At 40.2% G+C, this 275,802-nt stretch overlaps 9 protein-coding genes across 20 annotated transcripts; 4 read left to right on the top strand and 5 right to left on the bottom strand.

Moving 5' to 3' along the window:
• The first annotated feature begins 1,742 nt into the window (after nucleotides 1-1,742).
• arhgef38 (Rho guanine nucleotide exchange factor (GEF) 38) lies at nucleotides 1,743-16,510 on the top strand. The gene is made up of 14 exons (XM_061058377.1): nucleotides 1,743-2,131; nucleotides 6,701-6,888; nucleotides 7,369-7,486; nucleotides 7,583-7,730; nucleotides 7,857-7,874; nucleotides 8,064-8,263; nucleotides 10,010-10,143; nucleotides 10,330-10,434; nucleotides 10,527-10,646; nucleotides 11,333-11,719; nucleotides 11,806-11,943; nucleotides 12,673-12,868; nucleotides 14,640-14,947; nucleotides 15,779-16,510. Exons 1-14 carry the CDS (start codon nucleotides 1,915-1,917, stop codon nucleotides 15,959-15,961), a joined length of 2,460 nt encoding a protein of 819 aa, XP_060914360.1. The 5' UTR covers nucleotides 1,743-1,914; the 3' UTR covers nucleotides 15,962-16,510.
• A 70-nt stretch (nucleotides 16,511-16,580) lies between these two features.
• ints12 (integrator complex subunit 12) lies at nucleotides 16,581-23,812 on the bottom strand. Its single transcript, XM_061058388.1, has 7 exons — nucleotides 23,675-23,812; nucleotides 22,720-22,883; nucleotides 22,429-22,587; nucleotides 21,726-21,904; nucleotides 21,381-21,540; nucleotides 21,111-21,254; nucleotides 16,581-17,402 (listed from the first exon to the last, which is right to left on the bottom strand). Exons 2-7 carry the CDS (start codon nucleotides 22,873-22,875, stop codon nucleotides 16,839-16,841), a joined length of 1,362 nt encoding a protein of 453 aa, XP_060914371.1. The 5' UTR covers nucleotides 22,876-22,883; nucleotides 23,675-23,812; the 3' UTR covers nucleotides 16,581-16,838.
• A 229-nt stretch (nucleotides 23,813-24,041) lies between these two features.
• gstcd (glutathione S-transferase, C-terminal domain containing) lies at nucleotides 24,042-76,045 on the top strand. Its single transcript, XM_061058504.1, has 11 exons — nucleotides 24,042-24,711; nucleotides 25,379-25,840; nucleotides 27,329-27,598; nucleotides 30,569-30,662; nucleotides 56,132-56,247; nucleotides 56,621-56,665; nucleotides 57,053-57,181; nucleotides 64,492-64,625; nucleotides 67,665-67,695; nucleotides 71,395-71,464; nucleotides 75,621-76,045. Exons 1-11 carry the CDS (start codon nucleotides 24,295-24,297, stop codon nucleotides 75,812-75,814), a joined length of 1,962 nt encoding a protein of 653 aa, XP_060914487.1. The 5' UTR covers nucleotides 24,042-24,294; the 3' UTR covers nucleotides 75,815-76,045.
• Nucleotides 76,046-81,758: 5,713 nt separating this feature from the next.
• Nucleotides 81,759-134,179, top strand: npnta (nephronectin a). 9 transcript variants are annotated; one of them, XM_061058522.1, is made up of 14 exons: nucleotides 81,759-82,295; nucleotides 91,390-91,490; nucleotides 97,770-97,862; nucleotides 101,876-101,968; nucleotides 107,113-107,208; nucleotides 111,606-111,725; nucleotides 113,042-113,161; nucleotides 115,731-115,865; nucleotides 117,736-117,858; nucleotides 119,134-119,556; nucleotides 127,691-127,780; nucleotides 128,892-128,990; nucleotides 131,383-131,642; nucleotides 132,137-134,179. In XM_061058522.1, the coding sequence occupies exons 1-14, from the start codon at nucleotides 82,225-82,227 to the stop codon at nucleotides 132,245-132,247; spliced, it is 1,935 nt and encodes a 644-aa protein (XP_060914505.1). In that variant the 5' UTR covers nucleotides 81,759-82,224; the 3' UTR covers nucleotides 132,248-134,179. The 9 variants fall into 9 exon arrangements, with proteins under 9 accessions (XP_060914505.1, XP_060914498.1, XP_060914522.1 ...); XM_061058515.1 differs by having other exon boundaries at nucleotides 107,110-107,208; XM_061058539.1 differs by having other exon boundaries at nucleotides 81,761-82,295; nucleotides 97,812-97,862.
• Nucleotides 134,180-137,908: 3,729 nt separating this feature from the next.
• Nucleotides 137,909-148,015, bottom strand: LOC132990208 (arachidonate 12-lipoxygenase, 12R-type-like). Its single transcript, XM_061058339.1, has 15 exons — nucleotides 147,863-148,015; nucleotides 146,545-146,722; nucleotides 144,104-144,308; nucleotides 143,839-143,920; nucleotides 143,547-143,669; nucleotides 143,286-143,389; nucleotides 142,981-143,147; nucleotides 142,190-142,333; nucleotides 141,755-141,958; nucleotides 141,417-141,503; nucleotides 140,217-140,386; nucleotides 139,346-139,467; nucleotides 139,108-139,208; nucleotides 138,861-139,031; nucleotides 137,909-138,679 (listed from the first exon to the last, which is right to left on the bottom strand). The coding sequence occupies exons 2-15, from the start codon at nucleotides 146,695-146,697 to the stop codon at nucleotides 138,500-138,502; spliced, it is 2,013 nt and encodes a 670-aa protein (XP_060914322.1). The 5' UTR covers nucleotides 146,698-146,722; nucleotides 147,863-148,015; the 3' UTR covers nucleotides 137,909-138,499.
• A 2,080-nt stretch (nucleotides 148,016-150,095) lies between these two features.
• Nucleotides 150,096-158,703, bottom strand: LOC132990211 (polyunsaturated fatty acid lipoxygenase ALOX15B-like). Its single transcript, XM_061058340.1, has 15 exons — nucleotides 158,551-158,703; nucleotides 158,208-158,367; nucleotides 157,840-158,044; nucleotides 157,591-157,672; nucleotides 156,249-156,371; nucleotides 156,024-156,127; nucleotides 155,343-155,509; nucleotides 155,057-155,200; nucleotides 154,061-154,264; nucleotides 153,796-153,882; nucleotides 153,537-153,706; nucleotides 151,640-151,761; nucleotides 151,397-151,497; nucleotides 150,740-150,910; nucleotides 150,096-150,519 (listed from the first exon to the last, which is right to left on the bottom strand). The coding sequence occupies exons 2-15, from the start codon at nucleotides 158,358-158,360 to the stop codon at nucleotides 150,340-150,342; spliced, it is 2,013 nt and encodes a 670-aa protein (XP_060914323.1). The 5' UTR covers nucleotides 158,361-158,367; nucleotides 158,551-158,703; the 3' UTR covers nucleotides 150,096-150,339.
• Nucleotides 158,704-159,456: 753 nt separating this feature from the next.
• tbck (TBC1 domain containing kinase) lies at nucleotides 159,457-207,090 on the bottom strand. Of its 2 annotated transcripts, none has more exons than XM_061058323.1 (26): nucleotides 206,913-207,090; nucleotides 205,940-206,143; nucleotides 205,151-205,223; nucleotides 204,878-204,992; nucleotides 204,694-204,767; nucleotides 203,836-203,977; nucleotides 203,697-203,757; nucleotides 203,543-203,604; nucleotides 202,765-202,826; nucleotides 202,326-202,474; nucleotides 200,974-201,112; nucleotides 200,763-200,862; nucleotides 200,369-200,418; nucleotides 200,119-200,248; nucleotides 199,838-199,936; nucleotides 199,309-199,371; nucleotides 199,072-199,198; nucleotides 198,807-198,857; nucleotides 198,626-198,709; nucleotides 197,133-197,218; nucleotides 195,169-195,205; nucleotides 190,959-191,120; nucleotides 183,178-183,350; nucleotides 172,518-172,681; nucleotides 169,075-169,234; nucleotides 159,457-160,263 (listed from the first exon to the last, which is right to left on the bottom strand). In XM_061058323.1, exons 1-26 carry the CDS (start codon nucleotides 207,073-207,075, stop codon nucleotides 160,153-160,155), a joined length of 2,841 nt encoding a protein of 946 aa, XP_060914306.1. In that variant the 5' UTR covers nucleotides 207,076-207,090; the 3' UTR covers nucleotides 159,457-160,152. The 2 variants fall into 2 exon arrangements, with proteins under 2 accessions (XP_060914306.1, XP_060914314.1); XM_061058331.1 differs by having other exon boundaries at nucleotides 206,809-207,010.
• Nucleotides 207,091-207,287: 197 nt separating this feature from the next.
• On the top strand, nucleotides 207,288-221,650 carry LOC132990214 (aminoacyl tRNA synthase complex-interacting multifunctional protein 1-like). Of its 3 annotated transcripts, none has more exons than XM_061058355.1 (7): nucleotides 207,288-207,448; nucleotides 210,801-210,931; nucleotides 212,087-212,200; nucleotides 214,906-215,064; nucleotides 216,862-217,070; nucleotides 219,324-219,492; nucleotides 221,347-221,650. In XM_061058355.1, coding segments are annotated over exons 1-7 (951 nt in total). In that variant the 5' UTR covers nucleotides 207,288-207,446; the 3' UTR covers nucleotides 221,514-221,650. The 3 variants fall into 3 exon arrangements, with proteins under 3 accessions (XP_060914338.1, XP_060914348.1, XP_060914330.1); XM_061058365.1 differs by having other exon boundaries at nucleotides 207,408-207,524; XM_061058347.1 differs by having other exon boundaries at nucleotides 207,433-207,564.
• Nucleotides 221,651-249,896: 28,246 nt separating this feature from the next.
• dkk2 (dickkopf WNT signaling pathway inhibitor 2) lies at nucleotides 249,897-262,810 on the bottom strand. Its single transcript, XM_061058311.1, has 4 exons — nucleotides 262,106-262,810; nucleotides 253,725-253,875; nucleotides 253,271-253,402; nucleotides 249,897-251,959 (listed from the first exon to the last, which is right to left on the bottom strand). Exons 1-4 carry the CDS (start codon nucleotides 262,307-262,309, stop codon nucleotides 251,709-251,711), a joined length of 738 nt encoding a protein of 245 aa, XP_060914294.1. The 5' UTR covers nucleotides 262,310-262,810; the 3' UTR covers nucleotides 249,897-251,708.
• Between the last annotated feature and the right edge of the window lie 12,992 nt (nucleotides 262,811-275,802).

Raw genomic sequence — 275,802 nt, 5'->3', positions numbered from 1 at the left:
TCGATCCCTAAATGTCTTGGTCTCGGAGCACTCCGGTCTCTGGTATGTCTTGGTCTCGGTTAGTGTGGTCTTGACTACATCACTAGCATGTAGTGTGGTACTAGTGAAGAACTGTTCCTGCCATTGAGCAGCCAATACATGTAACTCAATCATGCTGCACCACCTACAGGGTATTTTTTTTATGGCTTTCTCCTTTTTAATTTAGAGGCACACTGGGGAGTAGTAGATTATCATAAAATTAATTGGTAACTATTTTAATTCATTTATTCTGTAGTTAAAGCTTCTCCAGTGCAACAACTCGCCAGCCTTCCTAGGAAATGTGTTAAAGGATGTTTATGCTTTACATTCTGAATATCTGAATTCTAATTGAAAATAATTTCACGTGAATAGAAATAACTGGTTGATTGAAGATCATTTAGAAGAGAACACATTCCCCGTTAAGCAGGTCACAACGAGGCCCGCCCTGACTTAAATGATGTCACATGGGGCTCTTATAGGGCAAAACAATTATCGACCACAGGAGATAAGATTGTGTACCCACTTGCATGTTTGTATAGAGTATGAAATTAAGCACGGTTTACTTTTCCAAGTTCACTCGGTTACGCAATGCTGCTGTCAATGACGTCTGATATTTGAACACAATTTATCTGTGCTTGTTCAACGCACAGTTTTGTTCTTGTGTCTTTCTGAAAAACCCACATGGACGATGATGACGATGCTGAAGATGATAATAACAGTGACACTTTAAAGACTAATGACACAGAGCCTTGTGACCTGATGAAACTGAGTCACGAGCAATTCTCTGTTTGCCTCCAGTCTAATATAAGTTAAACAGGTGTGGTATGAGGACACAGCAGAGTGATCTAAAAAACACAATGGGAGCCATCATTACCTGCGCTTCAATGGGGAGGAAATGCATCCATTTATTGTTCTGACAAGCGACGCAGTATCTGGTTGCAATGACCAGAAAATCATTGTCGCGTGTTGATGAATTACCTGCCTGACCAGATTTCAGTGTCAAGTTGTGGGTTGAAAACATTTTTGTGTGGAGAGACAATACTCAGGAAATACTTTGAACAGAACAATAGAAAGAATTGGATGATTCTTCATGATTTAAAAAATACAACCTGTTGTTCCAGATCCACAATTCAACTAAGACCCTGACACAGCCACAGCCATAACACATACTTTAACATAGTAATGTAGTATAGAATGGAGCCCTGGCACAGTTAGTGATGTAGAATAGAAAACAAAGCTGCTGAGGTGAAAGGCCCACAGTGCATGTTGGTTTTCTTTCATTCGTTGTATTTACTTTTTAAGACTTGCTGAATGTGTATTGAACTTTGACTCAGCTGTTTACAACTTTGTCTTTTAAAGACAACATGACTCATATATTTAAATGTTTTTTTTTGTAAAGAACTTTTTCCTTATCTAAATAAATTTGCTGTATTGCTTTGTGTGATTTACTGCACCCAGACAATTTACATAAATACTTCCCTGTAAATTTATGCCACATCATTACAGTCTCTGTGAGGAGACTCTGAAGTGGATTTTATTTGAAGGATATTTAATTTTAGTATTCATTAGTATTAGTATTGTTCTACACTTAATCCAACGAAGGAGGGAAAGTCATCTCATCACTTTCTCTCCTTGGAGAAGTATAAAGGACAGCAGAACAGAAGAGAAGAGAGGTGTGTCCACACAGCTCTCATGACAGGTCGACAAGGGGAGGGGCTTGATTACCTGAGCTTGCAGTCAGTGCACAGTGGAAATTACACCTGTTGCACTTCCCAGGCTCTCTCTCTCTGCTTCTCCTCTCTCTCTCTCTCTCTCTCTCTCTCCCTGTCCCTCTCTCTTCCCCTTTTCTGTCCCCTTCATTTGGCCTGTAAGCACCTGAGAGCTGACGGCCTTGCCATGGATCCAAACGAGGCCTGCGGGAGTGAGAAGGAGAAGGAAAAAGAGAAGGACAAAACGATCAAGAGGAGGAACCGGCCAGTGTTCCTGCGATACCTGGAGAGGAGGAAGACGGACACTATTGTAGCCGATGACATCGCCAAAGGTGACATCAACCTGGGGACGCTGGTGAGGAGGAGTCAGTCTGACAAGACGGAGTACAGCGCTAAACTTAAAGGTACGCCTAAACAGATATGACCTCCCAAGGGGTCAAAACTATGGCAACAATGTATGCACACGTGAGCCAACACTCCGTCTGAAAGAACTCTCAAATATTTACAATGCAAACTTCCTGATAATACACTTTCTAGGAGAACTTCAAGTTAAATACATCTAGCAGAGATGGACTGTTAGAGCAGAATGTAAGGCTTGAGGGCAGAAATTCAACACACACATACCGAGAGTATGCACACCTCGATGGCTCTGGATACTGGGCACCTGTTGCGTTACTATGTGTTGAGCAGGAGATTCTCCCAAAGGGATGAAGCCACATATGCAAACTGTGCTCCAAACTCAGGCACAGAGGAGTGGCTTTGAAGTGTTCCAGACCAGCTGGTAAACAAGCACCCGAGCACCAGGAAAGAGTCCATAATAATTCAAAGATTCAAGTTCAGGGAATGTCAGTCACTTTTTGAGAAAGATTGTTTTATAATGACTCTTAATTAAGGTCATCTTAAGTGTTTGACCCAGAGAGAAAGAATTAGTCAGAAGGTGCGTCTTGTGTTTTAAAAAAAAAAGACACAACCTTAATCCAGCTTTATGTTGCCTCATCACTTCTGCAGAGCTCTTCTTTTCATACACACATGTCCAGGTTTAAAAAAAGAACTTGCCTCACCTGTCCTTAAAGTGCCGTCAGTGACTCGGAATGCTGCACTTCAGGCAAAATGGCTTACATCACCGTGTCAGCAGGGGGAATTATTAAAGACTAAAGTATGAAGGATTTCCTGTGCCACTTGTTTCCTTTACTGTGAACATGACGCATCGTCTGGACTAAATGATGAGTGGAGCCTCGGTTAAAACAGAAAATTAAAGCCTACTTATCAATTGGAGCCGTACTGATAAGAAAGCTTTCACTCACACAACAAACACACACACACACACACACACACACACACACACACACACACACACACACACACACACACACACACACACACACACACACACACACACACACACACACACACACACACACACACACACACACACACACACACGCCATATCAGCAGCCGCTTTGTTTACTTGCAATAGAGACACTCTCTACTCCTCTGTACTTTCTGTTTTCTTCAGCAGCCTGCATCATGACAGGCAGAGTTGTCAAAAAAAACACCAGTGTGTTTTCAGTAAACCAATCCCCCCCCCAACCCAACCCTGTTTGACTTCAGCCTCACAACACCTGACAAGCAGTATTACATATTTACTGTGGTATTACCATTGCAAATATTGACAGAAGCGATGACTTCACCGAAAGAGGAAACATGTGAGCCTCTGCTCGACCATCAGTTCTCATCTGCTTGTCAGACAGGTTGGTCGAGCCTCAGAACCTTGACAACCAGACATCAATATGTGTAATTATTTACAGTAGATATAGAAAATAGTCCTGGCAATCATTTACTAGAACAACACTCGCATACCAGGGCAAAGGGAAAGCAAACATTCATTGGACTTAGCTCTTTCAATACCATTTTTTGCAACTTTTGAGACAATTTGGCATATAAAAAAATGTAGTGTCAGTAGCCTTTTAAGAGGGGAAAATATTTGAGGAATATTTAAGACTTCTTCAACACACTATATCCACTAAACAATAGACAGCAGAGATGTACATTGTTAAGTTTTTTATACTTATTCATTTATTTTTAATCTATTGCTTCTAAAGCATCTAATGTGAGAGCAGCTTCTTCTAATTTCGTTGTACTTGTGCAAAGACAATAAAGACATTCCGCTTCTGATATATATTCTCAGTGATAAATTCCCCATTGTGCACTCTGCTGTGTGGCAAAGACAAGCGCATCATTTTTCTTCAATGCGACACATGATACGCCATGCCTTGTATTCGGTCGCAGGCTGTCTGTTGGGATCACTTTCAGTGAGCTGCACAGTGAAAAGCCCTGTATCCACTTTCATGGGAACTCCTGTGCCTTTAACCATAACTCGCCAAATGTAATGTTCACAAAAAGAATGAATGAGCACAGGTTCAAAATCTGCTGCTGATTCTCGCCAGGCTAGAAACATTTTAATTCCTGTAATCACTGAGAATATGCCAATAAGAAAGGAGATATAACGAGTCTTTAAATAACTTCTCTCATTGAGACTTCATCATGTTCTTCAGCTGTGTATATCCCCTCTTATCGTTGTGCTCTCTTATTTGTTTTTTATTATTATTTAATTATTTTGAACTTTTCCTGTCTTCTTTGATATTTCCCTTTTCTTGATTTTTAGCTTCTAGCCACTTTTTATTGTTTTGTATCTCTTGGTAATGCTCGTATTTCTTATTGTTACTAATTTATCTTCTTAGAGCCTCGGTCCTCTTGCTCACAACCTAAATTGCCGGTGTTACTTGAGTTATTATTATGAGTTATTATATTGCTTGAATTCTGATGTTGGTCGGGTTTCTGTTTGGGTTCTTTTACTGTTGGGGTTTTCTTGTCGTTTGTTGTTTTTTCCGTGGGTTGCGTTGTTGTCGTGAGTTTTTGTTGTTATGTTTGCTTCTGCACATTGAGGCACTAACCCTAACCCTTTATTTTTTAAAAGTGCTATACAAATAAAGTTATTATTACTATTATGTTTGAAAGAAAGGCAACTATTGTTGCCGGTGGGCTTAAATGGGTTTTTAAAAACAGAATATGCTTCTTCCCAACAAGCCTCCAAATATACCTCCCCTGATTTCTCATCAAGCTGACATTTCTCACGGGGGGGTTCACTCATTCTTGGGGCTTCTTCGCACACGCGTGACACTTAGTTATACTTTGAAATGTGACACTGACACTTCTTTAAAACACCATTACCACTAGTAAAAGAGTATCTCTTCATTCAGCCACAGTGTAAAATGTTCTGTTATGGGGACTGATTCCAAAGCTTCTTCAAACCTAGTAAACAGATTGTGTATGAGTATTATCAGGCATTGACAAGTTAATTAAAAACTGCTGAAGGAACAGACTCGTGACCACACAGTTCATGATCATGTCGTCCATACACTGAGATTAACAAGCTCTCTCCTACTTTGTTAAAGCCAGAAGAGACGATTCACCATTTGCAGGTGTTAATTCAAATCTTTGTGTTTTAGGATGGAAGACTCATCTACAGTGTAAATGAAAGCAGGGTTGCAAGCTGGAAAGGTCAGCCATGTGTGAACACAATCTGCACAATGTTCGCATTCATGAAAGGGTAATGAACACTGCTTTGAAACACATGAGCCAGTGTGCTCAGCTTCAGCGAAAGGCAGCTGACAGTTACTGTACCGCTGATACTGTACCGCTCGTAATGTTCCCTTTCTGTGCATTTAAAGCATCCGCAAACTGTCATCCTGTTTTCTCCAATACAAAAATCAAACAGTTTTCTTAATAAAACAATGAAAGGGGAAATGGTTACACTTGCCCTACTTGTTATGTGTGACAGGGAAACTTTCTCTTTTTTGTACCTGTTGTCTACTGAGTTCAATATTTAAGTAAAGACAGCCCAATCGTCTATTCTGTAACTACAAAGGATGTGACTGGACTCATCTTTAGCTGGATAGCAACTTAAAATGCTTTGGTAATATTTTTACACTTCGACTTTGCAGAACTTGATCTGGTTTACATGCTGTGTGTGTGTGTGTGTGTGTGTGTGTGTGTGTGTGTGTGTGTGTGTGTGTGTGTGTGTGTGTGTGTGTGTGTGTGTGTGTGTGTGTGTGTGTGTGTGTGTGTTCATCTGAGTGGCTGGTGAGATTACAAGCTGAGGTGGGTGTGGAAAAGTTGTTTGTATGTAATCTTGTGTGAATGTTTGTTTGTTTGTTTGTGTGTGTGTGTGTGTGTTTATCATTATGTTCCCTCACCACACACAGACACACTCACTAGTCTGAGCAGATGGAATGCCTGAGCACACTGAAGCATTACATCAGCAGCACGATTAGTTCCGTAACCTGACACGGGACTCGCAGCTCTCCGTCTCCCCCCCCGCCTGCCCCACCAGAGAAGGAAGTGGTGTGAAGCGTCGATTAGGCAGCAAGGAAGCATCCCTCTTCCCTGAACAGACACTCTTGCCTGCCATGCAAAGCACAGAGCAGCCAAAGAGTGATTAGGTAGCAGAGCAATAAAAAATAAATAAAAAAAAGAGAAGCAAGCCTGACTGGCATGTTAAGTGAGGCCTTTTGGCGCTTCTGTCAAAGTAATTAGATTACCATGAAATACGGTGATCTGAATGGCTGCTCGTGCGTCAAGTGAATATGTTAGGAGAGATGTAGATTTTTCCAAGCATGCAGAAACCCACAGGGCCTGGATGTTTACCAGCGTTTTAGAAAATGCATAACTGCCACCAATAGCTTAAAATGCTGGCAAAATAAGTTATTTTGAAATTAAAGATTTACAGCAAATGTAGTTGCTCTCAAATCATCATCGCTTTTCTCTGTACTTGTATGACCTTCAGGACTCATTAGACTTATCACTATCAGCTGTGATTTCCACAGACAACCAGAATGTGATTGGCCACCTAAAACCCACATCTGAGCCTGTGCTTATCTTATAATAATTTAATAATGTCATCTTTTCTCAGAGAAAATGACACCGCATGACCTGTCCACACCACCGCCCTCGCCAGCACTGGACCCAGAGGAGATGCGTTTGAGGAAGATGAGCCGCAGGGCAAAGGTGATTCAGGAGCTGGTGCAGACTGAAAAAGACTTCCTCCTAGGCCTGGAGCTGTGCATCAGGGAGGTGGTCCAGCCTCTGCGAAATGTGCAGGTACATACTTCTCAGGTTCAAGAAAGAAGCCTCTGTACAGGCTTAATATGGTACATGTCTAAAAACAGAGTTGTCTCAAAGTGCCACAACAACAAAAAGCAACAAGTTAACAGTTAATTAATAGAAGACTTAAGATGGAAAGTCAATTTCTCCTCAGTGCTTGGTGCTAAATCAATTTGGAGGGCAGCGCTCAACGCTCACTTACACACACACACACACACACACACACACACACACACACACACACACACACACACACACAGCAAGTAACAAGGCGCTCTGATTGGACGGCAGGGAGGCTCTTAATGAGAGCATTAATCAGCACAGACTAATCGTAGGGGCGGCAGTAGCTCAGTCTGTAGGGACCAAGTCCGGAAATTGGCCTGGTAGCTGGAGAGGTGCCAGTCCACTTCCTGAGCACTGCCGAGGTGCCCTTGAGCAAGGCACCTAACTAAGATATATCCTTGACTTTCGCCATAGGCAGTGGATGTGGACAGAATATTCACTAACATGGAGACGGTGTGTGAGGTATCTGCAGCACTCCTTCACAGACTTCATGAGGCCATGGCGGACCCTGATCCAGAAGCTGTCGTTATAGGTAATGCCAATTTTAACTCCAGTCTAGTTTTGTTATTTGTTGTCTTTCATGGTTTAATGTGTGATAAAATATGTTGTGTCCTATTTTCACTTGTAGGAGATGTATTCATCCAGGCCAAGGCAACTTTAGAAGATGTATATAAGATTTACTGTTACCATCATGATGACGCAAACACATCACTCAAATCCTACGAGAAAGAGGAAGAAATAAAGCAACATTTCACTACCTGTGTATTGGCTCTGAAGTAAGTCAAGTCACTTCCTCTAAATTCTACAGAAGTTATTTATAAAACGTGACTTCCCTCATGTTTTAAAGTAAATGCTTATCTGCGTACTAGATGGTGATTGTTTCTTTCTGTTTGTAATTGCAGGAAAATCTATGATCAAGAGTAAGTAGCTACCATTGATTAATAAATATATAATGTCAAATATGTTTATTAATTAAACCGTCACTTATTATTGTGTTGAATTCTAAGGTTGTTTTTGTTACCATGCCTTCTGTATATGATTTTACCTTCAGGCCATACTCACAGCTGTTAATGTTGACCATTGTCTGTCTAATATAATTATCTGAACAGAGGGAAACCAAACTTGCTGGACATGGGTTCCCTGATCATCAAACCGGTCCAGAGGATCATGAAGTACCCGCTCCTCCTCAGGGAGCTGTGGCAGGCTACACCTGAAAACCACCCTGACTATCAGCCCCTGCAGGAGGCATACACTGCTGCCAGGATCATCAACGTCAACATCAATGAGTTCAGGAGGCGCAAGGATATAGGTGAGACTTCATTTACACGAAAACATGAAAACAGTAGAAGGGTTATTTCGATAGAGGGAGATACAGAGAGACTGGATTGTTGGCCATTGATAATGACTTTGAGCAAAACAAACAAAAAACAAAGCAGATTCAGATACAACAATTTCACATCAAGTCAAAGTCGCCATAAAAATCCTCTGTGGATTTATAAACTACTTCAGCTGTTGACAAAAACGACTGTATCAATTCTTCAGTTAAATATTTTTTGATAAAAGAAAAAAAACACCTTAATTTTTGTTTTTTGTATGGGTGGGATATGTATGTATATATGTGTTGTGTTGTGTGTTTGTATGTATGCTGGCTGCTGGAACACCTGAATGTCCCTGCTGGGATGAATAAAGTATATCTTATCTTGTTACTATGGAAACAGCACTAAATAAGCTACTCCTGCTAGAAGCTCATTGCCCGCCTCAGCTGCTAAACTAGCACAAACAGCTAACTTAGCATACCTTCTGCTAACGAGTCCGACGTTTACTTACATTAATAAAGCCACTTTTTCAGATGGTCGTCGCCTCCATGTTCTCCACTTGTTGCACAAAAAAAAAAAAAAAAAGGTGTGAACTTGTTTGTGTTCTCATTGCTGGATGGGAGCTGTTCGTGATTTGTCTCATTTTCTATTGATAGCTTAACAAAAGTTACATGATACTTTGCCGATAAACACGAAGTGAATGTGTTTAACAGGCTCGATATGATACTTGTAACTCGTGAAAAGTGACGTGTTTTACTGTATGTTGTACAAACAAGTTAAAGGAGATCTCCAGCGCAAAAAGCAGGACAGGTAAACGGCCATGATAAGTCACGTCTCGGTGACGTCATTACGTGAATAAAAAAATGATTGAAGTTATTTGTATCATCATCATCAACTTTTATTATTAGACTCAAGGTCTATTTTAAAAGACATACAATACAAAAAATAGACAACACACATATACATTAGAATAAAAACATTCCCGCCTCTTATAAAAGGCACTTATACCAATGTCTCCAAAGGTATGACTGGTAGCGTACTGCACGATAACTTGGGTTCGACAGCAGCATTATAATTACATTCCTTGAGTAATTCAAGCGACCGATAAATCTGTACATAAGGTTCCTCAATAAAGCTTGTAAGGTGTTAACTCCTGCATTCACAAATAGCTCACTTGCACTACTCCACCTTGGCTTTTTAGGTAAGATCCTAAAACAATCATTGTAAGCAACCTGAAGTCTGTGCATACTTGATTTTTTTTAACTAACCCCATAAGGGGGCAGTATACAGGGGAGTGCAATATGCTCTAAAGAGACATATCTTTACATGATCAGAACACATATGAAATTTTCTTGCCAACATATTGGCTTGGGCATATAATGTAGGACACTGTCTAAAAATGTCGTCATCGTTATGTAAGAGCATAAGTCATATTGATGTTTCTATATGAATGCATCTATATAACAACGCAACGTCATCACGTTGGCCTAAATAATATATATTATTCTATATTTTTTATAAGCCATATTAGTTTTTTTTCCTCTTTACATATTTCTTTCCCCCCTGCCACCTTTGCCAACAGACAGGCTTTTTTTATTCTATCAATATTGTATATTAATCAAATTTGTAGTCTCCTTATAAGCACACTATTAACTCATCAATATATGCTGTCTATCTATGTTATAGCCTATCGATTCAAGAATATTTCTCCTTTTTTTCATATTCCTGTTCACTCCCAGTTATGAAGTATAAGCGAGTGGAGGATGAAGGCACTTTGAGGGGAAAACTTCACAAGTTCAATATCCACTCCATCCGGAAGAAAGGTGACAGATTCGCTGGCTATCTCAAGATACTCACTGGAGTTGAACCACAGGTAAATGAAAAAAAAAAATAATAATAAGTAGGCTATCAAACAAAAACGTGTTCAATCTGCTCTTATTGACACTCATTAATTGCTCCTTTTATTATTATTTTTTAATCATCTTTGTAATTCTATAAATTCATTTATGAAATTTTGCTACAATTTAGGCAACATGTCTTATCGTTTTTTTTTCTTTAGGTGAGAGATGAAGTATTTGATAGAGAAGAGAAGCTGTTTAGAAGTCTGGAGAAGGCGGTGAGGCAGCTGGTCAAGAACGTTCAATGTTACCTGCAGCATATTCAGGTAAGTGAATGCTACTGTTTCCTACTATTGTGAGTGTTGCTGTTTTCATTTTATTCACCTTTATGGGCCTTTTTTAATGTCTGAATTTGCAGGAGATGGTGTCTGTAGCTGTTCAGAATGTGGTGGACATGGAGAACATCATCAAGGATCCAAACAAAAACGGCTCAAATGACTCATCGCACAGTAATGGAAACGACCCCTATAAGCACTTTGTAAGTATGGCTGCTTTTGCACTAGTACGCTGTTTTAGCTTTGATGTCCAGCTTTTACCGCTTCTACTCTCCTCCATGAGTCTTTTATCTGTCCTGTTCCTACATGACCACATGTTTACCCTCCAGCCTTGAGTCATCCATTGCTTTGCCAGTAGCTTCCAGTCTTCTGTCCATTACATGAATCCTCTTCTTCTATGCCTCTAACTTTCCTAGTAGCTCCTTCAATAACTCTGCTCTTTCTTACCCTCCTCCCTCTGTCAATGCACTCTTGCCAACTCTGAAATAAGCACACCTTGAAAAATAAAAATCTCATATAGCAGCTCTTGATTCAAGTCTGCCTTGCAAAATAATTGTGGACACAAAGAAACATGAGCTCTAAGAAGAAAAGAAAATGTGATTTATTTGTATTAAAATGATTCAGTTTTGTCTTCTGTAATCAAAGCAACAGATGGAAGCTTGAAAAAATGTAATCAAAGTAAAAAAAAAGTTGACTGTATTTGAATAACCAATTAAATGCGTCACATTTTGATAGTAGATAATAGCAGAAATCTTTAATGTGTGCTTCGGAACAATATTATTCTGATTTGTTTGCATGCAAATTAAGCTGCAGCAGCTCTGTTGTTGATTTCATGCTTTTAAGGTTCATGTTAAGGCGTATGCTCTCTGTTTCTCCTGTCTTCTCTCAGAAAGTCAGCCTGGAGCGCCTGGTCCTCGCCCCCCTCCTCTCTCTTCAGGGGATGTTCACAGCCCCACAGAAGCTCATCCAGAAGCGTTACGACAAATTGCTAGATTACTGCAGTCGCCTGGAACGCTCTTCTTCTTTTTCATCCTCCTCCTCCTCCTCCTCCTCGCCATCCTCCTCTTCTTCCTCTCCTTCACTGGTGTCAGAAGACCCGCCCGGTCCCGCCAAGAGGGACTACGAAGCTCTTAATGCCCTCCTGTTGGAGGAGTTGCAGAGGTTCAACATGGCCGCCTATGCTATCCTCACCAACTGTGTGGTGTATTTAGTGGCCTTGCTCAGAGGGCTGATGGAAAAAATTCTACTGGGTGCCCCGTCTGTGCAGCAGTTACCAGTGAGACCCCCATCACATTATTAGACACGAGCTATTCTTAGCCTTTTTGATATCGAAACTACAAAGTTCTATTTTTATCTTTCCAGGCTCCTTTGTCTAACATTGCTGAAGTACAGAACAGCATCATGGAGGAGCTCAACAATCTTGCTTTTGTGAAGGATAACGCTCAGAAACTGATGGAGCGTAAAGTCAGCTTTGAGAGACAACGAGACAAGAAAACAACGGTAGGAATTTCAAAATAATCTAGAATATAGAGGACATGTCTATTAGAGTCAGTGTCACATTTTTGGCTGTAGAAGCAGCTTAGTGTGTGCAGTTCTGGAGTCCAAGACAAATTTCCCTAATGGGACAATAAAGTGTTTGGTAATGTATTGTATCATATCATATCTTATTGTAATGAGGTTTACATGTACAAAGATTTTATTTTGGTATAAAACATGAAAAAGAAATGGAGAGCAAGCTAACAGCTGCAAACAGCAGTATGCCTACTCTCTAGAAAACTAAATAAATTGACTAAAGTGAAAATTATACACTAAAATCTGTTCTATTCCAATCCCAGGTCGGTTGTGTAAACTGCGCTCTGACTCTAGGTCAAAACAGAAGTCTCATCTTTTCCTTATAGTATTTCAAAAACGTTTGAACTAATTCAAAGCCACCGAGCCATCAAAGGCAGACACAGAGGCAGACTCTGACACTGAGATTAACACTTGGCAAAGCTGCACCAGGTAACTGTCTTCTGAGAATGCTAACGTATATCTATGTGTTTGTAAGTGTACACTTATGCATGCATACATGCCGAAGAGTGTGCTTGCACTTGGACGATAAGTAGATCATCTTGATCTCACACACCCCTTGAAAATCCTTGTACAATGGCCGTCAAAATGTTCCCACACACCAGACCCACTTCACACACTTACACCAACGCTCTTTTTTTCCCCTTTGTCGTCCTCCAGATGCCAGAGGTACAACATCAAACCGAGGAGCAGCGCGCCCGGCTGCTGGCAGAACACCCACTTAGCCGTCTGTATCAGCTGAAGAGGAAGTGTAATGGCTGCCAGGAGCAGGACCTCAGTCTGCTGGAGGGGGAGCTGGTAGCCCTGCTGGAGGACACAGACCCACTGGGCAGCAGCAGCCGCTGGCTGGTTCACACTGGAGGCAAGTGTGTGTGTGTGTGTGTGTGTGTGTGTGTGTGTGTGTGTGTGTGTCAGAGTCCTTTCAGTTAAGACACATAAGCTGAATTAAGTTATCACATTAGATCATCTGCAGGTATAGCTCTCCTTTATTGCACATTCCTCAGAAATTACACCTGCATTTATTAGAAGACTGAGGCTGTATAGACGCACCAAACTTAACTTTCCTTCACCGTCAAGTCAACACGCAAGAATCAGTCCCAGGAGCTCCTGTGATGTCATGGTTGCTGGATTTTTTTCTGCCTGCCTCTGGAGATGGTTGCCTGACAACAGGGCCAACATAGCCTAGTCTCCATCTCCCCTCCACGTTTTGCAGAGGCACCGGAGATCCTGACGTCTTGTTTGGAACAAACCGCTGCACGCTGTAAGCAGTGTTACTTAGAGTACAAAGCTTCTCCCTATGGGTATTCGCCTCAGAAACAAGGACGTAGAGATGCTGCTTGCTTGCACGCCTCTCTGTACTCTGCAATAACAAGTTATTTTTCATGAGCTCTAGAAAGAAAAAAAAAGAAGGAAGTGTGTATGTTTTTTGGTGTGCGCAGTACAATCTTCACAGACTTGTCTTTTCCTCTGGGATTACATGCATTCCCAGGAAGCTGTTGTTCATTCTGCAGTTGATATCAACACTGGCTCATATTCACACATCTCTCAGTTACTTGTATGGCTTTAAGTTTGCTCTGACTCATGGTTCAAGTCATATAACACAAGACATGCAGTCCCTTTTAAAACACACATATACAGCATAGTCCAGAGATGATGACTATTTACCTTTATGAAGCTGCTTTTTGCGTGACTAATGAAAATGTTTTATCAAGGACACTTGTTCTGAAATGACCTCACTGCGAGACATTTAAAGGGCCAGCTCACTCAAAGGAAAAAAAAAAATCTCCAAATGTTTTGTTGTCTTCTACTGACGTGTGTCTCATCCAAAGATATATGAATGGAGTTTTGATTCAAGTCTTTAAATAACGGACATGTGCTTTTTTTCAATGATATATGTCCTGGAACTTCTTTATGAAAAATAGTTGATACATGTAAAGGTGGACACAAAGGTGCCGCTTGTCAACAGGCAAGACAGACAACCGTTTGGAGCCCACTAGGGGGCCCCGGAGGGCTGACGAACTTTACAAACTGCAGCAGTAGCTCAAAATGTGTAAATTATGCAATGACAGTAGAAAACCTCCCTGAAGGGGCCCCATCTGACAGCACTGACTCTCATGACCCTGCTTAGCATCTCATGTATTATTCCGGTGAAAACCAAAGTGCGTCAATGAAGATCACTGAAGGAAAATGAGGAGGAATGAAAAAAAGCAAGTGAAAAAAGAAAGAGGAAGAGCGTTGGGAAACTGGTAGATATAGTGGTGGTTGGAGGGTCCCCTGATTATTTTTTTCCTCGGGGCCCCAATAGAATCTAGAATCACCCCTGGGTGGACAATATGTTTTGTGGAGTATCAAGACATACTTGGACATTTTTACTGAGAAGAGTATCTGTGTTGATTTCTTACTATATTAAGTGTTTGGAGCATCACAAACCAGACTAAATGTACACCTTATGTATTGTGATAAAGACAGTAAAATAAGATGATCTGAAAGCATAATGGAACTATCTGCATCGCTTGATAACTACTAAAAATAAGTGGAATTAAAAAACAATTGAATTTGGCAGAACCCATCCTTTAAAAATGGACTCAGCTGTTCTGACATATTCACAAACTGTCCTCCTGTGTCACGTTTAGGTGCACAGGGCTACGTGTACTCCACATTCCTGAAGCAGTACAACCCTCTGAGGGACTCCATGCGGGCGGGCCAGATGGTCAGAGAGCAGCAGCCACAGCAGCCGCAGCAGCCGCAGCAGCAGCCTGTCATGGTGGACGAGGACTTTGACAATATCAGCCTGTTCGTGTCTGGCAGTGGCAGCAGCAGCCTGCGCAGCTTCAACCTCAACACCACTGACAGCAGCTCAACCCTCTCAGTGCTACAGGGGGAGCAAGAGAGTCCAGAAGAAGTGGAGGAATCAGTGGACGGTGACACTCAGCAGGTTTGTGTTTCTTACACCATTTTGAACATGTAAATATTCTGCAGGGTTAAGGACTGGGGGAGGTGGTAGAAAAACACACCAGTAAAGCCCACTTTGGATTAAGGCTTTAGAACTCCATGCCAAAATGTGCATGTGACCAAGTGCAGTGAACACGTTTGCAATGTAAACTTAACCGAGCATCATCGGAAATAATAAAGAGACACAACTAAAAAAACAACAAACTATACACCATTAAGTAAAAACATCAAATGCAGCTTTTACTGCTCTTCCAAAAGGCTTCAAGTGCCTCCTCACATGAAACCCCACCTGTAAATATCAGAGGTGTTTTCTTAAAACCGAGTTATGCAGTTACATACCACATTGATGGAGTAACGGTGGCTCTTTCTGGATTGTTTGAAAAATAAATAGGGTGAAAAACATGAGAAAACAATGCCTCAAAAAACAAACTCTTGGACATGTCATGTCTTCATCTGACTAACCAGTCTGCCTCTGATCTTCATTGCTACACGTCATCATAGGTCTCAAAACATGAAATACTGACAGGGTCGATAGATTCAACCTTTTAAAAACATGAGACTGGGCTGTGACGTTTTTGTCTCATCTGAAAGCTGATAAACAGTGCCACCTGCTGGATTTATCACATAGTACATGATGTGAATATATGCCCTCTAGATTTTAAAGGAAGGAAATTGTAAGATGCCAAAAAAAGAAGGGTTGTTTGCACCAAAACAAATAAATAAAAATCTCTCTTTACTATTGCTATTCAATATTTTAAGCGTTAGGATTATTTTTGCACCAGTTTACATCTGTGTAATTTGTCTCTTTCCCCAGTTTTATGCTGTTTACGCATTTCAAGCACGCTGTGACCAGGAGCTGACCTTGCAGGAGTACCAGCATGTTCGCATCCTCCAGTTCTCTGACCTGGGAGGCAACAAGGACTGGTGGTTAGCCGAGGCTAACGGACAGAAGGGATACGTCCCTGCCAACTACCTTGGCAGGATGTCCTATGCATAAATATTGAGTCATAGGATGTCCACAAAAGCAAACCAACCTGTGACATAACAAACAGACCTGACACATCGTAAGACTCATAATTGAAGTAATCCTGACTGCAACTCGTGACATTTCTGTTTGTTTGTTTTTTTGAAAGTCAAACTTGCACTAGGTATCTCTACATGTTTTAAAATCCCTTCATACCAAAAGTGTTAAATTCTGTTTAGCCTTCAGACAGAACCAGGACAGCTCACCACTGGCACTCAACCAATAATCTGTGAGGAATAGAAAATGATGTTTGTACAACACAGGGCACTGTGCTGAGCACTTTTTGTACTTCAGTGTTGTTTATATGGAATCATGAAGTGATGTCTAAATGAAGTTAATTTTATATGTGAAGTGATTTACAGATGAAGAAAATGTTATATGTGAAATCATTTACAGAAAATGTAAATGTTCTAAGTGAGATGATCAATACTTTAAGTATGTTTTTGTGAATGTGAAAAGAAGAAATCTATGTCATCGTTTATATTTTATCAATCATGTGGAGAATAAAGCGAATCAAGGATGTATTCTCAATGTGTCCCACAGGAAATAATGGTTTTTCATACAATAACACCACTCACTACTTAGTCAGTGCTACTGTCAGTTTGTAAGAAGAGGAGATTTAATTGTGTTTGCTTGAAAGGTGACAGTCATTGTTTCAATGGTTAGATCTGACAGAACGAGGCACAGAGTCCAGCAGCATTTACACAAAGAAAGATTCAAGTATTTGACTGAACGGTGTTACGACAGTTACAGGCGCTCTCCTGATACAAACAGAATTCACTGGCACTAATTCCATAAACGGTTTATTTTCAAATTCCTCACATCTTCTCTCGCTTTGTTCAACGTCTGCTCATTTCTTCAGTTTCTTCTGTGCTGCTTTCTTCTTCACCAGTTGTAACCGTTTCATGGCGTTAAGCTGGGACTCCTGGGATGTTGGTGCTTTGTCCCCCGGGGCAACCTTTGACCCGTTCCCATTGTTCCCGTTCCCTCCCCCGTTATTGCCTCCGTTCCCTCCTGTCCCTACCTGGGAGCCGCTAGGGGAGCCACCACCTGATGATGAAGAGCCTTTCCCTTGGTTTTCTCCACTTGTCGAACGGTTCAGCGGCTGCTTACCCAGAGTCAGGGGGGGTGGAGGTTTCAGAGGAACCTGGCCAGAGCCGTTTCCGTTGCCGCTCCCAGCTATCTTTGCACTTCCAAGTCCCGACTTGGCTCCTGTAAGCCCAGACAGACCACCAGGTTTCTGACCAGAGGGAGCTGTCAAGGTCTTGTGGCTCCCACTCGGGCCTGAGGAACCCAGTTTGGAGCTGGCAGGAAGAGATGGATTTGTTTTGGCACCAAATGCAGCCCAGCCAGTAAGAGCACTGCCTGAGGAGGAGGAGCTGCTGCTGGGGGGGTTGGCTGAGATTGTGGATGCCTGAAAAGATAAACAGTAAACACAAATTAAATAGTGCTGAACTACAATAAAAAATGGCTGAAATTAGTTTTGCCTTTCTGCTTTAAGTATTACCTAAAAACTTTGATTGACGTGTTTATGTGTAACACATTTGTGAGCTGTACTTTTAATTTGGTTGAGACAAGACAGAGAGTTCAGGAAGTATTGTGAAACTGACAAAAGCATTGTTGGTTTTGGTATTTCTGTCGGCTAGAAAACCCTCAACTTGCTAACCTTAACAAGACTTTAAATGAAAACGGAGAAAGCACACCCACTCTGAACAGAATTAACATAATCACACCACTGCTGTCTCCATCATTTCATGATGAACTCCAAAAAGTATGCGTATGAGTTTGAAATCCATCCCCCTGGAGAAATGTTACTGAACTGGACATTAGCCTACGCAGCTGTTGAGTGCATTGGCAGCTATTGCATGTCTCTCACTTGCTACAAGAAATATCTTTTAGATAGAGAAACATAGGCCCAACTCAGACCACAGGGTAATTAGGCTGATTTATCTACCAAGATCTACCAAGATTATTTTGTAGTGTGAGCGGTATAAAGATCCAATCTTAACCTCCCCAATCTGCTCAGAGAGCATAAAGGCCGCCCCGATTTATTTCAAACATGTTTAATATTTAGGATTTTAAATCTTGATGATCATTTTATAAAAGTGTCTGGCAGGAGTAGTGCGTGACCACAATAACCAGGAGAGACAAGGCCAGACAGTAGTTAGTGGACAGTAGTTAGTGGACAGTAGTCGGTGGACAGTAGTCGGTGGACAGTAGTCGGTGGACAGTAGTCGGTGGACAGTAGTCAGTGGACAGTAGATAGTGGACAGTAGTCGGTGGACAGTAGATAGTGGACAGTAGTCAGTGGACAGTAGATAGTGGACAGTAGTCGGTGGACAGTAGATAGTGGACAGTAGTCGGCGGACAGTAGTCGGTGGACAGTAGATAGTGGACAGTAGTCGGCGGACAGTAGTCGGCGGACAGTAGTCGGTGGACAGTAGATAGTGGACAGTAGTCGGCGGACAGTAGATAGCGGACAGTAGTCGGTGGACAGTAGATAGTGGACAGTAGTCAGCGGACAGTAGATAGCGGACAGTAGTCAGCGGACAGTAGTCAGCGGACAGTAGATAGTGGACAATAGTTAGTGGACAGTAGATAGCGGACAGTAGTCGGTGGACAGTAGATAGTGGACAGTAGTCGGTGGACAGTAGTCAGTGGACAGTAGTCAGTGGACAGTAGTCAGTGGACAGTAGTCAGTGGACAGTAGTTAGTGGACAGTAGATAGTGGACAATAGTTAGTGGACAGTAGATAGCGGACAGTAGTCGGTGGACAGTAGATAGTGGACAGTAGTCGGTGGACAGTAGTCAGTGGACAGTAGATAGTGGACAGTAGTCAGTGGACAGTAGTCAGTGGACAGTAGTCAGCGGACAGTAGTCAGTGGACAGTAGTCAGTGGACAGTAGTCAGTGGACAGTAGTTAGTGGACAGTAGTCAGTGGACAGTAGTTAGTGGACAGTAGTCGGTGGACAGTAGTCAGTGGACAGTAGATAGTGGACAGTAGTCGGTGGACAGTAGATAGTGGACAGTAGTCAGCGGACAGTAGTCGGTGGACAGTAGATAGTGGACAGTAGTCGGCGGACAATAGTCGGCGGACAGTAGTCGGTGGACAGTAGATAGTGGACAGTGGTCAGCGGACAGTAGATAGCGGACAGTAGTCGGTGGACAGTAGATAGTGGACAGTAGTCAGCGGACAGTAGTCGGTGGACAGTAGATAGTGGACAGTAGTCGGCGGACAATAGTCGGCGGACAGTAGTCGGTGGACAGTAGATAGTGGACAGTGGTCAGCGGACGGTAGATAGCGGACAGTAGTCGGTGGACAGTAGATAGTGGACAGTAGTCAGCGGACAATAGTTAGTGGACAGTAGATAGCGGACAGTAGTCAGCGGACAGTAGATAGTGGACAATAGTTAGTGGACAGTAGATAGCGGACAGTAGTCGGTGGACAGTAGATAGTGGACAGTAGTCGGCGGACAGTAGATAGCGGACAGTAGTCGGTGGACAGTAGTCAGTGGACAGTAGATAGTGGACAGTAGTCGGTGGACAGTAGTCAGTGGACAGTAGATAGCGGACAGTAGTCGGTGGACAGTAGATAGTGGACAGTAGTCAGCGGACAGTAGATAGCGGACAGTAGTCAGCGGACAGTAGATAGTGGACAATAGTTAGTGGACAGTAGATAGCGGACAATAGTTAGTGGACAGTAGATAGCGGACAGTAGTCGGTGGACAGTAGATAGTGGACAGTAGTCGGCGGACAGTAGATAGCGGACAGTAGTCGGTGGACAGTAGTCAGTGGACAGTAGTCAGTGGACAGTAGATAGTGGACAGTAGATGGTGGACAGTAGTCAGTGGACAGTAGTCAGTGGACAGTAGATAGTGGACAGTAGTCAGTGGACAGTAGTTAGTGGACAGTAGTTAGTGGACAGTAGTCAGCGGACAGTAGTCAGTGGACAGTAGTTAGTGGACAGTAGTTAGTGGACAATAGTTAGTGGACAGTAGATAGCAGACAGTAGTCGGTGGACAGTAGATAGTGGACAGTAGTTAGTGGACAATAGTTAGTGGACAATAGTTAGTGGACAGTAGATAGCGGACAGTAGTCGGTGGACAGTAGATAGTGGACAGTAGTCGGTGGACAGTAGATAGTGGACAGTAGTCGGCGGACAGTAGTCGGTGGACAGTAGATAGTGGACAGTAGTCGGCGGACAGTAGTCGGCGGACAGTAGTCGGTGGACAGTAGTCGGTGGACAGTAGTTAGTGGACAGTAGTTAGTGGACAATAGTTAGTGGACAATAGTTAGTGGACAGTAGATAGCGGACAGTAGTCGGTGGACAGTAGATAGTGGACAGTAGTCGGTGGACAGTAGATAGTGGACAGTAGTCGGCGGACAGTAGTCGGTGGACAGTAGATAGTGGACAGTAGTCGGCGGACAGTAGTCGGCGGACAGTAGATAGTGGACAGTAGTCGGCGGACAGTAGATAGTGGACAGTAGTCAGTGGACAGTAGATAGTGGACAGTAGATAGTGGACAGTAGTCGGCGGACAGTAGTCGGTGGACAGTAGATAGTGGACAGTAGTCGGCGGACAGTAGTCGGTGGACAGTAGATAGTGGACAGTAGTCGGCGGACAGTAGATAGTGGACAGTAGTCAGTGGACAGTAGATAGTGGACAGTAGATAGTGGACAGTAGTCGGCGGACAGTAGTCGGTGGACAGTAGATAGTGGACAGTAGTCGGCGGCCAGTAGATAGTGGACAGTAATCAGTGGACAGTAGTCAGCGGACAGTAGTCAACCCTCTCTGCTCACAGCATTAAAGTCGCACATTTAAACACCGGCTCCATTGTTTACACAAGGTGACATGAGGTGGTGCGTTCCTCTGCCAGGCATGATAATCTTAATAAAATCCTGTAGATTATTTTCATATCTTTTAGCGTGTGCATGCTTGAGAGCGAAGCATATCCGTTAAGTTTCTCCTTATGCACGTGATGCTACCCGATTTCAAAATGAGGTAGGATTTTAAAACTCCTGTAGTCTCCAACAGGCTTTAGACTTTTCTCAGCTACAGGATGAACCCTGAGCACATTTTTTTTGGTGCATCTACAACCTACAGTGTTTAGTGGACACATACCTTTACTTCAGCTCTTTTGAAGGCCTGGAAGGTGTTGGTTGTGTCAGGCTTGGTTTTAATCTCTGTCTTCTTAACCATGGTGTCTTTTACCACCGGTGCCGATGATGCAGAGGCAGGGGACGGCTTCTGTGGAGGTTTCTGGGCCTGGGGGGGGGACACAAAGATAACATATGTTTTAGGCTGAGAAAATACTTCTATAAAAACAATAACCATCAAATAGACTGATTAGTAATGTAAAAATGATGATTGGCTGAAAAACATTTCCCTCACCATGCGTTTCATTTGCCTGGTGCAGCGGGCACAATACCACACCAGCCGAGGATCGTTCACTTCTTTGTCTGTCACCTGGGGCTTGTGACAGTCCTGGTGATACAGATTATGGCACTCCTGGCACTCAACCAGTTGGTTCCCCATGGTCACTGTCATTTGCCTTACGATGTTAAGAAAAACCACAGCAAAGTGAAAATGTGAAAGGTAATGCAAGTTAGTTTAATATTCATGTTTATCTTTCTTTTCTCAAATATGAAGCAGAGTAAAAAATTGTGATAGTTAAACTTTAAAGCCCACTAACACTCTGCAGCTCATTTGGCTAATTTGCTTCTCATAAAGATTTACCTGCAAACCACACAAGCCAGTCCCATTTCCATGGCAAAGTCATCAGCGTTAGTCTCGTCATCATTTATGTTTGGCAGAAGGTCCTTGCTCGTCTGAACGGTTATTGGCGACGCGCGATTCTCCTGTTTCTCCAAACGAGGCTTTTTCGGAGGGTCCACATCGCCCAAATCAACCCTGACCTGTTTGTGGGTAAGACACACCACGAGCAACAGCATAGTTAAGCTATAGCCAGTGTATGCATGTTTTTATATTTCTTATATCTGGAATATTGGACCCTTCATCACGCAATCAGCACTCAAACAGTTTGGATCTGTTTTCTTTTACTAAACTATAATGCTGAAGGTGGAAAGACGCTTCAAAACCAAAACATTTGGAGGAAAAAAAAGAGTTTTCCTTCCAGCCGTCTTGACTTTCATTCTAAAATAAGAGCTATCATTTTGATCATGACTCTCTATGACTTGATAGCTTTCACAGTTTCAATCTCGTACTTGATAAACGTTCATGCAGCAAACAGGCTTAAAAATTGGTCAAATTGGTAAACAAAGAATGTATTTTGGAGGGTTTGTTTTCCTAGTAGGATCATGGATGTCAGTGTCTTATTGGCTCCACTTTGCATGAAAGACAATGTCAAAAGAGTTGAGTTTTACATCCTTCTTATCACAACAAAAGGATAAAAAAAACAAAAAAAAACGGCATCTCATACCTTCTCAGCGGGTCTCTTCTCTACCTCTTTCTTGCTCTTTTCTGAGCTGGATTTGCTACTCCCGCTGCTGCTGCTGGAAGACGAGGAGCTTGAGGACGACTTGGAGTCCTGTTTGCTTAAACTCAGTTTTGACACAGACCCCTTGGACACCTCTATATCCTAAGAACACACAGTGATGACACAGAACACTTTAGTCGTAAAATGACAGACCAGTGAAACAAAATGACGAATGAACATTGGTGACATACAAAGACTCAGGATACATGGCCATAAACGTGATGATTTTCTTACTTTCTGTAATAAACGGTAAGACGAGTCGCTTCCTCTTGAAAGGGAATCGTCAAGTAAAGCTTTGAGTTTCTCGGCTGAGTCTTTACTTTTGGAGTGCAGGTAACTTAGTCCCTTCAGGAAGATGGGATCCAACTCCAGACTGACAGGTCCAGCCATGGCTTCAACTGGGAATCATAAAATAATGACAGACTTCATCAATACAACTGATATAGTTACATTAAGGTTGCACAAATAAATGATTTTGCCAATATAAAAAGAGACAAAAGAAAAGCTTTAGCTGCAATAAAGACAACTCAGTGTTTGTTTCGCAGCCCTTTTTTGTCATGACATAGTCTTCAGGTCATCTGTCTCACTCAGCAATAATAGATTGGACAATATTTTAAAAGATCTAACTATTAATTGGCAAACATCTTTGTTTTTCTTCAGTCTAGTCCTGAACAATGTGTTATCTTACAATCGCTGCTTTTACACTTGAAACATTTGCAATTATGCCAACAAATATAAATAATAAATACATGAAATCGTCTGAGGTTAATGCCAAATGAAGCTGGGAAGAGGAGGATAGAATAGAGTAAAAAAAAAAAGCTAATGAAAGCTATTCCTCTGAAGACAGATGTTGTTCACTTTGATACTTTATTCATCCTGACGAGCTGCACTAAAGATGCACTTTGTTATTCTTTTTTGTGGGAGTTGTAGTAATTGTACAAGGAAGGGCTGAAACTAGCCTTCACCTCCGGTTGACTCCAAAATAACCCCACCAAACTGACTTTGTTCGTCCCTTTTAATATGAAGAAAATTGACATGATACATTCCGGGTTACTATGTGACGGTGTTACCAGAAACCGAAACAGAGAGCGCTGTGATAGCGGCAGAGCAGCTAAAGTTACATTTCGCATCAGCTGTTATTTATTATAAACAAGTTCACAAATTCCATTATTTAGTTGTATTACGTTACCTTAAGTCCTGCTCCTGGTAAAAGCCTCCCTGTCACACGGACAATGGCGTTTTGTTAAGAATTAACGGTGGAACCACAGTTCCTACACAATCATCCAAACAGCCGAGGCGGACGCTTTTCTTTTGACATGTGCAACCGCTTAATATGTCCGTCATCTAAACGCACGGAACCTTGTAATGTTTCATTAAAAATAAATAATATACAACTTTACTCTCTGTATTTAATACTCAATATTTTAAGTTTAAGAGTCAAATGTTGAAAATGAATGTAGCATATTAGCTTTATTTAAAAACAAAACAAAACAAAAACATAGATGGGTATGTTTCAAGGGCCGTCAGATGGCGCTGAAGAGCTAGACTAGCTGTAGCACGAGAATCGAAGAAGCAGCACTGTCCCAGGAAGCGGGTACAATAACAACGTGGTTTCATCGCATTTGCCGGTGTATATGTACGTGTTATCAAAGCTGTTGTAAGTATTATGTAAATGACATTTAATGCTCCGCACCCGAAATGGTCTTTGAGCTAACACGTGTTGTTACCATGCTTTGACATACACATATTTAAAATGCTACTTAGATATAACCCTCTATCTCCTTTTACTCCACAGTACTGTTTTTTGCAATGAAGCACACAGAGGCAAAGCAGCAGCATCCAACCCTCTATCTGGAAGTTTGCTGCCAACATGAGGAGCCACGTCTCCCGCTGCACACCTCCATAGCCTTGTTTCTGCTCTCCTACTGCGAGTGCAAGTCTTTCAAAGTGTTTCTGGTCTTCACCAAATCTGTCAGCTCTCTGTCACTGAAGAGCCAGTTACCAGAGACTTTGGATGTGTCTGACATTCAGGTGGAGGATCTACCCCAGCTGGTGAGGGGCTGCCGTCTCCCCGCTGTGTTGGACGAGACTGGGAGTCTGTGCAGGGCAGGACTGGCGGTGGTCCTGAGACACATCATCAACAAGACCCTAGAGGCTGACCCTTCTAGAAATGATGTTTTGGCACTGCTGGGGTTCAAGAAGACCTGTTTGAAAGCATGTGCTGAGGTTAGTTGCGAGTAAACAATGGAAATGACGTGCCTGAGTGGTTTCACTAGCAAAGATGAAAATTGGCGCTTTACAGCATAGACTGTAAAAATACATTTAAAAAATAAAATAAAAATAATAAAAAATAAAATAATAAATAAATAAATAATAAAATAAAAATAATAAATAATAAAAAATAAAATAATAAATAAATAAATAATAAAATAAAAATAATAAATAATAAAAAATAAGTAAAAAATAAATAAGAAATAAAATAAAATAAAAAATGTAAAAATAAATTTACAATCACTACCTTATCATCATTTTCTGTATTAGTGAGACAAAGTGCAATGTCAGACCTATGCATTTCATCTTGTGGCATATAGCAAAATCATAGGAGCTTTGACCTTAAACTGGAGCCGATATCCTGACTGTATTGCTGCTCTGAATCCAGATTGTTTAATATTGATTTAAAAGGAGGTTATTTTTTACTGATTCTGTAAGTGTACCTTGTTGCACAATTATATTGTGTCAGTATGTCAACCGGTTTCCAAATTTCGTGAAAAGGAATTGCTGAAAATGTATTTATCTGGAAGGATAACATAACTTGGTTTCAATCAATGTCTATTAGGTCTTAAAGACTACTACTGTATACTTTGTGTAAATGTTTATCTGTCCTTCCTCTCAGGTAAGCAAGTGGACCCGCCTGTGTGAAATCGGCATCCCTTCTGCTGTTGAAGAACACCTCAAAAACCCCTCAAATCGACTCCAGCAGCCACCTCTCCCTATCCTCACCTTAGAGCGTAGGCTAGCGGAGCCTGTCAAAGTCCACAATGATGACAAAATACGCAGACAGAAACTCCAAGAGCAGAGACGGGACGAAAAAAAGAGAGAGTCCAAAGAAGGCCAAGGGGACCCAGGACATGAGTCCGAACCAGGACAGTCACCTCAGGTCCGCGATGGACTTGAGCTCAGGGCGGCTCTGGCTAAACTGTCTGTGGATTCAGTTCCCACTTCGACCACCAGAGAGAACTCTGAGATCAGGAAAGTGAAGACAACAGACCTGCCCCCGCTGGAGCATGTGTTTGCTGAAGGACTTTACTTCACTCTAACTGATGTGGTGCTGCTGCCATGCATCTATCACTACTTGGTAAGGGCCTTGGCGTTAATGATTTCTGTCTGAGTGTTGTCACTCATGAACCATTGTGGCAAAAGACCTTAATCTTATTGATTCACCTCATTTAAATGCATGAATACTTGTCAAATGCTCATTGAAGTTTCAAAACGTCCCTTATATTTCCTGTAGACGCTTCAAGCTTTCAATGCGTTGACAAACTGTGACCTTCACAAATTTACTGTAAGCTAAATACCCATTAGGGTGCTGTGAGCGATCAAGTGAAGCCATACAAGGCTTTGTCTTTCAACATAAACAGAAGCACACATGAAAGAGGTCTGACGTCACCTCGTACTGTATAGAAGATGCCATTCAGGCTGCAGACGATGCCTCATGGCTGATTTTTTCTTGGTGTCTTTATTAAGATAACTTTTCATATTGTGCAATGACGTGTGATTTTGACAGCCCCGGGCAGGGTGAGCAGGCAGTGCACCCAGACAGAAACTCGAGTTAAGGGGACTTGTCTGCTGCACACTTGGCTCAGATTTTCTCAAAGGTGGTCTAGAGGCACCTGGCAAAGAGTGATAACAGTATAAGGGAGGGTTTCTATTCAAATGCAGCAGGTTGAAATGCATTTCAATGACTTTCCTTTTTTTTTTTTTTTTTTTTTTTGGAAACGTTTTTTCTCCTTGCAAGAGATTAAGAATTGGTTGGGTTCTTAAGTTGACCTCAAAACTCCAAACTTAAAAGAAAAAAAAAGTCTGCACGACTTCAAAAGCGTTTGTCCTGAATATTCATAACATTTAATAATTGCATAATTTAGAAGTAAAGTTTGGAGCAGCAGTTAAAGCAAGTACCTGCAGAGGAGACTTTGAGTGTGCTATGTCTGTTTAGTCGAGTGGTACATAGTTATTGATCAGGAACGCTACACAGACAGGCAGTGATGTATTCCCCACCTCCATTTCACCCTCCAGCCGTCACCAACTGTTCCTCGACTGTGGGAATGAACTTGTGGTTCTCACAATGAGGCTTTTAGTAGTCAGCTGTGCTCCAGCGGTTTCCAGTTTCACACTCAGCCTAGCGTGTCTCCTCTCAACGGCCATCACTGTCCGCGACACATGCAAGCTACGGCCGATCCTTTCCACTGCGCCCACTCGTCATGCTGCAGAGTGCCCCCTTCTCCCTCTGTGTCTCTGTCCCCCCCCCCAGCTCTTTCTTCTGTCCTCCACACACAGTCGCACCACAGTGGCGCCGCTCCTCTGATCACATCTTTGTTTGTGTCGTTAACCCTCCCTACCTGTCTACACTGCTCTGATGTTTTTTTCCTGTCAGGCCCCCCCCCCCCCTCCTGTCAGTGTGTCCGTGTCCACCAGTGTGAGGACTGAATTCTGCTGGAACCTGACATGGCCTGACATCTCGCTCCACTGGAGATGGCAGGCCAGATGAGACCCTTAATCAATATCTCATGTTTTCTTTTTGAAACTGTCTCTTTCATTTATTTTATTTTTTTATTGTCCTTTATAGTGTTCCCTCCAAACCCATGCCGCAAACACTCTGCGTCAGCTTCCACACCTGCTGCGCTGGTACAGCCGTGTCCAGGAGGTTCCTGGGGTCCTCCGGGCAGCCAAGGCATGTGGTGTGACTCTGACCATCCCCCAAGTCCCCCCATCCAGCATCCCAGTGCTGTCAGCAGAGGACAACCCAGCTCATCCACTGGAGCAAGAAGAAAGCCTGGCGATGACCTCACAGCTTCCCTTTGTCGGCGGTCCAAGGCCTACATTGACCAAACTCAAAGTAAACATCTCCTCACTTGTTTCCCATCACACATTACTTCTCTGCGGTTTCCAAATGTGTTTGCTTTAACAAACACTTTAAATACCGTGAGCTGTCTCCCGGTGTCCCTTCAGAGCAAAGATAGCAGGTTTGTCAGCCTCCAACTGCTTGTTATCTGTTATCCCTGTAATTTCAAGCAGCCATTTTCTGCTGATTGTGCCTTTAAGAATGTGGCTCTAAGTTAATGTTTTGGCTCCTGGCAGACACTCCTAATTGTTGCATTTTTTTCTTCCTCGTTCTGCAAGTGCTTGAATGTTAAGTGCTTCCAGTCACAGAATTAACATTTTAAGTGGGAAAAGTTGTAGGATGCTTGTCTGTTTACAAGATTTTCTTCTCGCAGAGGTTGTTTTGTATGAAAATCTATTTTATCAAACCAGACAAACTAGCATCCTGTTCTTCAAGGAATAACGGAGTCTGTTTGTAGTCATAGTATTTCACTGCCCTCGGAGCATTCTAAAATGCAAAATTCATATTCTCGGAGGATCCTGTTGCCACTTAGAAAGTGCAGACAGTGCACATTCAGCTTAGCCCCAGTTCAGGTGCAATAAAAAATAAATAAAACGATGTATCCAGTCCAAACCATAACCAAGTTTTATAGCTAGTTTTATAAGTAGTTTATAGTAATGGCTGAACATCGAAGTGTACAGAGGCAAGACGGCACACAAAACCAGCATAATATGTCCACGCTGTCGAAATGCAGTTCCCTCAGGAAGAATTGGCAAGACACACCCCACCCTCGCAGAAAGTCCCATACATTTATACCTTTCTTAGCTTTATGGCGTTTGAAACATTAACCCTGCGTAATGTTTTGGACCGGCTCTTCCAGCAGCTGTTTAGACGGAGTCTCACCCCTCACTAACCTCTCATAATGAGCCTTCAGGCTGTTCACTCTCAGCAAAGAAATTCTCTGCGATTTCCTGCTGGCTAAAGTTTCTGTAACAATGTTCATTTTAAAGTGATGGGAGAAGAGGAGGGTGAGATAAGGGGGCTTTTGGCGAGGCGGAGTGAGCTGGGTGGTCAGGATGGGATGTGTCTCCAACATGCCGTGTTGACAGATGAAATTCGTTTGGCCACAGATGTGCTCAAATGACAGTTTTCAGGGCAGGTGGAAATCAGACATTAAAACTGAGAGGAATGTGTGCAGCAGACGTATACACGCACACACACACACAAACACAATGGCCACCATTCTCTCTGTGCCTGGAGGGATTACAAGGATGGCTGCGTGTCGCCACCATCATGTCTGCACTGCAGCTGTTGTGTTGTCTTGGCCAATGTGCCTTTGTGTGTGCGTGTGCGTGTGCGTGTGTGCGTGTGTGTGTGTCCCTTGGCAAGTGCATGGAGACGGAGGTCTGCCGTCTGATGTGGTGACACGCGATCCTTCACCGCTGCTAACCAGAGGCACCAGGCTCATCTTGCTACACTATCCACAGCGTAAATGGCTCATAAACTCTCCCTTTTTGTCCTCACCCCAGTTAACACACACTGATGCAGTCCAGTCAAACTGCCCGTGCATTAGTGTGCAATGAGCTGTAGAGGCACAGGCCGTGATGCACATGTAAACAAAAGGGTATATAGACCAATATGCAGGACTAAACCTCGGTTCCCTTTTGCTCACATATTGATTGACAGGTCTTTAAAAGCAGGCGGCAGCCTCAACAACACTTCAGTCTGTAAAAGTCTCAAGAATGACGTGTAAAAGATTTGGATTTTCACAACTTGTCCCATGAAATGAAGTGGAGCACTGTTATACATAATACACTACCTCGTTAATCTTACACTTCATTTGAATTCCATTTTGAAGCTACAATTTGGAATGTTTTTCTATTTACTTGAATAACTTTTTCAGACATGTCTATTGATATTTCCTGACTGCTGTCGATATTGCGGAGAGAAAAAAAAATCTGATGCCAATATATTCGCTGATGTCTTTCTTAGATCTATGTTCAATCCGTAGAGATAGATCGGTAAATAAAAAGATGTGTAACGAAGACAAGATGGTCACTTACCTGGAGAGTAACTGATGTCGGTGCATCAACACTTGACACCCTGGAGAGTGATAATGCTTGTTGTAAGCTACGTAGCGCCCTCTGCTGGTCCAACATTACTCAAATGAGACGCTATTTGACTGGTGAATGAATCTAGTAACTTCAGCACATCTCTGCGATGAAATTAGCCGATACCAACAGTCACTTGGTATACCCTAATATCGGCCGATGTTATCGGCTGGCCAATTAATCAGTCCGGCTCTAGTGATAACCAAATATGAATATACAATAATTGTAGTAAGGCTCCAACATTTTCCCTACAAGGAAATCCTTTTTATTTCAGCCCAAAAAGCGTATAATTGCCAGATACTGCGATACTCTATACTTACAGTAAGTAACATGTGAATGACATCTTGTCTACACCACAGCTCCTTTTATGCTTGGAAGTTTCAGATTTTATAATTATTATTATTAGCCATGTAGGACCTTTCATCAGATAAGCTGAGGTCAATCATGTCAACGCAAACGTTGAGCTGTTAGAAAAACTTTTCACATAAGAGATGAATGGGATTAATCACTCCACAAGCCTTTTTATAGGCTCTATATAAGCTCATACTTCTGATTCTAACTGACTTATCATCAAAGAAACAAAGGGAAAAGGAAGTGCCGTACCTTGTACACTTGAGTATCAAGCTGTGCGGGGGTATGTGCGCTGGTGGCACATTTGTTTTGTCTTTAGGGAGTAATAAGTGCACCAGCAGTGTTTCTCCTCAGGCGTAGCTTTAGATCAGTGTGAGTAAGGGGACACAGGGCTTGTTCAAGAACAGTTCTCTTTAAATCACTCCATTACAACCACCTCAAGGCTGAAGACGGGTTTCTATGGTAACGTGTGTATTTATGTGTGTGTTTGTGTGTGTGTGTTCCCCCCCCCCCCCCCCCCTAGGAAAATGGCATAGAGGCAGTGTTCGCTCCTCATCCTTGCCCTGCCTGGACCCTCCCATGGGAGAGTTTACCCACAGCTATCAACCCTACTGAAGGTAAAGTCAAATTTGTGCCCGGTGGCTCCTTTTTTTGCTTCTCCATTTTTGAGTGTCCTTTTCTGCCCTTCTGACTTCCACTTCCTTTTCAGCTTGAGATTAAATGTTAAATGATTTCCATTTTTTAAAAGTATCTTCTTTTTTCCTCTACTTTCACCGCTCCCACCTTGTCTTAAATCTCCTCCTGTCATCATGTTAATCGCCCTCGTCTCTAACTGACCTCCCCACTCACTCTCTTTTTTGCGATTTACAACTTTTATCGATACTGTATATGGAGCCAGAGTGTGGAATGTGCATAAATATTTGGATAAGGCTCCCACTCTTACTGTAGCCTGGTGATTTTCAGTGGCACCTCACCTCACCGCCCCCGCCTCCCCCTCCCACCCACCGCCTGAAAACAAAAATATTAGCCCCTGACACATCGCAGAGCTCTCAGCTGGATGAGCTTCCCCATGAGGCCTCCTAATTAATTTTAAAGTGCTCATCTCGCCGATTTCATGTGTGGAAAAGTCTGTGGCGTAGAAACAACCGACTCGGCTCAGGAGAAACACACAAATGTGCACACACTGGAGGCGCAAACAAATAATGTGCAACATGGAACTTGTTCCTTAGTGGGTGCTGCTGATTGTAGTAAGAGCAGGAGCTAATTGTTGCCTCAGGTTGCACTGCTGAAGCATAGAGAAGAAATCTCTGTTTCCTCTCTCTCCCCTGCATTGCTTTTCTTCTTGTTCCTGAGATGTCTCTCTGTAGTGATGCTAAACACTCTGAGCACATGCAGAGCAGAATCTACATATCATTGGTAGTATAATTAGAAAAAGAAAGATGCTGATATAAATATTCAGTCATTTCCTTTTCTGTTTATCGTAGTGTTAAGCATTGATTTCTTGCCTCCCGTCAGTTCCACTACCTGCTGTGTTCTTCCACTTGTCAGACAACACGAGGACGTGAAACTAGAAAGCTGTTTCATTATTTTATGTTTGGATGCTTAAGTTCAGCTTCCTCCCTCCTTTCATCTCCCGTGTTTGTGCAGGCCTCGCGTTCACTTCATTACTGCTGCGGAGTCCTTAGAGTCTAAATGAACTATAGAAGAACCTTCAAACCAACCGTGAACAGAAATGAGTCGCAAATGAGCTCAGACTTTGTTTCATTTCTGTAGGACATTTTGGATCCTACAGAACCCATGATTCATTTGTATTGCTGTATCTTTCATTTCTTGTTTCTAATTATTTTTTATCGTCCATCTTGTATTTCATTGTTAATTTGATTGACTTCATATTGGTGTGAGTTAGTCTCTTAATCCTTTTGAACATTCTAACTTCAGTGTATTAGTTGTCCCCTTGCTTATGAAGCACTTTGAACTACACTTGAATTTGTCCTTAAGATGCTCTATAACAAAAAAAAACCCAGTATAGTTGATTGATTGATTGATTAATTCAACAAATCAGTACACTTCTGATTACTGTGGGTTTTTTAGAGAGAGAAGTTAGAGGAAAAACATTCACAAAAATCATTTTTTTTGTATCACTTGTTAAGTATTATTTTTCTTTGGTGTTGTGAATATTCCACACTCAGATATTGATCCAGTATGACTTCAATGATTTAGGCCCCGTTTCCACCTTGTGTTATTTCCGGGCAGTAAAGCGCTGGCTGTGCGCTCGGCAGTGTTTGCATGAAGCGTGTTCTGTGCGCTGAGAATAAAAGCGCTGCACATCTGTCCTATACATTGCCCATCAGTGTGTTCACAATGGGCAATGTATGACAGACACTGCTCCATTCATTTTTTTTACTGCATGTTTTATATTTTAGATCGTTTATTCCCTGATCCGACACGGAGCAAAGAGGATGTGGCTAAAAGACGACGCGTAGGCAGCAAAGCTACAGGGAGTTTCATACATGTGGAAAAGAGCGTCGCTGATGTCAACGGCGCCTTTCTGAAAAGTTTAAAGATTTTCAACTTGAGTGCTCGGAGCAGCCACACAAAAAGCGTGGAGCGCTCGGGAAAAAAAGATGCTGGGCGCTGCGTTTTTGCTCTCCAGGCGGCCACTCTCTGCTGCGAACGCTCTCTCCTCATTGAAACAATTGAAAAAAGACGCTGCCGGTCAGAACGAAACTCTAGGTGGACACTGGGCCTTTATGTTTATCCTGTCATTTTATTTGTTTTTGTAGTTACACAACGCAGGCAGCTATTTAAGTAAAGCGCCACTTTTTGAGCATCTTTTTGTTACCTTTTCATGGATTTTCTATTATGCTCCTTCTTCATTGTTGTAGACTCGGAGAACAATGTGTATGAAGAACTATGAGTGCCATTACCGAGAACTCAGCATGCTTGAACACCCTCAAACACAGAAGTATTAGTTCTAGTGAAAGGCACCATTTCAAATGATCGTGTATCACTTCAAGTACAACCTGCTGGAGTAGAGTCAAAACAATGGAAGACAGAAATATCTGTCTTCGTTTTCGACCACTCTGTACTGGATGTAATTTGTAAAGCCAATTGTAGTCTATTGACATATTTCCACAGAACAACTTAATAACCTCTTTTCTATCCCAGAAAGCCCCACTGACACCCGAACAGAAGTGCTCTTGACAATGTGGGCTACGGATCTATTCAGAGAGTCGGAATCATGGAGAGGGACTACATTTTAGCTGTCCCACTTTTGTCGGCACTCTACATGATAAACTGCTCTGTTGATATCTCCTCCTGCAGCATTAGGCCGGTAGGTAGGCGGCCCCGGCGCTTCAGTCCTGTGTAATTAAAGAGATGCAGAGACGAAAGGCAGCCAATTTGTCCTGAGCCCCAGCGCGTGGGCTCTCCCATCTATCTGCTCTCACAGTTTACACAAATGGCTGCACACACACCCACGTGGACAAGTACAACGGGGGAAATTGCAGCACTTTTCCCCTTACGTTTGCATAAATATTTCCATACCTGGGAAAAAAAACCCAAATGTACCACACAGTTTCACACATAAGTGTTTTAAATCTGTTTTATTTATATGTATTAGCTTGTCATTCTCAGCTAGGTGCATATACAGTTCAGTCTGCGAGTACTTGGGCAGCTTTGTTATGGCTCTTTACTCCACAGCCGTGAATTTGAAATGAAGTGCTGACGTTCAGTTTCGTTTAGAGACACATTTTTTTTAGCCCCTTTTTATGCCTTACCCCTGAAGGGTAAAATTTAATTTACACAAAAGACAGACGTGTATGTAGGCTCCTCCAAACACACTTTAAGTTTAAGCCAACTCTTCTACCTGCAGGTGAACAGAAAACATCTAAAGAATTTGTTACTTTTTGATATCTTAAGACTTTTAATATTTTAACTTCTCATCTCCTGACAATATGCCACATATTGTCCTTTTTTTTTTTTTTTTCTTGTGACCCATCTAATCCGTGTTGAGCGGTTATAAGTCCTGTAATATTCTGCTGCTCAGGTATGCACGCTGTACAGAAACAAAGGCACCTCTGTGCATGACAGCTGTTTAGATTTCTGTCCTCTTTGTTTGGAGGTTTGCTTCAGTAAATGGTGTCAGGGGCTGTCTACAGCAATGTGAATACAGCAATGTAAACAGCAATGTGAATACAGGGGCCATTGTACAGAGCAGCCAACGTCTCGTCTGCAGCACTTCACTTAATAGATGGAGGAGGAAGGAGGCAGCGGTGAGGGCAGGCTGGAATGATGGAGTGTGTGACAGTGGGAGACTGAGATAGGGGTGAGACAGCTTGAAGAGAGACAAGGGTTATGGGCAGAAAACTAAGTGGGGGGGGGGGGGGGGGTGGAGGGGGTGAATGAGACCATCAGGCATAAAAAGGGAGGGCTGGGGTTGGAAGTGCATAGTTGTCATGCTTCAGACATGCTGCTATCAGGTCCTCTAGGGTTTGTTTTGGTACATGGAGATGAGATGAGTCGCCATGTCTTTGTCTTGGGTTACAAGAGTCTGACAAAAGTTGAACTGCTGCAGTGAAAACTGGCTCTGTTTGTCTCCGTTTCCCTGCTTGAAATACAGCAGACAGGGGCGTTGAGAATTCACATATGACTGCTGGGACTTTCTTTGCGATGTTTTAGAAGCAGAAGAAAACTATTACACGGTACGGTATTTGTTAGGTAGGCTGGCTATCCCAGCTTCTATCCCACTCATGATGCATCATTAGAAAAAAAAACACCCCATGTAAGCAAGACTTCCAGCGGTGATTCCAGGAAGTTACTGTGCCAGGCCCAGAAAAAGTCTCCGTATGACATCACATTGTGATATTTACAATTCAGTATGTGCACAAAACTCTAGACAAATTACCCACCCAAAACATCTTTTTTGATATTTGTATGCTGTCCATTCCATTCTAACTTAGCGAGCATAATCTTAAATCAGCAGTGCCTGATCAATTCTGGCCAATTTCAGGCAAAAACAACAGGCAACAACTTTCCAGTGTTAAATGTTCTTAAAAACACTTCTAAGGAACTTGTTAGGAAGTAGTGATATATATAGACTGGGGCTCAGTTGTTAGAGTCGGTTGCCAACTGGGGTTCGTTCCTCAGCTCCTGCAGCAATATGTACGATGTGTCCTTGTGCAAGACACTTGACCCTGAATTGCTCCTGCTGCTTTGGTGGCGGCGTATGCATGTGTATGAATGGATTAGTTACTTCTGATGGTCACTTACATAGCAGCCTCAGTCATCAGGGTATGGGTCGGTGTGACATGGTCAGAAGACTTTAAAAGTGCTGTACAAGCTCAAGTCCAACCATATCCAGCAGATGCAGATACAGTAGAATCAATTTGTCATAGATTTTCTATGCAGGCATCTGATAACAGATGCCCGCGGTGGCTGAAAACATCACTGATGATGAGAACAGTCAGAGTGAACTAAAACAGTTCATTTATGAACACAGAAAAGGTTGTGTCATGGGCCAACCAAGTACGCATTCAATTTGGAGTATTAAGAGATCTGACTTTTAAGAATAAGACCTTGCAGGAGGTCGTCTGTTCTCTTCAGTCTTGGTACAAAAAGTTTAGTCACAAATGCACACGGAATAGCGTACGTTTGGAAAACGTCCTTCATGATAAGACCCAGCATGAAGCACAGTGTCCAATAGTAGCTAGCATGTGTTAATCTCTGCAACAGTGACTATTCAGCACTAAAATTTCTATGGAGTGTTTAGTGGTTTCACAGCATCCTGGACAGAATCTAAAGGCGGTTTAGGAAACTATGTTGCTTCAGATGAGCTGGAACATTTCCTTTTCTCATTCTCAGACATCCTCCTGCAACATCATATTTTTTGAAAGTTAAATCCCAGCAGAAATGTTAGCCACACCGATCGACTTAGCCCACGCTTTTTCTGTGCTGAGCATAAATCTAATGAGTAGTTGAACATCTGTTGTGCTTAGCTTCCTGACACCCCTCACCATATTTGGTTTGGGAATAAGAAGACCTGTAAGATGCATCAGAGCTTGGATATCAATCCAATAACAACATTGCATTGCTGAATCATGTAGGTGGATCGGTACTTTGACTTATCCTTAACTTTTTCTTTGACTTGGAATTAGAGAAGTGAAATGTGATGTGATAGGATGTGTCGATTTCATCCATTATGAAATCAGTTCAGGCATAAAATCTCAAAGTCAGATGAAGATAATTAGCTTCATTTGAGTCAAGAGTCCACACTTTTGAACTTTCCTTTACATTTGATGAATTTTCTTCCACTAAATATTGACTGAGTGCTCTAAGGACACAGTTCAGCTTCTCTCAGCTGCACTTAATCATTCATAAAGGAAGATTGAAAAATATTCTCTTGGCTTCTATTGATATTTCATTCAAATTTTAATCACACTCTGATGTTACGGTTCCCAAAGTATTTAATTGGGTTTAATCAGTGGGAGATATGCGAGGAAATAGTTTTCCTTATCGTCATATTAGTAATAGTAGTTTGAATCTGTTTAACATGAGATCATTACAGGAGATTAAACAAGATGATCATTCAGGTAGCAAATAGACTTTATAAGTGACTTCTTTTACACTTTTTTATTTAATTGTATATTTCTAGAGATGGTGGTAACAATCTTGTAAACTTGCATTCTGTTGGCAATAAATCCCAAGACAAAGCAACTGGCCTATAGTCTGATTCAAAGCTGTTCCAATCAGTAATGACATTTAATGTGATCTGTAGGTCCTCCATTCCTGGGGTCTTCCTAACTTTATGCTCTATCGTTGCCATGGTTATGTTTGTTTGAGCGTCCTGCTTCAGTCAGCTTGTTTCCTGATTGGCTATTGTTCCGTTTGACGTGACGATGTGAAGAATTTGTGTTGGGCTCTCCTCCATTGTTTTCCCCACACAACATGATTTCTGATCGTAAATATTGAACTCGTTTAACATTTACAATGTCAAATCGTAGCGGCCCTGATCGTCTTCGGAGCAGATCCAGGAGAGTAAAATCACTCTTAACACCCCTCACACCACATGAGCATCCGACAAGATAATCTTTGGAACCATCAGATAATCTGGCCTTTGCTGACTTTGGTCAGAAGGGGGGAATCAGGCCTGAAATCAGCCCGATTATCTTGTAGTGTGTATCCCTCCTAAGGTATTTAATTCTTTTGAAATCGCTGCATTTTAATCAGTTTTTTGTTTTTGAGTTTTACTGTTTTACTGTTTTACTGTTTTAGTTTTAGTGGAGGTAATTTAGGTGCCCAACAAAGGTAAGATGCACCTTGGAATCACCTCCAATATCAACAAGCTTTTCTCACAGCATAAAAAGTTGCTTTTTTGTTTTTTCGTGTGTGTGTGTGTGTGTGGTGGCAACATCTGGTCGAAGGCCTTTGTACTCTGCCACAATATGATGAATTTTCCCCTTCAGGTGCAAAGGTAACTTTTGCCCCCAAAGGAAAGAGGTGAGGGTTTGATGAAGTGGTACATCCACATTGTGATTGGTGCAGTGATTGTTTTGTGGATTGTTACGAGTTCAACTCTTTACTCCAGCCATGAACTCGTGAATGGACGAATTACACGCAAAAATGTATTGTTGTATCCAAGGTGTGTAAAGATACAGGAGACCATTCTCATCAATTAAAATGATTTTCCCCCTCTTACATGTACTGGCATGGAAGCTTTCATACTTCAATATAGCAGATGTTAATATAGTTAAATTACTTACTTGATATCCAAGCACACTTAACAGTTACAAGTGTTTGTACTTCCAATTCAAGGACAAGTTGGAATTTGTTGAAGTGAAATATTTGGGTTGGACATATTTCTTTGAACACATCTCCCTGCCTCACCTGTGGAGCAAATGCTCGTCACTTCAGTCATCTTGCGGAATTTTCAGTATGTGAACACGGCTGTTTTTTCCTGTCCAGCTGTCAGGCTGAATAAAGCTCAGCTAAGAGACACACAGCAGGCTCAGTCACAGATCTGTGTCACTGCTGGCCTGCTTTTAAACATATCCGCTTAGTTAAGAGATAATGTTGACTGATCCTCTCTCCTCTTCTCCTTCTCCCCGCTGTCTTCTTCCGCAAAATAAATTAGACTTTCTGGGGTTTTATATGTGACTTCAAACAACCGATAGGGCAATGTCGAGTCATATCACCAGATTATTCAGTAGAGTCTGACAACACGCTTGCCGTCTTTTAAGCTTTTGTAATAAAATGCCGGGGATCATAGAGTTGGTAGATACGTTTGTTGACTTTGGCCTCAGACACTTCCTGTGTTTACATGAATAAATTCAACTTATGCCATTCCTCGGTGATGTAAGAGTATCCCAAACTTCAATAAACTTACTGATCTTGTCATCTTTTAAAAGAAATTCAACTCCCAAGCTTCAGGTGCCTGTAATGAATGAAATATTCCACCATGTTCACTTTAAGATCGGAGAGTCTCAGTGTTGCAGAAGGAGATCAGTAGGATTTGCAACAGTTCTTGCAGAGCAAATAGACCAGACACATTATGATCACCTTCAACAACAAGTGTTTCACTGTAGATTTCAGACTTTTTTTCACAGTAATACTAAGACTTAAAACTGGAATAAGGGCCTACGGTCATGCTCTGTGTGTTTGGACATACAGGCACAGAGGTGCTTGAGCTAGGTGTTAAAATTAGCACGCTAACATGCCAACCTTAGAACTGCTAATCAGTAGGGCTGCGCAATTAATCGCAGTGAGCATGCTAGCAGGCTAACATTTGCTAACTTGTAGCTGTAATAAATTGTAATACACGTAGGTATTCATGTATTTGACCATAAACAAAGAACTGTACCAAATGTATGAATCCCATGATAAGCTGGATCTCTCATTTTCTTTTTCCAAAGATACAACTGAAACAATCCTCATGGGGTTAGCGGAGAAAACACTGAGGAAACAACAATGGGCTTTATCGTCTTGATATGATAAATCTTTATTTAAAAAAATGTGTTCAGGTTTTCGGATGCCTTTGAGGAGAGGTGTGTCTTTATGAGCTGTGCACACATCATGCTGTCGGCGCGTCTGTAATAGAAGGTAAACTGGCTGTTATTAAAACTCCAGATCAGAGAGTTTTCGGGAGCATATATTAATACAAATACACTGATGCAATTTCAAATGTTATTGAACATTAGTGGAAATGTCGGCGTGTTCTATCAGCCGACATTTGGTTAACACCTAATTCCACTGAGATTATTGCCCCCAGACAGCAGGCTGAGACCCTCAGATCACTCCTCTCTTTCTCCATTAATTGATCTCATTAGAGCCTTTAACTTGGAGAGTTAAGGATACGCAGTAAACATGGGACCAAGCACAACAGGCAGCCAGCTTTGTTACTCCCAATTAGAGGGATAATTGGCACTTTATTTCTACAATTCAAGTTCAAACACCTCTAAACTCCCTGGAGGGAAACCGCAAAGATTCACTATTTGCACTGATGTTTGAGCTGTGCCCATTTAAATGCAGAGCCACTGGCTGCCTTCACCATGCGCTCCTTGCAAATGTCATATCATGCATATTCATTTATCTGCTTAGTTTTGTTTTCTGCAGTAATCTCTGCTGAGGCATTGCAGGCTGGGGATGAAGCGGAGGGGCAATTTGCCTTACCTTCAACCAGCTTCCACTGGGTTTGGATTATACAGTGTTCCGCACGCCCCTTCACTCGACTCTTAATTAATTACTGATTAGTGTTTTGCGCCCTGAGCTGAATGTTAAAGCTAATATTCTCTCTGCTGGCCTTCCCTATAGAGAACAGTTGAACATGCTGTGTCTTTTCAAATCTTGTAGGTTTGGGATGTGGAAATGACATTTAAAGGCTACAACAGATTGCATGTAATAACTTCTCTGTTATCTTTCGGGTGCTGACATGTTTTGACTTTGGCTTCAAAGTGATGTGACATAGAAGTTCTTTCAGCAACACAGCACGTAGCATCCAAGATTAAAGATAAATAAAAGAAACTGGTAACATCTTCAAGACGGATTGTTCTGCACTGAATTTGTTTTATTTCTATCTCAACAATCGGTGTTCTCAAATGTTCAAAAAGTTATTTGTGTAACTGTGAAAGTCAAAGAGAATGTTATTGTTTCAAAAGTTCAACGTATTTCCATTGTGTGCTGATTTACATGAAGTATTTAGCATCTTGTTAGTATTAGTAATATATAGTATTAGTATTAGCATGTTGCGTTCACAGCACAATTCAGAAATTGCATTCTCTGGTTTACATAAAGTATTTTTCATCTTTTATTTGCTTATTATTTTCATATTGGCTTTGTAGATGGACCACAGCAAAGCAGAGGGAAAGCTCTATAAACATTGACTCTGACATTGGCCCATATCCTGATGTTTTAACAGTTGGTTGAATAGTTGTTTAGTAGTTGTCAAATGCAGTTGTCCAACAGATAAAGGTGTATCAACGGCCAAAATGTCCTGCTGAGTAATATGCCCCTAAAAGAGCTGTAACTTGGGAAGCAGCCCGGGTTGCAACAGAGCAGACTAATCAGAGAAGTCTATGTTACATTGTTGATATTTAGAGTAAAGCCTGACCGATTAATCAGACAGCCGATAATATCTGCCGATATTAGCATTTCAAGTGACTTCTGTATCGACTAATTTTATTACAGATATACTCCAATATTATTATTATTATTATTATTACCAATAGCATTTAATTTTAGTATCATTGTTTTACAATAGCATTTATCTTTCTGGCTGTCACCAGCAGAGGGCGCTATATGGATTACAACACGCATTATTATTCTCCAGAGGGTCAAGCGGTGATACCTGCCCAGTTACTTTCCACTTGAGTGACCATCTTGACTTCTTTATGCTGTATATCTTTTCCAGAAGTGTTTGATAAGTGATTGACGCAATAAATGTGTATATCTAAATCTGTCTATCTCAATTAATCGTGAATAGATTTAAGAAAGATGTAGGCGGATATATCGGTGTGACTTTTTTCCCTCCCTAATATCGGTATCGACCCCAAAAATCTCATATCGGTCGGGCCCCAATGTAGAGGTTGCATTAAAACTATGAAAGTCAAAATAAAGATGCTGATACAGACGATCAGACGCAGATCAGCATTTTATCCTGTGTTAGGATGCAGTGTAGAAAATTAAAGTTGTCCACTGCAGTCTTGAACCAATCCAATGAGCACCTCGTGGCTGAAAACAGTAACATGAAACTTTTATTTGGAAAGATGCTCAGAACATCTGTCACTTTCTTTTGCACAATTTGTGGCTTGGCGTGTCGTGTAATACATGTTCAGACTGTTTGTAATTACAGGGAACACTTCACGGAGCACGTCTGAGTAAAAAGCACTCGTGTGTGTGTGTGTGTTTTATATTTGTTCTTGTCAGGTTTTTTTCTGCTGGGTTTGTTCTCTTCATATCTCTCCTTCTTTCATCTTTTTATGTTTTGATATTATTTGTACTCTTCAGGTTTTCAATTCATTTGTCCCCTTTTTCTCTTACCCTTTTTTGTTTTACCTGTCAATCTCTGCATGCCTGCGTACTTTCAATTCTTATTACATTTTAATACCCAACATTTTCACTGTTTGCTCAGACTAAAAGTCCTCTTCATATGTAAAGGGCATATTATACTCTTTATGTGTTCTTAGAAACTAAAGCATTTGAAGCATTTTTTCCTTGTCCGCCTCTGTATTTGTTCTTCCCCTCCTCTAACAAACTAATCTAACTGGAATTTCTCATTCTGTGGGCACAAAAAGGGCTCCGAGCTTATTATGATGTTCTGTTCCTGGTGAACAGTGTAATAGATGATGTGTCATATTTGGTTTCAGTGTGTATGCGGTGATGTTGAAGGGACCCACCCAGGTGCCCTCATATGATTGGGCTCATAAGAGCGCTGTTTATGGACTGTTGGCGTGCACAGGCTCCGTTTGCTGTGTTTCTGCGTCTCATTGTTTTCCCTCCATGTTTTCCTCACCCACACGGTGTAGGCTTACACTGTTATAGGGGTGACTTGGCATCTGTGTGAGTGAGTGTGTGTTTTGTCTGTAGCTGCTTCTCTAGAGCATTGAATAATAAACATATCAGCTAGAGACCTCCATTCATCGTGTTCACACGGCCGCCTGTTCCTCTGACATGATGCTCGGGGTGGCAGATATTGTTGTTCTACTTTCATCCAGGTTGTAATTCATGTTGAGTTCGGGTACCCAACAATTAGCATCATTTTACACAAAAACTAAATGAGAAACTGAAAATAGTGAAGTGTTAATCAAATTGAAAGTGTTTGATAATAACTGTCAGAAACCCAACATCTACTGTATACGACTAACAACCAGAAATTTAGCACTTAGACATTATAACAGAATTTGAGTTCCCCCCCCTCTGTTTTACATCAGAGGAAAATGAGAAAATGACTTCCATGTGAATAGCTCTACCTCTTCACATTCTGAGAACTGTAATGACTCTTAGATTAATAATTGTACTCATATGGCTGGTATGACTCCTCAGAGTTCTTCAAATTAGTGATATTGTTTTATGTTTGTAAGAAATGCGAGCAGAAAGTGAGTTTCCTGACATTGTGTTGAAGTGCAACAACTGGAGGGCAGAAGTAGTTAGTTCATTCTTTCTGTTAGTGTGCAGGTGGGCTGAGTAAACAGAGTAATGATTCATCTAAACCCTGCTCTAATCATCCAAAGGACACATGATGTTTTTGTGGCCAATCTTTAATCCCTTGATTCTTGTCCCACTTTCTAAATAAGAATACAATCTGTGCTGTGCCAAGACATGCAGAAAGAATAAGGCAATAGATGCAAGCGAAGACCAGCACATACCGTCTGTCTCTAACACTGCAGATAACACATCATTATCTCATAGCAATGTATTAAAAGCAGTCAAGACATATTTCAAACACTATGAATCTCTCTCTCTGCTGTGACAGTGAAAGCTTAAAACTCAGAGTTTAGGGGGAATCCCTTTCTTTCTCTCAGTTGGGCGGCCCTGTATGTGGCACCCAAATGTTTTAGTGAGAAATCCAGGCTGAGCTGAGACACCCGCAGGCCAACCCTTTCTGTATTCTTGAGTTAGCACCGCGAGGCGAAGGCTAAAAGCCATGCGAGCTGGAACATTTTTTACAAAGGTGGCAGGCCAGAAGACGTTGACACGGCCCTCCACAGATGCCAGTGTTGTGCCACTTACTCCCTGAATTTGACAGCGCCGGCCGAGCACAGAGATCAGATTTGAAGGGGATGAGCGTGCACAGAATGGAAACATACAGTTCAGTTTGTGAGAGCAGTTGTCAGGAGAGGTTTGCAGGATGCATAACAAGAAGGAACAGCTGGACATCGCAAACTTTCTTTTCAGAAAATATCTAAAGCAAGTCATGATATTATTTAAACTTAAAGGGCCAGATTTACTAAAGGTTTGTGTGCAAACTTGATACCACCAGCAAAAAAAAGTGCTATCTGATCTACTAACTGCGTGCAGAGAGGATTGCATCTTTCAAATGAGCAAAACAACACGCATTGTCCTTTTAGTACGTTTGCCTTAATGAATATGCAATATGGGGCGTTTCTGCCCTAACGTGCAAAATACTGGGAGGAGAAAATGCAAACAAGTTAAGTTAGTACACGCATTGCGATTTACCTCACAAAAATTGCGGTGATTGTGACGGTGTCTGTATTTAACACCTTTTGAAAGGAAGGTGCTAATCCAGGAGACCAGCGTTACGCACAACAGGCTGCTGTTATTGTAGTTAGGAGGAGACATAGGCACAACAAAAGAAGGCATAAAGATCGCGTTGTTTACATGTTTCAAATGACAGAAAAATAAACCAAACGTGCAAACTTTTGGAGTGAACACGCAATTTAGTACTCTTCACTTGGGAGCTTAATAAATCTGGCCCAAAGTCTTAAAAACGTATTTAGTTAACACAAATGCACAAATAGGACCCTTGACTAGATGGAGAGTGATTATGTCTGTTTTCTATTTTTTTCATTTATTTATTTTCCCCCAGTTATATTTTGGGACATTTTTGCCTTTATTAGATAAGAAAGCTGGAGAGAGACAGGGAACGTTGGGAAGAGAGAGCGGGAGGTGGCATGAAGCAAAGGGCTGAGGTCGGATTCAAACCGAAAGCTGCTGATCTTTTCTATTGTATGAATTGAAAGTGAAAGGTTTCACAGTGCTGCATCTTAGGACAGCGTGCATTATTCTCCTGCAGCCAAACGTTTTTAGTTTTTTGTTAGAACAACATGACTTTATCTTTTTTTTGTTTCTCAAGTTGACATATTTAAGGTTTAAAACACATCTCTAGTCTACAAACTGGGCAAACATCTTCTGTTTTTCTTGTGCATGCAGTTTACCTGTGTGTCAGCTTGTGTGTCGCCTCAGGTCATTTCTTCTCACCTGAGCTGAGCTGTGAATGTGCCGGTCAGGATCGCTGTGTTCAGTCATTTAAAATCCTCTCTGAACACGCACAGTTTTTCTCTGCCCTCAGCAAATACGACGTCACCTACAGGACAGATCGATTCCAACACTCCACAAGTTTGAAGGCAGAGGAGTGTGGATGGTGTTCTGCCACGTCCACTGCAAACAGAGAGTTAAACAGCTCTCAGGAGACGGACTGCAAGTCAACATTCAGCCAGCACAGGGGAAATGGGAGCCAAAGGGAGAGAGAGTCTGCTCCACATATGTCCAGAGAATTGTAGAGTATGAAAATCTTGGATTGAAAGACTGAGAGTTCTTAGTGGGACAAAATATATTTTAGAAATATCCAAATAATCCACATTGAATAATCTTGTTTGGTGGAGAAAAAAAAACAGGTTGTGGTTGTATGATAAATGCAGAGGTCTGAGAGGCTTTAAGTTGAGTTTGTTGTCATGTTGATACTTTGCTACGTAACCAAACAGAGGGTAACACTTCATTTTACTGCCAAATTATTTGAAACACAGCAGGTATCACTTCAAAATCAGATTTTCACTGCATGTTTATTTTTTTGGCACTAATGCAGAGAACATTTAAAAACATTCTTAGTCCCATTAATCTTTGGATTATCATTATGGTAAAACTGAAGGCAGAGCAATGAATCGATTTAACGACAACACCACAACACCACCATAAGTGAAGAGTTAGTTCCAAAGAAGGCTTTAAAATAAAAGTAAAACTTGCCATTTCTTTGTTCTCAGACTCTTGGAAATGAACTATAGCCAATTAGGAAGCAGTCTTACTGAAGCAGGAAGCATAACAAACGTAACCGTGGCGACGACAGCAAATGCGAAGCAAAGAGTTAAGTAGATGTCATAAATGGAGGAAACAACGCAAGTGTTTATACAACGTGTCCTGGATGGATGTACCAGCTAACAGCTGGCCACAATTAGCTTGACTATCATGTTTGTGAACTCTGATGTCGCGTTTGATGGCGCATTAGTACACGTTTTAAGAGCCGAGACTCTGGTTATTGCCGAATGAATCTGTTCGTGTGCGGTGCGCTGAGTTGGTCATCTCGTTGCACATCACACACTAAAAAAAAACCAAAACGGTTAAATCTGTCATGCGTATGGTCTCTCACATTTTCAAAAATCGTTTAAGATTTTGCAAATCTTTTAGTGTGTGTCAGGATTTTACTGAACTCTCGTACTCATGACCAAATTACAATGTTCTTTTAAAGAATATATAACCATCTTTTAGTCTAGAGCTAATCACAAGAGACCATGAGATCTGGAAAAGAAATCAAGGGCTGCTTGTATCATTGGCTTAAACAAAAGAGCGGTTTGATTTGTGTTCATCATAAATCAATTTGTGCCCGTATCAAATTTCCAGAGTTGAAAGTGATTCTTTGAAGTTATTTTCACCACTGGCAAAAAAAACAAAAAAACAAATCAAAGCTGATTTTAATTAAACTAGAGTGGGGGGAAAAACATCCTTTCATTTAAGAAGCTGTGAGCAGCAGTTACGATGCCAAGCCGAAGTTAATTTATTGACCAGCTATTTTCATAGCAGCGTGAATTCCCGTTGTGTTGGGGGGTGATGCTCTGAGTCTGTACGCAACTGAATAAGTGACACCTCACTTTGGTTGTTTGCCCGTTTTGAACCGAAAACAGTTGAGACAAATGAGCTACATGCTGTGACCTGTGAGAGGGGGCAGCGGGAGCTTCATAATTACGCAGACCTCTCGCCCACAGCGACGTCTGCTCATGTTTTGACAGACATTCCAAACCTGTTGAAGGATGCTCAGTGAGACGTCTCTCCCCTCCTCTGTTTGTCTTCATTACCTCTCATTTTTCTTGTCATCGCTGTCTTACGCAAACACATTGAAAACTTTCAGTGGCTGCCCGCGTGAAGGGAAAACTTTTATTTTTTCCGACAACTTGTCAACTGTCGGAGCTTTTCAGCATTGTGGATGTTTTTTTTCTCTCTCTCTCACTTAAAGCCGACTCAACAAGAGTATGCTTAGTTACTGCTCTGTGTTTGGCCTCAAACCTTTCCTAATACCTCCCAACACAATGGCAGCCATGCTGTGTTGTGCTGCAGCCTTTAGGACTGTTCATCCAAATATTTACCCTCATAAAAAGACAACTCATTTTAGTTTTCTCTCCTGGTGTTAATTACTGTCTACACTCTACAAAGACGTGCCAAAGTTCATTTCCTCATGTTTTGCTCCAGAGAGTTCCATCATAACGAACATCTGGTTTAATGCAAGCTTTTCTGCATCACTGCATACGCTTCATAGTGCCAACGAGCCTTTTCAGTTTTCAATTTAAGGGATGAGCCATTGCAAGTTGCCCTGCAGCAGTCCAAGCCAGAGTAAAACTAAAGGCCCTGCCAGCTGAATAGTGTAGCCATTCAAAAAGACATGGGTTACTGCCAGACTCTTGTCACATAGAAAATGTGAAAGGTTACTTAAACTCTGCGGAGCCGTGATGAATCGTCCCTTAACAGAATTTATTGTCATACAAAGCAAATCCAGAAATGAAAAGATAACCTAATTTGTTTGAAAAATGGCTTCTTGTGTCGTTAATACAGCCCACAACAAAGAAGTGTACCGGCACCATAAAGAGTCAGCGTGCGCTCACAGCCCCCTGTTCAGAGCGCTTCTCACCAGCGCTAATTGCTGCTAGGACACTAAACTTTAACTTCTGTTTTCATCTGTAATGTCCATAAGTCAAAAGTCTGAATTTATCACAATGAACAAAAAAATCTATACTTTATAAAGAAAACATTTTTTTTCTCACTCAGTATGTGACCTGTTTGATCGAGGCCCAGGTATAATGGCCATGCTTCATTAGCAGGTTGATGCAGTCAGATGAAACTCCAGCTAACTATCAGCTACTCTCAGATTCATTGGTGGCAATAAGGCAAGGCAAGTTTATTTATACAGCACATTTCAGCAACAAGGCAATTCAAAGTGCTTCACACAAGACATCAAAAGAGGTTAAAGAACTGTTCTTTTTGGGGTTTTTTTGTCTCCAAGAGGGACATGTTGCAAACACAACCAACATGCAGACAATTTATATCGCATTATATATCGCCGATAGAAAAGATAGTTGCAATATCCTGCAGCCCTAGTAGCGCTTATGACATTAATTAAACAATCATTTCTGATCGGCCAAAGAAGAAGTTGACCGTGGGATAAAAGAAAGGAAGAAACCAGCGGGGTAATGTCTTAGAAGTAATGTCAAGAAGTAAAGTCTTCACAGAAAGGCTGTATTGTGATGTTCTCATAATCCGGGGCTTCATAGAGCATATTGTATTGTGCTGTTAGTTAGTGTGCGATAACAACCCCTAATGGGGAGGCAGTGATGACTGTGAAATTGGCTTCCCGATAATAATTACATTTTCATCATCAAAGCAATTTGAAAATGTTTGATCGACACTTTGTGAGTAAAAAAAAAAAAAAGCCTGAAAGCAAAGAACAAAAAAGATGAAAGAATTTCCACTTTGATTTCCACAAAGCAACAGCTGACCAATGAGAGGAAGTCTAAAATTCACGGGCCATTTTGAAAATCGGTTGGAGTTTCAACCGTAGATTAGTGGGTGTCAGTGAGGTTCAAACTGCACGATTAGCTGGTGTGATGACTGAGGAAGGAGAGGAGAGAAGAAATGTGGTGAACAAAGAGCTCGTGATCAAAAAGACGGAAATACTTTAGATTCAGGACACGCAACCTGTTACATCACAGGTTAGCGACAAGTGATGTAGGAAGTGGGGGAATTCAACTGAATATGTACACCTCTTTGTTCATTCATCTTATATTGTCACTGAACTATTGGACAGTGATAGAAAACGCTGCAGGATTTTTCTCACGTCTGGTAAGCCAACCAGTAATTCACGATTCCACCCATCATAAAGCGTCAGTGAAGTAGAGACAGGAAATGTTTGTCATACTCTTATATTGTTTGCTTTAAATGTGAGGACAAAGTGGTGATTTGAAGATGTTTTTCCCTTTTTAAGCTAGTTTTATTACATGTGAGAGGGACCATGGGAGCTGGTCAACATGTCAGTTATCCATTTTACCCTTTTATTCTGAGCTGTAGGCACTTTGCTGATAGGTGGTAAGGAGCACTCTTGTTTATTTTAGGTGGTCAGTTTTCTCTGGCAGAACCCTCGGCTGCACTTCACAGCACTTAGAGAAACAGCACTTTGCTCTCCTGCGGTCTTATAAAGGAAATACAGCGTGCTCGCGCTCACCCGGCAGTTTAACAAGCTCCTTGACTGCATTAGCTCGCCTTTTCCTCGGCGCATGGTGCTTTCACATACCTGGACCGGTTATAGTTTAGTCAATGTATGAATTCAATACTTCATTCAGCAGTTGTAAAAACACCGCGCTGCTGCAGTACTTCGTTTTAAACGGGTTTACTTTTATGCGAGTTTGCTTTGGTTTTAACCTCTGCAGTCATGCTAACGGCTCCCACACCACCAATGCGCTTGTTTTTATGAGCAAAACATACACACATACACACACACACACACACACACACACACACACACACACACACACACACACTCTAGATTTTTTCTGAGCAGCTGCCAAGACAAGAAACCACTGTTATTGTTCCTCAGAAGGACGAGGGCAGCTAACCTGCTCCTCTCTGAACTGACACACTCGTACATTCATGAGAGCCTCGAGAAGATAATGATCCACAACCCCTTCCTGTTTCTATTTCACCTCCTCCAACACTTAAACACTCATATATTGTGCCCGCATGTTTATATGCGCTTGGATACAGCCTTGGATTCTTCTTCATACCATTCACTGAACTGAATGCAAAGGCTTACTCTCTTAAGAGCTCTTGGGTACTTGAGATGAAACATTGACGTTGACGAGTACTACTACTAAAATGAAACTATCTAAAATATTTTGCATCCCTGTGTCTATATATATTTTGACTTCAAATGAAACACAACAGAGTGGCAATATTTAAATCTTCTTGGTTTATTTATTTGAGGACTTGAAGAGAAGATGTTGTAACAAAAAGGATTGTGACACTTTAACATATAAAGAAAAGCAGCCTGCTGCAACAGAGCACAAATATTTGATTTAAACACAAATCGTAAATAGCCGATCATTGCTTAGGATTTTTCTTTGGTGGTGGCCAATCAGATTTCAAGGGGGGGCTCAGGCCACCCATTTGGACACACCGTAGCTTTCCCTTTCATAATGGCATGACCCACAGTTTGAGAAGCATTACCCTAACATGATCATTGTTAGATAACACAACATTTAGCAGAATATGATTTTGATAAAGACTTAGTAAAGGCTTTATATGCGATTTTTTTTTTTTGATCCAGCAGATGTCGCCCTTGAGCACCAGCATGAAAACCAAAACAACTCGCGGTGCATTGTGGATTAGCATGCTAATGCTAGCGATCTTTATTATGCTCGTATCTTCACACTGCATGTAAATTTACCCGAAATAAGCGTGATCTAGAAACGCAGTTAAGCAGTGAGTACAGTATGTTATTCTTCTTTTCTCTAGTCCCTCAATTAAACAACTTTTATTCGCGAGGGGAGGAGTTATCCGTCGGGCCGGCAATGTCAACAAACAGAAGAAAAACTCTGAAAACATCACAGACAGTGGGACTCGGGTGTTACACCCATTGTAGACAGTCATTACTCACAGAGTTATTTTCAGAGGATATACTTGATTTCTATTATAGTTAAGTGTGAAAAATCGCATATAAAGCATTTAAAGATGAAAAAGAAAACACTGAATCAAACAAAATCAATATATTTTAAATGTGTTGGAACATTAAGATACAGGTTCATGTAATTCAGCAGCTCCATACTCTAAACAATAATGACAGCCTGTCCTTTTTATTTCATCACACTTTAAAGAGTTTCTCTGCTCCATCATCTTTTAAAGAGTCTCCTTCCAGGATCGCTATCCGTTTACACGACATGCAGTGACACCATACTTCTCGGTGGTCGACAGATGACACCGTCTGGGATTTCTGCCGTAAACACGTCTGGAGAATTTCCACCTTGAAGGAATCTGTTTCCTCTTTGACAGTAAAACCTGTAAAATGAGCTGGCAGCTCACGTATGTAAGGTAACTGGACACTTTTAGGGCAGAGTGACTGTAGAAAAAAGAAGACATTTATAATGTTCACTCAGTTTTCTACAGATACCTGCTCTTTCAAATTCACTTTCTGAAAAAGAAGTGTTTGCTGAACACGCCTGAAAATGATGTGATTCAATCCAAAATATAAAGTTGAAACCATGATCTAAATCTAAATCTCAGAGCAGCCCCTCCGTGTGTTTGCTCTTTACACCAGCATGTCCTCTTGAGAGATGTTAGCTGTCAGATCCTGCGGAGCCCAAACAGAGGCCCCCGGTGCCACAGCGCTGTGCTTACATTCTAATCTGTGTGATGGAGCTGCGTGATAAGGCTCCGGGCACTTCTGCAGCATCAGGGGAAAGAGGAGGAGATCAGGGCTCACTGCCAGCTGCAGAGGTATACTCTTAGACACGTTTTTTTTTTTTAGCAGAGGACACACACGCTAATGGATCCTCAGTCTCCCACCCACGACTCAGCCATTGCATGTTTTCTCCCCAGTGAGCATTTGGAAATGTCAAAGTCGACTCAACCTCCTGGAAAAACAGAAAACTCTATCATCTGAGGCTTTGAGCCATCAGTTATCTGGTTTGGGGTGATGTCTTTCCCCCTGTACATAAACAAAACCAACAACAGTTTAATCTGTTTTCAGCTCCCATCAGTCTGTCAAAGGAGGTTGAACAAAATCGTTTTTTAAAGGGGAGATAACCTGGGTCTAGGCCGGCAGGATATGAAAAAACATTGGGACGGGCGATTACATTTTAAAAAAGTGCACATTAGCTGTATCGCACTGTTTCTTCCTATCTGCTTTCTTCATGTTTTACACAATGCCCATGTTTGCAACATTCCTTTAAAGAATCAGAAAACAAATCCTTCGTATCCACTGCAATACATTCAGACTTTTGCAATGAGTTTATTGTGAATGCTCAGATTGAGCTAACAGTGAAACTAATTTAATTTCTAACATCCTAGGTGAGCCCCTAGACAGTCAAGCCAACTGATTGTTTTAACAGCAAAATTTACCGAGAGTTGTGACATTTGCAATTACAAAGAGAAATTGTATTTTTTTTAGCTTACCTATGTGTGAAAATAGAAATATCCTCAAATCCAGAATAAAGGTGGCATCGTCTGTTTTTGAGGGTCTCCAAGAGGGAAAACGTTTTAACAGTCTTCCTGTGGGACGATTTCCATTGCAGTCAGCAGAATCCGCTATGTGCAGTTTCTGTGCAGCTGTGCAGCTCTTAATGGTACCATTTGTTTTCACCATTTGGAGTTTGCAATCCTGCAATCCCCATCGTGGTAGTTTAGCCATCAGCCTGTACGGTACCACTGAGCGATGTGGAGTACAGGTCGCATGACGCCGCATGTCTCAGCATTTTAAAGTCGTGTATTGGTCTCAATGGTAAATAGGCTGCACCCAAATTTTGTGGTTGTAACAACTGGTAGTAAAAGGGTTGTCTGTCTTTAACAGTGTGTGAAAACGTTTTCCACTGGTCCCACTTGGTGCTTGTTCAGCTTACTTTTTCCATCACGATTTCAAACAACACAAACTAAAGTCGGGGCACTTGTGGTGCAGTGGTTGGTGCACGCAGCCCCATGTATGGAGGCTATAGTCCTCCAAGCGGGTGGCCCAGGTTTGAATCCTACCTGTGGCTACTTTCCTGCATGCCATTTCCACACTCTTTCTCTCCCTGATTTCCGACCCTATCCATTGTCCTGTCTCTCCAATAAAGGCAGAAAATGCCCCAAAAATAAGTAATTATAAGTAAATAATTGAAGTTAGGATGGAAAACAACTAAAACGTGTTATCTGTTGGTGGTTTTATTGATTGGACTTGGTGTAGGAAGCAAGAAAAGCTTTTATATTTAATAAGAAAAATATATATTTCAGCCAGTGTGTTCCACTGTATTTGTCAGTCTAACATACACAGAGGTCTAACTTATATGCTGTCTGGTTTCAGTTTGCAAAGAGTCGTAGAGAACTGCTTTTAATATCTTGTTACATGGCCTCAGATTTACAGCCTACCTGTCTCAGTTTTCCCTCCACTAGAGGTCATTTATGCAGGATTATTTGCACTTGTATATTAACTGTACCTGATGCTAACAAATATCCATCTAATGCTGAAGCTGCTCCTCAGTCTAACAGCCTCAGTACATATTGACACTGGTTTATGACAATGACAGAAGCTTCTGCACCTGCTAGCTGCCTCTTTGTCAGCGGATCATCGGGGGCTCGTCTGGATGACAGTGTCAGACAGTTTTCTGTCGTACTTGTGATGACTGCCTTTGTTTGTAAAGTGGCTGGAAGACAGTCGAGCTAGTTTAGATGCATGAGAGAAAAAAATTGAGTGAGAAAAATGAAAAAAAAAATCCCATTGCAGATAGACCTCTCTTCTTCAAGATGCCTCTGAATGACACGGTCTGTGATTGATTTGGTCTCTGAGCTTCTACCCGTGTAAAACTTCTGAATTTCTAGCGTCAAACTGTTCTGTTCATTTTTTAGTGACTAATGCTCCATGTGTGTGTAGCATGCCTCAATAACGGAGTGTAAAAATATTTTCCCCTCGTGGGAGTAAGAAAGGATAACTTCTTCTTCTTCTATGGTGCATGTGGCAGCCTTTGCAGATCAGCGGTTAATGAAGTGTTGAATATGAATCAGACACTCTTATACAGTTTGTATAAAAGAAGAGATAAAACTTGATTTTGGGGTTCAGATTCTCTTTGAGGATTGTTGTCAATTGGATTGTTCAAACAGTGATAAAAATATCAACTACCATTTGCCTCTTTTAACTGAGATATTGACTCCCCACAGCATTCTCAACAGTGTATATATTTCACACCTCCCGGCACTTTAACCTCAACACAGTTCGACACGTTCATACTGATGTTCTTCTGAAATTGACCGACTGTGACTCCATAGCAGCGACCCAGGGCGTGAACTTTTAGACCTCTTTGGCCTGAAACAACAGTATTAAATGAAATAAAAAAACCTTGGAAGAGTTCAGCTCTTCTGCTGCCTCCCACGCAGTACTATGTAACTTATGTGTTTTACCTCGAGAGTGATGACCTTTCTCGACCACATGTCTTGTTCGAGCACAAATCCTCAATGGAAGTCGATCATACACACACACTTTCACATCAAATACAAACAAAAAACACAAACAAACGGTGTTAGTAACCTAGAGTTGTTTGGTTCTAAATACTTTTTTTTTTTTTTAACAACTTCAAGGTCGTGCCTGATACACTTGTGCAACTTTTTGTACACGTCGAGACCTTTTGTGTGGCCTGAAGCTTAAGACAGGATGTTTCCCTTTACAGCCACGTTCGATATCAAAAGCATTAGTCAACAGGTTTAGAGTGGGCGTCTGGGAATGGGGATACTTGTTAAAACACCGTCAACTCTTTTCCCTGGCAGTCCTGGCAGCCTACAAAGACCGAGCCCTTCTTGGGCTGGGTCCTTGGAAGGATGCTGCCCCTGAATTGAGACACAACTTGTGTTTCTCCATACATATTAAATGGAATTGGCCGACTTTTCAAGCTAACAAAGTATCAAAGTTTGTTAGCCTGTAATATGTTACTGTTGTGTGTTTAAAGCTCCGTTTCGCTGCCCCTAGACTGCACTGTTATTGCTATTCTTGTATTCCAAACTAAGCCGAGTCTTAGACCCCCTATCCATTCCTGCCCTGTTGTCTTTCATCACGCTCTGTAATGCAATCTGCAATTAAAATCTAAATGTGTTCTGCTGCGTCAAAAGGCCTCTTTTACTAAAGCCCCACTGGAGCCATGGATACATGGAAGAGCCTGCACCCAAGTGAATCACTCTTCCAAATGAAGCTCAGAGCCAATTACTTTCCTGCTGTTTCTCTGTATTTAAATTCTTTGTATTTGCTTTCGTTATTGTGTTCTCCCTACATCTGGGTCTGCTCTACATCAGCCAGTATGCAAGATTACCCCCTATGAGAAGTCCTATTCATGTGCCTCTCCTCCCTTGTCATCACATACAAAAGCAGCATGAACAGGAAAGGCAGGAATAATATTTTAACGACGTTCCATTTGTGTGTCCACGAGTGTGTGACTCGAGGTAAATGAAAATCAAATCACGACTGGATTTATGGAGCAGAGAGACCACAGTGTCACGGCGCGTCGGCGGCTCGCTGCAGACGGAAGAGGCTGGAGACTGAGATGTGCTTTGAGTTAATGGAGCTCACACGGCTCGCTCAGCAGCACAAGGTTCTGAGGCAGGCGAGGAGGACACTTCATTTCGGCTCGTAGGGGTTTTTGCTTTTGATGATAATGAAAGATGGTTTGCGCTCCCTTGTTGGCAATTAGCTAGAAACATGCTGTACACAGTATGGAGGCCTTTCATTTGTGTGCTGTGGTATCACAATTACCTGAAACAGCTGCTTGTAAATCAGAAGTTTAGCCAGTAGAGAGACGGTGAAGGAAAGTAAGACGGGTAATGTAAAAACATGAATCTTGTGGGTTTTTAATCTTATGTAGTTTTTTTAAATTAGTTTCTTTGCTTTATTTCACTGTAATTAAATAACTTTTTGTAACTCTTTAAATAAAGTTTTCTCAACTTAATGTTTATTGTAACAAGTAAATATTGTCTATTATAAATATTTTTTTCCTTTTTTGGTCAGTTTTTTAGAAACATGAAAAAAAATGAAGGCTGGGACGTTGCAGCCCAATCAGAGAATAGTTTAAAAAAATGTGAAACAGAAAAATATATTTCACTGTCTATATAGAATGAGAGAAATTGTTCTGTTGACACCTGTTGCATAGTTTCTGCTTCATCCACTAATGTAGAGAGAAAATGTCAAACAAACCCCCCCTAATCTAAACATCACCAAGATTGTTTTCTCATCATCTCTCAAACCACAGCATGGACATCCACACAAACACATTCATACGTGCATATTTACACCCATACGCCCCCACCCCACCCTTTAACTCTCATTGTTAACTTTCTTTCTTTCTTTCTTTGACGCCTACCTAGATTATTTTGTGATTGTATTTTCTTTCCTCAAACACTACATTTTCAGTTTTATTTTTGTTGTCATTTTGAACTTGATTTGTTTTTACATAAAAAAAAATAATGATAGGAATCCTGTTTTGGAAAAAGTCAGCAAACAAACACATCACTTATTTAGGTGCCGAGTCGTAAAAAAATCACAAAGGCACAAAGACTCACAACACTGTGGCTCAGAAAAAAATGATCTTATTTATTTTCTTTTTGCATTAAAGAACACAACGTTCCAAGCCCGACCCTTTTTCATATCTAGGAATCCTGTTTTCCCATGATTCAGCCCCCCCCCTTCTCCTTTTGGAGCCAATTCAAATCTATCCTTTCATTGACCAGCTCTCAGTGTCTGACATCTGTCTTCTTCTTTATTTTATTTATTTGTTTTGGTACCGTTATTAAGTTTTCTGACTCACAGCCTGTAAAAACCTGTTGCTTAGTTTCTGCTTCATTCTCCCATGTAATCCAGACTTGTGCTCTCTCCCAGGGAAAATGTCAAACATCCGTGCTGTCAGAAAGAGGCAACAGCTGAATAACTTGGTCGCCATGGTTACAGAGCTAGCCAGGCCGGGCTCCACCATCGTGGATTTCTGCAGTGGAACGGTGTGTGTGTGTGTGTGTGTGTGTGTGTGTGTGTGTGTTCATCCATCATTCTGGTTATGCATGTGTATTTATCACTGTGCCTGGGCTACATCAGGCTGCTGATCCATTAGCAAGCAGCTGCAGAGGACTAGTTTTTTCTTTTTTCCTAAATATCTTTTGTTGTTGGCTGGTGTACACAGGCAGACTGGTAATTACACTCATGAAAATGCACACTCGGGTAGAGCTGCATGGCTGCAAAGGTCAGTTCTTGGTAGGAAAGGCCAGCGCTAATCATCGCTCTATTGATGTCCTCTTTGATTCCTGCTGTCTGCCTATTGTGCATTCTCATTTTGTTTTCTCTCTCTCTCTCTCTTCTCTTCATGCTGCCTCTCAGGGACATGTAGGAATTGTTCTGGCTCACACACTACCAGACTGCCAGGTAACCTGTGTTTGTGTTTGTGGCTGATTCAAATGAAACCTTGCAGACCTGATTTTGACCAATTTGGTAACTTTTCACTTGCAGTTCTTAAGGGCAGGCAATATTAACCAATAACAGATGATGATGAATTGATTATGCTGAAGTGTTAAATGCATCACTCAAGTCCATGTATTGTTTAAGAAATCTAATATCATTTGTTTTTGGTCATATTAGTCTTGTTTACTGTTAAAATAAACTGGAAGGCCTCCTGTAGCCTAATACGACCAACATTATTACTACAGGTTGTATGTGTTTTAGAGCTTTTATTGACATTGTGGCTCAATTGAGGCACTCTAGAAAAAGCACTCGCATGTAACTGTGCGTGTGTCTTCTCTGTGTGTGTTCAAGGTCGTCCTCATCGAGAACAAAGAAGAGTCTCTGGTCAGGGCTCAGAGTCGAAGTGCTGAGCTCGGTCTGCAAAACATCGGCTTCATTCAGGCCAATCTGGACTACTTCACTGGACCATTTCATATCGGGGTGAGCAAAGCAAAGCAGCAGCACTAGACAAAGAAGATGTGCCATGGCACCAGATTTCTTTACAATCGTTTGATAATCCATAAACTCTGTACACAATATGTTAGCCATTACGATCAGACCTGTCATTTTAAAAAGGCGGACTTTTCATAATAAGACTCTAAACTAAAACGTTTAAATAAATCACATAAATCAAACCAAAGCTGTAAATGTAATCAAAAAGATAATAAACCTTTATCATTTGTAAAATATAGTATACCATAGCATAGCATGGTATAGCATAGCATAGTATTGTATAGTATAGCATAGTATAGCATATCATAGCGTAGCAAAGTATAGTATAGAGTAGCATAGTATAAACTCCAAAATAGGACTGATTTAATTTGCTCTGTCATAGTACATGTAGTGTGCATTGTTTAACTGTAATGAAAGTTTTCAGTATCCACATGAGATCTTTCAGTGAAAGGAATTACTTTTTCCCTCTTTCACAGCAGCTTTCTAATATGTCAGTGAAAAATGGAGGAAATGTAATCAGCATTACCATTTGGATGCAAACACAGCAAAACTCTATTAACATGACGGAGAATCAAGTGCTGTTTCCACATGATGGTCTTCACTGTGAGCAGCAAAGGAAATGAGATAATTCTATCAAATCATAAACTTTCAAATGCACTAAAGGTTTCAGGATGAATTGAAAATCCCAAAACCAATTTGTTTACCAAACACACAAAAATAGACAAATATATTTATTGAATCTAAACTGGCACTGTTAAACGTCCTGATAGCAGGACTTCTTTTACTTCTTGTCAGGGGTGCTTTTATCATTCACTTCATTTAGGAAATAAAACTACAATGGCTCTTAAGCAGTAAAAAAGGCAAAATAAAAGCATCACCAATAACAGCTTTATGGGGCAATCTCTTCTCTAAGGTTTAAACACAAGATATTGCTTTTTTAAGGCCTTTTGCCTTTATTGGATTGGGCAGCTGAGGAGAGACAGAAAATGTTGGGAGTACAGAGCTGAGGTCGGATTCGAAACCCACAGCCGCTGCGGCGTGGACTATAGCCTGTGTACATTGGGCATAACTCTACAGGCTATCAGTGCTTCCAACACAAACTGTATTGCTTTAACCCATCTCTGACGTTAGCATGATGTTTGAGAGCATGTTGCCATGTTTGATATTAAGACAGTTGCTCTAAAATGTACTGGCCTTACTTTGATAATTTTGACTTCTAGATGGAACATTAACTTTCCTGTTTGAAACATTTAAATTCAAATAATGATTTATTATTATTTTAATATGATTCTTTTTTTTTTTATTAACAAAGCATAAACTAAACATTACTTCTCAATCTGCCACACTCACAGATTCACTGCACTGTATCAACGTCATATTTCCTCCTCTTAAAGTATTGAAATGTTTTTAACAGACTTTCTGTTCAGTTTCCTCATCTTTTCTGGAAACTCTAAATGCCAAGGTTTATTTCTGTCTGCGCAGCTAACTTGGCTTTTCATTTCCTGAAGTGCTTTTGATCAGATACCTTTTTGTGCCCCACACATTTTGAGTGGAGTAGTTTTTGGCACTATCTTTTTTTTTTAAATAGGCAGGTTCATCACCAATCTGAAGGACAAAGGCAATGCTAGGGTTAGAAAGTATCCTCAATGAGGGATATTCAACGCTGGCAGGTCTTTGTTTTTTTCTACTTCAAAAATCTTCTGCTTGAAGAGATTTTTGGTTTGCTTTCAGAAATATTCACGAGTAAAATCTGAAGAGTTTCCTTTTCCTAAAGGCTTCGAAGTCATCTTTGAAAAGAAAGTGTAATCTTTAACAGCAAGAAATGGTTGCCAGCCATTTCCAGTTTTATTCAGGCGAGTTGGCCGTGGGACCCTTATACTTCTTCAGACATCACACTTTTTTTTTTTTCTTTTTTTTTTTACACCAACATCTCTGCCAAAGCTGCAGTTCTGCTCGACTGTGTTTGTAAGGCTTTAACATCCTGCTCGGTTAATGAGTTTGATTCCACACAGCTCTCTGTATAGTTACAATAAATGTTTTACTGGCTTTCAACCTCTATCCTTAATACAAAAAAAAAGAAATCCAATTCAGCAATGCAAAGCACTCTCCACCTGTTAGTGGAAACCTTTGCTAGACCTAGAACGCCCACCTTGATCTGCAGAGCTGTTGACTTCTTGAGCTGATAATTACTATCAGTCTAGGGCAAAAAAGGGCTTTAGATGTGCTTCATTATGTGCTCTGTGAATCTGGCTGTGTCGCACAAAACCGGGTGTTTGGGATTATATAAAAATGTTTCTCTCACCTGATTGTATTTTTCAACGAAGCACAGACGGAAATGACAAAGATGAAGATTACTTTACAATTTCATCTCACAACACTTAAAAACAACAAAAGACAGAATAACTACACAAAAATAAGAATGGAGGCAGGACAAAAGTAAGAAAACAAACACATGATCATCTTAGTTACCCTCTACTTTCCCAAAATATGTGCTGATATTAATAAAAATAATCACCAAAAATAAAGTTGTTCTGTTTGTTTTTCAAAGGGGAGTAGAGTGTTTCTAGCATTCTTAATAATCTCACTCTTCACTTGAGCCAAAAGTAAATACATTTGCAACGTATTCTTAAAGCTCCTGTGAGGAGTTTTTAGCTAGTTATCAAAAACACTGAAATTGGGGTAGGTAGGTGCCAGATTACTTGAGTTCAGCACGCTGCAGCAACTACATACATTTTCATCAAAAAGATAAGAGGCTCTGCTTTTTCCATATGTGGCGCCAAAATCAACACAAATCAAAAGTTTCTCCCAGGGGCCAAAAGTCAGATTCAGATCAGTTCTTGATTATGCTTAAAATGTATATATAGGTATATATAATGTATATTTAATCAGCAGTTTAAACTATTTATGGACAATTCTTGAGTCAATTCACAGCACAATTCTTGAAAACTGAGCATAATGTTTAAATATGTGAGAATAAGATAGCAGGGATTTTGGTAGAAAATCATCAACTGAAATATTCTGCAGTAGAAATCAGTTGTTTGGTTAACTGTTCTGAATCAGGGAATCAAAAAATTGAAAAAGCTATCTCTCATATCTCACATTTTGTCTCTCTTATCTTATGTAGACTCTGTGAGTGCTTGTTTCCTAACACACCCTCTTCATGATCATCACTCTTAAACATTGTAACTTGTGTGTCTCAGGTCAGTAATGTTGGGGAGATCTGTCTTTCTTTATATGTGTCACAGCCCAGTTTCAGAAACAGCCCTCTGCTCTAGTAGCCTCACTTCAAGTCTCTCTGGGACTGATAGAAATATATCTATATGTACCTGCTGTAATTAGCTGTAGCTATTGTTCCAGCAGCATCACTCCACTGAGACCTGTTCCACTTGGCAAGAAAACAAACAGCACCAGTGAATCTCTTCTACATAATGTGTGTGTGTGTGTGTGTGTGTGTGTGTGTGTGTGTGTGTGTGTATATATATGTGTAGCCCAGTCAGAACATGGAATTTTTCTCACATGGCACACTTACTGTATGTAAAGATTAAAGTAGGAAACAGGTGCTAAAGATTCTCTTTCTATGCACTGTTGACTTTAAGACACCTCAACATGTATGCAGCTGTTGCTTTGCCTTTCCATCTTTCCTGCATTAAAGATATTTGAACCTGCAGGAGCTAACCATCACACTGATGTTAACCAGCTTATATATAATACATGCATCCATTTTTAGTCATTAAATCAGGTTCATTAAGTTGAGCTTGAGTTGCCCCTATTCTTAGTCAGTGTCTGCTCTTCCTGACTGCACATGTCCGAGATTTCAGATCGGCATCAGAACCTCTTCACACACTGTTTAGTTTTGTATTCTTCCTCCTGTCGGATAACATCGAGCAAATAGACCTCGAAGGCAGAATAAATTGTTGACCCTGAAGTTGATTTGGATTTTATTGGATCCACGTACTTTATTGGTTGTGCTTAAAGGTCTGATTGATTCTTTTACGTAGCTTCTCCAAGTTTGCGTGAAGGAAAAATCGTGACTCCTGTTGATGTTTGAAGCCTTTTCTAAAAATGGGTATTGATCAAATGCAATAAGGATTAATCAGCTGCGATTCCAATGCTCCATCTCAAGGATTTGTACCCTTGCTTTTGTTTCACAGTTGTTTTTGTTTAGATTTGAGTGTTTGTTTGAAATGAAATACAAAATCCCGTCCATCTTTGAGAGGAAATTGAACGTAATCACACGTTTCCCCTCACAATTAGACATCAGCAGGCTTGTACCTGGATAAACAAAGAAACAAGAAAGGCAAACATACAATAGACTCACAACCTTGATGAAACTCTGCTGATATGACATTCCTACTGATGCTGAACCTAATTGTTTTCTCTGTTTGTCTGAAACTGCAAGACAATATAAAGGGTGGTATCAAAATGAAATCTGTGCAAATCAAAATAACAGAGTTAACGCTCCCAACACGGCAGAGAAAAGACGCCAAAGCTTTAAAAAAAAAAAAAAAAAAAAGCTGTTGCTATGCTTGAAACACACAGTTGCAGACGGGTGTGAGGTAGATTAAATGGAGCGTTTGCAGGAACTTGCTCTGACTCAGCTCGTGATAGGACGGGAGAGGGAAGCAATTACTTGAGTAACGGTGAAAAATGAAACCTCATTATTTCTGTGATGTGATTATTGGGAGAAAGATCCTGATTGAAAGAGATTTTTCCTCTCCCTGAAAGACAGATTCATAAAGACAAATGGCTTTGTTAATGTCTTCTAGCCCTTTGCTTGTTGCATATTGATTCATTCTTTTTCCTACCATTTCAATATTTGTGTGCAGATGTATGCTTTGATGAGCATGTGTGAATAACTGTAAGACCAGAAGCTGTTTAGAAATCAGTATTTAATATGTTCTTTTTAACTTTACATGATATGTTAGATAACATGGGGCTGGGACTTGCCGTTATTAATACTGCTCAAAAACAGAGTCAGGAGCTTTTTCCTGAACAAAAAAAAAAAAAAAAAACAGACTTGGAAAAGTTATGCCGCTCGGCCTGCTGGTTGGTTTGTGCGCCCCATGTGCAGAGGCTGTCGTCCTCGGGCGGGTCTCCCGGGGTTTTGGTCTTCTTTCCTGCATGTCGTTTCCCCACTCTCTCCCGGATTTCCGCCTCTGTCCATTGTTCTGTCTCTCCAACGAAGGCATGCAGAGTCCCAACGTAAATCTAACAGAATAGAAAAGTTCAATCACTTATGGGCTTCATACGTGTGTGCTTGCTGACTGTGCCTGCAGAGACATTTTCCTTTGCCTGTATTTTTGATGTTTTGGTTGAGTCAGGACGTTTCTGGACATGGAGTGTGTTACCCCCAGCCAATGACAACATGTGGATGTGTTTTGGAGTGGAAACAATTCAGCGTTTGGACGCCGTTCAAACTGCCGAATGTTGCTGATGCGGACGTCATGGCAAAGAAGAGAAAATGAAATCATAAGTGAGGCGAAACACCAAGTGGATAAAGCGTGTTCCAAAACTAGGGTGAACTGCGGGTCAGCTTTCACCCTCATTGGGCACTTTGATTGAGCGACGCAGAGTTGGCCTGCTTTCTGCTGGACAGGCAGGTGCCAAACATCAGCAGTTAGCAGCAGCTAGCTTGCTAAATGATCAGCTCTTCCCTTACAGCAAATGTAATACTCTCAAGTAGCTCACAGTGTAGGTGAAAGCAGTTGACGGACACGCTAACCCTGCAGTGGGCGTGGTCTTCTGATGGCGATGCGCCCAGGAGGAGGAGCCCAATGTGAACGTTGTGTTTTCAAGCTGCGACGAAACATCTCTACTGACTCTACCTTTAAACAAACAAAGCCGATGTTAAAACAAAGACGTTTTCTAAATCAAAGGGGAAGTTAGTTATTAAAACAATGTAGGATGTGTTTCATTGTACTTGTGTGCATTCTCTTTGCTTGACACAATTTGTGTTTGTGTTAAATCAAGGCTAAAGGTTATAAAATGTAATTAAGATTTACAACGGCTTGACTAATGTGATCATTACGAAGCAGGGCAAGAGTGATAGTGTTACTTTGTTAATTATATTTGCCTCAGATACGGGGGTTGTAACATCATGCAATCTTTGATGGGAACTCCGCCTCCTAATCAGCAGTCTGAAACATGCTGCAGAGGAAAGACGATAAGTGAGGCTTTCCCCCTGAAAGAAGGAATAAATGCAGGATAAAAAACAAGGTGTCAAAGAGATGCAAGGCCGTGCAGGTAATTGATGTTAATTCCCCAATTTTCTCTTGCTGATTGTTTTTTGGGTTTTTTTTTTTTCATCTGAAGAGCTGCATTGTTTAACTTCCTGTTTGAATCAAAGCACATCTCGCAAAGCTGGAATAAATAATTCTGTGCTGATGAATATTCAGTGAAGACAGCATTTTGACTTCATGCAATATGGAAAAAAAAAAAAAAAAGTCCAAACATGACTATGGAATTGGCTGTAAAAAAAACGTTTCAGTGACTTTGTGAGTGAATTCAGCCACGTTTAGCGTTTCTGTAAATTCCCCCGTCTTTGGAGCTGCAGCCGATCTTGGCACGGCCCCGTCCTGACCGCCTCTGAGCTCCTGCTCTGTGGCACCGCTGTCAAGGCAACACGCCGAAAGACTCCCGACTCACTGACGCCAAGTGACAACCGCTTGGAAGACAAGAATAGAAGTTGGAGGAGTTAGACTGTGGGGGGGGGGCGGCGGGGGGGGCCTGAATAGCTATTGTCACATCAGACTGTTGATGATACTTTTTTATTTGGACCATTAGCAGAGAATGTGTTTAGCTGATGCACGCTTCAGAGGAAATCATCTATTCCACCACTGTACTTTGGTTATTAAACTCATTTCCTTTCAGGAGACAATGCAATTATTTTTTCTTTTTCAGTAACAGCTGGCTTGAATACAGAGTGTATATAATGTCGGCTCTTTTTAGACCCATTCTGCGGTCTTGTATATAACCACGACCATTACTAATGCTTTGCTAGGTGTTCATCACCACGCACAGTTTACTCACTCAACGGGAAATCTGACGCAGTCGTGCCTCCACTCCTGAAGAACTAATACATTTTGTTTGCTCTTCTTCCACAAGGCTGCACCTTTGAGAGCTCACATGTATTTAAAAGCAGCAGCCATTCTGAGCTAATCAATTGGGTTGAGTGCACATTATGGAGTTGTCTGAGTTTTGGACTTGCCCTTGGGTGAAGACAGGTTTTTAATAAAAAAAAAAAAAAGTTAGATTTTATTGGAAAAAGTAACTCGTTTTCTTTGTCCATTTCACAACAGGTAGCCCTTCATGCATGCGGCGTAGCCACAGATATGGTGGCGGAGCATTGCATCCAGGCAGGAGCCGCCTTTGTCATCAGTCCTTGTTGCTATGGCTTTATCCAGAACGCAATCAAGTTCACCTTCCCCAAGAGGTTTGTACCCTGCTCTGCTCAGTCCAATGTCACTGCTCAGGGTTCCTGCTTTCTGAAAAAGTTGTTTCTGACTTTGTTGTTTTTTTTGTTCGGCCCCTGCTAGCAGAGGAGCTTCCCTGTAGCCTTACATTCCCTCTTAAGTAATTCAATCTTTTGGGCCTCTCAGCCATCATTTTGTTGTCTCCATTTGGCACACAATCTGTTTCCTCCTGTTTCTGATCATCACCACTGTCGGTATGAGGCAACAGCGCCTTCACAACAGGATCCGGCCCCCCTTACCTTTACGATCATATCCCAGCTCTATCAGCAACAGAGAGAAGGGCTCTTTATGTAGAGGTTATCTTCGGAGAGTGGAATATCTTAATCCTCCAAATCCTGTTTGAGGAACAGAAAAGACGCTCTTCTATTGGTGGAATTACTTTATCAAGTTACGTCTTATAAGTAGTGAAAAGAGAGATGGGAAGAAATAGACAGCGGAAGATGAAAAATTAGAAAAACATGTTGACCCTATTGCTAAATATATTGTCTTAAGAATAATAAAGAAACTATGACAGGGGATGTGATGTGACAGGTTTTTTTTTAAATACTAAACTTTACAAAAATGTGGAGCTAACCGTAAAATGCTGTATCGTGTCTTGTGTGATAATTATTTTTTCAATCCAGTGATCAGGTTTCAGAGCACACCTTTCAGATTACAGCTCACCTGAAGATAATCTTCCTCCAGCTCGCTCTTCATTTCTCCTCTCTGCTCATCTCTCCCTCCACCTTTTCATTCTTAATTTTAGATGTCAGTTTCAGTTTTAGGATTGAAATATAAAAGAATCCATTTATTTTACGTGTAATTAGGGAGTCAAAAGCCTTATTCAGACTGCCGTTTCAAGGCGTGATATTTACCTCCCTGGGACGTTTCGCCTTCAATATGAATGTCGCGGGGGTGTAATGGGGGGAATGAAGTGATCTCCCCTTTGTATCGTATTCAGAGGCAGTAGAAGAGGCGTTACAGAGGTGAGAGATCAGCTTAGCCAGTGGAGCAGCGCAACATATATCGCCGTCACAGAATCAATATGAATGTACAAAGACGTAATGAAGGCTGAGCTTAAGTGACAGCACTTTTTGCGAAACGCAGTCTGAAAAGGGCTGTAGAATGTCTTTCTATATCTATTAGAACAATCCAATCGTGACAAAAGTTTTTAAAAAATCTGTTCAAATAAACTTAGAGGTTCCCTTGGAGCGGCAGTGGCCTCCTTCTTGTGCAACAACAGTCACATAATGTCAACATCTAGCACAGAACTGCAGCGTTAGGGTTAGGGTATGCCAGTGAGGAACTGTCCTACTGAAGGAACATACCAGTTGTCAAAGAAGTAAAGCACTTAGAATCGACCGTAAAACAAGCGTTGCATTCCAGTGTTAAAGTCATTCTTTTACGACCCAGGGAAAGGTGAAAGTGCCTTCTCATACCACAATTTTCAACACCTGTGCAGAGTTTTGGTACAAAAGTTTCCATTGATAGAACAGAGAGTATTGTCCAGGAAGCTCCAGTGAGCATTAATAATGTCAAAGAAAACTGTCCGAGTGGAAAGCAAAAACCTTGGTAATGCAGCATGTCTTTAGTCGTCTTATGATTTTAGCTTTTACTCATGTCTTTAAACAGATATCTGCTAATAAGTGGAGCTTATAATTCACTCGATTTCAAATAGTCTCTAATCACTGACATGATTGTCATGTTGCTCGTCGCACTATAATTCATGAGTGCACGGAATAAGAAGAACCGGACGTACTCTGTCCCGTTCAAATGGCTGCACTGGAAGCCCAGAAACAGATGGCCATAACGTCGTCAGATGATTGTTGGTGGATTCTGAGACTCTTAAACAACCACAACAGCCGGATGAGATTTAGTCAATTTGTTCAGAGGAGTGGAAAACACAGGTGGTACAGTATGCAGGCTTGAAAGTGGTACCTGCCAGTGTGATAGAAACGATAAGCTATTCATCAGTCACTCACAGAACTGGCATACGGTAGCAGTGTTTCATGAGTTGCGTATTGTTTGTAATTGCCCAATCAGCTGCACAAGGAAGCTTTTCTAGACTTGTTGTCAGTTTAACTTATTTTGAGGTTAATTTCTCTAAAGTTACCAATGTGTCTTAAGACTTAAACTGAACTGCACACTGATGTAAGCAGTTTTTAAAATGTGGTACTCTGTTCAGTAAGTGTGCTTATGTGTGACTCTAAGGGACAACCGCTTACAAATTAGTGAGGCGGGTCAAAAAAAGGCACTGAAATGGTTCCTTTGGGATGTCTCTCAATGTACACTATGAAATATTCATGGCCGCGTTCGCTCTCCTCACTTCTGCAAACTTGACACTTCCCCTCTCCTGACTCCTGATGAAATATTAAAGAATAACACAAAACAACAACATTGCAGTAGTAATACACAACAAGGAGCTTCTTGCGGGCAGTGGGACAGAATATGTGAGGGGGCCTTCACACCTGACTGTGTTAATCTTAAAGCTGCTACACTTTAAGTGTTTTCCCCTCCGGTCATGTTCCAGGTACTCGTGTGGAGATTGTGCAGGTGCAGACATTCCAGGCAGTTCACAGCTGTTTTTTATGAGCTGTGAAACCCAACTGTCCATTTGGATTTGGGTTGTTAACAGTTTTGTGTGCGTTAAACTTCTGACTTCTCTCCATGTGACCTGAGCGGCCCCCGTCGCCCTGACCTTCTGTGTGTGTTGATTTTTAATTAGATTCAGTCAATCGGATGATGTTTTACAACAACAAACATACTTCTTTCCCACATCCCAGTTTATCTTACAGATAATGCATGTTTGTTTTTTTTGGACGAGCTATAGATTTTCTTTATGTTCCAAGGGGACCTTGGACCTTATTTGTTTAGTGGTTTTCCCAAGAAAATGTAAACCTCTGCCCCAGATCTGAGCAAGTAAATGTATTCATTAAAAGTGTAGTTTATATAAGTGAAGAAGACATCTGAATGTCTGAAGCTAACATCTAAATATCATCTTTTTTTTGTTGTTTTTACAGCAAAAGGTTCCAAGAGACGCTGTCTTATAAGGTATGTTTCTAAATGTTATTAAATATTTCCTATGCATTCATTATTTATTTGTTTTCAGGCAAAAATCAAGCCAATGAATACAAAAATGCAACAACTCAGATATTTGACTGAGTTGTTTTTCCGCCTCAGTGAACTTCTAATTGTGCACATAGAAACGTGTCTTTGCGTTTCATGGCTTATTTTCCAACATCATGTTCATGAAAAGCTCATGTAATCTATTACCTAGAATCGTCAAGACATTTTCTTCTTCCCGTTTTTTTTCCGTCTTAATTATGCAGCTGCTGCGTTAACAGAACGTGCACTAGAATCAGAAGCGTTTACTTTCAAAGTTATTGTTTCACAAACCCTTACCGGAGTGCAGTGACCCAGTGAAAGGTTGAAGAGCTTTGTCCACGCCACAGTTGTCAGCACCAACATCAAAGAAATCTGGAGACGTGTAGAGTAGACAATTGTCAGACAAAAAAAAGTTACAAATTGTGAAGCAGGGTCACACCTGGGTTGGTTTGCACCAATAATCCATCGATCCATCCATTGTCTGCCGGGGCGTTGACTTTGCTAAGCAAAGCTCCTCATTGGGGATCTGAGGCGTCAGGAGATCCGATGCTTTACCGGGCTCGATGGTGGGTGTCTGTTGGCTGTGTTTTCCTCCTTTCTGTTTAATTGATATCATTTTAAAGACCGTTTTTTATTATGTCTTAGGTCTTATGTGAGATTGAACATTGGGGCCGCTGTGGCTCAGTTGGTAGAGTTGGTCATCTCTCAACTGGAAGGTAGGGGGTTCGATCCCCAGCTCCTCCTCAGCTCCTGCAGCTCACATATCCAATACGTCCTTGGGCCAAACACTTTACCCCAAGATGCTCCCACTGCTTCTTCGGCTGTGTGTGAATGGGATTAGTTTACGTCGGATAGTTTCTTTACATTGCTACCTGTAACTCTGCCATCTTTGTTTTGAATTTCCTCCTGGGGAAAAATAAAGTTTTTTGAATTTGAATCAGTGAGTGAATGGGTAGGTGTGACCTGGGGTGTAAAAAGCACTGTGAGTATTCAGAACACTAGAAAACAAGCTCCATTTACCATTTTATATCCTCTTTTATTCTTCCGGCTGATTACACATTGTGATATGAACAAGCGAGCATTATCTTAATAGGTTGACTAAATATGTGTTAAAAGTCAGTTATAACTTATCTTATGTCGTGTATTGTTTCTGTGACACATATCTCCACTTGAAGATTGAATCCCATCTTGTTATAACAAGACTCAATATGATCATACTTTAATTTAATTTGATTGGCATGCTTACTCGTTCTTGGCTCTTTTTTTCACAGTATATTGCTTTCTTGTTTATTTTTCATTTATCTGATGGCACGGAGAAATAAAACTAATGAGATCTCTTGGCTCTCATCACCGTCTTGATTCCCCAGGCAGTTTGGAGAGTGAGGCTCACTCCCTCCAGTCCCCCCCCCCCCCCCCCTTATCGCTCAGCACAGACCCAGCACTGTACTCTGAGAGGGCCCTTCCCATGATGATGTATGGGACCTGTCACTGCCCCTCGGGAGAATCTGTGCAAAAAAAGCTGCTGCAGGTCTTAGCCATGGCAACCTCGAGAGTTGACATGTCACAACATCGGACCACCTCTAAAATATTTTCTTTTGTGCACACAAGGAGAAACAGACTTTTTACAGCTCAAGACCAGAGAAAATGATATATTATTTACAAGACGGTGGGCAAATGTGCCATTTTTCTGAAGTGAGTTGTGCTTTTCCACCTTTTACCTGGAAGCCCAGTGAGAGGAGAAAAATGTAACTGTCATGTTTACTGTGTGGAAATAAAGAGTAGCCACACAGCAGGATACATCTATATTCTAAACCAGCAGACACATTATCTGCCACTTGACCTTGAGCCAAAATCTCTCCCTATTGTTTTTCTTTCAACAGCCATGTTTGGTATTTCCTTTTCATTTGGACTCAGTCTTCAGAGCCCTACTTCTTCTTCTTGTGTCTCCGCTCCTTAACTCCACGCTGACACTTGCAGAAATCAAAGCTGCATTGCATTTGTTTTATAGCAGGATCGTAGTTGTCCTTCCTGAACTGAAGTAGTTAAACAGAATGGCAGTACACTAACAAATGGTGCATTGCGGAAGTAAAGGCCTAATGGTGTGAGATATTGGTGCTCAGCGCTAACTTTTAGCACCTGCTCCACGGCCTTGTGTTCAGGGCAGTGAGGGATGGAGTCAATTAAAGCAAGAGGCAGGTAAAAGATTAGCAACTCCTGACCTGATTCACTTGTTCAGTGAACCTAAGCAAGGGAAAACAGAAGAGGAAACCTCCTTTGCCCTTCGGTTGGAAAATAATCACCAGGGTTCAGCTGGCCCTTTAAAACACATAGGGGTGATTTTATGTGTTGAAAAAAAATCGGTTGGTTCGAGGCCTTTCATGCAGATAAAAAAAAATGTTTCTCTTTCTGTTTTTAATTTCTTGTTTTACGTCTGGTCAACTAGTCCTACAGTCTGTAAACTGGTCTATAAATGACGGACACAATGCAGAGACATCAAATCTTATCAAGCACTGCTATTCAGTCCACTTACACTAAAACGTTTATGTAGCAACATGCTATCATGCTCACCATGCTTATGTTAAACATAGGTAATAGTTAGACCGTTTACCATCTTATTTTAGCCTGTTAGCTTTCCAGTTATTTCTTCTCAGGACTAAACTTATCAGAATGTCATCACAGAGTCTATCACATACAGAAACGTTTGCCTTTAGTGCTAGGTGGGTAGCTAAAGGTTCAGCAAAGTAGCAAATTAAATAGTAAGAACTTTATTTATAAAGCACCTTTAAAAACAGATGTTCACAAAGTGTTTTGACAGACAGAGCAAAGACATGAATGAACTCAGGACAATAACAGAATAAACATCAACAGTCAGACTAAACAGAGAGAAGTCTACAAAGATATTATAAGTAACAGGAATAAAGGAGATGCAACAGACGGGCCTCAAAGGCAGTTAGAGTCTATAAAGCAATACCATTAAAGGAAATTAAATAATAGACAAAAAGTCAACAAGATGATGACAACGATACAAAAATAAAGAAGACGACGGAGACAACATCGCATCGCAGGCACTAAAGACTAAATGACGAATAAAAGAAGACTGATGGTTAAATCTAACTATAAAAGCAACAGAGGACAGAAGATTAGAGCATTAGTCTTTGTGAGTATTAGATCATTCATCAAATGGTTTTCCGTGTTCTTACGTCTTTTCGTGGGAGATTGAAAGGATAAGGGATCACAGAAGTCTGTCGAGTTTGTCATGTGTGGAACATGGATCTCCACAGCTGTTGAGATCTTTCAGTCTGAACAAAAGTGGTAGACAAACTGACACAGCTTCCCCATAGCTTTAATGCCACCATTGTCGCTAAAATCAACATCAAATAGTGATTGTTTCAAGTTCCTGGATAGAGGTGTTACCAGACTAGTGCCTGTGAATATGATGCACAGACATAATGGTGTTAGATCCACTAAACGTCTCCTCGTAAAGAGACATACTGTGGAATTCTTTTGGTGTTGAATCATGTGGACAGTGATCCGTTGAAGGGCCAAACAAACATGTGTTTTTTTTAGACTTCACATAATAAAACCAGAAAATGTTTTGTTAATGTTGTTCACACCTGTAGTAAAGAGTTTCTGTTCTTGTTTCAGGAACACATGATCCTCTGTCGCTTTGCAGACCAGACTGCTGTCCAGCTCCCTCCTGACAGGAGACTCATAGGTAAGGTGTACAAATGTTACAGAACTGATTATAAACACGTTTTGATGTACATTTAATGCTAAATGTGTTTGTTTATGCATACGTATGTTCAAGTATGATTCCTGGCTTGGGAGTGGTAATCAAGGTTAACTCATCATGATGCGATTAGATACGATATCTGCTTCTAGCCGATGATGAAGATATCCTCATTATACAGAGATTCTGTCATCATTTTTATATTGCAACGCATCCAATGATACATCACAATGTCCGGTTAACTGAAGAATATGAAATTCTCCTTTAAAAGGTCAAGTGCAGGATTAATGTGTTCCTCAGTCGGTTTCACCTCTTTTGCCCTTCATCCTCCAGCTTCTTTTCACCACTGTCCAGCACTATCAAGCTGTCGTCTTCTTCTCTTATCCTGCTGTCAGCTTCTTCTTTGGCGAGTAAATGATTGTCCATTTTACCCTCATTCATGTCATAAGCGTTTTTACTAAACTATAGATAATTGGCATTCGTAATTTCGATAATTGTATCACATGACTCAGGGTGACGATTTATTTCTGTCTCAAATTATTGTCCCATCCCTGCTCCTGACCTTGCAAACCCTGAGTCAAGGCTGGAGTTTGACTCGGGTAGTATTATTCTTTTATTCAACCCTCAACAATCTTAATATATGCCTATGATGTGTTTTCTTCAATTTTCAAAAAAAAAAATGTGATGCGACTCCACTGCTTTTATTTTTCAAAGTTCACGACTTTGAAGAAATGTGACAAATGTCAGCGCTAAGCATTCCTTCAGTGTGACCAAACAGCTGCGGCGAACAGCTGCCAGCTCGAGGTTGTCAGATTCAGAGGAAGTGTTTTGTCAGACTCTTACCTCCAGGCCTGCGCTCACGCTTCACTTTACTGTTTCATTACGACGAAGACTCTCTTCACCCTGATAGCTCTCCAACTTATCAAAGCTCCCCTCCGAGTCTGAGCAGTCTCCCCGATGCCTCGTCAGTCTGAGGCCCTTTCATATGTACCTGACAACACCTGTCACACAGGTTTCCGCTCGGTATCAGTTAACAGGGCTCAACCTCTCCCTCTAACATTTTCTAACCATGTTGGATCTCAGCTCTCTGGAGCCTGCCGGTGTCACCGTGACCGAGCAGGCAGCATGGCAGAGCAAAGATTGCCATTACTGTATCTGCCACCTGCTGCCTAACTGACTAACCGCGTATTACATTTTAAATCTGTCTCTAAAGAACATCAAGGGTTTAGGTGATAAGGTTTCCAAATTGACGATACAACTAAACTTTTCGATACTGCTTGTTTTAAAACGGCATGACCTCCCTCATTGTAATGATTGGTTGTTTTGAAAAGTACTGAATATAGCGAACAGTAGAGATCTTCAGGACTCATGTTAAGCTAAAGCTGCCGCAAGCAAAACAGAGAGAGCACCTTCTAAACTGTACAAATATGCTCTCAAAGTTTCAGTACCAGAATGTTGCTGATGGTTTTTTTTTTACACTTAACACAGTGTGCAGGAGTTTGTCTGCATTGTAACTAAAAACAAGATATTACTCCATATTGTGTGCCTAGGTCTTCTGTTTATGTTGCTGTGGTATCGAAACAGGTAGCGATATTGTTTCATTTTTACTGGAACCATATCGAAAAAATTAAATAGCAAGTAAGTACCAATTCTGACTTTATTGACAGAGACGACAAGATAGAGTCTGAGATCGGGGAGAGAGAGAGAGAGTGGGGGACGACACACGGGAAATAAGCCACAGGTGGGATTCAAACCCGTGCTGCCCCCTTGGAGGACCACATCCTCCTCTCAGGGGGCACGCGTGCACTAACCACTAGGCTACTGGTGCCTCATGAATAAGCAGCTTTGTATGATAAAGACACAAACATGCTGTGAACATACAGAGACTTTACAACGTACCCAGGAATACCTGCAATGTCCAAAGAAATGCAGAACTGAAATAAATGCATAATGCATAGAATCAAAGTGAAAAAGCAAACAGTGCACATTGTGAATATTGTAAAATAAGATCTTACCATTAAGCTTCTGTTGCTTATTGCTATGTTATTGGAGATCCTGTAAAATGTTCCAAAAACGCCTATTCAGACATACCTAAAGTAAATGGTACGCTGTCTTTGAACCATTTAGAGTACAAGCACAAACAAGGTCACTTCTGAAAGTGTATCTCCAAACAGCCATAATCACATAACCACTGGTTATTGAATCATATAAGCTGGAACTACACAGAAAACATAAAGATTTGTGTTTCTTCCTGAATATTTTCTTTAAACACAAGCCAGCAGATGATTACAGCTACGTGTTGTTATTGACACTTTCGCCTTTTCAGCAGGATACACAGACTGTGAAGTCATCTTGTGAATGTGCAGCTTCCAGTTCAGTATACTGTAATGTAGTTCATTTTCTCTCAGTTTTTCTATCAATTAAAATAGCGTAAGGTTAAAAAATTCAACCTTCATCTATTGATGAAAAAAGTCAACAGAAAGGTACACGTCGTACATATATTGCATAATAAGATCTTACCATTAGGCATCATTTCCTTATTGCTCTTAATGTTTTCATTCTCCCACATAAAAGGATCATAATTCAGCCTCTGTAAACCTAATGTGTTTAATGGTCTTTAGTTACTCAAATAAATATCATATATATCCAAAGTAATGTTCATTTTACTTCCTGTTTGAAGCCACCACAGACTCATTATCTGTGATTAAAAACCTCTATAACAGCATTTATAGTTTGGTCTTACTTACTTCACCAAACTTGAAACAGAAAAGAGTGTCTGTACTTCAGATGCAAACAACCAATAAATGATTTCATTAAGACAGTCAGTCCTTACCTTGAGCTTCCATAAGAGAACCATCCTCATCAACATAGCTTATACATTTACATCCAAAGACAGCACATACTTAAACAGTTAAAAGACCTCGCACTACAACAAGAAGAATAACATTATGAAGTCATTCCAACGTAGTGACGCAAAGCTCGCCCGACCTGCCAAACACCGGCAGTTATCCCCACCAGAAAATCCAAATTCACAGTAAACGCATGAACAGCCAGACAACAGCTTCAATACAGATTGTTTCTCTGGGTTCAGATGTGGCAACTGTGCAAAGGTCATACTGTATGCTTCACTTCATTTTTATTCCATTCACTGACCTTCATGCCCTATAGGTGGGAATGTTGTCATTGTGGGGGGAAAAATATGGAAATGTTCCCTTAAAAGACAAAGTCATCATGAGCTCTTCCCCTGTCATTTGAAATCCAAAACTCAACTGTTCCTGTTGTGAATTTAGGCAGTGAAGTAGCATGCTGGGATCATACAGACGGAACAAATCTCCACTCATTCAGGTGTTTTTCATTTGTGTCATTTTTTTCCATATCTGACAGTTATTTCTATAATTTGTATGATTGATGTTATTGATTACACTGTGTATATAAACATTTCTGTCTGTATTTCACTCTTTTCTGTTCCATAATTCTACTTTAAAATGGATTTATTTTCTATTACTGTCTCTTCTTGTAACATCCCTGCTCAACATGTTAGCTATGTTGTTATATATTGTAATAGGTTAAAAAGGATTACACATTATGTATGATTTATGTTTTATTAATCTGGAGTTAGCTCAGTCTGTAGGGACTTAATTCAATCGCTGGGTGGTCTTTTCGAGTCCCCGGTGCAGACCAAGTCTGGACATTGGCCCGGTAGCTGGAGAGGTGCCAGGTCACTTCCTCAGCCGAGGTGTCCTTGAGCAAAGGCACTAAACCCCAAACTGCCCAGGCGCCCCTTTATGTGCAGGCCCTCACTCTGACATCTCTCCATTAGTGCGTGTCCATAGGATCATGTTTGTGTATGTATGTGTGTGTGTGTGTAGCGTGTAAAAGTAATTTCCCCTCGTGGGATTAATAAAACATATCTTCTTCTTTCTTCTTCTTCTTCTACACAATATTACTACTCTAATAAATCAGGATTGCATCGACTTACAGGAACATTAGTGACAAGGCTTCACTCATAATATTATAATGTAATCATTATCAGTAGTTGTTTTTTTTCTGTTCTTCAGTAGATGCTTAAAAGAGTTTATTCCCTCTTCGCCTTTGGAATACCAAATCTTTTTTTTTCTCTCTTCTCTCTGGACCCCTCCAGGTAAACAGTGCATGGGCCTGGTAGACCTGGACCGCTCTTTGGCAGCAGAGGCTCATGGGTACTCGGTGCGGGTGATGACTATGGAACCTGAGAGCTGTTCACCAAAGAACAACATGCTGGTGGGAAGGCCGCCGCAGGCGAGGAGCGGACTGGACGTGGACGCGGGCCAGCTGGAAGAAGTGGCGCATAATTAAGACTGTGAGGAGCACAACATCAGCGGTGTGGCTCCTGGCTTTGTCATGACGCTGCTGAGAAAACTATTTCATCATTTTTTTTAAGGCCTTTTTAAAGACATCTCATGTGAGATTAAAACAGATGTTTGGGTGATATTTCTGGACTGGCAAAAGTCATCTTCTGAAATCTTGAGCTGGAAAGTGCAGGAGTGTAGAAAGATTCCGTGACTTAATAAAAAACCTACTAAATCATCGGATGCTTAACTATCATAAAAAGAGCTCAAGCCTCTCACCAACTGCTACGATATGTTTGTGTCTCTGCCAGACATGTGCGATCAAGCTGTCAGCATAAACAGAAGCAGCAGGAATTACACACCCACATTGCAAATTAACTGCAGCATACTTCCACATGCTGTTTTTTGCAGATAGTCTGGATGTGGCCTTCTGTGATAGATCCCAGCAGACAGCACACACAGTTGTCAGGTATATACAGAAGAACAGTGGGTAAAAAAACTCATCTGCACTTAAAGATGAGAAGGGGATTTATCATTATCTACCTCTTGTGTGTGTGCGAGAGACTCAAGGAAAAAAAGGGAGGGGGGCTATTGAAAGAGGGGAATTGGATTTAAAGTCATGATACCAGGTATAATTTAGCATTTTTCATGGTTCTACACAGAAAGTGATTATTCCTCATAAAGAATGTATGGGAATACGGTATGTATCCCGTAATGTGTTCAGCAGCAATGAATATTTTATGATGCTGGCGAAAAGGTCAGTGCGCTTGATTAGATGCGTACCGTTCAGAGCCTGGCAGCTGAAAATCACACAATACGCTCTGTATTTCCAATCATGTATACTTTAGACATACTACAGCCCCTTAAGCTTCCGTTCCCCCGCTGAAGCTGCTCATCTGTTTCTCTGAAGTAGCCTGTCTTGGCGTCTTTGACAGTGTATTGCCGTTGAATGAGAAATATCGAGAAGTAGCAGGAGAGAAGGTTTTTTCCCGCTCACACTGAAGCAGAAGACAAGAGAGGTTAAGGGTTTTTTTTTTTTTTTTTTTTTCTCTCTCCAGCGTCAAACTCATCTAAATTCAGTCAGCGGAGTCAATCTATCCCGAGGTGAATGGCCACAGACACAGCTCCTTCCAACGACTGGAGTTATTTCAAAAGGAGATGGTTTGACTCCCTGTTCGTGCTTGTGGCACTGCACAACTTCACATTACAGAAATGCATATGGGAACAAAAAAGCTGAGAAGAAGTGAGTAGGTGGCTCTACTTAGAGCTGCACGAGAGAGAGAGAGAGAGAGAGAGAGTGAGTAGAATGCTGAAATGGGTCGATTGAACTAAAAACACCCGCGGGTGGAAGGTGACTAGACAAGATTCTTTGTTTACATACGTTTCTGTGAGATATGTGAGCGTCTTGCTATGAGAACAGAATGTTTATTTCCTAAAGATCTGCTTCGTAAAGCCGATCTGTAAATAGAGCGCAGGGGAAGTGATACACTCAGCTGAATCTGTCCGTGTTGTTTATTTAACAGATTTTCAGTGTTCTGCGAATGAGGTTAGAGAGTCAAAATATACAAAGAGAAAAAAAACATCAAACTGACCTTGATAGAAAAGGTGACAAGCAGTGATCATGACCTTCTTTTTGGCAAAAGGAACCCGAATCTTTACAAACCTTGAATCATCGTGAGTCATCTTTATGTCATAATAATAACTCATGAACACTTTATTAGTATTCTTTTCATTGGGATGTCAGCAGACAATTGTCAGACACCACAACATCTCACACAGCTGCCCCACTCTTTTTTTTTTTTTTTTTGACAAAAAAATAAAGAGAATGCAAATCAAATATGACTAATAAGTTGACACGTCTGCGTCACTGTTCGCATGATTTAATCTGTGTATCAAAACTTCCCTCCTCTATTTTCCCCATATCTTCTACATATAGAATTAAGTCCCTGCACTCCCTAATCAAACAGTTTAAAGGAAAAGAAAATCTTTCTCCCAGATTCTTTTGAATTTGTCCAGTTCCAATCTTGCAGAGCAGGTCGACTTTTCCCTCTCCTCAACCTTAGGTTTGTCCATCTTCAGCTTTTTTCTTGTTATACTTTTTGCCTTAAATAATCATGAACACCACTATGTAGAATCTTTGCCTTCACCTCAGTTGAAACTCTTTTTTTCAACTGATTTGCTTGGCTTTCAAAAACTTCTCTAACCGAACACTGTAGCAGCGTAACACATAACTGAGCTCTCATTGTTTTAATATCTTTGGTCATTCCTCATAATTAACACAGTTACCATAACAGTCCAGATTACATGGATAGGAAAAGCTTCTGCTGCCCTTTCTTTATCCTAAATACCACCATAACTCATACATTTACTGTGCATAACCACCATGCCATGTGTTTCCTTCAACTTTTCTAATAAACAACCATGAGAATAATTAGAGCAGTGGAGAGAAACAACAAGTTGTAATGCATGTTTGGTGTTCGGATGCCTTCAGCAGGTCCCAGCTGCTGTTGTTTTGCACGCCATTATAATATTGTTATCTATTTCCTGATGCTTCTCATTACATTCTCACACGTATGCACATCTGCTGTCACCTCATGTAGTAGCTGTTTGCATTCTCCTTGCTAACACATTTTTGCTTCCATATTAATATTGTGTTTCCAGAGTACGTCAAAATTTCACCATGGGATTCATTTCACTATCACAGAAACAGATATATGTTTTTCTTCTGATAATGTGAAGTGTTTTTCAGTTCTGCTCTAGAAATAACTAAATTCAATTAAAGCTCCCATGACGAGTTTTTACCTGGTTTTGAAACAGACTAAGATTAATAGCGATGCCTCTTCATCACCTGCAAAAGTAATCAAGACAATCAGTGAAGAGAGCGATTAGAACTTTGTAATGCCTGTAACTGCGGCAACGAGGTCGACGTAAGGAGAAGTCAGAAAGAGATGCTGCGGAAACAGACTTTTTTTTAATTAACATTTTAAATTGCAAAAATTCACAATGAGTGACGCATTTGATTGTTAAAATAAAGCAAAATGTAAAAATCTTGCCACGTACAGGACAAATTTAGCAAAGAGATAACACGTTTACCAGTTTCTCAACTGGTGGCGTCAAAGGCAACACACACGAGCTTTTAAAGGTATAATATGTTGATTTTTTTTTTTTTTTTTTGAGTACCTACATTAGCTCAATATTTCCAACAGTTATCAAAACCAGAGAAGTCAGTGATTTTATAGATGTTACGATCTGTGTCTTGCCTTGGCTGCCATCATGACAGAGCCGCCATGACTGACGCGTCATGTTCATCGTTGCCAAGGAAACAGCTGCTGTCGCGTCAAAGTCCGCTTCATAAGGAAGTAGGAACTGCTACTGAAACTTGCCGTGCTGTGGCTGTGTGTGCTGCTGTGACAAAAACTTCGATACATTAGCTCGTCGGTAAACATCTTCTCTTCCTCAGGTCGGTTTCGCCCGTTTGTCTTGACAGCGGTCAACTCGAGTTCGCTTTCATCAGGGGTGGGGTGTGAAGTAGTAGAGAGAATCACTCCCAGGATTCCCCCGCCAGCCTCGACGTCATCTTTTGTTATTGTTTTGATTGAGAACCCCCTGCTGGCAGAATTTACATACTGTACATTTAATCCTAAAACTAAGACATCTTTGTGTTACAGATGTGTATCACTAAAAATCAAGAGGTTTAACAGAAAATATTTCCATTGTTACATACAACAGAAGTGAGACAGTATGATCTTTAGTGATTAGTGTGAACTGACCCTTTAACGTTTGTTCATGATTTTTCTCAACTTTTCACAACATACTGCTGCCAATAAGACTTCAATTTTGGTCTTATTTTCCATCACTGAAATCACATTATAACAGTGGAAAGCTGTAAATAATGTGATTAATAGTGTAATTATACACAGCCGGCACATTCGCATTCACCAGCTACCACATAGATTTATTATGAAAGTGATGTCAGGGCGTAACAAGGCGAACAGTGCCATGCATCAAAAGACTCCGAGAGAGTGAATAAGCAGCAGTAATCATATCAAACGTTCATATCATTCATCTCCTGCTCCATTAAATGGCGTTTCTTCAGTTAACAAGCCATCACTTTTCTTCTGTTCCTTTTTGTTCTTCCTTTATGCCTGACTGGAGAATTATTTTATTGACTGACTGTGACTCTGGAGGCTGAAGGCCGTCATGTCAGACAACGAGGCAGACCTTTAGAATTCTGCTGCCCTCAGACAGAACATGCAATTCAACAGCCTTTGAATAGGAAGTGTTGCCGTCGAGTCAGACGGGAGATAATCACACTAATAGAATCAAACATAACCTCTTGTTGAAGAGCGAGAATATTAAAGATCTTGCAATTTCATGTAGGATGCACCCATAGACTATAAATAATGGATGTAGCCTCGTCACTTTATCATCACCAATTGCTTTGTCAACAGCCTTTTTGAGGCCTTGAGTTCAGCGTTTGGCTTTCACGTCACTGTGTTGTTTTATTATGGAGCCAGAAGTGCTGTCATATTTAGGTACGAGTAGCCTACACTGCTGTCTTCTCTACAAAAAAAACAATAACAATCCTGAATGCTATGTCCTGCACCCAAAAATTATGAAAAGCACGCAGCAAACTTACAAGAAAGGTAGGTGAGCTCAAACACTAGTACCTAATAATAAGCACTAACAGGAAAATAAAATGACCTGATATAAAATCTCTAAAAAGCTGAAAACTACTTTCCCACCTTAAATAGTTTCAAGGGTTGATTTACAATAACTTTCAATAGGGAGAATGCCGTCACTCCCATGTCCACAGCGCAGCCTGGTCGCAATACTGCAGTATGTAACTTCAGCAACCAGCCTAAAAAGAAGTCAGTAACACATAGCCTGTATGGTTTGATACAATGACTCATGCTAAGAGACGGAAGAGGAGGGTGACGGATGAAGCTATAGAGAGAAAAAAGAGTAACAGAGCAAGAAGCAGATATATCCCCTATGTAGATATTATCCATAAGAGATTTGGGTGTAATGTTCAGCTGTATCATTATCTGTGTTATTTTCTCAAGTTTAGCAGCTTTGCCGGGTGCAGAACATCATGTCATTCAAGTTATGACTCAGGTTTGCAGAAAAATATGTGAATAAATCCATCTTCTGCCAAAAACATGTTTCTTTGCATGTTCAACGAGACACCATAGGCATCAGCATCTACCTGTAACTCAAAGGGACCACACCCCTAATTAGGAAATATTCAGGACTAACATTATTTTAGCTGCCCAGTTAATGTAGACCCTGTACAGTTTAAATTGTTATAAAAATGATCTATTGAGACCTGCAAAGTTTTTCTTAGCTGGCCGTAAACATGTTAATTCCCTCTTCAAAATTGGCCATTTTAATACATGGCATAATGGGTATTGCTTGCTTTTGGGGCCGGCCTCAAGTGGTAACTAAAGGAACTGCTGTTTTTCTGCATTTCAGCATTGCCTCTGTTTGTCAGTCCAGGAGGTGGAGCTTGGATGTTTCACATTTTGTAAACTTTAGTCAAAGAAAGACAAGGACATAGCATCGCGAATAAGTACGAATGTAATGATGGAACTAAAATCAATGTGAAACAAAGTTGAGTTAGGAAACTAGCTGAAATCATTATGAAAAAAGTTCAATATTTACAATGAAATTACAGGAGGCTACAATAAAAGCTTTTATATTCATTTATACACATTGTACCCAACCTGTTTCCAAATGCCTTTTTTTAAATTACACTGCTTATCTTTTGTCTTCTCTCCAAAATGTATTCCCAGTCACAGTTTCCACAGCATTGCCTTCACAGCGTAAACACCGTCTACCTGGGTGGCCGATGCACCTGCGTGCCTCAGCAGGCTATAAAATTAATGAAGCCATTTCCAAAGCATGCGCGGCACGGAGAGCTGTGCATCTGGATCCTCTCCTCTTCCCACTCGGCTGCTCGGGTCAGGGCGTCACATTCAAAGTCCCCCTGCACGAGCTGCTGGCTGGTTGATGATATCCACTGTGTTTTTGGCCGCTGGTTATTGGAGAGACTGGAGATAAGGAGTGACTGCAGTGGGTGCTGTTGGTTGGAGAGCCCGCTGACTGAACTTGTGAGAGGAGAGAGAGAGAGAGAGAGGGAGCTGTGCGCTCTCTTCCCGGCAGAGTGCGTCCCGATCCACTTACACACACAAACACGCGCACGCACACACACACATCGGGGCCACTCTTCTTCTAGGCAGCGGACTGCCTTCGGTGAATATCGCACATGAGCAGGGTGAGGGACGCCGGCAGATCAGTCCTACCTGTGCACCTTCCGCGTGCGTCAAAGAAACTCCGCTGACTGTTCCCTCCGCCGAGCTTTTGGATTACGGAGGATAAATAACAAAGCAGCGAGGGCGCGTAACTCCCGTAATCATGGATTTATGGATAAAGTTGATGTTGTTGTACGGCTGCTGCTTTGGAATAAGTGCAGACTTTGATGGCAGGTGAGTGCACATGGTTCACGTTTAATGCCAGAGCCCATGTTTTTTTGTGAAATAACACTGTCTTTGATTAAGAGCCAGAGAAATGTAACCATCACAGTTCAACCAATTTATAGCCCGTTCGTGTTCAAATATAACTACGCCTTTTGGTTGAACACAGCACTTGCTCTTGCTAGTGCAAAGCGAATAATTATTTTAAGCTCTTCAAAACGGGGAATCTCGATTTGGACAGGCTATGAATGAAAACATGTTGCTCCTGGGAAATTTCGTGCGCTTTTGGTACCCATCACTGGCATATCTGCGTAATCCTTTTCAGTCTGTTTTCCCTCTCTTAACTTTTTTTTTTTTTTTTTTGTGTGAAAACAGCAACAATCCAAGTCCTCCCGAACCTGGTGAATCTGCACATTTTCGGCTCGAAAGTGTTGACACGTGCAAGAATTCACACCGAGCGTCGTTTGTCTCGTGCAGATATCAGACTGATTGTAAAGTGATGTGACAGCACATCGCTCGGTGCTTCATGTTCGAACACGACTCAGATGAAATATGTGCAGACAGAGGTGTGGAGACGTGCCAGACCCCGAAGAATGCGAGTGTCCGAGATTTGAATCTGCCTAAGGTGCATCTGATGAACATGATGAACGATGGTAGTTTTTTTTTTCTTCCTTTTTTTTTTTTTTTTTTTTTACAGCCATATATGCTGATTAAATCAAGCATTAATCAAAGAAAGGGCACATTCCTTTAAAACCATTAAGCATCTATTTCCAAGTTTCTTTTGAAAAAGTAATTGTGTGGCTCACTTGGCAAGATGTGTTGTCCCTCTTTTCGTTGCGACAGTTTTCAGAGGTGTTAAAAACTGCTCTATAGTCCACCTCCTATTAATAAGATTTCTAGATCCGACAGTAAAAATGTTCAGAAGTCCTTCCAAAAAGTGAGAGTTAGCCAACACAAACAGAGTCCAACAGAGGATGCATGCAGCCAAGTACCGTACTTCATGCCTCTCCTGTATCTCTGTCAGACAGGCTGAGCCCACAGCAGCACCCTCTCCCACGTTTCACTGTTTTCATATAAAAGAGAAACTTTGAAGAATATTGGAGGTAATTATTGAAATAGTCTGCTTGCATTTGAGAGAAGAAAGAAAAAAAAAAAAAACACTTTCAGCCTGGCTGCAACTGCTTGTTGATAGCTTTTGACATGTGGAGGTATATTTGCTTTTTTGTCTCCCTCCCTGAGCTCTTTCAGGTCAGTGTTCTGCTGTGTTCAAAAGTATTTTTTCAAAAGAGGCAGATTTGGATATCAAAGGTTTCAGAAAGGGAGTGAAAATGTGTCTGTGTAGTGGAGAGAGAGAGGAGGAGAGGGCAGAAGTATAACAGAAAAGTGTGCTTTAATAAGAACACACTGTATTACTCTTCATTTACGACATGCTTTTTCCTCTTAATGACCATGGACAATATCTGTGTGACAGGCCATGGTCTGATGGGATATGTAAGGCTTTAACTTTTATTTCACGCATTGCCTCTGTGTAATAATCATTTACTCTAACCCAGCAGCATATTGTACATTATTAACATCCCTGCTGATGGAGTGGCTTGTCACCACGGCCATAATTTGCCAATTTTTATGGGTATAAACTTGGCCGGGCCAGAGTCTCCGCTTCAATATTAATTCATTGAGAGAATCTCCCCTGAGACCGAGCCTGAGCAAAAAAAGAAAAAAAAAAAAAGCCATTTATTACCTGCTCTCCTTCCCTTATTGCCTTTTAGAGAGCATTCCTAACAGGCTTGTCCATCTACTCCTGAAGGGTCCTTCGCGGGCATCATTGCCAAGATCATTTTGTTCGGCACATAATATACTTACCTGCAAACCTGCGGCTAAAAAACATTGCACTGCTGCTGCTGCTGCTGTTGTTGTTGCCGCCTTTAGTTCTAGGACTCAAGGGCAGCTCCACTACATGGCATGTAGAACTGAAAATGACCTGCAAAGAAAAAGCAACAAACAACAGTAGAGGATATTCTTTCCCAGTGATGTCACGAAAGTGTTCAGTCCAACGCTGCCAAGTAGCACATACCAGACCTCCTCAGTAATAATCCCGAAGACCAGGACTGGTGCCAGGTTATGTTGGCGTTGTCATTTCAGACCTACATTTAGGCTTTTAGGGGGCCGAGAATGAGAGCGAAAATACAGAGGGAGGTCACATTTTATGGGCAGTGTGAATGAATTAAAGAATAATACAATTAAAGCTCTATCAGTGTTGAATATCTTTATGTGAACGTAACGATGATGAATGAACCACTGTCTTTAAAGTGTAAAACTGCTTCAAAGGATAGCCACACTGCGCTGACAGATATCTCAGTTTTGTCTTTCCTTGTTCTGAGAAACACGTTTTCACGTTCTTTACCTCACAAAACATGACCTGTGAACTTTAAGACATCGCGAGGCCCCCTGTGGAGATCTCAGTTTACAGTATTTCAGTTCATCCCTCTGCAGTGTATTTAACCCGCAGTAAAGCCAGCCTCACCTTTCAGACTGCAGCCACACATTCCATGCTAGTACTTATAAACCTATCACTCCCTTTCAAGGAAACAACCTATAAGTGCTTCTTCTGCAGCGATGAACCTGTCTTCACTGTATGTGTGGAAAGAAGGCACTTACAATTGTCGACAAAACGCCTCCTGATCCTGAGCACTTTGAATGCACTTGTTGCATCGATGCACAGACTTGATAGTGGGACTGTATTGAGGATGTGCACATAGAAAATGTAAAAAATGTTGTTAGAGTTTATTGCATAGCTATCATGTTGCCTTGCATTACATCATGGAGGTGCTTTTATTTTTCTTGCCAATCGGTGAATACTTTACACTCTTAGTGTAAAAAAGGCATTAGGACTTAATAGGCCGGCTGCTTTTTCTCGCTTTAAATCTTTACCTCAGATGTTTGTCGATATCCCGCATACTGTTCTGTGTTAATGTGACAGTCTTGGCAGTCAGCAAACAGGCCTGGCAGCGCGTGCAGCAGAGGTGGTTCATTAAGGACACCAGGCACCTTATGACTCCACTCGCTCATGCCTTCAGCTTTCAAAGGTTGGCAGGTTCGAGCAAGCCCCGATGCTAAAAAAGACGCAGCTATCAACATGCATGGCTGTTTGTGAGGGGAATATCCATTCAACAGTATGCTTCAGTATGAGTTCATAGATGCATGATAGTTAGATGGATTAAATTGTCATCGCTCTGAATGAGGACTCCTCCGTCGTGCTCCTCTGTGAATGATGGACTGACTCCTCCTCACTGTCAGGCGGGGGAAATGGGCCAGCTCTGTACCCATTAGTGAAACAATAGAAGAAGAATGGCGTCGCCCCCACAGTGGATATCAACCTCTCAGTTTCTCCTGGAAGCACCTTGTCTGACAGTCTGTGCTCGAGCAGAGGTGTCACTCTGCATGCGTGAAGGGTAATAATTATACGCTTGAGTTCCTTCAAGGCTTAGTGCAATTTGGGATGATAAGTCGGAGCCTGAGGGTGATAAATGCAGGTATTATTCTCACATCTATTTGATATGCCAGATTTCTTTTCGGGAGAATATCTCACGAGGGATTACATGTATCTAAAAAAGCATGTCTTCTTTGTGCGGCACCACACACGCTCCCATTGTTGACCGAGTTTAGTCATACTTTTCAAAATGTTCAGAAATGTTTCGTAAGTGTTTTAGTGAAGTGATTTAAGCTCTTGGTTCTAATCTCAGTGTATTTCGGTGCAGGAATGCCACTGGCAAAACTCTGCATGACAGCTCGGAGAAGCACTGCGTACATGAAACAGGATTCAATATTCTCTGTACTGTATGTGTGCGCATGTGTGTGTTTATGCATGAGTGTGTAGGAGAAAGCATCAGAGGATAATGATTGATTGAATGATACAGTACATGTTGCAGCTCATGAGGTTCCACCTGGCTCTGTATGTCTCCCACTGAGATCTTCCACATTCCTCTTTACCATCATCCTCTGTGAGCTTAAAAGCTCCATCTCATCATGCACTCAGTTAAAGTCCTGCACCTCTGATCCTCACACGCTGACAAAATGTCACTCGTGTATATGTATGAGAGTATCTTTATATTTATTTTGTTAAAAACCCTCAGGCAAGGAAAATATCTGCTCTTTCACATTATTGTTTTCTGCTTTTGGATAAACAAGAAAAAATCTGATATATAGACAATTTTCATATCTTTCTTCCGCCTGAGTTTTGTTTTAATGCCTGCCTTATCCCTCTGTTGTTTCAGTGTGATCATAATTTAGAATTTTATTTGCCTTCGTCTCTTTTGAATATCCATGGAGAAAAGAATTGGGCTGCAGCTGATGGTTATTTACATTATTGATCCATCTGCCCTTTCTTTATCCTTAAGTATTCTCTTTATGGCAACCAAAACTTTGTAAGATTCAGTTGTAATTTTCAACAAAAAACAAGTATTTTTTTTAATTGCTAGTTTTGTTCGGCCAACAGGCTTAACTCAAAGAGAGTCATTGAAAATGAAGAGCAAGAAAATGCAGATAATATTCATATTCAACAGTCACTTTAATGCTTATCTTTTACAAATAATATACTACTACTAAAAGCACACCTTAATAATGCACCACCTCTTTTCAGACACTGTGCAGCTGTAGGTCTACTCTAAAATATACATGTCTCATTTTATATACTGTAGGTTTTGTTAAATTTTACATAGGTTTCTATTCTTATTCCTGCACAGGGTTTGTCAATTTTCTTTGTATATGTCTCATTTTTTATTGTATAGGTAGGGGTTTCTTTAAATCTTCCGTCGGGTTATTATGCATATGGGAGGGAAATGGGTGTTTGTTAGATGAAACAAATGTTTTAAGCTGCTACTGGATGCTGTCTGTCTGTCTGTCTGTCTGTCTGTCTGTCTCACAACTTTCAGGTGCCATAGTCACACAACATGAGCATTGTTGGCCACTGATATGAAGCTGAAGTTAATTAGCTGCTCACACTGTATTAACTCTCCACACAACATCTGGCATGTAACAGTATTAGATGTGATTTTCAAAACAACATGAAGACTTTCAAAGAAGGTGCAAAATAGGATCTGGCAGAACATCAAGCATCAGTCACACAATTTGCTGATTGTTTTAAGCGTGGAAAAGATGAAAACAGTTAAGGAAAGAGACATTAAGGAATAAGATTGGTGCTCAACACTAAATCTGTGTCTCAAAAATGATCAGTAAAGGTAAAATACTTGAGACATTGTTTCAGGTGTAAGTAAATGGGCTTTAATTTTGGCACAATGTGCGTTTAAAGAATGGAAAACTACACTTTTGGTCTATTCATGTAAAGTTTAATGGAGTTTTTACAAAATTCACGACCTAACTTTAATCCAGTGATCTCTTAAAGACCAGTTTAATGAGATGGTGCATCTGGAAAGTACATCTTTCCATTGGGAATCATAATGGAGAGCATCACTGATGACTGTTTAAAGTCATGTAACTGCAAAAGAATATAAAGTCATTAAGTGACAGAGGAGCAGGTGCACCCAGAGCAGCGTGAACTCTTCCCACAGGGTGCTTCCTTATTCCAGGATGATAATTAACTTACATACACTGAGGAGTGCATTCAAGAGTGTATAATAATGTCAGAATGAAATCAGCCTGCAGTCAGCAGATTAATGTCAGGGGAGGCTGTCAAATATTTTTGAAGTTGTCACATTTCTTTAAATGAAGAGAATTCCACCACAGGCTCAGATATTCTTGTTTTGTTTCATGTTAGTGGTTTACAGTATCGAGGGACAGCTGGTGCCATGTTAGGAGACTTGACTGTGTGTGTGTGTGTGTGTGTGTGTGGGGTGGGGTGGGGTGGGGGGTTGGGTTGAGTATGTGTGTGTGGGGTGGGGTGGGGTGGGGGGTTGGGTTGAGTATGTGTGTATAGGTGGGTGCATGACACTCGTAGAGATGGAGGCATCTAAACCTGGCTGCTGTCCAGACCACTCTTTTTCCTTTTCCTTTTTTCCTTTCCTGTCTGTCTGTTGTTTTTTTTTGCTCTCCTTTCCTGTCTGTGCCATTTTTACTTTCAATTAAAATGTTGTCTTTTTTCTTAATTCCCTTACTTCTCTCATTTCCATTTCATTTCCTTTCATTTGAAATGTTCTCTATTTCCCTTTCCTCATCTTTGTCCTCTCCTTTCCTTCGCAAACCCTTCCTTTCCCCCCCTGTTTCATCTCCTTCCTCTCCCTTTGTTCCTCTCTCTTTCCCGTCTTTTGTCCTGTCCTTTCCTGTACTTCTGATTAATTTTCCTCCTATTCATTTTTCCCCACTGTTTGCTCCTTGTCCGTATCATCTCCTTTGTTTCTTTTATTTTCCCTCACCTTATTTTCCTTTGTTTCAATTAATTATCGATTCCATCTATTTTTGTGCCTCTGTGTTCCCTTTCCGTTCCCCCCTTTTATAGCTCTCTTCTCTTCTCTCCTCTCCTCTCCTCTCCTCTCCTTTCCTCCCGTAGCTTCTCCCTGCCTGCCTGACTTCCTTGCTTCTTTCCAGGCGGCAAACATTTTCCCTGAATCTGCCACTCTCACTTAGCATCCATCTGGGTTTTTTTTTCCAATGAGGTGATTGGCAGCGGGGGCAAGCATTAGCATTTCCTCATCTTGGCATAGAGACACTAACAGGCAGGGATAGTGGCAATGGACGTGACTTGAATGCTGAGCAAAAACCTCATTCAAAGAAAAGGATCTATTTTGTAAAGAAGGTATAACAAGGGAGTTTCTCCTTTGTTTCATTGCTGAATAACTGCATTCCCTGTTTCTCTGTACAACTCCAAAACAAAGTCAGGTCATTCAGCTTTCATATTTAAATGTATTTAGCAAATACACAACACTCATGCCCTCTTGCAGGTGATGGCAGAGTAGTCTTTTTTTCTTAAATAGAATGGTTGTAAAGGTCAGGATGAATGGAGTGTCCACACTTTATATAACTCTATAGCACTGTAAAGAATCTTTCTCCTCCTTCTTTTATAACTTTGCTAGGTTTTAGTTAAAGTCTCAGAGCCAGGCTCGCGTAGTATTCGTCTTGGATTTTCGTTGTTACCCTTATATGGACTCATTCCTTTGCCCATTCTCTCCATAAATATGTGGTGAGCTTTGGTACAGATAAAAAGGTAATCCACATGCTCTGTCTGCCAAGAAGCTATTTCTTGCTCTGAGCAGAACAGAACATGGTGTAACAATAACATCCGGCTGTAATTTCTCTTAGAAGAAATGCAGTAGTATACCTTTGTAAATACACTAACAAGACAGACAGAAAAGGTTACCCACCTTTTCTGTCTGCAGAAGGGTTATACATCTGACACTGTCCTGCAATGTCTGATAGATCCTTTATCCCTGCTGTCCAAGGATACATATGTGGAAATGTGTTTTCATGTAACAAATGGAGACAGAAAGAAGTGTTTATTTTTGGTTTGCTGCATCGCTGTCAATCGGTTTCATAATGAACACAGCTGTGATGCGAGTGTCAGCGGAGCTCACATTCACACTGAAGGCTAAACTCATCGAGTCTGGCAGCCTTTCAACACGGGTCTCCACTTTGGCATCACGCAGACCAACTCGATCTGATGCGCTATCAGTTTGATTTCCGTGAGGCGAAGATAATCTGCTGCAGGGAATTAGTGAAAGGTCGGATTTCTGCAGCCTGAGAAAATGTAGAGTGAGGTTTTTTTTGTATTAATAGTGCTTCTATTTTCAAATGGACTGTAAGAAACAATCGGAAAGGTTTACTGAAAGTTTGCCAGCAGCTGTTTGAAAAGCTTTAATCAAGCAAAAAATATCTAACACTTCAAACTTTCAGCCTCTTGACTTTGTGTTTTGTCATTATGATTGTAGACTGAATGTCTTTACCTGTCTTTGCCTTTTCATTTCAGCAGTTGTCTGACATTTAATCTGCAAATGTCATTGCTTTTTCATAGCTCTTAGAGAAGTGCAATTTAGTTGTTGTAATTTTCTTTGTCCTTGCAAACACGTTTGTAGCACAATGTGACAGAATTAACCTCAGACAGCTTCACGGTCTATACTAGAGACCTTCCATTTTTTAATTCCTGATACCAATTTCAGAAATTTGTTCCCCTTAGACACTAGCACTACAAGAAAACAAAGATAATGTTGTTGGAACACTTGTTTGTTATTATATACTAGTTGATTTTTTGTGGGGCATAGGTTTATGAAATATGACCAATGCAGGGTCTTGAAATTTGGCCATTGCCGTTCAAAGTAAATTTTCTACATTATCAGATGCTGGTAGATACTAAGAGTGATATCAGTATCAGAACATCTCTAGTTTTATATTAAGCACCACTATAAAGCGTCCCTGTTGGGCTAACAACAAACCCTCAAATTGACCCAATAAAACACATCATACACCTCACCAAAGTCAAAACCAAGGGATTTATTGTCAATAGACAGACATCTAAATCATAACAAAGATCAACTTGGAAACTCGTTTAATTAAACACAACACACAACCCCTGACTGAGAGGCACAGAAGTCCCAACTCCAAAAGTCTCTCCTCTCTTGAAGCCAGTACTCTTTCAGCTCTTAGGCCCGGTGCGCCTCGTTGTGCAATCAGTAGCTTCACCTGGGCTGGAGACAACAGAGAGGGAGAAGGGACAAACATCACAAACAACATACAGCCGTTACATCTTCATTAATTTTTTTTTTTTTTTGGGGGCTTTTTGTGTTTATTGAAAGGACTGCTAAATAGAGACACAAACCTGGGGAGGAGAGAGTTTGGTAAAGTAAAAGGTCAAGACCAGGAGTCGAACCTGCGGTCAATGTGGACTGTAGTCTCTGTTGACGGGGTGCCTGTTCTGCTGAAGGGGATAATCATGTGCCTCAGAACAACTCTATGACATACAGACTGCACGAACCCCGAAAAAACAAAACTAGAATAGTAGAAAGACTGATATTATTATTCAGGGTTTCCTCTCTACAGCAGGAAAATGCTGTGAAACCTGTTACTGCTTTAAAGCCTTTTTCAAAACAACATTCAGAAAGACCCCTGCTTTTCATTTGGACATTTTAATTGGCTGTGAACTAATTATGCCGTTCTTTCACAGGTGGCCGCGGCAGATGGCCTCGTCCAATGGCCTGTGTCGTTATGGGGCCCGGGTGGACTGCTGCTGGGGATGGACGCGTCGCTCCTGGGGTCACTGCCAGCGTGAGTACCCCCGTGCCTGCTGCTGCTGCTGCTGCTGCTGGGTGCAAACTGGGCTAACAAGGTTGCCAGGTTTCAAGCTGGGGTCAAAAATGCTATTAGACAGAGGTGACGCTGTGAAGCTACCGCAGCGACTGAAGGCGTGGGGAAACACACACACACACATATGCTTGTTGTCACAACACACGCACACAGCTAATGGAGCATCACACCTGAGACGGTCTTTGAGTAAAGATTGATGGTATTGGCTAGTTTGACAGGAAGACCAGCTGACGTTTATTCTCAAACTGCAGGTGGTCATAGTTAGGGAGAGAGTGTAGCTACAGGTGGAAACACTGAAGGCCAGATAGGGGTTTGATTCTAGATTACTACTGTGCAACAACAAGCTAGCTAACACATGTCAGAACATGAAGAAAGATGTTAGGAGCACAGTCAATGGGGTTGTCAGGTGTATACACCAAACCTTATAAGTATATTTAGCTTCACCAGATTCAGAGGATGTGTCCTTTTAACACCTCATGCCTGCATGAAATGTAAGCATGTAACATTTACAACATATTTACATTGTGTGAAGATGCTATACTCTCCTGTTATGCTGCTCCCCCGAGGTGTGGATATAACTTAGTTTCAAATCTGGCAAGTTGCCTAACTAACGTCAAATCCTCTACACTGCTCGGTGCCTGTGCTGGTGTAGCTGCTCTGCTTTGCTCTGGAGGTTAAATGAAGAAGGGGTTAACACATGGAGAGGCCTTTACTGCAGCAGAATCTCAGCAACCCGTGTATGTATTGTTTCTTAATTGACTCTGTTGAGATATAGGTTGTTTCCCTGCCAAAAGTAAAATGAGAAAATCAATGCTACTCCTGCAGTATATCTGTCCGTTGAATGTAAAGCCACAGGCAGAGACGGGCCTTTTCTCTCAATCTCCAGTCATTAAGAAAGATAACTGTTTGCTAGCAGAAGCTTTATATTAGGCGTACAACAGTGTACTTATGATTTGAGTCCTTAATCCTGACCAATATGGGATTTGTTAAAACAACACGAACACAGATTGAAGAGTAAAAGATTCACAGGTGTCCAGTTGGTAGTATAACAGAAGCCAACTTTAAAGCTGGAAAAAACTATATTTTCTTTGAGGATTGGACTCCAATTTTAACCAATATTACTGAAGAATAATTATTACATATTTTTCACCAATTGTTGTGCTTACCACTGTCAGTCCAACTGTTACTCTACAAGTGCTGCAGACAGTGCTGAGCATATCTGTAAGTCTGAGTCGGAGCGCACGTTTCTATTTAAACTATGAGGTTCTGAGGTTTCACATTTCTTTCTGGCATTACATGTTTAAAAAAATATATTTTATCGATAAACTTCTGCATAGATATCTGTGATAGACCATTTATCAGTCATTGATATTGTATACTGGTAGTCGGCCTCTGGTAACGATCTTTTAATCGAACTCTTTGCAGTAAAAACAGAGTATACTGAAATTCATCTCGATATAGGAAGTGCATCAGAGCCTTCAATTGTAAGTAGCCAATGAGTTTTCAGATCAAAACAAGTGACAAATACGACAAACACAAGCAGTAACAACATTTTCTTTCTCCAACCTTTTAGGATCGAAAGTTTAATTTGTTCGTCTGAGATACATTTTTTTAATTGCTGTGGAGATGCTCACAAGTTAACCTCTGTCTACTTTTAAATGCTCCTATAGTAACTCTTCCTATCTATGTTGGCATACAACTATCTGTTACAAATACCCATAAAAGTGAGAGAAAATAAAAGTCACCTTTTCTTTCACTGTCTGTCATACGACTGCTCTGGGAATTGGAAACGTTGCACAAAAATCAGTCCGCCTTACCTCCAATTCAGTGTGTGCATTTCAGTGAAGTATATGTAATGGAAACACAAAGAAGGACATAGCAGTCTGCCACCACAGCCATATGGGTGCTTAAAAGTGGAATGTATTGAAGCTCTAGGTTATGTGTTTTTAAATTCCTGCTGCTGAAAAGACCAAAAGGGATTCTTACAAATGCATGATGCTCAGGGTTGTTGATTAATGCACTCATTTATGTGTTCCTCATTAATGAAATAACCATGTTTTGATTTATGTTCTCATGTAAATAAGCTCACCATGCCATGCTTTTGCTGACCTTTGTTTAAGTAAGTCATTGTATTTTGCATTTTTTTTTTTTTTTGGTGGGAAATATGTCACACACTGCGTGTTTGGCCTAAAGCTGTGTGCTGCTGCAGATAAAAGACGGATGACTTTGCTGGGTTAAGGAGCTATTTTTCACTCCAATTCCATGTAAAAGTGGCAGAGTGCCATTATTTCACTTTATGCTGGAGATGTTCTCATTTGGATCTGGAGAACACAAACAGTCTCACTTGAGTTCACGGCCCCAGTGTTTTGTATTCTTTGTAGCTCTGCTAGATTAACCCCAGGTCTTTGCTAGACAAATGTGCTTTTTATCCTCCTCTCGCGTCACGACTATTATAAAACAAAATATGATAATTCTATTCCTACATAAACACTTAGAGTCAGAGAAAGAACTTCTGCTAGTGGCTTATGGGACCGACGGGGGATGATTTCATGGCTGTAAATCAGTGGTTTTGTTTAGTATTCATACGATATGTGGCCTTGATCAGAAACCTCCTACCTTTTCCCAAGGCCTTGACACTTAAACTGCACAATGTGCGCTGCAAAAAGCACCAGTGTTTCACCCAGACAGCTCAATTGTATCATTTGAAAGTGTTGTTTTTTAACATGGGGCCAGACTCAGCAGTAACACTGGCAGGAGTCAGACATCTCAAAGCCCAATGTGTCCCAGTGCGTCTGTGCTGGGCTCTATGCCGGGCTCTGTGCCTTTAAAGCTTCCCATCCATGTTTAGAAAATTCAAGCTGGACTAGATTCAGATTTTGGGGGTCAGGATTAAAAAAAAGGACAAGAATGACTTGATTATCACAGAAGCTTCGATTAGGAGACGAGACAAATTCATGCACTCTTTTTTTTCATTAATATAAAATGCAACAGTGCATGCCGTATTGTTTTTACAGCTCCAAAAACACGACGTTTGTTGGCATACATCATTGGTGCCATTTATTTAACACTAAATTAAGCACAGTGACATTAAAAAAAAAAAAAAAGTCATGTTTGCATCAATTACTCCACCAGCCAACCAGCAGTGTGTCAACATGTTTCCCTTTGTTGTTCTGGAGTCCCACATGTTCCACATTGTGCCAAAAATAACAGCTAATTTTGAGCTTAACCACCACATCGAGCTGCTTTATTGCTTTCGCTCCATCGCTTTTTTCCCCCATCAAAAACATATCTGCTCTGTGAGTTAAATCAATGGCTGAGTGCTCGCCTTAATGCTTCCAAATGCTCCTGACTGGGTGCACAGCTCAAATCCACTCACTTGAGACTACAATCAGTATTCCATCAAGTCTGTGAGGTACTGATTTAACCCTGAGAGGAGGCCGCTGGAAGGTATGGGAAAGAAAGGAAGTGCAATCAAAGGTGTGTGTGTGTGTGTGTGTGCTTGTGCGCACTTTTTGTCTGCATGTGAGTCAGAGGATGCAGTCATTACTGATTTCGGGGGCCTTGGCGCGGTCCTGTGGCGATAGAGGAGATTAGGTTGAAGTTTTATCAGATTGAGGCTCTCTCAGTTTGTGCAACTTTTCTCAAAGAATGAGAAACTTAATGGATCATCCTGGTTTTCGTTTCCTTTAAAGCTACAGAACTGAAAGAGTGAGAGAGTACTAAATGTTGGAGAAAGTGAAAATCCTGCGGTGTAAGGGAAATAGTGTAGAGGTTATAGGAGTTAGAGATGATTGCTGTTGGAGTTTGGGAGTGACATCAGGAGAGCGAGGCAAGTGAGAAAATCAGGCAGATGGAGACGGAGAGTGGAGCTTAGATTTATAGTAAACTGAAGCTCCACTCATAATGTTCTGACAGGCCATCCGGCAGGCAGAGCCAAACTGATTCTAACCAGCTGCCATCATTTCACTGCCACTGTGACAGTTTGAGCGTTTGTTCATCAATTGCAACTCCAGTGTCATACAGTAATCATTCTAAATATACTTTTTCAACTATTTTCAAACTCTTAATGGAGATTCAAAATAAACTGTCTAATCAACAAGTTCATACCATATTTGTTAGTATCTTAATGGTCCAATCAGTCCGTTAAAACCAGAGATTTGACCATTTTAATTAATCTGATGTCAGGTACAATATTAAAAAGGTTGCATATTCATTTAAAGCTTCAAAAGAAGCAGAAAGCATCGGTTGCAGTGCAATACCTGAACTCATTAGCTATAGTTAAACAGTCATCTGCCTCAAAGTGCTGTGGACATTCTGTCGATGACATATATTTAATCATATGCCCTTAAACATGTGATCTGGGAACCAAACCTTTCAATATATCCATTTGCCATATCCACCTTTTCACAGATTGTATGAGCCACTAGGTATTTGTGAATTGCAGGTATTTAAAAAAATAATCATAATTCAAAGGAATGGTTTATTGCCGATCTTCCTAAAAGAAGATGGCTTTTAGAAATAGAGAAGAATCACTAAAACTGAATCTGTCCCCTTAATCACACTGCTCTGAATGTTCTTGCTGGAATAACAGAGTCAGATACTATTCAGATACTAGTCTTTCATAAATGTTTCAATGGCCTGAGTTCTCTGCTCATGTCTCACAAAAGTAGAAAGGTTGGATGAAATTTGTGCTTTCAGGTTTACAGTAATAATATCTTCCATGCCAATCATTGGTTGTTGCTTATTAACCAGATATACCGCATTGCTGTTGCCATGTGTGGAGCGTTGCTAGCTTATAGATCAGATGCTAATTAGCCCTCTTGTCTGCTGTCACTCTACTATTGGCCTTTGTTTGTGGCTGGCTTGCTCTTGAAGAACTTAATACAATAGACATATTAATAATCAGTATTTTATGATTCATAGTTGGGTGAATGATCAAACAAACTAGATAATATTCAGACTGACACCGGAGTCACAAAAATAAAAACATGCCACTTTAGTTAGACTTATCTTACTTCCCAGTTGACTCTCTATCCACTTGATTTGAGGTCCAAAAACATTCAGGTCAGCATAAAAATCCACAGGTCTAGGTTTATCTGTTCGGTTTCTAAAACAATCGAACATGTGAGACAGATTCAGAGTTAAAAAGTGCAGCAGATCCTTGATAAGAATTCATAACACTGAAAGACTTGAAATGACTCGCAGTTTGCTTTAAAGACTTGTTAGTTGACTTGAAAAACTTTCCAAAAGAGCTGGACCGGTATTTATTCAACCCGAGTCTTCCAACCGCCCAGAAAATATATACGAGGAGGAGAAAGACATTTATTTTCTCTGCATTGTTAATGAACTGGGTTGAATATCACCTCCATATTAAATAGATCACACATTGCAATTTCTTCAGGCGTCCTGGTGGATTTAAAAATCCATTGAAGCGGAGATTTCCTTTGACAGAGTGCAGCAGTCTTTGTTTGGACAAATGGTGAGGACAGGATTAAGGCAGGACTTTTGAATTAGTAATTGGAGTTAACAAGACAGCGATGAAAGCAGAGAAGTGATATCTCAGTTTAAGGAGTTCACTCGATCAGGATTGTCTGTGCCGTCTCCTTGTGGGCTCGACTTCCTTTCATGATCACTAGGCTGTAAAGGATCGTCTGAAAGTGTTCCGCTTTCATCTACCTGCGGTAAGAAGATGAAAACAACCTGGGCGGGTTTGCGCAGATAAATTAGGGGTAGTATTTTCAGAAAGAAAAGAGACGTGTTCCAAGGTTACTTGAAATAATTCAGACATGTTATAAAGGATCTGTTAGCGGAGTGGAACCTGCAGCATGTATAGGACTGTGTTTTATTTGAATAATGTCATAAGGCAAGTCTGCCAACATTTAAAGTATTTTAATCCTACTGAAGACTTGTGCAAGGGGGAAGCTGCTAATTCACCTGTTTGAAAAACATATTCAGAAATTAGAGAACATCCCTGGAGACGGAGCTTTTACTGTTACATCTCCACGATTATTAAAACTCTATCGCAAATAGGGCCAATTTGCATCTTGTTTCTAAAAGCACCTGTGAAAATGTGTGACTCCAGAACTCCAGATTGTGTGCGTGTATGTATGTGTGTGTGTGTGTGTGTGTGTGTGTGTGTGTGTTTCATTCCCAGGACTGTTTGCTTGTCTAAGTGACCCGCCTGTGCCCTCTAACATCATGTTCATTGTTTTTTTTTTCTTCTTCCTCTCAAACACTTAGAAATGCCCGCAACCTTTGTGTGTTTGGCTATTTGTTTTGCAGCTCTCTTCGCCTTAACTCACAGAGTAGCCGGGATAAGGTGCCAGCCCCAAGGTTAGCCCACCACGTTTCTTCAAATAATCTTGCTGGACATGAAATTGCTGGGGGCACATCCTCTGAATCCTGGGATCCCCTTACTTATTTGTAGAGCCAAATCCACCTCTTCCTCTCTCACACACACATACACACACACACACACACACACACACACGCCACTAACACCTCATGCCCTTCGGCAGCAGTCATCTTCCTCCCTTTGGCCTTATAGAAATATGCAAACAGCTTCCTCTGCAGACCTGATTTCACCTGAAGCCATGTCGAACATGAACTGCTCAAATTCTTTGGTGCCTCATTCGCATTCAGCTGCCCCTCTCGTCCACCCCTTCAGAATACTAATGAAGTGCTTGGAGCTGAAATCCATAATGTTTTTTAATTACTCTATCAGTAATAGATCCATCTGTACAGTGCAAAGTAAAAAACGGAGTGTTTACTGTGGTTGGGGTCGCTCTGCATACATTAACAAATGTGGAGCGGATTGGTCATGTGGAGAATACAAACTTACTTCACCATTTGTGTAAAATATTCATCATGACAGTGTGCAATCCAATCGCTGACATTTCCACTGCATACAAATGACAACATTAAAACACTAGCACAGACCACAACAACAGGTGATCCTTTCGCCCTAGTATGCAAGCTGACATCTGCCCTGAACCTATCAGATGATTCACTGATTCCATTATTAACAGAACAATATGGTTTTGGAAATTATGTCAAAAAATCATCTGCTTCGTGCTTCAGCAACCCTTACAATTAAATGCCTGAGAATTTTTAATACATTTTAACTGAATACCTGAAGGTTGGATTGATGTTGGTAAGACAGATTTCAATTCTGATCATTTCCATCCTTTTTGGTGCATTTTGCAGGCCAAACAATAATTTCATTAAGCAGGAAAATTACTCGATTATTTTAACACGTTTTGCTCATAAAGTACATGTCGAAGCAAAAAAGTTGCTTTCATTTCTTGAATATTTTGATTTTGATTATTCACATTGACTTCGTTTGAGAGATTAATAAGAAATATCGGTGAAATGGTTTAACACCGCTACGAAAGCACCATGTCACGATTATTAAAAAAACATAGGTGGTGCACCAAAATGCAGAAAACAAAAATAATTTATTTCACACTACAGACGCACAGAGAACTTGTAACAATAACACTACACACTAAAACATAGAGAAACACAAGGATAAGAAATTACAAAATAAAACAGGTCATTTGGTCACTTGGGCGCGTCAAAAACACATTCATATCCTGTAGAACCACAAGAAAAAAGGAAAGGACTGAGGTTTAAGTAAACAGTCACACTCATACCCAATGCTACAAAATAAAAATACAAAATGGGATTAATGCTCGGCATTAAATACCATAAATAAAGGAGGGCAGCAAAACTACAGATAAACTCTGAGAGAAGAAATTAAGCAAAAAACTGATCATCAATTACACTCATTATGAAATATTCATTAGAGACAGCCTCAGGTAATTGCTTTTGTGATTGCAAGATGATGCAACTTGTAATTAACTGATTTTCCCATCTTGCTTTGATAACATAATCCATTGTCTTATTATCAATCTAAATAAAATAGTTTCCCTTGTGATTACCAAAAGGCATCACAGAGCCGTCGATAAATCAAAAGACTCTGCATCAGCAGTCGCAGTAAACTGTCCCGAGGACCAGCTGATGTAAACCAGAGAGAAAGTGTGTCATCACTGGATATATTTTGATGGTGTTCATGGAACGGATGAGGCACATGCGTGCTGTGTTTGGCCTTCCAGCTGGTACAACCATTTTTAGTCCTGCATGTCCTCTGCTGCGGTTAATGAACGAACTGCTCTGAGATCTCTCTCTGCAAAGCAGGAGGCTTAAAAATACCCTCAGAGGCAGAGCCCGCTGATATCCGCCTGTGATCCTGCTAATCAAACTCTCCCCCATGTACGAGAGGAACAAAAAGAACTTCACTCGACTACCCCGCTAACTAACAGCATCACAAGAGTTCATTTTATCTCCTCACCAGACCAATGTCCAATAGGTTTCCACAAAAAGTACAACGCTTTTCTTTATCCTCCAACAATTTGAGCCATTTTTTAATTCCTAACTTCCAGCTTTGTCTGCTCAGTGTGTTAGCTCCAAAGCTCATATCGAAAGGCCTCTCATAGCGAACAATCCTGTCTTTCTATTAGATTACGTAGCCTAATAAAGAAGAATGAGTCTGAAGATGTTATCAGTTTCAGTTAAAGGATTCATCACATACCTTTGTGTCTTTGAATTCAGCTGGAGCAATGTTACAGACTGAAACCGGAGCAGCTGAAGTTGATAGCTCTGCTGCTGTGAATGTGCTGAAAAGGAAATATATATATAAGAATGTAACTCAATTCTGAAAGCACGCATTTCATTTATAGACCGTATTATTCAAACCTTTGTTCCTTTGCTCTATTAGGTGTCCTTCAGCTTTATAAAAGAAGCTTTCAACATGTTTATAGCATTAAAAGATACTTTGAAAAACAGTAAGCACTTCGCCGTCAACTCTATTCCGTGCAAACGTCAAAATCCCACCAAATGTATTGAAATGTCACCGTAGAAGGTTAGAAAAGTGTTTTTAAGGAAGTGAACATGGTGCAAAAGCTGTTCAGACAAACATATAATTTGCTCTACCGCAAAAATGTACAGGACAAGAAGATGGCAAAATTCACACTAAAAAACGCCAAACCATGTACAAAACAACAATGTAGCAATAACAAAAAAAACCTCTATAATCTGAAGGAGACCACCGCATTTGAATGGGGGAGGGGTTGTAATGCAATTGAACACAAACATTTTCAATCTACCTTAACGTTCTCTTCAATGCAACGCAAAGTAATCAAACACTAAAAATGCAAACGCAAAAAAAAGTGACTTGAATATTGGAGGAGGTGCAATTTTTGATCTGGTTTATCTAAAAAAAAACGTCCAAAATCTTTCCACCAAATGTTACAAATAAGTCCTGGCCGTTTTTTGTACTATTCTTATCAGAGTACAACATGACGTACCAAAAGTAAAATCTTATGGTTTGAGGTTATGTTCCAAGAAGGATGTTTAGAGCAACACTGACAAGACAATTAAATACACAGTATACACACTCATGGCTACACATACCATCACATCTTTCCGGATACAAAAAAGCAACTTCCACCACAATCTGTCTCTCTCTTTATCTCCTTTACGCACACAAACACACATGTAAGTATGGCCTCCTCCACCACAGTGATAATTACGTCCTCTGATTACACTGTATTATGACAGAATTAATGAAGCTTTTAATGAAAATTAGTAACACTTGGCTGAAGCCCAGTGTATCAGACATGCTAAGCAGCAGGCTGCAGTGAGCAGAGTCAGATAAAGCAGCAGGGCGAGCCTCCAGCTCACTGAGACAGAACACACAGAGGCAGCTGAGGCTGTGCACCACGTCTCCGAACGCACCCAAAATATCACCATCCATGTTTTTTTTGTCAAATCTGCAGGGCAGCGCTTTACAGAGGCACTAATTATAATCCACTGTTTTGGTGCTCTAATTGTTTCAGCGTCAGTCTCAGGGGAAAATATATTCACAAAGGTACATCTAGTTGGCTGCATGCCACTGTGAATATCTGTGCTGCGTTTAAAAACAGGAAAATCAAACTTTGCTTGTTGTATAAAGGTCACACTTCTTATTTGTCATATTCAAAGTTAAATTGTATAGCAAGAAAGATTAATCTTTCTTTCTTTCTATCTTGGGCGGTTAGCTGAAAATGGCTATCTGTTATCATTAGTCAATGATGAAAACACTGTCGTACAAGAAAAAGAAACGTACTCCCCATATGAACGAGGCCTCATGCTGTCTTTCTGCTGTAACGAGAAGTAAACAGACAATTTACAGCCAAGTCAAGAAGCAGCAGGGATAAGTTCTTTGTCATCCTGATCTTGAACAAGTAGTCTTCCAGGGCTCTGTTCTGATCTGTGTCTTCCTCTCTGAATCCCCCCCTGAATAGCTCTGTGTCAGCCCGGCTGCAAGAACGGAGACTGCGTGGGACCTAACAAGTGCAAGTGCCACCCCGGCTTCACCGGCAAGACCTGCAACCAAGGTGAGCTCTTGCATGAAACTTGTGAAAGCTGTACAAACTCTGACTTTGCTTTACAGTTGATGGTGACTTTATTCGTCTCAAGAAGAAAGATACTTCACACAGAGAGATGTCGATGGTATGGTCCCCCTAAACACTTCAAAGTCTAAAGTTTCTAACATAGACGTCCCAATACCGATTTCAATACCTGCATATGAGTATTGGCAGATAAAGTCAATAATCCGTTAGGAAATCTCTGTCGTTAATTCAGCTCCCGTTGAAAACCTCATGGCACGACAAACAGTCAGGGCATGCTATAACTTTGGAATGAAACAGTGCTCTACAAACAAGTAGAAAGGCATTTTCTGTTAAACTACTGGTAGCAGTACAACTCCAATGCCTAAAAGCAAAAAACACACTTGCTGACAAGCCCCTGCAGTGAACAACAGAGGGGTAATCATTGTTTATTATGGCCAGATCTCCAGCACAACACCAGTGAATTAAAGTTGCCATTCACTCAAGGAGTGGAAGCTGGTTTGCCATCAAGCCAACAGAAGTGAGGGGCTTTAATCACAAGGAGTTAGAGGGAGAGAGGGCTGATTTAGCTAGAATGGAAACGAGTGGTGAGGCCATGTTGAATGATCCCGGGAATGCATCCACTCCTGTGTAGATAACATCTCAATTACTGACCTGAGATAACTTGGCCTGGCTGAGTGCTACTGATGCTATTGAAAGAGAATGTCTATGTTTCTTTGTGTGTGTGTGGAAGCCTGGGTTTTTGTGCTTTTTCAGCGCGGACGGATTGGACATGTTGAAAAGCGTTAAAGCTTCCTGGTTAGACTTAAAGTTGACGTGCATCCAAGCAGCCTGAAAATACTTGTGGAATTCACGCCCTCAGACAGGAATAGGATAGTGTGTAATTAAAAACAAGGGTTGGGGTGGTGGAGGTGGTGGTGGTGAAGGGGGGGTTGGGTGGGTGGGTGGGTTGGGTGTTGAAATCCTTTCCGGAATGTTCCAAATGACTCATCCTGCATTTGGAGGCTACAGGTGGCTCCTGTCTGCCCAGCCAGACGGCTCTACTTTGTCTTAATCTGCAACAAAGCGCAGAGGAAAATGGATCTGCGTCCCATATCCAACTACAATCGACTTCACTGCCAACTATTCAGTCTGCAGGCTTATCTGACAAATGTGATTCCAGGACCTTTCAAGATGAATCTGTACTTTCAAGTGTCCAATCGAACCCCTCCCGTTTGTCCAATAAGCTTGAGACGTTTGAAAGAGCTTATCGTTTAACTCTCCTTTGAGTGGCAGAGTCGCCCTTTCAGCCTATTTAGGTGACCTTGGGTTCTGTTTTTAGCTGGCACATGCTATGGAAACCAATTTAATTATGCAGAGGCCATAGATTGGATTTTCTCATTTAAATGCAGGCTCCATTAAACATTGATTTGAGGTTTACTATTGATGTGCCAGGTGGCAGATGTTTTCGAAGCATTCTAATGTCCTGCCCCTCTGAGGCTCCACATTTATCTTCAGGAGTCGACTTGAACCCGAGGAATCATCTGACTAGATCCATTTTCTGTCCCTGATGCTGCTTTAAGGTCAAGTACTGACCTGGATACATGGTTGTGATGCATTTTTCAATTTGTCAATTTATCACTGCTGTCAGAAGGTGATTATGTACGGCCTATCTGGATAATTGTGACATCAAAAATTGCTGCTGTTTGGGATGTATCGTTAAGTGTTGTGTTAGATCTCTATTTATGTATTATTTTATTAATCTTTGGAACTGCAGGATACAGTACAAGACACACTCCCCAATGGAGACATTAAAGTAGGCTACATCTTTCATTCGATCCTATCTTAAAACATGGCACAGCAATTTGACAAATTGGACTTATTTTGTAAACAAATGTATTGTGGGGACTCATTAAAGAAAAGGAAATTACTGCTGATTAAAGCTGATGCCCCTTTATCACCTTCAAGTTAAGGATGAGAAAACTATCTAAAACTATCTATATTACTAGAAGATAGATCACTTTCTGTGTAGAATAGCATAGCATAGAATAGCAAAACATTGCATGATAGCATTGTACAAAAAGTATAAAGTTTAGTGAAGTATATTATGGAATAAGATGTTCAAGTAGTAAATAATGAAGTTTTGTTAAAATCTATAATCACTTTAAAACGTATGTAAATAGTAAACACCCTTTTTCACTTTAGGGGGTTAGTTGACTGAGTAGAGTACGTACATGTACCAATGGGAGTTCATGTGAAACGTTTTAAAGAATGTATTATTAGTTAATTAATTATTTAAAATTCAAACCCTAAAGAGACCCTCCTGTTATTGTGGTTTGAGCAAAAAGAGATGAGGAAGTAGCTGTATTAACTTATTTATTTTCATTATGACATTTGATGCAAGTTTGGGTCCAATTCTGTTCCTGCCCCATTATGAACCGGTTGATTCAAATGTCATTTTGGGGGCGGCAGTAGATCAGTCTGTAGGGAGTTGGTTTGGGAATTGGAGGGTCGCTGGTTCAAGTCCAGGTGTGGACCATACTATTGAAGTTGACCTGGTAGCTGTAGGGGTGCCAGGTCACTGCCCGAGCACTGCTGTTGAGCAAGGCACCGAACACCCAATTAGCAGTGTGGAGCAGCCCCACTCTGACATCTCTCCACTAATGCATGTCCACAGGTTGTGTTTGTTTATGCATGTGTGTAATTTGAGAAGCAATAATAGAGTGTAAACCAGAATTTCCCTCAGGGATTAATAAAGTATGTAAAACAGTTCAGTGGGCTAAAAAGGGATGTCTGTTTAGGATTTTAACTGTGTAGCTTTGAAATCACTTAATGATTTCTTGATTCTTCCCAAAGGGAGCTGCTCAGTGAGTAATTTGCAGAATCAAGCATTTTTTTTAAACCTGCACATGATGAGGGTTCTGGGTTGTACACACACACAAACAGGCACATTCCTTTGTTGTAAAGTGGGGGGTGTGGACAGACTGTGTGACCCTGGAGGCGCTCTGATTAACAGGAGTGTTAAACACCTCAGCAACACAAAAACAAACCACAGAGGAAGCTCTGGTGTTTACTCCAAAACAAAGGCATGGCAGGTATTGATTGCATCACTCAGAGAATAAGAGCCATTTTTCACTCTGTCCAACTTTTATGACCTGGTACTGGTTCAAGAGATTTATGTTTCAAGGACTACCTGTCATTTTTATTTATTTATTTTTTTTAGTATCAGCTCTTTGTACCTGCCAAATAACTTCTCCTCAGAGGTTATTTCATTTTAATCGCTTTTACTTTACAGGAAATCTCCACATCTGAATGGGATGTCTTCTGAATGAAAGTGATAATGTCCATCATTAAATTACGAGGTACTCAGCTGTCAAGAGTAATAACCAGCCCTCGGAGAACCTCGATCGTGTTTAGAAGTTGCTCCACCTTTTGCTGCTGAGGAGAATTGTAATTGTCATGCCAGCATGGCGAGGAGAGATGAATACGGCGCAGAAATAAACTCATTAAAGGGATAATGTGCTCAACAGTTTGGCAGCACTCTCCCCCCGGCTGATCCAATCATTTTAATAAGATGATTATTTAGTGCAGGTGGTTTTAATTAGGTGTATTTGACCTGCTGTTAAGACACTATTAAAAGATTGTGCTGGAAGAACAATGTCTCATACTTCAGGAGAGGAGCAGCTGCAGAGCCTCCAGATGCTGCTTTCTTCTTCTCTCCATTCGTCTGTCAGCCAACTGTAGGATCAATGACACATCAATCACTGTCTCTCAATGTGGTTGGAATAAGTACACAACCCATTTCTAAATCCTTTTTTTAATTGGCTAATGTCTGGACCTTTCTGTGCTCTATCTTTTGTCTATGAATTGAATCGAGTCCAAGTTCAAGCGGATACTTTTGGACTTGTTGGTTTTTAGAAACTGATCCGTCTACGTCACTGTTTGTCTTCCTGACTGTCTGCTGTTAACATTCTCACAGCTGCAAGCACTTTAAGTGCTAAAGTCATATCAACATGCTGTCTATTTTCCTTCAATTATCTTCTAATTGTTACAAAATGTCTTTTGTAATATTTGGCCTTAACCGACCTCTGCAAGAAGAAGAAGAAGGCAGACATAAAAATGGAAGAAACTGATCACTTACTAACTTACCCTTGAGCTCTGATACAATAAATAAAGTCCAATTTCCAGAGATGGGTTTAGCTAGAAGGTAGAAGCAAGTGTGCTTCTACCAAGGTTGATAGAGTATATATAGAGAGGCAACCACACACTATAGCACTATGACACTGTCGTCATTCATTCTGTGAGTCAGTGAAAAGCAGTGTTGGGCACGTTACTGCTTTATAAAAGTAACTAGTTACGTGGGAAAGCATTACTTTTTTTTTGCTTCAATCCTCATGTTAATGTTCTCATTATTAATCGAGAGTTCTTCTATCATTACCCATCCAACCTGGCAAGAATGCAAAAAAAGTGCTTGCTTAACTTCTCAGTTTCAGTTACGGCTTCCCTAAACGGGGAAAAAAACTTGAATGATGTGAAGCGTGCAAAGCAGTAAGCGGTAGCTGTATCATCTTCCCGTCACTTAACAATAGGTGTTGTTAGCTGGCTGCCGGAGGAAAGGTTGCAGGCTGGATGAAGCATCAACAGAGAGGAGGAGCTGAAATTCTAGAGCTTGAAGTGTCTGTAGTCATGCGATGATTTGCCCCTGTCTACCTTTGAAGCTTTTGATACAAAATTGAGAAGCGATGCTCTGAATCTGTGACATATCGTAATTCTCTCAGATCACATTACACTGTCACGACAGAAGAGGGGCTGTCGAAAAAGAGACGAGGGCAGGAGGGGACAGGGCTCAGAAACACTTTGCCCGTTTCTCACATGTGCCCTAGATTTCCCTGTTTCAGATACTCAGCTCATGTTCAGTTCCCACCGATGTAATCCTCTTTGCTTTACTTTCCAGGAATGTGGTGTGGTCAGAGGTGTTTTAATCCATCCGCTGGTGTTTTTCATGCTCAGTACGTCTCTGTCTGTCTCTCTGTCGTCTTCTGTCCCTCTCACGCCTTCTCTATCTGTTACTTCATCTTCAATCAACCCCCCCCCCCCCTCGATCCTCCCACTCCCCCCATGCCCCCTAACCCAATTCCTTTTGTCTGAAGAAGAAGAAGAGCTGGAACGTTTAACCCCACCAGTGTGGGCCAGTCACCTTTCCCTCTTCCTTCCTGTGGACCACCAGCCAGCCAGAGTAGTGACGGAGGGTGAGATTCATCGATCAAACTTTTTACCCCCACAGCAGCTTCTTCTCTTCCCCAACATGCATGGTGTTTGCACTGTGCGGACCGAGAGGGAGCGAATGCCACTCTTGACTTTTTCTTATTGCTAAGAGACACCAGTTGAAAGCAGCTTTTCAGTGGATTATGCCAGCATGAATGCAAAGCATGCCACAATTGTTGCCGCTCAAAATCTCCCTTTCTTTCTTTTGCTATTTACCCTTAAAGATTTTTTTTTTTTTTTTAAACCATGGTGGTTTTTCCCCACTACCTTCTTAGTATCTTCTCTGGTTTTATGAGCACTTGGAACCAAACGCCTTCTTTCCCTAAAAAACATAATTGACATTGGACTCAGCACCCATGACTCCTTCATCACGGCTCCAACGAGGCCTTAAGTTCTTTAAGCGAGTGTTATCTTCTTTTAGAGACAAGCCTATCCCTGTGAAAGAGCCCCATGCTAATCTCTCTGTCAGTGATGGAGGCGTGTCGGGAATGTAGCCTAGCATACCTCGGTGGAGCTGACCCAATAAATCACTCCACTTTGCATCACTTCAGATATGTTTTAGCAGTTCATGCACCGTACAGTGAACCTGTCCGGAGGGGTCCCACACCGCCGCTATGGCACAGGTTGTTACAGTCCTGGGGCCGTGTCGAGCTGTCAATTGCTGGTCATGTCTGTTATCTCCCCGTTCTTCCCCTCTCTCACTCCTTTCTTCATCATCTTCTCCACCTCTTGTCTTGTCTTTTTGTTTTCCTACACACAGAAGGCCCTTGCTGTGTCTTGCATCTGGCATGTGCTGATGCTCACAGAGCTGCCCCTGTCTGAGAATGTGACCATTTCAATAATCCCTCATTTACATTTTTAAGCTGTTTTTCTTTTCAGTGCATCGGGCGAGTGGCAACATGTTTCTCCGCCAGGCTGACAATGGACAATGTTGCTATGTTTTTTTTTCTCCCCTCTGTTATCACAATAATGAGAATGCCGGTTGTTTACTGTGAAACCCAGGGAGGAAAACAGGGTTGACAGCGCTAATTAAAAAAGTGAAATGTGAGGATTTGTGTGAGGGTGTGAATGTGCTTTGTGGGAGTGTGTATGTATGTGTATGTATGTGTGTGTGTGTGTGTGTGTGTGTGTGTGTGTTGAGGTGGTGACATTATCTTGCAGGAGAAGAAAATAGTTTCAGGTTTGGATTTTTACTGAAAATGAGAAAATGAACAAAGCTTACCTTCTGATTGACAAGGACAGAACAAATTATTCTGACCCAGTTAGTTATTTAAAAAAAAGAAGAAGCAGTCATAAAAGTCAAGAGGAAACTTATAAACTTATAAATTATAATAACATTATTATTGAAGTATTCTTTTAATCTGGACTTTTAAAGAAGGCTTTAATTATTTGCTTTATTTATTTTTCTACTGATACATTCTTCACAGCTTCCCTTAAATCCATTAAATAAAGTGTGTGCTTCACGTCAGCATGCCACTTGTTAACTCCTTGTTATCCCTTCTCTTTTATGCAGTATAGCCAGTCTATAAATGTTAAATTATGGTGACTGAAATGTAAAAACTGCACTGTCAAACTGACACCTCTAAATCGAGACGTTTTATAGATATGGAACATGACTCAAAGCCTGGAGGGAGTTGGTAAGATTCAACAAGTTGAAAGTCCAAATTCCAACCATGTCTTTGCTCTTTAGTAGGTCAAATGCTGCCATTAATAGTTGATGAGGTCTGACTGATGTACAACTGGGCATCTGGTCCGTCATTCACCCACATTAATAAGCGGTATCTGTTTAATGTAAGAGGTATGTGGCACTCAAAGAATGCTCTGCGCACATGTCCAAGAAGCTAAATACGGCAGTATCCACAAAGCGGTCGGCCAAGGCGAAAAAAAAAAAAAAAGCCTCATGTGCTGCTCAGGCAGATCTGTTTGTGATGTTCTACTGTATCCCAGAAACAGCCAGTGGTATTCATAGTGTATGTTATTTATATTTGTTCGAGCCTGTTTCATCATTCCACTCTGATGGATGCCTGTGTGTGCTGGGTTTTCCCCTTTTATGCCTGGTACTCCCAAGGGACCCCACATTTAGGTGAGGGCAAGAGAGTGAATGGTGATATATGTGAACCTTTATGTAAGTGAATTATTCCCTCCTATCAATCCCAAAGTTCTCCATCAACAGCCATAAGTATTTAAACCTTAAACACACATTTATCCTTAGCAATGGACCTTTTTATACCAAAGTCAGGAAACAAGGCAAGAGTGTCCTTAAATGGTTTCCGGAGATTCATATTCGGAGCTCATATTTAAACTGATCAAGCACAAAGATTGTCGCAAATATTCCTTGATTACATGTTATTATGTTATTTGACTAAACATGTTTATTCTAAGAGGTTATAAACGTAATTTTTGTCATCATAGATTCATAGATTCCTTTAATGTTATCAATATCTTTATTTGGGAAGAATGTTAAATACCCTACTAAATCATGGGTATTGTTATTTTTCCCCAAAAATGTTGAGATTGTAAGATGGAAAAAATGTGATTTTCCTTCAATGGTAGTGTTGGTCGGCACGAAGAAGGTTATCTTTTATCCGTAACCAGATTATTTTGTCAACTAGTTCCTCTTCAATTCAGTGACACTGCAAGGGAAGTTACACTATTTTCTATATGAGAAAACTTCATCTTGAACATTGCTTCAGGAGGAAAAAGAGGCTGGAAGAAAACTGAAATGAAAAAACTTCTTTTCTGTGTCAGAACAAAATAACCCCAGGCTGCCCTGAAATCATTGTCTTTCTCAAAGCATTAGTGCAGAAAGAGTCAAGAATCTCCCTGAATAAATTATGGAGTTTATTCAAACTGAACTAATACAAAACAAATATTCTCCATTCTAGTAATGAGGGTGATTAGTTACTATCCAGCACAGCTATTGGCAGCATGATCAATATCCTATTAAATTAGACGATATGCCCTCTAGAATGCTTATTCCACAGAAGACATTTTGACCTATCTGAGGAGAAAAAGTCAAAACAGAAACATTTAGTCGGGCCACTTAGACTAATAATTTCAACATGAAAAGAAAATTGGTTTGGCATTTTAACTCACTTATACAATGCCAGCAGTGTGTTCACATATTCACTTGTCTATGAAAGCTTTCTATCATTCAAGCCTGGGAGAAGCACCTACAATGCTACGGAGCTTACCTTACCTTAGCCTCAGCTAGACTATTTAGATTGACCCGGCAAGGGGAAATTTGACACACAAAAAAATATCAGGCCTTAAGCCTCCTGGCAAACAGGTACCGCGCCTACTTGCAGTCATATCAGCCACAATAAGATTGTTTTAAGTCATCCAAGGGAAGCAGATGCTAAACATCATCGTAAATAACTTGTTGTTGCCGTCATTTGATGCTTTGCTTGTTACTTCAGCTTCACTCCTTAAAGTAAGAGTTTCATGTAACCTACAGTTGGAAAAAATAAACATTGATGTATTTATTTATTTTTCCACTCTTAGCCCATCACACACAGAGGACTCTTCAACTTGTCAGAGCAGGAAGTACAGGTGTGACTAACAACATTAGCCTCTGTTGCATTGAGGAGTGTCAGAGAGGCAACACACAAAACCACAGGGGTGCTGTGATGGAAATAAATACAGCACAGACGTTAATAATGTTATTAGTTACACCTACGTTTGACTAGTCAAAATGTCTGCTGTGAGAGCCGTGTAATGGCTTCTATTTGCATAAGCATTTGACAGGTGCTGAGCTCAGGGCATATTCTTCTCTCCCAGGGGCCCACACTGCTCCAAAGTCAAGACTGCATCATTTTCTAATAAGATTTTCATTGGCTGTTCAGGGTGAGATTTCTCTGCTTTTACGGCCGTGTAGAAAAACACTGGAATTATAGGTATCTATCAAAGAGCGCTGGATGGTGCAGCGACCAGCATTTGGTGAGTCAGACGTTATAATAGAATCTTTTATCACTTGCAGGTAATGGGCAGGTTGACAGCTGACACTGGCTTCCTGTTAAACCATCAAAGAGGGGTGGTGCAGGCTTGTCAGAACAGGGTGACACTTCACTTCCTCGAAGACACCCCCCACATCCCCCTTTCCAAAACACACACATTAACGCACACACAAAAGAGACGGTCAGTCAGACACAGACAGAGAGACACACTCGCAAATGGATAGGTGAGGTTTGGCATGATTGACCTCTTCACATTTGCCCTCTGACTTATTCCAGCAGGGTCTCTAGTGTCTCTCTCTGTCTCTCCTCCAGTCCACTTATGTTGACTCTCTCTGTTTCCCTGTTCCCCCCCCCCCCCCCCCCCCCCCCCCCTCTCTCTCTCTCTCTCTCTCTCTCTCTCTCTCTCTCTCTCTCTGTGTCTGCAGACCTGAATGAGTGTGGGCTGAAGCCTCGGCCTTGTAAACACAGGTGCATGAACACATATGGGAGTTACAAGTGCTACTGCCTCAACGGCTACATGCTGATGCCTGACGGGACCTGTGGAAGTGAGTCTGTCTCTCAAAAACACACACACACACACTTATCTATGATGGTACACACTCTTTTGTTGCCTGCAATGTGAATATTTTCCTTGTTTAGTGCTACTGTCTCCTTCATCTCTTCCTTTTCTTTATCACGTCTATTCTACATTGTAGCCTGAAAAGGCTTCCCTCCATATATATCCATCTGAATCTCTGCACAAAGCAGTGCTCATGACATTTGCTTTCTACTATAAGACACGTTTTCCCTCATGTGCGTCTGACAGCAGCCTCACACCGCTTTGATAGACAGTTTTGATTAAAGCCCTGTGTTGATTTGCTTCATTACAGCAGCTCTACAGTCTGAAGAGTCCCCGTGAAGAGGCCTTTAAATGAAAAATGTGAAAGAAACACAATCTTTAGACCCTCCAGTGAATGTGTAATTCTCATTGGTTGCCCTGAGGTGTCCCACAAAATGAGAGTTAATGCCTGCACATGTCTCCTTGTAAATTTGGTTTCCTGTTTTTTTTTTTTTTTTTACTTGAGGGTGGCGTGACTCTTTAAATCGTTTTCATTTGTTCTTTTTTATCATTTCCCCCTCGTTCTGAAGTGCTCACCACTTCAGGCCATCTCACACTGTTCTTGCTGTTGTTGTGTGATGATAGCATGATAGTGTTAAACACCTTGCTGCTCTTTTTTTGGCTCTTTTTTTTCTCCCCAGCCTGTGCTTTGATCGATAGATCACTGTAGCATTTAATCAGCCCGTCCTGCCTCAGTCATCAAACTGTACTCCAGGGTGCCTGAAGCAGCAACAGCAGCAGCAGCAGCATGAGCCTCACTTTTAATTTCCTTTTTAGGGTCCAACGTTATTGAGTGTGGCTGAACAAAATCTGTTCCTTTATATTATTATTTTGGAGGGGCTTGATTCGCCCGTCACAGTTCAACAACAGAGGGGCTGCACGCTTATAGGGAGGAGGAGGATTATGAGTGTGTAGTTGTAGGAGAGGATGAAAGTGGGTGAGGGAGGATTGCATGTGCTAAGGTGTGAGCAGAGAGAATCTAATAATGGCAGAGTGTGTGCTGCTCCACTGTCTGCACCTCAGGGTCAAATCGGCCAATATCAGAAAATGCAGCCGAGTGGTCCCGGCTCACACACACACACACACACACACACACACACACACACACACACACACACACACACACACACACACACACACACTCTAGCTGGCCGGAGGATAATAGCTTGAAAAGTGTGAGTGTGGACGTGTGAGAGCTACATAATCTGTTGCCTCTTCTCTGTCCTTTGTTAATAAGTGATGTGTTTCCCATGTGGCCATCAGATGCTCGCACTTGTGGCATGGCCAACTGCCAGTACGGCTGCGAGGTGTTAAAAGGAGAGGTCCGATGTCAGTGTCCGACGCCGGGGCTGCAGCTGGCTCCGGACGGAAGAACCTGTGTGGGTAAGTCCTAATCTTTTTAAATCCACGTGTAGGCCATGGAAACCGAGCCTTGTTTTTGCACACTGTTCCATGACAACCTAATGAAAAGTCACAAACATGGCTGTGTTATTTATTTATTTATTTTATTATGTTTCCTTTTCAAGCTGATTGATAATCTGATTCAACTGCTTTGGCAGAATGAGAAAGAAAAGCTGGCAGGGAAAATGCAACTCGGGAACTCAGACAAAAACCACTTAGAAAGTAAAGCTGTAATTCGTCAGATTTATTTACCAACGCGTCGTCTTTCTCTTTGATGGAAAATCTGAGTAATTAAACAGTCCTTGTCCACCAAATGGTGTGACTTTATTCTGCTAACTTCTTGCAGCTGTTACAAAAGAGGAGCGGTCGCCCCCCCCCCCCCTCCTCTCCTTCTTTCATTACACAGTGCAGCTCCTCAGATGGGCAGCTTGCAGATGAAGGGGGAAGGTTGAGGTAGTTAACCTGTGTCAGGTTTAAACGCAGGCTGTTCCGACCTGGACTGTTCCACACTGCCTTGTTGTCCCACTTAAGTGCAGGCTTGATAATGGGGAGGCGGGTTTCAGAAACAAGGACAGGCATCAATCATGAACACTGAAGGAGGAGGGGTAGGAGAGGTTGCCTTGCCACAGGTGTTCCAACAGTTTCAGGGGAAGTCTCCGGATGTTTCTGTGACACCCTGGAGAGTCATATGAAGAGTATCTCATCATATTTATGGAGGCGATCCTTTCTTGGAAACAGAGACTTAGATGGGAGAGTTTACACAGATGTTGAGCTGTTTTTTTTTCTTTATTTTTTTTTCTTTACAAATAACGAAGCTGGGGAATCAAATGTGTTGACACACTTTAGTTGTAAAAGTAGCCAGAGCCCATGTTTATCAAACTTACAGGAAGTGGGTTGAAGATCCTGCTTAGTGGTAAGTACTTTGCAAGGTGTGAAGAATAAGAAGCTTTGTCATGAAACTTACACAGACTTACAGAAAAGTCCAGCTGAGGCATACTGAGCAGACAATCAGAAACAAGGATTTCACCCTTCATCTTCAATTCCTTCGTTACTCAGTTTTATCTTGCATGCAAACATTTATTTCCTTCACAATATTAATGTTCGTTGAATACCTATACATACATACATTTCATATTTTATTATATATGAAGAAGGTTATTGCTAGGACTGTAATAATAAAAGGCAATTACCAGAAATGTAAAAGGAAGACGTAGCAGAAATGAATTTCTCCTGCTGGTGGACCAGGTACATCAGATAATTCACATTGACAGAGAAAGTGCAGACAAGCTGATCACTATCAGCTTTTCTTGTGTTGTTTGCAAGCCGTCTTACATCCTTTTCTAATATCCTTCAAATGTCCTGTGATGCTGACTGATAAGATTGAGCAAAGTCATTCCACAACAGGTCTGCACTCACCTCTGTGTATGCACTGTGGCCCACCTAACGTCTTTACACCTCCTTGTAGACCCTGAACAGACCTTTTGTTTCACTGATGTCCACAATGTAACTTAATGCTGTTCAGATATTGAAGCCTCCAGGTTTTAAACTTCAATGTCAAACCTGTGGTAAATTGTATTTATAATAGATCAGGCTAGCAGTCTCTCAGGAGAGATGTCTGATCATCCTGAAGCATTGAAACTGCAACACTGACAAAGTGCATTAATGATTTGCATTGTTGCAAGAGAGTATCAGACTGATATTTCAATACTGACTCGCACAGACATTTCTAAATATATCCGACTTTCTAATATATTGACTTATGCATAAATAAAATATTTGTTGCTTTGAAACAACGGTCTGGGCTGTTTGTAAAGCCAGATGTTCACATTTATTAAACAAGCAGACATTATTAAATGTTGTTTACAGGCACAGTGACAGTCATCATAATAATTCACCACTGCTCAGTCAGTATCTGAATTATTTAGCTGTTAGCATTAGCCTCACTGCAGCGGTTTAGGTTGCAGTGCCTTGCTGATGAGAACCTCGGCAGTCGTCAAGGACTCATGAGGCAGCTCTGCCCGTTTAATTCATGTGCTTGTTCTCCCAGGTGGTCCAGGTGCGTTTGTGTTTTAGAAGACCCTTTTAAAACAACAGTCCCTACAGCACTGCAGTGTCTCCACTGCATTATTCAACGGATAAATTAATGATTTTTTTGGCAAACGCTTTGAGCAACTCTGCGTCTACATATTAATGGCCACATGCCGGAAAAGGTGATCAACACATCAGAGACACTTGGAATAGTTCCTTAAATAATGGAACGAGCTAGTGTGCATTGTGTTGCGCTCACTGAACAGAATACAGAATGTGCTTTGTTCATAAATGAATACTAACTGGGAGGTGAAAAAGTCTGAATAGAAACGTTTGTTTACTTTTGGATTTAATTATCTCTTTTGACCTCAGAGTTTTTCATTTTGAATGCATTAAACAGCGTTCGTATCCAACTCTAAACCAAAAGTATATGTGAGTGAAAAGTGAATATATTACCTTTAATTTGATTACTTTCTTTTTGAGTCATAATAACCTGTTTTTTTTTTTTTAATCTTCTTTGCAGATGTTGACGAGTGTGCCGCAGGATTAGCCGTGTGTCCCAGGTTTAGAAAATGCATCAACACATTTGGTAGCTACATCTGCAAGTGCCACGAAGGCTTCGACCTGCAATACATCAACGGGAAATATCAGTGCATAGGTACTGTCAACAGGTCTCTGCAGAGAGGCTTTAAAAGATAAACCCTGCAAAGGTCACACAAGTGCTTAGATGATGAATTATTACCAAGTTATTTTTACTGATGCATGTGGTTCATGTACGTTAGACACTGAGGAAGCTTGAAATGACTGTACAAAGGGCAGATTTATATGTTTTTCCTCTGCCTACCTCTTTGTTCTTTGTATAGGCCAAAGTGAAAAGAAAGGCTGCCTCTACATTGTACTGCTTGAACGGCACAAAATAAAACACATGAAACGACATTTGTTAATTACATTAAAGGGGAGGTTGAAATGACACAAGTCTTTCTCAAAACAATAGTCCAGTGCCCACATATGCAGTGAAACTATTTTGGATTGCTGTAATTGTTCCTACTGTTCATCATACCACCCACATAATGCACTTTCCATGTAGAAAAGATTTTTCCACAAATAACTACATTTGTTCAATTCATCTCTACACACTCACATTCAGTGACATCCTGCTCTCTGTAGGTCATGTTTTTGTCCTCAATATTACACAACTCCAGTCAGGAACTATATATGATTTAATATGCTCAAATTAACTTTAGCTGTTTACATTTAATTAGCAGTGGTGTCAAGTTGGTTTGCGTTAGCTGTATATACATCTCAGAGCTTTTAGTCTTTTATTTTCAAAGCTGCCACCATCGACGGCGTAACAAACTACACAATGACGATCAGGCTTCTACAGGATGTGTAGTGTGTTGTGCTTAATGATTCTCTCCAACCAATCAGTGATCTGTCCTCTTTTTACTTCACAGTTTAGTATCTGATAAACACCTAATTTGATGTGTCCCCCCTCCAAAAAAAAAATATCCCCAGCTTTTGTCTATGAAAACTACATTAAAAAAAAAGTTTAAATATAGTCATGTCAAGACTGAGGTCGCCGTTAAAGTCCTCATCCTGTGCTAAAGCATATTCCCTCCATCTGTGAATAGTCTGGAACATGCTTTAGCACAAGATAAACAAGATCATATTTGGTACAAAAATCCATCCTTTTCTTTGCATCTTTTAAATGTAATCTCAGCTAAAACATGCACTCAAGTACATTGACTTGAGTGCTTTGCTCAAAGTCAGGGTTGAATGGGCTCTGTCAGCCACAGATGCAACTTTTTTCATGTTTATGCTGACTATTTGGATATTTAAAAAAAACCAATAATTTCTATAAATATGGAAAAAAAAGAAAAGGTTTTGAACTTAATTCCCTACGCTAGTTTTGAGTTCAGCCATATAGATTTTTAATACTTAATACTTACAAGTTTGAATTTTTTCAGATAAAAAGTTTCAACTTTTACATTCGGCACATTTCCTTGAAGCTGTAGATTTAGTAGATTGAGATTTCAAATAAAACATGTATGGTCAGGTTCTGATTTATAAGGCAGTAATAGATCAACCAATCCAGGAAAATATAAGACAGGTTAAAATGATTTGACCTTGACCTGCCATCTTTTTCTTTTTTTTCCTGCCCAAATCCATAAAGTTGCCTCAGTCTTAGCAGCATACAGTGAAAACACCATCTCCATCTTTGGGTTTCCATGTTTTAAAAAATCATGTTTTGAGCGTATACTTGAGCAGTGCTACTTTTCTGGGTCATATCGGGACCTTTAAGCATTATCTCAACATCATTTTTACCAAGAAATTCTCATAATGATTTTTCTATTCCACTCAAAAACAGATGTTTCTTAACTTCAAACTGTCTCTAACAGTTGAGATAAACTTTGAGCTCATGTGAAGTGGTTGTGCAATTAGCCTTTGATACTCTGATGTAATGTCTGAAGTTTTTTTAACCTTTGCAGTTTGTCGCTGATTGCTTTTATGTTTCCATTATCCTTCAGATGTGGATGAATGCTCCTTAGGTCAGAGCCACTGCAGCAGCTTCGCCACCTGCTACAACACGCCGGGCTCGTACAAGTGCAAATGCAAAGACGGCTACAGGGGGATGGGCCACGACTGCAGACGTAAGAACAGAGAACAAAACAAGAAAAAAAAAGAAACTGGCCCCAATACTCACGCCGGCTAAGAGGAGCGGGGCCTCACTTTTTTGTTTTCTTTTGCTGTGTTTTTGAAAAAAGGTTGGAAAGCAAAAGAGAGGGAGGAATAGCTTTGTAAGTTTGAAATTCCTCTCTTTGTAATGGCTGTCAGTCATTACTTAAATCACCCAGCTACCTTATCACATGGGCCTGGAGTGAGCCTTGAGTCCATTTTTGACATTTAGCCCATTTTAATCAGCCAAAATAGACGAGTCATCATCTAATGTGAAATATTTCCTCTAGTGGTAGTTTGTCTTATTTTGCCTGCCGACACAGAAGTTGATTTGTCTGTGCGTCTGCAGTTTTTACAGCAGGTCAGTGGACGAGAAGTCATTTATTCTCCATAGTTATTTAATCATTTCACAGACACAACAGCTTTAAGAGTCCACAGAGCAGAGAAGGAGCCTCGAGGTGATATGTGCTTCATATACTTCACCATGCTGCCCGCCCCAGGGAGCACTCTCAGAGTCGAGTTGCAATATCCTATCTGTGCGTCACATATCAAAGTCGCCTGCAACCTGAGAACACGCCTCCAACACAACATCACCCCCCCCCCAACATCTCCGTCTCTGCTCCTGACGTGAAGAATGTGCTAAGGAACAAAGGAGGAGGAGGTGTAGCTTTGATGACATCAGCAGGGTGAGGGTGATCTCCGGGGCACAGCGGCCTGTTTGAACACAGAGATCATTCGACACATACACAACACGCACAAATACACACACAGAGGAGCTTTAGCTCAATGCTGTGAGGCCTCTAGCTGTGTGCACACAAAGAATTGCTAATCAGGGCGCACACAGGGATAGATAGAAAACCTCAGTCAAGAAATATTGATTGCACAAAAGCAAACATTCATGTCTTGTAACCAAAAGAAAACAGCCCTCTTTCTCCCTTTTCACACTCCCTATTGAGTATAATATGTCCAAGATGCACATAAAAGGTTCTCTATATGAATGAATATGAGCCTGCTTATTTTAGAGGCCTCTCTTAGGATTTTGAGCTTTTGCTTCATTTACATTTGAGACAGCCAATTTGTGTTAGAACGCTAACATTTGGCTAATAGGTATCAGAAGTCTCAGTAGATGAAAGAAAGCCCTCCTCTGCAAAAGTCAGCCCAATCATTGCAGTTAGTTTGCAATTCTATGCCTCATTACCTCTAAAGTGCTCATATTTCAGTGCTCCATCTGCGTTCTCTTATTATTTCAGCCATTCCTAAGGTGGTTATCGACCCCCCGAGACCAGGCAAACTCCCTCCAAATCATCACAACCACATCCCTGATATGGATCAGAGGAGGACTACCACCACCCTCCGCCCGCCAGTCACTCAAAGGAGAATCTTCCCAGTTATTCCCAAATCCACACCCGCTACAACAACAACAACGACAACGACGACAACAGCCAAACCAAAGACCAAAGCTCCTCTTCCTCCAAAGAGGATAACTCCAAAGCCGGCAGTTCCCACCAAGAAGCCCTTTATCCCGACCAGGAAGCCACCAGCTCCGACACGCAAGCCCATCATCCCACTGAGGCCAGCACCTCCCACCAGACTCCCCCCACCACCGCCCCCGGTCACACCAGTGGACAACAGCATCCAGAAGGAGGTCACCAAACAGAGAGGAGATGTCCACAGTAAGAACGAGCTCTTTTTTTAAATTGTGATATATACTGTACAACACAGCTGATATCTTTCAAAATTAAATATAATGCCAGAAGGTTTTCAAGTTCAACGTGTTTATAGGTCAGTGGCATATCGGGGCAGCTGTGGCTCAGTTGGTCGAGTCGGTTGTCTCTCCACCAGAAGGTTGGGGGTTCGAACCCCAGCTACTGCAGCAACATGTCCGATGTAGGATTAGTTACTTCTGATGGTCACTTTACATAGCAGCCTCTGCCATCAGTGTGTGAATGGGTAGGTGTGACATGCTGTGTAAAAGCGCTTTGAGTAATCAGAAGACTGGAAAAGCACTATACAAGCTCAAGTTAATTTACCATATCTACAAAAACAGAAGATTAACAGCAACATTAAAAATGTATTCAAAGTTTCATTTTTGGCCACTTGAAAAGGAAAATCTTGTTTTCACTGTTCTTTAAGCCTGGTTTAAGATTTCTGACTCTCAAGCTGCTAAATCGTTTGATAACTTTGACTGACTGCTGTTTGGTGTAAAGCAGGTTCTGAACACTGTGTTTGGAATAGCATGCAACGAGATTAAGAAATACTTAAAGTGAACTACAGTCACGCACAGTAATAACAGTTATATAGACAACACTTAGCGGTAACAGTGTATGTAGCACAGTGAATAAAGAATATTGCACTGTTTAACAGTTGACTTGAACCAGAAGAATATATGTCAAAGAATACACTACGCAATTACACTGAAAACAGTTCCTGCTTTTGTAAAAATTAAACAATTAAAAGGAACCAAAACAGGAAGCTGAAAGATGCTAAAAGGCTCCAAATATCAGAGACATACAAAAATGTGATTATATGTTGTGGGCCTATAATTAACAGTCACACCTCAAATTACATTTATGAATTGTATATATAATATATAAGAGCAGCTTTATCAGCTGCAGAAAACCCCATGACATGTTTTATCAGCAGGTTTTTATCCCTGCATTTTTTATTTTGGATAGTGAAGTCAATCAATCAATCAATCAATCAATCAATCAATCAATCAATCAAGCTACTTTATTTATCCCACTACAGTCAATTAGTTTGGAGTAGTTTGTTACTAACACATAAAAAACCTGCTGTTCCCAGGTTGCACTGCTTTGTCAGCACTTTTTGTGCTTTTTCCCCCAGACTTTATAATTAAAAGACAATTGTTTATCTCTCTCATTATCATCTTCATCAGCTCCATGACATATTACCCCAAACCAAATTAGAACCACTTTGCATATTTCTTGATCTGAATCCTGAGACTATGTGTTTGTTGTGAAACATGTCACATCCTGGGAAATCAGAACGCCTGTTTACCTGACAGATGATGTGTGTTATCGTTTTCATTTTGGATTCAAACACATCAGTATGTGGGTGTAAACTATGTGAGCAGTTGGCAGACGGTTCCCCTGTGTACACAGTTTATCAGCCAGCTTCACACCTGACAGATTTCATACCGAACATTTGGGAAGAAATGTAAAGATTGTTTTTAGTGTTTATTAGCAAAGAAAGGATGCACTCAAATAGAGATTAGATAGAAGCCTCTCAGGTAGTTTTCTTATAAAATGATAAAGGTTTTAAATGTGTAAATCAAGCTATACTAGCCTTATATCACAGTATAAAACTAGATTGTAAATAAATTATTCTCTTCATTTTTACTATTAAATCTCACAAACAGCCTTATCAAGCCTGACATCAAAGTAAGAATATTTCCATTTTTAGGTAATTATCTGTTTGGCTTTAGTTAACAAACACAAATACGTCCCCTGACAGACTCTTGTTTATCCACATGTCACACTGCGCTTTCTGCCAAGCATCTTTCTTTGACACCAATTACTTTCCAAATGCATCACCAGTCTTTGTTTGAGTTTGACGCTCTCCATCAAAAAAAGAACAAATAATAGGATTGAATTTAAAATACTGTAGTAGCGAGACGTGGCTCAGATTGTTTCGTCTTGCTCCAACAAAGACGATAATCGCTGCAATCATCTGCTGCTTTCTTCTCACAGTGTTAGATGCATGCACTGTTTCATAACGCTGAATTGTTTCTTAATGAGAAAATCCCTGTGACATGTGACTCCTTAAGCCTGAAACGTTCAGTTCAGGGCCAAAATCACTCTGATTTAATGGATGTTTTGTCTGCAGCTTAACACATATTTTTTCCCAGCATGTAAAGGATGATGCTGGCAGGGATTCTACATTTTCTGTTTTTTATAGAATCAAATGAAAAGAGCAAAACCAACAATGAGTTGATCTATCTAGCAAGTACTGTCTGTGTATCCAAAGCCTGATATATGGCTAATTCCTCTACGCTATAAACCTCTATCATTGTTCAAAAACCATCATGAACCCAACAGTGAGTCGCACTTTTGGACAGATGCTTCAGAGTGATAACAAACCCAAATAACCTGCCTGGCTTCACAAAACAAGGTTTTAGAGCAAAATTATTCATAAAGAATTATGGCTTTAACCGACCTGTGGTTGTGACAAAATGTAGTTACGTAGTGTTTACCTAATGGTTACCAAGTGTTTACCTAATGGTTATTTAGTTGTTACTTAGTGGTTACCTAGCTGTTACTTAGTGGTTACCTAATGGTTACTAAGTGGTGACTTAGTGATTACCTAACTGTTACTTAGTGGTTACCTAACTGTTACTTAGTGGTTACTTAGTGGTTACCTAATGGTTATTTAGTTGTTACTTAGTGGTTACTTAGTGGTTACCTAACTGTTACTTAGTGGTTATCTAATGGTTACTTAGTGGTTATCTAATGGTTACTAAGTGGTGATTTAGTGGTTACCTAATGGTTACTTAGTGGTTACCTAATGGTTACTTAGTGGTGATTTAGTGGTTACCTAATGGTTACTTAGTTGTTACTTAGTGGTTACCTAATGGTTACTAAGTGGTTACTTAGCGGTTACCTAATGGTTACTTAGTGGTTACCTAATGGTTACTAAGTGGTTACTTAGTGGTTACCTAATGGTTACTTAGTGGTTACTTAGTTGTTACTTAGTGGTTACCTAATGGTTACTAAGTGGTTACTTAGTGGTTACCTAATGGTTACTTAGTGGTTACTTAGTTGTTACTTAGTGGTTACCTCATGGTTACTTAGTTGTTACTTAGTGGTTACCTAATGGTTACTAAGTGGTTACTTAGTGGTTACCTAATGGTTACTTAGTGGTTACTTAGTTGTTACTTAGTGGTTACCTAATGGTTACTTAGTGGTTACCTCATGGTTACCTAGTGGTTAGTTTTCCATTTGTTTCCCACTTACTATACAAAATGTGTGTACCTTACTGTAAAGTGTTACCCTTTTTTTTAATTGCTAAAAATCAAAATATATAATTCATGTTTATCCAAGTGTTCACTTGTTGCAAACTTGGACACAAAAAGGTGTTTCCATGCATCTATGGGTTTGATAATTAACTCAATTTCTAGTAACTGAAACACATCAGTGAGTAGGGCTGAATAATGTCATACATCTTGGGGAATGGCGTGAGTGCATAACACTCTTGCTTACTCAAACCCAATGCAATTATCATGTCTGCTTACACTATAATTCCTTATCAGACTTTGAAAATACTCTGCATACTCACTCAGTTAATATTATAGCAGGTCAAGCTGTTTACACTGCTACAAAACACGACAGCTGCATCACTTCAAAGCCTATCAGTTAACTTGCAAAACTTTGTCATACCTGACTTATTTGCAATAACAGAAGTCTGTTTATCTCACACTGTAATTAAACATCTGACTATGTTTATACATTGTTTCATAATTTTTGCTCCCCTTGAAATACAGAAACAAAGGCACATTCGTTAAGTGCGGGTGCATATCACAGGACATTTCAGTCTATACACATATATTTGATGTTATTTTCTTTCTGCATCACAGCCATTTCAAAAGAAAACATAAGTTGGGGCTTAATGGACTGTTATGTCCAGATGCACAAACAGTATTTTATCACCCAAAAATGTTCGTGGTTAAGTGTTCTGCTGCTCATATTTTCTTGTAATGCTCACTTGTAGGCACAGCAAAAATGATTGTTTACCCACACTAACATTAAGCTCTTTTGACAGCGTAATGTGTGGTATGATGCTACAAAAAAGTACAGGAAAGTACTCACCTTGCCAGATGGCACCACATAATTAGAAAAAGGAAAGAGGGAAGAGAGGATTACATTAACACCTGTCTGCACTGCTTGAGGGAGACATCAATCTAATAGTTCACTCCGCAGCTGAGTAGTTGTACAAATCAGAGCTTCCAGAAGAGAGTCTGAAAAGATGAGAGCGGGAGGGAGTTGAGACACCGCTGAGTGATTATTCAAATAATTAGACGGAAATAGGAATCATTTGAATAAACGCCTCACGGCATGAAGAACTCCTCAGCTGTGCCGCAGGTGCAGGTGTGCCCTGAAGTGTGAGCAATTCACTTCGGTCTGGATTAGGGTATAACATCTGTGTCCAATGAAACCCTGATCTTCCAAATAGTTCTATTTTTAGAGTTAGGAATAGTTAGGGAAAAGAAGACCTAAGAATTAAGAAGACTGAGTTGGTCTTAGCTTAGCTTAAAGTTCATGAGTTGGTTAGCTTAGCTGTAAGTTTAGCATAAAAAGGCAGGAAATCGGCTAACCCAAAAGTTAAAAAAACTATGCTCACAACACATCATAAGCTCACTGATAAGTACCATGTGTTCAGTTCTTATAGCAACACAATCCTAAAAGTGAAAGTATGAGCTTTATATAGAGGTAATAAACAAACAATATCTTCCCAAACATCAGATCGTCTACCTGTGCAGCATCTCGATTGGTTGCAAGGCTAAAACCCCATTAAGTGACTGCTCTCAGCCAAACAACAAATACACCAAACATCTAAATGTCTAACAATATTTGTGGCGATTACATTTATGTTCACAGAGTAAAGACAAGATGCTAAGTAGTACGTTTTAGAGGCCCCAGTGGTCAGATTGTCAAACTCCAGTGGCATAACAGGTGTTTACACCTGTTTCCAGTAAGATAAATGCCTCCACATTCTCAGCTCACACACATTAGAGTGGTATCAATGTTCTCTGTGAGAGAGAAAAAGCATTCTTCCCAAAATGAAACGTGTGTCTCGTCTGTAAGATGAGAAAACACTCAAACCTCTGATGCTAATGAAATGTTTTCAACATCCTTTGAATGTGTCTAGCATAGAGAGTCAAGGTTTTTTTTTAAACAAATAGTAACAGGAATTTAATGATTTACCAGAAAAACAACAAAGAAAAGTTAGTGTCTTAGAATACAAGTTACTTCACAACACATTGGTAACACATTAGAAATCCCCTTTGAGCAAATGTTACTGACCGTTATTGAATATTTGGCTCAAATCAACTAAGCTTACAAAACAAGGACGAACATTTGGAATTGAGTGTTTGACATAGCACAGGTTTTGAGGCGTCTGAGAGTTTTCCCCTGACATAATAAAGGTGAATGTATTTCTGGTTCTTAAAGCATTAAAGGAAAACTTCTGTAAAGCTTTGCAGAAACAGACTCAGTGGCTCCGAGTGATTCTTTGACGTTCCCTGAAAAAGTTTTCATTTGAACTACTTTCTACTGAAGTGAGTCACATGGAAACTGCTGACATATTTGTATCGTGTCCCTAAAAAACAATGACTGTTACGTTTTATAAATCTTTATTTACAATAGTTTAAGCAGGTGGAATACAATAATGTTAACCTCCAATGTTTAGAAATCTTCCTCTGTGTTAAGTTTTATAAATCTTTATTTACAATAGTTTAAGCAGGTGGAATACAATAATGTTAACCTCCAATGTTTAGAAATCTTCCTCTGTGTATTTAAAGGGCTTCTTGTATCTTTCTATAAATTCATTGTGAAACTGACATAAGACTATCAGACAACTCTGATACAACTATGATAACCTCACTGTTTGGTGTTTGGATTGGCTAAACTCACCGATTATGTCTAACAACGATTCAGCCTCGTGGAGTGATCGCTAAATTTTGAGGCTCAGTTGGTAGAGTTGTCGTCTCTCAACCAGAAGGTTGATGGTTGGATCCCCAGCTCCTGCAGCTACATGAGACACTTTACCCAAAGTTGCTCCCACTGCTTCGTCAGCGGTGGCGTATGAATGCATATGAATGAGATTAGTTAGTTCTGATGGTCTCACTACATAGCAACCACTGCCATCAGTATGTAAATGGTTATGAATGTGTAGGTGTGACATGCGGTGTAAAAGCACTTTGAGTAGTCTCAAGTCCATTTACCATTTACCATATACAGCGGCTACAGACCTCGTCACACGTTTGACTCCCGATCCTATCGTCTCCAACTCTCTTTTCCCAGATTAACCTGCCTCTCTAAAAGTGTCCTGTCTAATGAAGTCCAAAAAAACCCTGAAAAAAATATATTTTTTAAACTAACCCTTAAACACATAGCAAACTTTGTATTTAATTAGCTGGAAAGTATTACAATCTTATAAGAAGGGTGGAATTAAGCTTTTTTTTAGCTCAAAGCGTCTCTGTTTAAAATATTGATCCTCTAATTGGTGTATCACAAAATGTGCGCTTTAAATATCATCCCTACAACAAGAACTCTGGGTGGCCTTGTTTCTTGGAGGGGTGAGCACAGATACACACACACACAGACGTGGATGCCTAGGATTGCTGGAGAGCCTGGCGTGAGTGTGAGCGTCTCACTTTTAAATTCCTTCGACTGTCAGACTACATCGCACACTGCCAGGTGGTTGTGACCCCACATGAAATCGGCCCTTTTAAGTTCTCAGGCGGGCTCGAGGGGGCTCACGTCTGGTATTCTTGGGGCTGACAGTTCAAGTGCAGGTTAAAAAATATATAGCAGAGGAGCAAAATCCTGCCTAGAAAACTAGAACAGTTTTCCGGATATTTTGTCTCTTCATATTTATCTGGCTTGTTTATAAAGGGGAATGGAAAAATACCTAAATTAAAATGTTGAATAAATGCCAGTAAAGGGCGTTTTTTATTTTCATGGAGCAAAGGGTCAAAGCCTCTTCCTCTTCAAAAGACGTGTTATGGTTAAAGTTAAAGAAACATCTTTCAATGCTTCACATGTCTGTTGACCTTTAATAAGACAGCTTGGCTTTTGGTATTTCGGGCCGTGTGACCTCACTGGAGAAGGAAAGAGGCTATTTCAGGACTGGCTGTGTACTGTATGTGTGTGTTTGTGTGTATGCGCTGTAGCTCCAAGTCGTGTAGCAGCAACATTTTCTCATATGTTGCATCAGATGAAGAGACGCCCTTATCCTTTTTATGATTCACATATCTGATGATGTCTACGTTGAGCTGTATGCTCAAGCAGTCTAAATGCTTGAGTTACAGCAGAAATGATATTTGATCATTCAAACTGTTTGAGAAAGTAGAGAGAATGGCAGACTGAGTAACCAAATCACACCGCTCAACTTTGTGTTACACAAAATGTTTGTCTTTTGGGAAAAAAATTAGAAGTTAAAGTGAAAATGTAGCAAAGAGTGAAACAAAAGTGTTGCTTCCAGGATAATAAAAAAATAGAATAATTTAAAGTATAGTTCAATAGAAGAATGCCAGGAAATAGCAGAAGGGCCTCAGGAAAGCTTAAAGGTGGATGGTGAATATTTGCCTCTGTTTTCAGGGATTAACTGAAGGTGGACGGCAGAAGGGTCAAGAGCATTGGGACTACTGGGTTGTTACCATGGTAACATGGGTCTTGGGCCAGAGTTAGCCGGGGGAGATATATTGTCAAAAAAAATTAAAGCGTTAAATCAAGTCAGTCTTTATTTTAGGTGAAGTCAAACTCTCATCAGATCACAAGAAAACTGAATACAGACCTAACTACAGATCATTCTGAGATGTGTTGAAAGCTGTCTCTGGTGTCTTCACTGGTTGTCCCAGGTGTTCTGGTCTCCATCAATGAAGTGTATTGTTTTTGTGGCTACTAAACTGTGGCATCGATTCCTCCTTGTACAGTCCCTGTAGATTAATGGAACAAAGCCTCACAGCAGTAGCAAGCAGCCATGCCGGTGAGCAAATATAAAAGCTTTGTTAATCCTTTATCTAATCTTACACCCCTCTCCTGTCTCTCTCTCTCTCTCTCTCCAAAGTCCCCAGGAACCACGGCCATAACACCGTCCTCGGCATTGACTTTGACATTGAGCTGGGCAACACGGCGGAGGAAGCCAAGGACGACCCAGGTAAACACGACACATTTGACAGAGACAATCAGCAGCCGCCTCGCTGGTGAAGCAGACTGCAGCGCTCAAATGTTGACGGACGAGCCACATTTGCTACGAGCAAAATAAAAACTGACAATCAGCGGTAACTGCTGCGGTGGAAATATTCTCGTGACCAGATGTGTTTTGATGGGCTTTTCAACAGGAGGTGACGCGTGACATCTGGCCAAATCTGTGTAAATAATGGCTCCCAGCCCAGAAATAACAGCGAGACTTTTACACTTTTCACATTAGGCTCTCTTGATTGCTTGAGTGATTAATTGATCATTTTGGGAGCATCAGTGCTCTATTCTAAAGCTCCACAAAACTCCATATAGAAGTCCTACTAATAGAAATATGACAGCATTTTATTCGTCATGCTTTCTCAAAGTGATTTATTGATGTCAGTGGTATGCAGATGAAATTGCCTAATGATTTAGTTTGGTGTTTATTTTGGTTCACATCATTTGCTCTGCGCTGTCAGGAGAGAGGGTGATTTCATTGGCTCAGAAAATGAACTGAGAAGTGTTTTCTCAGGAAACCCTATTTTAGAGACAAAGTGATGGATGTTATTCTTATCTCCGAACCGATTTGTACGGCAATGCATGGATGAAACTGCGACTAGTTTGCCTGCATTCCCCTAATGTTATTGTCTGGGTAGCATCACTGGGAAGGAAATCATCAGTCATTTAATATTAAGCCTCTCTGTTGTGACTATAATGTATTTTATTATGGTGCAGGGTATCATTCAGTAGTCTATATGTGTGGATGTAAACCCACACACTGATATTAGTAATGCTCCTGCAAATATTTGTGATTTTTTTTTTTTTTTTTTTTTTTTTACATGAATGGATTTCCTCTCAGCTCTTCTCCCACTTGATTTCCCCCTCTGTGTGTCAGCTCTCCTTAGAGATGAGAACAAATGTTTACTCTCTCATTTTATCATCAGGAGGTGCTTCAACGGTAATGCTCCCGGTAATGTGTCAAGGCACACAGCAGGGCTCCTGTGAAGCATAATGCACAGAAGAGTGAAGTCTTTTTAACATGTCTCTGCTCTGAAAAGTGTGTTTATTCCCCCCCCCCCCCTTTCAAGAGTCTGGGTTTCTGAGCTGCTCCTTTGATGATGGTCTCTGTGGTTGGATCAGGGACAAAGATGGAGACCTGCACTGGGAGACGACGCCTGATCCGTCAGGTAATTGAGGGCAGGGGTCAACTATGTTCACTCAGGCGAAATTGTTTATTTAATCGTCAGAAAAATGGAAACGAGAATAGCTGCATTCCTTTGTCTGCACACACACACACACACACACACACACACACACACACACACACACACACACAAACATTTGTTGAGTCGGACAACGAAAGCAGCTGAATTCTGTTCTACTCAGTTACAGGTCAAGATGAAAACGCCTCGGGGGAAGTAGTCTGTCTTTTCTGCACATTAGTGCCTCACTCTACAAAGCGATGCAAATGAGAAGCAGACTACGCGGCCCGTCTGTGATACCTGTGGCTCGCATTAAATGGGAACACAACACTGTTTTTCTTGGGGTTCGCACAGTGAGAGAATGTGGTGGGCTATGTTGAGAGGGCTTAGTTAACGGAGTGTGAAGACTAAACAGTGCAGACGACTGGCACTGTTTAAGCAACGCTAACTATATCTGGCTTCTCCTGCCAACTGGCTCAGTGCTGCAGGTGACTAGTGTGTTTCCAGACATTCAGCCTGGTTTTAAACAAAGTTTCTGCTCACTCGTTTAAGAAAATGTTTAGACTTTTAAATTGCCAAGAAAATTATTGACAGTAAATCACAACTTGAGCTCTGACAAAAAAAACAAACTTTGGATTTTCTGTGGCCTGTGGTGAATCAGAACATTTGAGTTTGGCCAAATTTACACAACTTTTAATCTGCCTTGAATGTGTTGGGAAGCATGTAACTATTTACTGTTTATCACAGTTCTTTTGATAAACTGCCACTGGCAAACCCTCCTTTTGGCACCGCTTTGGAGGCTGCTCATAACTAATGCAGAAAGCGTCTGTTGCCTACAGATTATTTGTCTAACACCCCCTTTGGTTAACACAGATCTGCTGGATAAGCAAAATGCATCAGCATTAATCAGCTATTACCCAGAGGCAGTTTCACCTTTAAATTTTTAAAACTGTATCACGCTAACTTATGCATGAATTAATTTTCAAAAATCCCTTTGCCACTGGCAAGCGACTGTGTTTGAATGGCCAAGAATTAAAAGTATTTTTCTTCATAACTTATTTTTTACAGATTAATTTTCTTACTTTCTTCCAAAATGCTTTTTTATTGAAGCAGTTAAAGGTGATGATGCCTTCCTTTTTGGTATTGCTGACATTCAAACATGATAAAGTGAGAAGAGAAACATTGTTGCTTCACAGCTTAAAAAACATGCTTTTGCAAGTAGGCAACTTTTCTTGTTAGAAACAAAGTTCCGCAGACACAGGACAATCCACAATGTGCGTAGGGAGTGTTTTTTAGGTAAAAAGTAGTGCCAATAAAAAAGGAGTCTATCAATCCAATTTTATCTAGTACATCGCAAAATCATAACAATTGCCATCTCGAGACACTTGCAACAAAACAAAAAAGAGGGTCATAGTGAGGTCTGTCAATAATCTGAAGGAAACCTGAAGGATTCAAGTTGACCATAAATATTTCAGAAGATATTTTTCAATTCTGACATCACCTATAGAACTCCATTTACCACTCTGCGGGGATGCAAGAAAAAAAAAAGTTATCCTGAAAATCCCAGTGATTGATACCAAAACTACCTGTCAACTAATCTTCTTTATAAATTGCAAATGTAATTTATTAATGATTTATTTATGAGTGGTGTATTTTCCATTCAGCTTAGTTTGAATTAATTCTGTTTCAAACTTTGTGGGTCGATTATAACTAATCTTAAAAGATTTACAGTCAATTAAAGGTGCACTATGCAGTTTTGGTAGATAATTGTGAAAGTTGGAGAAAACTATATTCATAACGCTATACGCAAACTGTCCTCAGAGGAAAAAGGTGGTCCCTGCAACACTGTGTGAAGATAAAATGGTACACGAGAAGTTATGGTGTGGGGTCCGCAACAGTGAAACCATCACTCTCCTGGTAGCCTTTTAGCTCCAAACAATGTTCCATGGACCCATTTTTTTCTTTGAATTAAGTTTGTGTATTTAGTTCAGAAAATATAACATAGAATTGTTTCACTTCTTTAACTTTCAAATTGCACTACCAAATCTACATAGTGCACCGTTAAGCATACTTTACACAGACTGATTAGTACAAGACAAATCAAAATACATTTCAGGAGAACAAAAGTGTAAAAAAAACAAACAGATTTATTTCTGTTGTAAGTGTCAAATTATCTGTGATTATAAATGATACATTAACACAAGATACGGCAGCCAACATGTGTGATGCAACCTACACAGTTGCAGCATTCTTACTGCAAGGTGTGACATTTCTTTTTGGTCTATATTTATTCTTATACCAAGAAGACAATTCAGTTATTTTAATGCACGGTTTATTTTTATTCATCAACTGTTACATCTGTCACTTCCCTCCCCAGGTGGACGGTACCTCACCATCCCCGAGGTGGGCAACAAGAGGACAGGGCGAGGGGCCCGACTGGTCCTCCCACTCACCCCACCCTGGAATGACGGCAATCTGTGCCTGTCATTCCGGCACAAGCTGGCAGGCCACCACGTGGGCATGCTGCAAGTGTTTGTGAAGAAGGGGAAGCAGTACAGTCCTGCAGTGTGGGGCCGGACGGGTGGGAACGGCTGGAGGCACACACAGATCACATTATGGGGCACAGGCCTGGAAAGTGTAAGTACAAGAGGAAACGAAAAAAAATAAATACTTCATGCATGAAGTGAGAACTGTAAATGATTATTTCTACAAACCTTTTATGTCAGGCAAATTTAATTAGCAGCCTGCAGGCCAGATACAAACCTTTCTTTTAATGGCCTGTAAGAGGCTGCACACATCAGGCCAACATTACTCTTGATATTTATTAACATTATATTGCAGGAGTCATTTGTAGCCATTAATTGAAAAAGTATAAAGTGTTCCTCACAAACCACTACTGATCTCTTTTTTAATTACATTGCTACTCCACATGGTTAGCCCTTTTTTCGCCCATTAGAGAGCAGAATCATTTATTTTATCAAAATTGAATCAGTGCAACATTCTGTGTTTCAGAAGTTTTAACATGCAACATTTAAGATATATTACTATGAGAAGAAATCCAGTTCTTCCTCTTTCATCACAAAGAAGTAGGTTATTCTTTCTCAGTAACTCAGTGTGCTGCTGTTCCCCAGGTGATCCTGAAGGGGGAGCGTGGGCGGGGCCGGATCGGTGAGATGGCTGTGGACGACATCACTCTGAGGAAAGGCTCCTGCACAGAGGAGCACAATCTGAGGAGACTCTGACTGACAGAACAGTGACAGGCAGAAACAAACAACACACAAAAAAAAAAAAATTGAGGGAGAATCATCTCAAAGAGAACTGACTCTATTTTGACAACCCCTCACTCTGCCTCCACCCACCCTTTCTCTGCAGCTCATCCCCACCATTGTGCGAACAATATCCCCAAAATGATCTCTCTGCAGAGCAGTGGGTTTCTCCTTCTACAGCGACCGTGAATTTAAAAAAGAAAAAACTGAATCAAATATCATGGTCTGGTCCCAGCAGCACACCCCAAGTCTTCTCCATCTCCTGTTCACTCCATCACCTTGTTACTCTCCAAAAAAACCTGCATGCACCTACTTACAATGGAAATGTGCTCCACCTAACACAGCCCGGCAGCCCTCCAGCCACACCGCTGAGACACACACTCACTTCATTTCTTCCTGCAGAGAGGATCGTTCCCATATATAGCAGTCTGATTTTACCATAAGCCACATTTTTTTTATTTTGCTTGATGTTAGAAGAAGTGGCCTAGGGTGAATTTGGTGTGTATTTTAATCAGCAAAATATCAGTGAAGGTATATATTTCTTTAAAAGTAAAACTTTTTTTTTTTTAAACCTTAATAGTATTTGTCATAGTTGATTTTTTGGAATCAAAATCCAACTGATCCAAAATGTAAATTCAATGTCAAAGACAGTTTTGACTTGCTTTTGTTGTAATTCCTCTAATTTGGGTGTAATTTGTTTTGCCATGTCATCCCTCGTATATGGCGTGGTTTTGACTGAAATAGCCATGTTGTCACAGTATTTCAAAGATCTGTTTGGTAGGAAAGGGCTTGAAAATGCTTCACTCTTCCTCAAACCGGGATCTTTTATTGCTTAAAAGTTGTTGAAACTCTCTTCGTTCATGTGTTTCAGATACTTGAAAGATGTCAAACAGAATCAGTGTTTGATTTTTTTTCACACTTACAAAGACAACTTTTACTTTCTATTATACAGTGTGGGCTTTGTTATACTAAGTGCAGTTTGTTACAAAGACAATATCGACAACTTTTTAGGCCTTCACACATTGTATTATTGTAAATGTAGTTGTGTGTACATACTCTAAAGATTTACAATCCCATTTGTTGTGTGGTTTATTCGTAATGTAATTGCAATCATGAATATTACCGTAAAACTTCAAATAACAGCCCATCCCTATTTAAGGCCCAGTCCCCTTTACTAGCCTGGTGCTGCTGCATGTTTTGTTAACTACAGGCAGGTCTCAAATAAAGGCCCAAATGCATTTAGTGCTGATTTAGATTGCGGATCAAGAATAAGGAGAAAAAGCAGCAAGACACAAAAAAAAAAAAAAGATAACCTTCCAGATCTATCCATGAAAGGCAGAATAATGCCTTGGAATAATAGTGTGCATACCAGCCGTGCAGCAGGTTGGCATACTGTCTTAAAAAGCAAAATCAAATTAGTGTCATTTTAGGGTATTTGTAACGTTTTTTATCGATATCCTAACTATCTGCACAGTTCAATATTCTTTCTGGTGTGAATGTACAGTTTTTTAGTCTTTCCCATCTTTCATGTGTACAAGTTTTGTTTAAAAATAATGAAAAGCCCGTAATTTATTGGCTGCTGTCCCCAAATGAAGGCAGGCTCATTTCATAGACTGAAGTAAAAAAAAATATTGGGCTATCAATAGAAGTCTTATGGTAATATAATTTCAATTGAATTAAAGAACATGTATACAGATGGGAACTTTGTGTTAAAAATGCACAACCATATATGTTAATGTGTTATGACGCTACATCTGTAATCTGCAGTGCACATACACATAGTGTATGCTGTTACAAAGAAGGGCATCGGCTGGAGTATTGAGGGTTTCTGTATGCATGGGGTGCATTCACCAAATTCAGATTTATTCAGACCAGTATGTAAATAAAATACATTTGACTGATATGATATGAAGCAAAGCATGAATTTATGTTCCTGGTCCTGGTATTTGACAAAAGCACAAAGAAAATCCAAAGTAAGACTTCAAATATATTTGAAAGGTGAGATCCTGGTGAGTTTCTGACTATGAGTGGCGCTGTCGAGCTATGATTTGACAAGTTGATCCCTATATTGTTATATTGTGTGCACTGTACTCTGTATAAATGAACACATGCAGGTTAAGAGTACATTATTATCAGCAACTCTCTAATGAAACAGGAACAAAAGAGGAGGACAACCATTCAGTAAAGTAACATGGGAAGGTTCACAATGTTCACTAGCAGAAAAATCCTTATTAAATGCATTGTGATATAATGAACACGTTATACAATGTTGTGGCTGGCTCAACTATTTTTTAATGGTATCAGGGTTAGTGCACTGCGCTCAAGATAAGGGATAGGGGGATTAGAGTTCAGTTTAGAGGGTTGGGGTTATGGAGTCAGGGTTAGGTTTGTTGGGTTGGGGTAAGAGGATTAGGTTTAGTCAGTTAGGGTTAGGTCTAAGGATTTGGGTTTAGGGTTAGGGCTGAGGGGTTAGGGTTATGGAGTTAGGTTCGGGTTACGGAATTATTTTGTGATAAATTAAATGGTGCCATGCAGTTCACAGAGGACTTCACAGCACATAACACTTTTTTTTTTTTTAAAAGGAAGAGAGAAGATGTCCTTTGCAGACGAAAAACGCAACCTGATGATGGAGCACAAACCACTTCCAATCTGCAGACAGGTAAAAGGCAGAAGGACGCCTGCTTTCATTCATTGTTTCATCTTCCTCACAGACTTTCAAAGATACATTGTCTTTATTTATACTGTGGCCATGGAGGATACTTGTGTCTGAAAGCTGGCAGATAGGTGATAAAACTGAATTATTGAAAGCCTCAGATAAAGCCCCCACTTTTTCTAAAGATTTATTTTTGTGCTCTTTATGCCTTTATTGGAGAGACAGGACAGTGGATAGAATCGAAAATCAGGGAGAGAAAGAGTGTGGAATGACTTGCAAGAAAGGAGTCACAGGTCGGAATTGAATGTGCCCCGCCCGCTTCGAGGACCACAGCCTCTGTTCATGGGATTTGCAAACTTACCATTAGGCTACCGGCGCCCCCACAAGTTCATCTTTGGCAAAGATTTGTGGTTTTAATTTATAATCCCAGCCAATCGAAAATACTGTGATGACTAAAGGGGCAGTAACCATGGATATTGTCCCTTTTTTTCTCCTGCCCCTATGACTCTCTCTCTCTCTCACACACACACGCATGCACGCACACACACGCACAGAATACACAGAAAATGAATCAAATATTTGTTTGCCCAGTTGAAATCTGCCCTTGTGATGTTAGAGTAGTCTCTCCACAGTCCTTTCACTGACCTGTGATAAAATACCATTAAAAAAATCTTCATTTTCCCTCAGGGCAGAATATTTGGGACAAAAAGGTCAAACAAAAAGTATTTTTATTAAGATAAACCACCAACGCGGAGAGAGCTTCCAAGGGCCAGAGGCAATATCTAACACAAGTGTGTGTATTTGTTTTAATTGTTTTGTTTGTTTTTGTTATTTCTCTCTCAATTGTCTTTTGTATAGAAGATGGAAAAATCAGGGCTTTTCATTTCTCAGAAATGTGCACAATACAGGGAGAAAACTATCAAACATCCTTTTGTGTTTATGTAGAATTAAGCATGAAACCTCTGTCTGAATGAAGGAGAAAGACCTTCCTGCACTCCTGTATGCTTGTTGCAAGGTAACACGAAATCTATCAGGGTTAATGGCACTATAATGGATGTCATAAGAGGCGATAAATGATGAAGTGGAACATGAGGGATTGATGTCCTTCATGGTGCATAAGAACGAGGCAAACAAGGACACACAAGGGTTTCCTTTAAACCTCAATTTGTTGGAAAGAAAAGAGAGCGGCTTTACTTAATTGAGTCTGGACCTACTGTTTGCCATTTGAATATATGAGTAAGTGCTCAGTGATATATATAAAAAAATGTGAAGGACATTGAATCACAAAGAATCATTTCTCTTGCCAATTTGCCAACTTCCTGTCCATCTTTTACCGCATATTTTCTAATTAGTCTTCCCCCCTGTATCTAGCTCCCTTTTCAGATATTTGTTTGTGTTTTTCAGCAAATATATTGATGAACGTATAGTGAATGACTGACATGTGAATCTATTAGTGCATAGATTAATCCATTACTGTTGAATGAGAAAAATTATGTTTCGACTCATAATGCAGAAGTTTAAAAAATAAATCTGCAACCTGTACTTAGAGCTCCTCAGATCTTATTTTACAATACATTTCATTTCATTTAAGTTTACTTTTGAGCCATCAATAACTTGCAACTTGAAGAAGACGTCTTCCAAAATAGGCAAACGCAACAGGGTAGGTGTCAGAGCAGATGAACCTTCTCAAAAGATCTAAACAGAAAAATGATACAGAAATGAATTGGATGGGGTGTTGATAGCGTAGCGGTTATGTTGCGAGCCCCATGTACAGTATGGAGGCTATAGTCCATGTTGTAGCAGGTGTGGGTTCAAATACAACCTCGGCCCTTTGCTGCATGTCATCCCCCATTCTCTCCTTCCAACATTTCCTGTCTCTCTTCAGCTGTCCTATCTAATAAAGGCAAAAAGACCAAAAAAATTACTTAAAGAAAAAATAAATGAAAAGGGTAAAGAGTTGGAAGTTGAAAGACAACACTGTTAGAGACTTGTAAGACATGCCCTCTGGATAGCAGTCTGAAAGAATCAGGCTTGTCTTTGGAAGAAAGTCAGAAAGCTCCTCAGGGTTGATATGCGTGGGTTAATGAGATCCAATGTGAAATATTGAGGGTTTAGATTTGACGAGCGACTGCTGTTGACACTGTGGTCTCAGCTTCATTTAAACAGGGGGAAGCAGATGATTCAAACGGAGGGGGTTTATCTTAATAGTCAGCATTTAAGGAGCAAAGTCCGATTGGACACACAGGTGCTGACAGGCAGTGCACAGAGACGACGCACAATTTCGACAGCTGTTCTTGAAAGTTCTAATCAGCATCAAAACCATCCAAAATATCATCATCATCATCATTATAAAACAAAACCATCATCATGATTGTCATCATCAATATCATTAAGCGCATAGGTGTTCATCAATCAATCAATCAATCAATCAATTTTTATTTGTATAGCGTCAACTCATAACAAGTGTTATCTCGAGACACGTTACAAGAAGCAGGTAAAATACCTTACTCTTTGTCTGTTAACATTACAAAAGAGCAGGTAAAAAGACCTTACTCATTGTTATGTTACAAAAGAACAGGAAAAAAGACCTTACTCATTGTTATGTTACAAAAAGCAGGTAAAAAGACCTTACTTGTTGCTTATTGCATGAATGAGCTGGGTCTTTAGCTTTTTCTTAAAGGTGCAAAGAGACTCTGCAGTTTAAATCGAGTTCCACCACCGGGGGGCGACAGTGGATAAGAGTCTATGTGGGGACTGACGGCCCTGTTGTGAAGGTTGGATCAGATGTTTTTCATTGGCAGAGCACAGTGGGCAGGAGGGAGTGTAGACCTGGATGCTAGAGTTTAGGTAAGGAGCAGCTGTTTTTGTCTCTGTTTTGTAAGCAAGCAGCATGGTTTTAAATTTGATCATCTGCAGGGGCATGTTGGAAGACCTGCCAATATGTGAGTCAAAGTGCAATTAAAAGTTTCCAGAAATGCATAGTCTACCATCACCTCATTTTATTATTGCCAAAGTTATATTACAATTGCATGATAGTACAGGGGCATAAATGATTGACACAAAAGCACAACATTGTCAAAATTGTGGAGCCATAGAAAAGGTGAAACGAGGTCAAGAGAGATGCGTTAGAGTCACACCTGGCAGTGTTGGGTCAACAAGTGCATTATGCTATGAGATTTGCCCCTGATATTTTCAGATACAACAAAGAAATAAAAAATAAAGACTATATTTAGTTAAACTGTTGATAAAATGGTTGTAATGCAACTCTGCTCACAGTTAACACAGCTGTTTTTATGCAGAGGAAAGCTTACCTGAGTGTACGAGTTGTGTCTGGCATACAAATGCTAAAAATTGATTAAGTGAGTTTGCCCAGTGGCAAAGTTGCCATGAGAAGGTTTGAAATGAGCTTTACACAATCACAGTTCAAGCACAACATAAAAAGTCATCAGTATACAGTTTAAAGACTAACTAGGCTAATTGGGATTTGAGGACGGCAACCCTCAAGGGATGAAAGAGATGCCTTATCAGCAAAATGTCCATAAAAAAGTCAGAATAGGGGATGTTCACTGCCGTGTTCAGATAGCAACACTGTTTTCCAGCAGTGCAGGATCCATGTATGTGTATGGGACTTCCAGACTCTTGTTTCTGGTTTTGATAAGTGTGCTTAGAATTTCAAGTTGTCCTTGAAAGTCTTGGATGAGCTTGGAGGGAATCTCCTCACAGAAATGATCCTCTGCGAATTGTCCGAGAGCGACCTGACGAACAGGTAGCATGTGTTAGCGAGATAAGGAACCAGACATTAATACGAAAACAGTCATGGTGTGTTTCTTTCCGACTTAAACTTTCAATATTACTGAATTTTGAAAACAGAGCCAAGTTATACTCCAAATATAAGCTTGATGGTTGTATTTATTTTTTCAAATCTTGTTCACTTACAAAGTCAGAGGACTGTTTGCTGAGTAGCCACAATGTAGACATTCCCTGACCTGTCACGTTGACGTCAGGGAGCGTTTGCAGCATGGTGGCCTCGCTTGTTGTGCCCTTGGTAGTCGGTGGAGCACGTTGCAGGGTGATGGGAGTGTTGGGCATCCAGCCACCATAGTCATACTGCAAATAACAAGAGAAACGTTAGAAGAGTTGGAACATTAGAACTATGCATATACAATATAACACAGTGTTGTACCTGTCCAGAGTTGACAGCTGAGTGCTGGCCTGAGCAAGTGAAAATCACCATGGTAACAAACTTGATCAATTCATCCACTGAGCTAAAACTTTGAGGGATTCCTGAAAATTCAATAAAAAAGCAACATTAAATATGTCCAGGATAGTTAAGAAGAAGCCTTTTGTCTGACAAATGTTTAATGCATGGTAAATGATTTAGAATTTGGATTTTCTCAGTAAGAAACCATCTTTAACCACACCTGTGCACAACTGGGAGAGGAATCCGTGTTCAAAAATGTCCTGAATCCACTTCTGCAGTTCAGAGTCCTGGTGAACCTCAGCGTCGGTTTTGTAGTAGTGGCAAAGCACTCCCTTCACAAACCTTTAAGAAAAGTAGAACTATGGTGAAATTAAACTGCAACATTGTGAGCAACTAATCAGGTTGTTGGCTGATGAGGGTCGACAGTTGACAGTTTTCTATCAGTACTTTGGCGTCCCCTAGAAACACTCTACTCACATTACAAAGAAAATTGCAATACTGTATGACCTGACATCCTTCCTGAGATGCACGCTACTGTTGAAATTCTGCATACAAGCATGAAATACAATGAAATGTTAGAAATCACAGCCAAGACTCAAAGATAGAGTTGTTTTACCATTTGTTAAAGGCTAGGGATTGGTTAGGTTTGTGGAGTTTTATTGTTGAGAATTTAAATATTACTACTTATTATTATTTTAAGCATTGTTTCTGCTGCCAGTTATTGCCATTTTCTGGAGGAATCTTGTTTGTTTTGTTGGTTATCACTTTGCAAACATCATTTGTTGAAGGTGGTGAGACCGGTCTCTGCAGAGCTGCCTACAACATTTCAAAACAGTCCATAGAGCTTGGCTCTATTCACATGTGTGTTTCTTTAATATGTAAAACACTTCACTGCTTGGGCACCTTTGCACTGTGGAGATGCATTTTTCTGGCATTAGCTTTGCATGGCAGAAGTTACAGGAATAAAACAAACCTGGACCCCTAAGTATTATTACAAAACAAAACCGTTTAAAATGCAGTAATGGTGATAAATCTTAGAGATCAGATTTAAGAAAAAGAAAATATATCGTTTATTGTGAATGGTTCAGTACTCATGGATGATATCCCAAAGCTTGAGTCCATCATCTCTGTAGTAGTACTCGGGCACAGATATCATCCCACGCTCAGCGATGTCGTCTGGTAAGCAGAGGGAGCTGTAGGTCATTGAAGATAGTGATCGTTTCAGGATTGTGATCGTACTCTCTCCACCAGAAGCTGCGAACTAGGGAAAAGTCGAAATTGTATATATTTATCGATGTGTACAGAAGTATACAGAACATGTAATGAAAAAAAAAGACATGCCACAATGGCCCAAACGATATCCATGAGACAGACTTCAGATCCCTAAACGATGCTTATTTTAAAGCATGTACAATATCCAATATAACAACTATATACAACTATAACAATGGAAATGTGCAAAAGTTGGTATCGGGCCTGTGTACATCATGACAGGCCATATCCTCCACCTTTTAATACCAACAAATTTGGTTCTTTCGACCACCCTAATCTCCGTTGTAATCATAGGCTATTTTTGAATAGCTGCCTACTACATACTACTTTCAAACTCATACTGCGTTCGACAGTAGTATGTAGTATGAGCTAGTCTGTGGTTATTTTGCAGTATGCTAGGCCCGACTAAGCTGGTTTCCGTATTGGAATGCAGAAGTAAACAAAAGCCCAGCTGCAGGCAAACGCTGCTAACTGTGGCACCCACTTACTTAGTTGGAAAAAGCTGACAAGTGATTCATTTTGATTTTCATGATTTGAGAATCAAAAAAGATGTATGTCTGTGTGGTTTGGTCTGATTGTGATTATTACCCCTGTTACGATGACCATTTTGATCTCTGACCTGGTGCTTTGCATTGTGGGTAACAGTACGCAAGGAAGACTGGTCTGATGCATTCTTTGGATTTTTCACAAATCAGTATGACATCCTGGTATCTTTTGCAAACTGAAGATCTCGTATTTGTTTGCATTCTACATACTACTACATACTGCATGCATACTGCATTTTGGCCAAATCAATAATTACTAGTAGTATAGTAGGCAGTTTCAAAAACAGCATCATATATGTTTTTGCAGCACTTTTACAGTTCAAGTAAGTTTTTTTTTCCATTCACAACCAGTTTTTCATTAATTGTTTAATTTGTGTTTTTGACCTTTGGAGTCTGTCTCTCTTGATGGAAAACATTTCAGCAGTTGCATTATGTTTGTCCATGTAGGCCACCATATGCTTGTCTTTTTTGTACCTTTGTGAAAACACCAGTGTCAGATATTAGAGCAAGTCGAGCCATGAAGTTGATCTGCAGGGTGTAGCGAGTGTGAGGAATGAGGAGCTGAGGGAAAGATTGAACCCTGTTAGTTACAACATTACTTGCAAAATAAAAAATCAGAGGTAACAGATTCTTCTATCTCCACCACCACCAGTGTCTAGACTCCATAGGGGGGTATCCTATCCTGCTGTCGTCCTCATTACCCCTCTAAGTACATGATGGAGTTTAATCCCCAAAGACTTTGCACATTTATTTCCTAAATTGTTAAATAAATAGTTCTTCATTCTTAAGTCTCCTGATTGAAGTATATTTACCTTGTACAGTGGATGCACCATGGGCACATTGCGCAGCAGAGACACAGCAAACACTTCAGCCAGCAGATGAGTGCGCAGCAGGTGAACATTGAGCTGGTGTTCGCTGAAATCTGCACTTCTCACAAAAATCTTGGCCATCAACCAGTCGTACTCGGAATCAGTAGGAAAAAAGATGGGATTGTCTTCTCCTGGAGTCTGCTTCAGCTGCAGGAGAAGTTACATTATTATGAATGATGGTGCTTCGTTTAAAACAAGTTTAATATTCAAACATGTCAATCAAAGGTCATATATCACCTGGACAACAAACAAACTCAGTTAACTGATTAAATGCAGCTGGCAATCTCAAGTGTATATTCAAATGAAATTCATTTTGTTTCTTGCCAATCAAGTTATTTTCCAACTCAAACATTGTGTAAATTTGAAGGTCAGGCTAACCTGAATAGCGATTGGCATCAGCTTGTCCTCAGGTGTTTTGTGGAGCAGAACGAGGGGAGCCATCAAGTACTGCTTCTTCCCGTTGATGGTGTTTGGTTTGACTCCATCCAAAAGCTTATAGTCACACAGGTATATGTTTCCTTTCTGGGGAAATTTTGGGCATAATTATAATATTTCAACTTTTGGCACGATAAGAAATGGAAATATGGAAAGCAAATCACATATTTAACATGTTACACATTTAAGGTGGTACCATGGGCCATACCAGGCCCATATTCCCCCGTTCTTGAACTGACCCCTTTTGGCCCTTGGGGCTGTTTTCCTCCCAGCCAAACTGTGTCCCCACTAACATGCTTAGAAACCTAGTCCTCCTGGATGCCCGGATATACTTTGTGAGTTATTTTACCCAAGAATATAAATAAAACAAAATCCAGTTCCTCTTTGTGCCTTCTTCAGGCCTAATGTTCTAATGTTCTGATGATAGCAGCGTTTTGCTGTTGAATTTCTTTGCTGAAGTTGTCTGTTCTGATTTGGCATCTTCATATATTTGCAGTATCCTTGCTCTCACTTTTCGCAGCCCATTGTTTGTCATGAGCAGCAAGTTTCCGTTGTTGCTTGTTTGGGCTTTTTAAAATTGCATAGTTTTTGAATGTGCAGCCTGTTTATGTCACTGAAAATCTTTCAGCCACTGCATCGTGTTTACCCTCGTCGGCCACTGTTAGCTTCACTTCATTTCACACTTCATTAAAATTTCGCTGTCAAGTGTTTGATCACACAAAAAGTCATTAGACCTGTATTTCTCCAGATAAGCATCCCCCACCACGGAGAAACACCATCTCATCAGTTACAGTGAAGTTTTCAGGCAGGGCTGAACAACGTCGGATCAAACTGGGGTTGACACCATTGAGATACTGGTAGCCAAAAAAAGCATCATCCTTCCAGTGTTGCTGGACGTATTCTGAAATGACAGCAGGGTTTACCAACTTTGTATTCATTTGAACACCATTCAACAAAATGTCTGAATGTTCTTGAACTCTTTGTTACAGTTAGCGGGTTAAAATGGTTAAAAAGATTTTCCATTGTTTCAGAGTCTTACCTGATATGTCTGTTTTTTTGTTGCAGAACACTTTTTTAATAGCGTTAATATCAGACCAGTTCTTCTTGCAAAAAGAGAGTCCCTTTAGTTGCAGCTCTGCAAGCCTAAGAAAACATGAAATGGGGGGCAAAAAGTACTACTACTTACTTGTTTGTTTAATGGCAGTTCTTAAAGCTGTAATGAATTTAGGCAGGTTCTGTAAAGACTAAAATCCTTCAGCATTTAAAAAAAGATACTGCAAGATAACATTGAGGACCTCACCCAGCGGTTGCAGTGAGGGCAAATTCTTTAGTTTTGGTGAAAGAGAAGACAACCTCACAAGGCAAAGAGGAAGTGTTGTCTGCTTTCATGCAGTGAGGAAGTCCCTCTTTATAAACATCCCATCTGGGAAGAAAATGTAGAACACACCGGTAAAGGACATCACTTTAAACTTGAAAATAAAGAAGATTTTCAAAAAATGATGAAGACTAAAATGATGCTTAACCGTATTAGTGTCTTACTTTAATGATGGGCTTTGGTTTTATGGAATGCAGGATGTTATGCCTGAACTCACCTGTACAGTTCTTCTCTCAGCTTCAGCTCCTTCTCCCTGCTGTACTTACCAAGATGATGATTGTCATCGATGAGTCGTAGAGCTGAGGAAAATGAAATGACTTAGAAATGCTGCTTGTATATTTTTATATTTTATTTTATCTTTATCTCATACGTTGCTGCTGGCCTGTTTGTCACCAGCAAAATTTCGTTGTATTGCATACAATGACAATAAATCTTAAATCCAAATACCTATAGCCCTAATAATCAAGTACAGTTCCACCAACCTGTCCCTTCTCTGAACAGGTGAACCTCGCAACCAGCAATCCAGCGGTAGATGGGAAAGTTGTATATGTCACCTTCTGGGGATATAACTTTGATCTTATTGGGAAACCAGTTGTCTTCTGGAAACAATGGAAGAGGCTTTTTGTCAAGTTCAATCAGCACCAGCTTTCCAAGAGAGGTGGGGCAGCACACGGAAAATTTAGACTCCTGCATACAGACAAAGAGATGTTGAGTGAAGCTCTGTGCCCAAATCTAAATGCAAGTGTGCTTGCATTATGCTGCATTTATTGAAAACTGCAAAGAGACTTTATTGGCAAAGATACAGAGACAGAAAAAAACAATTCAACACACTGACTTTGCTCCATTTCCTTCGATATAAATTGAAAATCCATCACACAGTTTACATGCAGATGATGTTACAGTGATAATGTTCAACTACGGTCCATAATTGGTGTTATTAATTGATGATTCTTTTCAGTTATTTATATACTAAGGCTCTTCTAGGATGAATGAGAGACTCTCATGAGGAGAGAAGAACATTTTAATTTAAAGAATGATTGTTTTATCACATGCCTGTGTTGTTTCTTCTCCTGTTGTCTTTTAAAGTTTTTTATGACATAACAATTCAAAAAGAAGAAACAATTAAAACCGCAAGCGGTGATGAAGGGCCCTCGCACCCCTGTGCATGTCGGGGTGTGTTGCGACCGCGGGAGTGCAGCAGCAGCGAAACGTGGCTAAGCAGCAGGCCGTGCAGTTCGATTTGTGTAAAAGTCGTATTATGGTATGCTGAAATAGGCAGCGTAATGAAGATCACAGAAATTTTTGACGTAGAGCAGTTCAGGATGGCACTGTCATGATAGCTATGAAATTTGGAGGAAATTGTATATAGGATGTAGTACTTATTCTTTGCAGTAGGGGGCGCTATGGTTAAAGTAAATGATTGTTATGTCAATGTGTTCAGAGGCCAACCCTGATCATACCTGGGAAATTTTAAGCAGATTGGAGAAAGTATGTATGATGTAGTACTTAGTCCTTGCATTAGGGGGCGTTATGGTTAAACTTTATTATTGTTTTGTGTCACTGTGTTCAGAGACCAACCCTGATCATACCTATGTAATTTCAAGAAGATCAGACAAAGTATATAAGAGTTACAGCCACTTCCTGTTTGATGTGATTTGTGGACTTCCTGTTGAGTTTTGGGCGTGGGTTGAAGAGCCTTTTTTGTAGGTTTTGTCATGTTGGAAATGCATAGTAAAATTCAGAATTGTAGGTTCAATGTGCTGCGGGGGAATGTTTGAAATATTGTAGGGGGCACCACTGAGCCATTAAGCCACGCCCACTCACTTAAACAGTATAACATGTTTGACTTTACTACCAGGATCATATGTATGAAGTTTCGGGACAGTACGACTATGTTAAGCCCGTGAAAAAACAACTTCCTGTTTGATGGCGAGCGACGCGTCCGTATGGCGACAGCGTTGGATGTAGGCGTTTGACCTTGGAAGTGTTGTATGGCCAAGGTGTTAGCATGGTCCACACCAATTTTGAGGGGAAAATGAGCTACCGTGTAGCAATGGCTAATGCTAATTGAGAAGCAGTAACTTCCTGTTGTCAACAGGTGGTGCTGTGACTAAGCAAAAAATGTCCATCATGGATGTGTTCAGGGCGGGTCCCGTATCATGCATGAGAAATGTTAATATGATTGAACTCTAGATAGCAGAGATATAAGCATTTACTTTTTTGGCAACTTGCCAAAACGCTCCAAAAACTTAAAACGCACGTCACGGCCACGCCCTTTGACGAAATAACGTGCGGAGCACAACGAGATATGCTGAGCCTCTCTAGAACGCACTGACACTGAGTTTGCGTCGATCGGATGAGCGCCCTCGGACAAGTGCGTTCAAATAGGAAGGCTGAAATCGGCGATTTTGAGCGATTTTGGGCCATTATCATGAAATTCAACTGTAATTTGTGGACTTCCTGTCGGGTTTTTTGAAACACTGCAAGAGGATTTTTAGTCCGTCCTGACAAGCTTAATATGCGTACCAATTTTCGTGAGTGTACGTGAAAAAAACCCTTTATGGGGAGGCCATTTTGAAAATTTCAAGGGGGCGCCACTGAGCCATTTTGCAAACTCCGTTTACGAAACCACCAAAATATCAAATTGTTCACGAGACCTGATGACCGGGGAAAGTTTGGTGAGTTTTCGGGCACGTTCAGGCCCTCAGAATTGGCCGCAAAGTGGCGGAAGAAAAAGGAGAATAAAAAAAAAAAATTGAAAAATGAAAACCGCAAGCGGTGATGAAAAAAGGTATTAAGGAAAGTCAATCCACGACCGGGTAGATGGTTGTGATAAAGTTAAAATCTCAATCAGACTACCACCTATTATCTTGCTGCACATTTCAACAGTAACATTTCAAATCCAGGGTCGATCCAGACTCACAGCTCCCAGGTAGAAGGTGGCAGATCCTTTAATGCTCGTTAGCCACGTACGCTTACTCTCCCCGTCTGTGCCCACCAGCTTAATAAAGACATTGTTTGTGGTGGCTGCCTGAGCGAGGTTTGCATTGGATACAATCACTTTATACTTCACCATTTTGGCTTTGAGAATCAGATGAACACTGGTGGAGAAGACACAGAGATAATGACCCTATATGTAACTTTGAAAAAATAAACATGTGTTAAATATTAAAACAGTTTGCAGCCTAGTATATACAGCAGGGGTGCCCAAACAGATCGACAGGTTTAGTTAATATAAAATACAATTGTAAAATAGAAACGTGGTTTCCCACACATAACTGGGTGGGGGTGGGGAGCCCAAGTATACTTCCGACCTGTTTGTATTTGCGTGCATGAGAGCGCGCGCGCGAGAGAGAGAGAGGGAGAGAGAGAGAGAGAGAGAGAGGGCGCGCGCGCAAGAGAGTGCAGGCACGCGCAAGGACGTGCAGGTAAAACCGGGGCGGGTAAATGTTTTACCAAAAAGTCATATATAGAAGCTATGCTATGCGTATTAAGCGCATTTGATGTAGCTGCAGCTACTTTTCTCTGCTCCTCTCTGCTGTCATGACTGTGACCATCGCGGGGCACGCTGAGACACACCAACATACAGCGCAAACGCACACACACACACACACATACACACACACACATACACACACACACACACACACACACACACACACACACACACACACACACAGATACACACACACACACTGGAGCGCCAGCCACCACGCGAACCTTTCTACTTTCTACTTTTTTACTTTTAGTGCTACAGCACACAGTTGACCGTGATCCGTACGGACCGAGTCGGGAACACACGTGATCCGGTTAAACGGTCTGCAGGTAATATAATTGAACAAAAGCAACATCATCTCACAGCAGCCTGCTGTAGTCTGTGAACATCTCCACACAGATTAAAGTTGTTTGTTGCAAACTAAAAACACATGTGATATAAATACAAACATAATATTAAAATGTACCCTAAAATAAGAGTTTAAAAGAAAGTATGTCGATATTGTATTATTTTTTACGACTCACAGAACTGTCATTTATTATATCTGAAATTATTTTCAGTTTGTTGTGTGCGTGTTAAATGCGTTTGTAGGCTACAGCTCACTATGTGGACTGGTAGATCTCGGCAGACTGGCAACTTTAAAAGTAGATCTTGGCTCAAAAAAGGTCGGGCACCCCTGAGTATCTATTTAACTGACAGTAGAAGACTTCCAAATTGTTACCATTGAAATCTCAAGCCCTCTTACCTTACAGGTACTCTTCAGAAAAAGTTGTTTCCAGTGGTCACCTTACTTTTATACATACAGAGTAGTATGAATATGAATATATATCAGTGAAACTTTGTCCTCCAGGTCTCAGCTTTACTCCACCCATTGCATTATTTTTAAAAAAGAAGAGGCGTTAACACTGGTTTGTTTTTTTTAAAACATGTATGTCATGTTGTAGACAAGTCCCACCCTGTGGACTTGTCAAAGTACAACATGAAGCATGTTACAGCAGGGACAGATAACAATGAATGATCTAATAATGATTTGCCATGTGTGAAGTCTACAAAAAGAATGATGGAATGCAAAAAATCAACACATGCATGTTGACAATTTGTACCATAATCAAAATCAAAAGCTAACTAAACAACTGCTGCAAGAAAACAATGGAGCCTTTTCTTTTAGTGTTTCAAGATGGAAAGCATAAAACTGTTTATCTTTTGATAACAGCCACACAGAACTATGTTATATTTCAATCATTTACTAAAAGTTCTTGTGAGCCTGGTAGGCAATCAGGCATTTTATGGCTTGACAAATCTTTATTGCCCTGTAAACAAAAAGTCTGAGGAAATTCTCGTCTCAGTGTTTTCATGTTTTGTTGTGACACCCTTTCCTTTTGCGTGATGTTGTGCTCCAGACATTTGAAAAAGAGGAATACAGACATAAAAGAAAAACAATTAGGACAGCACTCCAAAACTGTATATTAAATAGTCACACGAACGTTACGAGCAGAGGCTCTTCTTCAGCAAAAATTGCCTCTTACATCATGAAGAATATAATACGTTAAATATATAATTTTGGAGTGCTGTCCTAATCGTTTTTTGGGATTTTTTCGGCATTCAGCACCCAGTTGTTTTATGTTGAAAGGGAGTTGAGTCTGTTTTTGTCTATCATGAATACAGACATACCCGTTCACATTTAAAACCTGATAAATCTAGCACTTTTAAAGTTTTTCTTTTAAAAAGATGTGCAATTTTTTCTTCCCATCTTCCCAAAATGCAGACCATCTCTTCTTTCACATCTTTTTTTTATACAAAAACTGAACCTGAGAGGCAAAGCAAACAACCTTTTAATTGATCAACTTTTATCTAAATAATAATAAAAAACCAAACCAAAGTTCCTCCAAATATTATCATCCCAACAATAACTCCACCATGTGCAAGAATCTTATGACGGCGGTACAGTTGTATGTCTTATTGGCTGACCATCTACCTTGACCCGACGGTTTAAAGTAAAGAACGAAAAAGAAAGATGTGTTAGGAGAGAGAGATTAAAACATAAACAAACACAGAGAAAACCAGCAACAACAAAAAACAACTATTGTTTTTATAATGATACCAGAAGGCTAATAATTAAGTAGAATGTGAGTCTAGCATGTACCTGGCTGTAGGTAATCAGCAACAACAATCTACAGAAACCTACAAAACCAGAGCACAAAAAAAGTTGAGAGAATGCAAAGGTAGTGATGTGTGTTAATGGTAAAAAAAAACCTGGTAGGTTGGCAAGACTTGAGTGTAATTTCTAGGGCGTTGGTCCAATGCAGGCCTGAGCAAGCTCAAACTTTAAAGGTCACATACACTTCAACATACACTTATATGTGTTCGATCCTGTCTACAACCCGTTATGAAAAATCCTTCCTCTCTGCATTCTCCCTGCTCCACTTTTCAGAAAATACAGTATGTGGTCAATCAGGCCAATTGGTCAGATTTTCCCCAAGGTGGGTGACACTCCCACAGCTAGGTGTTTGTTCTGCCCCCTGAGTCAGCCTCCCCACCGTAAAACAATAGGGCATGGTGCAAGAAAGCCTGAGCCACCGAAATCCTTCTAGAGGGGCGTGGTCGCAAACTACTCATTTGCATTTAAAGCTATAGACACAGAAACCGCCTGTTCTGAGCAAGGCTGAAATAGAGAGGTTTATGGCATGATAAAATACAGGATCAGAGTATATTTTGAGGAAGAAAAGCTTGATTTAAGTTTCTTTATCAGTATTACGTATGTTAATGCAACAATGCAAATGTCAGTTATACATTTTTAATTGTTTCTCAAAATACATTTCTGTCCAATTACTAGCCCAGAGTTGACAGGTTAATTTACAGATCGAGCTGTAACTCAATTTGATGGGCTATGCAGTAGTCTAAAACATAAAATGTCCCAGTTATATCACTAACTAATTCATTCTTGTTTCTTGGTGAAATAAAAGTCAGCAAACACGGGACATTTTTCATATTTTTTTAATAAAAGTTACATGTTTGTAAGAAACTTGTCATTGCAGCAGCAGATTTTGCATTTCACACGTATTGTTATAAGATGTCCTGTATATTCACAAACTAAAACTAAGAGGGTTAGGGTTAAAAATCACAGATCATCATATATTGACCACATTCAGAGGAGTGATCATACAGTTCTCCTTTCCTCACTTTTTGGTAACACAGAGCTGATGAGGTCACACTCTCTGAAATTTAAATGGCCACACTGTTTTCTACCGCTTCTGGATCCATGTATGTGTATGGGACTTCAAGGCTCTTGTTTCTGGCTTTGATTTCTGCACTCAAGGATTGGAGCTCTCCTTGAAAATCCTTTATCAGCTTGCAGGGAATCTCCTCGCTGAAATGCTCCTCAGGGTAATTTCCCAGGGCGACCTGGTGACATCAATGACATGTTTAAAGCTTTTTTCGCCCACTTAGATTCAAATGTTTATTCAATATAGTGAGACGTACAATAGGATAAATTGTGATCGTTTTTTTTTTTTTAATAAAAATTGGCTCAAAGAGCTTTTTGGTGTCACGACAATAAGCTACATTACATAACTTGGATACAAATGTGATTTATGTAGTTCTACATAAAGTCATCAATACTTACAAAGTCAGAGGACTGCTTGCTGAGTAACCACACTGTGGACATTCCCTGAACTGTCACATTGACATCAGGGAACGTCTGCAGCATGGTGGCCTCACTTGTTGTCCCCTTGGTGGTTGGTGGAGGAAGTTGCAGGGAGATGGGAGTGTTGGGCATCCAGCCACCATAGTCATACTGCGATGAATAAATGATTGACAGGCAGTGAAGTTTGCATAGAAGAAAACTTTACACAGTAATAATCCTCAGAGGATGAATCATATGACTTTAGTGACCCTCTTATTTATCCACAGGTGACACCATGAGGTTCACAAAGTGTGAGTTAAAAGATACATTTTTCTACTTTATTAGCATTAACTTTGGTTTATACATTCATATTTACATCCTCATGATCTGTCAAAACTTTGGTTTTCCTCTGACTCTGACTGACACGAGCCCAAAAACAAGATAAAATGTTTATTTATACAATATTTTGGGTCATGATAAATTACCTGAAAAGGCCACCTACATTAAGGCTATGTAAATCATTTCACCTACTAGTTAGCGTTGTCATTATGGGCATTTCTCACATTACTCTCTAAGGACGAGTATGCCTTCACTTCATTCATTAAAATTACCAACGTTCTAGTTGGTCGTTTCATTAAACAAATAAATAAAAATCACCTGTCCAGTATTCACAGCTGAGTGCTGTCCTGAGCCAGCGAAGATCACCATGGTGACAAACTTGATCAACTCAACCACTGTGGTAAGGCTCTTTGGAATTCCTGAGAATTACAGAAAACAAAGCGTATTACTTAAAGATAAAATGACTTACTTGAAGTTTGAATAATATTTGCATTATAATATAACTGTACATGAATGTCCATATTAGCATTATAAAAAAGTTATCTGGTCCTAAAAGCCCACCTGCACAGGGTTGGGAAAGGAATCCATGTTCATAAATGTCTGAAATCCACTTCTGTAGTTCAGAGTCCTGCTGGACGTCAGCATCCTTCTTGTAGTAGCAGCTGAGGATTCCCTGCACAAACCTGAGAAATGCGGAGATGATCACAACTGTGGTTGGATTTTACTGTTTTAATACCCAAGGCTGAAGAAAGAAACTCTTCTAGAACACTTCAGATGTGTCATTAGACTGCTCAGTGTTGTTCTTTTTTTAAGGACATTGGTGCAATATTTGACACACTGGATAAAAAATGGGACCAAATACATAGTTTGACATTTTCTAAATCATACCAATTCACTGACTTGTGGAGACTGATACAACGGTCATATTATCAAAGTAGCCTGGTTGTCATTCTGGACTCCACCCTATGATTCCAGTCACACATCAATTCCATGACCAAGTCTTCATCCTGCCGTCTTAAAAACATCTCCAGACTCAGGCCATCACTCGCAGACCCTGTTGCAGAATCTCTCATACACACCTTCATCACTTCTCCTCTGGATTATTGCGATGGAATCCGGGGTACCTAGTCAAGCCCTGGACGGGCTCCAGTATGTGCAGAACTCAGCTGCCAGGGTTCTCACCCGCACAAAGCCCTGGCAGCACATCAGCCTTCACTGGCTCACAGTCATGTCCTGCATCACATATACACAATCCTCCTCCACACCTACAAATCTCCCAAAATGCATTTCCCCCCCAGTGCCTTTCTGACCTCCTCAATCCCTATACTCAGTCCCGGAACAACCTCCAATCCTTGGACACTGGTTTGCACTCCTTTCCCAACACCAACCTGCAGACTTTCGGGGCAGAGCCTTCAGTGTGACAGCCCCGACCCTCTGGAACTCTCTCCCTGGAGTTATCCGCAATGCTTAGTCCCTGGACATGTTCAAAAATCTCTTGAAATCCCACCCTAATGGACTTGGTTAAGTGTTTTGTCTTTGTTTATGTGGTTTAATGTCATTGGGTCCCTTGAAAGGAGCTACATAAATTCAAGCTAATATTATTATTATAATAATAATAAAGTACAGAGCTACTGGGTGGCAATTATCCTGTTGGCCTGTCATTTGTGCTGTAATAAACCTGGAAAAATAGTTTGGGAAAGCTAACTGTTTATTGGTACTCTGTCAGGGGTCCAATACCAGAATGTTTTGTTGCATACTTTCACTTTTTTTTTACCATCTAGTATTCTTTAACAACCTGTATTGTTTGATCAATACTGTCCACTACTCTCTGAATAGTGAGTTGTTGATAATGTTGTCATGAGTCAAATACCTTAGTCATGAGTGATCAGTTGTGGCAAAATCAACCCTTCCCCCAAAGCAAAAAATATGAGCATAAAATAGCTTATAAGTCTGAATACATGGCCAGGAGCTCTTTTAAATGTAACATTTCACAGCCAGGCATATTTTAGTGCACGGCCACAAACATGAAATGAAATGAAATGTACCCAATAATCCTACAACTGTATTTTCAGTTTGCTTTCCTGCGAGGGTTTGGACACCCTGCCTGATTAAAAAAATGGACAGCTGAGTTGTCCTGTACTAGTCACCATCACTTCCTCTAATAAGAGGGTGTGATACAACTACACTTGTAAAGTTTAACACGTTTTTTACCTTGCAATGGAAATGAGGGCAAACCCTGCTCCAACATTGAAGCCTTACACTTACCTTAGTCAGACCATGCGTCTAGTTTCTTTGTTCACCAGAATATACTTCATAGCCTCGTAATGCTCTAACTCACCATAGCAAAGTGTAACACTTGATGATAACAATGGCAAACATGTGAAGAAATATTCTACACTTTTGCTCCAAAGTGTTATAATGTAGAAACATAATGTAGAATGGAAACTGCCTACAGTACCTGTGGATGATCTCCCAAACCTTCAGTCCATCATCTCTGTAGTAGTAGTTGGGCACAGCCTCCAGCCCACGCTCAGCGATGTCGTCTGGTATGCAGAGGGAGCTGTAGGTCACTGAGGACAGTGATCTCTTCAGGATTGGGAGCATTGCTTCTCCACCAGAAGCTGAAAACTAGGGGAACAGTCAATATGAGGAACAGTGTTTATGATATAAAAAACAAGAGACATTGTTAAATTAGTGTTCGGTGTATTTCTCTTTACCTGTGTGAAAACACCTGTGTCAGATATTAGAGCAAGTCGAGCCAAGAAGTTGATCTGCAGGGTGTAGCGAGTGTGAGGAATGAGGAGCTGAGGGGGGAAAAAAAACTCTCTTAGTAACAATGTTAAAAGACACGGTCATAGTTCTGATGCCTCTATACCATTTAGTATTAAGTATATACACATTAATACATTATGCTTAATAAACCTTTGCGCATATGAGAAACAGCAAGTAAAAAGCAAGGTAAGTGTTCCGTCTTGCTGTTACCTTGTACAGTGGATGCACCATGGGCACATTGCGCAGCAGAGACACAGCAAACACTTCAGCCAGCAGATGAGTGCGGAGCAGGTGAACATTGAGCTGGTGTTCGCTGAAATCTGCACTTCTCACAAAAATCTTGGCCATCAACCAGTCGTACTCGGAATCAGTAGGAAAAAAGATGGGATTGTCTTCTCCTGGAGTCTGCTTCAGCTGCAGGAGAAGAAAGGAAGGTGTTGTTCATTGAAGGTGTGTGTGTGTGTGTGTGTGTGTGTGTGTGTGTGTGTGTGTGTGTGTGTTTGTATGTGTGTGTGTGTGTGTGTGTGTTTAACAATTTTCAGTAACTGTTTTATTTCCACCAGAGTGAAAGAGGGTAGCGGGATGTTAATTGGCATGAAAAGACAAAATATATATTTCTCTGATTCTTATTCTTTGCACAAGTTTGCACACTAACTACAAAGGGTAATATCTGTCTGTCTGTCTGTCTGTCTGTCTGTCTGTCTGTCTGTTTTGCCTGTCAACCCACAAAACAAAGAAGCTTTGAATCTTTACTTGCACACTAACAGGAGCCATTCTCACAATCTCAAATCACACACATCCTACCAATAGACCGGTTTCTGGTCTCTCCCTCTGCTCTACCACCCCAGCATCCACCTAAAGGTTCTGACCAGAGTTTTAAGATATTATGTCATCACTTCTCAATTTCTGTTTTTGAAATAAATCTACATCCTAAACGCCAAATTCAAACTATGTACAGGCTACAGCTGCTGCAATAAATATTTCAAACATGCAAACGTGTATTTTTTAATACTTGATATCCCAAATGCTTTAGCTGCTCCATAGATTAGCGCTAAGCTGTGGTCAGGACTTTTAATACATTCGTTATTTTATCATAACGTCCTGTTTGCATGTAAACCTGCCTCTTACTGTTAAAATAATAACCAGTTGCAGCTTTATTATTGGCTTTATTTAATTTATTAAATTAAATTAAATTAAATATTTTACCTGGATAGCGATTGGAATCAGCTTGTCATCAGGTGTTTTGTGGAGCAGGACGAGGGGAGCCATCAAGTACTGCTTCTTCCCGTTGATGATGTTTGCCTCCACTCCATCCAAGCGCTTGTAGTCACACAGGTATATGTTTCCTTTCTATATGAAATTAAAGAGAGGATGGGAAATGACTTGATGTGAATATTACCCAAAATAAATGTAGCATGCAAGTTTCACATTTAACATGTCATGGGGCAAAACAATATTCTAATAATAAGATAAAAACTGTCAAAACAATCACCTTCATTTCATCTTCCAAGCTACATTGATCAGGGAGGCGGACCATGCCATCAGTGACAGGAAAGTTCTCCGGTAGGACTGAACAGCGTCGGATTAGTATGGGGTTGATGCCATTGAGGTACTGGTAGCCGAAAAAGGCGTCCTCTTTCCAATGTTCCTGAACATAGTCTGGAAATAGAAGAGCTGAACTTCAAAGATTTCCAAACGTATAGACAAAAAATCTCGCTAAAAAAACAATGATTATAAGTTTAACTGTTCACCACTTGTGAATTAGAAAAGAGGAAATAGCTGTTTTCCTACAAACATGATCGGTCACTGGTTCAAATTGTTTGCTATTGAGTTTTCATACAGGATTTTGATTACATGCAAAGTCAGCAAAGCATGTTATAAGAAAACTTGCACATGTCAAGAAACAGCAAATAAAGAGTCAAATAAAGAGTCAAATAAAGTCAAATAAAGAGTCAAATAAAGAGTCAAATAAAGTCAAATAAAGAGTCAAATAAAGTCAAATAAAGAGGCCAATAGCCCATTCAGTATTCAATGAAACCTATGGCTTTCCTCAGGAATGTAAACAATTGTGATACTCCTTCAGTAGCATAATGGAATACAGTTAAATATACAAAGAACACAGATGAATGTCTTAACATGCATAACAAGTACTCTATTGAACTCCCCTTATTACCTGATATGGCAGTCCGCTTGCAGCAGAACACCCGTTCAATGTCCTCAATATCAGTCCAGTTCTTTTTGCAACGAGCCAGTCCATTAAGTTGCAGCTCAGTCAGTCTTGGAAATAAAAGTAAAGAACATTCTAATTACAATGTTTTAAGTCATTTCCTGACTTCATGTAGGTGAGGCAGGTTCATGCTTCTATGAATAGATCTTTGACAGAATCTGAGGACTTTACCCTGAAGCTGCAGTGAATAAAAACTCTGAGGTCTTGGTGAAGGAGAAGCGGACCTCACAAGGCAGAGAGAGAGGGTTGTCTGCCTTCATACAATGGGGTATTCCTTCTTTATACACATCCCAGCTGAGGAAAACAGAGAGATCAAAGTTAGAAAGCTTTTGTATTTAAAACAGTAGTGTAGCTGCAGTTTAATTTAGAGTATGAATGCGTTGTAGACATGACACATATTTCTCCAAATTGCAATTGTAGTGCATGGTTCTAGGATACCACATTTTCAATAAACTTTGTTGAGTAGGAAAATCATTGTTGTATCCCCCGTGGCTGCTCAGTGAACTGTAGTTAGCCCACTCCTGTGCTCCATTAGCATGCACAAGCATTCTGGGAACTGGCCGAAAAACCTACTTGACGCAATGCAATAAGTGATTGACCAGCCTCACATTCATTTGACACTTTTGCCCTGTACAGTCACATATTTCATCCTGGTCAATATCTATGCCTATCTATCTTAGCTTAGTAACATACAACTATGATTATAATTTGCAATCAACAACAGGAGAAAGCAAGCGGGCTAAAGTTAGCTTGCTTGCACTTACTCAAATTCATACTGGTGTGCATTGGTCTCTCAATGATTTTTCAAACTACTTTATCGTCAATCACTTTAATGAGACAAATAATGAGAAAAATAAGACATTCGAGCTCCTGAGAGGAACTTTCAGTTTATGTGGATTTTGGCGCCCCCTGTGGACACAGCTGTAACGGCTCTTATGACTGCAGAGGTTAACCAGTGAACGGATATAGGTTCAAGAACTGGTCTTGCCTTGATAAATGGATTCTCTACAACTATCCATTTCCAGTATCTTAACCTTGTTGTCCAAGAAAGGCTTATCTCAATAAAATACTTTTTTTTGGACGCATTGCTCAGTGTTGTTGACACCAGCAAGACGTCCTAAGCTAAAGAAAGCTGACGTTGCTAACTGTTTGCTGAAGAGACACAAGGTAGGCTAACATGCATAGACTTCATTTTTGTCCCTCTGTAAGATGTAAACTAAGTGCTTTACATAGAAATCACCCCACAGACTGTTGTAGACAACAGAGGAGGATGGGAAGCTTTCTTTTTAAAAAACATGTGACAATCTGTTTACACATTAGCACTAAAAGGAGACTGCTGCAAGTAAATAGTTTAACACTGTATCTAAGTAAACCTCTGGCAGGGTCATCAGTGTCAAAAAGTCATTTGTAAATAATTATAATTAACATATTCAACAAGATGTTGAGCAGGTTTGGATTAATATCACTACCAGGATGTGTAAAACTTGAATATGTATAATCTCAAAGCTCTCACCGGTAATCATCCTCTCGCTGCTTTAGCTCCTGCTGTCGACTGTACTTGCCAAGATGATGGGTGTCATCAAAGACTGTCAGAGCTTAAAGCAAGAAACACATCAAGACTTCAAATAGTCTCAAAATACCATGTTGGCATAAAATACATCTACTTTAGCCTTCTTGGTCTGTAGGTGGCAGAACTGATCTTTACTTAATGTTTGGTGTAGTCAGTTAGCTGCTTATGTAAGACAAGCAAGTGCCCACTAACCTCTTCCCTCTCTGAAGCGGTACACCGCACTGTCAGTGATCCAGCGGTAGATAGGGACGGTGTAGGTGACTCCCTCAGGCGATTTCACTTCCACCTTGGTAGGGAACCAACTGTCTTCAGGAAAAAGCGGGAGACGCTGTTTGTCCAGCTCTATCAGGACTAGCTTTCCAATGGAGGCAGAGTTGCAGATGGAAAAACAAGACACCTGGAAAATGAGAGAAAAGCTCTGAAACTACCAACAAAAGATGACCAAGCTGAGGATTGACATCAGATACACTAAATTGGTATTAAAGGGGTGATTGTCTTAAGGAGGAAAAGTTGAAGAAGCATGTTGTGCATTTTAAACATAACGAATATTTCAGACTTACTGCTCCAGTGGTGAAGGCTAAAGCCCCTTTGAAGTTTCTGAGCCAACTGCGACCACTCTCCCCATCTGTCCCCACCAGCTTAATGAAGATATGGTTAAAAGTGGAAGCACCAGCAATAGCGCCAGTGGTTATGGTCACCTGATATTTCACCATTTTCACTCTGGAAAGCAGAACAATGTTGAGGAGTTAAAAACAAAAGTATTAAATTGATAATCACCTGATGAGCCTGAGGGCAAAACTACTGGATCTGGAAACAATAAAAGAGGCAATAAAATATTCACGATAGTCTTCTCCCAGTTAGTCATTCCTGAAAAATCAAATACATGTCTTACACCTGTCTTACCTGCTAATGAGGCCAAGAAGTTCCTTTGATGACTTGCCCTTATGATTAAAGCTATCCCCACTGACTTCTTTTTAAATAGACTCTAGTGGGAGTGTCCTTGAGGGAATGTTGAACATGTACAAACAATTGCCAACTTTGCAAAACCACAAGATTCGATGCAGATTGGCACATCCTATGGTGGTGCAGAAAAAAAAACAGCTTTTTAACAGCTTAATGTGAAATCATCACACTCAACGATAAAACTTATATGTTTTAATGAAAAACAAAGAAAAAATTATGTTTCAATTATACACAATGTGACATGATATTAAACAATTTCTTAAAATGTGATTGGATTTTTAATTGAATTTTAACATACTTTATTAATCCCTGAGGGAATTTCTGGTTTTACACTCTGTTATTGACAGAGAGAGAGACAGGCTTCTCACACACACAGGCCTGAAATATACACATGCACAAATAGGACTTGAGGACATGCATTAGTGGAGAGATGTCAGAGTGGGGCTGCTACAAAGGGACCTTGCCAAATCTCTAGGGAGTGCACTGCCTTGCTCAGAGTCACCTCGGCATTGCGCGGGAAGTGACCTGGCACCTCTCCAGCTACCAGACCAACTTCCATACTTCGGCCCGCACCTGGACTTGAACTGGCAACGCTTTGGCTCCAAACCCAAGTCCCTACAGTCTGAGCTACTGCCGCCCAAACATAGTCAATACTGAAGATCTTGCTGCTGTGAAAGTTTCTTGTGATGCAACTAATACTTACCGGTAAGAAGCCACCAAAAACATTGTGCAGAAATCACTGTGTCTTCTTGTTGTTGTTTCTCACATATACTGTAAAACTTAGCTGCCTATTTATTCATTGGTTCACCCGTTTAATCTATGACAAACTACACCAGCTCTCACAAATTATTACTGCACAAAGTCTTTAATGTTCAGTATTTGTCTCAATTGTCAGAAATGGTAAAATCATATCGTATCATAAATGAATGATAGAATAGAAAATGCATGATATAATGTTTATGCATTGCTTCTTTGTTAGTTCTTATTCTCTGTTTACACACGAGGGGAGCTTGGTATTAGTAATACTTTTAATGCAATGCAGTCAGTTCATTTAACTATAGCATTAATTATGCAAAGACATGGTAATGAATGCCTCTCTGACAGTGTTAAAAAAAAACTGCACATAACGGACATCATGACACAGACAGGACAGTTTGATTTGTACTTGTGTAGCTGCTGAGTATTTAACACATTTCTAATGATCAACTGGCTCAGAACAGACATTATAACAGACAGTGCATTATTGGTCACAGACAGATCAGTTTCAGTATGTGGCTACAACAACACATGGCAATTAATCCAGGAAAAAAAAAAAAGATTCATTCTTGTTTTAAGACAGCAAAACAACAACAAATGCTCTGTTAGGCATGTTAGCTTAACAAATCAAATTGGATTTAATTTGCACAATAGTTCTTTAAACATTGTGTTAAATGTATCAGTAAAGTGACGAGACTGTTTTTGTTCCCCTTTTCAAATTCAGCTAATGACAATTTCCAGTCTTTCCGCTCATCCCTTTTGTTTATGTGGAGCTGACGTATGGGCTCAGATCTGAGGGGAGGGGACGGTCAAGAGTCCAGTGGGCTTCAGCTTGTTGATCCCTCCATCCAGGATACAAACCCGTGGGAAATTGACCTTCACCAGGTGGGATGCAAACTGGAAAAAATAGAAAAGAGAAATTGACAAGTGATTTTCACCTCAGGTGACTCAGATGGTTTCTGTGATCTTGGAGTTACTACAGTGTCCTCCTGCAGTTGCAAAACACGAGATTTACTCGTCATATCTTTTCGCAATAACAGTCATCCACAATATGTGAGGACTGACATGTACTATGTGAAATGCATTTCAAAACTTGGCAAATATCTGTATATGTACAGAGACAGATGACACAAAACACACGTCTTTGACTGTGCGAGAGAAAGTGAGATTTAATATATAGAAGAATACCTGCCCTCTGTAGTTGCTCGACACAATCAATTAAAATGCACTCAATCCAATAAAACACTCTACAGTTGCAATTTAGTTTTTATCAACACTTCTCTGACAGTTAGTTTCAATTAAATTTCAATGCAATTTATTTGCACAAGATTGGACATGTGGGGGCGCCTGTGAGTGTGCAAACGCCCCTTGTACAGATGCTATGCCACAGGTTTGAATCTGACCTGTGGCTAATTTCCCGTGTGCTATTCCCCGGTAGACTTGGTAGACTGGTTAAAGTACTACAGCAGGCAGGTGGTCAGAAAGGCGACTTCCCTCCTGCAGAGCCCAGATCACCCTCTCTATGCAGAGTTTAGTCCTCTCCCCTCTCGCAGACGGTACAGACTGCCTGTGGTGAAGAGGCATCGGCTCTCATTTGTACCTGCTGCTATTTTTCTGTTTAATAGCAGTTGAATTTTAAACACAGTTTCATGTTAATATACAGGGCACTCGTTGGTAAAATCTCTTCTTACTTGACTACTCTCTTGTCTACAAACAAGGCTTGGCAACTTATAACAAATCAAGGTGTATGACGAACTGGTCAAAGACTGCTCTTAGTAATGCTGCACCCATCATGTTTTCACATGACAGCTGTCCTCTCTTGTAACACTTCTGACTGAAAGTAAATGCAACTGATTCAAAATGTGACTTATGCAACAAGGCATGCGTATGCAAGAATGAACACATGTTTATGAATGTCTCTGGAATACTTTTAACCGTGTGAAAATGTTTGTTTTGTTGTGTCTTTCAACGTATTGCTGCGGGGCATCACTAGTCACGAGCATCACAAGTCCTCTCTGCTAAAACAAAGGATATATAAAAACATAAATATATTAAAATATAAATACAAGCTCCACACAAACACACACACACACAAACACCAAAAACAAAGGAGATGACGGTTGTTAGTAGAGAAAGGTACTGTATGAATGCTAAAGGTATATTTTTTTCTAAATGTTTTTTCTGTCTATCTATCCAGGTTCTTCTGTGTGTTGTAGCAGGAAATTACACATTTGGCTAAAAACACCTCTCAATCTTTCTTTCTTTAGAATGAGGGGTCATTTTGCTCTTTCCATTAGACTTCAGAAATTGGGGCTTTTTTTTTCAAAATCACAGAAGGAAAAAGTCTTGTATTTCCGCACAGTGGACACTGTTAGAAAATGTGATTCTGTCTTGAGAGCGCCCTCATCACAATGACAGCAGAGCATGTTGTCTCCTTGCAGCTGGTCTGCTGTCTTTAGTCAGTGATAGTAGGTCTGGGCGATATGAACTCAAATCAACATCACGATTAATTGAACATTTTACCTCGATGACGATTAATCAATGATTATTTTGTTTTTTGCCCTCACAGTTCACTGAAATTGTCTCTACTGTAAATATGCTCAACTATTAAAGCTGGGATGTTTTTTCTAATGAAAGGGTGCATATCTGATTAACTATTTTGTGGTAATCAATTAAATATTTCAAACTGAAATCAAAGAATAGCTTGAAATGAAAACGACACATTTTAGTTTTAAATTAGAAATGAACTTCTCTAAAACAGTAGAAAATGAATAACTTGCATTTCTTGCAAACAGTTTTTCCGCCGTGTGTACAGTTAACTTATTTTTGTTCAGTATCGTCTTCCCTAAAGACAAAATGTGTCCAAATGACGGACATTGCTTCCATGTCGCTGATTGAATGTGTCGTCACTTGTCTCTGCCCTGAAAATAATCAAAATAATCGACATGGGCAAGATTACGTCGGTTAGAGGTTCTGAATGTCGGTTTCGACCACTCTCCGCTGCCCCGCCCTAAGTGATAGGGTCACTGAGTCTATTCATTAAACAAAAAAAGATACTGTTGTTTGACCTACAGTACAGTGCAAAAGTTTTAGGCAGGTGTGAAAAAATGCTGTAAACTAAGAATGCTTTAAAAAAAAAAAATGGTAGTGTTAATAGTTTATTTTCATCAATTAACAAAATGCAGTGAATGAACAGAATAGAAATCTAAATCAAATCAATATTTGGTGTGACCACCCTTTGCCTTCAAGACAGCATCAATTCTACTAGGTCGGCTGGATGTAGGCTTCCTCAAATCCTTCTGTCTCTTCATTTAATCCCAGACACACTCGATGATGTTGAGCTCAGGGCTCTGTGGGGGCCATGCCATCACTTCCAGGACTTCTTGTTCTTCTTTACGCTGAAGATAGTTCTTAATGACCTTGGCTGCATGTTTGGGGTCGTTGTCCTGCTGCAGAATAAATTTGGGGCCAATTATACGCCTCCCTGATGGTATTGCATGATGGATAAGTATCTGCCTGTATTTCTCAGCATTGAGGATACCATTAATCCTGACCAAATCTCCAACTTCATTTGCAGAAATGCAGCCCCAAACTTGCAAGGAACCTCCACCATGCTTCACTGTTGCCTGCAGACACTCATTATTGTACTGCTCTCCAGCCCTTCGGCGAACAAACTGCCTTCTGCTACAGCCAAATATTTCAAATTTTGACTCATCAGTCCAGAGCGCCTGCTGCCATTTTTCTGCACCCCAGTTCCTATGTTTTTGTGCATAGTTGAGTCGCTTGGCCTTGTTTCCATGTCGGAGGTATGGCTTTTTGGCTGCAACTCTTCCATGAAGACCACTTCTGGCCAGACTTCTCCGGACAGTAGATGGGTGTACCTGGGTCCCACTGGTTTCTGCCAGTTCAGAGCTGATGGCACTGCTGGACATCTTCCGATTTCGAAGGGAAATAAGCTTGACGTGTTTTTCATCTGCTGCACTAAGTTTCCTTGGCCGACCACTGCGTCTACGATCCTCAACGTTGCCCGTTTCGTTGTGCTTTTTCAGAAGAGCTTGAACAGCACATCTTGAAACACCAGTCTGCTTTGAAATATTTGTCTGGTAGAGACCTTGCTGATGCAGTATAACTACCTTGTGTCTTGTTGCTGTGCTCAGTCTTGCCATAGTGTATGACCTGTGACATGAAACTGTCTTCCACAACCTCACCTTGGTAGCAGTGTTTGGCTGTTCCTCACCCAGTTTTAAGCCTCCTACACAGCTGTTTCTGTTTCAGTTAATGACTGTGTTTCAACCTACATGTGACATTGATGAGCATTAGCACCTGTTTGGTATAATTGGTTGATCATACACCTGACTACAATCCTACAAAATCCTTGACTTTTTGCAAGTGTACCTATAAGAATTGATGCTGGTTTGAAGGCAAAGGGTAGTAACACCAAATATTGATGTGATTTAGATTTTTCTTTTGTTCGCTCACTTTGCATTTTGTAAATTGAGAAAAATAAACAATCATTATTTATATTTTTGAAAGCATTCTTAGTTTACAGCATTTTTTCACACCTGCCTAAATCTTTTGCACAGTACTGTATTTAACTTTGGTTTAGCAACACATTGCCTTTGTTTGACGTTTGTGTGGTTTTTCATATGTCAGTGTGAAGAAATCTGATGCTGAAACATCTGTATCCAACTGTTAGATTATATCTTACACAACAGCTGTTATGAAATTTTAATGAACTTGCAATGTGTGAACCAAGAGTGCTGTTGAAAATGTTTCATTTCAGTTGACACACAAGCACACACGCGCACGCCTTAAATGCTTAAATGCCAATAGGTTATAATAAAAATGAAAGGATTTCAAAGAAGCCTGAACCCACTGTGAGTGCACTAATGAAAATACCACTGCTGCGATGTGAATGACATTTAAGCACAATTGAATCTTTTTTTTATCGACCTTTAATTTTGCCACCTGCTCCACGTCACTGAGCTCTATCATAAATCTTTGAGTGTGGGGGGTTTGCCAGGTTTGGTGTGGTTCAGGTGTTAGTGTTCTCTTTAACCTGGAGTGGACCAATAGGCTTCTTGCAAAACACAGAATCTTAAAATAATTTGACCTACGCCTGTGTTATAAAGCTGATTTTGTACCTCTGCTTAAACTAAAAGGACATGATGATTTCTGTGCTAATGATTTCAAAGACACAAAAGACATGATTTGCAGTAGGTCCCTTAATAAGATCCTAATCATGAATCAAGCCATAAAAAGTTAAAAAGAACGTTTTTACAGAACTTTTTCTGCAAAGGAAGTCGTAAAAAACAGTTTCATGTTAATATACAGGGCACTCGTTGGTAAAATCTCTTCTTACTTGACTACTCTCTTGTCTACAAACAAGGCTTGGCAACTTATAACAAATCAAGGTGTATGACGAACTGGTCAAAGACTGCTCTTAGTAATGCTGCACCCATCATGTTTTCACATGACAGCTGTCCTCTCTTGTAACACTTCTGAAGAGCTAGTGACTAATTTACTGACTGAAAGTAAATGCAACTGATTCAAAATGTGACTTATGCAACAAGGCATGCGTTTGCAAGAATGAACACAAGAATATTTATGAATGTCTCTGGAATACTTTTAACCGTGTGAAAATGTTTGTTTTGTTGTGTCTTTCAACGTATTGCTGCGGGGCATCACTAGTCACGAGCATCACAAGTCCTCTCTGCTAAAACAAAGGATATATAAAAACATAAATATATTAAAATATAAATACAAGCTCCACACAAACACACACACACACAAACACCAAAAACAAAGGAGATGACGGTTGTTAGTAGAGAAAGGTACTGTATGAATGCTAAAGGTATATTTTTTTCTAAATGTTTTTTCTGTCTATCTATCCAGGTTCTTCTGTGTGTTGTAGCAGGAAATTACACATTTGGCAGTAGATCCCTTAATAAGATCCTAATCATGAATCAAGCCATAAAAAGTTAAAAAGAACGTTTTTACAGAACTTTTTCTGCAAAGGAAGTCGTCCTTTATTTTGCACAAATTTCTTGAACATTTCTCGCAACCTGGTTTGAAACTGAGCCCACGCTGCTTCGTCCATAAATATTCAGGACCGTCTCTTCAATTAGGAAGAGCTCGTGATTTTGCTCTTTTTCATTCCAACATATGGAAGGAGGACATCTTTTCTAAATTGAGATGTTGCCTGAAGCCACATCCCTGCTGAGTTTTTAAATTTGAGATTGGCTAATTTATTCTAAGGAGAGCACAAAAGTGGAATTTATAATGATCAATATGCTTCTCCGTTCTGTTATGCTGAAAGGAGCAAAGTTATTTCTGTGCACTGAAATGTCAAAGACAATGAATGATTCATGTAAAACACAGTCTCATCCTCTGCTTAGGTCCTGGGGTCTTTTAGAGAAAGGCCAAAGACAGAGTCGCTTTTATTTTGCCACACCGTACAACAGACTCGTTAGCCTAAACCACAGAGATCTTAAGAGTATTTTATCAAAGAAAACCTGGCGCAGAGGAGCTGTTTAATGAGCCAATTGTTTTCATTTGCACAAAGACTTCTGTCTACCTCAAGATTTTCTGGGTTTTCTCCACGCTGCTGTGGATTTTGAAAGACAGATGCCTGGATATGGAGGATTAGTGTCTTAGCAAAATCTTTCATGTTAGCACGAGAAGGTTCCCTGCTTCAGTCCCAGCACCGGTACAAACATGATATATTTCCTGACCTTAAAAATTCCATTTTCTTCTTTGTTTAGTATTTGGGTGCCAGGCACGTTGCATGGTGAACATGTGAAAGAAGAGGCTCAAACAGATAGCAGGTGACTTCATTCCAGGCGTAAAGCAAGTGGTGGGTTTCTTTGTTAGGAAATCTATCTTAGAAATTTGCTAAGAATAGATGTCCCCAAATTGTGTGTGATTCATTCTGCTCCCATTCTGGGGATTTTTTTTTACAGCCTAAAAGTAATGACTTTATTTGAAAAGCGTAGAATTAGCCAAATAGTCATAAAAAAAGAAAAACAGGAAATGTACACCAATTGAGTGGATATGCTGATTTAGGCTGTACAGTAAAGCTGTTGCTTCTTTACATTAAATCACTATTAATGTAACAGGACATATATATTGATTCATTGGCAAATCCTCATTGAAGATATGTTGAATCAGAGTCCAGTTCCATTATGCACAGCTGCCCCATGTATGTACAATGATTTAAGTACATGCAACACCAGGTATCAGGCTAAATTAAGCCAAACACATCAGCACACATCTAGTGGGTCTGCTCTCAATTGTTAATCAGTCATTTTATGTGGGAAATGTCTAACACATGGATCATTAATCTCTTTTTCCTAATATTAACAGAAAAAAAATCATTCTCCATTGCAGAGCTAATGTTTGTACAGATTTTATGATTGAGCTCAAAAGAGAAGGAAACGATGTGACTGGCTCATAATTGTATATAAGCACACCCTCCAATATTCCTCCTCACCTAGCTCTATTGCATTGCTGGACATACGTGGACTAAGACAGCAGGAGACATTGCATTTTAAATATTGTCCTCGGTCTATAACCACTCCATGGGGACGGGGTCTTTTTAGGACATACTACCGTAAGGGCACAGCAGAGCTTTTAGCTGAATGCTAACTGGCAAACATGCTTATAGTGACCATGTTAAAATGTTTAGGATTCATGGGATCTCGTTAGCATATTAGCATGCTAGAATTAGCCTCTAGGTTTGCATGTAATTCATAGCTTTCAGTCACGTGACCAGCGCGGAGGGCAAAAAGTGCTCAGGAAAATAGTGGTTACCGTTGAAAACATTGTAGAACTGCAGCACGGGCATTATATTTTAAAATTTACTACAAACGACACATGTTTATATCACCTGACAACCGAAGTTAACAGAGCTATTAAAATAAATTGTGAGTTTTGGGCTCTTGCGACCCTCATACAACAAACGGGACACTATTTGATATCGCTACAAACGGCAAAGTCCCTGCTGGTGTTACGGTTTAAAGAGTGACCATGTTATCTGGTGACTTTCAGCTGAATGCGTGACGTCATGTGAAAGCTTTGAATTGGCCACCAAATGAAGAAGGTTTGACTTAACAATGGCGCTAGATGTGAAGTCAGAGGTTTCAGGAAAAAATCAAATGCCCGATAGGCTAATTGACACCCATTATATTTCCTTTCTATCATAGAAGGTTTTATTATCTAAAATAAAACATGACAAAACATGGCCTTCAGCTTTACACAGTCGTATACTGTGTTTACTGTTTCATGTTCTCCTGTCTGAGCTCGATTACCCGCCAGTCTCACTTACATCCTTGACCACAAAGACGATAGACATACTCAGACAGACATCCGGCTTTGTTTCCATGTAACTTATGAATACTTGATAGGATGAACTGGAACACTGGATAACTACAAATATGTATTTTACACTTTACTTTGAAGAAAATGAAGGAACGCAAGAAGTTTAATGCTGTATAGATCTCCATATTAAAATGTATCTCCAGATGGACTACAGTATCACGAGTCTCGTTTTTGAGAATATTTCTTGTAATTCATTTGTAGAGATTTATGTTGTTGTTGAATTTGTTTAAATGAATGTTTAGTGGTGTAAGTAGAATACATTTCTAATTGTTGTTTCTCAGATGAGGGTACATAAGAGTTTGGATAATGTTGTTTTTGGGTAGTTCCATATGAACATTTTTAAAATCAGGTAGGGATCCAGATCATTCAAAACAATCAATGCATCAGAAATTCCTCCTTAAACGACATGCACTCATTAGCCACATGCTGTTTGTAGTCTGACTAATCTAACTCTAACACCAGTGAGATCCAGCTGATGATCAGAAAGGTTTTAAGGAAGACAAGATGACCCTGAGGTCTGCTTTCACTGCCCCTGACATGACCCCCACCAAAGACCCTAAAGGGATCAAAAGAAGCTCCTCTAAGAATCCTGTAGACCATCCGGCTATTTCCATAGAATGCTGTAGCCATGTGCTAAAATACAGCTAAACATTTGGAAAATCTCAGATGATCGCCAAAGCGATAACCATTTTTTTGCGAGGGGAAAATACATGACTCAGCAAAGTCAATGGGCAGTCCAAGTAATTCTTGTTAAGACATCTTCTTCCAAAGCACAAATATGAATAACAACAACAAATATTAAAATAGTGACTATGCAGGAAACAGTTCGATAATTCCGTCTGAGTCAAACCCGCCCACGTGGTGCTTGCTTGGTTTAAAAATGCATCAATAAACAGGGAGGGAGTTTATGGATTAAGAAGCAGCACAGGGCACTTTCACAACACCAGGAAGTATAATGTTACCCTTGTTTATCTAAATCTGCTTTAACTACTGCCCTCCCTCTCTTTTCTGTCAATGACGATAAAGAACTTGAATACATAACTCAAACTCAATATCCAAGGCACAGTCAAACAATAATGGTACCACTTTACGCCTGCCAGAGATATCATTAAAGCTGATTACATTGTCTCACAGAAAAAGCACTGACCTTGACAACACAACAAAGAGCTTGTAATATCTCAATAGAAACCAATACAATGCAAATCTTTGGTATATATATATCAGAGTAAAAGCATGCAGTGATTAAAGACTGTGTATGTATGGCTGTGCTGCACACAGGTGTGTGTGTGTATGTTTTGTGTGAGTGTGTGTGTGTGTGTGCCCTCTCACCACAGCAGCACTCTTCATGACGTGACTAATGACCACGATGACTCGTCCTCTGTAGTTCTGGAGGGTTCCTGTCGCAGGACACTGCAGCAGCTCGCTGTCAGCGCCGAACGCTGAGCTGAAGGGGATGTTGATGCTGCCGGATATATGGCCTCTGCTGAAGCTAGGGACAGCGGGGGTTAAGGAGCAGAGCTTTCACTGACTGGGCCCGGGGTGAAACAATGACATGGAACCTTTTTTTTTTTTTTTTTTTTTTTTAAATTGAGCTACACCTCGAAAATTCATAGGAACCAAATATATCCTGGAATGACAGATATGCAACAGACGGGAGGAAACTATATCAAGCCTGCACAATGATACCGTTATTAGAGAGCGTATTATACAGCTTATCAAACCGAGTCCTAATTCAAACAGTATGTAAGGCGAGCTTTGAGAAAGCAGGGAAAAACTGGCTGTTAAAGCAGTCATGAGGAAAGGAGAATAAAGAAAAAGATACAGGATACATAATGAAAGAGAAATCAAGAGAAAAGAAAAGTAGAAAAGGAAAGGGAGTAAAAAAGGCCTTGGTGAGGGAAAGTATCAGCACAGGGACAGTGTTATATAATTGAAAGATAGCTCTGGAGAAAAGGAGATTGTCCTGTTCCTTCGAGTGTCGCTATTGCCATTATGGCTTCATACTTTACGATAAGTGGTGCTCAGCTCCTTCTCTGTAAAATCACAGTGTTCACTAAATCACATCGAGTGCCACAAGAACATTTAGAGTCAGTATATTACATAATCCAGTGTATAACCCTCAATCCCATTGGAGTAGAATCCGCCGATGAACTGCGAGAGGCACATGCCAGTTGTTTCACGACCGAGATGAATCGCTGAATACCTTGACAGCTAAATCTAGATTGGCCTGATTATTCCACAAAAGGTCTTAATCTAATCCACTTTCGTGACCGCAGACACCCACAACACAGCTTTGCCTGGGATCATAATAAAGGTGAACAAAGGTTGCCAAATCCTGTGAAAGTGGTCAAATCCCTTTTGTGCATGAGAGTTTGCCTGAGGAGCCTCTGTCTATCAGGAGGCTCCAGCCCAAGGAAGGAATTCCCCGCTATATTCACTAATCCTTATTGATTAATGGTTCTTTAACCCTTCTTATTATCGTTCTCATTCCACTAACGACCTAAGGGTTTGAGGCTCACTGCTTCAGGACCTCTTGTAAAGGCAATGTTTTTGGAACACTATATGCCCTGATCCTTACTTTAAAAAACTGCAAAGGAGAAATAGATTCTTGAGCATAATTGTGATTCCGTGCAGAGTGCTAAAAAGGTGCATGAAGAGGCCTTTAAATGCACCAAGCATTATAATCTTAAATTTTCAATCTAAGGGGCTTACAAGAGAATTGGTTTATATAAGACAGCTGCTCTTTCTCCACCAACTGAATGTGTGCTATTGCTGTCCTGAAACTCCCACTTTAACTTTTCTTAAGTTAAGGAAAAAAAGGTTTAAAGTCAGACGATTTAGAATCTCATCTTGTCCCACAACTTTTTAAATTGCTCTTTTTATTAGAGAGATCTCTGAGTATACAGCTGCAAAATAATGTAGTGTTACATACGCAGACAGTTTAAACAATGACAAGATTACAGAATTCTCTCAGGGGTAAAAACAACAGCAACAATGAACAAGCTCAAGAGAAAACTAAGGGGTAGTCAAAGAAGTGAAAAGCACGCATTTCGGTTTTACAGGCTAAACTTCTTTACAATCCAGATCTCAGACTGCTCTGTGTGGAGGGGCCACCTGGGAGGATAAGTAGGGCCTTACGGAGTGATGCCAAATCTGGCAGCAGATAACTGAAGCAGATCATCCACCCCGAATCTGCCACTACTTGCATTCGATGGGAACCGTGCAGTTTTTGCTCTCGTGGCTTCAAGTTCAATTTCAAACCTTTGCAAAACATTGGTCAAGAGGTAAGCAAGAGATTAGAGGCACAGAGAGATAATGACAAAGGTTGTCCTGTATTCAGACTGCAACTGTGCACAATTTTTGATCCTGTGTTTCGTGACCCTTTTTAACTTGTGTCATTCTTTCTCATGAATTATTTGATACATGTATATTCATCAGTGATTCAAAGAAGATTTCACAGACAGGGTATAAATATGGAAGTCTTGACATAACTGGGCCAAAAAGGTTCTGTTTTGTTAAAAATAATAAAAGGCATACACTTAAGGATTTTGACTCGGATCCTACAAGAAACGGTTTGGTTTACTGATGGGCCTTGATTGAAACAGGAGAGAAAAAACTCAAAGCAGCGGAGTGTGTTTGTGTTTGTTAGCCAGGTGTAATAAAAATATCAGTGTCAGAGTTTGAAAGCATCGACTCTAATCCCCAAACTAAAACAATACAGTGTCTCTCCTTGCCACCGAGGTCTTTTCACACTCTAACCACATGTGCAAAAAAACAAATGCTATGTGCTACCATGAATTGTTGACCTTGTGCAGATGAACAAATCATAAATGAAAGCATTTGTCATTATCACCAATAAAAAGATTTGTTTCATATGTCAGACAGATTTTAGAGCCATGACAAACGAGTCTATTAATTATGTCATAATAAACTGCGTTCTTTCAGAGATGCATGAGTCACAGATTTGACAGACACCTGGCATGCATCTAATGACTTTGACCTCACAATAAACACTCTGCTTTATTCGGGAGAATGAGCAGAGACAAAGAAGAGAGGTGAAGCGGTATTTCTGAAAGTTATAATGAAGTGGATTATTGTTTGAGAGGTTGGACACACAAAGGTGTATCCAATGTTAATTTTGTCCCTGGATATTTATTATACTGACCTCCACTCCAAAACCCAAAGTTAAACTGTTTCATCTTCTTACTTGCTGGACTTTAAAAAAAAGCTGTATTCTTTAAGTATGTTCCTTTAAATGTGATGGTTCCCACAGTTTACGTTCAAAAACCGCAGCTATGTTGTTCCCATGGCTACCTGTGAGTAAATACTTTTGCTAATACTATTGTGCAAGTACTTCTTCTGAAGTGCTCCTTTACCCACAGCTTGCTTAAAAGTTCATGGCTTTCACATATCCACTATGGGTTTGGATGAAGTGTTAAACAGAATGTTTACAAAGCTTACGTAACACAAAAGCTGCATGTTGGAGCGTATTTACTGGAGTAAAAGCTTCTGAAAGCAATCTTATCTATGCCTGCCAATAACACATATTTTAGTAATGCGAACAAAAATCTCAGCAGAGCATTTGTTGTTTGTCTTTGTTGGACTCAATCCAAGCTTGTCCAAACAAGCTCAGGTCTATTTGTACCATTTCCTGGCGAGCCTTGGCAGGGAAAGTTTAAACAGTATATTAGAATAATGAAACATCATCATTATAAGAAGAACTGTTGAAAAGGAAGGTATATTTTACATGTTAAAAGATGTAGTAAGGATACTCCTCTAGACTGCGGATGTCCACAGCTATGATTTTGGGCTTGCCGATTTTGGTCCTCTTCGTGGGCCCGGACAAAGACAGATCACAGAGGTCGATTAAGTCCTCGGCCGAGATCCTGGGGGAGACTTCTGCTTTCAGGTCACACAGCGCCAGAGGCTCCCGAGACTAGAAGAAAGGAAATCACGGGAGATAAGATGAAGAGGAACCGAAAATTGTCGTGAGAGCTTTCAAAGAATTTCTGCATATCATTTGAATAATGCAGTTTTGATAAATGGTCGTTGGAAAATGACACCATAGACACAAAGAAGAGTGTCAGGTTGGATATGATTATTCTCTTGAAAGCAGGAAAAACTGTGATTGGGCTTTAATGCGTTTTATGTTAACCAGATCTCCTCTGTATTAATGAATTATCTTACGCTGTTATTTCAGACAGTTGTCTTCGCTTGCTGAGGAATGGAATTAAATTATGCATTAGCATAAAAAACGGTATTACAGCCCAGAGAGCAGCACAGAAGACCATGAGCAGAGACTAGTACATGGTCCTTATCCAGTTTCAACATGCACTGCCAAATAGGTTTATTAATACGCCAAGCCAGAGGCAGGGCTGCAGGGGACTGAGCCCTGCTCCCTGCAATGGAGAGAAAGTGTTAAACCAGCCATGTTTCCCAGATCCTCTCAATTTATTTTGCATAACATTTTGAATAAAAATGTTATGCAAAGTCCATAATTTTACATCAAATGTTTAGTAACAAGGTGTTGTCATTAGGCATTCACGTACTTTGATCCAACTCTATGCAAATGAGAAAGAGTGGAAATGCTGCCATCTGTGAGAAACAATGAAAAAAAAGCTTACTCTAATGGGAAGCTAAACAATCCACCAACAACAAATCAAACAGAATTGTTGGTCCATACTTTCATTTAATGTCATTAAAGCAAAACAAAGATTTACATACATTTTAATTAGCATCATTAAAACCGAAAAATCATTACAGCTTTGCAACAATTCTTTCCAATAAAGTGAAAGCAGGCATAAAGAAAGCTTTGGTTTCGCTCACCAAAAGCATAGAAGAGTAGAACAGTTTGCACACTGTTCAGCTCCCAATGGTCAACGTTATTGAAATATGGACACACATTTGGATTGACAAGATCTCAGGTGTGAGGAAGATCTTCTTTTTTCTGCAGTCAGTACCTGTCTTGTCCTGTGCCTGTATGCAAGTAGAGACAGATTTGACGTATTCCTGATATCTAACTGCCATGACTGCAAATGTGTGGTTTGTTTAAATAAATAGTGAATCATCTTTTGGATTTGTTTTTCATTTTTCAATCCAACATTTCGCAATCACTGACAAGCAAAACAAAAACCTTGTAACTTCACATATCAACCTTCCAATAAACACTACCATACACATTATATTCACTTTGGATTGTGTTTTGTGCCAGTGGCATGGTGTTTTTGATGCTTTGTTTGGTGGAATACTGAGCATAATAAGCTATTTCTATCTGAACTTGTTTCCATCAGGAAAATGTTTAGTAGAGTTGACGATGGAGCTAGATCCTTTATCATCGTGCTTAGTGTCCAACTTAGTTAACCAGGGTCTAAACAAAACAAACATAAGGTGTTTTTTTGACCAAACAGTTCTGGGGACTTTTTGAAGAGGAACTATCCACGAGGGAGTTCCCTGAGAACTTCACAACATGGGGACTTTTTTTCTGTCTGCCTTCGTACCAGCATGGTACCTACTGTGAAGCAGGAACTAAAAAGGTTCCTCTAAATGGGGTTCTAGGAACTAAAATAGTTCATAGTTCCTGTGGTGTGGAACCTCTAAAAAAGAGGGAGGGTTCCGACAGATCCTAGAACTATGAAATAGTTCCTAAGGTCAGAAAACGCTGAAAGTCATTACAATGGTGCACTTTTTGTTGAAAAATAATGAATTTCAATGATTTTTCTTTTTAAAGCTGAGGCTTTGTAGCAGCATAGTGTTTTTTTTTATCTTTCCTCCCATGTATGTTGTGTTATTATGCAATCTTGTGCGGAATGGGCAATGTGCAATCTCGTTTTTAATTGGTATTTGTTTCTCTGTTTAGATGTGGATCGTTGTTTGTTTTTGTTGTTTTACTGAATTAATGACTGTGGAGGCAGCTGATTGGGTGCAGAGCAAGACAAATTTCCCCAAGGGGAAATCATATCATAATGTGTCGTAATGAACATATCATATCGTATCGTCTTGTTTTATTTTCTAAAATATCAATTGATGGGTTGAATTATGATGCATGAGCCCACCCACACTATGAAACACAGCAGGAAACCAATTCATTATAGGACTCACAGATGACAACGTACATTTCATCCTACATTTCAGCTCTGCAGAGATCACAGAGACACTGACCAGTCTTCACTTTGACAGCAACATAAAAATCATTGCAGCACACAGTGATTCCCTAGCATTAGCCTTTACACTAAAATTACTGCTTAACAGATATATGACTCCACCAGCCAGTAAAGCTGCAGTTTAAAACCCATTACTTTGTCCTATAAAATGACAGGGTAAGTATGACCGAGACCAGGGATGGGGAAAATATTTACAGGAGAAATAAAATAATCAAGATCACTTATTTTCTGTCTTTCTTTTTTTCTCTCTGTAGAGCCTGAGATTGGCAGTAGACTTTTTAGTGACAGGAGAATGGACAGGTACACAATTGTCAAGGCGCTGTTTGATATTGGTTTCATGACATTGCAATGGAAGTGAAGTAACAGTGAGACATTGAGTATTGTTAACTTATTACTATTTCTATGCTGATTATCAGCTGTAATCAAAATGTAATAGTAGACATATGATTTACTGCACATACTAGACAACTACTTCTATCACTACTACGGCTACTGGAGGGCGATGAGTCAACCAGTCAAGCTATTTGTTCAGGTTGTTGTGTTGATTGTGTTCTCACTGCAATCGAAACACACCAGGGTTTCATTGGGCGCAAGCCAAGATGATCTCTGCTTACTTTTTTTGTCTTGCACCAGAGTGCGATTGCTGTTTTCACATATGTTCAAACGAACTGGACCAAGGAGGAATTGTCCCCTGTTTCCGAACAACTTCTCTAAATTGTTCAAGTGTGAAAGCACCCTAAGTCATGATATTAGTGTTATAATGGTACTGTCTGCAAGGCCTTCCAATAAGGTTCAGTGGAAACAGCAGAGTAGCATGCAAGGCAAAAAAACAAAGTGGCGGTGACTAAATTCAGCCTGAGATTAAGGTTGTGACTTTCCACACCTGCTCAGACAAACCTGCCCAGGCAGAGTTAGCATACAACCAACCGTAAAGTGATTGATTGATTTCATTTAGACAGTAATCCATGTTGACATCACGCATTTTTTGCACTCTTGGTTGCAAGAGCTGAAGTGAAGAGATCGGCTTTGTTTATCAAATCATGTAAAACCATCAGTAAACAATGTATGTTTTGTATTTTAAAGATCTACATAAAAAAGGTGCTCCTGTCTAAGAAAGTTAATGTTAGCAGAGAAGCTGCTGAAAAATCAGCACAGCACAGTATTTTACTGATTATTTTAAAGATGTCTGAGGTGGCGAATGTGGATTTCTACGTCATTTTTTCCTGATTTGTCTGAAGAAGAGCAGTTTATATACAGTCACAATAATCACAGGTAAGCTGGAATTGCTGTCATCTGCATCTAATGCCTTAGCAGTTACAGACACAGAAATATTCAGAGTGGGGTAAACAGACAAGCTGGTTTAAACGTCAGAGGGACTTATTCAGTATCAGAGTAGAAACTATAAACTACATATGGGTATCTACTTCAATGTCAGCTTTAGTTGAGGATTTACAGCAGTATTTGAATATTCTTATATATTCTGCCTTGCTGCTTGTCATTATAGTTTTTGAACTGCAGAAAGCTAGAAATAAGATCACAGATGAATTACACAGGAAACAGAGACAGCTTAACTCCCATCAAAGAAACTCACTACTGAGAAGTAGAGTTTATTCATTTCAAATGTAAGTTGCACTCAGATAATATGACTTCAACAAGATCAAACGATATCTAAATCCAAAAGGAAAGGGACCAATCTCTTCATCAAAAGTGAAAAGCTGTGTGGTTTCAGACAAGATTCAGCATGTATTTCATCTGGGTCTAAACCTCCTGAGCGGGCACGTCTTTACCCTGTGATGAGAAACGATAACAGCAAGTCCTATCGAATGTCATGCACAAAGATTAAAGCAAGTCCACAGGGCACGTAGAGCATCACATGGCACAAACAGTTCAAGGTTCAAGGTTCAAGGTTGTCTTTATTATCCCTGCTAGAGGGTTTGTTTTGCAGTCAGCAGTAAAACACACACATACAGTGGTGCAGTGAGTTGTTTATTTTACTTACAGAGGAATCACCTACACAGTGTAATAGACCTATAATTTACAGCTTGACCGATTAAGCCGCCAACCGATAATATCGGCCGATATTAGCATATCAAGTGACTATCAGTATCTGCATATTCGATCGCAGATTTGCGCTGATATTTGTAGATTTATTCACCCAGTCAAATAGCATTTAATTGGAGTATCGTTGTATTAAACTAGCAGTTCTCTGTCACCAGCAGAGCGGTGATGCACGTACATGCACAGTTACTTTCCAGTTGTGTTTGATAACTGCATTTGAGGGATCAACACAATGAATGTGTTTATCTCTCCCTCAAATTGAAGATAGATCTAAGAACGATATCGGCCGATATATCGGTATCGGATGTTTTTTCTCCTTAATATCGATATGGTAAAATTCCATACCGGTCTGGCCCTACCATAAATGCCAGTCAACAATCAAAGGAAACAAAGGAAATAAGAACTATTTGTTACTGGGGGGGAAAAAACACTTAATCCACTTTATTGCTCAACAATCACCAGGAAATGCGTTCATATTTTCTCTGATGTTTTTCTAAACACATGGCACACGCACAAAGTAGTTGAAAATAAAATGGGTCCGTCCAACAGTCCGTCCAACAGGGAATGCTTTTAAAAGATTACTCACTGGAGTCACAAAAACGCCTTTCAAGAACAGGGTATACACTCAACAGAAGAGTGCAGATAAGCAGTTGTTATGACAACCGCCCAAAGCTATTCTCTTCTGTACATATCATTTAAAAATAACAAAGTCATAGTCAGAATATGCAGCCTGTCATTGCCCGCGGCTAACGGAGCTCTGTGTGGTGACTTAAATGTCATGATGAGCAGTGTGTGCCAGCAGAGTGTGGCTTAATGACACATTCACATTTGACTGGTCTGACAGTGACAAGGCTGAACTGGAGCCGCTGATAAGCAGACACAAATCCGCCACAGTGGTGAGTGTCAGGGTGTGAGGTGTCATAAAAATGCTCCTGGTACACAGTTGCCAAAAAAAAGAAAGGAAAATAAAAATATATATATTTAACGTATTTTACCAGGAGGATGTGATAAAGCTTGGTGACAAGGTCAATGATTCATTTAAAGTGCAGTTACATTGTGTGTTTTAAACTGTGCTGAGATTTACACATATCAAGCAGCACTTATATGGTGCTTGAGCATAATTTAGACTAAAGAAGCCTTTTTTCTGCTGAGTCTGCGGTGAGGCAAGAGAAGCAGAGCATAATTGAGGCCATGATCTGAGAAAAATGCTGACAACGAATAGCACGCACACACGCATGCACGCACGCACGCGCACACACACGCACACACACACACAAACACCCATTTCTACATGATGGAGGAGGATTTCAGAACAAAAAATCTTTTTATACATTTTCTGTTTTAGTTCCTTATTTTTTTTCACAGAACACCATTATTGCTCGGGATGAATGTTTTTTTCTCAGGAGGTGCACAAAGAGTGGCCTCCTCTAATGAAAATTCATTTCTATTTTTGCTGACAAAAGACAGAATTTGAGACCAGACGTGCACTTTGACAGCTGGGATACAGTGGCTGAAATATAATGCTGTTTTGGTGTCTTATAAGCAACTTTCTTTGTACTTTAGTTTGTTGACTCAAATACTCAGTGACAAGATGATACCGCAGCTTTTCATCGTTTTTAGTCATTCATCATTTCTCTCTGCTGATCTGGCGTCTGGACTTAGTGACAGGGTTCTGGGCAAGGTTTTTCTAGAAGTCCCTCTCCACAGCAAGGTTTTCAAGTGCCTGTTGAGGAATCATGAGGCACTCCCCAGGCCATATTACTTAAATAATCCTTCCGGTAAAGTCTAGGTCTAGTTTCCCCGGTTTGACTTGCCTAGGAAATCTTCACAGGGAGGTGCCCAGGTCGCTTTTTCTACCAAATCCTAAACTTAATGTCAACTCTTCTTTCGAAAAACAAAGGAGAAGCAGCTCTAGCCTGAGCTTGCCCTGGATGTCCAAACTTCTCTCCCAATCTTTTAGCTCAGCAATCCTTGGGAAAGCCTCCCCCCCAAACCCCAGGTGTTGTGGGACTAACTTAACAACTTTCTAACTATTGAAACATATAGTAAACAAAAGCACACATAATGAGCTTCAAAATATTCTGTGTAATTGCAGAAGTTTTGTATAAGATTGCATAATTTCCTGCATGTTATGGATGAGTCCATGCCATTTTGAATAAGCCCAGCGAAAAATCCTATTAAGGGAAGGCTACACTATTACGCTTTCATTTCAAATCAGATATCCTTTACCCTTCCTAATTGGGAATGCTCCCTTCACTCACATTTCACTTTTCAGTGCTGACCAGGGAGCATTCCTGCTACCTCATGGACATTTATTCATTCTTCGAAATATGACCTCTGACAGCTGTGAGATGGCAATGAACAAAAAAAATCCTCTGATCCACGGGGGGAGGGGGGGTGGGACTTCCAGACTCCTGTGCAATGTTAGTTAATTTCCATTTCTCAATGCTACTACCAACAGCATCCTTTTCATGAACTGTACATTAATGTAGAAAGCAAATACAGACAACCTGTGCATCCATGGAAAGCTACTCTACTACGACAGTCGCAGAGGGTTTCCATGAGAACGCCATTGTAAGTAGAAATTCCCTTGAAAAACTTTAGATTAAGCTCATGTAAAAGATGAAACAGTGGCCATTTAATTCTGTTTTTGCTATTCCCACCTTCTCTCCTTTGTGGCTCAGAGAGAAGGAGAAGGAGAGCCTGTTTTCTCCTTTTCACTCGATCAGAGCGTGCAGACTGGGCAGCAGCTGTCCACTGAGATGGATGTCTGTTCACTACGAGGGCTGAGAATCTGCAGACTGAGCCTGCTGGTTTGTTACCAAAGTGAGGGGCAACGGGGAAGCATGTTACACAAACATTCATCACTGTGAATGCTGTATTACAGTAGCAGCCATGTCATTTTATTGTCACAAGTATTTATTGTGGATTCAAACCACAACGAATAACCAGAGAAAAAAACGACTATATGATGATTGTTCTGAAGTTATACTTCATGAAGTATTGTTTTGTCTGATTTCTTTGTTGACATGGAAGGGAGAGTTTTGTATCTGGCACAAGTGTCACTTTTTTTTTGCTCAAACATTATGTTTTGGAAACCAAGGTTTAAAACACTTCTGTTAATTACTGTGGGTCTGGTGTGGGATTGATTATTATAATTCATTCTAATTTGATTACATTTTGGCCAAAAGGATGACACTTTAAACCATCTTAAAAAAGTTCTTAAAAGTTTAAAAGTTATCTTGACGTTGAACCCAGCTGAAACCAACCTTTGTTTACATTTTTCAGGGCAGAGGCAAGAGGAGACTGTTTTTAGATTATACTGAACAAGACTGAACAAGATCTACAGGCTCAGCAAATGATACAACGTCAGATTGTTTTGTTTGGATTGGATAAAGTGAGCTGCTTACTTCAATACCCGTTCATCCCGCTATGATCAAACTGTAAATGCACGGGCATTGAACGCACTGAAACATAGAGTCGCATGTTTTCTGTGCATTGTGGCAACTAAACTAATAAGATGACCACTTCAAGAAGGCTGTTCTGAGAAAGATGGTTAGAAAGCGCAGAATAAATATAATATATAATATATATATATAATAAATGGTGATTACTGAACTGAAAAGGCTTTTTGTGTGAGCCAATCGTTGTCAGGTGAGGCTTCCAAAACACACCAAAAACCTGTTTTGCCATTGCTACAATGGTCTGTTTTACTTTTGAGCTTTCCAAATTTGATCAACTTTACAAAGATGAATCTAAAAACAGAAAGATCTTAAAAAGAGCTTAATTCTTTTCACATTTCAGCCTATTTACAACCCAAACTCTACTCCTCGTAGAGAGCCGTATGTTCAACGACTGCTTAGAATTTCTTCAACATTTGACGTCCTTGATCTAGATTTCCTTTTTTTTTAAGATTTTTTTTTATCTTTTATGATTTTAAGTGGACTCTAGATGTGTTAGTGGTCACCCCATTGATAAGAGTGACATTATAACACAGTGCATTCCTGCCTGAGGAAAAAAAAAGATGCAGCCATGGATCAATGCCACCGCCCACCCATTTCTCATTCAGCTGAGGCAGAATGAGAAAGATTACAGCAATCACTTGGGCACACAGCAGATAAGAGCTGACAAGAGTGCTTGTGAGCTTTTCTGGACACGATGCATTCAGGTGTGAAAGACAAACAGCACGGTGCCACTAAAACACAAAAAAAAAGCCAGTGTGAAAGACTGCATGACATCAATAAACCCTTCTTTAAACTAAGTATTGCCACTTTTTCAAGTTTCTATTCAGGCTTTTATGCTGTTTTTGATATAACAGTGATAGAGACGGAAATAGGAATAAGAGAGCGGGGAACGCCCTGCCAAAGGTCACAGTCGCCCACTTAGAGGACAACAGCCTCTGTACACAAGTGGTGACATAACTTCTAGGCAATATGTTCAAAGGAGGAGAAATAATACAATTATTCAGGAATCCTTTTTTCCAACACTGCCTTTCAGTATGTTTAGAATTATACATCTATATTTCTTTACCTTATGAATGATGGACTAAAAATGCTCAGTAACTCTTGCCCACGCTTCGACGTAGGATTGTCAAAATAATGTCTTCATTTGATTAATTGATAACAGAGAAAAAAAATGAAAGCTAATTAATTGCACTCTGACGACATTCATCACTGATCATACACCGGTCCAGAGTAACGTTCTACACTGGATGAAAACACATGACAAAAACTTCATGACCCTTTCACTGTAATTATTTTATCTATATAAGAGCTCAACACCATCCCTGATCGATGACTAAGTCAGCCTGCTCCTCCATCTCTCCTCTCCAGGAAACACACTGTCTCACACTCAGAACTGAAGGGGTGGAACTTGATAAGATTTAAGTGAACTGTTTCAGTTCACTCCTTCACTCTTAATAACATGAAAAACAGAGTAACGTTAAAATGTGGAAGCTAGATATAACCAAGTGGAAACAGGGTTATGCAGTACATCTGCCTGTAATGCAATCCTTTTCATTTGATTGATATGTGTGAAAAATTCTGATTGATAAATTACAATTAATGGATTTTAATTTAATCGATTGACAGCATTACGTCTATGACATACGACGTAGGATTAGGGCCATGTTAAAAATGAGAATAACTCGTAAATTAACAAATTCGAGACCAGCCTGCGCGAAAATGATGAAAGTAGAGAATGATGAAAGTAGAGCCTTTTCCTCTTTAGACAACTTCCTCCAGTGTGGTTCTTTGTTCGGAAAAAAGCCACAGTTTATTGCAGTATCTTTTCAGGTTCCTGATATTTTATGACAATCTGAAGATGATGATGTGCCAAAAGCAAGTGTAGTTTCATATCTGCAAAAGTAAAGCCCCAACACAACTATTTTTGTCTGTTGCACTTGTCTGCCTTGTTAAAGTGTCTCATGAGCCAGTTTGTGTCCTGTTCATCATTTTACAGATAAACAAGGTCTTGCAAGTTGAAGTGAAAACTTCTCTTGAACTCACTGTTTTTTACCAACTACACAAGGAAGTAGCCTATTTCCTTATTAGTGAAACCTTTACTAAAGTATTACAAGACGCTCCATGTTTGTCATTTGAGAACAGGCCGCTGATGCTCTTCTGATATAGACTAAAATAACGACTTTATTCTTTTATTCTTTAAAGACTTTAAGAATACTTTCATCATTTTTGCACAGGCTGGTCTCACAACTCGTTCATTTACGAGATTATTCTTGTAAATTTACGACTTTAATCTCAAAAAATATATATATATATATTTTTTTTTTAACATGGCCCTAATCCTCCGTCGTAATGATATAAACAAAACGGTCAGCTAAATTAAGAATACATTTTAGGGAATCAATGACTGAGGTTTGTGTGTACCGTTTTAAATTGTAACTTTTTATTCCAGAGAAATTCATTCCTGCATGAAGAATCAATACAGCTTAACCGGCTTACTAGAGTCCCTCTGCTGTTAAGCAAAATGTGTGGATTGTTAAGAAAGAAGAAGTGTCGACAAGTGTGCAGTGAGTCACTCTGTGCAAATCAGAGAGCGGTAAGACGGAGCAAATATTCATATCCTCTGATTAAACAGAACACATGGATGGTAGCAGTCTGCAGCTCTAGAAGTTTGGGATCTATATCACTTCCACTGTTTGTCCCTTTTTGTTTCATTAATAACAGGAACCATGTGTGTGATGGTTCAAACTCACCAGGTCGGTCTTTGGCATGTCCTGGTAATCAGACGAGTAGTACGTTGCCGCTTTCCCGAAGCCATTGTCGCCAGCGGCTTTTGGCGGCTGAGCGTGCTGTCTGTATGTGGCGCTCTTTGGAGTCCAGCAGAAGAGGTTGATGGATTCACGAACGCAACGCTCAATGTCAATTTCTGGGAGAAAAAGCAGTAGAGGAATTATGAGACGATAGTGGCATTGCATAAACACTCTGAGGATAACTGTGAGGGGCGTTATTGTCTTTATCAAATTGAAAGGCTGTTCCAATACTTGTTTAGCAATTTGAAACCACTGAGAACATTGGCTATCTCTTCATTATCAAATTACCCGTGGCAACATTGTACTTTAAAACACTTCTTAACTGCTGTGTGAGAATAAAGAACGGATGGAAAAACTGGAGTGCAAAGCAAGACAATAGAAAAAGATCTCTCCTTTGAATCGGAGATAAATCATGAGAGATGAATTCTTATGAGTTTTACTTGCAGCCGTGAGCAGCTTGACCTTGGCTTTTGGCATTGCCATGAATACTCTTAGACAGTCATCCAGCAGTGCCAGTGGCTCTTTAAGATATTAACTGACCATCATTACAATTCTGTCCCCCATCTGAGCTCTAACCCCTAAAAAAAAAGGGTTTTTAAGTGCTAAGCAAAACATTTCCCTTAATGCCTCTCCAGCAGCATCCATCTTTCTCTCGCTTCCTGCTTTGACAATAGAGAGGATTAGGGAACAGGGACTCACTGGATTAGCCGAGGATTTAGGTAAATTAGGAATTCTTCCCTTCACACTCTTTCACACCGAGAGCCTCTCTCTCTCTCACTGCCCTTTTTTTTTTTTTGTTAATAAGCAAGTTGGTGCTAATGAGAACTCCTTGTATGACCTGCACCTGGTCCGGCTCAAGAGGACTCATAACAGACGATGTATCTTTTCCCCAATCTGTCCCACAGCGGCATCAAGGTTAAAGGGTTGTCGGATCTCGTGGGCTTGGACCTCACAGACTACAGGTTACAAGGTTGATGCTAGTGAAAAATATGCTGGTGGATTGAGATTCCTCACCAGTATGCTCACGGGCAAGTTCAGGGAAACACATTTTCCCTCCCTAGGGCGATGAATGCTGCATGCAATCACTCCTGGTGCTAAAAGAGGCAGGAATGAAGAAGAGGAGATTGATGGCGGCTTTAACAAGCCCAGGGCTCAGCTGGGAATTCAAATGCAGCCGATTCTATTACGGTGGCAATTTTTCTCTTTAGTCAGACAGAATTACATTTCAGTAATTATATTGTTGATTGTGTCCTGTTGCCGCAAAAAGTAGAATAGCACGATTAGTTAAGAGCAGCTGGGGGGCTTTGCAGAATTGGATTGTGGTGCAGAGGAAGACAGACCTGACGATAATGGCAATGAGGACATTAACTGAATTAAAACAGAGAAAATGCCAAAAGTCTGATATTATATCACACACACCATGAAAATGACTCTAGATCATAAACATTAAGAAGCAATCAATGCTTGCCATCATTTTGTTCTCCCTTATTGAGTAGCTTTTTTGTACAGCCCTGATAGTATTTGGTGGGAGTGTGATAAGTGAAATTCAATGTCCCAGAGTTTGTTAAACCGCCATGTTTTTACAGACAGCAACACCATATAACAATACTTGTGCTGTGACAGAACTGGAGGGAATGATGCATGCTGCTGAGCTGGTATCCCAATTGTTGTTGTCTCCGTTAAACTTGGATGGATCGGATGATAAGCATTTTGTTTGCACGACTTAATACGTTGACATTTCATCTGCTCTCCATGAATTGATCAATAATTGCTCACAGCTCTCATTTCTCCAAAAATTCACTCTACTCTAACCTACATACTGTAAGGTTGTTAGTAATCACATTTCATCCTCATTTTAGGTTAAGGTGTAAATTCCTTTCATCGCCGCTCTTAATCCTGCATAATATTCTTATCCTCCACAGCTTAGCAGTTCTGCTGTAACCAACAGAATTTAGCATATTTGACAATAATACCTGAACACAAATATGAACACTGACATGAGGAGATATGGAAAGAACGACAAGAAACCATAACAGTTTCAAGAAAATTAGAAAAACTTTGTTTTGTATAAATATAGATTACAACATAACGTTTCAATTAAGAATTATTTTCCAGTTAACAAAATTGTGACTAATCTGCAAGCAAACTGTCTCTATAGCCTAAATCAAGACTTCACTAAAACAAAGAAAAGAGCCTCTGAAAAACACAAAAGTCATCACTCGGAGAAGTCAAAGTGATGTGCCATGCCTCAGCTTATCGTGCAGGGCTGCACCAGATACAACAGACAGAGCCAGAGACATGTCTACGTGTCATATTTACTCAGGAATGGTTATGATTAAAAGAGGTTCTGTGTACTTAATGCTTATGTAAAAAAAAGAGATCATGGGATGAAATGTGAAATATATAGAATGAGATTCAAGTCAACTGATATCAGCCGTTCAAAGTTATATTATTGGTGTTATTTTTATGAAGTTAAGTCAAACATGTCGGCATGCTCCGACCTCCACCTCAGCTGTAAGGAGGTGTGGACATCAGGAACGCGAGGTTTACAAAGGAGAAATCCTTCGTGCATCTCATCACATCTCCCCACGTGCCCCTTTTCTAAACAATGAGTAAGGTCTTGTACCTGCTCTTTTAGTGTCTCGAGATAAGACTTGTTATGAATTGGCAATGTACAAATAATGATTTATTGAAATCTTTCCAATGAACAAGAAATGTACCATACAATGACATCACTCAGTGTCATTTTGTCTAACAGAACACAACACTTTCGGCACTCTTTTTGTAAACAAAATAAATTCCCCTCATTTTAATTGGATGGTCATTTAAACCTCTAAACAAACTTTGATGCATTTAATGCATCAAGCTGTGTTCAGGCAGTCAAAGGACATTGACCAGGTGGAAATGACCATGCCATTAGAATAAAAGCAACTCAAACCTACTTACTTACGTCCAGGAAGCACTCCTTCCCGTGTTTTTTTAAATGTCTTTTTTTCTCGTGTGAAGTCGTAAACAGAGCAGCCAGTCACTCTGCTGAATATGTTGATTGCACCCTGGAACCACTTGGCATAACTAAAGAGACTATTATTACTCTAATTTGATGGTTCTGAATGTCATAAATGACTCAGTGTAAATCATTCTCCAATGGAAAGTTTGACTCCTTACTAGGAGTGAGTGTTGGAAGCTGAATTTGAACTCTCAGGTCTTCTAAGGTTAGAGTCAGACGATTTGAGTCATCGTTTGACTTAGACATTAACTCCTGCTGTGAATCTGAGAGCATTCTTTAATTAGGCCTTTAAATCTCAATTATCAGGGTGCTACATATATCACCACCAGTCTTCTATTTTTGCTGCCTTGATCAAAAATCAAGCAAATTTTATTTTTACACTTGTTTCAAAATGCTCCAGACTCCACAATCACATAAAATCCCGACAGGCAAATGGAAAACATGTCATGCTGAATTTGTCATGCACTTCTGAGACTAAACCTTCAACATCAATGTTCCACTTCTCCTCCAGCTGTTGCTCTTAAGGTATCCCTGTGAGCCGCGTTTCCTCAAACAGTTAGCAGCTCATGGTTGTCTTTCCAAAACGTTTATAACTAAAGCCAACCATTTGTGTGCAGCGCTCTGCTCATTGAGACAGATGCTAATGTCCCGTGAAGGCAAATGCCGCTGCATCATCAGTAAACACACGGCTCCTGTCAGCCCAAGAGTCTCCCTGGACCATTGTGAATCAATGAAGTCTCCAAACAAGAGAAAGTTATAGATTATCCGAGGCCACAGGACTCAGCAAACGGGAATATCAGTAGAAGATTAATTGGGAGCAAACGGCAGGCTGAGATGTATTGCTGCCTCGAAGGCAAAATGATGCAGCGCAGGTCTTACCTGTTTCATATCGAGTTTTTATTGAGGACTTTGATATGATTTAAGACAATGAACAAAAAAAAAAGGCAAAATCAGCATTTTTTTGTTGTTGTTGTCCATGAGACTTTGGAGAGTTGAGATGACATATGAATGTTTTTATGAAACTCTTGTGACATATATTGACTCATTTGACGTGCCAGTTTGGGGAACTAGAGGTTGAACTTGACCTTGTCTGTAACACTTCCCTTAAATCTGCACTTCTCCTCTTTGTTGGGATATTGGCAACTATGGACTTCACAGTGTTTTGTGTAATAGGCTTGTCACTGAGAGTTACTGTCACTGGTTGCATTTGCAGCCTAGAAGGAGGGAAGGAGGGAAGGAGGGAAGGAGGGAAGGAGGGAAGGAGGGAAGTCTGTCCTGTAACGTTATCTTGGCCGTTAGCTTTTATCAGGACAGTTGCTAACAGGAAAAGAAAGTGGGAAGACTTTTCTTTATTTCACATCTAAATGTCAAACCTACTTGAGCGTCTTCTACTGTAAATCCATTTCTCTGAACCTTAGGTTAAGTTCAAATGCATCATGCAGGCCCCTCTACTGTTTTACCGCTGACAAATTCATCACTTATAAATATAGACTTTCATCATGTGCTGAAATTAAATCAAATGTCAATGATGACTTGTACCTGACACGAGGGAGAAATGGTGTGCTTTAACAGAAGAAGTCAATTTACTGCATTGAGTCACAGCTTATTAGCTTATTATGTAAACTGTATGTAGTGTTAACATATGTTGAATTACTGATTAATTTATATGATTCTTTTTTAACAGGTGCATCAAAAAGGATTATACTAAAAAAAAACATGGTCCATTTTCCTCTCTCCTCCGTACCACAAAAGCCAAATTGAGTCTATTTTTCTTCCTTTGTGGTGTCCAGCCAGCATCAGGCTACGTGTTGCTGGCGTTCCCACAATGCAGCTCCAGTAGTTACAGGCATGTGGAGCATGTGGAGTGTGCTCTGAAACAAATGAATGTAAGCCTCAGGACATCAATTCTGCACGACTGATGGCAGAAAGGAGCAGGTGCAGGCCACAAATCACAGAGTATCTAGCATAACTCACAATCCATGTGAGTACGGTGTGTGTGTGTGTGTGTGTGTGTGTGTGTGTAGGCTCGTAACTACATGAATGTAAAAAAGGAAGCGCATGGACCAACGCTCTAAACCTTTCTTTCACCACAGCAGGCACAGGGTGATGAGGTCTATAAGAAGTTGAAATGACTTTGCTATTTGATCATTCCACTTCCTATTAATTGCATCACGTGCCCCGCACATGCAAGTCTATGAAACATTTAGGTAATTTCGTTAAAATATTTTGCATGTAGATAAAAGGCTAGGTAGAGACACATCTTTAAAGGCTGCATATAGGTAAACATTTTTGGAACCTGTTGGTACATTGGTTCTTTGAGCTACAGGCATACTACAAATATGGATATATTATAGATAATATGCATTTGTTAAGTCCTCTTAATGGTTAGCATGGTAGCCCTATAAGTTTGGATATGATTTGTTAATTAAGGGGGGGATCTTCGCCATGTTTGCAGCCTCTGCACTGCTACTGTACTTACTTATTTTTTTAAACTGACACCTCGAGGTGATAAGCCCGTTATTAAGTAAAAAAAAATATTAGTGCAATGATGGATGTACAGAATTTGCAGGAAAAGAAAACATATTAAGTTCAGGGTACAGTGTCTCCCATAGTTTTAGAAAAACTGTAAAGTATATATATATATATATGTATATGTATATATACTTAGTTTTGTCCTTTTTCTACTCTCTTGTGTTTACACTGCTTTTCTATTTTTATACTTAGGGTCAGGGTTAGGGTTATGACTCAAGGAGAAATGCACTTAAATTCCATCGTACATGTTCTCTCCTGTACCTGTGCAAATAGCAACACACATCTAAAGTAGAGGGGTGATCCACTGTTTTGTACTGAACTGTGTTAGGCAATCTGGGTCCATACCAAGTTATATGAAATTACCCTGAGTGTGGACCAGGACGTGGCTTGAAGCTAAAGTAAACGAGTGCTGTCAAGGTCAGTCTACAGACCAGGATTATTCCTGTTATAGTTTCAAGAGAGCTCCAGATACAACACTGTTACTTCCCAGGTATACACAAGCTGTGATAATGAGGCTGGCAGTGATACACAGAAACTAGCTGGCAGCGGTAGCCACTCTCAGGAAATCCTGCCAGAGGAGCCGACTGCAGCTGTAGTCCAACATATTTTACCTTTATAAGGAGAACTGGCTCTCATCCCCCCCCCCCCCCCCCCCGCAATCACATGAATCTGTTGGACTTGGGCAGTTAAACACAGTGAAGAACAGCAACACTGAATTCCTGCTGAAGGGGAGGCTGCTGCCGTTAGTTTACAGAGTGCTCCAGCATGCCCCTTGGACAAATCGTCCCTGTCTGTGTTGGTATTAAAACACCAACGTCGTTCTGCCTCTCAGCTAGGGAAAAAAAAAAAAAAAAAAAGGATGAGCAGCATTTGGAAGTAGAGCTTTAAAGGAAACTCTTTTTACTATCCACCAAGAGAGAGGTTCAATCTGAAGACATAAATTATGAATGCTACTCTTAGATTTTTATGATACCAATACCATGCTGGAGTAACTGTTTTTGCCACTGAAAAGGAGCGGTGAAGAGGCCACATATTAAAAGACACCATGAGCAATTTTCTCATCAAAGTGTTGGGGCAATGTGTGCATTACCACATTTTAAACCCCACAGACATGTGGTCAGATTGTTGAAAGAGCTCAACAAGCACAGAGCAGAGCTGTTAGTTATGTGAATTGATCGAGCTTGCAAGATTAGAATGAAGTCCTCTGAATTCCTCCTTGACTTGTCTGCCATTTCTTTTTTGTCTTATTAAAGAAAGGAGGGGAAAAATGACTCCTCTTGTCCAAACCTGCAGGGTTAACAACTGAATGGCTAAAAAACAAGATAAATGATGAGTGCAAAATGTCACATATGATGCCGGAGTCCACCCTTTTCTTTTTCCTGAAACTCTCATTCCAACAGCAACAGCTTCAGCATTGGTTAGCGCCATTTTAAATACAAATCCTGCATCTTTTTAAAACCAGCAAAGGAGACAGTTGCTTCAGGCGACCTTACATTCCTATAATAACCCATGTCTTTATTTATTTGTGCCTTCCTGTATCTAATTTTCTTGCATGAGTAACCCTGCATGTGTGGTAAAACGGCTGGAAAATTCTATTTAGTCACTCCGGTTTATGTCTGATGGCACCAGAAAACCAACAGCAACAACTTAATTCAATGATATCTTTGAGTGGATAAACAATCTTTACAGACTTTACATGGACATTGAAGCGCCAAATGAAGATAATAAAGTGTTCGGAAATGCTGGAAAGAGGCACTGAGCGTGTGAGTTCTGTGGCATTCAAACTCCCAGGGTACAGCGGCTGATTGTTCGACAGATGTAAAGCAGAGCCGGGCTCGCCTAGAGCGCATCGATGTGGGAGTATGTCAGTGTAGGGGCGCAGAGCTGCCTGCTTTAAGAATATCATTAACTCAGACACATCAGGGCCTATCAGCACTCTGAGGAAAGAGCAACAGCCTCCTGTTAAAGCCAGGTGCCAGAGTTGCGTCAGCTTTAGGGAAGGCAGAAATAAATCACCACTGCTTTTTTCTACACTGCAGAATGACTCTAGCATGTGAAATAAAACCATGTGTTTTCAGGGTTTGGGGGGATCAAATACATGTATGCCGTGAATATAGAATACACCTGAAAAGAAGGGGGAAAAACACACTTTTAAAAAGTTGTGATTACTGGCTCATATTCTCACCTGGCAGGTCAGAGAAGAGTAGGATGCACTCATTGAAGCCGTTCGCCAAGAGACGGTCCCTGAGCTGCTGCAGTATGGCCACGCCGATGCAGAAGGGGAACGAGGAGTTCCCCAGCAGCAGGGTGTCCCACAGGTGGAAGATCTTGTGCAGCGGGAACACATCTGCATACCGTGTACAGGAATAAACGCAACAAAAGGGAGAAATGTACAAAAATGAGTGAATAGAGAAGACAAATCTCTCGAGGAATGCAAAATAAGATCCTTTTGAGCAGGACAATGGCATGCACAGGGAGAAATGGTGAATCCGTTTGTATATAATGAGCATGATTTGCATAGTGCATTTACTTAGCATGGCTCTATGGTTTTCAAATGGGGCGAAACTCACGAAGCAACATTGTGCATTGGAAAACGGTTGCCTGGAGGGATATTTGATGAGGGGGAGGCAGCTGGGAAAATGTTTGGAGGTAGGTGTTGTTGTGGAATAATGACAGGAGGAACATCAGGGGGCTGAGGAGCTTTAGAGAGAGAGATAGAGAGAGAGAGAGAGACCTGCACAGGTTGTTTAAAGCCAAACCACATCCTGATAATGTGTCCCACTGCAGTTATCATTAAAGTCATATTACTCGCAGTATTTGGAAATGTAATGTTTCCTCCATGTCGAGATTTATGCATGAGAAGCAAAAAATTCTCCTCCTGTTTATGTCATCCCATGGTTTTATTGAGGGGGCTGCAAGGCGGCAGACATGTGTGTGTGTGTGTGTGTGTGTGTGTGTGTGGGCAGACGTGTAACTGAGGGGGGGGGGGGGGGGGGGGGGGGGGGGGGGCTTGGAGGGTCCGCGCCACATTAGCAGTCAGCTGAGCAGACTGGTGTGTGTGAGTGACAGGCAGTGTGTTTGAGAGAGTGTGTGTGTGACTGTGGGTGAATAGGAGATGACCCTGCAACCTTGTCTCATATTGGATCAGGGACATTAGCAGTCAGAGGGGCACTTCTCCTGAATACTGGACTCACAGAGCACCTCAGGGGGAGCATCAGGGGTAAAAGGGTCACACCTTACACTCTCCACCACCAATAGTTGCCTATGTGTGCATGTGTGCGTGTGCGTGTGTGTTTAACTGCAGAATAAAACATCCCACTGCAAAGCACAGAGTCGAGATTAATTTAGCAAAAAAAATATTCAAATCAGAGCTCAGCTCAGTTTGTAAGAGGCTGCAGACTTGCAAAGTTATAACGAAACTATATTTATTTATATCCGGAGAGCAAAAAGTTATTCAAACAGTTGTGCTGTGTGATGGGGCTGTACCTAGAAGACTCAGAGGTTAATTGCATGTCTTTTGATTTGTAACGATGATCTGGGACCCCCTGCTAATGTGCTCATATTTCAGAGCTCACTCTGCGCTCTGCGGAAAGATAAAAGCGTAATGCTGCCGTCAGCTGACAAACGGCAAGCTGAGAAGCAGCCAAAATAAAACTCAATGGACCTCAAACACAGCACAGAAGGTGAAAGGACTAAAGAAATAGAGGATGCTGACTAGAACCAATGTGTTTAAAAAAAAAAAAAATGTTGTATTGTTGTAAACTGTTTTTTTTATTTATCTGGTGTGCTGTGAACTTTACACAGAGCCTCCAATTCATCCTCTTTAACTTGGTTTTGCTTTAACTTCACAGAAACTATAAAACTCCCAGCTCGTTACTCGGTCAAGAAGTTGAACATTTCCGCTTACTTGCACAAGAAAGGCACGCAATTTAACAGCTGGTAAATTTGTATTATGCCCAAAAATATTTGACCCAGATGTTTTCTACTAGGATGCTGATCTGATCTTTGGCAAATTCTGTGTGGACTTCCCAAACAGTATAAAATAACATCTAAAACTGATCACACCAGTGAAGGCTTTCAAATCAACTGACCTTTTGACACTGAAAGAATACGTGTTATTCTACTCCACATACATACTGAGAGATCACAGTGTCATAAAGGCCGTACAACATAATCCAGTCAGATTTTACATCATGAACTACACTCTTATTTTGGATCTTATTGAATAAATGCTTTCCAATACTCACACTAACAAGCACAATACAAGCTTTTCAGTTTGAAAATAAGCTGAACATAAAAAGCGTCACACAGAAAGCAGATAGTGCGAGGCTTTTCTAATGGATTCTTTTATGGAGATGCTTTTAGTTATGTTCTGCTTTTACAAAAAACTGATCCTATCGAGTGAATATCTCTGCACAAAGGTCCTTGTGAGCTCCTGTCATGTAGTACCAAACAGGCTTTCAACATCTCCAGGTGTAAGAACTATCAGGAGGATTGTTCTAAACATGTTACATTTTAAATATCTTCTCAGGAGCTGCAGGTTAGAATATAAAGTATGACTTGTGTAATTTCTGCTGAATGTTAAACTGTTTCATTAATATTCTCTGTTTGATTAAAAACACCGACAATTGTTTTTTTCCCCCATTCCCATTCAGGCACAGTCAGATGTAATAGTTTTAATGCAGTGAATTAAAAGTGTTGGTGAGTCACTGCTTCAACGATCACAATGGTGCAGACTGGCCCATGAGGAGTGCTTTAATAAGCCTTTCAAGTCTACAGCTAAGCTCTGTTTAGTCACAGAGTCAAAGAGGTGTGTGACACTTGGTAAAGAACATTTCCTGAATACAAAACACTTTTGTCTTTGAGCATGACAATATAATGTCCACTATCCGTTTCTGAACAGAATTTTGATTTTATTAGATTTGTTTTGTTATGTTGGTTAAAGGCTTTATATGCATTTTTTCACACTTAAATGTGATAGAAATCAAGTATATCCTCAGTCATTACTCACAGAGTTATTTTCAGTCTACAATGGGTGTAAAACCCGAGTCCCACTGTCTGTGATGTTTTCCGAGTCATATCCTCAGTTTGTTTATATCGCCGGGACAGCCGGCTGACTCCTCCCCTCGTGAATAAAAGTTGTTTAATTGAGGGACTAGAGAAAAGAAGAATAACATACTGTACTCGCTGCTTAACTGCGTTTCTAGATCACGCTCATTTCGGGTAAATTTACATGCAGTGTGAAGATACGAGCATAATAAAGATCGCTAGCATTAGCATGCTAACACAACAATGCCCGTGAGTTGTTTTGGTTTCATGCTGGTGCTCAAGGGCGACATCTGCTGGATCAGCATATAAAGCCTTTAAAGGTCACATTTTATACCCACAAAACATGTCTGTGAAGTTTCTAGTTCTAAATCCACTCTGATCCTGTATTTTATCATACATATAAACCCCTCTATTTCAGCCCTGCTCAGAACAGCCTGTTTCTTTGTCTGTAGCTTTAAATGCAAATGAGCTGTGTCTGACCACGCCCCTCTCTGGATGTGGCTCCGGCCTCCTAGCAGGATGCCCTATTTTTTACCTGAAAGGTAGGCTCAGAGGTCAGAACAAACATCTCGCTGTGGGAGTGTCACACACCTGGGGGAGGGGTTACTGCCCTTTGTGATGTCATAAAGGGAAAATCTACAAGCGGCCTGTTTGAGTGAGAAAGGATGGACTTTTTTTCATAACTGGGGGTATTGTAGACAGGATAGAAACACATTAGTGTTAGAGAACCAAAGTAAAGTACCTTATAACAGTCCAGTCTTTACATGTAAGTAGGAACTCCTCCTCTTTGTCAATCATCTGAAACTTAACATGAACTTTGTCTCTGTTGTCTAATAAACTGTTAAAGATCATCAATGACACCTAAAGGGGAATTCATTCATGCTACTGATCTAGACTCTAAGATGCAGTTAAAACCTAATTTAAGTGTGAATTAAATTATTTTGCAGCTCTCTGAGTTGTTGTTGTCGGGTATTTTTTACGAAATGGAGAAGAAACATTGTAGCACACAGCTGCCTGTCAGCTTAAAGTTGGGATTTTTTTTTACAAATGTATTCAGATAAAAAAAACAAAATAAAGATAAATAAAGATGTTCTGCTGAAGATCTGAGGTGGGGTCAGGTCTGATCAGTCAAGTCTTTTCCCTTCAGGCCTGGAATTAATTATCAGCTGGCATAAAGGTCACCAAGAGGAAAAAAAAAAAAAAACCTTCTGAAGTTGTCCATACTGGAGCCGCTGACCTTTTCTCTCTTGTATTGATACTATACTTGAAGTAGACTCAAAATACCCTCTGAAAGTTTTAGATTATTAACGGTGCCATAATGTGAGAGGAAGGAAAAAACGACTTACGTGTAAACATGGTCAGGAACCAGGGGATCGCATAGAGCTGTGTGGTAAGAAAAAAGATACATAAGGTATGAGCACATTTAGGGAGATAATGTAGCGTTCATTTGTATGTAATATGCAGTAAGTTAAAAAGAAATCCTGAGGGCCCCAGAGAGCGTATTGTCTTTAAGAAAAGCTGCATAAATGGCTGCACAACACTACGGCATGTGAGAAACAAACAGCTATAAAAGAACAAACTGCTGAGTCGTGTTATTAGTCAACGGGGAGAAAGCTAACAATGAATCTCATTATACCAAAGTGTCATCCATCCATCTTTTCTCTTCCACTTCACTCCATCCATTCCACACTTTTCCCACAGGGGACATGCATGGAAATTGAAATTAAATACTGGACACGCCATCGCATACAAACACACATGCACTCCACCATGAACCACCTGTTATTACACCTGCTGATCACTGGGGCTCTGTTTTTATTCAGCGGTGTAGGATTTGGAGCAGAGAGTGCAGTAGAGCTGGAGCTTATCTCAGCCAGTTCATTGATGGCTAATTCTAGCAGAGACGGTGACTGTTCAGTAGACCTCTTATGAACCCGGGAGTGTCGAGCGGACGGAAGCCACACTGCCCCTCCGAGTCTCTGCCTCAGTTTCAGCAGCTCAGCTCGTCAGCAGGACTGCCAGGCGGGCCAGATTGGATTAGTGTAGGTGTAAATGGGTGACCCAGGAGAGGAGATGTGGCCAAATTGAGAGTGGCCTGAGTAAAAACCAGCGGCCATTATGCAGCCTGAACCTCTGCTGCTGGATCAAGGCAGCACTGGAGCGTATCCCTTGAACACCACGACATCTCCAGAGATTACTCCTGCAGGTTCCTGCAAGCTTTGAAAAGATTTGTCTTATTCCGAAAGACAAACTGTGCTAAGCTGTTCCATACCATGTTTTGGTATTTGTCTATAGGAAATACAATCCATTTCATTTCATGCTGCAGTGACATTTGGTCATTTGGGGCCAATAGATTTACTGCCTCAGTGAAACAAGCGTTCAGAGTCTTCTTCCAGTTCACAGAGAAAAGGGGGATTTATTTACTGTAAGGTCTAATTACTAGGATTGACATCTGGTATGAAGACAGTATCAACAAGGCTTGCTCCAATATCACACTGCTCTAACAATGAAAACAGGCTTACAAAGCCTCCTTTGAAAGGCAAGCCATTGCTGGTAGTGCTTTAAATACAGCCAGTGTCAAGACAGAATCATTAGAGCACGCCGAGTCTGAACAACAGATGAGCGAGACACAGAAAGAATCTCCTGTTCGAGGTGTTGAAAAAACATCAGGACCTACAGTGTAACTTTTCCTTTTTTCAGCATCTGCATCAACAGCTGCAAGAAGGAAGAGAAGGAGGAAGAACTCCCTGACTCCTCGGTGATGAAAGAAAAAAAAAACCTACTTCTCATTGGGTAATGTCCCACAGGCCGCTCCACAGGTGACACACATTTCATCAGAGCGCTAACTGAAACCCTAGAGAGATAGTGCAGACTTTAACCTTGTCACTGTCTGAGCTGAGCTGTAAAGAGGGAAGCGAAGGGCAGGAAGTGGTGGCACAGAGTTAAGAGGAATAAGGTAAGGCTGGCAGAGGACAATCATTAAGTGTGCCTAGCAGACATTAGTCACTGTATAAATCATCAGCAGTGGACTATAGGGAGAACTTGACCCTTTGCAGCAATTTCTGGGAAGGAGAATGTGGAGCAAAAAAAAAAAAAAAGTGTCATTGACAATGAGAGATATAATATGTGATGTATGGACTGTGATTTTTTTTGCCTCTGGTGCCCTGCCACAAACCACAATTCTTTCTTATTATCTTTGACTTCACATTAAAGTACATTTCCGATGATGTTATCCTCAAATGTCCTCCACTTCTGTCTCTATCGTCAGTGTTTTAGGAGACTTGTGCTCTTAACTAACTCGTGAACTTACGTCGGGGATGAAGCCGATCTCGTTCAAATGGTTGCTGAGCTCAGGGTCGTGGAACGCAATCATTTGGGAGAAGACGGTCAAATACTCTGAAACACAGGCAAAGGGTCTATAAACACCCTAGAGTGTAGTTTGAGGGCTAAAAAAACAGAAAGGAAGGAAAGAAAGGAACTAGGTTTTACAGTCAACAGAAAGAATGACAGAGTTATACAAATTAAAACACCAACGGAAACTAACTCGATTCATGACTAGATATATACAAATGTCAATTATTCTATCCAAATTTATTAAAGAAAATTGCCATTTAACACTAAATGGAGTAAGCATAGTTGAGATACTTCTTGCAAACTGTTTTGATCTGATAAGAGCCTGTGGGGAAGTGTCAACGGTTTTTTTCGGTGTTTTTAATCATCCCAAAAAAGGCAAAAAGGTAAATGTTACAAAGACACTTCCGAACCACTGTGGAGCATTTAAAACGTCCTTCTGTACAAATGTAATGGAGACTTATGCAAGTGGAAGTGGAAGAAAGAAATGATGATGATCGCCAGAATTCCCTGCGGAGTTCAGGAGGTGTAAAGTGTCGCTGTTTATCAGTCACACACGAATCCCTTGTGACAGTTTTTCCACAGGCTTTGTAGTTTCATTTGTTTCCCCCTATCTCTAAATGATGCGACTCAGCTGCAAACTCCATTAAGAAACACTGAAATTAGTTTTCACAGCTTTTGGAACAACACGGAGCCAAAGAATGTCATCAACTCTGAGCTGACAGCCTCGTGTTTTGTGGCGGACGATTGATAATTTGTCTCTGCTTTGACCGCGTCTAATACTTATTTGTTTAAATTACAGTTATGCAAACTTAACTTTAATAGCACAAAAACACTTTGGACGCTGAAGTTGAAACATTTAACACCTATTAAAAAAAATGGAGGAGGGGCGCTGGTGGTGCAGTGGTTAGTGCGCACGCCCCATGTATGGAGGCTGTAGTCTTCCAAGCGCGTGGCCCAGGTTTGAATCCAGCCTGTGGCTCCTTTCCTGCATGTCGTTCCTCACTCTCTCTTCCTGATTTCCGACTCTATCCACTGTCATATCTCTCCATTAAAGGCACAAAAAGCCCAAAAATAAAAATCTTTAAAAAAACAAAATTTAAAGTGGAGGAAAACTTAAGACCAAAAAACATCTGTATATATAATCCAGGTCCAGGCACTCAGGATGGTTGGAAAAAGCCACAAACATTAAAATACACCAACGCGTATCAGCTTATGCCTTCTTCAGGGTGCAGTGACACACCGAGACAAAGAGAGTCATTATTGGATAATAACACCGGTGGTTTGAGGGGTACCAGACGCGCTCCTGTTGTCTCTCTTATTAAACACATATTATTTTTACAATCAGGATGAACTAAAAACCTAAAGCTTCGCATTCACAATACTGTATTATTGTGCAGTAGGGGAGTATACTGTAACTTCTCCTCACACATTTATTCTAGTGTATCTCACCTTGGATGACGTGAGAGTTATCCTTCAGGAAGAAGTTGTACAAATATTTGGGGATGAAGGCAGACATGCAGGCATAAGCCAGGGCTGTGAAGAGAATGACAGAAGAATGAAAGGAAGCCAAACAGAACGAAAAGTCACACTCAGCAGTGACAGCAGGAGAGGTAAGAGTAGTAACACTTACCTTCGTTATTGAAATTCAAATAGAGGAAAGGGGCACAAAGTGAATCCAAACCTGAAATGATAAAAAGAATAACAGGTCATTAAAGACATTTTGCTGTATAGATCTAACTAAAGACAAACAAGATGGGACAAGATCGCCATCTAGTGTATAGTCATGTGTACTACAGTGTGATATATTGGGCAGGATGGAGAGAAGACAACATGAAAAAGGGGGGAAAGAAACATCCAGTGAGACAGTAGGAGAAAGTAGCAGTGGGTTGTCTTACCCTGCCAGTAGACCAGCTCAGGGTGCGACACTACCCAGGCTTTCAGCACCCGTCTGAACTTGATGTGACCTTGAGGAGACGAGAGCAGCTCGTCGTACTGGTGGCAGCGAGGGATGTCCACCTCAATCTGTATACATGCACACCATCAAGAAAAAACCCAACACAAGAATGAAGCTAAATTCATGTTAAAAAAGTTTCAAGTGTGACACAACATTTCAGAGGATTCAAGTACCGTACCTGTCTGTCAGTTGGTATGGGAGTATCCTTGTCTATGCTCTCATATTTGGCTTGAATGTCTCCCTGTGTGAAGGGAGAAAAGGAAAGTAAAGAGTAAAGCTCTGTTTATTAAAGGGCTGTATTCTCCAGATCTTCAGTGGAGGAGGAAGGGATTTTTATTCTTATATATATATATACACAAAATTAAAGAAAAACATAATTTTACTAAAGGTGAACAGAAATATTGATTATGGGGGGGGGGGGGCTATGAAATAAATAGACCTGAATGTTGTAGATGGACTAAATGAGATCAGCACTCAGACCTTTTATATACTTTGCTGAGTACGGTGAATCAACTGATCTTGTTTTTTTTCCTTTACAATATATTTGTTTGTCAAAGAAAGTCAAATGGGGAGGGTTCAGGGGAAGTTTACATGCAAGCAGTCATGTGTGCATGTAAAGAGAAAAAAGGGAGGTAAGAACATGTGGTGTTCACACACAACAAAGTTCAAGCTGCGCTTTACCTCCACAGTTTTTTTTGTTTTTTTACCTCAATGCCCAGCAGTGCAGCCCACGCCAGTCCTCGAACAAGAGGGGGAATATCCACTCTGGCCTCTTTCCACACCAGGTTCTTTTTGTAAGGATAAGCCTGAAAGCAAAACATTACACAGAAAATACACACTACTGTTACTCTCATCCAACAACATTAACTCTGACTTATTCAGGCACTTTGTCTAATCGGGACCGACATGCTTATTTGTGCGTCATCCCGTGTGTGTGTTTTAAGTGTGTCCCTTTGTGTGCGAGTGTGAATCTGAAGCGAGCGCAGACCTTGAGCAGCCTGTCAAAGAGGATGATGCGGATGAGTTGGTACTCAGTGTCTCTCTCGCGGATGATGAGCGGCAGCTTGACAGTGGACGACAGCTCGTTGCTGCTGTTGGACTGAGGCAGATTTGACTGTCTGCAGGAGGGGAGAAGTAAAAGAAGGATGACATTACCAAGGCCAAAATAAATGATGGGGGTGATGTGAAAAATGGTGACAGGGGAGGAGAGGACGGAAGCGGCGACGGAGGTTGCTTACTCGTCTTCCAGCAGAGGGTAATAGGCTTCTCCTGCTACATCTTTCAGTCTCTGAGGAGGGAGAGAGATGCTTAAAAACATAATATATTCATTCATTATGACAGTGCACATGGGTATTTTTGAAACTGTTGTTAGTCACCACGGTGGATCAGCTAAAAGCAAAGGCATGAGTCACACAATAAAATGACAGAGACTCATTGTAGCACATCACGTCAGTGGGAGCTGAAGGGTTAATGAGTGATATGCCAAATGTTTCCTTCTGCTTGTCAGTTAGTATTGATGGTGAAAGGAGAATAGTGAACACTTAGAAGTGTTCTTATAGTGGAAAGACATTTGAAACATACACTTAATCCCAGACTCTTATCACTAGTTTTCTCAAAACTTTGTTCGCTTACATTTCTAAGTTGGCACAGCGACAGCGTCACTGTAGTGTCATCGAGTAAGAAACTTCGATCCCTCCCCTGGCCAAACGACTCCCCGTCTTCCAGGACAACACTTAAGAAAAACAGAGAGGAGGGAAGAAGAGAGGAGGCGTTTAGTCAACTCTGAATGTTACCTAAAACTAGGAAATGCTTTTATCAGAGTGTGTTCATGTTGGTGATTTACTTAGGCAGTGTGCAGATTGGAGGTTTGGACTGAATGATCCCCTTGTTGGTCAACTCTTTCTCCAGGTCTCCCCCTGCCAGACACCAAAGATGGTACATCTCATCTATGGCCCGCTCCGACAGGTAGTCGTCATCATCATCTAATACAACACATATAAAACAAGTCAATAACTTCCCATAGGCACAGGCTGCACACCATAAATACCATTTACAAACGTATATGTGATGACAACTGATCTACTGCAGTTAAAGAAAAAAACATGTAAGACAATGTCTCCCAACATGAAGAAGAAACTGTCTTCTTTGTGTTGGATGTTGTATGTGTGGAGCTGTTGTCTTTGTGCAGACAGTGAACCAGTTACACATCAGAGAACATCTCAGTGATCTGAAAAAGATGGAACCCTGTCCAGTAAGAAGTCCACAACATGTCTTCCATGGTCATGCTTTGTATTCAGTCCTATTTTTTTTCTCTTAGGCTTCACGTATATTTGGAATGAAAAAGATCAAATAACGATGTGCAATTTCTGAAAATAAGTAATATGAGCATGCAAATAATAATAATAATAACTTACTATATAGCACTTATCTAAACAAGGTTACAAAGTGTTTCACAGAATGAATACAATGAAACTAAATAAAACATAGATTAAAAGTGCTTCACAAAATACACAGAATAAAACATTGTCGAGTAACAAAATTATGAATAAGAATTCAATTAAGTAAAGCAGGACATGAATTACTAATCAATCGTTAAAAAGGCCTTCCTATAAAAATGCCTTCCTATGTTTTAAGCAAACATTTAGCCAGCCTAATGTGCTAATGAACTAATGAAGGTGCTCTTGATGATCTGAGATCTCGGCTTGGAGCATACGGAGTCAAAAGTTCTGAAATGTAAGGGGGGGCCAGACCGTGTTGAGTTTTAAAAGTTATTAGAATACATTTTAAAATCAATCCTGTATCCTAATGAACAACGATTCATAGTAGGCTTTAGATAAGAACTGACTGCTCGTGAAATGTAATGTCATTATTTTAAAGGAAAGGTGTCTTCTGCTTTCAAAAAAGTACACACTTCTTCACTACCGTGAGAAATCGGATGTCAAATTTCTAATAGTTTCCAGGAAACTTCCCGCAGGACAGCCTAATAGATCTTCTGAGTATCGACTTGGTAATAAACACTTCCTTTTATCCATTACTCAAATAAACGTTGGTGCCAGTGTGCTTCATCGAAGCCCCCTCAAGATAAACAGTTTTGCTTAAATAAGTTGTAAGACTATAGTCAAGATGAAGAAGGTCTCGCAGGTTGTGTTTGTGTTAAGGTGAGTCATACACAATGTGTGTGTAGTTGTCGCAAACCTTTGCAAAGGTCACTGATGTCCTCTGGGAGCTCCAGATGTGCACAGCGCAGAGAAGAAGAGAACAGGCTAACAGGCTTCTGGAAGGGGGTATAGAGGCAGGAGACGCCATTAAACACAGGGTCTCCCAGCAGCTCTGCAGGGGTCGGCCTGGAGGTCACATACAAAGACATGCAAGTTACAAAAGCAGAATATCCACAAACACAGAGTGTTAAGTCGTACGAGAACTGAAATCTTATGATAATATTTTTATTAAAACACTGAGCTGTTTAAAGTCATATATTTTTTTGATCACATTGTCAGGCAAAAAGTTCAAACTGTTTATTTTGGCATTATTTCTCTCCTGCTGGCCTTTCAATATCTGTGTGACCAAAGTGTTTTTAAACTAAATGGCTTATGTCCTCCAACAAGATATGATCCCCACCAGACTCTCTGTGTACCTTTTGGATGGGAGAAAGGTCAAGCATTTCCTTAACAACTCCAGAACATTCTCTGGCAGCTCCTGTATGAAACAAAAACAAAGGCCTGATTAGCTACAGAACACACACATAAGGGTTGTTTTCCCATAGCCTCACATATAAAATCCAAGAAGATCAAAAAACACTTTTCTAAAACTCGTAGTGGAACCAGATCTGTGTGATAACAGCATTTAATCAAGTAACCTAGGAATTTAAATGAACTGGATAGGATCAAATCTTTAATCAGTTCAGTTTCTAGGAATTGGGAAATTACCTAAACATTGTTTACGCTTTCATCACTCAGAGGCTCTTACAAAATCAGTTCTCCACAGGGCTGGGTATCAAACAACAACACTTTAAAATATCACCTTCAGCACTGACTTTAAATAAGTTTTTATTATCCTGGGAAGTAAAGTTGTCAAATATATTCAAAAATGTAATTACCGGTACATTAGGATTTTTGCTTATCAGGTATTTCCTAATCTAAATTTGAAGATCTGTCTCACCTAAGACTTTGTGTTTTTAAAACAGATGTCTTAAATTCAGAATGAAGGTATCATTCTTAAATGACACTTTTTTTTTTTAACAATACTTCCCTGTCCTTTCAAAACTACACCTTACTGTTATGCCAATGTTATCAACCAAATTTTCCAGCAGTGCCTATTAACCTCCTCCCCCCCTTAAATTCTACAATTAAAAGGATTTGTGTACAACATATTTCACTGAATAAGACCAGGGAAACAGATGATGTTGAGTCTACCTTTATGGTATCCAGGCAACCATGTTCCTCGGCAAGGACGGTGACAATGTCATCCATGCAACCTGAGAATCAAAAACAATATAACAACACAGGACTAATGGAGTATAAGAGCACATGGCTCAGTACTTTAAGTAATTAAGTCCTTTTCTCTTACCCAAGGTCAGGATGAATTTCAGTCTGTCACTTATATCAATATTCTGCAGCAGTCGTCTGCCCTGAAATGTAGTCATAACATCAAAAACATCGTAGAAATGTTTAATTTGTGTATAAAGAGGTTAATAAAGGAAACATACTGCACACAATTCAAAGAGTAAAACTCCGAGCGACCAGACATCAGTCTTGGGTCCTGAGGGAAGAGGAACTTCATCATGGGAAGAGTCACTGGGATGGAAGGAGCCCTGAGCGATCACCTCGGGAGCAAGGTATGATGGGTACCTGAGGTCATGACCACAGAACAGATAAGCTTACAAGTTACCTTGTCAGCCTCAGATTTATTCTTATTTTCAGATACCAAGTATGCATCATATAAAGAAAGCAGGCTGAATGTAAAGCTCAGTGTGGAAACAACATCTGATCATTTCTTGTTTATGAATTAGTTTTTTTTTTCTTTCATATTATGTTTAATAAATGAGAAAGTTGAATGAAAACTACACAATGAGTCCACCTAAAGTGAAGATATGGTCATTGTTTCTGTCATTTGTTAGTGTACGTTCAGTTGTCCCTAACACCAACCAGCATATTTGTTTGACAGATACATTCATTACATGTTCTAACCAGATGTTTTACTGGAAGTCATGGGCATGTGCCATCATTCCTCTTTTCAATCTGCAAAAAGGATATTACACAGAGACACTCGGTAGATCACAAAGGCCTTTGGATAAGGATAAAAGTCCAGCAATTTGTCTCAGTTCTTCAAACCAGGAAACTACTTTGATGCCCCCAGAACCTGGTTTTCCGTGAAATGATGGGCCATTATGCATCAATGTTATGGTCAATTGCCTGTTTATATGATTCGACTAACAGCAAACAGATACAAGTGGGCCCTTTGACCCTGAGCAGACAGCTCGCAGAGCTCAGTGACACCAGTTGAAGAGTTCCAGAGAAGCGCTAATGGACCTCTCTCTGTGATGAATGAGGAGGAGAAGACGTACCCAATGGGAAAATCTACATCGGCTCCATGATCAGTCATGTGATAGAGGCCAAACTTTGCCAGCTTGACATTCCCCTGCAAAGAAAGAATCCATCTTCAATGACTAAGCGATCACTTTGGTGTCTTTAAATTGGCAAGACTTGGACAAATATGCGTCCGTATACATTCATATACAACTTTTTTACCTTGCAGTCCATGAGCACATTTTGTGCACTGAGGGCTCTGTGCACCATGCCATGTTTGTTCATAAACTCCAGACCTTCAAGGACCTCATAGGCCACATGCAGTACCTTCTCCGAGCTGAAAGATTGAACAAGAGGAAGATTTGTGCATTTTGAAGTCAGGAATGGGTTGGACAAACATTACAAATAAATAATCTTCATCAGGGTCATCTCGTATGTTTTAACCTCTAATTGGTAATGCAGATGTCTGAATATGTCTGATAATGAAAATCTCACCTGGCTGTTCTCCCCTGTTTCTGGAAATCATTTAAACTACTTTCATAGTGTTCTGCAACAACAATCAGCCGTTCTGTAGAGCAAGGAGGAGAACAGAAACTACAATTAGATAGAAGATATGCAACTGAGTAAGCTTATATTTTACATGTCATGTAAATATATCTCCACAACAATCACAACAACTGTGCATTTAAAATGAATTTGAAACAAGCCTGGTCGACACATCACCTCTTCGACTTGAGTATTGGTGGAAACCAAGGACCACTTAGATACCAGTGCAGCAAAGAAAACGTACTAGCTGGCTCATTCTTGCTGTGACTAACAATATATCTGGCACTGCTAGCCAATAGTTATTTTTGTTATATCGTATGATCATTTTACCATTAGGGTATTGGATTATTGCAATTAACTCGCACACTTGCTGAAACTCACTGGGGGGGAGGGGGAGGGGGCTGTTAGTCAAGAAAATGTTTTTAATAAATAAATATCCAGAAATATCCAGATATTCTATCTTGACTGCTTGCAGAAAAATGTATATTTGATCAAATGTAGGGAAAGGGAGAAGACTCAAATACATACCGGGACATACAGTATAAAACATAACTACCATGGATATCATCATGATGAACGTGAGTTAGATAAGCGACACAAAGACCAACAGTACATAGTAAAAGTGTACAGGCAACAATGCCTACAGCTTATTTAAAAACCCAACAGCTGATGGGACTAACAAATCTATCAGGTACCTGAGTCAGGTATCTGATAGATTCATGGTATATTAGTTCATACCATGTTTCCCTCTTGAGATGTCCACATATTGGCAGAGTCTCGGGTGGGTGATCGTCTTGAGGATCTGGAAACGTCCCAGGATTTTGATGGAGTTGGGGGTAAGAGGAAGGCCGTTACTCCCACAGACATCATGCGGAAGAGCTGAAGCAAAGAAGGTGAAGGCCCCCAACTGTGCATCTTTGAGGGGCCTCATCTCCCCACAACCTGGACGCGCTGGTGGTGAGAAAGAGTTTTTGTTATGACATGAAAATTAATATGAACGATTCATTTGATTATTTGCGTCATGCATAAACAATATGCTCAGTTCAGAGCAGGCTTACAAGACACCATTATCAACACAGGGAGACCAGAAACCCAAAATAGACTCTGGACAATAATAAATACTAACAAAACAAACAATGCAGACATTTATTTTCTATCTTAGAGACAAAAGTAGCCAGCTTATAGACTTTGAAGTTAAACAACCATCACATCATGTCATCATAACATCAAAACATTTCAGGATTTTTCTTAATTTAATTTATGAAAGGTGTTCTTGACTCAGCATGAAGGGGAAAATGAGATTAGTTCATTAATATGAATATAACAATGAATGGTGTGTATATAATTGCTTTATTATCAGCATGGTAATGGTCAATAAGTGCTGTTGTTGTTGTTTAAGGTGTCAGCAATGGAGTTAACAAATTAATTAAATGTGCTGAGACATAGAAAACATTCAAAATGATTCTGTTAGCAGAGATCGCTATTGAGCAAATTATAACTTATCTTTTTTCGCGTATATAACATTCAAATAATATATTTTACATTCACTTTTGGGACAAAAAAAACCCCAATGTGTTGATGCAAAGGGATGCTGCAGATAAACACACGGTTTCTATGAAGCTGAATTGTGAAAATAACTGAGTTTTTGGTCCGAGTAGGACCCCAGATTTGTAAATTAAAAAGTGTTACATCTTAAAACATGTCAACTCACGCTTAATGGAGATGCTAAACGCCCATGTCAACGGAATTAAGTCGATATAACAGATTTTAAATGAGTTTCCTTCCTGCCTCTGCGATGTGATGGGAACAGCTGAGAGAGTGAGCGTGATCAATGACGTCGTTTCTGTGCGACAAATGTGGTGCACAAGAGGCATTTTCTTAACTCTTGTGAATCTTAAATCAACCAAAAATATCTCCAAACCTCAGCGACACAGTCCTTTAGTTTATTTCAGTAGTATTAGACAACTTTGTTTTTCATGAAAACATTTCCACACAGGTAAAAACTGCAGCCAGCTTGTGTTTTGCGACAGTATCTGATCTACAGAACATATGGATAAGGTAAACCAACCTACGATCTCCACGCTCGTTGCCCATCCGGGTGTTGTAGCGATCAGGCTGACGGGGCCTCTATCAACCTCTATGGGGCTACTTTCTAGCTGCCTGTTTGCTAACTAGCCTCTCAAACTAGCCAGCTGTCAAGTCCCCAGTCCTCTCTGAAACGTGTTGGGTTTGCTTCCCAGAGTTCATGTAAGTTTTTTTTTTTAAACCTCCTTTCTTGCTGGTTACTGTTTAATTAACGAATAACCTACCGAAACCTATTTCGGTAGGCTACCCTTTGTTGAGAAAGCCATTCTCCACATGACGTGAAAATGTAATGTTTACCTGTTTGATTCTGTGTGATTTGGAAATGACTTTTTTTTTGTTGTATTTACACACTTTATTTATTACTGGAGTTATTATTGTACAATTTAATGGTCGAAAATCGGCATAGTATACCACATTATTGATTATTAATTGTTTGACTATAAATGCGTCATGAGTCTTCTGGGCATCAAATGATTTGTGAATCATAATAAATTTAACTGAATTAATTATAACCTGCATGTTTGAAATATATACAAATATCATTGATTCAGTGACTTACTTGCCTGTGATCCATTCAGCATTAATCCAATTTGAAGACTACTTCTCTTAACAGAAAATATATAAGATTCATTTCACTGGCTACTTGAGACAGGCCATTAAATATGACAGTGACATTATTTGATCTAAATATTTAAACTGTGTAGCTTTTGTATCATGTATTTATTTGAAATGAGAAGGTGTATATTTCTCCTTTGATAGACAACATTTGTTTCATACAGTTGATGTATATCAGTGGTGGGCAACTGGCGGCCCGTGGGCCACATGCGGCCCCCATCAGACCTCAACATGGCCCTCAGGTCAATTTTTACACATCAATTAATTGGAAACATGAAGAAAAACATGACAAAATCTGCCATGAAATCATGAAAATCAGAAGTATGTCCATAATAATATTTGATCACTGGTATATGTTGAGTTAAATTTGAGACATAATTGATTGTAATCGTTTTTTGTGAACTACAATTTGGCCCCTCTGGCAGTGAGAATTAAATGAATGTGACCCCTTGCTGTGAACGAAGTTGCCCCTCCGTGATGTATATTGTCAGGTCTCAAACCCAGAACCTTTTCTTTTGACTGTGTGTCACACTTGAACTAATCAAGTGACATACTGTATGGATATAGCTTCTAGATAGTTGCTGACATATAAGATTTATATTTATATATAATGTACCACTGTATTATTAAATACTGAGTGTCATAGTTTTGCCACTCTGTAACATTTATTTTTAAACCTGCATCTCAAAACGAATAATTAAACAGTGAATACTATAAGAGGAGCACATACATCTCCTGAAAAAAAACAAAAAAAAAAACAGACTGGTACATATCTTTTTTTTTCTATGAAGTTAAATGTGTAGATCCTTGTAATGCCTTCAGGTGGTGCTGGCATACTGCTCTCTTTTCATTTCTAATGGTTTGATTGGATGAGACAGATTGGGATTATTACTCCTACATTGTATTTGTAATTCGAGAATGAAGCATGGAAAGAGGAAACAGTTTTTTTGTCCTGGTGGATCCGCTTTCACAGCACACCAGAGAGGGCTGGTGATTACATTGATCAGATTTACAGATTTGATATCAACCACCGTTGTATAGATCTTTGATATTTCTGCTCCTAAATGGAAAGTGTACATGAACTATTAAAGAGTGTGAGTAAGCAAACCGGCCATGTCTATTTTTAGTTGCTTGATTAGACTGAGTGTAGTCAGATGTCTTTTTTTAGCACCATCTGTCCCCTGTACAGAACAGTTAACATGCTTATTTAACAAGATGTAAAAACAGTGTTGTGTTCCACACAGTGAGGATAGGTAAATTAGACATCCTGATGGCCGCTGAAAGACCACATCACTTTGTTAACACATTTAGCAATTTTCATCTAAAATCAAAGCTTAAACTATACCTCTGTATGTCTTTCTGCTGCCCTGGCCCCAGGACTTCTTTTTAAGGGCTTATCCAAATGAGATCAGCGTTTTTGTGGCTCTTGCTATTACTCCACCACTGGTCCTGTTTAAATCAATTCTGTTTCTCCAAAAACAATGCTTTGATCCTTGATTTTATCAACTCCAGCTCTTTTGTGTTTCTAATTTCCTCGTCCCCCAACATTTTGTTTTTATCTCGGGCCAGCTGTTGTTTTCAAGCGCCTCCCTAGTGATATGTGTAAGAAGTTTTCTTCTCTCCATGCCTCAGCCTTGTGAAAATCCTTTCTTTTCCTCTTTTCCTTTAAAAAAAAAGTAATTTGCACAGCTTATTATTACGAAAAAATAGCCCTAACCCAGTTATTAAAGTCCAGTTATTTTTTGCATTGTTCAAGTTGAGATGATCCCCTTTAAACTTCATGTCAAAAGTTGTTCATGCTAATAAAGCTGATGTTAATAATGATAGATTTAAAGGATAAACTATCTGCATGATTGGAATTCATTCAAAAATACATCTTGCGACAGTGATCTTGGAACTTGCCAGGGTATTGTGACGTTTTCAAATCTATTTGGTCATTTCTAGAAAGTCTTCACATATTCCTCTGATTATCTCGCAATGGGACAGGAATCAGTTTTATCTCATTTCAGGAAACCAGCCAAAGTATATCAGTCATGAAAATCCCATTTGCACATAGTTTAGACCCACTGGGGCTTCATATCATAAAAAAAACATGTCAGCTAACCCTCTGTTCTTACTTACTGTAATACAGCATCTACAGGGTTTAAAAAGATGTCCAAAGTTATATTAAGATTTCTTACACAATCATGGAAAGCTTTGTGTGATAGTGTTATGTCACCCCTACAGAATCTTCTCTGTTACATCAACCAACCTTTGTGGAGCAGAGCTGAGATGTTTTTTTGGTGTTTGTTGAGACTGTCGGATTTGAGTTCACTTTACACAGTGGTCATTCTGGAGGCTGTAGTTTGTGGTGAAATTTTTCTTGCATGCAAACCTTGTAACTCCAAACATTTATCCGTGTAGATGTTCAGCAGTGCACTTCAGAATAACATCTCTCTCTACGTGACCAGTGTCACTTGACTCAACTTGACCTTTTTAGTATAGCCAGGAAGTTAAAGCTTAAAGGATGAACTTTTGAGCCTGCACTTATTTCTAAAGGTCATAAACACTTAAGACTGCAGCGACTGAATTAGTTTTTCTGAATACTTGTGTGTGCAGAATGCAGATGGGCTGAATTCATGGGGATATGTGGTGAATGTTATTCTTTTGTTTTAGGGATGCACTACAAATTTAGTTGCACAATGTACATTGACAGTAAATTCTATTCCATTTTTTATACAAACAAAATGAATGAAACTCCATCTATACAATCCCCAAACTATTGCAGAGTCTGCCTCCCCCCCTCCTGTATTTCATGGTGTTAATCAAGGTTCAATATTGCATAGCCCGATTGTGTACATTTTGTACTATTGTCTTTGCTCTATATGATTTTTTTTTTTTTTTTTTTTTTTTTTTTTAGGTTTTTAGCTCGCTCCTTTTTCAAGATGTCAGGTCCCAATCCTTTGTTGAGACTGGAGCAGCGGGCAGCCGAGGCTGACCAAATCATCGAGTACCTGAAACAACAAGTCCAGCTGCTGAAGGAGAAAGCCAGTAAGACACCCACACTACACTAAACCAAACACAGGCTTACAAAAACTATGTTAAGCTTTATAGGACACTTTTATAAAGTATACAGCTTTGTTTCCTTATTGTCTACATAGCCTCCATTCTACTTTAAACGCTTATTTTTCCTGTGTTAAGGTGTTGGATAAGAGAATGTCTGCGTTGATAGTAGGAGTGACATACATTAGTATGGGGGAGCTGCTCATCTTCTGCTTATGGTTTATGACTCATAAGTCAGAGGGTGAAGTCCTTCCTTTAGGAATACTAGGAGTTTTATGAAACCTGAATTGTCAGGTTGGGAACGTGTACAAAAAAAAGTAATTCTGTGGACTATTATTGACTATGGTGTCTTTAATTTAGACACATGGGACGCCGTTGGCCTAGTGGTTAGTACCAAGCCCCATGCATGGAACCTATGGTCCTCCAAACCGGCAGGCACGGGTTCAAATTCGACCCGTGGCTCCTCATTACCCGCTCTCTCCCTGATTTCTGACTCTATCCACTGTCCTACCTAAAAAAGTAAAGGCTTAAATAAGACACTTAAAAGGGATCAAAATGAATCGATTTGTGTGTATTTGTACACGTTCCCTGACTGTGCAGATGTTTTATGAGTTGTGTCTTGTTTAAATATCATTCAGTTATGAAGCAGACGTTTCTATTTCTGTTGCCCTTGTATTAATTAAAAAAAACCTACTCTAAAGAATCTGTATACAATCTACAGAAATATATTACAAATTCATATTTTGGATAATGTGAGAAATCGGCTTCACTTTAGAATGGTTTTATCTAAGTAAGAGACTGTTTAGTACTATTTTGTTAATCCACAGACTTGATAAATGGATAATTTATTGGGTCAATTTATTTCATTTTTTTATTTGTTCCGTACATGTCAAAACACACAACAGAAAAAAACAATTCACACTTTATCCCATGTATGGAAAGGAGCAGGGAGAAGAATAAATCTTGTTTTTATGGCCTCTTTTATGACGCCAAAGAGGCCAGCAATAAATTTTACCTCTCACCTACACATGTTAGCTGTGGGTCTATTTGTACTTATTCAGAAGTTGTTTCTTTTAAATATCCTGTGTGATAATAAAATGTTGCTCCAGTCCTGAGAGGTAACAAGAATTTGCCTTTCCGCAGTGGTCCAGGCCAGTGTCAGAGAAGAGAAGAAACTGATGGTGGAGAATGCCAAGTTGAAGAATGACATCGAGGAGCTCAAAAAACAGCTGCTGCAAAAAGAGAAGAGGAGGGGGGGTATGTTGAGTTTGGTTTCCAGCAGAGACTTCCATTGAAGTCTTTATATATATGTTTGTTTGTCTTAACGAAAGCCTTGATGTTGTTATCCTTTTCTATCTATTTTTTTTTTAGAAGCAGTTATGTGGGCCTGATTTAGGACCATTTGATGTCAGTTGTTGCTCATTAGAGCGTTGTTTGGTTTGTACTATCACTGATAACATCTTTAGCTTTTTTCGCCTCAACCCACTACAGCCAGATCTTGTTCTGTTTTTATTATAAGCAACCATTGTGCTTCAAGAATCCCCACCAGAGCGATGGGGTCAACATGTCTGTCATCTATTGTATGTCTGACATCCGCTGACATTCAAGGACAAACAGCTCAGATCATTAACACACACTTCATGCTTTCCAGAGAGACGTTGTATGGACAAAAGAGGCTGGAAGAAATAAGCTGTTTAACTTTATTCAAAATAACTCAATATGTTGGTGTTGGAACGTTGAAGGAATGTGTTCCAATAAACCCGAGACGATGATTTTCCACACATTGTATCTAATTGCGATGTTTGTTTTTGGGGGGGTTTCTTTCAATGGTTTTAAGGTGGCACAAAATAGCTCAATCCAAACAAGGGTAAATATGACTCTTTTTCAAAGGAACTTCTGTTGGCGTTTGTCATTTGTTCGTGACATGAGAGAAACAAACACTGAAACGCAACTAATAGCCCCTTAATACATCATTTCTGTCTTGAAGAAATAAAAACCAATGTTCAGGATGAAACTGACACCAAATAATAACGAATGAATACATGAATCCTGCTCTTTACTTTTCTAGGGGCAAGTTATAGTCTTCACTTAATTAGATATCATGATGTATCATTACATGATTCAATGTGATATATCAATTATCTCAGATTTACGGTATCTTGATATAATCGTTATTGTAATGACCCCTTTGCCACCTCGGTTGCACACAGATTTGTTGAGCATGCAAAAATGACGAAATGTCCAGTTTTATTGCTTACAGTTTGTAGGTTGTTTAATACAAACATCCACTTTCTCTGCAGACTAGTACATCTATTTCTCACTCAAAGACAAAAGAAAACATAGATTTTCATTTACAATCATACCACAAGTTCAAAAACTGTTTGTCTCTCCAGAATGTGCAACACCTTTGTCAGGTAACCTCTTGATTATAATGACATCTGCGTGCCTGACAGCAGCACTACTCCCCCAAGTGGTGAAAAGTATAACCAAACAAAACATTAAAGGTCACATATTATGCAAAATATGCATTTCCATCTTTTTCAAACACTTATGTGTCCCTATCCTGTCTACAAACCCCCTCAATTATGAGAAAGTCCAATCCTCTCGGTCTTTTGCCTGCTCCATTTTTCAGAAAAAATGTGCTCAAACAGGCCGTTTGGAGATTTTCCCTTTGTGACATCACAAAGGGCAGTAGCCCCTCGCCAAGGTGGGTAAATACTCCCACAGCGAGGTGTTTGTTCTGCCCTCTGAGTCTGCCTTCTCAACATTAACAATCAGGCATGGTGCAAGAAAGATCAAGACACCCAAGCCCTTCTAGAGGGGGCGTGGTCAGACACAGCTCATTTGCATTTAAAGCTACAGACACAGAAACAGCCTGTTCTGAGCAGGGCTGAAATAGATGGGCTTATAGGCATAATAAATGCAGGATCAGAGTGGATTTATTACTAGACACTTCACAGACATGTTTTGGGGAACTCTGAGACTTATTTTAACTGGTTGAAAAGGGGGACAATATGACACCTTTAACAAAGATGGCTGTTACAGTTATGGTTGGCCACTTATCACGTATTCTGTCATATCATGAGTTACCCTGAGGTTACCACCCCTACTTGTAACTGTCGACAGTCTCTATAACATCACATAGTCATTGTTTGCAAAAAAACGTTTTTAACTTTAACTTAAAATTCTAGTGGCAATTCAACAATAAATCAATATAAGCCTACATACATAAAATGTGAATAATGTAAAGCACAAAACATTCCCAGTCAATTTTGTTAGAATTGTGCAACCATAGGAGCTCGGTTTAAGTACCCTACACTTTGTGATATGTCACAACCCTTAAAGGTAAACTTCAGGGGCAGGTCAAGAGTTTGAGAGGTTATTGCCCGTAATTCCAAGGTAAACCAAAAGATCCTGATCTCAGGTCCTAACATATAATTAAGGTAATTAGAAGCATTATGGTAACGGTGGTGCGCCTGCAGACCGATGTTTGTCAGACACAGACACTGGATTTTGTAGGAACTCAAACATCAGGCGCCTGAAATGAGGGGTTACTTTTTCCTGGAGAGCTATTGTAGGACATTGTTCCTTGGCTTTATGGCCCCACTTCCTTGTTTCCATCGTCTTTGCCACTGTGTCATTTTCCCTTCTAAACTGTTTGCATCAGGAGAGCAGTCCCCCCCCCTGGGTGTGTAAATAAAGCTCCCTCTGTATGTTTTCATGCTAAGTGGTGATACAACCTGCACTGAGCGGGAAAAGGAAAATGTAAAAAAGCAGCATACTTTTCGTATTTGTCATCTCGTTCACGGAAGTGCTGCCACACTTGTCTGTTGTTATACTTTAAACACAACTGTGATTCAGTAACAGTTGCAACAGATACGTAAGATGAGTCAGTCAGATAGTAACTACGATCCACTACTTATAAATTAATTGTTCGGCCCTTTCCTCTATTTCTCCTGCAGTGCTTGAGGTGGCCATGCCTTCGAGTGGTGCCAGTGTTGAGTGTGTCTCGAAGCCCACTCCTCCCAAACCCTCCGGACCGTCAGCCTCTGCATCTCCTGCTGCTGCCGTCCAAAGCCCCCCTCCCAAAGATGACAAAAAGAAGAAGCCTGAGAAAAAAGGTAACGAAAAGTTTGGCACCTGAAAGGTTTTTTATTATGAGTCCTTTGAAGTTGAGAAATGACTGCTCATATACGTCACATAGAAGCATTTGTATCATTTATTTTATTTTCAGTTAATTCCCGGATGTTTAATCTGAATTGATATTTCGCAGCTAACATTTGGCCAATCTAATTTGAGAATCTTGAAAATATATGAGCTAAATTTTATACGTCGTATTTTGGCATCTGAATTTGGTCTACCGACATTTTTAAAAGTTATTTTTTTTTTATATGCTGAATTTATGAACACTGAAAAGGAAAGTTGAAAATTAGTTATTGGAAATATATAGAGTTGAATTCAGAGGCCAAGAATTCAGATCATTTCAATGCACACCGTACTCTTTGATCCTCTTCAAACATTATTTTCAGTTAAAATTTGAACTATCAGATGCAAATGGCTGTCTGGCCACATTATTAGCCTTTGATTGGATCTTAATTTAGTTTTGCTCTGGAGTTTCATGATGCATAACAAAATAAAGCAAAGAGTCTGGTCCAGACCTGTTCTTTATTTTGATTGATGGAATAGCTGCATTGGGAACAAGACTTTTTTGCCTAAAATCACCAGAAATGTATTCTTGTTTCTAAATGAGTTTTGGGTCGTATGTTGTGGATGTGCATTCGTCCACAGTGTCCCTACAGTATGTGGGAATGAAGCGGTCCCATTTTTTTCCGTTTTGTTTCAGCAAAGCTTTGTCGACTGATCGGGGAAACTTTCATGCATTGATTGGGAATGATTAGCTCTCCATGTGTTTGGAGGGTTTATGATCAAAAAAGACAATTAAAAAAACGTCTTGGTTTGATTGAAACGTGTTTCCTCCAGTTGTTAGTTTGATGTTAATGAAGGTTGCTTCTTCTATTGCTTCTTACTCAAGGCTATAAAGTAGCTGTGTTCTCACCTCAGCCAACACAGTCATCACTTGTTTTTGTACAAAGCCATGTGTAGTTGGGGTGCATTACGTGGCCGTGCTGTCATCACAGCAGAGCACAGAGGAGTCATGTTGAATATCAAAGGCCCGGGATGGAATTCATATTCTTCATAGCTTGTGTGGGCTCACAGGAATGATTTAAGACTGTGTGATCATTTGATCAGCGCAAGCCAGCTACCCGAGTGAAAGGTGCTTTGTCTCTTGGGTGGAAGCATCTGCTATTCAGCTATGTCATTCGATCATGTAGCACCTCCAGCCAAAAGTGGGTATTGGTATTGTCATTTAGTCGAGGTGTTTTTTTAAGCATTTCTGGGAAGGAGTGAAAGGAATGATCCTTTCCTTGATACTGTTTACTTATGGCTCACTTGAAAAGCATGCCCCTATCCTGCATGCAACCCTGGGGCTTGTCATTTGTGGGCTTTGTTTTTATTTATGAGAGGAAATTAAATCAGATTCCAGGCAGATGCCCAGTATCGTTTCAAGTATGATTTGTTTTTTATAATTTCCCTTGGAAAGATACCAGTTGGCTGAAATGTCTTTTGTGCCCTTTAAACAAATGTTTCCTTTAATGTCGTCCACATTTAGTCTAATAGCGTGAAAACTGTCACAGATGCCTTCCTTATGCAAACTCTCCCTCAACACATGCTGAATGGCTACTGTCTGACTTAAGGTGCTAAAAATGTACCAAACGTCCAACACCCAACCAAAGTGTTTTATCATACGTTCATTCAAACAGAGAAAATACAGACAGGGAAACACTGAAACTGCATTGAATGTTCTTACATATTGTGTCTTTTAACAGCACTTTTGGCCTTTTCTTTTTTTCTGACAGGAGGGGAAAAAGCCGAGAAGAAGCAGGCAGCTCCGAGCCAAGACGAAGCCAAGGTGGACGTGTCTCGTCTGGACCTGCGTGTTGGACGTATCATCACCGCAGAGAAGCACCCAGATGCAGACAGTCTGTATGTGGAGCAGGTGGATGTGGGAGAGGCTGCTCCACGGACAGTCGTCAGCGGGCTAGTGAAGCATATTCCTCTGGACCAGGTAACTCATATTTACCCATATGCTAGTTTACTGTATACACCGAGCTAAAACAATATAGTACACAACACTTCAATTAATTGAGAGTTCATTAAATATCTACAATATAAAGATATAGCCCTGAATGGTTGTGAATAATTCAATGATTTAATGGGCTGGTACTTATTTCTCTAACTTCAGTAGAAAATGTAAATGTGTATTGAAAAGCTGTTATAATTTGATCCAGTTGTCTCTGTATCTTATATCTCTAACTTATTTTGTTAATTGGCCACTTCACAACAATATCCAAGATGCATTACGGAGAGGCTTTCTAACATATACTGATTCGACTCATGTTTTGTCAGGTTGCAAATTAAAAAAAAGTCATTCAGTGTCTCATCAGGCCCAAGGTTTGCAAGCCTGTAGATGACAACAAGTCAAGCTTATTTATATAGCACATTTAAGCTACAATGTAATTCAAAGTGCATCAAACACGACATCAAAAGCATCGTGACAAAGAGAGAAAAGAAGCATTAACGAAGAACATTTAAGATCACAAAAAAAATAAAACATTAGAATAGAAAATGTATGAATCACTAAAACAAACCATTAGCAGATGAAATGTGAAAATATGTTTAAAAAAAAAGAACCGATAGAAATACAGAAATATGACAATATGACACCAGCTTCGGTGGTGAAATCCACCTAGAGTCATTACAGTGAGAAAGATATTCATATTATCGTCAGACTCTTTATTGACTGTAGAGAGACATTCAGACGGATTCTTTTTACAAGACACAAACGCAGTGTTGTGTACGTCCAGTTTCTAAACATTGACGGCTCACAGGCCATAGAAAGGATTTATTAGTCCACTCAAAGGGATTTCTTGGCTCCATCCGGATTGTTCTATGTAAACATTGTGATGCTTATTCGAGATCTCCGGTGAGTCATGGTGTTCAATTCACATTAATGTTGATTTATGTTTTGCTCCTGGGGGCCACTAGATACTTTTATGGTAATAAAAGTTTGTGTGTTCATATTCCCAGACGTGGGAGTGCTTGTGCCTTACAATGCCTAGCCTCTGCTTTAGACGGGGGTTTGACGGAGTTTGTCATTTAAATTTAAACACAAACTTAAGCTGGATGAAATCATTATATATATATCATCATGTATATCATCATACAAAAATGTCCACACTGAAGAAAACCTTAAATGCTCTCTGACTTCAGGCATGTCCTTTATGGTCTGTTGCAGCACTACACACTCAGAGGCAATAAATCGAAAAATGTCGAGTAACTTTCTTGTTAACAGTCGTACTGAGGCCATTCTGTCAAGCAAGCAGGAGTGAAGTAGATGAGGAAATGCATTATGGGTTTTCTGGTGGTACTCTTGAGTGTCTGTTATGCTAGGATAAATAATGGACACCATGGAGAAGTCTTGAGACAGGCTAGTTAGAAAAGAACAGTTAAGACTAGTTTCTACATTACACCATTTGAAATACTGTTACAGGACCTTAACATACAAACCCTGGCTCACCAAAACTGCTCATGAGAGGAACAGTTAAACCACCACCTTACCCCTGTCCAAGCAACGTGAAGGATTTTGAATTTATGTGGCAATTTCTTGAAATATATATATAAAATACATGTATGATTATTTTCTGAGGTCTGGTATGCATCATCTCGTGAAATACTAGATTGCTCTTCTTCTCCGCTTTAAGCAGGAGCTGCCTGTGGTCTTCCTCTTTTTTTAAATATTGTTTAACCACAGAGGTCTTCAGGCTTAACTTTTCTGTTTGCGCCCTCTGGTTTTTTTGGGTTTTTTTTGTTTTTTTGGGGCTTTTTGTGCCTTTAATGGAGAGATAGGACAGTGGATAGAGTTAGAAATCAGGGAGAGAGAGTGGGGAATGACATGCGGGAAAGAAGCCACAGGTGGGATGTGAACCCGGGCCGCCTGCTTGAGATGACAGTCTCCATACATGGGGCGCGCGCACTAACCACTGCGCCACCAGCGCCCCGCGCCCTCTGGTTTTTTAAATGAGGCAAACAAGCCAGAAAACGCTGGACTCATTCTTTGGAAATTGATTGATTGAAGTAGGCAGTACACAAGAAAATGAACACTGAAGTTCTACATCCTGTCCTGGTGGTGTTTTCTACACCATAGTGAATTGTTTATCTCCCTCTCTCTCAGATCATTCTCTCTCTCTCTCTCTCTTTCTCTCTGCTGTCTTGTAAAAATGGGCCAAAATGTTTATTACACTTTCTTTCCCTAATGCAGATGCAAAACCGAATGGCTGTACTAATGTGCAACCTGAAGCCGGCCAAGATGAGAGGAGTGGTGTCCCAGGCTATGGTCATGTGTGCCAGCTCACCAGACAAAGTGGAAATCCTGGACCCTCCAAGTGGATCAGTACCAGGGGACAGAGTATCTTTCCAAGGCTTCCCAGGTACGAACAACCAAATCAGGTTGAAGCTTAAATGTAACGGTCATATCCATCTAAACATGGGGATGTTTTCTCACCACTAAGATAATCATAATGATTGTCACAAAGTTAAGCCTACTGGAAAAAACTACTGGTTTCAACAAATGCTGCTGACTTTATGGAATGAAAGGTGTTGTTGAACTCTCTCACTGTATCACTCAAGTTTAAACATTTATTCCCCTGAAGACACCGATCACTTTATGTTCTCAGACCCCACTAAATGCTCTCATTAGTCGAATCGTGGGCTTTATGGCTTAATGGCCTGTGACTGCTGATTTAAGAGGCTAATCAACTCTTATTGCTGGTAAAAAAAAAAGTAACTGACTCTTTTATTCTATAGGCAGACGGAAAGATATGTGCCCCGATTGTCTGGTTAAGTTCAACTCATGTCGATGAGTTTGGAATAAAAGAATATGTGAACCATATTTCCAATTAATTAAAACATAAAATAAAAGCTTGGTAATGAATCAATGACCCCCTTATTAAATATATTTAACAGAGTCTGTATTAAAGGTGTTGTTAAAATCAACAACAGCCACCAACAAACCTCTCTCTGGCTCTGAAGACCAAATTAATAATAGAAGTCTGTGTGCTGGATATTGGTGCTGAGCAAAGGATTTGTTGGGAACAATGAAGAAAATGGGAGTTCCCTCTGAAAACAGTGAAGGGGTGGTAATGATGAAGGTTGATCTGTGGTCCAATAATCCAGCTGAATCAGCCGAGAGTTTCAACCCTGCTGTCCACATGTCCCAGCCACTCCTAAAGCTGCTTGATTCATGAGGGATCTCTTTCAGCCAGAATCATTTTTATGGATGCCACATTAAAAACAGTCCCACTCTAACCATCTTTTAAGAAATTAGTTTTCAAGGAGACAGGAGAGACTTGAGACGGTATGTTAGATTTTTTTCGATGTGGTATTCAGTAAAACTGAAGCCGTGTTTCTGAATTACATATAATGGAAAATAAGAGGCGAAAGAAGTGTTTCTCTTTCCACGTTTCCCTCCTTTCTCTCCCCAAAGCGCCACAGTACAGATTCAATTACAGCCAATACACGGCTGGTGTGAGTACATGGTTGTAATTGCCCACATTTCCTCAACTAATTGGGCCCAGTACTTCTGCTTGAGCTTCAGAATGTGCGCAAGTTGCTCATCAAAACCTCCTTCACGCTTCAGATCAAAAAAGACTGTTGCCACTCTTGGGTTGTAAACCGGCAGAAATGGCAGCTTTGGGAAATGAAACACATTCGTGTCCTCATACCCTGAAAGGGGAAAAAGTTGACACCGGACAGAAGCCAGACAGTACAGGCTATGATTTTTTTCACTAATGCCAGGCAACATCAAAAAACAAAGGCAACATTAAATGAGAGCCTCCCTTAATTGTTTTTGCTAGATGCACATTTTGATTCCGAGAATTTCCGTGAAGATGTTTTGAATTATGGCAAAGATCAAATGGCCGTGTTAAAACGCTGATGCTCTAATAAAACACAATATTAGGTCTTACTATTCACAATTCAAGTGGGAGAAATAAAATAAGTATTGGCCTGATAAATCATGTGTATAATGATAAGTCATTTTATTAGTTTATTTTGGCTTGATCCTACTTTACAGATGGAATCAGTGTTTGATGACTATGAAGAATCCATAAAGGAACTATAAAGTCATCTATAAATGTGTCATAGAATGAATATATTAAAACAGCTTTTCTGAAGGTTATACAAGGACATGACACAATCTGTCCTTGATCACATTCATCATGTGTGACAGATGAGCACAGAGCAGGAGCAGTTGCTAATGCAGTAAACTGATGTTTTGATTGCAGGTGAACCGGACAAAGAGCTTAACCCCAAAAAGAAGGTGTGGGAGCAGGTTCAGCCAGACCTACGCACAGACGACCAGTGCGTCGCAACCTACAAGGGATCTGCCTTTGAAGTCGCCGGGAAAGGAGTGTGCAAAGCTCAAAGCATGAGCAACAGTGGAATCAAGTAAAAGAACCGAGCTGCTTGAATTAGCTCAGTGTTTACTCTGCATCATCTGCAGTAATGACCATGATGGTGTTGAGAAACAGGATGGTGATGAAATGAAGAAAATGCTTTGAAGAGGCTCAATAAAGGGATTTGAAATCAGCTTGTTAGTTGTGTCCAAAAATTGTTTTTTAATGATACTTTCTTAGTGAGCTCTAAATCATCGGTTTCCATCCTGGGGTCTGGGGCCCCCCAGGGTGGCACCAAAGATACCAAGGGGCACGAGGCTCTCGTAGCTGGCAAACCAAGGGGCGTCCAAAACGGCCGTGTGGGGGTGCCTTAAAACTGCCTCCCTTCTCTGGTAAAAAAAAAATATATATCTCGTCTGTAACCTAAACTCAGGAGACGAATTTAGTGGCTGCTGCATTGTAGTACAGCACTTCAACATAGTTTAGTTTCCTTAATATCCGATGATATATTAATGTAATTTTATGATTTAACTCTGTAGATATCTACATACTCCTCGTTTAAGTGAAATTAATCAACACATCTGTTTTTCTGCTTAAATTCACAAACTTTGTCTCCTCCCAAGAGGCATGTCAGCTTGATTGTGATTCCATTATGAGGTATTAACTCTAGAGGACGATCTGTGCTGGACTTCAATGAGAGCTATTGGTTTCCGCTTCATCTAGTCTTGGGCATTTAAGGAAGCAGGAGATCAAACAGGGACGTAATACTTAAAAGCCCAACAAAAACAGATCAGGTTCTCGAGCTCTTTGGAGGGGCTATTTAGATGGTACTCGCAGTTCTCCAATCTTCTGGCCCACTGTAAGTATCTTAATCTTGGCTCTGTGATGTCAGTGCCATGTGTTTTGTTTTATTGTCCTCTTGAAAGAAGAGGTCTGCCCACCTCCGGAATGATCAGACTACACAAAAGAAACAGACAGAGAGCTGTTCACCAGAGCCTCTAATGTTACCTCTACAGTAATTAAGGCCATCCTCTCTACAAAAACATCTGTCATGGGTCAGAGCTATTTCACAGAACTGGTGCTTACTGTTTGTAATAAGTTTTCAAATACTTAAAGAAGCTTCTCACAGCATAAGCTTGTTACTCTCAAACTGCCACAGACACGTGTAGCAAGCTACACAGTCTTCAGCTGGTAAATCATTTTCAGACCAATCAGTGCCACCTGTAGGAAGGTGAAGCAAAGGCACCAGAATACAAAAAGGTTGACACCTGTTATCGATTTATACAAGTCATGGAAAGTTATGTCGAATGAAAGTTCCAGGATAAACCCCCCCCCCCCCCAAAAAAAAAGAGAATGAAGTCGGTGAATAAAAGTTTAGAAGTGAGCAAAGCAACTAGTGACCAAGAGCAACATACCAAAGCCTTGCTTCATCAAGCAACAATATCTGGGATGTGCTACGGTTTTCTATTTACTGTATTCTCCTGGGGGTCTTTAGTTCTGGGACATGATGCTCAAGCTGGGGGGCTCAAATGCAGTGATAATGTCATATTGCTGTGCTCAAGGACCGCAAAGTGAACCAATCACAGGAAATCTGACACCTCACTATCACTGCACTGCTTCGATCAGCTACTGGAAGTACAACGGACCCTTCAAATCTATGGGGAAACCGGTCTATACAGTCAGGGTAAACAACCATTTTTAACTCCAGCTAACATTACCATGTGGTAGTCTTGATATGATATGATAAGTTGTCAATATTCCTCTGACCCTCTCAAAGTGGGAAGCTCAAAAACTTTTATGTCTTACTTCAGTGTTTGAGGTTTACAAAGGTTTACTCATTTCACTGCTGTCTGAATGATCAACTAAAGGACAACAGATGCTGGAATACCTGAGGGACATTAGTCCACATTTCACGGTAAAACAACCAATCGCATAGCTCTAGACTTACAGTAGACAACTACCAATGTAAGCAGTCAACCATTTACTTGGTAGCTTGTCAGATTTCTACATTTTAGATCCTAAAATATGTGAATATATAGCGTTAAAGCTACCTTCCTTCAGTGTTATATTAGAGAGAAAAAAGCTGCCATGTGAATGAATGTGGTTAAATTCTTTGTCTAAATCTTCCCTTGATAGGACCCCGGTACAGCTAACATGAAAATAACTGTTTGTGGATCTGAAAGAGGGAAAGCTCTCATTTTGGTTTGGATGACGTAGACGGCTCTAGAAAGTGACCACGTTGTTCTCTCTGGGTTTCAGGGGACAACACAGAGTGTTGCAACCTGAGCGAAAGCTCCAAAATATTTTGAGTCAGACCTTTGAGGACAGCTGGTTTCCTAATTGAATTTTCAGCTGCAGATTTGGTACATTCCTTAAAGCAGTCACCTATTTGAACCAAACGGAATATTTGCATACTGTTGCTCATCCATTTTAACAGTCCTGATCACATCTTTTTTTCCATTTTCACACCAAGATTTAGCATTTTTTGTTTGGTCTACAGTGGGCACTGAAGTAATGTGTGGCCCTATTACATATTTAGTATGGTTCAAAATGATATGCTAAGTGCCAAAAACTAAAGTAAGAAAGACCTGTATGCTGCTGCTACTATTGTTCCCCACAATAGCAGCAGCATACAGATTCATCCTTCAGGTTATTATGTCTTGAACACTACCTCAGCAAAGAAGAATAATTCTCTCTGAAGCCTTTATTGAGGTGGGCAACACTTCTAGACATGGCTGAGTGGCTGAACATGTGGTAAAAGGAAAAAGAAATCCTGGAAATACCCAAACAAATCGTTTGAAGTGATGGAGCCAATCTGAAACAGGATTTGTTGTATCAGTATGACTAACAGGAACATTTGATTGTATTTTTCTCTAAACGTTTGCTTCCACAGTGTGACCCAATAGCCAGAACATCTTGAAACGGGAGGGGCTGTGAGAAATGTATTTCTCATTTCTGGTGCCAAGTAGTCAGTTTGTAGCAAGCATTAAAGTCAAAGTATGACAGGTCTTTATGAAGGAATGTAAACCTCTGGCACAGAAAGTCATGCTTTATATTGGATTACAGGATCACTGGCGTTTCATTATTGCAAGATCATGTTGGTGTGAATTGAGGCATAGTGTGTTTCCTGATGACTTCAGGACCCTTTGGATTTGTGTATGGCTCTGTCAAATTGATAAATGTGTTATTGTTCTTTACAACATATTCCCCCACTTATTTTTAAAGATGATGTATTAGCTGCCGATCCATTTCCTCATGTTTGTTGTGTAGCAATACAATCCCCCTTGCAACACGAGTTGTACTTCTGGATCAACAGCGTCTTCAAGCCTTTAGTATTTGAAAGAATACAACACAAACAGAGTTCAGGTTAAACATATTGTATTGTTGTACAGAAGCTGTTTACTTTTATCCTTTCCGATCTCAGATTTCAGCAGTGCTTGATTTCTTTGAATGTTCTGTCTTGAATTCAGAATCACGTACCGGATGTGTTTCAATTCTAAAATAAGGCTTTAAATCAATCAATCTCGAAATGACATTTTACAATTTATCACAATAGTTTCTGCTATGTAGAATTTCCCCTCAGTGTCCACCCTAATCATTTATGATCACATACATCGCTGTTAAGTTTCAGTGGCTTTGACAGAGAAAGAAACCAAGATTTTATTTTTAACCTGGCGCAGATGATCCCCAATTATGCACAAATATAGTGTGATTTATTTATTAATTGTTATTTATTTAACAAGCTGTTCGGAATAAGTAATATTTTATTAATCTCCAGAGGGAAATTAGGTTATACCTTTTATTTGAGAGGACAGAAGATAGAGTAGGTTATTGGGTAGAGAGATCGGGCAATGCGGGACAGGCCGCCTGTTTAGAGGACTCTGTACATGGAGCATGTGACATAACCTCTATCCCAACTGCCACCCCACAGTGTTTTGTCCAAACCGTCATGAATCTTCTTAAAGCCAAGATAAAGGCTGTAATCGTTGTTGCATATCAGAAGACAATTCCCTCACTCTGGTGCAAATTACATTTCAGTGATTAAAGCTGGATTATCTGGATGTTCATTTTTGGGCCACTAGGAAATACTCAACAATGCTGACAGCCACAACTAGTTATGAACTGACCAACAATGTGGTCTTGTGTGGAGACCAGGAGAGGTCTGGATCTCCACCTGTCCAGTTATCGCCACACCAGCTGCAGATGCAGGGAGGGCACATGCCGCTGGCCTGTAGAAAAGAGAGAGTGCTCTGTGTGACGCTCAACATCTTCTTCTTTCTCCTAATGGACGTCTTGTGGAACGTGAGGCATGACGGCTGATGCTGTGTCAAACAATAACCATTCAACATGTCTAGATGAAATGTAGCAACATTTCTGGTCCTGTGTCTGGTAACATGATTAATGTAAGACAAAATGATCTCTCCATTTAAGTCTAGTTTGAACTCAGTTAGAATCACTATCTAAGCATCGAGCTACCTAGAAGTAAGACGTTTTTCACCAACCTTTGTGTGTGTGTGTTTGTGCTGTTTTGATGCTGTGTAGCTAGGTGTTTCTGAACATGTAAAGAAGAAAACAATAAATATATGCAGTTAAGAGTGACATTAACAGTTCATTCTAGTGAAACCAAAGTTAAGATTAAGATTAAAATGTCAAGTAGAGCTGTAGGCTGATGTCTCCAGACCAACTTTCATACTCTTTTTTAGTTTGGAAACCCTCACTGCCAGGTGGATATTTCAAGGGGCCTTTGCAACTGGCCATCTTTATTGTTTGCTATAACACGTCGATAGCTCTCTTCTGACATTCATCATATTGAACCTGCACTGTATTAGATAAACTGCTGTGATTGGCCTTAACCAGGTGGGCTGGATATCCGTCTGAATGGGAGGAGGACCAGATGCGTCCGCCAGAGCAAATAAAAGATGAACTCGGAGCCTCGTCTGGTTCCCAGGATAGAGCTGCAGAGTTGATGAGAGTTTTAATTATCCCTGGCAGTGCCCAACATCTTTCATAGTACACGGCTATTATTTTTCATTCATATAAAAGAATACAAATTAGATCTGTAAGTGAATAAACTGAGCTTTACAGTCTTTTTCTGCTCATTGTTGAGTGTCCACTCTGATTATCTGTTCAGATCTGTAGGGATGTGTGTATAGCATTCTCTCTATCTGCATCTTAAAAGCCTGGCTTTCGTTTGCTACTGCACTCCGGCGCAGAAAAAAAAAAACCATTTCAGATTCAAGACTCACTGAACAGCTATTGTTATCACATGATGGGGAATTTGTTCAATGTGTCCAATCCTAGATTTGGATCAAATCATTCAGACAACCTACAAATTAAAATAATCAACATGTTTGTTTCAAAAAATAGCAATGGATGGAGGAGGAATATGAGTAGGGAGAAAAGAGACTGTTGAGTGCTAATGGAAAGACGAACCTCCTCGGACATATTTTGGCTGCCGTTGAAAGTAAAGCTCTTGCATGCTCTTCTGTGTGTGGTTTTATGCTTCACCAGCGTTCACAATGAACCTAATTATCCAAGCTTCTCTTTCAGCTGCAGGAAATCTATTATCCATATTATGAGCCCTGTTGGACATTTAAAAGCACTGCTCACACTGAAATGAACACTGTCTGGGTGAAGTGCATGTTTTGAAAGACATTTGAAGAGCTATTGTAATTTCAGCAGGTAACATTAGTGCACACACTCCTGCACAGTGTCTTCACTTGCTACTTAATTGCTGTGACTTTTTTTGTTATCATTAGGCAACAACCACAGGAATCAAAGGATCTAGTATTTCCTGGGAGGCAAAGAAAAATACAACTCTTTCTTTTCCAGAGGAAGCAGCTGCAGATTATCATGAGACGGATTCAGGTTGTCTGACAGGTCCAACTTGGGACCAACGAGGAAATCCACCAGCAATTTTGTTTACATGACACAACGTAAAAAAAACACAAGTGGTTGAAATTACAGCTGCTTTTCCAATATAACCGACAACGGTGAAAATTTAAGAGAAACAAGAGACATTGAAATGTTCTTAAACTTGGCAACACTAATTGACATTTCACAGTCTTCAAACATGGACGGATCTGTTCTCATTTGATCAAACACTTGATCACATATGGCACTTGAGACAGTTCCATTTGTTGATAGCTGTTGACTTGTAAAAAAAAAAAAAGAAGGATTATCTGCTTCTAATGATCAAGAAAAAAAAGCTGCATACCCAGATATTCACAGATAATAACTGTTGCTCTTACGTTATCCATAAAGACAGAAGAATGTATACATTTTTGGCTGTAATCGACGTGTCGTAAAGCAAGACCCCTGGTTTTGATTTACATATGCATCATGGTGGTAGAAGATGGTACTGGTGTGACAGTCGAGAGGTACATGTCGCTGGCGGCATGCCAATCGGCCACGGCAGTACCGCTGAACGTATGGCACATGTTGCTGGAAGCGCACAAGTCGGTTACTTATTGCCATTTTTTGATCTGGCCATCAATCCCTCATGTCCCTCACAGTTTTAAGTTTTCCCTGTTGGCCAATGAGGGGGATGGGGGAGGGGGGAGGGGGCTCTCAGGAGGCAAGACATGATGTAAAATATATGCTGTGGATTTCCAATATGGCAGATGATGCAACAGATTCCGAATAATAACCGTTTTTTGCCTGTATATCTACTCACGTGTTATTGGATGTATTCACAGTATCAAAGATTGAGGAGGGAAATACACAGTGCTGAGCAGAGAAGAGTGTGAAGCTGCTTTATTACATGCATGATGAATACAGTTCACACACAGGTTCAACCTATACTGGATGGCTCTTTTCACCACACCAGGACCTTGAAACTGAAGCTGCTAAATGGAATTCAGCCATCATTAACTTTATTATTTACACTTGAGCTACCCTTCAATCATCTTTTCGACTAAAAGGGCATATGTTTGTGCTGCCAAACTGAATAATTCAAAACTACTGGAAGATTTTATGTAACCAAAGAATCTTTGTCTGTACAAGAAGAGAAACCAAAGTTGGGGGATCATTTATTGTATCTCTGACACCTTGAGAGTTGCTGTGCTGACCACAGGAGGGCAGAGCCCCACCACTAAATTACCATTCCCAGTATACTCAGAGGACAGGCTTTTTGTGTTTCATTGAAGAGTTAAATGATCTTAATTGAGCTGACCTTTAGTATGGAGAACTGCCTCTTTTCCCTTGTTGACATTTAAGCCGATTTGAAGTGGCACAAGGAAAGTCCTACTCATGCACAACCATTCATTGCTGCAGAGTTTGTAAGAGGATGCAGAGCAGGAGGAAGTATTATATGACTGTATAATTACCCTTCTGAGGAGTGCTTCTTTTGTGCTTATCTGATCCATTTTTTGTGATACTGATCCATGCAGGGCTGGTAAAGCTTGCCATACATTTCTTATCAATGTGAAAAGTGATGAAATGCCAAATTGGAAACAGAAATTGGATTTTTAAAAATGTATCGGAGCGGAGTAAATAAGGATGTGGTTAGCCGTGCTAATTACGAGACCTGTTGCCAAAGAATGGAAAAGAGAAAATGCTGCTGGGACATGTGTTTTGAGTTGCACCCTTCGCTCTTATAACCTCGTTTGGCTGAGAAACAGTTTAATTCAAAACAGTTTTAAGAGCTACATTTGTATGCACAGTTTGTGTATCAGCTTTGAGACCAGTAATAGTCTAAAAATAGGACACCCCACACAAAATTGACGCTGGACTTGTGTCTAGAGAAGCAACACTAAAACTCTGTTCAGGATCTGTCTGGTGGCTTGATGAGCTCATTCATTTGTCAGCAGGCCTGCAGAAACACTTCTTCTTGCCAAAGAAGATAAGACAATTGACAGAGAGAGTCTCCAGCAGGTACTCTGGCCTCTCAGACAGCTCTGCCTTGTCTTAATTTTCCTCCACACTTAATGAGTCAGTGTGAGTTTGTCTTAAGGCCCCTCGGAGTGGGAGGAGGGGAGTTCCCAGGGGGGAACTTTTGAGGTGAGGACCGTGATTAGAATCAAACAAGGACACCACTGTCCCCCACATCCACAGGTGAAACCCAAGGAAACAAGGAAAAGAGATGTGAATGGGACCTTTTTTGGGGGGACAAATTAAGGCTTGACGTTGGAACCCTTTATTGTTTTGGGTTATGGTCTCTTGCTTCTTCAAGGGTCTATTTACAACACTTATTTGTATGCCACCACTTAGGATAATGGGTTTTGGGTATGATGTTGGATGACAGTCAGAAGTGTAATGTAAGGGTAATTGTATACCTGGTGAAATGGTGAACAATAATTTGATTTACAAAAATGAGATTTGGACAAGGAGCTCTTGTTTCACTGTGGTTGCTGTCTTATAAGGCATTATTATTCAGAGAATGGGATCGGTTTACCTTTGTAAGCTCCGTCAGGGATTGTGTTTAAGGACAAAATCCAGCTCACATGAAAGCAGATGGAGCGAACATGCAGTCAATTACCATACGCGGACAAACGATATAGTGATATTAGTGAAAAGCGGCATGTAATCCAGCTTTGTCTTGAATAACATGCGGTGCACTCTGGGGAGCAGCTGTTTTAGGTATAATCAACAAAGGTAGGTATTATTGGTGCCCACAGTCCGTATTGTTGTTGCCACATTGGATATAATGTTCCCGTTTTAATGCTTGTTAATTTGCTTTATTTGCCTATAGCACTTGTGGGGAAAACCCCTCGTACATAAACAGGAGGGGAAGTGCTGATGTGAGGTTTTGACATCCTGGCACTGAATCACTAAATAACCACACATGCACTCCATTACAGTAACACCGGGCTCACCTTTAAGACCATAGAACAAAAGCTGCGCATGTTTGACAGTTTGATTTTTTTTTTCACATTGAGAAGAGGACAGGGGCTCCGTATTGTCATGCAGAAATGTTGCGTTGTTATGGTATTTCTTTATCATAACATCATTAATCTGTTTAGACCTGGAGCAGGTGATTCAATCTTAAATATCAAGTTGTTGGGTTCAGCAGCTGACTAATGCAAAATGAGCCTCCAAAGAATTCTGTCTCTGCATCACTCCAGTAACACAACATCAGACAATGGAAATACTGAGTGGAATGACTTCAGTGTCTCCTAATAGTCAGACCAAAGGGCTGAACTCCAGACCCCCTGAAAATACACACCTGAGCCATGCAGCTGACTCACCGCTGTGTGTGTGTGTGTGTGTGTGGGTGTCCTTGTTACAAACGCCACTCAGCCGTCCAAGAGGGGCTCTGATGATACCCCTCAGTGGAAAAAACACATAAGCTCTGACTCTGCATGACAGGTTTCTTGCTCAGTGATGAAGCAATGCTCTCTTTTAAGGAATAATCGCTTCACTTTCTGCCTTGCAAGCTTTCTATTTAGACTGTTAGATCTGTTTAATGTTCAGGGACATGAGTGCATTTAGTTTGTTTAAGCCATGCCAGTGAGGTGGGACGGCATCAATGTCTAGTCTGTCAGCCAGTCCACCACTTTTTGTCTCTGTAACTCTTTAACTGTCAAATGGACATTAAATTTCATACAGACATTTATGTTTCACAGACTTTACTCCTCATGACTGGTGATCCCCAGACTTTTCCTCTATCAGGCTGATATTTATGGTTATCAGGGAAATCTGTTTCAGATTCATGTCACCCCCACTATCATAATACCATCTTTTGTCTTAAGATCAAAGTTCTTATTTGTCCAATATTCTTTATTTGAGACCATAGACTATACGTGGGCGGAAAAAGTCTGCAGTCAATAAGCTAGTGGTGGGCTGTCATTTTAGAGTCTCAAGTTGGCTTTGTTTTGGTTCTGAGAAATTAATAAATCAGTGTATGGTAAACAATGGTTTGATTCCAACAACCCAAGAATAATAGAAACAGACAGAAAATAACATCAATGAAATAGATTTTCTGAGTCAAAGCAGAATTTGACTCAGAAAAAACAGAAAGACAGACATCTTTGATGGCCCAGCCCCAAAGCAAGCCATATCATTGGTCCGATATTTGCATAAAAATGCTTTAAAATTACACCCCAAACTCAGCCAAGAAGTCATGGTCACTCACTGGAAACTTAAAGCAACCACACCCTTGATTATCCCTCATTTTTAAACCTTGAATTAAATGCTTGATTTGTATGAGATACCGGTATTCTTTTCCTTACAGCTGTTATAATCAGACAAATATAAGTTACAGAGAGATAAATCTTTTTTTTAACTAGGCTGTTCTCATGTTAAGTTTCGATGTGTGTATGTATTTTATTTTACAGGGCCTGGCAGCATCTTAACTAGCTTGAGCGGGCCAGTGGAATGTGCATTCAGCCATCCCGGAGTCTTTTAATCGTGTGTCTGGACACCCGAGCATTGTCATTCCAAGGATGTTAGCATGCTGATGTTAGCGTTAAGCTCAAAGCACAACTGTGCTTTACAGCCTCACAGCTACTAGCTGCTGTAGTCTCTCCACAGTGAAAGCCACAAGTCGCATGCCAAACTACCACCATGCCTCAGTCAACCTCACAGTCTGAACTGCAGACATATAATTTTGGGTTTACCATGAGAAAACTGAGGCCTTGAATCCAGCCTGTCAGTCAGATCTGCCTTATCATACAGCAGTTGATTGAGCGATTCGCTCAGTGTCACGTAGGAGGATAAAGCCGTCTCTTCCACTGATCTTATCTCACAGGAGGCCTCCGATAATGTTACAGGAGTAAACAAAAAAACGTCACAGAGATAAATGGAACTCCAAACAGGCCCTTTCCCCAAAGGAAAGACAAAGAAATGCAAATGATGTCCCCTGATGAAAGGGCGATTACTGGCCTCTTCCATCATGAGATTAAATGTGCTTATAAAATACTAAATACTATACTTAACTAGTTACACCAGAGTTAAACTGTCGCATATTTGCCAGAATAGAGAACATGGAACAGCTTTAATAGTTTTTATCCTTTGAATGTCTGTAAAGAGATCTTTTAAGACAAGAATCTGTGTCACTCTGAGGGAAACTGTTTGCATGTGATGCATGTGTAGACAAAATGTTTAGGATTATGTCACCGAGGCAAAGTTAGGCACTTATAAAATGAGCTGTCCAATGTGCTGAATCCCAAGAGGTAGAAGATACAGGAGAACAAAATGTACAAAAATGCCTCAACACAACTTTAATTGAGATAACATAAAAATAATGATGTATTTTCTTTTGTATCTCCTCTTAGATTCCTGTTTTAAGTATTTTAAGTTGTAAATCTCATTTAACTTGTCAATATTTTAGTATAATAAATGTTCATATCCTCTTTTTCTAATTCAGTTACTGCTCCTAAAAGACATGTTTATTGTAAGACTAGGTAGTGTCTATACATTTTTTGTGTGAGAAAGTGTGTGTACTGTGTGTGTAAAGGCCTGTTGTGGGCTATGTGAGAATAATACATTGCATGGGAATCCCTTTTTTTTTTTCACATAGGGAAACACTGAAAGGATGTCCACTAAAGAATCACATCAGTGTGTCCCGTGGAGACGCTTAGATAAACACACAGCTAAAATAGAAGGGGAGTCAGGTTGCACCATGAGGTATTGGTGATAGAAAGGGGAAGCAGAAAGCATTGTGAAAGCATTGTAGTCGCTCTATTTTCTAACCCTGGTAATTTTTTTTCCGCTCTTTGCAGACCGGACACCCGTAATTTCTCAAACAAACACAAGAAAACATCCTTCAAAGCCTGAAAACAAAGGCCTGGAGACCTGATATAATAATTGGAGTTGGGTGAGTAGAGTGGCTCTCAGGAGTCGGTCATGGCCTGAGGAGACAGCCGGACCAATGAGGCTTTTTTTTTTTTTTGGATGGAGCCTTTGGCCAAATGATGGTCAATGGGGTCAGGGCATGAAAGAGAAACTATGAAGAGTTTGGGGTTACTTACAACAACTGTCATCACTTAGCATTCCACCTGAAGACTCGGTGGACGGTGAGACTGCCACTGACTGATGCTTGAATCACTGTTTGACTCACTGAGTGGCTCAGCTTTGCAACATTTTACATCTGCACTGTGTTGCTTTAAGCAAACTGCCAAGTAACTGCCACGCACCATTTGATTTACACAAACGTTTTTTTTTTGTTGCGTTTGTTAAGCAAGACAAAAGAGGGGAATCAGGAAGCAAATCGGCATCGTTTCAGCTCCACCTTTTATAGTAAAAACAAGGCCTTTAAAAAAAAAAAAAAAAAAACGCCCGGGTCCAAAGTGAAATTCCCCTTATGAATCACACATGTACTTGGAAACCAAAGTCAAACTCTCAGTTTCTGAGTCAAATAGTTTTTGGTGGGGCTGACATGTACATCTTCAAGCTGTCGTTAAAGATTTATTTCTTTTCTGTCCTGTTTGAAAAGTCAGTGATATCATTTGGGAAGCAAACACAAGACAGAGCCCAAATATAATCAAAGCAGTAATTCAATGAAAACATACAAGTGTGTGATTACAGGGGCTTTTTTTTTTTTTTTTTTGCAGATGTTTGTGTCCCAAATCAAGTCATGTGCTACAATGAAGCAATGAATGTGCCAAAGGACAACACTTTGATAGACATAACTCAAATGTGATGAGTGCTGTGGAAAAACAACAAGCTCAGTTTGGTATTACATCAGACTTTTGGGAACAGATTGATCTGTGCTTTAGTATAACATGTTCCAAAAACATGGGCACCTACTATGATTTCTGAAATTCATCATACTAAGGACATACTGTTTGTGAGGATCAGACTGGTATTGTGTGTTTTTTTTTATTTTGGCAGTTCAAACCAATTAATCATTTTATCTTCAATAATTCCCGGTCTTTTTAACTCCATGGACCTGACAGCATATGTCATCTTTGTGATGAACGAGTGGGGTTGGGGGATTATTACACACCTTATGACAATCCTCTATATGTCATGTTAAGATATATGAAGTACAGTAAAGGCATAATGCTGTACCTGAACTACTGTGGAAAACACTAAAAATCCAAACTTAACTCACCAGCTCTAAACCTGTTCACTGGAGACTGGGTGGTCATAGTGTGGCATTATGTGTGGGAGTGATGGGCTTGTGACAGGTGTGTGAATGGCTTGTCCATAAGAGCAGTATGATTGGTCTCCAAGTGCTGAATAAACTTTTATTTAATTATTTTTAAGATTGAATTTGGGGTATTTTAGCCTTTATTTGATGACAGTGGATAGAGTAGTTAAATCAAAGAAAGAAAGTGGGAAATGACATGCAGAAAAGGAGACACAGGTTGGATTTGAACCCGGGACTGCCTGCTTGGAGTACAATAGCCCCCCTGCATGGGGCATGACCTAACTGCTAGACCATTGGTGCCCAAGTCCTGAAGCAACTCTGACTGCTTCATTGCCTCGTTTGCTAGCCTCTCCTCGCACAAGACACACAAGGGATTTAGAGCACTTGCATCCCCAGTAGTGATGAAAACAAAATTTTAGTTAGCTGTCGTCATGTTTTGAGTTGAAATTAAGCTTTTTTTCTACTTAGAAAAACCACTGTCTGAGGGCCTTTACCAGCAGCCCCAGAAACAAAACAAAAAACGTGTAAATGTTGCGTTGTTTCTTCAAGCTCTTCACTAGCTTACTAACTGAAAGTGACCGCTCACCCTGCTTTGACCCACACAAAAACCTCGTCAGTCAAATGTTTTTGTTTTCATATTTAACCTTTTCCTTCTTACTACTGCTGTATGTCACAACAAAAAATGAATCCCAGTCCAAACAAGCACTGGTTAATGATGAGCACTGAAAAGACTTCAAATCTGCAGTCCTCCTGAATGTCACAGAAAGATTTGTCAGGCTTGATATTCTCTTTAGCGCACAAATACAACAACAACAAAGGCTGGGATATTTGTTGCACACTGGAGTTATTTTGACTGAACCAAACGTAAATTCATTCAACATGAAGGCTGACTTTAAAATCCCCCATCAGCCTTTCCTGTCAGTACGCTGTGAAACAGATATGTGAACACATGTACTGTATAATCTTGCAACATCTGACTCAATGGTAATCAAGTGTGTCAGGTTAACAGTGCCAAAGGAAATCACTCTGCATGGTTCTGCATGGGTAGAGTTACTGGAGGAAAACACCAAAGCTCATTAATAATATGCCGCGATCTGTGCATATGAAAAGCACTTTATTGCACCTATTGTCCAAACAAAACATCGAGAAAGGACGTTATATGAATAGTTCAGGAAAAGTGTAAAGCATGTGAATCTATTTATTGTCACATATGAGGAGTTTTCCAAATGACGCAGCAGATGCACAGCTCTGCTTATACATCAATTTGTGTCTTGTTTGCTTCAGTAACCATGGGCACTCAACATGATGTACTATTAACATTTATAGATTACTCATATTTCTTTTTAGTGTATACCATAAACTGTCCTAAGGGAAAAACCTGTTAATCTGCTATGACAGTGTAGGATATCGTTTCTGAAAATCAGTTTACCTGCCAAGGACTACATATCTGCAGCAGAACATAGACCTCCTGCTTGGCTGCACTGGATAAACACTTTGTGTTATTTCTGGTTCTGTACCACAGCGTGTCAATAATACCTCTAAATGGACCTTTTCGATTTATTGTGAAACTGAAACGTCAATTTCCAAAAGAGAGTGAACGACCCATTTGAGCTCGAGAGTAATAATAAGTCTATTTGATGTTTCAAATAGTGAGAAAAAAAAAGAGTTAGAAAACACTTTGCTGAAGCAGAAAAGTGCTGAATATCCACTCCACGATTTGCAAGTAACAGAGTGTTAATTCGCTGAAGCTTTGAAGCTTTGTAGAGATACGTCAGACTTTGTATCAAGCATCGATAAAAGGAACAGACTTCCTTTATGTAAGCACTGGAGTATCAGGCGTTCTGAGTTCAAAGACTGATGGAGTCCTGCAGGGAGAAGCTTTTCAGATTATTATAAATCACTTCCTCTGACAAGTGCCGTGACCTCTGATGATACATGACGACACTTTCTGTGACTCCAGATATACAGAGAACAAAAGAAGAACTATAGAGCACTTAAAAGAGTAATGGAATATACAAAATGGACCAAATCATAAAAAGCATGATGCTCTTGATATGGTTATATCTAAAGTACTGCTATTAATTTTCTCTCCATATCACCTTTAATCCTTGATTGTTTCCTAAGGTTTTTGGCCTTAGAAACCGCTGTGGCAATGATTTATATCCAACAGACCCAACATTATGTAATCAAACATGGAAATAGTAATCTGAACACTTCAGGCAAGGTTTTCCACAAGTGAACGCACCCACATGGGACCTCTCATATCAGTTTTGTTAAATGAATCTGGGTGGTAGCAGTTAATCAAGAAACTAGTGCGATGTCACCTCGAGTGTGTGTGTGTGTGTGTGTGTGAGGAAACCTCCCAGCAAGTTGATGATAAATGACGGGTGTGCAGCCGGTGTTGTGAGTGTGTCTGCGTGTGCATGTTTTTCTACTTGTGTTAAGGTGATTTTTTTGTGCTTTTTTTAAACCATGTGTTTTAAAACAAAACGATCTCTTTGATTTAAAAAAGTAATGATGTAAAAAAAAGTACCACAACTCAAAAACTGCATATCTTAGAGGTACATTGTGTAATATTTTGTGGCATTAAGCAGAACAGACATGGAACATAATATTCAAAGGTATGTTTAAGGTAGTGTATAATCACCTGAATAATAAAATTGTTTGACTTTCGTTAACTTGAAATTGGCTACATTTAGAGCAGTTCCCACTTCACACAGGTAGCCGCCATACTTCTACAGTAGCACAGAAGGGACGAACTAAAACTTTTGAGTTTTTGTATTTGGTGGCTGTCTGCCGGAAATGCATCGGTTCGGCAAACCTGCCATAAAACCAAAAAATAGAAGAAAAAATGCACCGGTAGAAGCAGAGGAAGTCAGCCAAAGTCATTGTCTGATATCTAAGTTATATTTTTTACAAAAAGATGCTACATGTGACGAATACATTTAAATCATTGCCAGAGTATTTGTGAGTGGGCAAGAGTTCATTTGCAATTTTGGTTAATTGAAACCTAGAAATGACCCAATATTGGATGCCCTGCACTTCTACTTTTGTCGCAGTGGTATCAAAATAGGTATCAATATCAGGTTTTTTTTTAGTAGTATCTTAAAGAAGCTGTATGTATGTGTCTTTGAAAGTTCGATTGGGTGTGTGTATATGCATGTGTGTGTGTGTGTTGTCTATTCAATTGGAGGGATGGGTGAGAGGAGGGAGCTGTCTTTTTAAACAGACAGAGAAGGGGAGGATGTCTCCAGCCCCGACTGTGGCGTCCCTTTGTTGTTCCTGAAAACAAAACAAAAAAAGAGGAGGACAAGAGAAGAGAGAGAGAGCGAGAAAAAAACAGAGCACAGGGGAGCGGAAGAGAGGAGGGAGGGAGGGAGAGCAGAAAGTCAGAGAGCCAGCCACTGACAACAATGCAGTCTGCTCCGTGACAGAGACATGATGTCACGTTAGTGGATTCCCTGGTGTGGGGGGGTGGGAGGACAAGCAGGCAGGGTGGGGCCATATCTCCTCTCTGTCTCCCCTCTCCCCATTTGAGTGTGTCTCTTCTTCTTTCTTTTTCTTTTTTTTCATGAATGAATGTTGGGAAACATAATGGGCCCGGCTCGCAGCTCCACTTCCGCACACCTGTCATGTGAAACAGTGAGATTTCCAGGTCGTTCATTCATGGCGTGGTCCCTGCTGAGCGCGCCGCTCAGAGAGAGTGAGGGAAGCCTGGTAAAGGATCGCCCTCGAGGGATAGTTTGTGAGTTTCTGTGTGTGTGTGCGTGTAGGGAAGGCGGGAAGATTACAGGTGGAGGGAGAGGAGGCATATGATGGTTCACATAAACTATATAGAATGAACGGATCCTCGACTTTTGGATGACTTGGGTTGAGTCTATGTGTTCAGTGTATTTTTCATTTTGCCTTTTCCCAAGTATACTAGGTTGTTTTTTCTCATATTATTAGGTATAGGCCTAAAAAAACTAGCATAGAGTTAAGAGGTCTATAGCCTTTTTCAATCTTAACAGCCATTTCATACAATCAACAAATCAAGCACTATGATTTTTACAATCTAACTGTAAAATAATTCTATTATATTGTTGTGTGGTCTTGTCCTTTTGTTGCTCTCTGATCATGCTATGAAATTTCCTGTCTTATAAACACCCACAGCTTGCTGTTCGTTTTACGAGAAACCTCTTACCTTGATTAACAACTCGGTCCAAATTTAAATGAAAGCCAACCACATTCTCTGCATGTGCAGAAACACCTGAGTGGCAGTTCAAGTACGAGACGGAATAATTAGCTGGCGGGAGATTTCAGCTCTATTAATACTCTCATTACCCTGTAATACATGATCAAGCAAGAGTGTGGGTTTGAACCTCCCTGTGGTGCATGGAGTCATGCTTATTTAAATACATTTGGCCCAGCCAAGAACAGAGAGAGCAAAAAGAACTTGTTGGGATCCAAACCACCCATCGAGCAACCTTCAGTAAATGCACTGCAGCCTTGGCACACTGTGGACGAGCACTCCAGGAGGAATCTGAAACAATTTCAGCAACATTCAACAACATTTTCAGCTGCTTTGTCCAATTTGTGCAATAGAAATGACCGTAGGGAAGCTTCTATTACATTAAAAGAAATGTCAACAGGCTGCTCAATTAGTTGTACATGGCGGAATACGATTTTAAGCAAAGTCCAGGGCTTCTCATGGTGTAAATAAATAATAAGATTGCATGACATTGGGACTCTACATGTGTTTGTCTCATTGTCTTGATTGCTTGCAGAGTCGGTTGGCTCCTGCTCGTTGTAGCTGTGCAGCTAAATCGTGGCATGTAGCACTTCCATTTTTCCATTATCTTTACCATGGAGTAAAGGGAGGGACCCAGAGATTGATTGCTTTAGGTTTAGGATAATAGATAGAGAGATGGACAGAGAACCAAGAGATCAAGGACAGAAGGACGGACTTATAGAGAAAGGATCTGTGGGTCCACCATGGGAAGCTTCCAGTAATTGTTGGAGTTTATTATCTAGCCAGAGGAAATTGTACCCTTTGCCACCCACAAGCACTCAATGGTAACTATCAAGTTAAACTGCCAAAGTGAGACGTTGTGACAAAGCCTCCTTTTAGAGATGAGGGATGACAGCGAGGTGGGGACGGGGTGGGGGTTAAAGCTCATCCTCTCGGGAGTAGGAGGGGCAGTGTCACCGTTTGGAGCTGTTGAAAGGAGCACAATGACGCCCGGTATCGGGTTAGCCTGTTTGACAAATGGATCTCCTGCTGTGATCGTGGCGAGTGCTAGAGCTTTATCTCCTAAAAACAACGGCAGATGCAGATAAATATGGAGGATCTTTAAAAATGTATAGGGAAGCATCCACCAAGTATTCAGAATGCATTAAAAGGCATTAGGAAACAAACAGGCACAGAATGAAATTCTGTGTGTGAATTCTGAAAGTTCTTCTTACTCATACCTTGAATTGTTGATCAAAGTCACTCATAGAATGATTGAATATTTAACCATATAGAGGTGCTAACATATAATCCAACCACTCGTCTGTTGTAATATTGATTTAGCAGCTAAACAACTCATCCTCACCAAAACTAAATCCTCTTTTCTTGTGATTTCCAAGAGGCCATTGCAAAATAAATACAGGCTGTGTTTGTTAGTCACACTCAACGTCCCAGAAAAATAGTGGAGACATCAAACACAGCAAAATCCCAGGCTGTCGTGCAAATGAATTACTCATTGGCGATGACCGGACCTGCCTGAAGTTTAGGCATTTGGCAAATGTAAAAACACAATATGTCCCTTATTTTATGTGAATTGCAGGTTAAAAAGAACAGATGGTAAGTAGTCGGAGTTGAAGCCGGCCCGAATAGGCTTCAAAATGTAAAACCTTCTTGATCAAATGTGTTCCAAAACATGAAAGAAGTGAGGGGACAATGCTATGCTGTCACTCTGATGCCTTACATTTTGCATTTACCACATGCTAAGAATTTGAATATTATGCAAAGAACATGTTAGCTTTCATATAAGACCTCACCAGGCATTCTGGCTTTACAGATCTTTTGTTACAAGTATTTCCATCTGACTATGCCAAAAATGGTGAGCATATGATTTATTAAATGGTTAAAGAATTGTGTAAAATGTAACTAAAATGTTTTACATTTTTCAGTCTCCTAAGCATTTTCAAATGCAGACATGGGCGTCTTCTCACCTGCAACCCACCAAAGCTATGCTCCCAGAGATGAGACATACACTACATCACATTGGACCTCACATCGTGCTTCCCTCAGCTTTTTCTGTAGCCATTGATAAGAAACACACACAGGCACTAAAGAGTGATTTAAGAGGGTCAACATCAACAAACTGTTTCTGAGCAAAAGTACAAGACAGCCCCTCGCCCCCACAGGCGCACATGTACATACCTAATACCTAGCCTGTTTTGACGTAGCTAGCCGTAGAGTCAATATAGCCCTCACCTACGTATGAAAGAAAAGCCTTTGAACTCTCAGGCTGCCATCCTTGACTTTCTCTCGCCAATAAAACCGCACACAAATCTTCAATCCAGGCCTTGTAAATCAGGGTGAGCGCTGATCAAAGTAAGGCTGTGAATCCTACATGGCATATCCTGCATTCCACACTAAACACATTCACATGCTGCGCTGAAAATCATAGCACTTGTTTGTTGACCCCGTCTACATTTCAAGAAATGAAGGTTCGTTCTATTTTGAGGCTGAATACTACTCACAGTACCAGTGAGTAAGATCTCCAACAGCATGAAGCTGGTTCTCCACCGCACATGTTTTGTGTTTGCTTTTTTCTTTTTTCTTTGCAATATTTGCCTTCATAGGATAGGACAGCTGAAGAGTGACTGGAAATGTTGGAGGAGAGAGTTGGGGATGACATGCAGCAAGGGGCCAAGTTTGGATTCGACCCACAGCCACTGCGACTTAAGCTTGTACATAGTTTGTGGGACACAACCACTAGTCTATCTGGAACCCCATTGTTTTAGTTTTTTGAGATTTTGTTTGTTGAGCCAGGAGTTGGTAAAGGGAGAATAGCAAGTATAGGCAGAAGTTTAAGTGTTATGCCTGATTGCTATTTTTTGTAAATAATTGTGATTTGGAACTCATTCTATGCCTCTTTGTTAGTTCCCCATTCACAGGGACAGGAGAGATTTGCTCAATTAGAATACAGAGCCATTAAACATAGTGCTTAAAGGTAGGGCTTTCAGACGTCGAGGAAAGCAATGTACCCTTTTAACTGAAATGTTTGGTTTAACTGCTAAAGTTCATGGTACATGTGACCCCATCTGCAGCAGTGCATTGCTTAGCTAGTGTAGGCTGTCCAGCTTCTCAGACAGAGGCTGTGCTGACTGCTATCTCCTTCACATAAAACATTTAACTATTAACCATGCTTTCTGTTTGTTGTCCAATTGTTATTGTCCCCTAGCAATCCCGATGGCCTTGGCAGTATGTAGCATTACAATCGGTGTGGATAGCAAAAGAGGTGGAACTTATCCCAATGCAACCCTTGATCTCTTTGCAAGTCATCTGATGACTATTAATTTGAATTAATTAGACGCTTAGACATTGTCTTTCTAATAAAATCCTACTCTTGTTAACTACTACTAATAAACTACTCTTGTTTCTTGAGAAACAAGAGTAGTCAGACCTTAAGGAAGTGGTTAGTGCGCTCGCCCCATGTACCGAGGCTATAAACATCCAAGCAGGCGGCCATGGTTCGAATCCAACCTGTAGCTCCTTTCCTGCATCTCATTCCACAATCTCTCTTCCTGGTTTCCAACTTTTCCACTCTCTTATCTCTCACAATAAAAGCCCAAAAGTAAATCTTAAACAAACAAAACAATGACGTGTGCAAGGAAAAGGAAGTCTTACCCTGAAGTCCTTTACGTAATGTGGCTACATCGAAAGCCAAGAAAAGTTAGTCTTCATTCTACAAGGCTAAAATATTATCAAATGCTTGCTGATGAATTTGAAGTTGAGAAGAAGCAAAAGCGAAGGCCAATGAGAGAGTGAGATGAGCAGGGAAAGAAGGTTTGAGTCAGTAAGTCTTTTTGTTGTAAGCTCGTAAATGCCTGTTGAGCTTTTTTGCGAAATCTCACAGAAACATAATTGGCCATGCATAAACATATGTTTGGCATAAAAATAAGCTGTGATTACAAACGAACAACAGACAACATGCTAGAAAGAAGAAGGTGATGTTAATTTTGTTCTACCTAAATCAAACTGACCTGCCATTCATTCAGCTTCATATGTTCAAATCTGCACTCGCCAGGGTGGCCTTCCTCCTGTAATAACTCATTATTTCGATTGGCTTGAGTCCCCATTCTGTTTCCTGAAGAGAAAATCAATGTGTGTACCAACAAACAACGATTTCCCTCTGGGCTTCTCATAAATTTTAACACTCTTAAGTCTGGCAGAGGCAGAGCTACAGGAAGCCAAAACAGATGTTCCAAGTGAGAAAAGAGTCATGACCCTGAAAACATGTTGGAGATCTGCCTCCAGCAGGTGTAAATGGGTTTATTATAATGATTGAAGTGCTGTTACGAGGCACAGTGTTAACTCATAAATGAACTCTTTATGTTGAAGTACAGTTAGAAGTACAGAACATATAAAATAACTGGGTAAATAACCTCATGTCCCCTCATTTCTGAACATTAATGAATAAAATCAAAGCACTTAATCTAGGTCTTGATCTAAATGAGGTTTTACCAATAAATATACAACAGGTTATGTATATATTAGTATATACAGACATCACTCGCCAGATGTCATATATGTGGGCTGTTACACAGATGTGAGGCCTTGGAAAACAGAAATACCGTGTGCATATGTTGTTGGATTCATAACTTTTGCATGAAGTAGTTGGGTCATTATTTGGATTTCTTTGTTTAGTGTCTTGACAAGCTATCCTTCTGAAACTTTTCAGGGGAGGTATATACGAATCTGAAAATTTTCAGTTGTTTTTTTTGGTGGTTGGACCCATAATGACCCTGATACCCCTGATCACGAATAGACACAAGTGGCAAATAAAGTTACTTTGAAGCTACTTTATAAAAATGACAAAAACTACAACAAAGTTGGGTTATTTGAAGTTGAACTCCACTCAACAGTACTTTAAGCCATAGATACAATCTGTCATTGGGCACTTTAATGTCATGGTTTTCAAAACAACATGAGTCAAATAACAGAGCTTCAAAGATGTTAAATTGTGTGTGACCGAATTCCCAATTTATTTGGTAAGCCATGGGCCTTTCTGTAGAGAATTATACGAACATGTGTCTCACATACAAACACAAGGCTAACTTAATCAACAGAACCGCCTACTTCGGAAACTACAGCCTCTGTACATGGGCGCGCAAACTAACCACTCAGCCACAGGTGCCCCTGAAAGTACTTTTTATCTGAACATTCTATTTTCTTGGAAATATTAATCTATTGGGCCACAGTGGCAGTAGACTAAGCAAGTTTACCCAGACATCTCCCATCTCAACAATATCTTACAGTTCCTAATGGAAGATATAATCCCTCCAGCGAGCTTTGGGTCTACCTAGGGTCTAATCCCAGTTGGACGTGCCTGGAAAACCTCCATACAGAAGGGGACCAAGATCATAATCAGATGCCTGAAACACCTCAGGTGGCTCCTTTCAATGTGAAGGAGCAGCAGCTCCACTCTGAGCTCCTTTCGGACGTCTGAGTTCCTCACCCTATCTCTATGGCTGAGTCCAACTACCCTTCAGAGGTAACTCATTCTAGTCGATTGTATCCACGATACAGTGTACTTTGGTCACTACCCAAGGCTCATGATCATAGGTGAGAGTAAAAACATTGATTGACTGGTAAATCTAAATATTTTTCCTTAGGTTGTATCCTAGATATACCCTTAAAAAATATGCCTGTTAGTTTAACTCATCTATAATTAAGGACATAAAATAGCACAGAAACCCAAATGCATACTAACTAATGACATGTTTCCTGATAATCTACTACAGTACTTGCTTTTGCAGTGATTTAAAGGATTGAGTGCATGGAAAAGATTGTAAATTCCATAAATTATATTATTTGTCATCTAGCCCACAGTGAAAAGCATCCCAGCACCATCAGGTGCTTTTTCCAGTGACTCATCAACTAAACAAACCAATATTATTTTGCTGTTGGATGGACATGGAACAAATGGACATCTGAATAGAAGTATTGAAATAAGATGTTGCATTACAGACATAGAAAGAAACTCACACTGGTGATTTGGAGGATGTAAGAGGCAAAAATATAAATGAGGTGTTGCATGAATTGAAGAAACACCTGGTGTCTAAAGATAAGACATAATGTCTTATAAGTCATGTTTAATAAGTCATGATATGTCAATTTCTCTAAAAGACCCTTAGTACAGAGTTGCTCAGGGTTATTGGACTTCTGTTACCCACAAAGTATTTCCATCAGGACTAATGCAACTGTTTAATAACAGGGGAGCAGATATATTGAGATCTGACAAAAAGCAGTGGTTGAACAGGCAGGGGTCCAGGGATTGAGTGTTGGCAGAGACATTTCATCTATTTGGATAACCTCTGATTTTAAAAATGGTTCTTTTCTTGGAGCATATGCTGCTGCAAAGAGAGGTCATGGAAAATATTAAACCTTGAACTTTGTTGCAATGATACAATCCAAACCTTGCCAGTTGTAATCATTGCCTCAATCAGAGCAGACTTCGGATTTAGATGTAAGAGATAAGCACAGGACCGAGGCCTCCAGTCAGAGACATTTTTCTATATCTGATATCCTTTTGGCTTATTCTATACATGTGCTGTATAGCACTCAGTAAATGTATGCACTCTCCGGATGATAATTCTTGCTCATAGGCCAATTAAGATGCATGGAAAGTTAAAATGTCAATATGTTTATCTCAAGAAGTGAATTGTACTAAAATATTTCCATTTCAAGTCAAACCTTTACCAATAATTACACATTTTATTCTCCTTTCATTACATTTCACTTCACATTTTAAAGGAACTTAACTTCACCACATTAACAGTGGTATGTGAGTTATATAGTCCCCTCTGGATTTAGATACATCATACAAATCATAGGATACAGATTGAATACAATAAATCGTTACTGCTATAAGTGTAGCCTAAACCCGCATTGAGATGGTGTTTCTCAACACCAACTCCATTCTCCTTTCTCAAGCTGCTAGTCGGCATGTAAATGCTGGCAATGAATAGTAACGGAAGTCTTGGCTAGAAGTTATTGTTCATCAACAATTGGCTACAAAGGAAGCACTGAAAAGTTGGCTGTCACTCCAGGATGCTATGTGGTCATCAGACAGGAGCAAAGAGGGTCAGCGATTGGGTAAACCTCAAACCAAAGTGGGAGCTGTGTACGTATCATTGTATCATGTTCTTAGCCTCCATGAGGGTTGTCTCTTGTTTCTGGTGGTTTTCATCAACAAGATCTTAATGCACAGTCGGGGGATGGGAGGTGTTACATTTTTGGACCTTAGAATTAATCCCTATTTTGCAGATGATGTGGTGCTGTTATTTTCATCAAACTGGGACTGCCAGCAACTCTTGGGCAGTTTTTAGCACCTCTCTGAGACCATTCTTTCCTTTAAAATGATGGATTGTTCCCTCTACCACTTGACTTTTACTTTTGATCAAGTAAATGCCTGACCTTGACCAGTAATGGGATACTTTGACACCGTTACACTGGTTTTACTTTAGCTGAAGACCTACAGTAAGTACTCTGTCCAACACTTCAATCACAAACAAAAGATGTCAGTCAACAAAGGCAATTATTGTTAACTAGATTTTGAGACGTTTTAAGTTCATGCAGTACAATATTGCTGCTTTAATTCACTTCTAATCACAAGGCAAAAGACTAATCATAAAATGTGATCCCATGCAAACGTAACAAAGACTTGAGAATGACCAACAGACTCTCTGGGAGGAGGATACAATATCATCACACATCTGATCATGTTTATCCTGTGGTCAATCTTTTTCTTATTTTTGAAACATTTTCAACAATGTTTGTTTGAACCTGGCTTTGTTCAGGGTGACTATTTGCGTTCTTGTTGAATGAACGCAGTGTATGTGTAATGCCACACACAGATGCAGAAGTCAGTGTGATTAAGTCATGAGCCCATTTGCTTGACAAGACTTTCCCTCTCTGCCACAGCAAATGATATGAGCCATACAAACCCAAATTACATTTATGATTTTCACTGTGCCAACTTGGGCACACAATCAAAGCCTTCCACTGAATCATTTAGCATATTTATTTAGCTGGCAACTTCACGGGCAGTCAGACCTGTCTGTGTAAACTCCTTCATTTGTGTTTTCTGCTGACACACGCTGGAAAGTGCAGAGCCAGTGACAGTCACTCTCTTATTAGCAGCTTTTTGGTTGAGACTCAGAGCATGTGGGTGGCCTGGAGCTGCAGAAAAGTGCTTTTTGTCTGTATCTACCTTTTCTTTCCATGGAGACCTGCAGTCTCCAGTCACCCTGAATGTACCCTTTCCAGTGTCTGTGAAGATAAAAAGGCATCCATATTTCAGTAAATAGAAACCTTATCCAAACAAAGGTAGGGTAGAGTCATTACTTTCAATCAAAAGCACATGCGAGGGGAAAAAAACCTGCCTGGATGGACACTTGTTGGATTGGAAACACAACCTTGTAAAGTGCAGAGTGCTGAGTTTGGTGCTGAATATAGCAGGTTTCTGCTTTTAACAGCTATAGGCAATGTGGGAAACTGATTTATTGTGACTCTCATCAGCATTCAAGTAAGGGGATAAAACATTGATCAAATCGTATTAACTATAGGATAAAAGTTCATTTATTTTGTATGGCATTACCTTAATTGCTTTTTTAAGGAGAACACAAATATGGAAACAGAAGACGAGGTACCTGGTGTAAATGGGTTTACCTTTAGAAGTCTGCACCTTTTTTCCTACCTTATTTGAAATACAAGTATTGAACATCTGGTGAACACATTTACATAGGAGGTCACTCCCAGACCTTTCCGCAGAGTCTGCAAAATACGCTAATGACTGGAGGAAAAATTGAATATGTAGTATGAAATAATTACAGATGATTAGAGACACAACAAATCCAACTCAGCAACTTTACATAAGGACCCTTCAAAAAAAAAAAAAGACTTAAAATATCCAATCAAAGGTCTCTGAACATTTTATAGCAGCACCAGATGTTTATGCAAAAGAATTTTCACTTACTGGTTGCAATGGGTAAAGCTTATCTTGGCACGAGGGCTGCACTGCTGTTTAAATGTATACTGACAGTTAGGCTGCAAGACTTACTTCATAGGGCTCGTAAATCACAAATAATGTAGTTGTAGTTCTATTGTGGCAGTGCAGCAGCTTCAAGGGCCACGTAGCCTACCATCTGGTTCAAACAGTATTTATAAAACCTTGAACAAAATGCCTGTAAGTAGGGGCATGACTTTACTGCTAAGACAGTTTTCAACAGCTTTCGTTTTATTGAAGATTTCATTTATTTGTGGCCGGGGCATGAAAAGTCAAGCTAGAATATGAAAATAACAACTCCCACGGCCAAGAAATTCACACTGAGAAGAACAATAGCAGCCCTACATCGAAGCTGCTGCATTTGATGTTTTTGCAAATTGTGTCTTCTGTTTGGGATTATGGAAAAATATGCCACTCTCTGGGGATCATTCAAAAGAGGACACAAACTGGTCTGAAAATGGTGAATCTGGTTAGAAAGTGGCCTCTAGAAAAGCTTTCAGTTCATTGTCTGAAATGGGAGGACAGTAATCGCATTGAGATGTCTTTGAGATTAACATTAAAGGCATCATTATTGACATTATAGGCAATGAAAAATAAGTGGGCTCTGCCTCAGAAAACATATCCTGCACCTTTTTTTTTTTTTTTTTTACCAAAAGAGGACCATATGAAAGCATATTGTCTATAGATCACATCTGCAAAGCATCAGCATGTAATGACTCTCATGAAGTCTTATTTGTACTCATGAAAAGATCTCAAATGCAGACACAGTTACTTTGGCGGTTTTGGTGACCCTTGAACTGTTTCAGGATTTGCCGCAGCAGTCTTTCTCCAAATGCATTTTAAATGATGACCATTTCAGCTCTGATTTCATGGTCAGTTGACATAGAAGTGTATAATCCAGCTAATATATGTTCAGTTATTAAAGCTCAGTAAGTCATGCTGAAGAACCTCAAGAAACGTGTAACGGTCTTTGAATTTGGTTGACTTAAAATATGTAATAGCTGTATTACTTATGATATAAATTTATGATCACTACGCTGAAGTTGTAGTCTCTGTAACAACTCACATAATTAAGCTGTACTGATTACACCAAAGGCCCATAATTCGGAATTGGCATGCACTAAGAGTAGGGGTCTCATATGGAGTTAAGATTTTCTTGTAATGTATTTCCACATACAAGAGATATTGATTTTTTTTTTGTAGAAATCTGATTATATACCCCCTGTTTTTATTTGTATTTATCTTATCTATTCTGTTTAATGTGTATTTGAGCTTTCTTGTCTGTGCTGCTGCAATGCCGAATTTCCCCTCTGGGGATCAATAAAGTATTATCCTATCCTATCCTATCCTTTCCTATTACAGTTTTTGTCTGCTTGTGTTGACAGCCACCCTAACCCTAACCCTAACCCTGTGTGACCACACACCCACAAAGATCTGAAGAAGCTGATGAGATAAGTAACACATTCCGTCCTCAAATGATGATATGTAACTGAACTTGAACTTCCATTGTTGTTTTATTTATCACCCATATGTAATGTGACCAACAAGAATGTAAATGTATCCTGTGAAGTTTTTGTTTACGTTGTTTACCAACTAAACACACAACTTGTATGCAGACATCTGGTCCATAAAATCGGCTTTTACAATGTCTTCTAAGGACAGAACGTCTTACAACACGTTTAATAAATTCCAAGAATATATACAAAGCATTTCTGTAAATAAAACTGGATGTAAACTGGACTTTGTTTGTTTACAAAAAAAGCTTCACAAGCCTCCTTTAAGATGTGAAACCAAAGTTTGTTGAGCTTTACCATTAGCATGTTAAACAGAGGAAAGCAGGTGATTGGGCTTAGACTATTTTAAATATCAAGCTGACTTCTTCTGTGTGTATTTAAATGAAAAGAAGGCATTATCATGTTTTCTGTCTTACATTACACTTTTTTTTAACTTACCTGCTTTTATATTTTATCTTCTCAACAACCCTTCTAGGGACAGGTGTTGCAAATTAGCATCTGCTTTAAACACTATGATACGTGCATTGCATTTATTTTTTTCAGTGGGTCTATGTATATTGTATCTGTCCCTAAACTCAACATGAGTCAAAACGCAAGTAATAACCAGTCCTGTGTCACAACTGATACAAAATACATTCTTTATTCATCCATCACTGTAAATACACAAAACAAATCAAAGCAAAGTATTGACAGAAAAAAATATATATATTTAATGGGATGTACATCTTGACACCATTTACACACCATTTACACAAACTGTTTTTGAAATTGAATATGCGTGGCTCTCCGTGTCGCTTATGAAACATCCAGTCTGTAATATGAGTCAAAAAAAACTAAAACTTTCCCCTTCACTTAAACACGACTTTGTATCATTTGAACTACATACTTCTGAATATAACTGTGCTTGTCCTATTTCATCCCTCATTACTCTTCTCACCTAGATCATTTCACTGTTTCCTTTAAGATTCATATTTTTTTTAATTATATGTACATGATATACATTGATTCTTAAATACATATTCATTGTTTCCAATCTATTTACAATATAAGAGCTTATTGATATTTTGAGTGGGTACAAAAGATGTGTAGTTGATGCTCTAAAGACATGAAAGCAAATAGATGGTATTAATAATGACTATGTAGGTAGGTAGGGGAAAAAAGGATTGCTTCCCATCTTATACAATAGAACTGGCAATGTTTATGAGAAGGGGTCATGCAGTCATATCTGATAAACAGGAAAAACATGTTGATTACAATTACAACTCTCTTACGGTTCTCTTTACTTTTTAGGTTTATGGAGTGTTTAGGGCCACTTTTATCAATCTTCTTGCGTCCCCATTCCTTACTTGAGTTGTAACTGAAAAAAGAAATTGCACTCCTTGAATCCTGTTCTTGTAGTTGTAAAAAGCAGAACCATTCTGGGTCTGGTATCAGAACCACAACGTCTTCGGCAGAGCTCTACCTCAGTGCAAACTGTTTCAACCCACAAAGTTGTATCACAATAGACTGCAGCTGTATCTGACAGATCAAACGACGTTCCCACAATGGACACAATGCTTTATTTCTCTTCTTGTGGTTCAAAAATTGACCGAGGAGCTAATGCCCCCAGATGAAAGTCATCACTCTGATCTAAATGGTCTTTCATTCTTTGGTTTAAGAGAATTTCTTGAAGTCTCAGGATGCTGCTGCAGTACACAAGTCCAGCTTCGGAGTAAACTGTATATGCAATTAGTTGCTCGTATAATATAGCTGGGTACGTGATACGTCTGGACATTGTTACTGGTTGTAAATGTCTTGCATAACAACATCGAAATTCTTCGAGACTTACTACAAACAACATGAAGAGTGAGATATTGAAATTAAACAAATCAGACAACACATCATGGCAGAAAACAGACCCGGTAATGAAAGACAGGATATAACACAACTGATTTTGGCTTTGGAGTTTCTTGTGCAGTAAATAGAAATATGGCTTGTTTGTAAATAGTCTTATTAATATAAGCTATAGCTTGACGAAAGAGTGCTACTTCTACTCCCTCCATCTTGAAAAAAAGGTCCACACCTATCACAGCATCTACCCGCTAACTTTGAGCCTCCCTGAATGTCTTGAGATTGTGTAAAGTTTTTTAGTTTTGTATTTCTGAGCAAGCAAACCATAAGATCATGGACCCTCACACACCCATGAAGCGCGTGTGTGTGCTTGTGTGTGTTTGTATGTTTTTGCAGGGATGGACCTCACATAACAGACACATAAAAGCAATCCCGTTCGCTCGATGCACGCCAAATAGCGAGCTTGAACCCACGCAGTCTGTTCTGTCTCTTGTTAGTCTCTATCTTTTACTCCTTTCAATACAGCCACAACCCATCCTTTAAAAAAAAAACTTTCCCTGGCAGATGGAGACAGAGGCCTGGACGCCGACAGCAGCTGCCTCCGCTTCAGATCTTCTGGCACATGTGGAGCCTGGACTTGGACGATGAGGTGGCGTCTTTCCACACCTTACAGGAAAGGCCCTTGGCACAGTCGCAGCGCTGGAAGATTTCCAAGCCGTGAGAGCCTTTCTTCCTCTGCTTGGTACACACCTCGCCCTGCCGCAGCACTGGCTTGCAGATTTTGGTCCAGAAATGGCGGGCGCAGCAGTAGCCCTCTGAGCAGTCGGATGAGCGCAGGCAGGGGTCGCCTTCATGCCCTAAAACAAGAAGACAAGAAACAGTTGGGATCAAGGCTCAACCAGAAGACAATATATCTTCAAACAGAACATCAAGTTGGCATTTCTTGTTAGAAAACCAGAAATAAATAAATCATCTGGGACATTAAAGATCTGCATGAAATTATAAACCATCCAGCATCTCAGACTCATAGTTCTCCAGTGAAATAAAGGAAATGTAAGGTTATGGTTCATCAAACTGTATGTTTTTCCATATGGTTAACTTAATGCAAACCATTCTCCAAGTTTCTGTTCACGTAGCATTTTGTGCGGCCATTAGAGACAAAAGAAATGCACGGAGAGTTCAATGTAAATCAAGCAAACAATTTGCTAATTCTGTGTATTGACCATATCGTCCCATCTGGTCTGAGTCTGATGGTCTTGGCAAGATGTTAGCTTTACTCCTATGAACTCATAATTTGTATGAATTAGTTATGCAGGGTTTTTTTCCCCCCCCAAAAAAAACTTCTTAATGTGTTCCACCACTTGCCAAAAGCCACTTTGTCATTTGAAAACAATCCCAAATGAACGTTTGTTAAATAGGCATTTCCAACTATGAGCTTGGTTGACTTCTAATGGAGACTGTTCATACATTGCTTTAACACCAGTGACTCTCTTGGTTGATTTTTCCCCAACAAGCAACCTGCACACAGACATTGTAAAACATAACCTTTAAGGGGAGGGAGTACGTTTAGTACACCTAAAAGTAAATGGACTTATTTATAGCAATTTTATGCAGTGCTGCTATTTTCACGTTGATTTTAGTATTGCAGCCTGCTGTCCTGAGGGTGCATTTAGAGTTGAGTAATTTAAGTGCATCATTAAATGCAGTGCTTATATAGAAGCCCTAACACTGACTTTAAATCAGGTGACATGAACGCTAAGCAGGGGGCTCTTAGAGTTACTAGCCATAATGGTGCCAAACCTGCATTCTGTGGCTTTCACTTGTGTATCATATAATGTGTGCTGTCAATGGGAGTGTGTGTATGGCTTTATGTAGGTTCACAAACAGCACAGGCATTGTGGTTCCTTCTAGCTCCCCATGCTGTGATTTTGGGCCCACAGACACTGACATGTGAGCACAGGGGTAATTATCAACATAGTTTGTGGACTGGTGTTGCCCATGGACTCTGTAGGACATGCAGAAAGTGAACAGAGAGATTGAGCTACCCAGACTGGATTCAGAGAGGATGAAAACAGAAGAGATGAAAGAACTACAAGTGGGACCTTTTCTTGCAATATAGTGGACTTGGTTACATAACATAATGTCAGGGATTTGCTGTATAACCTTACCTTTAAGAGAATGTTTATTAAGTGCTTTCCCAGTCTTCCTCCAGTTGTGCTCTTTGGTGGAGAGTTTGTTATGCTCTTCCAAAGCAGTGAGGTGAGGTGAGAGCACACTCTCCGAGATAGGAACACAAATATCTGTCGAGAGATGAAGACACAAAAATATGGTCAAACATGACAGAGAACATAACTTCATACCTTGTTATGAAACTGCACAGCAGATTGTTCAACCTATAATACCCAACTTGGATTGTTGAAAGATAAGACCAATGTGTAAATGAGACTGTGAAGGCAGGCAACTTCCTTTATGTGTTTGTCCACAATTGGTCTCTGAACAAACCTACATTCACACAATCTTCTGAATTTTATCATTTATTTCTGATAACTGGTCATATATCTGAATATACCCCTGCAGTGACTCTATAACTGAAACTGTTATGTGTTTATATTGGTTACGTACAGTTGCTGCAGCGGTTCCCAGGACAGCACATGGCATCACGATGGCAGCGCTTCTTCCTCCTGCGGCAGGTGAGGCATCGAGATGGAGCCTGCTGAGGGCTGTGGCAGTAGCTCCCCACACTGCACTCCTTATCAGTGCTGCACGGATACACCTGCTAAGAAAAAAGATGCATTGACTCAATATGTAAAGTGATTCCTATTGGATTTATAAAGATCTTACATTGCACAAACACACATTGATCTTAATAAAGGAGTGGTCAGAGTATACTTTTAGCTCTACCTTATAGATGAGTAGAATAAACAACAAATTCTGTAGTAATGTCCTTAGGTTAGATGTCCTAGGAATGCAGGGTGCATTGCAAAACTTTGCATTGATAAGGTGATACATGGTTTCATTTTTTCTGGCTATACTCTCAAATACTGGATTTTCTTCGGGTGGTGAACCATTATGTTTTCCCCTCCCATATTAAATTGGTTAAATTCAGCATTTTTTTAATGGTGGTAATTCTGTATCTCCCACACAGCAACACAGGCTGTAAAAAGCTCATATCCCTATACTTGCCTAGACCTCACACAACGACTGTAATCTTTCTAATTCCATCCAATAGACCGCATTTGCACCATGCACCTGAGGTTGCAAAATTTAAATTGAAGCATTTAACAACCAAATAAAACCCATGTTATGTTCAGAGTTTTTAAATCTTTTTTTATAGTTTAACTATTGTGCCAACTTCAGTCTACCCAAAAACAGGACCTGAGGAGGACTTCATTAAAGCCCACCTTAAATTCAATACATTGTGTTCAAAATGTATTTGTGTGCACCTGATTAAAAAAGAACAGTTTTGGAGCAACATTATTATTCATTCTGGTCGTTTAAATTCTTAGCAACATGAATTGATTTAAAACCTCTGCAAATTAGCCAAAACTCTCCTGAGGCTAGATGTCTTTGGAGTTACACAGAAAATTGTTTGTTAGTTTTGAGTGAAATAATCGGTCTATCAGCGGCCAATTTTGATGTAGGGATTAACAAGTGTCCCTCTTGTGTGGTGCATTTTTTCAGGTACCAGACAATAGAGCTATTAAAATTTCCAGCCAAACAAAAAACACCTTAGTTTACCTTTAAGTGTTTAGAAGCTTCATGAATTTATAGACATACGTCAAGGGGAAATTAAGGTCAATGTTTGTATTGCCTTTGCTTTAGTACTTCTTCTTTTACTCCGTAGAAGTTGGAACATTTTGTCCTTTCGTCCAGCAAAGTCCATCTAGAACCAGAATCTTTTCCAGAAGTGGACTAAATGACCATTCGAGAAAAACCACCACCTTAACAAACATGACATCCTCAGTCCACAGCAGTGAGAACACAATTAAGTCCAAGTTTACTTTTTCCATAACAAGTGTGTGCAGCAATGGGAAGTTTACTGGAACCGCTGTCTTCATATAATTCCTTACACATGCAATTCCTGCCGCTGTTAGACTTGGAGCAGGAGCAAAGGAGTTCTACATAAGTTGTTTCTCAAAATCAAATGAGCTCCTCTGACAAACGAAATAATGTCACAAATGTGCACAGACCTCATCAAGAGAGAAAGGGACATTTTAAATGTCTGCAGGGAAGCATCAGTACTCCATCAAAAGTCCACATCCCCTGGGCAAGACTCCATAAAGGTCAGACCAGTGTTTCTCCAATTCTGCACATCTTTATCTTATTTGAAGCCCTTTAGTTTGATCTTGGATATTGCTGTTCAAACATGGCACAACACAACACCTCTTCAACTATGTAGGGAAAGTAAGCAGGATATGAATCCTGACTGAGTAAATTATGTCCAGTGAAGACTGACATTAGATCAACATGTTTGGCTGGCACTCCACCACAACCACATTGAGCTGGCACTGCACTGACAGATCTGATTTAGTGTGGCTTACCACTGACAAACATGGAACAATAAACATTATAAGGAACAAGAAAGAGGTTTAAAACAGAATAAAACCATTATAGCCGTAATAAAAAGAAAACTTAATTTGGGGTACAAAGGTCAGCTGAGAGGAGCTCCCATGCCCTCGAGAACAGGCGAATATGAATGTAAAAGTCAACTCCCAACAGCATTGGTATTTCAGCACATTAGAAATTGTTACTTGATGTTCTGGTGCTTCAGAAAGTGAACAAGATTAGACATGTTGGACTCATGCCACGCGGACATTCTCAGGCTGGAAACACATGGAGGCAATGATACACACATAGAAAAATGAGCAGGAATATTAAACTGAATACTCATTAATCATCGTGACAGAGGCCAACAATACAGATGCTTAATGTGTTGATGAAAGTAACACAGCCCCGATGTCTGATGGATTCTAAATATTCCATCATTTCTACTGTGTTCCCCAAATATTCAAAAGGCTTTATTTCAAAGGAAAACTCCAGGAATTTTACACAAGAAGATTAGTTTACTTTTCACAAGACAGCTACTCTGGTCATGACAGCAGTGTTATCTTTTCCCTGGCAATTTCTTCCCCCCCCCCCAATTTTTGTTAGCACAGTAGGGTCCAGTAAAATATGAAGCTACATTATTTTTCAATCTAATTCTTGCAAGATTCCTTACTCTTTAGAAACAACAAAATAGTAGTGGTATCCATTGACATTGTAGCCATTTTAGCCATTAAACCTATCTTTCCCACTATAATGCTTTTTATAATAGAAGAAGTAGTAGTAGTAGTATAACATTTTTAGAGTTAGATGACACATGTTTGTCCTTTAAGAAAATTGGATGGCCCCATTATACTAATAGATACCTATTCATTCTGTAAAGAGTTAAAACATCAACATCAACAGCTCAGCAATAATCCAATCCAAGGAAAACTAACCTGGGGCAAAAGTAACTCAAACACAAAGCTCTCTCTAAATCCATGGATTTTCTGTTTCGAAATGTATGTGATATTGTTTGATTAAAACATACAAGGTGTACAGTTTGAGTTTGAATTGGAGGAGCTGATTTATATTTAATAAATTTAGTATGAAAAGACTTCAAAGTCCCGCCAGGTGTCCATGCTCAACTAAGCTTATTGCTTCCCAGCTCCACCTCTGTTTTGATCATGCAGACATTAACGATGTTCTCATCTTGATCCCAACAAGAAAGTGAGTCTTACTTAATGGGTTTTCAAGATCTGTTAATCACATCTTACAGTCCTCAGTTGATGGAGTTTGCTCCACTGAGAGAGACAATCAGGATTTCTGGCAAACTACTCGTCCAAAGATGAAATTTCACACCTCGAGGGTTTTCTGCGCATTGTGAGAAACCTTAACGTTGCCATGGACAATTGGTATAATCGTGGCTGAGGAGGAAAATATGCTGGAAATATGGTTTGAAGAGTTCAAGAAAGTGCTGTGGGGACCCCCCCCCCCCCACTATGAAATATGTGCTGTTATCTAAATATGAAGACAAATGAGTCCAGCCAGTTGCAGTCGTCCTTCATTCTACCTGCTCTGATTCCTATCTGCCTCTCTGGACAGCAGTCCTGGATCGATTACTGTGCATAGTGAGTAAAGGAAGGGGTAGAAGGAAAAGAAGAAGACCAGGCCTCACCTCTTCCATCATGGTTCAAACTGTGAGACAGCCCTTTGAAACCCAATGATACAAGCCCGACCCTTACATCTCAGCAGATAATCTCGTCTTATCTTGTCATGTTTTAAAACGCCTCTCTCCAAGCATCTGAGGGATGATGCTTCATTTGGATGCATCTCATTCATCTCACATCTTTTATTTCTGTTGCTCCCTTATTTTTCCCGAGACGACCTTCACACATAAAAGCCCTGCCTGGGATCCTGCGCAGGAAGTGGGTTGAGGAGCGTGTCCTCCGCAGCCTCCCTTGGTATGCTGGTGAGACGATAAAGGAAGAGGCAGACAGTGAGCCATAAGGGAAGCCCCCGGCCCTGTCTCGTGCGGCTCTCGTGCTGGTTAAGAGTCTCGGCTTTGAAGAGGAACCTTAAATGTGCGGGAGCAACAATCTCCAAGGGATTTACTGCAGGATATACAGGGCTTTGAACCCTCCACCCCCAGACTTTGGGTCCCTTATTTACCTCTGAGGACTCATCCCAATGTGCTGATATAACTCAATGGAAGTAACCTGTAATGTGTAAAAATAACACAAGGTATGTCTCTTCTGCTTAGTTCGAGTCTTTGGGTTTAAGATTTAGAGACAGTAAAAGAATTATTGGGATTGTTAGGGGAGTTGAACCTCATGTTTTCACTTTTTTCCAGTTCCCCAGGGTTATTATTGTTTTCTTTGAACCCTCTCAATGGTTTACAGGAAAACTGCACCACCTAAGTAATAGAAAAACTTCATACAAACTGTTTCATCCCTTGTTTTTGTTCAGGATGAAAGTGTGAAAAGTCGACCCAAACTTAAGCAAAGGACTTTTTTTGTCTCATGATTGCACTTGACCTTCGGATCTCAGGCTCGTAACCTGAAACCGTGAATGGTGTTAATGAGAGGCAGAGGCCTTAAGGAGTCAAATAAACGATGTCACTCCATAAACAAACTTCATATGCCCTGAAAGCACAGACAGCCAGTATCAGATAACATAGGGATGGCTGTGCAAAAGTGACTCGTACAAACCATGTCTTCAAACGCTGCTTGGCGTCTTTCATCACTCAAAACACATGTGTTTATGGGCACAACCCTTTGAGTGCTAGAACCCAGAGTCTCCAAAAGCTAGGCCCTTCTTAAGTTAAGTATACATTGTGAGTTGATCTTATTCATCAGACACGAGGAGAGAAACATGACTGCTCTCGACAAAGACTTTCAAAGAAGAAGGTGAAAGCTCTCTGGGTAATCTAGGAGGTGTAATCCTAAGAGGTGCAAGGGGTCTCCTCTCTCATTAACAGGTCCAATTACAGTGAAGGAGGTGGCTACAGGAGGCCCCCAGCGGCTCCAGTGCAAGGCCCTCACAGCGCCCAAGGGACCCACTGGCTGGAGAGGCCACAGGACAAGGAAGCGGAGCGCGAGTTTAGCTGAGTGCTAACAAGCACTCACACCTCTCCCCGCCTTGTCTCTCTCTTTCTCAGCTCATTAGGATCACTAAACAGTCATTTTCGGTCAGAGAGGGGGTAGGTAAGGAGCAGAAAGAATGAGAGAAAGGACATGGCTCCACTTTTATGGGCCTCGTAATCTTTGTCTCGAATTAAATAAAGCAACTAGTTAAGGCTGACCGACCGGCTGCTTAAGTTTTACAGACACATACTGCATGAATGCCAGCCTCGGCTGTAGGTTCCCTTTTGGGAACACCGCCTGTCCTCAGCTATCATACCAACAGAGCCACCCAAAGTGGCAGCTTAAATGTTGGTTTTGTTGGTTTTACTCCAGTTGCATCGACGCAAAACAGTTGAGACAAGAGAAACACACTCAGCAGGTTTCACCAAGTGCACACCAATGATCACGTAAATCCTGGTCATTCTTTGTTTATGACTGATGTTGGCATGCATATGGCAGGGTAACTCAACAACACGATTGGCCGTGCGATACTGCGCCCACGATTACAACAATATCATGATACAGCAATTCCGTGATAATTGAGATGTTGCAAGACAAACATATAGTGATACATTACGCTGTCTGATGAACTGAAAAATACAAAATGCCCATTTAAAGGTAAAGTGCAGGGTTGATGTATTTATTTACTGCAATTTGATATCAGTTCCACCTCCTATCCCGTTTCATCCTTTAACTTCTCTCCCTGCTGTCAGACATTATCCTGCTGTCTTCTTCTTTTGTCCCGCTGTGAACTTTTTTTTTTTACTATTGAAATATTGATATTTGGAAAAAGTGATTCCATAACTGTATCACATGAGTCAGAACAACGATATGTTGCCTCATCTATTTTTTGTCTTACCACTGACTGATGTAGCCTCTTATTGCCAAAGGATGCAAGAACAGGAAAAAAAAAAAGCACAGTAAGCTGTTAAACACTTCCCATAAGGAAAGGTTTTGAGCAGGGTTTTTAAGCTGATGGATAAAACAACAAATGAAATCATTGTACCCTGCTCTACAGGGCATCTGGACTCCTTTACTCAATAATTTGCTGATTCAAAAGCAGGCCAATGTGAGCATTATATACATAAGAAATGTGTCGTCATTTTCTGAATTGTATTTACCTGTGGGAGATTTTCAAACCCTCCAAAACCTTGCCTCACTCGCTGAAAAAGGTTGTCTTTTGTTGGTCTATAGAATGAAGTGAAAAATGCTCATGATGGTGAATTATGGAGACTTTCACACTCAGATAGCTGGCAAGCTCATATCGACTCACATCCTGAACCCACTTTAAATCCCTCAGGGGTGTGGAAATCTACCAGCTATTCTTCACCAATCGTAACACTCTTAACAACATGTCAACTTGAACGTAAATCTACTTGTAGGATATCGGGGTTTCCTCACAGATGCCTGAGGTGATGCGTGCCCATTTTCCGCCCTTACACCCAAGCCTTAATCAGCAGACGAAGTAGAAAGTGTTTTTGCTGCTGACCGTGAACAATTATAGAAAGAAAATGAGTCAGTAATCAGCTGTGGAAATGAGTTTTGTTTTGGTTTATATGATTATTTAGAAATCTATGTTGGAATAGTTGCATTTTTAAACCCGCTGTAATCACTCACAAAACTTTACATATGCCACACTTTGCCCTTCCAGCCTCACGAAGAGAGATTTATTATCTTTGATTTATTCTGCTCATAAAAGGCCACCGTTTGATGAGATGCAGAAGGTCAGTTCAGTTTGTTTGCCAGCCTCAAGCCACATATCTGGCCAAGGCTGAGCTGCGGCTGATACTTTACAACTCTGGAAAACCTCTTGGCAGCCAGAGATCACACACAAACACATACAAACACAGGCACTCACACAGATATATGTGTACTCCTTCTGCCATGAATGCTATTAGCCATCCTCATTTGGTCACACTGTACAATATACAATGACATTTTCCTTTTGTGACACACTCATATTGTTTCCCCTCAGTCCACTCGTCCAAACCGCTCCACATTATTGCGATGGCAGAGATGTAAGCAGGCGTTCAAATTGAGGTCTGGCAGGGTTGCCTGAGGTTGGATCTACACACTCCGCAGAGGAGAGAAAGTGGCTTTTCCATAATTTCTCCTGTCTGAGCTGGATGTCAGAGCGCCGCTCTCAGCACTCAACGCTTCACAGATATCCAACACTATCACTGCTGCAAGTGATATAACAGACAGCGTAGCATGCCAAATGTAAACACAAGCAAGCGTCAAATCTGGAAGGTGCTGCCATCGGGGACAGAAAGTGTTTAAAAAGGCAGGAGAAGAGAAATCAGGCGTTGCAGAGGGCTGATAAAGAGATTCTGACTGCTGTGGGGGACTTGACTGAGATGTGGCAGTGCCATCTGCTGCTCAAAACAATACTGTGAGGGGTCATTAGACAGCCCACTGAGCTCAACACAATCCGAATCCTAAATAAGAACTAGATATGTTCTTTTACAGAAAATCAAAGCCTGTTGTTCATGTTTGTGTTTTACTAATATACCATGTTTATTTGACAAGGAATAATCAATCTTTCAAATCATCTTCAGAAGGAAAGAATGAACTAATTTATAATGTAATGCTAAATTATTTTGATATATGGAGATCCTTGAATTCACACCACATAATAAATGTTTGAGTCTAATTCCTGACTCAATAAAAGTCATCCACAATGTTCACGTCTTTCCCTCTTAGCCTGAACAAAACCTGCCAAATCAGTAATATTTCTGATCCCACGTTTGCAGACAAACTACAGTAATGTGGCACTTTGTTGAAACAGCAGGAATTGATAACTCGTTGAGTGGGTATTAAGTGGTTGGTAAGAGTATCCCTCAGAGGCCCCACAGTAAGAATCTCATAATCCCAGCAAGCGTCTGGACCACTTTAATGACACTAAGACCCAGACAGAAAATTACCCCAAGTGTTAACTTTTTCTCACATTTCTGCTGGCATTAATGATTTATGAGGAAGTTCGCTGAACCCGGCGGTGGCGTCAGGTCTGAGAGGCAATTAAGGTTTATGAGGGGTCCAATCCCTGCAATTTCCAATAACGATTCAAACGTGAACGAGCGTTTTTTTGAAGGCGTTTGGCTATTTTACTTATGCAGCGTATGATTCCACGTTCTGCGAAATTAAGAATTAACGGCACACTTCATTTCGTTTCAATGAAAAATACTCCTCCTTTATACTCATCGGAACACGTTAACACTCAAGGAAATCGTTAAGTTTCATTGGCCACTAATAATAAATTATACCACTGACTCTTATCCATGAAACCAAAATCAAGCTGTGCGTAAATTTATAGCACAATCATTACGTCCTCAGATAGTAAAAATAAATGAAACTTACCTGTGCGAGGACGTTGTGTTTCTTGGTGATCCCGCTGTGACCGGTGGCAGAGCGGTTTGTAGCGGGTGTAGGTGTCTCCTCCAGCAGAGCTGGCTTGATGGAGTTCGCTTTTGGGCGCGCGTCTGGTCCCTGGGATGTCCCCGTCTTTAGCGTGGCGACGAGAAACATCACAACACAGCATCTATTCCAAGTTGAAAAGAGCATCCTTGTATAGTAAGAAAAAAAACCCAAACAACTAATTGATAAACTTTGTGCTGGAAAAATTATGACGTTTCTCAAGGAGACGTGTGCGCCCGGTCAATGTCCATGCGCCACGCTTGCACGACTGCAACAGAGACAGAGATAGTTGTGATGAAACCAAGGTTCTGTTCCTGAAAATCAGATATTTATAAGAATGACTGCCATCTACGCAGTCATCTGAAAAACACAGACAGCCCAGTGTGGAGAGGGAACAATGAAGAAGAGAATCTGTAAAAAATGCTGACGCTGTGAGGCACAGAGAGAAAGTTGACAGGAGGTTTCCACCCTGTCTCTGTCTGGCTGTGAGTGAGCACTTCAGTCCTGCAGTCGGCTGTTTTATGATCTCTGATACTTTCTTTTTATAGAATTCTAATGAGTTTGCTTCCTCCGCCCCTATCCTCCACTGACAAAGAATGAAACTGATCTGTGTGCGCCACTGCTGCTCGCGAATTGTCGTCTGGACACCGGCACCAGCAGTCCCGTTGGGAGAAAGCTATAAAATTATACACTGAGTGTTTTAACTGGGCGCTTGACCCTCTTTACTGCGTTGGGCGCAGGAAAATTAGAAAAAGAGTCAGGGTTAGTCTGCTCTGAAGAGGGTTTGTAGGTAATGTGGAACTTTTTCATTTATCACAAGAATGAATCTGTGTTCCTGGGAAAGTCTCACCTAATGTCTAATCTATAACAGGCTATACTTATTTAGACATGTGAAAAAAAAGAAGCAAAACTCGTTACATTTATAACCTGGTGTACGTGGGAATTTAAATAACACCCTGGCGAATATGAAATGTAAATCAGCAGGAGGTGTTTCAGTGTCCTAACCAACATTCCGGAATAACTTAGAATAAAAAACTATCTGATAACTATTGTATCCCCCTCTGCGGGGACAGGCATCCCTCATTGTGCAAAGATTGCCACTGTGATAAAGTTAGTGATAAACGTATTATAGAGGATCCTTTGTTTGATTCTTGAAGGCTTAATCAGGATAAGTTATATTCATGTTGTCTAGATAATACACGTCAGGGGACAATGAGCTCTTTCAGCTGCAGGCAGGTAAAGACTGAGATAATGGGAGAATCATGTATTTAGAAACAAAGACACAACTTCTGCCTGGATATAATGCATTTTGATGATGTTATCACTTTTTAATTAACTATTTTTTTTACATTTTACATTTTGCTGCATTTATCAAACAGAAACAGCCATCTTATCATCTTCTCTGTGCAGAAAAACATGACTGCATTCCTCCTAAGAGTTATTTTAAATCCTGCACAAAATGTATGCTTTTAATGTAATACCTTAACAGTAATGTAATAGTTAAAATTAGCTCTTTGACTCCTCATAATGCCCCAGTCTTCACACGAGTTGGTATCTATTGAAAGCTGGAAGCTCGGCTGGGCTGGGATGAAAATAGTACACCGGTAAAGGCTTCTGACCTCAAAAGCGATCCATCACAGGCTCCAATTCAAAGTGTCAAGTTCTTTTGTTTGACACAATGGACAACCAACTGAACTGGGGAGTGGGAGGAAGTATTGGACTTGTTTGATGTAACTGTAGATGCTCAGAGGTGATACTATTTTAGCCACCTTTGTCACCTGAGTGCACAGTGATTTACTTTGAAAGACTGCCTTCAGACAGATGCTCAGCACAGTTAACATTTTAAAAGAATCGTCCGTTTTCACAGGAAAAGTTATACTCTGAACACTGACATCTGAAAAAAAGAATGGCGGTCCATAAAATAAACCAGAGATTTTTTTTTTTTGTAATGTGCTCTGAGGGATAAATGGAAGATGATGTTCAAATAACCAAACAAAATAAAAAGCAATGCCTCATAGAAAGCAGTTTGATTTATTCCATAAACCCTGTGTGATTCCCAGCTGGACTCTATGCCTTCAACACTGCTGATTAAAGGATTGAAAAGTCCCTGAGAAGTGGCTCAAATTGGACCAGAGGACCAGCGCAGGCCTGGTTTGGAGTATCTATGGCATTTCAAACACATTAATCACTTTGAAACATGCAGGCAGAAAAAAGAAGTCACTTAAAATGACATATTGATGAAACCCTGGAGGACAAAAAGCAGCATGTTGATGTCCTGCTGCTGATAAGCGTGGAGACATTCAGGGGAAACACAGCGGATGAGATGTGACAGGCCTCAGTAACGGTGATAAAGTATCCCAGTGGAGAGGATGTGATGTGAATTATTTGGACATTGACGCTTCTTGTGTATTGGGTACAGGTTCTGCATGTTGTGTCTCTATATGCTGAGGTTTTGTAGACAAAACGTTGCAAGTGCACTTCTGTTGCTTTTAGAATTTTTCCAGCCTCATGGATTAAAAAAAAAAGAGCTTTAAGGATGTCACCAATTAGTGTGAGAAAAAAAAAAAAGGCAGGAAATAGCCTCTTCACGGCTTGGCTTCACAGAAGTACAGAGACGAGCACCTGGGCCAAAATCTGTGATTGTGTTCTTGGCTCACATAGTTGGAAAGAGTTTATTGTTAGATTATTTTGTTCTTACATGTTATCATCACTGCAGCCTCCACACAGTAATCACATTCCGACCACTATTTCGCAGCGTTAACTCTCTGACGACGCGACCCTCTGCTGAGGCTCATATGAGAAATAATCAGAACCATCTGTGAATTAATAACGGAGAGCACATCAATATCACCGGACAATGGAGAGAAAGCAAAGCGGTGCTGATGTGCAATCTGTTTGGAGCGATGATTTAGGTTGTATCATAGCAGGTAGATTCCTCCGACGCTGGCTGCGGAAAAACTCTGGCATCACATGCAGGTGAATCATAACTGGAAAAGGTCCTCTTCAGTGGAATAATAGTTATGCTAATGCTCACAGAGACAGTCATGAGACACAGGTGGTCATCTGCCAGGCGCCACAGTCTCAGTGTCTTGCTGACGTTGCTGAGGGTTTGGGAATAGTACTTTAAATACATTTTCAGAAAGGGGTAAGTCTTAGAGTGGGCCTAGATTCTGGTTGGACTTAAGAGTGTAAACAACCTTTTTTTTTTGCATAGAATTTAAAACTGATTCAAAAGTTGTGTCCCCATATTTTGCCTTTGTTAAAGCTTCTTTCATCAATATTTTTTTAAGCTGACAATAATTGATCCCCAGACTGTTATTACTCTCACTTTCATCAACACTGCCTCCAGGTGCAATATGCAAAGCAAGTTCTGCTAAACCTTCCTGTACTGTAACCAACTAAGCACTGATTTGACTCAAGAAAAGTTAGCATCTATTTGGTGACTATAGTGAAGCATTTTAGCTTAACAGAGGTCTATTGAGGATGTGTAAATGGAATACTGCTTGCTAACTTGACAATGCAATTAATCTCAATTTGATAATTATCACGATATGATGATATGCAACAATAACATCATAAAATTCTAAATTTCTCATCCTAAATATAAAATATTGAATATAAACAAGCAAGCTCGCTCTCAGTCAGCATCAGTTTTTTTCCCCTGTTGGATGGAGGCCTTTGTATAACGATCATGCTTTTACACCATTTTAGATGCACTCTTTAAGTGTTTAACAGTTTAAGCTTTCCAGCAGCTGGCCTCAGATTAACTGGTGGCAATAAAGTGCCAAAAAAACCCAATGCTTTCTGGCTGAGGAGGGACAAGATAGAAACACATGTAGGTATTGTGTAAAAACTTGAGAAACATCAGAAAGACATAAGAATTTTGAGTTACATTTTTGTTTATGTATCGCACTTCATGTTGTTTTGGGAATATTGAACAATGTTAAAGCACATTGCATATTTTCCTCATATCGTTGCAAACACATTCACCTTCACAACTCGATAAGGTGAAAATGCTTCATTATTTTAAAGATAAATCCGTTGTTGTACTGCACCCAAGGGGCCCAAAAAAATGATTAAATGCTAAATAAAATTAGAATTTGTAAGTTTTTATTTTGGACATGGGAAGGAAATACATCACTATCTATAAAAGTGGATATTTTTCAAATGAATAATTAAAAACTTCCACTTTAATCAAAACTCAAGCTTTCTGAAATGATCCACTTGTGAGGTCATGGATAAAAAAAAAAATCACTGTGACGTTCAAATGTTCTCGTTTCAAAAACAGTCCAGACAGAATGAACCACATGAGGACTCATCTGATGATGAAGAGACTCATCTCTGAGGTTGTCCCCAGTTTTCTGAGAGACTTGATGGCTCAAATGACTAATCTCTATGCAATAAAAAAACTTTAGCATCCAGGCAGTCTTGCTTTGTGGGTTTACAATGTTTTCAGTGATCATCTCCCAAACGTATGATCCTTTTGGCCACAGATAAAAACTTGCAGCTGGAAAAACAGTCCACTATATTCAATCTTTTTATTGTCTGTTATTGTATTATTCTACTTCAATTGTATTGCTCACAAGTCAATCAAGCCCCTAAGCAAGGCAAAGCCAAAACAGTTGTTTTCAGACCCATAGGCCATTCAGAGCACATGTTTAAAACAACATAAAAATAATGGACTACATGAGGGGTTCTTCCTACACATCATATTTGATTTATACATAGTTTGAAGTGATGTATTCATCTTGACCTTGTTTTTCAATCACTTCTATGTTAATATTAAGTTCACACTATTTAACATTCAATTAGCATGTGTTACAGTTCTATGACACCAAGTATAAAACCAAATTAGAGAAATTGCTTGGCAGTAGTCTGCAGACACAACATTTTACATGCTGTTTGAAGTCCCAATTTCAGATTAGAATTCTTGGGGTTAAAGTGCTTGTGGGCTGATGTTTTCCTGTAACTGAAGACAGTGTGAACCAGTTACACTGTGGCAAAGAGAGACTGGTTCTTATTAATGGATCACACAGTCCGGTTTCACCCTCCTGGTTGACCACCCGCAGCCACGCATCAGCACAACACACCAGTCAGCCCACCCTGAGTCTGCCTTTGATTCGGGTAGTTCAGAAATGTGGGTGTTTATGTTCTGTGCTGAACGGGGTTCCCCACAGTTGGGACCCAGCAACATGTTCGTAAATCACGCTGTGTTAGTGCGGTGGAGCTCAGTGAAAGGCTCTCTTGCTGACTTTGATGTGACTCACACAGAACATGCATATGGACTACACCCATGCAAGATGATAAACAAATGATCCAAGAGTCTGTCTGTCTTTCCCGTCTTTAGTAGATCAGTACCTCTGTGGCCCGCAGATGTGAGCTGGCGGCCTGATGACGCGGCTCATGAGGCAGGTGGCTAACCATAAATGCGTCGGGCCAAGAAGAAGCAGGTCCAGTTCCAGAAAATGAGGCGTTTGGACGTCACTAGAAAAACACATTTGTTGGGAGTTGTTTTGATTTTAAATGCATATGACTGTTCTTAATTTTATTACCAACATCTTTCAGGATGACATGGATGATGGATTATCTGGAAATTTCTTCTAATAAAGATTGGTTTCCAAACAGGATTTGTGTTATTTTTTCCCTCAGCAAAATCCTTGATAAGGACTAGATGAGTACATATCTGGAAAATCATATTACAAAACTTTCCAAATCAACCAAAATAAACATCCTTTGCATATGTTTATGATAAAGGGTCAGCTTTATAACAGATACAAGGCCAGAAATTAAGAAATTGTGATCAAAGGGTCTTGTTCAACCTTGAATGTAGGAAGAGACTTACTATTTACTGGAAACAGTTTGCCTCCAAAAGTGATTGCAACTACGGTAATTTATCTCCAAACCCCAAGTTCAAATCCACTCTGATGATTTATATGAACATTTACCTTATTTAAGAAAAACATGCATAAAGACTTTCATTCCGGATGTGATTCAAGGGAGGTAAAAAGGCGGAATCACAGTGCATGTACAATTTTGAAGCTAAACTTAATATAGTATGAATCTTGTTTGCCTAGCTTACAGGCTCAGGCCCTACTTTTTGAAGGTAAGACTTTTTTTAAAATGTTTCCCTACACTACAGTTTTTCAGGTAAAATACAGTAGTGTAGGGAAACACAATAGGTAAAAAATGACGTACGCTTAACAATGTAAAGCAAACCTAAACTCTTATAGAGTACATACATGCCAGTATTGTTTAAAGGACTTTCACGCTATGGACAACATTCTCAGGGAGAGCCACATAAAAGTGGAACTCCCACCCATATCAGAGACAAGCTTCATTGTTTTTAAAACTAAACTTAAATCATAGTTCAAGACAAACCAATTGTGTGATTACTGATTGAAACCTTTGAATAATCTACCTTGAAGAGAATGTAATGTAGGTAAATTGGATCTATGTACTTCATGAAGGTAATTATTGAGTCATCAGCCTAGTGCAAATTCTAGGAAGGTAATCTTTGCCTTCTGCGTATAATTATAAATCAATGAAGGAAAGTCATTTCCTTCATTGATTTCCTTCGAGACTTAAAAAAAACATAGTTTTGGAAAGATCTAGAGGTTCACTCCTGTGACTCAAGTAGTTTTGATCAAGTGGAGTTAAAGCCACCAAATAACCCCTCCTGAAGTTACATTACCTATTGTTCCATGCAGCACAAAGTCTACATACAGTACGTATCCTGCTGCTCTGATCTTGGCCATTAACATTGTCACTTTAATCAAAAGTCCAACACTGCTTTCAAACATAACTTTTTCAAACACTCATTCCAGAAAGATGAACTGGAGTTTGAAGTGAGCTGTGGGTATGACTGTTTAAATGAGGACATGTTGCATGGCAGATAATTGTCCCTATCCTCTCATTTCCCAGGAAGATGGATTAGGCCATTTCCGAAGAGTCTGGCCTTCAGTTTAGAACATGAATGCACCCTGTTTCTGCCTTTTACTGACTCAGATTATTTAATCGATAACAGTGACCCCTCTCTGGCAGAGTGCTGACCACATGAAAGCTCTCAGGGTTTCGGTAATCAAGGGCCCAGAAGGCCATTCCTGCCTCTAAATCACACGATGCCCTCTTTGCCTTGGGCTGTCTGAAGTAGGGACATACAGAGGCGCACTGTCACTGCTGCTCCTCTTATTTGAAGTCTTCTTTCAGGATGTGGCTGCCTGTCCTCCTGAAGTTTCACTACAGACAATTGATAAGATAGAAAAGGCTGCTTTGACATTCCATCGTGATGTCTCATGGGTAAAACTAATGATTTATACCAAAGTACAGGTATCACACTGCACAATAGCATGCATACATATCACATGGGAGGAGGGAGGGCTAAATTTAGTTGTCAATGCTGAGGTTGACATATTTGAAAAGAAAATCTCAGCCTGTGGTTCAGACTAGCATGAACCATGAATAACAGGCACCAGGTACATGTTCAGCTGAGTTGTATGCACCGAGGAGAAAGTCTGGCAGCCTGTGGCCAACTCTCCAAATGAGATTTATGATGTGCCTGACCAATATATGCTATAAATACCATGTTCTCATGATAAACTGTGATTTTCCAAATATTCCACTGAATCAATATGGTAAACCAGAAAATTAGATAATACCATGTGTGGGATTTTAATGGCATACTTTGAGCCAAGCAGTGCATGGACAGCAAAGATAAATGTACACTTAATTATTCCTGCTGAGATCCACATGAGGAGTGTTGATTAGTTTTGACAGTAATAGTGTTTTAATTGAAGCCAGCCCTGGCCGAATGTATGTGAGCCTGGTGGTATATATGCCAAATCTGCCTCTAGCACACACTCTGCAGTTTCACCCTAAAGTGCTGCTTAAAATGTCTGCAGTAATTACAACAACATACAATTTTTGGTCTGCAAAACTTGCAGACTTGTCTGTGTACGTCCATTAACAGTGTTTTCAGGTTTGGTGGATAATGTACCATATTGCTATATCAGCAAGATAACAATTTTAAAACAAGAGTTAAACACAGTGCTGCAACGGTGCAAAAGCTGTAGACAAGCATGCTGTAGCTAACTTAATGTAGAATCTAAGTAATTTAAAGAGTTTAGAAATGGTTTACGGCTAAGACATTTCCTAATTTATCTTTTTTTTAAAGGCATAAAAGCACCAAAATAAATCTTAAAACATGAGTAAATAAATAAAAGAAGACAACAGGATCTTTTCGTTTTTTCAGGTGATTCCCCTAGAATTAGCTGATTTTTCAGCCTGTTCAGCCATGATCGGTGAACGACCAGCCCTCATAAATATAGCTTATTCTGTTCAGATTAGCACACACGAGTCACAGTTTGCCATTTGCACAGCGACACAAACATTAACGCGACACACACTCACAAGCTAACATGTTGGCAGTGTGGACTGAGGTGCCCATCAGCATAGGCAAAACAGCATTGCTAGGGTGACGATACCTCCTGATTTGATTGGGAACGTCCCGTTTACAAGCTCCGTGTCCCAACCAAAACAATACACTGGGAAAAAATACAAAGCCATATTAAAATGACCAAACACAAACAGGCTGGAAGTAGAACTGTTACGATCTACTTCAGTGAGGCAAACGCCGGTGACAAACAACTTAAACGTGCTGCTCAGGAGGGCACCTTTGCCTACCACCTTGTGTGACCAGTGCAGGTCACCGATCTGTGGATCGATACGTGTGGGTTTGAGGTAAAATTAAAGTGTCCTGATTTGGAGGTTTGAAAATATGGTCATGCTAAGCATTGGACTACTCGAGTGTTGCATATATTCAAAAGTTGTCCTTATAATGAAATCAGGGGATTATCTCTGTATTTAGTTCTTATCCAGCTCTAAAAAGGTTTAGCAAAGGATTCATGAACACAGCATTCCTGATGCTCAGCAAAGTCTTTGAGCTAGCTAACCAACTAGCACAGTACACACCCACTAAGCTGTAGAGCCAAGGAATGAGTGAGCCCGACTTAGGTGTCTGGTCACTGTGCAGGGTGTGTGAAGGAGTGTTTGAAGGCAAGTGGTCTGTAGAACAAATGCCAGGTGAGTCTTTGGAACAGTTCTTTAGAGCTTGGTTGTTATGTCAATTTAGCGCTGGGCAACTGAGTCTGTTTGGTGTTGGTTATCTTGAGTTTTTTTGGCACTGAGCAGCTTAGTCTCCATGATGCATGGCAGTTGGGTTTCTGGGGCACTGGGCAGCCGGGGCTCTGTGATGCTGGGCTGCTGGAAGAGCCATAAGTGTAGGCAGCCATGTGACAACAACTTTGACTGGGGAGGTGGAGGGGCTGACCGGGATGCAAATTGGGAAACTGTTTTTGTTAGCTTGCTGGATGCTTAAATGCTAAGGGTAAGACCGAGGCTAGCAGAGTGTGAATCATGACTGTTCATACAGTCTTTAACTCTGGTAAAAGTGTCTTTGGCTTAGTGGTAGAGTAAGTTGTTTCTCAACCAGAAGGCCTGGGGGTTTGATCCCCAGCTTCCTCAGCCACACATCATTGTGTCCAAGACATTTAATACCAAATTGCTCCTGCTGCTTCGTCAGCGTATAATGAATGTGGATGATTGGGATTAGTTAATACTGATTGAGAATTGACATAGTAGCCTCTGCCATCTGTGTGTTAAGGTAATGTGAATTGGTAGGTGTGACCTGCGGTATAAAAGAACTTTGTGTATTCGGAAGTCTAGAAAAGTGCTATACAAGCTCAAATCAACTTTTAGCATTTATCATTTTGTAGACACTGTCTGACTGAAAATTAACTGAAATAAATCAATGTTTTTAAAGAAATCAACAAAAATCAAACGTAATTAGCAAATTCACCAGTGTAGTCAATGCCTCAAATATTTTTTAACCCTGATCCAGGCCCAACCCTAACTCTGACAGTTCATATCGTAAAATATGCACCTGACCCTGAGCTCTCTTCTGGCTTTAATCTGACTTCTGCCTATCCTTAAAGGTATTTCTTTTTTGTTCATGAAAGCAGCTGTGGTGACATCATTTTTCTGTGATCGTTCTATGTGCTATCAGTGTTACTTCATACTGCTGGATTGAATAACTGCCACACAAAGCTCCATTGTCCCAAAACCTGTGATGTTGGTGCACGGAGGAGGACCTCTTTGTACAGTTCAAGCGTAGGTTTCTATCAGTGTAATTCCTTCTAAGATCTTTATACCTTCTAAGATCTTTATACTGAAATTACGGGAATTTTTAACTCTGGTATATTTTTTAATTGACTATAGATTTATATAGTGAAAATCATTATTATGGATTGGCCATAGTTGTTTTCAACTTGTTTTTGATCTTACCAAGCAAATTCTTTCTCTTTTTGCCATCTCTGAGGGGGAATAGTTTTACATAGAGGTGTTGGCCATAATACTAAAATACCACCATTTTTCGCAATGCTGTCCATTTCCAAAAATATGCATATTTAAGATTTTGGATGAAACCCCTCTTCCATCCAAAACCGCTGACGTTTCCGTTAACCTACACACATTGAGTTCATCTATCAACAGATTCATAACACTTGTTGAGTTGTATGATCCATATCAGTGGACATTGCACAATTACATTTTAGTTGAGTTGCCATATTCGATGGCAAACTATCTTTCTCAGAAAAGCCCTGTTCACTTATAAGATGCTTCATATTTTACACTACAAAGTATGAAAAATTCAAGACTGTACGAAGAATGATATTACATTCTTCTACTTTTCACCACGGAAGTATTTTGATGGCTGGCCATGTTCAACGATTCCCCAAAGACAGAAGTCTGACTGTCCATGAAAGCTTCCTGTAATAATAAGCTTTCTATAGAATAAAATGTATGTATATAGGGACTGAAGGGGAGGTATTAATCAATTTCCATTGGATATTAGATGGTGGTCGTTTACATTAACTTGGGAGTTAAAATTCTTGCTCAATGGCCTCACCAACAATGGTGTTGTTATCACCCAAACAGATTTGTGGTGCTGAATGTAAGGAATCAAAGTCTTGACTGTTGATAGGTGTAAAAATGCACATTTAAACTCAATACTCCCAATACCACCATTCACTGCATTACCACAAACAACTGTGACTTTTAAATGCTTTCGTGTTCCATGTCGAGAGCTGAGATGTGCTGGTCAGTGTTGGAATATTTTTGGTTTGGACAAGTGTGAAGGCAAAGGCCAAACTCTGTGACCCTCCCATCATAAAGAGATCACTCATCTCTGGATATCCGGGCTCCTTGGTCAAAGATGGACAAACTTTCTTCAAGCATTCAGTCAACAACAAAAACCACAACATTTATCCTGGCCACAGCTTCCCGCTTTCCCAGTGACACACACAGGAATGTTTTAGGTGCATAAGTCCTGAATCACTGAACCTCTGTCATGCTATGATCCCTTACAATCTTGTTGTTACCACTCTGGGAGTTGGGAATGTAAATGTTGTAAAAAAATTTATCAGTATTGTTATTGTAAATCTCTAGTGTATAAAATATCTTGACTTTATAAGAATGCATTTTTGTCAAACTTTTCTTATCAGAGGAAATGAAGCATACAGATGATAAGATACCCACTAGAATTTGGGCTTCCTGTACAAAATTAGAAACATGACTTCTCTTGGCAAAGGTCCTTAATATAATTTTTCTTTATTTTTATTTTTATAAAGTTTCTTAGAATAACATTTTATAATGAAATGGCACTTTACAAAAAAGATTGATTGATTGATTGATTGATTGATTGATTGATTGATTGATTGATTGATTGATTGATTGATTGATTGATTGATTGATTGATTGATTGATTGATTGATTGAGATTGAAAGAAGGAATAGAGCAGATGCCAGTTTTTCATAACATTTTCAGAGCAAATGGAAGTTGTTAGCATGTCTGCTTAAATTACTTTTAGTTGTAATTTTATTATTAATTGCACATCTTAAATAAGTCAAAGTGAATATTGTACAAAAAGTGATCTGAATGAACATTTAAAGCTCTTACCTGTATAAACACTGTTATGGCTTAAGGTTAAGGTAAACCAAAAGTGAGCATTGACTTTTGATATCTTACACACAAGTGTAGCTAATGTTAGTGTCATAAATCACTCACTAGTCACTATATAGTGCACTATGAAGTCAATATGCCATTTTGTAGTGGAAGCTACTAAGTGGTGAAGGTAAAGACAGGAGGAAATCTGTAGTCTCTGGGTTTTTGAGCTTGAGTGATTGAGTCAGCCACATATGGGCAGTGGCATAGCTATGAATTATGCGTCCTCTGAACTATAACTGGACTATTATCTCACCAGACACCTACTTCTCTTAATAAAATAATCCTACTGGAATTTTTCTCCAGCATTTGGGCCTCTTGAATTGTCACAACCTTTCACCTTTCTAGCTTCAGCAATATCCCAGAGGCACCAGGCTTAACCCCCTGGACAACCTCTGGACGCCTTCTAGACCGCAGCGGCATGTCTAACGTGCATATATCACGGAACAACTGAGAAAAGAAACGTGTTTTTTATTGCTGTCATCCGTCCTGGTCCTCTGTGTTTTGATTGGTTTGATGTGAAGGAGCCAGATGTCTCGAGGTGTTAACTTTGACCTGGTAAAAGTATTTTTTTGTCTTTGTCTGACACAAAAAAAAACTCTTTAAAGGTAAAGAAAAAAATGAAGCATATTTCTGGGGTATGTTTTCAATTTCTCTACAGCAAAGTTAAACCAAAGCAATTTGTATGCTTACAGTGATAACTCAAACCTGGCAACTTTTGAAAGAGCATCATTCAAGGAGGGCCTCCTTTCATGTGTCCTCAGCAAATTACTCTATGCTAAGCACTCCAAGATATTTCCGGGACGAAAAGAAAATGAAGGACAGCAGTCGTTTTTTCTGAGCCACCCAGCCAATTAGTTAGGGGCATATGATGTCATCATTCAGAAATTATGTTTTATGGCCATGTGGCGAGGTGCACCCTCTCAACTTACAAAATGAAATCACTGGCTCCTTTATGCAGCACTGACCATTGCTGCTGTTTACAGTCTTGATTATTTTGGATCCTTTTCCTCAGCGCATACACAAAAAAGAGACAAGAATAGTGATACCAAAGTAATCACGGTGAGAAGCTTAGAATATTTCATAAACCTGTAACGGCTGCTTAACGTCTTACGTGAATATAAATGGCAGGTTCTTATGAATGAAGAAAGTTCTATTTAAATGATTCTGACACTTTTTGGTTGCAGTTAAAAGGCTCCACTTATTTTATTTATTTTGTTTTCCTTTCTTATATCATTTTCTGTTTTTCATTTCTAATTGGGCGAATTGATTTGTCGGTCCAACCACTGCTGTTCCTACAAAAAAAAAAGTCTCTGTCTCTGCATCAAAGTTTTCAGTCAGCTGTGAAGAACAGTGACCGCAGGAACACCAACCGTCTCTTCAGTGATTTTCTGTTCTTTGTCTTCCATTTTCCTTTTGATTTAGTTCCTCATCTGTGTTTTCTGGTTCACATAAATCTTTTCTCCAATAAATTTCAGCAAGTACTGCTTATTTGCAACATCAAATGCATGATGTAGGAAACTCAATGCCACTGGATTACATTTGGATTACTAACAATTGACATTACCATTTAAATAAAAACACAA

The sequence above is a fragment of the Labrus mixtus genome, chromosome 2 (assembly GCF_963584025.1).
Source record: "Labrus mixtus chromosome 2, fLabMix1.1, whole genome shotgun sequence".
NCBI lineage: Eukaryota > Metazoa > Chordata > Actinopteri > Labriformes > Labridae > Labrus > Labrus mixtus.
The sequence above is the reverse complement of the archived record's forward strand: the minus strand, read 5'-3'. Positions and strand labels throughout refer to the sequence as shown.

Coding starts and splice junctions, on each gene's coding strand:
- arhgef38 (XM_061058377.1), top strand. CDS start 1,915: ATGGATCCAAACGAGGCCTGCGGGAGTGAGAAGGAGAAGGAAAAAGAG. Junction 6,889..7,368: donor AGCCTCTGCGAAATGTGCAG/GTACATACTTCT, acceptor CTTTCGCCATAG/GCAGTGGATGTGGACAGAAT. Junction 8,264..10,009: donor CAGGAGGCGCAAGGATATAG/GTGAGACTTCAT, acceptor GTTCACTCCCAG/TTATGAAGTATAAGCGAGTG.
- ints12 (XM_061058388.1), bottom strand. CDS start 22,875: ATGGCTGGACCTGTCAGTCTGGAGTTGGATCCCATCTTCCTGAAGGGA. Junction 22,588..22,719: donor CTTACCGTTTATTACAGAAA/GTAAGAAAATCA, acceptor GTGTGTTCTTAG/GATATAGAGGTGTCCAAGGG. Junction 17,403..21,110: donor TCAAAAGAGCTGAAGTAAAG/GTATGTGTCCAC, acceptor TTATCTTTTCAG/GCATCCACAATCTCAGCCAA.
- gstcd (XM_061058504.1), top strand. CDS start 24,295: ATGAAGCACACAGAGGCAAAGCAGCAGCATCCAACCCTCTATCTGGAA. Junction 57,182..64,491: donor CTGGACCATTTCATATCGGG/GTGAGCAAAGCA, acceptor ATTTCACAACAG/GTAGCCCTTCATGCATGCGG. Junction 71,465..75,620: donor TCCTGACAGGAGACTCATAG/GTAAGGTGTACA, acceptor GGACCCCTCCAG/GTAAACAGTGCATGGGCCTG.
- npnta (XM_061058515.1), top strand. CDS start 82,225: ATGGATTTATGGATAAAGTTGATGTTGTTGTACGGCTGCTGCTTTGGA. Junction 101,969..107,109: donor CGGCAAGACCTGCAACCAAG/GTGAGCTCTTGC, acceptor TTTTGTCTGAAG/AAGAAGAAGAGCTGGAACGT. Junction 113,162..115,730: donor GGACGGAAGAACCTGTGTGG/GTAAGTCCTAAT, acceptor TCTTCTTTGCAG/ATGTTGACGAGTGTGCCGCA.
- LOC132990208 (XM_061058339.1), bottom strand. CDS start 146,697: ATGGTGAAGTATAAAGTGATTGTATCCAATGCAAACCTCGCTCAGGCA. Junction 143,921..144,103: donor CCTGTTCAGAGAAGGGACAG/GTTGGTGGAACT, acceptor CATTTTCCTCAG/CTCTACGACTCATCGATGAC. Junction 139,209..139,345: donor CCTCTCCCAGTTGTGCACAG/GTGTGGTTAAAG, acceptor TTGAATTTTCAG/GAATCCCTCAAAGTTTTAGC.
- LOC132990211 (XM_061058340.1), bottom strand. CDS start 158,360: ATGGTGAAATATCAGGTGACCATAACCACTGGCGCTATTGCTGGTGCT. Junction 153,707..153,795: donor ACACAGGTGTTTTCACACAG/GTAAAGAGAAAT, acceptor CTGTTCCCCTAG/TTTTCAGCTTCTGGTGGAGA. Junction 151,498..151,639: donor CCTTTCCCAACCCTGTGCAG/GTGGGCTTTTAG, acceptor TGTAATTCTCAG/GAATTCCAAAGAGCCTTACC.
- tbck (XM_061058323.1), bottom strand. CDS start 207,075: ATGCCTCTTGTGCACCACATTTGTCGCACAGAAACGACGTCATTGATC. Junction 199,937..200,118: donor TCTTTGACAGGCTGCTCAAG/GTCTGCGCTCGC, acceptor TTTTGCTTTCAG/GCTTATCCTTACAAAAAGAA. Junction 195,206..197,132: donor AGATCGGCTTCATCCCCGAC/GTAAGTTCACGA, acceptor CTTACCACACAG/CTCTATGCGATCCCCTGGTT.
- LOC132990214 (XM_061058347.1), top strand. Junction 210,932..212,086: donor GCTGCTGAAGGAGAAAGCCA/GTAAGACACCCA, acceptor GCCTTTCCGCAG/TGGTCCAGGCCAGTGTCAGA. Junction 217,071..219,323: donor AGCATATTCCTCTGGACCAG/GTAACTCATATT, acceptor TCCCTAATGCAG/ATGCAAAACCGAATGGCTGT.
- dkk2 (XM_061058311.1), bottom strand. CDS start 262,309: ATGCTCTTTTCAACTTGGAATAGATGCTGTGTTGTGATGTTTCTCGTC. Junction 253,876..262,105: donor AACACAACGTCCTCGCACAG/GTAAGTTTCATT, acceptor TTTTCTTAGCAG/GTGTATCCGTGCAGCACTGA. Junction 251,960..253,270: donor TAATAAACATTCTCTTAAAG/GTAAGGTTATAC, acceptor TTCTTGTTTTAG/GGCATGAAGGCGACCCCTGC.